The sequence below is a fragment of the Leopardus geoffroyi genome, chromosome B2 (assembly GCF_018350155.1).
Source record: "Leopardus geoffroyi isolate Oge1 chromosome B2, O.geoffroyi_Oge1_pat1.0, whole genome shotgun sequence".
In the NCBI taxonomy this organism is placed as follows: Eukaryota; Metazoa; Chordata; class Mammalia; order Carnivora; family Felidae; genus Leopardus; species Leopardus geoffroyi.
This window is the reverse complement of record NC_059332.1, coordinates 97,702,805-97,953,754: the sequence shown is the minus strand read 5'-3', so window position 1 is coordinate 97,953,754 and position 250,950 is coordinate 97,702,805. Positions and strand designations below refer to the sequence as shown.

At 38.4% G+C, this 250,950-nt stretch overlaps 1 protein-coding gene and 2 non-coding genes across 4 annotated transcripts; 1 reads left to right on the top strand and 2 right to left on the bottom strand.

The window, feature by feature from the left end:
- Positions 1–6,781: 6,781 nt before the first annotated feature.
- Positions 6,782–6,888, bottom strand: LOC123609985. The gene has a single exon (XR_006718027.1). It is a non-coding gene; the product is annotated as a U6 spliceosomal RNA (small nuclear RNA).
- A 30,494-nt stretch (positions 6,889–37,382) lies between these two features.
- On the bottom strand, positions 37,383–234,791 carry AFG1L (AFG1 like ATPase). 2 transcript variants are annotated; one of them, XM_045499207.1, is made up of 14 exons: positions 234,695–234,790; positions 234,423–234,566; positions 201,550–201,773; positions 180,396–180,447; positions 169,408–169,509; positions 168,107–168,237; positions 157,772–157,871; positions 132,053–132,111; positions 95,841–95,923; positions 73,043–73,113; positions 72,686–72,786; positions 43,883–44,023; positions 41,287–41,400; positions 37,383–38,537 (listed from the first exon to the last, which is right to left on the bottom strand). In XM_045499207.1, the coding sequence occupies exons 1-14, from the start codon at positions 234,774–234,776 to the stop codon at positions 38,409–38,411; spliced, it is 1,533 nt and encodes a 510-aa protein (XP_045355163.1). In that variant the 5' UTR covers positions 234,777–234,790; the 3' UTR covers positions 37,383–38,408. The 2 variants fall into 2 exon arrangements, with proteins under 2 accessions (XP_045355163.1, XP_045355164.1); XM_045499208.1 differs by lacking the exons at positions 37,383–38,537; positions 41,287–41,400 and adding an exon at positions 55,064–55,199 and having other exon boundaries at positions 43,889–44,023; positions 234,695–234,791.
- On the top strand, positions 181,473–181,610 carry LOC123610057. Its single transcript, XR_006718083.1, has one exon. It is a non-coding gene; the product is annotated as a small nucleolar RNA SNORA70 (small nucleolar RNA).
- Positions 234,792–250,950: the final 16,159 nt, after the last annotated feature.

Genomic DNA, 250,950 nt, shown 5'->3' with positions numbered 1-250,950 from the left:
TATCACCTTGCGTAGTTTGTGACCTCGCTCTCTTGCTCAGAATGTCCCCCGAACGCGCCCGTCACTTGGGCATACAGCTCTGGCACGTACAAATGCGCTTTTGCTACCTCGGCTTCTCTTTGGAGGGGAACTCTGGGAAGGGGGGCTCTGACTGCTTCCTGGTGGTGTTCCTGCGCTTGCTGCTCCCCTTTTCTCATTGTGGGCCTGTCCTGAGAGCCCTGAGTTTGCGTTTGGTTTATAGCCTGGCAATGTGGACGCTGACATAGGACAACTCTCAACTGAAAGTGTCCCTGGGGGGTAAGGGGGCGGATTGGGACTTCAAAGATCACATGGGGGGCCGAGGGGCTTTTGGGCATGTTACCAGGAGTCGTGTTCAGCATCAGCGTGTTCAGCTTTTTGGGAGGAACCCACAGGCCAGATCACCCATTGCTTTGCACCGTGATAGAGCATAGAATACAAAGAAGTTTGAGTTGTTCCTTCTTAATACTTATAGCACACTGTTAAAAAAAAAAAAAAAAAAAAAAAAAAGTTCACACTCTGAATCTAAGCAAACTTTTGTCCTTAAAGTACAAACATGCAGACTTAGAATATATTTACACTGGCTGGGCTCTCAGGTTATTAGATTTTCACTAAAAACCTGTTGAGTGTCCATTTACAGAATGCCTATCCCAAGGGCATTCAAAACCTGGAAGCATTAAAGATTCAGTAGATTAATTGAGCTTTTCGTGACCCCCTTGGTGAGGAATGCGGGTTGGGGACATGATATAGCTATGTCTCTCAAAAAGCTTACAGCCTTGAGGAGACAAGACATTAAAAAGTTCAGTATTTCGAGAGTTGAAAAGCAGTACAAGACAAACACAAGAGGTCATGCATAGTGTTGGGTAAGTTTCCAATGAGTTGAGGATCAAAACTTCAAATGGAAATAAAATAACAACAAAAACTTCAAATGGCAGTGATCAGAACATTGAGCTTGGTAAATGTGCATCTTACTCAGAAAATTTACCCTTGTAATTTGTCCCTATGGGCAAACCTTGGAAAATCTCAGTGATTGTTACATTTTAGCGTGAAATTGCTTTGACCTTTGCTTTCCCCACAGAGCCTCCATGCGCCTTCATTTCTTACCCACAACTTTTTCTCCCTACACTTTTTAGTACATATAATCCCAAACTTAGAATTGTTCAATTTAGCGTTTTTCAACTTTACAGTGATGTGCAAGCGATTCACATTCAGTAGAAACCCTACTTCAAATTTTGAATGTTAATCTTTTGCACCCCCCGCCATGTGCTGTAGATCATTTCTTGTGATGCTGGACAGCAGCAGTGAGCCACAGTTCCCAGCCAGCCAACTGATCACTGGCCTTAACAACCAATATACTTAGAACCATTCTATACCTATATGGTCATTGTGTTTTTCACTGTCAGCATTCAATAAATTGCATGAGATAGTCAACATTTTATTATAAAGTAGGATTTGTGTTAGATGATTTTGTCCAACTGTAGATTATTAATATAAGTGTTCTGAGGGGCGCCTGGGTGGCTCAGTCGGTTAAACATCTGACTTTGGCTCAGGTCATGATCTTGCGGTTCACGGGTTCCAGCCCCGCCTCGGGCTCTGTGCTGACAGCTCAGAGCCTGGATCCCACTTCGTATTTTGTGTCTTCCTCTCTCTCTGTTCCTCCCCCACTCACACTCTGTCTTGCTGTCTCTCTCTCAAAAATAAATAAACATTAAAAAAAATACATACAAGTGTTCTGAGCATAAGGTAGGCAAGGCTAAGCTATGATGTTCGATAGGTTAGGTACATTAAATGCATTTTCAACTTACACTGGGTATTTTCAGGACATAACCATATCATAAGTCAAGGAAGATCTGTATAGGAAAGCTGAGTAAGTTATGGTTGTTGATCAAGAAGGAATGCCAGCCTTAACTTTGTGGTAGAATTTTTGGTCAAAACTTTCCCTACATCCTTTTTTTTTTTTTTTTTTTTTTTGGAGAGGGAGAGGGTCGGGAGAGGGGCAGAGAGAGAGGGAGACACAGAATCCCAAGCAGGCTCCAGGCTCCAAGCTGTCAGTGCAGAGCCCAACACAGGGCTCAAACTCACGGACTGCAAGATCATAACCTGAGCCAACATCGGATGACTAAACCAAATGAGCCACCCGGGCACCCCAAAACTTTCCCCACTTCTTAACTCACTTCTTGTTTACTTTTATAAATGATCTGAGGTAGTAATTGTTCACTCCATTGTAAATTCAGTCACTGGAGGAACAAGACTTTACAAAACTTTTTACCCGAATAAGCTAAGTAAATTCACCATTTCCAACATCTAACTGTGAGGCAATTGGTAGTAGATGCCAGAGCTCTGCCTCTGAGGGGGCCACCACTCAGCACCTGGGTCCTTACCGATGCTCCTCACACCTAAGTCAGCTGCACACTCCTCTGACCCCAGAGCCTAAATACTAGGGAGCGAGCATGCTTCCCGTCGACCGAGTGCTCATTTCCCTCGAGGACTGGCTTCTACATCCATCTCAACAATGAAGACAGGAAACAAGTACAGTAGAAGCCTCCAAACATATATGTGACCCAGCTGGAAAGAAGGAAGGATCCCCAATATTCAGGTCTATGGCTGCTCCCCACCCTTTGTCTGACATCCACATTAGTCCCTTCCTCTGCCTCCCATTCCTCAGCAAACTACTCACAGGGAAAAAATATAGAACACTATGTATGAAAGAGCTTGAACTTTGCCTTGTCTTTCAGGGTGTTAAGGAGACAGCAGGCCCAAAATGGAGTTACTTTTGCTAAGTCCCACATCAACAAACCAAGACTTTATACCTAATGTAATTGCAGTTTCAATACCCACCCCGTGCCACCCCCAGGAATGTAGCCTGTAACCAGTCAACATGGAATTACCTGGTTAGCACTAATGAGATAACCATCCCAATGGGAAGTCCCCTTTCCAGTCCCCTTAGGAAGGTGACCTTGCCTGAAACAATGCATTCTTTGCTAATAATGTCTTTTTTTCCACCCCCTTTCCACCTTTAAAAACCTTTCCTTCTTTATAGCTTGGTGGAGCTCTCTTCTGCTGGATGGGATGCCGCTCAATTCATAATAGTTTAACAAAGCCAATTTGAGCTTCAATTTTACTCAGTTGAATTTTTGTTATATAGCAAGGCATCATTCGAGGCAGGTTTCATCACCACCCTCCCCAAGAATCTCTGGAGCTCCTGTCCTCTCTCCTCTGCCTCCTTCAGGCATGACACACCCTGGTAGAGCCTCTCCTAGTCATTATACTGACTGTCTTAGGACTCATTTGGAGGACAACTATGAATGTTTTCAGCAGGGAAAGAGTGGGGATCCAAAAAACATTGAAGGTGTACCTGAAAGGGAATTGCATCGAGAAGAGGAAGTGGAAAGGATTCTCTGTTTTGGTATTATGAAGTAATAATGATAGCTAACCTTTATTTGTCACGTCCAGGCCCTGAAGTAAGCACTTTATTTACAGTATTTAAGCCCTCACAAAGACCAAATCAGGTAGATACACCAAATGCTAAATGTCATGGGGTTAAGAATTCAGGCTCTGAGGTTAAGTCGGATCCCCTCACTTACCAGGTATGTGACCTTGGGCTATTATTTAACCCTTGGCCTTAGTTTCTCATTCATGAAATGAGAATAATATTGGAAAGATTAGGTTAAATGAGGTGAACCTAAAGCATTTAGGATTAGAATACTGGGAAAGGGGGGCTTTGAATATAGTGATGCCCAGGCTCCATTTGGGACCAACTGAAGAGTATGTTCTGGCACTGATTTTTTTTTTTTTTTTTTTTTTTTTTAATGTTTGCCAGATGAATCTAAAGCAGTGAAAACTGAGAACACTGAATTCGAGGTCTCTCTTCTCTTGGCACTCCAGTGTTTGCCTTCAGCTAGAACTATTGGCTTCTGCTCAAGAATAATGACAGACCATTAAGTATGCACAAGGGGGCAGGTCTCATACACATCTCAGTTTGTCTCTAGAACAACCTACCCCAGTAGGGACCATCCCTCTCAGTTTACAGCATTTTGCCCTGGGTCACACAATGAGTGGTAGGCCCAGAATTGGAACAAAAGGCTGTGTGGGTCCATGGCATTTGCTCCTTCACCAACGCTGCAATTCTTATCTAGGTGGGCCATTTAGCCTAGAGAAACAGAGCTGGAAACAGGCAAACAAACAGAACTCCAAGTGCAAACCCAACCAACCCAAAGCTGGTGTTTGGCCAAATCTGCACCCATCAGGTTGTTTTCTTGGATCTCTCATGTGTTTTTAAAGTTTTTAAGGGGTGCCTGGGTGGCTCAGTCAGTTAAGCATCCGACTTCAGCTCAGGTCATGATCTCACGGTTCGTGGGTCCGAGCCCCGTGTCGGACTCTGTGCTGACATCTCAGAACCTGGATCCTGCTTCAGATTCTGTGTCTCCCTCTCTCTCTCTGCCCCTCTCCCACTCCCACTCTCTCTCTATCAAAAATCAAATAAACATTTAAAAAAAATTAAAGTTTTTGAATCAATTGGCAACATCTGAAAAGGAGAATATTTCACCTGAAAGTCAGATTTCTCATTCTTCTTGAGAAATAAGTAACTCTGGTAACACATGGCAACAATTAGCTGCTATGTGCTCTCCAGCTCACCTCTACATCATCAGGCCCTCTTCATTTATGTCTCCTGACCGACCTCTAGACTTTGGACTTAGCCACCTAACTTGTATCTTCTGCCTCAACAGGGCACAACAGAGCTGGCTCCTTCCAGCTCATGAGCAGTGACTGTGCACATCCCTACCCAACTCTTTGTTCCGTGAATCAGATTGGTCACTCAAAATGGATTGTTGTGGGAGTTGTTACCCCACAGAAACTGGCGATGCTAACAGTCTAGTCTTTTGTGGGTTTTGTTTTGTTTTCGCTTTTCCTGAAAGTCAGTTTGCTGGCACACCATTGCCCCCACTCCACTTAGCTACTGTCTGGGGCTCCGAAGACGAAGATTTGTTCTAAGTAGAAAGTGAAGGGAACAGAAGCGTTTGAGAAACTACTTCAATTCTGCTAAGTAATTGATTATACATTGTCTAATTTTTATTATTTTTAAAGTTTATTTATGCTGAGAGAGAGACAGAGTGAGAGAGAGAGAAGGTGGGGAAGGGGCAGAGAGAGAGAATCCCAAGCAGGTGCCACACCACCAGCTCAGAGACCAACGCGGGGCTCAAACACTCGAACCTCAAGATCGTGACCTGAGCCAAAGTTAGACACTTAGCCACCTGAGCCACTCGGGTGCCCCTGTCTAACCTTATTTTTTTTTTTTTTCAACGTTTATTTATTTTTGGGACAGAGAGAGACAGAGCATGAACGGGGGAGGGGCAGAGAGAGAGGGAGACACAGAATCGGAAACAGGCTCCAGGCTCTGAGCCATCAGCCCAGAGCCCGACGCGGGGCTCGAACTCACGGACCGTGAGATCGTGACCTGGCTGAAGTCGGACGCTTAACCGACTGCGCCACCCAGGCGCCCCTAACCTTATTTTTAAAGTACTTGAACTTATTTGGAGTAGATATCCAGAACAAGCCTCTTGATGAAAACTAAAGTTGGATGTTTTACTATTTTTTAAAGTGAATCATTGAACTGGCAAGAAAGCAGGGAAACCACCAAAGTCAAAAACAAAGTTACGGTGGGACCCCTGGCAAGTGAGCAAGCTCCTAGAAAATCTGTCAAACAGCAGTGTCCTTGAGCTTCCACAATGACAGGTACCCAGTGGTGGAGACCCAGAAGATATACCCTGAAGCCTATCCAAGATCATGAGCATAATAAGAACCTATCCCAATGTAAATTGGCACAACCACTATGGAAAACAGTAAGGAGGTTCCTCAAAATATTAAAAATAGAACAACCAGGGGCGCCTGTGTGGCTGAGTCAGTTAACTGGCTGACTTTGGCTCAGGTCACAATCTCACAGTTTGTGAGTTCAAGCCCCGCGTCCAGCTCTATGCTGACCGCTCAGAGACTGGAGCCTGCTTCAGATTCTGTGTCTCCCTCTCTCTCTGCCCCTCCCCCACTCATGCTCAGTCTCTGTCTCTCAAAAAATAAATGTTAAAAAATTAAAAAAAAAAATAGAACAACCATATGATCCAGCAATCTCACTTCTGGAGATCCAAAGGAAATGAAATAACTATCTCAAAAAGATATCTGCACCCCCAATATTCATTGCAGCATAATTCACAATACCCAAGGCATGTTTCCCAAGGCATGTAAACAACTGTCCACCAAGGGATGAAGGAATAAAGAAGATGTGGTGTGTATGCAATGGAATATTAGTTATAAAAAAGAAAGAAGTCCTGCCATTTGTGACAACATGGATGAAACTTGAGGGCATTATGCTAAGCGAAATAAGTCATACAGAGAAGAAGTGTAGTATCTCACATATATGTAGAATCTAAAAAAGTCGAATTCCTAGAAATAGTGGATTGGTGGTTGCCAGGGGTTTTTTGTGAAGCAATGGAGAAATGTTGGTCAAAGGGTATAAACTTTCAGTTATAAGATGAATAAGTTCTGGGGATCTAATGTACAGCACGGTGACTATACTTAACAACACTGTATTTTATACTTGAAAGTTACTAAGAGAGTAAATCTTAAATGTTCTCACCACACACACACACACACACACACACACACACGAGTAATTATGTGAAGTGATGGGTGTGTTAACTAACCTAATGGTGCTAATCATTGCACAATATATACATATATCAAATAATCATGCTGTGTACCTTTTTTTAAAAAAAATATGGAATGCTCCACAAATTTGTATGTCTTCTTTGCACGGGGGCTATGCTAATCTTCTCTGTATCATTCCAATTTTTGCATATGTGCTGCCGAAGTGAGCACACGCTGTACAACTTAAACTTACACAATGTTACATGTCAACTATACCTTAATAAAATTGGGAGAAAATATTTCATATAAAACATTTATATATTAAAAAAGAAAGAACCTCTCTGATAAAACTGGGATTCCAAAGAGCCAAATAAAGGTGAATGTGAAATTGACTTGTTCTGCAGAAGAGGACCCCCCCCAAAATTTGCCTGTATTGATCTGGTGCTGGATGGAGTAAAGCCAAAAAGATATATGAATCTTCCTTGAGAGTTCATCACTACACTGTGATCTGCACGTAAGATTGCGATTTAAATTCCTGATACCATGGAATTTTAAAAACCTAATCAGTTCAAGTTTGGGGTACTCCAAACAACTGGAAAGAGCAGACACAATCCTCTCTGGAGGAGGAGATCTTGAACTTAGGCCCCAAAGAATGCCCACAGATAAAGTTTCAAGAACAGAAGTTTATAATCAGAAAACAAAACAGGGGCGCCTGGGTGGCTCAGTCGGTTGAGCCTCCGACTTCAGCTCAGGTCATGATCTCACACTCCATGAGTTGGAGCCCCACATCGGGCTCTGTGCTGACAGCTCAGAGCCTGGAGCCTGCTTCAGATTCTGTGTCTCCCCCTCTCTCTGCTCCTTCCCTGCTCATGCCCTGTCTCTCTCTGTCTCAAAAATTAAAAAATTAAAAATTAAAATAAAAAAAAAAAACAAATAAGGAAGCAAGCCTCCATAAGTAAGAGCAGATAGAAACAAAAAAAGATCAGATACACAAAGATTTAGGATATTGCAATAAGCAGACCCAGAAAATAAGTGTGTTTAATATATTTCAAGAAATAAAAGAGAAGCTTGAAAATATAAGCAAAGAACAGAGTTCAAAAGAAAACAAAAGCTAAATAGATTTCAAATCAAAGACTTCTTACTTATTTTTAATTTTTTCTTCCCAAGTAGAGTTTAGGTCCTTGAAGACCTCAGGGCCAGGCTGAATGCCTTATAGGTTATGGTTTGCCAGTTGAAGGAAGGAAGTACTCAATTCTTCTTTTGAAAGCCAGCAGTAAGAATTGAGTTTGTGACCACAGTTTCTAAATTCTATTATAAGATTCAACAAATCACTTCTAAATTTTTTTTTAACATGTATTTATTTTTGAGAAACAGAGAGACAGAACACAAGGAGAGAGACAGCGAGACAGAATCCGAAGCAGGCTCCAGGCTCCAAGTGGTCAGCACAGAGTCCAATGCGGGGCTTGAACTCACAGACCAGACTGCGAGATCACGACCTGATCCAAAGTCAGATGCTTAACCAACTGAGCCACCCAGGCGCCCCCCAACAAGTCACTTCTAAAGGAAAGGAAGTGGGGCGCCTGGATGGCTCAGTCGGTTAAGCGTCCGACTCCGGCTCAGGTCATGATCTCACGGTCGTGAGTTCGAGCCCCGCATCGGGCTCTGTGCTGACCGCTCAGAGCCTGGAGCCTGTTTCAGATTCTGTGTCTCCCTCTCTCTCTGACCCTCCCCATTCATGCTCTGTCTCTCTCTGTCTCAAAAATAAATAAACGTTAAAAAAAATTTTTTTTTAAAAAAAAGGAAAGGAAGCCAGGAAGGCAGAATTAATGCAATGCTGCCAGCTGACAGGCCTGCGGCAGACTGCATTGGGCGTCATAAGTGGTACATCCACTCCATTTCTCATTTGGGGAAAACTTGTACATCTACTCGCTGGAAAATCTATTTTAAATGCCTAGTAATTGGAATCTTACATACAAATTACTTTAAAACATTGATGTGGTACTTTAAAGAAATCAAGGTCACATGGAACCATTCGTTATTCTTCAGACTTACATCTACCTGGTGCAATTTGGCATGTCCACTAGTGTGTAAAGTTTTCCAGAATAATCTAATACTAAAATCCCTACAGGGTGTGTTTCAAGGCTCACGAGACATGATTATTGCCTCTCCTACATTCACAGCTGGAAACGGAGTAAATTTGTGGAACAGGAAGACGGCAGAGGAAACATATAAAAGTTTGACAAATTTTGCAAGTCTGATGTAAACAATTTAAAATCCTCAAACTAGCAAGGTATGAGGTCTGTGCATATGTTACAGCAAAGCCTGGCATAGGAAAGTACTGGGTAAGCTACCGCGGTTGCCTTATAAGGATGGTGTATTTGAGTTTGAATGTTATTTATTAGTGATGGTTTGAATGTCTTGGAAGAAGGTTTATCCTTTGCCAGAGGAACTTCTCTTTCAATTCAGGTCGTGGCAGACCCCTTCTTGGTGGCTTGAGTAGGGGTCCTAGTGCCATTAGTGGGACCTGCTTTCTGAGTCCAGTCTGCCCACTTCAAGAAGCATTCAGGGCATCTGGCCTGAGCACCTGGGTTCTCACCAGGGAGGAAAGTCTGGTTGGTGGTTCGATCCACTCTTGTCCACGTGTTGGAAAGGCCTCACCTTCATTCTGTTGCTTGACTCTCTAGATAGTTCACGTTCCTTTAATAATCACATTTCTGCGCCCTCTCAGGGGTTACCTGTGCTCATTTCTGGAGAGACTACGGATGCCAACAAAATAGGTGACAAAATCGCTAAATGAGACATATGTGAGGAAGAAGCCTCCAGGCCTCCAAACACGAGTCATTTTATGAAAGCGTAACATCTGAACTGCACATATTTGCACGGTATTTAGAGCTCTTTTGCAACTTCAATTAATTCTCAAATGTATACTGTTAAGGGCTTCTTTTTTTTTTTTTTTTTTTACTCTTAAACTTTTATAAAATCTGTATTTTGGAAACAAATAATGAAGCCAAGTGAATAATTACATAAAAATCCACATTCCCCAGGGTACCTGTCCTGTTAAGGGAACTAACCAAACCCGTCACTTTGGGTCAGGCTTTCCTATTCACTATGGAGAGTGAAACTCACTTTGTAGTTTGTAGGGATCTTGCCCACCAATAAGATGAGGTTTGAGCCAAGCCCCCCCTTTTTTTCTCATTTGTTGTGTTATCAAACTATGTGGTTGAAGAGTGAATTGGTTGTCATGACAACCAACTGGAAGGGCTGTGACCTACAAGGAGCCTAGAAGTGGGAGATACTGCAGCCTGCACAGCTGGCCTTTCTCCAGTGCACAGGCAGCAGAGAGGAGAGTCCAACAGCCAGGGGATGGTTGGTGGCCTCAGAAACCATTCTCAGCTGTCCCCTGGACCTGACAGCTCAGTGGTAAGTGGTGAAATCAACTTTCCTCACCTGCTGAATAGAGAATCAGAGCCGAGCTGGGGAAACCACAGGTGGAAGAATTCCATGAGGCTCAGTCTGAAAGAAGTCATTTTGACCTTTTCTCCCCTCCCCCTATAAACTCAGTATTACCAATAAGTTGTTCCTTTTAAACAAATTGATCCCCCAAGTGAACAATTAGAATTGCATTCCTATCTCAAGTATAAAAACTAGTTTCTAGTATGTTTTAAGTTAGTCCTCCTCCCCTTTTCCACAGTTGTAGTATATTAATATTGAAAGCAGGCTGGTCAGAATTCTTACGTCATTGTTGCTTAACTTCTGGATTCAAGAAATACTCAGAAGATGAGAATGCTTGGAAAATCCCTTCTAGAAGTCCTTAATGTGGTCCCGCCTAATGCTTTCATTCTCTCAGATACTAAAAAGAAAAAAAAAAAAAGTTTATTAACCTTGAATCTTTCAACTTATCCAATAGGAAACAAAGGCACTTAAAATATTTTAAAAGGCATCTATGTTTTGTACTTGTCCTATATCTATGAGGATGATACGCCTATCTTCTTTTTCAACATATACTTTCTTTTTTTCAGTTCTCTATTGAGAAATATAACATGTTTACAGAAAGTCAGAGAAGAGTTTACACTTTATATGACAGTACAGTTTAATGAATGGCTGTTAGGAGAACATCATATAACTAACACTCAGGTCAAGAAATAGAAAGGGTGCCTGGGTGGCTCCGTGGGTTAAGTATCCGACTTTGGCTCAGGTCATGATCTTGCAGTTCATGGGTTTGAGCCCTGAATCAGGCCTTGTACTGACAGCACAGAGCCTGCTTCCGGTCCTCTGTCCCCCTCTCTCTCTCCAAAATAAATAAACATTTAAAAAATATATTTAAAAAAAGAAATAGAAGATTACCAGCACCCTAAAATCCCTAAAGTGCCCTTTCCCATCAAAGCCCTCCCCTATCTCCCTAAAAGTCATCACTCCTAAACTTGTGGTAATTGCTTTGCTTTTCTTTATAGCTTTCCACCTTGTTTGCAGCCCTAAACACTCTCCTTTGTTTTTTTTTTTTTAATTAAAATGTTTTAATGTTTATTGTATTTTTGAGAGAGAGAGGCAGAACATGAGTGGGGGAAGGTCAGAGAGAGAAGGGGACATAGAATCCAAAGCAGGCTCCAGGCTCTGAACTGTCAGCACAGAGCTCAACACGGGGCTCGAACCTATGAACCGTGAGATCATGACCTGGGCCAAAGTTGGATGTTTAACCGACTGAGCCACCCAGGCGCCCCTACACTCTCCTTTAGTTTTGCCTCTTTTTAAAAATTTTGTTTACCTTTATATGAATGGGATCACACTGCATATGTGATCTCTACGTCTTCTTTTGGGTCTTACTTCCTCTCTGGATAATGTGAGGTTCACCCATACTGCTATGGGCTGCTCTGCTTCATTTTTGTTGCCAAATAGTCAGTTGTATGAATAGCTCTCCATCTATGTATAATCTATATATAGTTAGTGTCTCTATTCAAATGTTGATGGCTAATTGGGTTGTTTCCATTTCAGTGCAGTTGAGAACATTGTTGTTCTGGCGTTCCTAGGCATGCGTGCATGACTTCAGTCTATACTTGATAGAGGAGTTTCTGGGTCATAGGCATCTCCCGCTTCACTGAACGCTGGACTGTTCTCTGAAGTGGTTGTACCGTTTGCACTCTCACCAGCACCGGATGTGTGCGCTCTTTGTCCACATTCTCACTAGCAATTAAAATTGTTGAACCATTTAATTTTGTTAGTTTCTTTTAGTGATGATTTAGATTTAATTGAGATTTACTGAGCATCTGCTAAGAAGCAGTGCCGATACTAGGAACTTCTCTGTGTATTTAATCATCATAAAGTCACAACAGCCCCCGAAAGGGGATGATGTTCTCTCCATTTCATAAATGAGGAAAATGAAAGCCACAAGCTAGAAGTTTCCCAGCAGAGGCCGTGACAAAAGTGGGACCAGAAGCCAGGTCTGGCGGACTTACAAAGACCACACACTCTCCACGTTCCTACACAGTCTCCATCCCTGACCTCTGCTTCCCCTCATCAGCATCTGGAAGACAGATGGCTGGGTCAGAAGTATGTTGCTTAGAGTCCACCCCAGGCCCTTGCTGGGCACCAGGCCCCGGTTCTGACCTCACACACACCTCACAGACTCCACCACCTGAAGGGAACTTTACAGGTCACACTGCACTCACCCAGCTGAACCACATTTCTCTTGTTATAAAGGATTCCTCTTAAACACTCTTTTAAAACTAGTTTATTCTGTTTTATTGCCCGGAACCCCACTTCCTTCTCCTTCAGCTCAGCCTTAGTCCTTTTGCAGGGGGATATTCCCTCCCAGACTCTGAGCTACTTGAATACAAAGACTGTGTTTTAATCCCTTTAAAAAAAAATCATGTGTTGTGAGGAGGTGTCAAAGGGTGTGGAGTTTCAGTTATATAAGATGAATAAATTCTGGGCTCTCTACCAACATAGGACCTGTAGTTAACAATTCTGTGTTACATACTTAAAATTTCGCTAAGAGAGGAGATCTTATGTTAAGTACTCTTACCACAAAAGAAAAAAAAAGGGGGCTCCTGGGTGGCTCAGTCAGTTGAGTGTCTGACTTCACCTCAGGTCATGATCTCGCAGTTCATGAGTTCGAGCCCCACGATGGGCTCTGTGCTCTCTCTGCCCCTCCCCTGCTTACGCTCTGTCTCTGTCTCAAAAATAAATAAACATTAAAAAAAGAAAAAAAAAGTAATGAAAAGAAAGAAAAAAAGAAATGGGGCAGATTTAAACTTTTAGAGGTGATGATGAATAAGTTTATGGCCTTGATGGTGGTGATGGTCTGGGAGAGCACATACTTATCTCCAAACTCATCAGGTTGTATACCTTAAATATATACAGCTTTTTGAGTATCAGTCATACCTCAGTAAAGTGGGTAAAGTATGATGAAACGAAAGGAAATGAAATAAAGTAGAAGGAAAGGAAAGGAAAGGAAAGAAAAAAGAAAAAAATGGATGTTGAATGCTCAGACCAGGAGCAATATAGGAGAAAAAGCACAAGGCCCAGGGGACATGACTGCTGTCCCCTGCTCCATTCTCAGCTCACCCAGGCCATTTGACCTTCCCATGTCTCAATGTCTCCTTCTATAAAATGAAAAGGCTAGCCTAGACAATCTCAGAGGCACTTGGTGCTAGCATCTGTGACTGGGCTAATTAATTTCTTCAAAAAGCATTTATCTAACACCTTCTGTTTGCATCCTTTTATAAACGAAACTCTGGCCCATATCATTAATATTCAGATAAAATGCCACAGAGCTGTTGTGTTTTCCCTTCTTTACATGTTCAGGGATATTTGTTATGTCTTCATGGCTTACCTATTTCTAACCACCGGATTTAGTTCTTTTTTAGCAAGAGCCATCTTCGTTATTTCCCCACCAGCCTGGAAGCTCAGTGAGGCCAGGGATTTGAGGCCAGGGATTGTGTCTAATTTGTCTTTGTATCTCCAGCACATCGCAGATGTTCAATAAACATAGAAGGAAGCAAGGAAGGAAGGGCAAGAGGGAGAAAAGGAGGACTGATGTTTAGAATCTTCCCATACTTGTGATATCACTGAGCACAGAGACGGTCGATATTTAAACCACAGTCCCTGTCCGTACAGGGTGCCATTGGTTGCAAGCTCTGACCTTTCACTGAACCAGTAGATCATCAGAGCTATACAAAATTACATTTTTTTTACTGAAGCCTTTCATGGGTACCTAATGGTATTGTGGCCATGATAAAGGATGCCAAGTGTCCCTGTATGCAAAGGAGAACAGAAATGAATCGTAATACAGTTACCAGACTCATTTGGCTTTTAACCATAGAAAGTCGACAGCTCTGGGAGATCCATTATTTCTGCTGAATCGGTGTTTAGTATAAGGCAACCTGCTTTCTGCTAGTTTTTGTTAGTGTGTTTTAGAGGTGCTGTTTAGGAAGGTCTAATTTTCTTTATCTGGGTCCAGCTCTGAGTTCTGCCAAACTTCCTGGGGACCCATGACTTATTATGAATATGCCCCAATTACATTTCCTGCCCACAGTCACCAGGTCCATGTCCCTAACTCAAGTGCAAAACACAAAATTTTACTTTGTTCAACCTAGTTCTCCTGTGCTTAGTCAGGGTGCTCTCCTGCTCTCACATGACAACCCTTTGCCCTCTGAAAAAGAAGTCTTTGGACTTCCGGACCTCTCCCTCGGGGGCAGGGGGGTGCAAAACAGACTTGCCACCCCCACCCCCACTAAAAGGTCTGACCTTAGGCTGGTTGTGGAGGATCAGGCTGCTGATTTATGTTTTCTTTACCATTTCCCTCTAAGGTGTCCAGGGGGAGAAGACTAGTCTCTAGGTAGAAATGTGGACTTTACTTTTCAAAGCACCAAAACGAGCCTGGAATAGAGCCAGGCTGACTTCAGACTCTTTCTGTCTACAAAGTTCTCATGTCTCAAACCAGCTGAGACTTGGGAGAGGTTCTAAGGGAAGGTCCCAGGGGCTGAGCCTCTAGACAGCCACCTACTTCTCTCACGTGTGGAGGAGCTGGGGTCCTGGGACAGTTTCTGGCCACAGGTGACCCCTCCCCTCCGCATCCCCCTCCATAATCGCCAGGTATTCAGCAACACTTCTGGAGGGACTCTGTGGGTGAAAGGTGCTGTGTCAAGTGCCAAGTAAATCCCTGACTTGTCCCAAAGCTCTCAGTCTCCAAGTGCTATGCTAATCCAACTCCGTAAGGTCAAGCCCCGTGTAGGCCCATTTTTAAAACTAGATGATACACTTCTTAAGGGTTAGGATATGTCTTAGCTTTTTTCCCCTCCTGCATTTCCTGGAGCCGCTGTGATGGCTCTGCCATATCTTCTAACCATTGCCTGAGGCCGAAAAACACTTTCTCACACATCCATGTGTTACGATTTTCAAATGGTATTTAAGCACTGTCACGAATACTTGTCATTATGAATTATTCTCAATTAATGGATAATAAAGTAGAGCCACGATCATGGGAGATGCCTGAGTTCCTTTTGACACTAAAAGGAAGCCCTTGTTTATAGAAAGGTGGGCAAAAGATACAATAGATATTTTGTACCTGACTGATGGCCCTATAGCCCCATTCAGGGATCCCTGGCTTCCTGTTTTTTGGGGATTAGGCAAAAGAAAGATGTCAACGCTTTCTCATCAGCAAGGGGGTTCTGCACGAGTGGATGATGGGCTTGATGTCTTTAAACTCCTGCCTTAGTTGGCCTGTAACTGCTGTCATAGGAAAGATTCAGCTTGGGGAAAAAAATATCCCTTTTTAAAAAGAGATGAGCTACATACAAAAGCCCCTAACATTTATTCTGGGTTTTATAACCACCACCACTCCCATTCTAGTCTTGCATTTCTCTAAAAACTGGAATGGTTGCTGAAAAGTAAATGAATCACTTCGGGGATGAGACCCAATTCTGGAACATTTTTCTCCCGAAAGGGTAATTTTTCAGAATAATCTTGAAACCGGGGCTTGCCAGTGGAGGCCTTCATTCGTATTTGCACCGTTGTTTGCCTGCACGAACCCAGCGTGAACCAGGGGGGTTGGTCTACTCTGCGTCCTGAGCCGAGCGCTGGCCTAGTACTCCTGGTCTGGTGTAGATACCCCTTGCCGCTGCCATCCTTGCTGGAAGCATCCGTGCAGTGCTGTTGGACATCGCTCTCTCCCGCGGGTGTTGCTGTGGATTGTCATGAACCGGCTTGCTGTGGGCTCCCCACTCTTGCTGCTGCCAGCTGTCATGGTCCCTTAGATCCGTGCAAACGGCCACCATCAGGGAGCCCCTGAGTGCATTCGGCGGCCCGGCAGGCCTCTCAGGAGGGTCAGCAGCTGAGCTCTGCATGTGCTTGCAACCCCCCAGTGCTCCCAGAGCACAGCCCCACCAATGCCTGCCAGTTCCACAGTTGTAATTGTCTTCACTTTAATTCTCTGCCTCAAGCTCTTTTCGTTCCAGCCTCCAGATTTTCGCCTGGTGAAAACACTCCCTGCAAAGAATGGCTTGTTCTTAGGCCAGGTTTTCCAGTTTCCCCAAGAGTCAGCCTGAGGCTGCTGCCACTGTACTTGGAGAGGACAGATCCCTTGGGAGAACCTACTCACTCGCCAAGGCCCGAGCAGGCTCCCTCCTCCTCAAGTGCCTTCATCTTCATCACTCCCGAGGCTTCCACAGTTCATTCTCATTCTCTCCTGCCAGCCACCACGTATAACACGCTCGGAGGGTTGGGGTGGGAACAGAAAGAGCTTTAGTAAAGTCTCAAGAAGCATTTCTTAACTAAAGTGAAAATACACAGTGACCCCAGTACTGTTGTTCATTTCCCAGCTTAAGGTGCCAAGAAATTACAATGATATTTATGAAATAGGAAGGGGTGACTCTGCAGAAGCAGAAAGAAATCAAAACTGGCTGAGCAGCTGACCACAGACGGCGTCCTCCTACCACGGCTAATGCGATGAGGTACCTAGACTGAAGTTGACAGAACATGGTGAAATTCAGCACAAAGGGCCAGGAAGAGGCCGTCTCTTAACTGCCCCACATGCTTATATACAAACTCGATTCAGATCAGAATTAACGTTTCTTGTCATCTCCGCTGAGCCCTGTGAGGGGCTTACGCGGTAGGCAGTCCTTTATTTCCAGGTAGGAGAGTTGAGGCCAAGAACCAGGCTTGGTGAGAACAGGGCTGGACCTTACCACAGCCCCTGGCTCCAAATTCATCCTTCCTAGAATCCCCCCCAAGAAGAAAGTATCTTTCCCTCTGCCTCTGGCACCTCTTTCTGGCAAGTGTCCGTAACTCTGCTGGTGTCACTGTCTTACTTAAGTACAGAATCATGTCAGAATGGGAGACACATTTAGAGACTGTCCATAGTCTACAGTCACCCTGTACCAGGGCACATTATGTGCGCCCAGAAGGTTCCAGGAGGGTCAGACACACATGGTAGTAGTCTGATGCCCATCTTTCTAGAAATACATCTTTCCTCTGTGGCTCTCAGGGCACTTTGCACATCTTATTCTTTACCTGCTTTATCACAGTGAGGGAGGTCACAGCCAGAACCCCTATTTTGCACAGGGAGAAAGAGAGGCAGAGCGAGAGAGGCAGAGCAGAAACACACATCCCTCCATACTGGCTACCTTCACTATCAAACTTCACAGCCTCCACTTGTTTTCCTCAGCACCTCTCACTGTTTTACAGAAAATTTAAAAGAAATTCAGGTGAGTCAGCAGGTTGTGTTTTCCTCAAAGTGGAGCAAGCATCCCCAGGCTGCCCTCTGCAGAGCTGGGAAGAGCCAGGTCTTTGCCTGTGTTTACTGGTCTCTTCCTGCCATCTTGTGGCTGTGAGCCAAGTGTACATGCAAATTCCAGTCTTCATTTCCCAGGCTCTCTAAACAGAGTGAGTTTCTATCCCTTGCAATCTACACCATGGGAGGAAGAATCCACTACATGCACGATTCATTTACCCCTTAGTATGAAACGAGGAGAAAGAAACTGTTTGAGAGCATCGTACAGTTATCAAAAGAGGAGGCAGAAAACATGAGATGCCAACTTTTCCCAAGGTGAACTTTTGCTGAAATTGGGTAGATGAGGTGCCCAAAGAATGGGGACCTTCCCATTAATCCACCTTCGGTTCTGAAGTGCGGGCTACCTATGCTTGAGAATAAACTTTACGAACAAGTCTTAATTTTTTTTTTTAATTTTTTTTTAATGTTTATTTATTTTTGAGACAGAGAGAGACAGAGCATGAACAGGGGAGGGTCACAGAGAGAGGGAGACAAAGAATCCGAAACAGGCTCCAGGCTCTGAGCGGTCAGCACAGAGCCCGACGCAGGGCTCGAACCCACGGACCGTGAGATCATGACCTGAGCCGAAGTCGGACGCTTAACCGACCGAGCCACCCAGGCACCCCAACAAGTCTTAATTTAATGAGCATTGCACCCCCCCCCCCACCATTAGTGATATTCCAGAACACTTTGGATGCCTCTGTCCCATAATTCAGCTAAATTTACTACTCTCTAAATGTTTTGGCAGGGCCTTTTCATGTTTTGAGTAATATAACATACAAACACAATAAAAGGAATTTCTTGGCTCATATAACTGCAAAAAAAAAAAAACAAAAAAAAAAAACAAAGGTAAGGAAAAGTTCAGGCATGGATTGATCCAGAAGTTCATGTTGTCTTCAGGGTTCTGAGTCCTTGTCTGTGTGGTTCTTTCTACCCTTGCCCTTTGGTATGTTGGCATCATCCGCAGGCTACAGAACTGACTGCGGCAATGCCAGGCCAGACCTTGTATCTTCATGCTACATAGTCCAGACAAAGACGAGCTATCTCCTTTGGTAGTGCCCAGAAGATCAAGGAAGCTTCCTGATCAAAAGCCCTTGTTAAGTATTTCCTTGTATCTTTGTGAGGCCAAGACTGGTCCCTATCCCTAAGCCAATCACAATTGGTTCTTATCCCTAAGCCAATCACAATGCCCAAAGCAGGGGGTAGGATTCTCTGACTAATGTAAGCCAAACAGGGTCCACTCTGGAGTTAGGGTGGAATCAGTCTCACACAGCACGTATGGCTACCACAGAATGGGGTGGGAGCATTCTCCAAAGAAAACTGGACCCTGAATTTTGGTGGGAGAAAAGGAATAGATGCTAGGGAGGTAACCAATAAGAGTGTACCACACTCTTTTGCACTGTTGGTAGGAATGCAAACTGGTGCAACCATTGTGGAAAACAGATTGCAAGTTCGTCATAAAGTTAAAAATAGAACTACCCTATGATCCAGCAATCGCACTACAAGGTATTTACCCAAAGAGTACAAAAATACTAATTCAAAGGGATACATATACACCAATGTTTATAGCAGCATTATCTACAACAGCAAAATCATGGAAATGGCCCAAGTATCCATCTATTGGTGAATGGATAAAGAAAATATGATATATATATATATATATATATATATATATACACACACATATATATATATATATATAGTGGAAAATTACTTAGCCATGAGAAAGAATGAAATCTTGTCATTTGCAGTGACAAGAATGGAGCTAGAGAATATTATGCCAAATGAAATAAGTCAGAGAAAGACAAGTACCATATGATTTCACTCATATGGGGGATTTAAGAAACAAAGCAATGAACAAAGGCGGGGAGGAGAGAGAGGCAAACCAAGAAACATAATCTTAACTATAGAGAACAAACTGATGGCTACCAGAGGGGAGGTGTGTGTGTGTGGGGGGGGATGGGTGAAATAGGTGGTGGAGATTAACAAGCGCACTTGTGATGAGCACTGGGTAATGTATGGAGGTGTTGAATCACTATATTGTACACCTGAACTAATATAACATTAATATAACACGAACAAAAACTTTACAAAAGTACCACACCACTAGTTTCCAATTTTTTTCGTCATATACCCCCAATCAATAAACATGATGTATATTTAATACATAAATTATAGATTTACATTAATGTAGCATCTATTTGTACACTATAATACCAATGCATATATTTATGTATGTATCATTTTTTCTTCCAATTTTTTAAAAATTCCAGTTAGTTAACATATAATGTAATATTAGTTTCAGAAAAATGTATTTTAAAGGCTGAAATTAAAGTAAAATCATAAAGTTTTTACTTTATTTTATTAACAGTGTTGAAAAATCTTTTTCTTTCTCAAGACTATGATTGAAATAGCAAAAACATCTGATTAAAACTGGGCAGAAGATTCACAGAGCTAGAACAAACAATCCTAAAATTTGTGTGGAACCAGAAAAGACCCCGAATAGCCAAAGCAATCCTGAAAAATAAAACCAAAGCTGGAGGCATCACAATCCAGACTTCAAGCTGTATTAAAAGCGGTAATCATCCAGACAGTATGGTACTGGCACAAAAACAGACACTTAGATCAATGGAACAGAATAGAGAACCCAGAAATGGACCCACAAACGTATGGCCGACTAATCTTTGACAAAGCAGGAAAGAATATCCAATGGAATAAAGACAGTCTCTTCAGCAAGTGGTGCTGGGAAAACGGTACAGTGACATGCAGAAGAATGAACCTGGACCACTTTCTTACACCATACACAAAAATAAACTCAAAATGGATGAAAGACCTCAATGTAAGACAGGAAGTCATCAAAATCCTGGAGGAGAAAGCAGGCAAAAACCTCTTCGACCCTGGCCGCAGCAACTTCTTACTCAACATGCCTCCAGAGGCAAGGGAAACAAAAGCAAAAATGAACTATTGGGACCTCATCAAGATAAAAAGCTTCTGCACAGTGAAGGAAACAATCAGAAAAACTAAAAGGCAACTGACAGAATTGGAGGAGATATTTGCAAATGACATATCAGATAAAAGGTTAGTATCCAAAAAATATAAAGAACTTATCGAGCTCAACATCCACAAAACAAATAATCCAGTGAAGAAATGGACAAAAGACAAGAATAGACACTTCTGCAAAGAAGACATCCAGATGGCCAACCAACACATGAAAAAATGCTCCACATCACTCATCATCAGGGAAATACAAATCAAAACCACAATGAGATACCACCTCACACCTGTCAGAATGGCTAACATTAACAACTCAGGCAACAACAGATGTTGGCAAAGATGCGGAGAAAGAGGACCCCTTTTGCACTGCTGGTGGGAATGCAAACTGGTGCAGCCACTCGAAAACAGTGTGGAGGTTCCTAAAAATTAAAAATAGAACTACCCTATAACCCAGGAATTGCACTAGGAGGTATTTATCCAAGGGATATGGTGTACTGTTTCGAAGGGGCACATGCACCCTAATATTTATAGCAGCACTATTGACGATAGCCAAAGTATGGAAAGAGCCCAAATGTCCATCGACAGATGAATGGATAAAGAAGATATATACATATATACATATGATATATATATATATATATATATGATATATATGGTATATGATATATATCGTGTATATACATATATATGATGTATATGTATGGCATATGATATATATGGTATATATATATGGCATATATATATGGTGTGTATATATATATGGTATATATATATATGGTGTGTGTGTGTGTATATATATATGTACCATATATATATGTGTGTATATACATATATATATATATACACATATACATATATACACATATACATATATATGTGTGTATATATATATGTACCATATATATATATATACACACACACACATCCACCATATATATATATATATACATACACACACACACATACCATATATATGGTGTATATATATATATATATACATACACAATGGAGTATTACTCAGCAATCAAAAAGAATGAAATCTTGCCATTTGCAACTATGTGGATGGAGCTAGAGGGTATTATTCTAAGCGAAATTAGTCCGTCAGAGAAAGACAAGTATCATATGACTTTACTCATATGACGAATTTTAGATACAAAGCAGATGGACATAAGGGAAGGGAAACAAAAATAATATAAAAACAGGGAGGGGGACAAAATATAAAAGACCCTTAAGCATAGAGAACAAACAGAGCGTTGCTGGTGGGGTTGTAGGAGGGGGGATAGGCTCAACGGGTAAGGGGCATTAAGGAATCTACTCCTGAAATCATTGTTGCACTATATGCTAACTAACTTGGATGTAAATTTTTAAATTAATTAATTAATTGATTTTTAAAAATCTGGGCAGCAGATCTGAATAGACATTTTTCCGAAGAACATATACAGTTACATGAAACCAACAGTTACATGAAAAGATGCTCACTATCACTAATCATGAGGGAAATGAAAATCAAAACCACAATGAGATATTACCTCATACCTATCAGAATGGCTCTTATCAAAGGACAAGAGATAACAAATGTTGGCAAGGATGTGGAGAAAAGGGAACTCTTGTGCACTATTGGTGGGAATGTAAACTGGCACAGCTACTATGGAAAACGGTATGGTGGTTCCCCCAAAATTAAAAATATAACTACCATATGATACAATTTCATTTCTAGGTATATAGCCAAAGGAAGCAAAATCACTATCTCAAAGAATGCCTGCACCCCCCACCCCGTTTATTGCAGCATTATTCACAATAGCAAGGACACGGAAACAATGTGTCGGTTGGCAGATAGATGAATATGTGGCAGATAGATGAATATAAGAAAATGTGGTATACATGTACAATGGAATAGTATTCAGTCATATAAAGAATGAAATTTTTCCATTTGCAACAATGTGGCTGGATCTCAAGGCATTATGCTAAGTGAAATAAGCCAAACACAGACAAATACCATACAATCTGACTTATATGTGGGAATTAAAAACAAGCAAACATACAAAAAACCGAGTTCACACATACAGAAAACAGACTGGTGGTTGCCAGAGGCAAGGGTTTTGGGGATGCGGGAAATGAGGGAAGGTGGTCAAAAGGTCGAAGTTCCAGTTATGAGATAATGTACAGAACAGTATAGTTAATGCTACTGTTGCATATTTGGAAGTTTGATAAGAGTAGTAGATCTTAAAAGCTCTCATCACACACACACACACACACACACAAATTTTGTATCTATATATGATGACAGATACAACTAGACTTATTATGGTGATCATTTCACAATACAGTATATACAAATATCATTATATTGTACACCTAAAACGAACATGATGTTGAATGTCAATTTTTTCCCAACTTTAAAATAAGATTGTGACTGGAAATGCTTTATTGCCTTTTTAAAATTGTAGTGTAATACTTTATGATTCAAAGGCCTAGTCCTGAGTTTATTTCTATACTTGGTTTTAAAGGCTGTTGTTGCAGAAGAAGATGTTGTTTATAGATTCAAATTAGGAAAACTATTAATCGCTGCACTTACTAATTCACGATACTAGTATTTCAGTTCTATCTACCACTTACGAGGTTCTTTTCCACCTTCCTGACACCAAAAGGTATTGTGTTTTGTGGGTTTCTTTTTTAAACAAATGAACCCTTAATTTGAAAGACTGTTTTTTAAGTGTGCAGATGTGGGAGTTCTTACTAATGACACTTAACATCACTTTGGCCACAAATCCTATTATGATGCAATATTCCCAGACATGTTCAAAATGCTCTCTTTGTACAGCTGCTACTGCTATGGGAAGGCTGCTCTTTTCTCACACTCATTTAAAAACATCACCCATCCCTTGAAGGTATCACATTAAAACATACTCATTGGTAGCCCATTACTAAACCACTGATCCTAGGAAAGGCGGGCATAGTTGGAACAATTACGTTTTCTTCTCTTATTTGCCCGTTTGTCAAGGAAAAAATGTGTAGTTCATCTTTAAGTCCAACAATTCTTTTAATTTAACCCCAGAACCTCTCTGTGGTACAAAAGATTTTCATGGCCAACTCCTTTTCCCCACGATTTCATTTGCAAAATATCATAAAGTTCCTATTGTTTATTTAAAAAAATCTTTTTTTAATGTTTATTTGTTTTTCAGAGAGAGAGAGAGACACAGAGCATGAGCAGGGGAGGGCAAAGAGAGAGGGAGACACAGAATCCAAACAGGCTCCAGGCCCTGAGCTGCCAGCACAGAGCCTGACACCGGGCTCGAACTCACAAACTGCAAGATCATGACCTGAGCCAAAGTCAGACACACAACCGACTGAGCCACCCAGGTGCTGGTCCCACTTTATTTATTTATTTATTTATTTTTAATTTTTTTTTTGAACGTTTATTCATTTATTTTTGGGACAGAGAGAGACAGAGCATGAACGGGGGAGGGGCAGAGAGACAGGGAGACACAGAATCAGAAGCAGGCTCCAGGCTCTAAGCCATCAGCCCAGAGCCCGACGCGGGGCTCGAACTCACGGACCGCGAGATCGTGACCTGAGCTGAAGTCGGACGCTCAACCGACTGAGCTACCCAGGCGCCCCTATTTATTTATTTATTATTTTTGAGAGAGAGAGAGAGAGAGCGCGCGCGCGCGCGCGCGCGTGCAAGTGGGGGAGGGGCAGAGAGAGAGAGAGAGAGAGAGACACAGAATCCAAAGTAGGGTCCAGGCTCTGAGCTGTCAGCACAGAGCTCGACACAGGGCATGAACTCACGAACCATGAGATCATGACCTAAGCTGAAGTTGACGCATAACTGACTGAGCCACCCAGGCGCCCCAGTTTAACTTCTTTTTAAATCTAATCTGTTTCATTTCTCTTATTTCAGTTAAAAAAAAAATCACTGTATTCTATGCACCTCTCAAAGTTACCTTACTTAGGTTGTAGAAAAAAAGGTGGTAGAACTAATAGACACATTAAAATCCCTCGGGGATGTAACTTCGAGTATTTGATTTGTCCACAAATTTCTCTAGAAATGTTAAATGTCTTAAGTCCTTGTTTCCCAGTCTCAATCATCAGCTTCTCTGAGAGCATTTATTTAAAATGCAGATTTCCAGGCCCCTCCACAAAAGACTGAAACTCAGGAGCCTTGAGGTGGTCTCCAATAATCTGCATGAGGCTTCACAGGTGGTCGTTGTGGCTCACTGGGTTTGGGGGCAATACAATAACTTACCCTTTCCCGATCGTCCGGAAAACCGTATCAATGCTTCGTTGTACCATTGGAAAGCTCATGGCTGGAAAACAGTGTTAAAAAAAGTGAAAGATTTTGCTTCAAACCTGCTGATTATAATGTTGGCATTTGGCTGGACTCTCTCCAAATGTGCCAGACACTTGGAGGTGTGTCGTGGGGGCCCTGGCCTGCCTGAGAGGAGGGCAGCTCACCCTCGGCACTTCCGGCATCAGTGCCTGGGCCGGGACACCCTGAATTTGGTGCCTTCCAGAAAGCAGGTGGGCGTTTGAGCCCCTTCCCTGACTAGGAGAGGCCACTGCACACATCTTAACGTGGGGTCCCTGGGCCACTCGAGAATCTGCGCAAAGGCCTCAGAGGATCTGTGTACAGAATGGGCCGTGTTTCCCTTGCTCTGAAAAGGCCTCTGGGCATTCATGCTCAGCTCTCGATGGAGCCTGACACTGAAGAGGTGAAGCCTCAGCTTAGAGGCTGAGACTGCTTGCCATGGCATCATGGTGCCAGTGGGTCCCTCTGCCCTGCAGGCATCATGTCCGGGGAGGGAGGCTCAAGCCCGGCCCTCCGCCAGCTCACCTGTGCTGCCAGGCTGGAGGCAGGCCGCGACAGACAGCAGCGAGCATGGCAGGAGGAAGGCTGATGGTCAGCGAGCTGCAGTGGACTGCTCCAGTCATCATCTGGGTCTCTGAATTCAAGGGGCAGCTTTCTCGGGGTCCCCTCGCAAATCCTTCCGACGGACCTGAAATGTCAGGCCAACGAATGGATCAGAGTGGGTATGTGACCCAGCACGTCTCTCGGGGAGAGAATCATAGATGACCATGATCAACAAACAGATGCCTGACCTTGCCATGTGCTCATCCTCATAACAGGCTGCAAGGTCGGTGTGCTTTGCCCCACCCATTTTACAACGGGAACCTGCAGGCAGGGCGACCTTAGGTAACACACCAAGGTCACGTGGCTATCTAGAGGGTCAGACTCCAAACAGCAAGCTGGCCCTCCGTGGGAAGGACATTAAGAACTGGGCTTTGCCCCGGCACGGTGCCAGGCTCCGAGCTGATGTCTCTTGGTCCCAGTCCAGACCCGTTCCACCACAAATAGAAGCCAGAAACAGAAGCTATGCTCTGCCCGGGACTTAAACAAGGCAAATGCAGACTGTGAGGGAGAGGACAGGTGTGAGCACAACCTCTCCCCACCCATGCAACCCTGGGGCACAGTTTCTGGCCTCAAGGCCAAGCTGATGGTGCTGAAGCTCAGTGGCCCAAACTGGGGACAGCCCAGAACCTTGGGGGAAGAAAGCTCTTTCTGAGGCAGGTGCATAGGAGTTCCCAGAATCCACACACAGGCTGCAGTTCCCGTTCAGCCCCGCATTAGATGCTGTGTCCTGGGCTTCTCTGGGAGCTGGTCGCACCAGCCCAGACGGGGCGAAGGAGCTGCCCTCAGCCGGCATCAGAAGGCCACCCTGGAACCGTCTGCCTTGTGCCACAACAGCTTTGGATGTTGATATCCTGTCCCTCCTGCACGCCCCGGAAGGAGTGCCCTGCCAGCCACGCCACAGCTGTCCTTGCCTCCTTCTCAGAGTGTGGGCTGCGCCACAGGCATCCTAACACGAGGGTGTCACTCACCTGTGCTCTGGGCATCTCCTTTGCCCCAAACTCAGTGTTACCTTATCATGGTTAGAGGATTATTTTTGTGCCGTTAAATCTGATTATGTCCGCACGGCAAAGGCATAAGCAATTATATTTAATTCTACAGACTATGTTACTCTATTCAGCAGAAATCAACTGATATTTCTTTAGCAATTGAATTTAACATTCTGCACGTTACAGAATTCGGTTAAACATATGATAGGTTACTCAGGGCACCTGGGTGGCTCCGTTGGTTAAGTGTCTGACTTCGGCTCAGGTCGTGATCTCACGGTTCATGGGTTCTGAGCCCCACATCGGGCTCTGGGCTGACAACTCCGAGCCTGTAGCTGGCTTCAGATTCTGTTTCTCTCTCTCCCCGCCCCTCCCCGACTCGTGCTCTGTCTCTCAAAAATGAATGAACACTAAAAAAATTTTTGAACACTAAAAAACATTTTTTTTAATATGATAGGTTACTGGTGCAAAATATGGGTATGTTTTAATGGCTAGCAGCAGTTTTTACACTATGCATCCTAAATTTGGTGTTCTAAAAATGAGTTGTTAAATCTAGGAGGACCAGCTGATATCCCATTTCTCTCAACACTCAGAAGAATAACATTCAAGTCATTCTATCTCCCTCCTCTGAATATCCAGAGCACTTAGTAATTTCTCATGGTATGTATCACACCCTGCCCTCTATTCTTCCTTCTTATCAGGTTAATCTCCTGGAGAGGAGGGATAGGTCTTGTCATCTTGCACCTCTCCCTAAGCACACGATGTCTGTCACTCTGTCCTCCCTCTGCCTTTTACTAAACTTCTTGACTGACTTGAGCCCCCTCAGCATTCCCAGGACACCTGGGCAAGCTACCCTCTTGGCATCTACAACATTATGTCCGTGTGTTGTCCCGGGAAGATCATGCGCACATCATGGCTAGGGAGTTTGTCTCATTCACCTTGGTGTGACTTTATGTTGAACATTTTGTGGAACTGCCAAACTGTTCTCAAAAGCCGCACCATTTTACACTTTCACCAGTGACATAGGAGGGTTCCAGTTTCTCCGCAACCTGATCAACACTTGTCATTATCTGTCTCTCTGATACTAGCCATCCTACTGGTGTGGCATGATATATGATTGTGGTTTTGATTTGCATTTCCCTAACGAGTTACCGAGCATTTTCTCATGTGCTTATTGGCCACTTATATCTGTACACTAATCAAATTATAAAATGTCAGAGCTTCACAGGAAAACTTCACAGATGACTTACCCAAGGTTGTACGTGGCTAGACGCAATACAGGGTCTCCAATGTACTCCTGACTCCTAACCAGTGCTCTTTCTTCCCACCTGGCCCTTCCGTCAGGTTGCCTCTGGATTCTGATGCCCTTGGATGAGTGAAGATTCATCCGATAAATCATTGAATTTCTTAGGAGTCAGTATAAGCATGTGCTCCAGCACTTTTTGATTTTAGGCCGTATCCTTTTGTCTTTGGTTGGTTGGTTTCATCTCTGAAGATGGTTTTGTCTGGGTGCTGACTTTGTACTTGAGCAGACGGTTTTTATAACTTGCAGCTACTTAAAGTTTGAAGCAACTGGCGGCTGAACTCCAAGCGTTAAGTAACTTGAAGCAACATTCCTTGTCACTAGAGTGCAAGCGAGGATGGTTTTAGTTTTTAAATGTTTTTAAATGTTTACTTGTATTTTTGAGAGAGAGAGACAGAGTGTGAGCGGGGGAGGGGCAGAGAGAGACAGAGACACAGAATCTGAAACAGGCTCCAGATTCTGAGCTGTCAGCACAGAGCCCAGCGTACTCGAACTCACGAGCCGTGCAATCGTGATCATGACCTGAGCCGAAGTCGGACACTTAACCGACTGAGCCACCCAGGTGCCCCTTGAGCATGGGTTTCAAGTTACAGAACAAATTTAAACCTATCCACTTAATGTTGTCACTATGACTGTGAACACAAAAACGAAGTAGGAAAGTACTTAAAGTTAAGGAACGAGGTAGGGCTGGTAAGGACAGTCATGGCTTATGTACGAATGCTGGGGTTTGGGAGAATATAGAGATAAGCTGTCATACCTCCATCCTTCCAGGGACACAGAACATGGATCTGGAGATAAAGCTGAAGAGAGAAGCCAACCTTAGTGTGAATTCTCAGGAAGGCGTGAGGTCCTCAGACAATTAACCAAAATGAAAAGAGCTAGCCTGGGGGATGGCTGCCACCCAGTCAAAATAAGCTCATTTATGCTGCAATAAATAAACACCACCAAAAATCTCCATGGCTTATCAGAATGTAATCTTATTCCTTGCTCATGCAACATTCACCATGGGTTTCCATGTGGTGGCTCAGTGCTCCAGGCTACTTCTGTCTTGGGTGTAACTGTCTTAATATATTTCCATGTTTTCCATGGCAAGAGAAGAGCAATCTAGAAGACTTCAAACCACCTGATGATGCTTCACCTCGGAAGCAACAGGGCACACCATTTCTGCCCACAACCAATTGCTTAGAACTAGTTACATGGACTTGCCTAACAGTCTAGGGGAAAGGAGGTATGATCCTCCTGTAAGCTTGGAAGGAAAGACAAACTGGATGATGCATTAGCTCTGCTAACATCTTCCACGGCTGGGGAAGGGGGTTCTTTTTGGTCTTCCTTGGGGGGGGGTGCGGTTCTTGGAGGTATCTTTGTGTCTATTAGAGTATCCCTTTCTGGTAGGGGACAGAGGAGGAGTCTGGATTGTGGAGGGAGAGCTGAAGCAAAGGGGAGCTGCAAGCTGAAGAGAATCAAATTAAGTGTGATAAGCCAAATCATCTGGATCCCAAGTACTTTCTGAGTTTATTATCTGTGTCCCCCAAAACATGAAGAAAGTCTTTGTCTTAGCTAAGATTTGGGGAAATTCAACAAGTATGGCTTATCCTTGCCTAATTCTAGGTTTTATTTTGATCGAAATTGGAGCGATTTCCTTAAGGAAACAGTTTAGTCAACATATAGATTCTCTTACCAAAATAACCACTATTTTGTAAGCATTTACATCATTATAGCCCACATGGCATCTGGCAGAGTGCCTCACCATAAGAAGCCCTTAATTTGATGAGTTAGAGAAGGAATGAGAGGAATGAGAACTATCAACTATCTATTGTACTCCTGAAGGCCAGCCTCTACCTTTCTGTAAGTCTCCAATATCCTCAGTCACAGGGCGAATAATGAGGCCCGTGGAGACTCCAAACCTAATTCAGTTACCGTAGAACTCAGGACAGGCCCAGAGGGCTTAGGATCATGTTTGCTCAAACTGCTCCCACCTTCGGATTATTGGATTTGCTATTCATTCCAAGAATTAATGACCTACCAAGTCTGGTCCTGTGCAAACACTTATTTGAACCATTTCTGAAGCATGTATCGACATGATTCTAACATCTATCGCTTCTTCTCTTTTTCCGACATCACTGGTCCTTGCCAATTCATGGAGTATTGCAGCTGCCTGAGTGCCTGGGATGATACCATTGCAAGAAGATACTGTGGGCTTGGAAGACTGGGTTGAAAGAAGTACCATTTTAGACATACTGAGTTTAAAGAACATTCAGGAGGAGAGGTCCAATAGGCGGTTGGCAGTACAGACTGGGAGATGGGGGGAAGTCAGGGGTGGGGATACACACTTGGGAATTACCGGCATCGGGTGGTATTTGTAGCTGTGGGAATCAAGAAGAGAATTATGAAGAAAATGACAGGGGTGAAAGTATTTTGTATAATATTGGGTCTTTTTATAATTACCATTTTTAATGGGTTCAAGAAAGAACTTAGGGGGTGAGAAGAAGGAAAAAGAGCCAAGGGCATTCAGAGAAGGAGGAGATAAGAAGCAGGAGGAGAATCAAGTATTGGTGTATGGTGGCTAGAGAAGAGAGAGCTGTAAAGGTGGGGCTGGGGTGGTGAAGTACTAAGTGCTTCAGAGCAGCAGGAGATACTGAAGGCTAAAGCCAGGGCTCTGCAGTTGGCGATGAGGAAGTTAGGGCTGGCTTGAGAGAGAGAGGTTTCATTAGGTAGACTGACCGCCATCTTCTCTTTATTCAGATTCCCATCGGGCTTAGCCCCACCTGCCCCCCCACCTCCATGCCCAGTGCCCTCTCCCCAGTCCAGCTCCCTAGACCAGCTCTCAACTGCTGGGCCCCACTGGGCTCATAGGAATCCTTTATCCCTTTAGCAATAAAATTCAACCTTGTCAAAGTATAGTCCAAAGACTCTTTCAGTGAGTGTGAGATCGAAACTATTTTTCATAATACCACCAAGACATTCTCTACCTTTGTCACTCCCTCACAAGTATACAGTTGAATTTTCCAGAAGCTACATGATGCGTCACGTCACAACAGATGGAGTGCATAAGCTGATATGAGACTCTGACTATATTCTATTAAGCCAGATGTTTGCAAAAATTTTAAGCAACGCCACTTACTAAATTGTTTTTGTTTTGAAAAATATAGCTATTTTTATAATGCTATTCATGTAATATGTAATGAGCTTATTATTTTTAAAATGAATTAACACTTAATTTCTCAATTTTAATTTCTCATATGGTTAAATAAATACCCCCCCCACACACACACACACACACACAAATAAAATCTTTTTGGAATCTGCAGTAATTTTAAGAGTAAACAATGGTCCAGAGGCACCGGGGTGGCTTAGTCGGTTAAGCATCAGACTCTGGATTGTGGCTGAGGTCACGATCTCAGGTGTTGGGTTCTGCACTGACAGTATGGAGCCTGCTTGGGATTCTCTTTTTCTCTCTCTCTGCCCCTCCCCTGCTTGCTCTCACTCTTCCTCTCTCTCAAAATAAATAAATAAACATTAACAAAAAGAGTAAACAGTTTATCAAGTTCCTTACTTCTTCAAGCCTTCTTTTTGCACAAGGCAGCAGTAGAGGAAGGTCAGTCCCCTCCTTCCTTCATCCCCTCCCCTGCCCAGCTCTTCAGCTGTGTGGACACCACAGCCTTTCCTGCCTCCCCAGTTTCTCACCAGCACCCCAGTTTCCCATCCTTGCACAGACTTTCTACAAAGTCATTGCCATTCCCCAAAATGTCTGTTGTCTCTGCATCTCCCTGGAGGCCCAGTGATGGAGAATTCTGGTGACCCTGCCCACTGGCTCCTGTAGCACTCACAGCAACCATCCCCCACCCCACCCCCCAACCTTGGCTGGACCTTCCCAGCAGCTGCAATCAACCCTGAAGGGACACTCTCACCCCTCACTTACCTTCAAACCCTCATTCCAAATACCTTCCAGTCTTCTTTCTAGGGACCTCTGGTGTGTCAAAATATGAGGCTTATACTCCTCAGTTTATGACACAGTGACATCATTTGCCCATGCAAGGCCACCCTTTTGTTTTTCCCTCTCATCTGCCACACCCCATGTCATTTCCCTCCCCCTCCAGAAGCATCCATTCTAGTATATATTCTTTCCCTCCAATCTATCTGCCATTAATACATTTAGATTTTGCATGCCCTAGAAAAATATTGGGGGTTATTTTATGTATGGGTTTCCAAACTCGTATTAATGGTACTGAATCTAATGCTCCCGCAGGACAGTGTTTGGGCTTGCAGTTCATTGCTTCTCACTGTTGCAGAGGACCCCCTGCAAGCTCAGGGCACCCTCCTTAGCCATTCCCCCACTGACAGACTCCCTTAGGTGGCCTCCACTTAGGCAAATTCTTTGACGCTCCATTTTCTCATTAAACAAAAAGACTGGTAGTGATCATACCTCCTTTTACAGAGTTATTGTGCCAGTTGGGACTTCAAAGTCTTGCCAACCACTGTGATTCCGGTTCTTTGCCATCGCACACGTTACAGCGAGGAACAGCCCCTTTGTACATGCTCCTACACCCACATCTTTCCTACCCCAGACATCAGGGTCCACAACGACTCAATAAATGGGGGCTGTTATTTTTATTTTATTACTACTGGAGCAGGGAAGGCCACAGAGCACAGGATCTGGGTCCAGAAGACATGTTTCCCAGCTGTGTTACCCCTGGCTTCCATTTCCTCATAAAAAAGTAGGAATATTCGGATCTCCCTCAGACTGCTATGGATGAAATGACAGGGTAGGAGCGAGCGCTTTGTGATGTAGGGAGCATGCTGGGTTAGCTATTCTGTTGTTAGTGGGAATGGGGGCGGAAGGCAGGAAAGTCTAAGAAAGGATGAGAAGCGGAAGAAGGAAGAGAACAGGCACTAGGAGGCAGCAGGGAGGCCCTGGAGATGTCCGTCTGTGCCAGTGACCTGGGCTCCAGGACCTCTGAGCAGCAGCCTTTGCTCCCTGGGAAGTGCTCCAGGTGTAGGAGTCAGAAGACCCAGCTATAGGCCCAACTCTGTGTGGTTACTGGCCGTGCAGTCATGGGCACAAGCGCCCGATGGGCAGTGATCAACCCTGGCTGCACACGAGAACCCATGGGAGCATTAACAAGTACTGGCCTAAGGCCCCGCACCTGACCAAGTGTATCGGGCTCCCCAGGAGTGGGACCTAGGCCTGGGAATATGCAGCTTGTGTGATTCTTGGACTTTTTTTCCTGTCAGTTCATCCCGCTGACCACAAGATGGTGCCCTCTTTCTGGGAAATCTTTGATGAGCAATCTATTTGCTCTCAGGTCCTGAAAGAATATATTTGAATTTAACAATCTTCACAGCATCTCACTAAGCCAGAATTCCATGCCCTTGGGTCTAGCACTTTAACGTGTCTATTTTCTCTTCAGCTGGAAACCTTAGTGAGTTGGGATGTGTCATCTACTGTTTCGTTTCCTCAAGCACTAGAATGCGAAGCAGAGTAAGCATTTATTATTACTTTGTGATTCTAGTCATTAGTATCTATAACTGCTTTTCATCTACCACTTGCAAAGTGCTTTTCGCCAAATATTCTCAGAAAAACTCTGTGAGATGGGTATTACTATTCTCACTTAGATGACAATTGATGAGAAAACTGAAGTTCAGAGCACTAGTTCAAGGTCACAAAGCAAAAGCTGGCAGAACCAGATGCTGAACCCTTCCCACTATACTTGGATGAGAAGAGAAGGCACATCATAGAGACTAGCAGTGGTCATAGAGACCACTGGGGACCCAAAAAGTACAGCCCTGAGAAAGGAAACCTCTCAGGAAAACCTCTGGAGGACTTCCCAGGCAGGCAGGAAAGACAGAGGTCCTCTGGACTTTGACGTTATCACAGACAACAGGTCGGTAGACATGTCTGACTGGGGCTGAGTGCCTTGCTGAGGTAACAGATGGGCAGTTTCCAGTGCGAAACTGGACAGGATCAGCAGACATTCAATGAAGAAGACAGATCTTATTATTTTTAAAGTTTATTTGAGAGACAGACAGACAGAGCTCATGCAGAAGGGGCAGAGACAGAGGGAGAGAGAATCCCAAGCAGGCTCCGCACAGTCAGCAGAAGGCTGACGCGGGGCTCGAACTTATGAACCGTGAAATTATAACCTGAGCCGAAACCAAGGGTCAGCCGCTCACCGACTGAGCCAACCCAGGCGCCCCTATTATTTTTAATTTTGTGATCCAGGAAAATGAACTGCTACGCCAATGAGAAAAACAAATCTTAATTCTGCCTTAAGAAAAAGGTGGAAACTCAGTCTCCAAAGAAAATCTTTTTCGGGGCGCCTGGGTGGCGCAGTCGGTTAAGCGTCCGACTTCAGCCAGGTCACGATCTCGCAGTCCGTGAGTTCGAGCCCCGCGTCGGGCTCTGGGCTGATGGCTCAGAGCCTGGAGCCTGTTTCCGATTCTGTGTCTCCCTCTCTCTCTGCCCCTCCCCCATTCATGCTCTGTCTCTCTCTGTCCCAAAAATAAATAAACATTGAAAAAAAAAAAAAAAAAAAAAGAAAATCTTTTTCTACCAGCAAGGGATGTCTTACGGGTCAGTAGATCTGAGGACGGTGATTTACAAGATCACAAGATCACTTGTTACAGACTTGCTGCCACACAAATTCTGGCTATCAGTCAGGAACCCAAATGTCAGGGCCCCGGGACCCCTATCTCTCAGGTGCTTGTCTCCCAGACAAGGTGCTACAAGTAGAGGTTCAAGTACGGACTCAGGGAGACTGTTTTCAGGACAGATAATAAATCAGTATGTGGGTACTTTTACTGGCTCCAATGTACATCCTAGCAATTCAGTATGTTGTTTTACCATTTTCTGTGCCTCAGTTTCCCTGTCTGTAAAATGGTAATCTATCTCACAGGATTGTTCTTCAGGATCAAAAGAATTTATTTATAAAGTATTAGAACCATGCCCAGCATATAGTAAGCACCATGTGTTTCTTAAATAATGCTAAATAAATAAGTGGATATGAGCTCTTCCACTTACATATTTTACAAGTAAAATCTTAAATTTGTTTTCAGAATTCCAAGCAATTCAAATATGATGTTATTTGTACACTTGCAGCTACAAGAAATCTACTTCAGGAAGATTCAAGTATTCCTTATGGTTAACATCTGAAATCCCACTGAAAATGCATAAATTGGATTAGAATGGTACTGTAGTCTTTGACATTTTATAAACATCAGAAATAAGTTAAAAATTCTCTAGGCCCATCACATCTTTCTTTTCATTATTACTGATGTTGGCAAATAAGCCTATCTGCTGCTAAGGTAATCCAAGAAAAATGCAATGATCAGATTTTTCTTTCTTTTAAAGAAAAGTTGCCCTTTTTCTCTACTTGATTGCTTCTAAGTTTGGTAATTAGTGGTCATTGCGGACGGTGCCCTGGGTATTTTCCCGACTATAAAGATTTCCTCAGTCTGACTTTCTAAGGTGCATAGGAGGGTTCCACAAAAATACTCAGGTCAAACCTCCATCTTCAAGTATCAATTTAACGCATTAAAAATAGAGAAAGAGAGAACATTTGCTTTGAGAGATTTCATGCAACCCCAGGGAGAAAGACTGGAATGTTGAGAATGTAATAGGGACAGGATTTGTAAGAAAAACACATGAATTGAAACACTGCTTTCCAATCTAAAAGTTGTTTTTCATGTCTCATTTTGGCATTAATTTTTTTTAGCACCATACTGTTTCCTGGTAACAGCTTTTTTTTTTTTTTTTTCTTTTTTTGGTAACAGCTATTCTTTAAGACTTGTTTCTTTTTCTTGCAGGCTGTTTATGAAACAGACTCTGTGGAGAGTAGATGGGGATAAAGACGTGCCATTTCCAGCCACCATGTAACTCCCTCCTCTCCCCAACTCCCAGCTCAGACAGCCCCTTCACTATGGCCTATACTGCCAGGCCCTGGAGGAGGTGAGGCATAGGGGATGGGACAGAGGTGGGGACACGATCCAAGTACTCAGGTGGAACCCAAACTACAATTTGCCCTATAGAAACAATATTTAAAAGTTAAAGTTCTTTAGTACCAAAATTATGGGTCAGTCACACTGAGAATTCCATGGGCTTCTGTGCAGTGAGTCAGGGCCCTAACATCACCTCATTGTTTCCATAGAAAAATGAAATTCTAATTCCAAATACCTTACCTCAACTGAACTTTTACAATAGTATTTGAGTACAGACTAGTTCACATATACCCACACCCTCAGAGACAGTTCCTCTATCAGTCAGGCTGGCCATCTGTCTGTCTGTCCATCTGTTCATACGGTCTTTTTATTAAGGTATAGCATAATTGCCAAAGAAATGTGAAAAGCAAAAAACTAAGATTGATGGAAACAAGTTACACATTTTATACATATAGAGTTCAAAGCAATGGTTCTGTTGTAAATTCATATTCACTGAAGTTTTTATAAAAATATTAAAAATAACCTCTTTTTTATAGAGGTGATGTGGTATAAAGCACAACAAGTGAGTTTTGTAGTTGTGAATCTTAGGTCCAGCTACTTAACTTTTCCAAGCCTTGGTTCCTTATCTATAAACAGGGATGATTATATAACTCTCTAGGCTAAATTTTTTATCTGAGATAATATAAATATCTAGCAATAAATCTGGCAGACAGTGGTTATATCCCACCTTTGTCCCTCTTAACCTATTTGGCCTGTTTTTGAACTCTTTTTGTTTCACTTCAATGAAGATATTTTTACACTTAGCCATAAAGAAGGGTGAGATCTTTCCATCTGCAGCAACACGGATGGACCTAGAAGGTATTATGCTGGTGAAATAAGTCAGACGGACAAGGGCAAATATCATACGATTTCACTCACACATGGAATTTAAAAAACAAAACAAACAAAAAGCAGAAACAAACCCACAAGTACAGAGAACAAACTGATGGTTTCCAGGGAAGAGGAGGCTGGGGGGATGGGCAGAATGGGTGAAGGGAAATGGAAGAGAGAGGCTTCCAGTTATGGAATGAATAAGTCACAGGGATAAAAGGTACAGCATAGGGAATATAGTCAATGGTACTGTAATAGCGTTGTATGATAACTACACTTGTGGTGAGCACAGCATAATGTACGGACTTGTGGAATCACATACACTTGAAACTAATGCAACACTGTGTGACTATACTTCAATTTAAAAAAAGTTTAATTTTTTTTAATGTTTATTTATTTTTGAGAGAGAAAAACAGAGTGCGAACAGGGGAGAGGCAGAGAGAGAGGGAGACACAGAATCCGAAGCCAGGCTCCAGGCTCTGAGCTGTCAGCACAGACTCCGACGTGGGGCTCGAACTCACAAACCATGAGATCGTGACCTGAGCTGAAGTCAGACGCTTAAATGACTGAGCCACCCAGGCACCCCAGAAATAAAAAACTTTTAATGTTTTTAAACCCACAGTTAATCTTCAGAATCCTTGATTTAAACTTCTCTCTATACTTGGGTACCCTATCCATCTATCTGCTTGACTTAGGTTAATGTCCAAAATAGACCCATGTGGATAGATTCACGTATAAATTCAAAAGATTCAAAAGGGCTTGTGTTGACAACCGTAATCATTTGAACTGTGCCTACTCCCCCCAAGTATTTGATTTTCACAGTATGTTATAGATTTCGCAGTTTTCCTTTTCTCTTTTTTCCTGGAAGAGGGATTTAGATCCTATTAACAGCCTCAACTAAGATCCCTTCTGGGATAATAGCAAAGTCAGGTTGTACTTGAATGAAGGAAGGAAAGACCTCGATGAAGGACAAGTCAGATTTTATTTAAGCAGGTTCATCAGTGTTCCTTCCCATTTACGGTTAAGTCCATCTCACCACAGAAGCAGAGGCGAGAGTGGGGAGTGGCATTTGGCAGCCAGAGCAAAGGCGTCCGAGCGCTGGGCAGAGCCTCCCGTCCACTGGGGTCCTGCTGGCGTCAGATGAGCTGGAATCTACTCTGCTACTTTGTGTGCCCAGGACTCTGTCCCCTCCTGACACCCTCTCGCTGGCCCCTATTCCTGGCATCTGTTCCTCTACTGGCAGTCAGACTTGGGGGATCTGCCTGCGGGTTAGAATTTGACACCCTCGCTCCTTATTCTATGGTGTCATCCTCAATTTTTTTCGGGCAACTTCATGTCCACTGAAGATCTGGTCCTGCCTCTGCCAAGCTTGATAGCAGGTAAAAAAACATACCCTTGGTTGTGAGGAATCCTGAAAGCCTGGGAGATTTAGTGTCATTCTTGGCCCCCCAAAATCACACATATAAGCCCATATTCTAAAATGTTATTCTCTTTAGTTTATAATAAGATCAGAAAGTTTCTTGGCTTTGAATTGAAATATAGGGGTTTTTCTCCCCTCTCATAAAAGATGCGTTTGTATCATGAGGCTACTATGCAGTCAAAGCTCGGAGATTTCCATAATGACACCGCATTTAACCGTGTGTGTGTGTGTGTGTGTGTGTGTGTGTGTGTGTGTGTGTGTGTTCAAGGATCATTCGAGTGGCTTAATACGAAACCAAAAGGTCTGGTCCTACATTAATCTTCAGCAGTGATGATTTTAATTTTGTGGTGCAGAAATAAAGCCAAATAAATAGGCAAAAAGTAAACCTACAAAAATGGCTTTGACTTACGAATCCACTACTACATCTCTGAGGGAAATTTTAGATAAAAATGGTCCAGAGGACAAAGTGCATAATTAACGATGAGAAAACGATTCCTTCAAGTTCCATAATGAAGAGTTCTCCCCGCCGTGATCATCTGTCCTGAGTTTTATTCATGAAAAAGTCACGGTTACTTCTTGCCTCTGTCCCCTTCATTCCAGTACTGCTCAGTCTGCATTTCCGTGAGCCGGGAAATCGTGCGCTGAAACGCAAAGATTTCCTCTTCTCCGGTAAACATGGAGAGTCCTTCTGCTGAGTCCTGGTTACCAAAACACAAAACAAAACAAAACAAAGGAAACAACCCAGCACCAATTAAAACTACCACAAATAAAGATTTACAAAACTAAGTACAGGGTTAAAACAACTTTTTAGGTTTACTTTTGGTTTAGATTTTAAAATGTTTCATACACTTTTTTTTCATATATAATAACCTCTTTTCATATATAATAATCTCTCTGGATACTAGAGAATCCACTAATTTAAGCCAATAATCAACGGACAGAACAAATTACCAGGGAGAAAATGATAGGGAAAACATAAGAAGAATAATTAAAGCTGAAACAATGCCCCCAAATCCAAATATGAACATTTTTGCATGAAGAAAGTTTTTGCATGATGAAAGTTTTCTGCAGAATCTGAAGAAAGGACACGTCAGACAGAAAAGAATTCTTTCTCCAAAAGTGCACACCAGAAGGAAGTAATGCCCAAAACACAGCAGTTCTGGCAAGTTTGGAAGAGGCTGACACGTCCCTCTGAAGCGTCACAGGCAGGGCCACATTCCCAACCAGAGGCCCTGAGGATAAACTCCTGCAGAACCTTTTCCTAATGGGCTGACACAGAGGTCCCCTGTGGGCCTAGAGAGTGGCCTGGAAGCCTACTTTGGGAAGGCAGAGCTGCCCTTTGGTCTTGAGCTGCTGGGACATTTTGTGATCCCACCAACCACGGTTAAGTCGGGGATCCCTCAGTGAGGGCAGCAAACAGCCTGGGACTGGTGATAGCAACATGGGCTTGTGGCCAGTAAGTGAGAAAGAGAAATTGTGTCTCTTTCCTTAGGGGTTTCTACCACATTTCTTCAGAGAAAACTTCTCGACTCCTTAGTCCACCTATTCCTGGCTGACCTACTGCAAAACTGCATGACCCTGTGGCCCAAAGCCCTCATTCCTTCATAGATTATTGGCCCCACATGTTGAGCTTACTTTACCCTACATGTGAACCCTGATCCTAGGGAGAAAAACTGAAGCGCCAATGATTTAAAAAACTTTAGAAACTGAGATGATATAGCCCCTCCAGTGTATTTTTTCAAACAGTAAAAGATATTATTTGGATACACGTATCGTTCTTAAAGAAACCACCATTTTCAAAGTTCTTAGCATATAGATTTATAAGTAGCTATTTATTTTTACACATAGGTTTAAGCAGTCATATTTTGAAAGTTCACTTTTAAAAAAAATATTCAAAATTTATTTTTTAATTTTATTTTCTTAATGTTTATTTATTTTTTGAGAGAGACAGCATGAGTGGGCGAGGGCAGAGAAAGATGGAGACACAGAATCCAAAGCAGGCTCCAGGCTCTGAGCTGTCAGCACAGAGCCCAATGTGGGGCTCAAATTCACGAACCGTGAGATCATGACCTGAGCAAAAGTCAGACACTTAACTGACTGAGCCACCCAAGTGCCCTGAAAGTTCACCTTTTTCTTTTTTTTTTTTTTTAATTTTTTAATGTTTATTTATTTTTTAGAAAAAAAGAGACACAAAGCGTGAGCAGGGGAGGGGCAAAGAGAGAGGGAGACACAGAATTCGAAGCAGGATCCAGGCTCTGAGCTGTCAGCGCAAACCCTGACATGGGGCTCAAACTCACAAACGTGAGATCATGACCTGAGCCAAAGTCAGACACTTAACTGACTGAGCCACCCAGGTGCCCCAGAAGTTCACCTTTTAATGAATTATAGGCCTCATTTCCCCAAACTCCTAAGATTGCATAATTTCTACTTGGGTCAATAAGGAAATGTTTCCTCACTCCAGATGGTCTTTCAACTCTGGGGTTGGAAGAATGGGCTCCCCTCCTTCTGGAGATTATTGTTTATGGATAGCTTTAAAATTCTGACTACTATTTCAACTGTTGAGAAATATCCCCTGTAATGTTCATACAGAATAAGGAAATGTAAAATCACTTTAGGTTGGCCTGGGGTGAATCACCAGACCCCAAGCTCCAGGAGGACTGAGCCAGCACTGGCTGGTTCTCTATAGCATGTTTATGGAATAGGTGTTGGGAGATGAAAGATGGACTTCTTTTTAAACCAAGGGTCTTGCCAGGCACTCTACGGTCCTGGAATAGTCAGCCTGCGTGCTTGGATACTGTATCTTGCACTCTACAAGTCCAGTAGACACGAAGAATATCTACAAAAGGCAGCACGGTGGGGCGCCTGGGTGGCTCAGTCAGTTGGGCGTCTGACTTCGGCTCAGGTCATGATCTCACGGTCCGTGGGTTCGAGCCCCATGTCGGGCTCTGTGCTGACAGCTCGGAGCCTGGAGTCTGCTTGGGATTCTGTGTCTTGCTCTCTCTCTGCCCCTCCCCTGCTCATGCTCTGTCTCTCTCTGTCTCAAAAACAAAAAATAAAAACATGGAAAAAAATTAAAAAAAAAAAAAAAAAAGAAAAAGGCAGCATGGTGTAGCAGAATGAGCCCAGCACCAGACACAGGTGCCCTGGTGTCCAGCTTCTGGCCTGCCCACCATTAGTCAGCAGGATGATCACAGGACCACTGGTCCCCTTCTCTGGTCTTCATTTTCGTTATATGCAAAAAATGATCATGAAGATTCCTTCCACCCTAAGATTTTATTCTCTACTTTAGTGACATTGAGAGAAAGTCTGCTATAATGGCTTTAGAAGAAAGCAGCAAGTCAATAGTTAAATACGTATCGCATTCCTTCTTCAAAACGTAGCCACGTATAAAACCCAAAACAATTAGGCTGTTTTATAATAAAAAGAGATTATGTTAATATTGCCTACCTGGCTCAGCCCCAAGTCATCCATCAGTATTCTGCTATGCTCCAACTCACTGTCATGATGTTGATGCAAAAATAAGCTTGATATAGGAGTCGATGCAGAACAAATTATGCGCACCTGAAAGAGAGGAGAATGAGGAAATGGTATGACTCCTTACATGTCACAACTCGAAAGTAAGAGCAAATCTCTCATGAGATAAAATTGTGTTTGTCATTACAGGGAGTTTAGATGTTCGCTTTTAGAACGTCTGTATTCTTCCTAATAGTTTGTGTTTCTTTAAAGTGGTATTTTTAAACTGCATAGTACGTTTCTAAATATTTCCTTACAGCTTGTAATATCCTGTAAAGTAGGAAGCAAAGATTTTCGTGATGCCAGCTCAGGTCTCCCAATCTGAAGTCCAGTGGTCTTTCCGTTACACCTTGATGTTGACATTTACACCTGGCTGGTTGGAGCCCGTCTCTGTGTACATCAAAGATGCTTCTTGCAGAGGTGACTGCTAAGTTCAATGCATTGCTACTCTAATTACACCCTGAATTTCTAGAACCTACATTTATATCAGCATCCTACATTAAGACATTCTTCAAAAAGACTAAGCTTGGCATTAATATTTTTTGATTACGTAAGTGTTTGAGTGTGCATATGTGATCATATATTGGAAACAGCTTTTCTATCTGTACAAACTCCATGTCCACAAATTTAAAGATAATACATACTCTTCTTGATGCTTAACAAGTCCTGAATTTGTTTTCAGGATTCACAACTATCCTTTAAAAAATCATTATTTAAACAACGATACCAATACTTTAAAATAATGTATTGACATTGAGACTAGTTTTTCCATCTCCAGACGGTCTCCTACCTCCTCTTACAAATTCTTTTTAATCACAAATGACACTTCTTTCATCATTGAGACAGGAATACTCTGATTTCACAAATTTCCATGAATACATTCTAGAATAATGTCTGTTTAGCGCTCCCAACTTCTGAAATAAGAGAATTTCAATGATTCTCTAAAAAAAGAATATCAGCCCTACATGTGTGATATATAGTTAAAGCAAACGTTAGGAGAGTGGTTCTGGTATTCCATCATATTGCCACAGAAATCTTCTTTCCCATTAATTAAGAAGTGAAACAATGGGGGGTGAGATAGGACAGGGGGAGAGGCATATGTTTTCCTTAAGTTATTCCTAGCTGAAACATGAACAAGTAAGAGTTTATCAATCCTCTTACTCTAAGAACCACCTACTAATGCCCCTCTGCCACTTTCTTCTTGAAGCATTGCCCTCTAAAAACAGAGGGCCATCTCCAGGCTCACTCCCTTCATGCTGGACCCCACATGATTATTTCAGAGCAGGGTGTCTGGATAAGTGATGCAGGAGACAAGAGACCGGACTTGATCCCCTAGCTTCCTTCCTCTCCTGTCTAGCTGAGCATGTGTATGCTGGCCCCATTGGAGTGTGTGGCACATTTTGAGGTGACCCACTGTGGCCAAGTCCTCTCGGCACCGTGCCTGAGCCAGGCTGGTTGCCCTTTGTGCTCAGGCCTACCACAGGCTGCAAGCTGCAAACATGCCCTCTGGTGACCCCTTTTCAACCTGCACTGGAGTTTAGCCATCGCTTCTCCAGCATTTGTAAGGAGCGGTGAAGGAGCTTGTGAATCTGCAGATGAACAGCCCTGGGATTAGGGCTCATTTGCTGGGCTGGGGACAGGGTGGGCTCTGGAATGTGGGCCTTCGGTAGCCCAGAGGATTCTGATGTAGGCGGTCCACAGCAGGCCTTCCCTGTGTCCACCCCCACCCCCCACCTCCAAAGATCAGCCTTCTCTCCCCCAGACCCTCAGAGCACCATACTCCTCTCTCTCCTTCCAAGAGATCAGTCCTCAGTGGTGACTTCACATTTAGCTCTGGATGTCTGATTAATGTTTCTCTGACACTAGACTATAAGCTCTATGAAGGCAGGCACTAGACCTGGCTTCGCCTGTCATTGAATTTCTAGCATTTAGCACTGCTTAGCATGAAAAAGGTTGCTGAATGAATGAATTAATGAAACATTAAAATCTCACCTCTCCCTCCTAGTGGATTCTGGTACTTTCCTCCTGCCCTCAAATGCCACATGATATTCGAGTTGCCTTACATGCTCATTTAATCCTCAAAACAACCAAAACAACGTTTTAAGTGTTCTTCAGGGATTAGCTTTTTTTTTTTTTTTTAATTTTTTTTTTTTTTAACGTTTATTTATTTTTGAGACAGGGAGAGACAGAGCATGAACGGGGGAGGGTCAGAGAGAGAGGGAGACACAGAATCTGAAACAGGCTCCAGGCTCTGAGCTGTCAGCACAGAGCCCGACGCGGGGCTCGAACTCACAGAGTGCGAGATCGTGACCTGAGCCGAAGTCGACCGCTTAACCGACTGAGCCACCCAGGCGCCCCAGGATTAGCTTATTTTGCCCTCAACAACAACAATCCTCTGAGGCAAATCCTATTATCCCCAATTTGCAGAGGAGGACACTGAGGCACAGAGAATAAACCAGGATTCCAGCCCAGGCAAGCTGGCTCCACAGTTCAAAATGTTCAGTCTTGAGAAAATGCACTACATCCTTACCTTGAAATCATAGAAGTTATCAATAAGAGTTATGAATCTTCGAGCTTGCGTCCTCTTGGCCAGCGTAAATTGTGGAATGTTCCGTAAAAATACCGTATCGAAATTCTTTGACAGTTCCAGATAGTCACTGGCTCCAAGTGGCTGTAATTAAAATGAAGTAAAGACTAGAAACCTAAAGCCAATTCTGGTTGCCCTGCCTTAATTTGAAAACACCTCCTTTTCTGGTCGTGGTCGGATCTAGGGGGTGGTTTGGGGTAACCTGACCAAATGGAGCAGTTTTCACAGCAGGTAAAGAGCAGTGTCTACCAAAACTGTAATAGCGATGGAGGAAAGGGGCAGGAGAGAGGACAGAGTGTGGTGACGAGTGAAAGAGTATCTTGAGCTGCCTCAGTTGTTAGGTTGTAGGTCCCTGTCTTAAACTCAGCCTTCACTTTTTTTATTTCTATGACATAACTGTAAACGTGTCCCAACAAATCCTTCTTATGGCTCAACCGCAAACTGTCACTACCACTAAATGGCGCTATCTTACAATGGCAAGCCACCTCTGATGTCACCATTTTGACATACAGACTATGCTTCAGTATGAAATCATCAGAAAATGGGGCCTCTGGGTGGCTCAGTCAGTTAAGCATCCAACTTTAGCTCAGGTCATGATCTCACAGCTTGCGAGTTCCAGCCCCGCGTCGGGCTCTGTGCTGACAGCTCGGAGCCTGGAGCCTGCTTCGGATTCTGTGTCTCCCTCTCTCTCTGCCTCTCCCCGGCTCATGCTCTGTCTCTCTCTCTCAAAAATAATTAAACATTAAAATAATAATAAAAAAATCATCAGAAAAAATCTTCCATTGAATTTCAAGTACAAGTGTTCAAGAGCAAGATAGTGAACACTGCCAGCTTCTATAGGAGATACTAGAGGGTTTCCTGACCAGAAGCAGACAGAGACCTTGAGCATAAGTTGGAGCAACATGTTCCCTCTTGATGTGAGGAGGGTCCAACACTCAAGGCTCACAAAATTATTCACAAAGGCTTCACCTATAACGTAAGGCACTTCTTCCTGAAACATGAATTTAGCTCATGAAAATCGTGAAAACTATCTGCAAACACATTCTGGGACACAGGCTGTGAAGCCTCTCAGTTTCGGGCAGAATCCACCAACACTCCACCCTGTCCAAAAACCTCTCCCTTCCTTGAGTTATTTGCATCAAAACTTCTTCCAGAAATGTAGGTATGACTATGTTCCTGGGAGAATTAGGGACTTGTGACAAGGAGAGACAGTCATTTCCACTACAGAGCCCATCTATTTAAGCCTATACTCTCCCGGCAACCAGCTGAATCCAGTCACTCAGGAAAGTAGACCTCTCACGGAAGTGTGGGGAGGTGAGAGTAAATCAGAGAGTGAAGCTCTGGGGAAGTGGTTCCCTCAAGCGAGAGCAGCTTCTTTTTTTTTTATTTTTATTTTTTTTTAATTTTTTTTTTCAACGTTTATTTATTTTTGGGACAGAGAGAGACAGAGCATGAACGGGGGAGGGGCAGAGAGAGAGGGAGACACAGAATCGGAAACAGGCTCCAGGCTCTGAGCCATCAGCCCAGAGCCTGACGCGGGGCTCGAACTCACAGACCGCGAGATCGTGACCTGGCTGAAGTCGGACGCTCAACCGACTGTGCCACCCAGGCGCCCCGAGAGCAGCTTCTAAGAAGGATGAAGCAGTTGGGGCGCCTGGGTGGCTCAGCTGGTTGAGCGTCTGACTTCCGCTCAGGTCATGATCTCACAGTTCATTAGATCGAGCCTTGAGTCAGGTTCCGCACTGACAATGTGTGAGATTCTCTCTCTCTCTCTCTCTCTCTCTCTCTCTCTCTTCCCCCACTCATGCATTCTCTTGCTTTCTCAAAAATAAATGAATAAACTTAAAAAAAAAAAAAAAGCATGCAGCAATTATCAGACCCTGAGCAAAAGCGCACAAGACTGGAGACAGGGCACAAAGAAGCACAAAGAATGTCCTGGCTCCTTTGGAAATCTGCTTAGAGATGTCCCTTCTCCACATCTCCTCTCACCAACCAGGTACCAAATGGGGCTGGAAGAGGGGACCCTTGCCTGGGTTCCAGCAGGGGGTTCCCTCCCTGGCTGGACAGCCTTTACCTCCAGACCCAGTGCCTGGCCTTAGCTGAGGCTCCCCAACTCACTCGGCCATATAGGGACTCTACTGTGGGGTTGTTGGTTTGTTTGTTTAACCTTGGCTGTCTTCAAGGGAACCCTGCTGTCAAGCCTGTTGTTATGAACCAGGAGTGAATACTCTGTTACTTATTAAGCGCGCACCTTTGGCAAGCTACCTAATCTTTCTCTTCCTTTAGTTTTTTTTAATGTTTATTTTGAGAGAGAGAGAGAGAGAGAGAGAGAGAGTAAGAGTAAGCAAGCGGGGAGGGACAGAGAGAGAGGGAGAGAGAGAATCTCAAGAACTCCTTCATGCTGTAAGCGCAGAGCCCAGTGCAGGGCCTGATCTCACAAACCCGTGAAATCATGACCTGAGCTGTGGTCAAGAGTCAGATGATCTGACTGAGCCACCAAGGCACCCTCTCTTCCTTTAGTTTTCCCATCTATAAATGGGAGTTTGATTCCTATCTCACAGGATTGTGAAGCTGACACAAAATAATACAGGCAAAGCATTTACCACAGTGCCTAGGGCATACATTAGCACTCAAATCACTTTGGCTGCTTTTTATTTTTATTATCTTGAGCTCAAATGATTAGGCTCAATACAGACGAGTTGAGGATGTAAAGTGTCATTCTAAATAGGACCAGTTAGCGTTGCTCCCCCATCCACCATATCCAAACCCCTATATCAGTCTTTGTGCATTTGCCAGTCCTCAGAGTCACAGCAGGGACCAAATGAGCCTGTGGAATCCCCTAGAAGGAAAACAATTCCCTAAAGGGGGAGAGGGAAGGCAAGATACAGCGTGTAACTCATACAATAGGACACTCGCTCTCAGGGTGACACACACTTTTTTAAGATCAGTGAGAATTTAGTGTCTCATCTTTTGTAAATCAGAAAGTATATGTAAAAAAATGTAAAACCTCATCTTAGGTATGTAGTTATGTATAATTAAACTCGTTCTTTATGCACGGATGTGATTTCTATCAGTATAACTACATGCCCAAGGAAAATCATCATCAGAAGTGCACTGGAGTGCCTAGGGCAACTGAAAATCAGAATTTTGCCCACTCAGCTATTTTTACAAATTATATACCTTTGTCAGTAGGTTCTACATTTGCCATTATATTAGCAAATATCATATCCCTAAAAAATTACGTGCTCATTCATGTAAAGAAAATTAAGCTTTATACAGTTTAAAACAATGGTTAAAAAAAAAAAAACAGTGGGCACTGGGGAGTGACTGTTTAATGGATACTGAGTTTCAGTCTGGGAATATGAAAGTGTTCTAGAGATGAACCGTGGTGGGGGCTGCACAACAGCGCGAATGGACTTAATGCCACTGAACTTCACTCTTAAAAATGGTTAAATGGCCAAAAAAAAAAAAAAGGCAAATTTTATATTATATATTATTTTACCACCACCACCACCACCACGGCAAAAAACATTAAAACTAGTAAAGGTTATTCATTGCCAAAGAAATCCCAATTTAGGCTGCAGAGAGGTAACAATATAATTTTTTCTTTAAAAGCATAAAAAGAGGGGCACCTGGGTGGCTCAGTTCAGTTAAGCCTCTGACTTCTGGTCCATGAGTTCAGTCTGTGAGTTTGAGCCCTGCATCAGGTTCTATGCTGTCACCTCAGAACCTGGACCCTGCTTCAGATTCTGTGTCTTCCTCTCTCTCTGCCCCTCCCCCGCTCGCACATTCTTTCTCAAAAATAAAAAAAATAAACACTAAAAAAAAAAAAAAAAAATATATATATATATATATACACACACACACACACACACACACACACACACACACACACACACCCCACACACATATATGTGTGTGTGGGGTGTGTGTGTGTGTGTGTGTATGCATATATATATAATGTATATATAAGAAGAAGGGCGCCTGGGTGACTCCGTCAATTAAGCACCCGACTCTGGATTTCGGTTCAGGTCATGATCTCATGGTTCCTGAGTTCAAGCCCTGCGTGGGGCTCTGTGCTGACAGTGCAGGGCCTACTTGGGATTCTCTGTCTCTGTCTCAATTTCTCTCTCAAAAAATAAATAAATAAACATAAAATAATAATAAGTAAGTAAATAAATAAATAAAACCTAAGAATGAAATGTATTAACTGAAGGAAGACATCATTAACCAAGGAAATCAGCTCCAACATTAGATTAATATTAATCTAAAATATGAAATCTTTAGTAAAGAGTGTTTTCTTATACTAGATTCAATGTTGAAGTATCCAAGAAGTGATAAACTCTCAGAATTGATTTTGGTGAGCGATGGGTTTGTTTGTTTTTTTATTACTCAGAAATGCGATTTTTCATTAATAAAATAAGTTAAAGTTGTGGGCAAAAACATACTTTATACTTTGGAATCGTTGGTCACATCCAGTCATGCGACCTTGAGCAAGTGTCTCTGAACTTCCATCTCCTCATCTGTAAACTGGGGATCATAGCAGGACATGTCTCACAGGTTTGTCCTGAAGCTTCGCTGTACTGACTGCGTGTAAAATCTTCTAACAGTGGCCGTCACATAGTAAGTGCTCAATAAATGTTAGTTATTAAAGTGGTCATGTGAAAAGCATTTATTTTATTAATTCATATAATTTTAAATTAATTTTAAGAGGTCACATGAAAAGCAAATGAAATGGTATCTGCACAGTACCTATGTGGCATACAACAGATATTTAATGAATAGTAGCCACTCTTCTAGTAACTATCAAATAACCTTTTCCTGAGCTCATGAGGCCAGGGAGCCCAGACAAGTGAATAGTTCGGCTGACTCCAGTTTGCTTCTGCCTTTGCACTCAGGAGGTAAAAGCTGCGGTCTCTGTCAGCCAGGCACATTAGCGCTCCATGAAGTCGTATTTACAGATGACAAAAATAGCACATCTCAGGCCAGCCCCCTCCCACTTTTTTGGTAATACCATTAGCACTACAGGTGGGGGAAGGCGCCAGGCCCACAGAATGAAGAGCGCCTACCCCCGGCACATGGCACCATGGCACATAGGAAGTGCTTAATACTTACTGAATGAATTAGCAAATGAATGTGTGAATAAAACACAACACAGCCCAAGGAGCAGACTTATTCTTTCTTTTATACCCATTTGTCTCCAAAATAATTGAACCACCTACAAAAAAACTCCTATTCTTTCTCAGTTGGCCCAAATTCCCCATTCCCAAGGCAAGCCTTTGTTGTATATCTTAGTATGTATGTAGGAAAAGTCTAGAAAGATAGATCAAAATGTTAACAGTGGTTATCTTTGGGTGGTGGAATCAAAGATTAATTTTGTTATACCTTTTTGATCTCCCCCCCATCCCTGCCCCATGAACTGTGTTACTTTTAAATAACAAAAATAGTATTTCTGGTGGGGGGTCATTTTTTATAATTGGAATCTTATACCCTATCTCATATGTGTGAGATCATAATATCAGTTTTTTCATGGACATTTTTTCCCCCAAGGTTTTCTTCATCATGGAAGTATTATTTTTTCAGGGACATTTAAAAAGAAAATAAAACATAAGGCTGAACATATATTTTCTCCTGTACAGTCTGACAAAAGGATAAGGGATTTCATATTTGGGGTGAAATTTGACTTTAGTTATATAGTTATGTTCTTCACACTAGGAAAACCAGACAGAGGGGATGAGGTGAATGGTAGCATCTCCCAATAGTTCACGTTTAGCTTTTGCGGCCAAGCGCCAGAGTTCCCTGGTCAAAGGCCTAGTGATGTCAAAATCCATTTTGTCACAGCCCAGATTGATATATTTCCGTTTATGTCATGTTTTAATTTGAGCAAATTTTCTCCATGCAAGCTTGATGATGAGTGTGCTGTATTCCTTTTCTCCACAAATGTCAGACAACATCTAGTCCATCTGTACATGTATATTGCCTCTGCTCCATGCTCCATCATTTTTCTCCTTCTGGTACTCTAAGAGAACCTAAGCTAAACTTCCTCTGACCCATATTCTAGTCCACTATATTTCTCTTTAGCTCTGGTTTATTTGCTCTTAAACTCATCCATTGAGTTGTTTTGGTTATTGTACTTTATAGGTCTAGAATTTCTATTGGTTCTTTCCAAAGCCGATGTACCTTTTTATAGTCTCTAGATCCCTACACTTAAATTTCCAAGCCTATTAAAAAAAATCTCTTTGAGTATGTAAGGTTAGTTGTTTAAAATAGAGACTCATAATTCCAATATCTGGAGTTCCTAATTTTATCATTTGTTCTTGTTCTTGTTTACACCCACAGTGTCTTGTCTCCTCATATGTTTGCTTTGTGTATCTTCATATATCCTGGGAAAAAAAAAAACACTCATAGAAATAAAGCCAAGTTCGAGGCTTGAAGTATTCTGAGTCACTTGGCTCACTGAATTTGACCGAAGTCCACGAGAGAGCTAGTTGACTTCTAGTTCACACTTATTCCTACCATTCAGTCCTTCAAGGTTCCATCCAAAGTGGGGGTAGTTTACTAGGTCCCCATCCTGAGCTGATCCTAAACTCTGACTTTTGTCCTGCTGATCCAGTGAGGCTGCCAAAAGTAAGCTCAGTTCAACTCAGCTCATTTTTTTTTTAAAGATTTCTAGCACTCACCACTATCCATGTTTTCCTCATCTTCCTGGGCACCCAGCTAGACACTATTCTCCAGACTCTCTTGCACTTAGGTGTGGCCGTGTGATCAGGTTAAGGCCACTGGAATGTAAAGGAAAGTGATCTGCATGGCTTCTAGATCTGGCCCACAGGATCCTCACTGCCTTGACTTACCTGCATGCTGAACAGAGAGCTCTGAGGACTCGAAGGAGGGGTAGAAGCACAATAGGGACAAAGTCTGGTTCCATGAAGGACCACATGGAGCAGTGTCCTGGCCAACTTACACTGGATGGTGATATGAGCAAGAGATACACGTTCATTTGTTCAGCCTCTGAGATTTGGAGTTGTTTGTTTCAGCAGCTAGCTTATCCTAATTCTTATTTCATCCATCTTCCTTCATCATCCTAATGACAGGATCAGTGCAAATTACTGACAGAGTCCACCATTATTGGAAGTGGAAGACTTTCTCACATTTCCTAGGTGGATAAGGATTCTTCTTCACACAAGATGGTAATTATCAAAAATTTCTCTTCAAGTTTTCTTCAGATTATCATTAAAATTTTTTAATCAGGAACTGCACTTATCCATTTCAAATCAAAGCTGATTTTTATTTATTTTTAAAAATTTTTTAATGTTTTTATTTATTTTTGAGACAGAGAGAGACAGAGCATGAGAGGGGGAGGGGCAGAGAGAGAGGGAGACACAGACTCTGAAGCAGGCTCCAGGCTCCAAGCTATCAGCACAGAGCCCGATGTGGGGCTCAAACTCTCGGACTGTGAGATCATGACCTGAGCTGAAGTCGGATGCTTAACTGACTGAGCCACCCAGGCACCCCCAAAGCTGATTTTTAAAAAGTTATGTTAATGGAGGCAACTTTTCTCATTACAAATTTGAAAAGATGTTAAAGTTTTGTTCAAATTTAATATTTGATGCATTTTAAATATGTCTGTAAGTTTATTTTTCTTCTGATTATATAACAGAAATTTAGTAAACACTTTCATCGAAACACATATAGATGCTGACAAATTATCTCATCTAGCCCTGTGCACCCTCCAAATGGTATGCTGCCACAGGACTACTCACCCTTACTTCCCCTAGTATTCGGTATTTAAATATGCTTGGGGCATTCAAGTGCAACTTAAAAATTCTCTGAAAAAATTTTCAGTTTAAACCCATGTAATACATTTTTGGAGAAATAAAGAATGCCTTTGTGGGGTAGTCTAATTATGATAATGGTTCCAATTATTCTTGCCTCCTTGTCTACACTCTTTAGATTGTGACTTTCCATCTCTTCCATGTCTTATCATCTGTCTGCCCAACTCCTCAATCTGGGCCAGACTTGTATTTACCACAACCAACAGAATGAGGCGAAAGTCACAATTTTCCAGTTCTGAGCTTAGGTCTCAAGAGGCTTTGCACACTTCTGCTCATTCTGTTGCAACAGCTGGGCTGGACTCCCGAAGAAGGAGAGAACATAAGAAGAAGAGCCAACTATCTAAGATGAGAAAGCAGCTGAGGCCAGCCTCCAGCCTGCTGCCCCACCTGCCCATAGTAGATGAGAGAACCCAACCAAGATCAGCAAAGCTGACTGCAGATGCAGAAGTGAATCCAAAATATATTAAAAGAACTTTCCAGCTAAGCCTGTAGATTAGAGAGCAATAATAAAGGCTTATTTTTTTTAAGCTACTGAATTTTGGGGGTGATTTGTTATGTAGCAATAGCTAACTGAAACACTATACTTGCTACAGAGAGGTTTAGAAGGAAAAGCCCATATTTTAAAAGTCCTTAGCAAGTCCAGCACACGTAGAAAAGTATGTCTAGCTTTTGTAGCAAGATTGGTCTTATATAATTGATGAGGATATGTAAAGACACACACTGTCATTTGTTTTATGTTCATTTATTTTTCTTAATCAATTATGGCATTTTTATGGTGTAGCACAGAACTCATGTCTAAAAATAAAACTTGGTGATTAACTGTATACAAGAGCTAGAAGGAAAAAAAGCTAGAAAATTATGTGGCATCCCAATAGAATACCAGAAGACATGGACCAATCAAATAAAAACAGAAAGTCACAGAGAGAAAACAAGCTGGCATGAAAAAGGCAACTGAGAGAGATAAGGACTGACTGCAATGAAACTAAAATTATAAGAGCATTCCAACAGAAAAATGGACACAGGATACGAATACATAATTCCTGAACTAAAAGCAAAGTCGAAGCGGCTAATAAACAAATGAAAAATATAGTCAAGCTCACTAGTAACCAAAGAAAGACAAAATAAGAATGATATATCATTTTTCATATAGCAATTTTGCAAAGAAAAATAAATTATACTACTCAATGCTGGCAAGTAGGTAATGAGACATCCATTGCTGCTAAGAGAGTAAATTAGTTCAGATGCTCCAAAAATATTTTGTTGGATTGTATTAAGAGCCCTAAAAGAAGTCATCGACTTGACCCGATCATTCTGTTTCTAGAAATCAATCTACAGGAAGTGACCAGAAATCCAAACAAAGGCTATATAAAGGATTATTTATAACTATGTGAACTAAAAGCAACTTTAAAATAAAACAACAGGGGCGCCTGGGTGGCGCAGTCGGTTAAGCGTCCGACTTCAGCCAGGTCACGATCTCACGGTCCGTGAGTTCGAGCCCCGCGTCAGGCTCTGGGCTGATGGCTCAGAGCCTGGAGCCTGTTTCCGATTTTGTGTCTCCCTCTCTCTCTGCCCCTCCCCCGTTTATGCTCTGTCTCTCTCTGTCCCAAAAATAAAATAAAACGTTGGGAAAAAAAAATAAATAAATAAATAAATAAATAAATAAATAAATAAATAAAAAATAAAACAACAGAGGAAAGGCTCAATAAATTATGGCATGTTGACATAATGGAACATATTGCCAACAAATAATAATGTTTATGAAACATATTTTATGATATGAAAACATGCTTATGATAAAAAGCTAAGTGAAAAAAATCATACTTCAAAATTATAATTATACTAAGGTACCTATTTTGCTCAAAATATATATGTAGGAAAAAGACTAAATACGTAAATATGCTAACAATTGTTATAGATAGTGACAGACTTAGAAGTCTATATTTTATAATATTTTATGATCTTCTTTATTTTACAGATTTTTCTGTATTTTCCAAAAGGGAAACAAAATATATTATGACAAAAGAGTAAAAACTGAATGATGTAGCAAAACAATGTTGAAGATCTTTACTGATTGCAAAGTATACTCTTTGGTTTTGTTTTTCAGCTGTTTAAAAAAATTTTTTTAACATTTATATCTTATTGAAAGACAGAGCATGAGCATGAGGGGCAGAGAGAGGAGGAGACACAGAATCCGAAGCAGGCTCCAGGCTCTGAGCTGTTAGCACAGAGCCCGACACGGGGCTCGAACTCACAAACTGTGAGATCATGACCTGAACCAAAGTCAGACACTTAACCAAGTGAGCCACCCAGGCGCCCCTGCTTTTCAGTTATTTAATCCCCTGCCTCTTCCCTAATATCATGAAGAGTGAATGTGTAAAACAGTCACCGCAAATGCATATACTAAAGAGCTTGAGGAGTTACAAATCTATTCAAAGCTGCAGTTGCCACCCTCATTTACTCCACTGTACGAGACTGGGAGTCCCAGGAGGGTCAGTACTATCTCGTCCACCCAAGTGTCTGGAGCACCTACCAGCCCAGGGAACACGATCTTGCATAATACAAGACTAGTGAACAAGTAAACACATGATCACCAAGTCCTCTTCAGAACCAATGGTAACTACTGAATGCTTAACAAATACAAATTTTGTACTAACTCTCACAAGAACTTGGCAAAACACAAAGATACGTTTCTCTACTCTTTTGACCTAACACACCACAAAATTGCATGCACATGATCTCTATAGCAGTTGTAAGTATTTATACTTTTGTTTGCATTAGTTGATCCTCTTATGTAAGTAAACCATAGCATAAGACACCTTTTGAAACCATAATTAGGATTATAAATTCATGCATTGTGTCCTATGAATAATTAAAGCATATGATTATTTTCGACTACTAAATGCCACTTCAGTTAGTAGCATCCTTGAGTATGTTATTCTAGCTGAAAATTCAAGTAGCATTATCTAATGCCGATTCTTCTTATGATAGATAATGATGGCACTCTCCATCTTTCTACCTGAGCAATTAAAAAGTTTAATAGTCTCTGATGTGGCTGGCTATCTGAATAATTTTCTAAACAGAAACAATTAAAATCCACTTATTCGATGGTTTGTGCATTCTCGACTATTGTTTCAAACTCTTTGTTTCTGTGGAAACCTGATGAAAACCTAAAGAACTTTAAATCTATAATGAGTTTGCAAAGAGCATTTGTTTTCCTTAATTACTGGGAGTATACAGCTGGATTATATGTAGCACAGTTTTTCTAAAAAACTTTTAGGAATAAAGAGCTTGCCTGCTGTCTTCTTTCTCCTGTATGAGAAACGGCACAGCTGTCTGCTTCGGTTTGACCCTGGTGCCAGGAGCGGGGATTTTCTCAAAGCCACACCAGTGTGAAATGCACGAGCGTTACCACCAGGCTGCCTTCTGCCCTGCAATGAGCGGTTGGTCCACTTCAGCACACACGAATGAGCTGTCAGCTTGAGTTTCTTTTTTCTCTGCCTGGCTAATGCTTGCTCTGCCACCATTATTTCAGCTCAAGTAGGATGATTATTATTTCAAGCGCTGTCTAGATTATATTGTCCTAAGGGTTACTCTTTATCTGTATAGACTTCTCTTTATAAATTCCTTGTAGTGCTACCCTGATAGCCCCTCATTACACAAGTATGCATGGCATCTTGCTTTGTGTATACAGAAATGACAATACATCATATCTTAAAGAAAAGTGCTTTTTAATGGGGAAAAAACACTTTAATTAGGATGAATGCATCCTTTTCAAAACAAACTAAAAATATCATATGAATTTGTTAAAACAACTATGTGCACCAAATCAATAAAGATAATAACTAGAAAAACAAAGCACTGAAATGTGTGTATTTGTAGAATACATAATTTCCCAAGACTGGTAATACGGCACCTTAATATGAGAAATCACATTAATATGAAGTCCATAACATCCAACTGGGAAATAGCTCACTATTCCAGAAAATACTACCATCTCTTACACACTCTACTTCAGAAAATGTTCTCTGGTGTGTTGAGGGAAAGATTTACTCCTTGACTTAGAGTCTCAATGGCAGGAAGGCTAGTTCTCCCCAAATCTACTGGATCTTTAGCAAACTCTCTATCCCCTCGAGATAATGATGGGCTAATGCAGTACTCTTTTGGGGTTGTGCGTGTCATTTTTAATGGAGTGTATAATAACAATGGCAACAAAAAAATCTATGTGGCAAACCAGCGGTGATTACACTCTTTCCTCACTCTGACTTGACTAGCTTTCTGTATGTAATAAATCTCCAAATTCTGGAGATACCTAAGTCTGGAGATTCCAGAACTGACAACTTTCTTAAAACACAAACCACATCAAATCAGATCTGTTGAGTACCTGCTGGATGAAAAGCACTGCGCTGGGTTTATTCCCAGGAATACTTCCAGTTCATTTAGGAAATATAAACTCCAGCAACTGTCACAAAAATGTTTGATTTATAGCCTGTAGCACAGAAAACCAAAATTTTTATGTATTTCCTTGGAACTGTATTGATGCTTACATTCAGTGGTGCCTCTTAATAATGATGATGATGCTAATGATTTCCTACTTTTTCACATTCTTCTAACGCTGTGTTTTTAAGTTATCTCCACATTTTTCCTGTTTTTTTTTTTTTTTAACTAATTACTTCATCATTACTGCATTTTACAAACTCATTTAGGAAAACAATACGGTAACAACCTCCTTCTAATTTCCCACTGGTAAAAAGATTTTATTAGCTGGTTTAAAACAAATGGAAATTTAAACATTATTATTAATGCCTCAGACATTATATCTGATCGTACAGACGACAGAGGTAATAATGTATGTGGCCAAGGCTAAAATGTTTCATCCCTTATGTTTTCTATTTTTTAATATAATGATTTTAATAAGAATGTATACAGTAATGATGAAGTAATTAGTAACAACATGATTCCACCAAATTCACTGAAATCAGTAACTGAAGACTAGCACTTGATCATTAACATAGTCAAGCCATCCTGCGTATCCCCTCAGTAGAGGGCAGTATTTGCTACATCTCTGTTAGAGGAAAGACTGTTCTAAATTTGCCTGGCTTTGAGATCTATCCAGAAGAAATTTGAAAGATTACCCCCAAATGAGGGCCTACACCTTTGCTACTGGTTCTAAACGTGCGTTCGAAAAGAAAGGTTCATCAATGTAAACTCCTTCCTTTGGAAATCAAAGCAAGGAGGCACGAAAAGTGACACTTAAGACACTAAAAAGCAAGAGGATATAGAATAGCAAGTAACCTATTTTATTTTATTTGGGGGGGGGGGCACAAGTGGGCAAGGGTCAGAGAGACAGAGAGAGAGAGAGAGAAAGAGAGAGAGAGAGGGAGGGAAGGAAGGAGGGAAGGAGGGAGGGAGGGAGAAGGAGGGAGTGAGGAAGGAGCGGGGCACACCCAAAGCAGATTCATGTTTTTACCCAAAGCAGGGTTTGTGCTCACCAGATGTGGGACTCTGAAGTCATGAACCATGAGATCATGACCTGAGCCAAAGTCAGATGCCTAACAACTGAGGCACCCAGGCACCTGCAAGTAACTTATTTTAAATTTGAGGATGATGACTTCTGAAACTGTTAAAGTCTTACAAATGCAGAGATTTTGTTATTTTTGTTTTGCTTTTCCCTGTGAGAGTTCACGGACTCTCCCCAATCCTCTTAGACTTGGATACTGAAAAAGCCTAATCAGAGTTGGAAAAGAAATGGATATCAAAGAATTTTTCTTCCTCCCACTCTTCTGCTTTCAAAATCATGGAAATACTTGGTGAAAAATACTAATTAATATTCTAAAGATACTAAAAAGTTAATTAGAGCGAGGCTGAATGCCTCTCTGTGCTGTTAGACACACAAAGGGCCAAATGCTTCAGAGTAAGACCAACAGAATTCTTCACTCCATCTTCTTACCAAAAAGACAATCTTGAATTATCTGCTACTCAACTTTTATTAAAATATACAACATTCATGAAAGGTTTGAACATGAGTCTATCCAACCTCCAAGCATTTATCCAATTTCTTATCCAATAGAAAAGCTTACTTATAAGGCATTTTTGACCTCTTATAGCACTAGTTTCATTGAACAGTACTTTGTCATAAGGGCCCCAGCTTGTTTATAAGAATCTGTGTGATACAAACTTGTACTGACAGCAGGAATAGTGCTGAGAAAACTGTCTGCCGGCATCTTCTAGAAGTCCCTATGGGTCCAAGTGCCAGAAAAAGCTTCACTTCTCCTAACTAATTTTATGTCTTATAACTTACTGAACATCTTTCCCCCTCTTTGGGAGAAGCTGACAGCTGATATAATTGTTCAGTGTAAGAACCTTGTAGAGGTTTATGACATGGATTTACATATACTAACTTTTCCTTTCAACTTATTCTCTATTTTCTCTTTGCCCTGCTTTTTAAAAAATCTACATAATTCTATTTGTGAATATATGTGTATATCTGTAATATTTTTTGCTACAGATAAATACATGCCTAAATTATTCTTTTTCTATTTCTTTTTAAGGCTTATTTTGTTATTTAGTTTGCTTTAATTAGATGGGAAGCAAAAGGGAATCCGGGAAATAAAATGTAAGAACTTTAGATACTCAACAGCAGTACATCTTTTAAGTTTGTTAGTTAACAGACTAACTTAAGCTCACTTATATGTGGAATCTAAAAAACAAAAAACAAAAAACTCATAGAAAAAGAGATCAGATTTGTGGTTACCAGAGTTGGGGAGCTGGGAGGAAGGGAGATGGAGGAATGTGGTTAAAAGGTGCAAACTTTCAGTTATGAGACAATCACTCTTCCTTTTCTTTTTATCTATATGAAATGATGGATGTTAACTAAACCTATTGTGGGTAATCACATTTCACAATATATGTAAGTCAAATCATCATGCTATACACTTTAAACCTTATACGGTGATGTATGTCAATTATTTCTCAATAAAACTGGGAGAAAATGTATGTAAGATAATTTTTGTATCTCCATGTAAGTGTGAAGGATAATTTATATTTTACAGAGTTTTTCCACATAGATTAAGGAAAACAGGAAGATTAGGTTAAGAGCAGAGGCTTGTTATATACATCTATGAACACATTTTACATAGTAACCTCCAAATCCCAAGATGTTACCAATCTAGTAAATTACTTCCATTTAAAAAAATTCTTCAAGGGGCACCTGGGTGGCTCAGTCAGTTAAGCGGCCGACTTCGGCTCAGGTCATGATCTCGCGGTCCATGAGTTCGAACCCTGCGTCGGGCTCTGTGCTGACAGCTCAGAGCCTGGAGCCTGTTTCAGATTCTGTGTTTCCCTCTCTCTGACCCTCCCCCGTTCATGCTCTGTCTCTCTCTGTCTCAAAAATAAATAAATGTTAAAAAAAAAATTTTAATAAAAATTAAAATAAAAAAATTATTCAAGAAATGGTGGGAGATTTTAGTTGTTTCTAATGTCCCTTTGATTCAGCTGTACTAGGACCCTGACCTTGTTTCCTTCCACTAAATCCCATGGTAAGATTTTCCAATCCCATCCACACCCCTCATCTCTTCCTTTTTCAGTGTCACTTCAGGTGATTTAATGGACTCCTTTCAACTTCAAACTAACACATCTCTATAAATGACTTCCAGATCTGTATCTTCAGTCTTAGATTCCCAGTTGCTTGTAAGTCCCCTTCTCCTATATCAGGTATTTGTCAAGGGTCCTGCCATCCCTCTGGTCATCCAAACTGAAAACATCAGAGCCTTAGGTGGCATGCCCTTGGCCCTGAGACCTCTCGGCATCCGATCTTACATATTTCCCTCATATTCATCTTGTTCTTTCCAATCTATCATGGACACCTGTTTTAGGGGGCAACTGGGAGCACAGATTCGACCCATGTTCTGCATTCCAAGCCACAGACCCTGATGAGGGGTAGCATCAATCTAGAGGAAGGGGCACATAAGGGCATGATTTGCTCACGTAGCTCCATGCCCATCTTGTGGAGCTTTATCTAATGCACAAAGGTTCCATATATGGTAGCAGCAGAGACAATCTTATACAACTTTGGCAGATTATCCAATATAGATCTGTTAAAAAATGACAAGTTTTTTTTTATGCTGATGAAGGTTCTAATTCAAACTCTACCACCTGATATGCAAGCCCCTTTATACTGACTTCAACCCATCTATTCTGACTGAGTGCATACCACTCTCCTACATACTATCTAAATTCCAGCCATGACCCTTAAGTTGTCTGGAAAAAGAGTTCTTGATTGTTGGGTGATTTTTCTTTTTAGTAGTTTAAAGATGATATTGCACTGTTTGTCCATTGCTTCTTGATAGGAAGTCTTCATTCATACTGTTGTGCCCCTGGCTGCCTCGAAATTTTCTCTATCTTTGGTTTTCAACAATTTGACTATGATGTTCCTAGGAGTGATTTTCTTTGTACCTGCTAGGGGTTTGTTGAGGTTCTGGGATCTGTAAGTTTACATCTTTTCTTAAATTTGGAAAAACTTCAGCCATTATTTCTCTAAAAAACTTTTCCACCCCATTCTCTCTTTTCCTTCTAGGACTCCAATGATATAGTTGATTTTTGATATAGTTTATGTCATGAGGTTTTGCTTTTTTTTTCCCCTCAACACTTTTGTTTTTCAGTTCATTGCATAATTTCTATTGACCTATCAGTTCACTGACTCTACTCTTCTACAGTTTGGTATGAAGCACAGTAAACTTAAAAATTTTTAGATCTAGAATTCTCAACTTTTAGTTTTAGAATTTCTATTTGTTTTTTTTTTAGTTTCAATTTCTTTGCTAAGATTTCCTATTTGTTTATTCATTATCAGTATATTTTCCCTTATATCCTTGACTGTAGATATAAAAAAAAAAAAACACTTTAAAATCCTTCTAATTCCAACATCTGTATCCTCTCAGGGTCAGTTTCTGTTGATTATCATTTCTCTTTTAAAATGGATCAGATTTTCCTGTGTCTGCACACAGCTAACAGTTTTGGATTGTTATTCTAGATAAGGTGAATGATATGTTGTTAGAGACTTGGAATTCTTTTTATTCTACCAAAGTATATTGATTTTCTATTGTTGCTATTTTAGCAGGTAATTAACTTGGCTAGTCCCAAACTCCAAACTCTGTCTCCTCTATGATGAGCAGCAGTTGAAGTCTCTGTTCAGTATTTTTAGTGTTAGCTGTGCATGTGCAGTTCACAGGTCAGCCCAAGATTTGGGCAGTCTCTGTGAAGAACTCTGGGCTCTTCCTCTGTGGTTCTCTCTGTTCCATCATTTCTTTTCTTATTTTCCAGCTCTCTTCTCATTCCTCAAGCCAGGAATATTTCAGGTTTCTACTGAGTTTTAGATGTTCCATATGAAAACAACTGTGATCTCTTCTCTGGCAAAAACAAAACAAAACAAAACAAAAACCTACAAAAATAAGAAACTCACCAGTGTCTTTCCTTTCTTCCAAGTGATGCCTGAGCTTTCTCCCTGCTTTTGGTTGTTCAATAGTGCCTCCCAGACAGTTATTTCTTAGATTTTGTCCAGAGTTACAGCTCTGATCTAAAGGTGGGTTAGTCAAATAGGTGCTACTCTGTCATTAACGGAAGTAGAATCCTCCTGAATCTTCAATTCTCTGAATATACTCTGCTATTTCCTACTTCCGTATTTTTCATAAAAACACAAAACCTCAGAGGAGGAAGAGATCAAAGGTTGCCCCCATGATGCCCTATTCTTAGGAACAACCAAACAGCTACCCTCACACTCTCTCCTCTCCATACCAGCAGAATCTTCAACCCTCCAGCCTTTAAGGCCTAGTTCCTCTTTAATTACCCACAACTTTCTGCTCACACTGATCCAATAGTACTAATTATAATCTGCCTCACACTCCAGTGATCTATGTACTGATCATATTTTCTCTTCTAAATTAAAGTTGTGTGAGTGTACAGACTAACTCTTATTCACCTTAGTACCCCCTATAGCACCTAGAACTATGCCAGCCTTCCATTAAGTACTCAGGAAATATCTGTTCAATGACTAGAAAGAAGTACCATAAAATATAAAAAGGGTAGGGCTCTCTCTGTTACCTTGCATAAAAGGTAACGAACAATTACCTAGCATGTTGGTTTATTTATCCAAGTTTTCCTTCTTGAAAGAAGGGCATTTCCAAGGGGAGATACTATTTGCTGACCCACTAGAACATGCTGGTAAGTTACAACCTTTCCTAGAGTGTACTGCCCCATTAATCATCCTATTACTTTATGTACCATGGTCCTGCTCAATCTAAAATGACTTCTTGTGGATCATGGTAAGAAGTCTAAATTTCTCTGCCTGGTCTTTATGGTGGATCTGTCTGAAATTTTCATGCTTATTCCTCTTTTCTAACATGTACTGTACTCTCATTAGGAAAGTATCTTCTGTTCCTCCTGAAACATTCAGTGTTTGGCTTCAGATTATGGTGAAATACCTTCACTTTGCTCATCTAAATTCTACTCACCTATCAAGGTCAAGATCAATTTCCTCCTTAAGTCTCATGTCTCCTCAGAGTCTTCCCAATCCTTACTATCCTTACTTTTAACTCCTGACGTACTCATAACATGTACTAATGAGCACAACTCCTCAAAATAGACTTGTTGCAGCTCAAAATAATGAAAGAAATTAGTTGTATCATTTTACAAATGAGATACTTGGACCCAGAGATGTTAAGTGACTTGCCCAAGGCCACTCAGCTACATAGTATCTGGGTAAGTACTGGAATTCCTATCTCTTGATTTGGTTGGGCCTCTTTCCACTCTACAACACTGTCTGGCATTTGTTCATGTTATTTCCTTTACTAAATTGTAAACTTCTTATACTTCTTTTATACTCCTCACAACACAGTGTTATACCAATATGGAAGTACTTAAGAAATAGTTGCTGGCCACTGAATCAGTGTAACAATCTTTGGAAGGGGGGAATCTTACACAACATATATTTCTTGGTTAACAATAAAAAGATAAAAGAGCTAAGTAATGTTTCATCCTAAAATACATAGAAATCTTACAGTTTTTTGATACTATAACTCATTTCTAGGTTTTTCTCAAAATCTTTGGCCTTAGTATCTTCAGGTTACTTTAAGAAACAAAAATAGTATATTCTAACAATTCTCAAAATTTTTTCTATAAAATACATTTCAAAGTCATAATATATCTATTGGAATATATTTTACTAAATATTCTAATTAGCAATGTACTAAGTAATTACTAATTGAGTCAACTGATCTAATCCAGAGGAAAGGTACTATGGAGAATATCAAGTCATGTATTTTATGGTGGGAAATAGAAAAACTTGAAAATTAAAAATCACGGAATTACTTTATATATAAAACTTCTGTTAAAAAAAAATAATAATAATAAAAAGAGCCAGTTGGTAGGTAAGCATTAAAAAAGCCAGAGTGTTAAAACTTTAAAAATTCAAACAAGTACCTATACAGTGTAGGGCACCTGGGCGGCTTAGTGGGTTAAGCGTTCAGCTTCAGCTCAGATTATGATCTCATGGTTTGTGAGTTAGAGACCCACATCGGACTCCGTGCTGATGGCTCAGAGCCTGGAACCTGCTTCAGATTCTGTCTCTCTCTCTCTCTCTCTCTCTCTCTCTCTCTCTGTCCCATCCCAGCTTGTGGTCTGTCTCTGTCTCTCCAAAGTGAATCAATGTTAGAAAAAAATTAAAAACTAAAGTACCTATAAAGTGTTTTACAGTCTTATTAATTGGTTGACCTATATTTCCTATATTTACCAATCTTTTCATTATACAGATCTTATGTTTAGAGAACTATTTCTGTTATTATTCCTGTTTTGCAGGTAGAGAAATTGAGGCACTGAGATGCTGAGTTACCGTCCCAAGATCACATAGCTAGTAGGTGGCAAAGCCAGGACTTGAACTCCTTGGTAGTTTGCGAATTCAATTCTGTAGTTTAGAGTTGTAATACTCCAAGTCAGATCATTCAGTTTACTTTTATTTATTTATTATTTATTATTTATTTTTGAGAGAGCGAGAGAGCAATCACACGAGCACGGGAAGAGAAGTAGAAGAGGGAGAAAGAATATCTTAAGCAGGCTCTGCACGCGGAGCCCAACATGGGCCTCAATCTCATGAACTGTGAGATCATGACCTGAGCTGAAATGAAGAGTCAGATGCTTAAGTGACTGAGCCATGCAGATGCCCCAGGTCATTTACTTTAATAATAATAATAAAAATTCTAATTTTAAAAAGCTAGTGACTTTAATTTTTAAAATTTTATTTCATACTTTTTAATCCTTGAGCAGGTAAATGACACATTCCTCTCAAAGACCAAAGCAAATACTTAATTAAATTAGCTTGTCATACTTTCTTACAAAAGTGATCTTAAAGGGAACATGAGGAGTTGTGTCTAATACTAAATCTGATCCTCAAAATAATTGTACTCTTAAGACAGATAACATATTGAAGGTATACAACACATTCATCCTTCCCTTGAGACACTCTGGGAATCCCTAGGTGCTTTCTCCCCATTATAGGGACCATGCACATTTCCACAGCAAATGAAAGCAAGCTTTCTCCCTCAGAGAAGCTTCAGGCAGCTGAGCCTAAGTAGTCAATGGCTTACAGACTTTAAAATTTTTGGCTATATGCTACATCGCCTAAAGAGCTACGCTTGACCTAGTTTGGGAACAGAAGGCGAGCAGGACTGTTCAGCCTCGCAATGAGCCCTGTAACAGAAAACTTGTCACATGGAGAGAGTAGGAAGGCATTCTCTCAACCCAGTTTTTCTTCATTCCTTCTGATTCTTCTTTACCCATCATGGAAATGGCCACGTTCAAGTGGCTATAGTTTTTAAATTTCTAATCCAGCCCTCCTTTATGGGCATTTCTCTAAAGGTCTTTTTTCTTTTTCCCTTTAAAACAGCAAAATACAACAATCATAACTTGTAACCCAACAGATAGTTATTTCCCTGGAAGATACAAATCACCATCTACAATTAGTAAAAACTGATCCTTCAGTTCAAAGTTCCACCTCCAAACTTGCTTTATCTTGAAAAATGCGAACAATGCTTATAAAATGTCATTTTAGCTTCGTTAACAAAATATGGATTAGAACAGCACCTATAAACTATATTCCTAGAATAAGCAGTGAACAAATTACTATTCATTTTCAGCATAACTTTCTTGATAAACTTCTAGGATGCTAAAATAGTACATCCTGCACTTCACAATTTGGTTGTTCAACTACACAGAAAATATTTTTACAAAAATATTTAAGGATTTCATCAGATTTTTTAAAAGCCTCTTTTCTCTTTTTAGTTTATTTACTTATTTTGAGAGAAAGAGAGCATGCACAAATGGGGGAGGAACAGAGAGAGAATCCAAAACAGACTCGGGACTCAAACTCACAAACCATGAGATCATGATCTGAGCCAAAGTCCAAGCATCACACGCTTAACCAATTGAGCCACCCAGGCACCCCTCAAAATCCTCTTTTAATTCATAAATATTTAATGATTTTCTTTTAAAGCTCTTATGGTGTCATTATCCTTCTTTTTTTTTTTTTTTTTTTTTTTCTTTATCAAGTTGACCAATCTTCATTTGCATGGACAGGCTTGCTTTTTATCTACATTGTTAGGGTGTTTACTGTATCAGACAAGCAGTGACTTAGTGGCAAAAGACTTAGACGTGATGGGTGGGGCATGGTTCTAGTATAAGCTGTGAGAGATGTTTGAGGAAAGGCTACATTTCTTTAAGTTTTTAAAAATATTTATTTATTTTTGAGAGAGAGAGATAGAAAGAGAGTGTGAGTGGGAGAGGAGCAGAGAGAGGGAGACACAGAATGTGAAGAAGGCTTCAGGCTCCGAGCTGTCAGCACAGAGCCTGACATGGGGTTCAAACTCACAAACCGTGAGATCATGACCTGAGCCAAAGTCAGACACTTAACTGACTGAGCCACCCTGGCACCCCAGGATGGGCTACATTTTTAAGTGGTCAGTTCATTTGTGACTATTTTCTTGTTATGATAATTTTGCATTTCTTTGCAACCATATAACTATGGCAATTCAGATACTGAATACTTGCATAAAGAGGACTCTCGAAATCATTCAGTTTCAGATGTAACCTAAAATTCTTAATTAAGTATAATCTTCTGAGTCAGGCTAAATAGTTCAGTAAACAAAAACCATTCAGTAAATATAAAAACACAACCAACCCCAAGTACAAAAGCAGGCATGTGTTATATCTGGGACAGTCCCAGCTTTTGATGGCCTGGTTTTCTGGGAGGCTCTTAAAGCTTGAGACTTACCCAATTACCACACCTGATACCACCATGAAAGAAAACCTTTGGCAAGGAATGGAGGGGTTGATAGTCAGTAATGATTATTTTTGAGCCATGGCCCTCCGAAGAAAAAATAATATTATAGACTTATACATTAGGTAGCAGTTTGTCTATTAGTGCCATCATAGATAAAAAAAGGTTTTGACTATAAGCCATAAGTAAAACTAAAGAGGCCCAGATCATTCCCCCCTTCCCATACCTCTCTCCCCTTCCCTGCTCCAAGCACATTTCCTCACATCTGCAATCCTGCAGGTTAACATCTAGCTTCTTGGTATCTTCAGGATTCTTTCTGCAAATCTACAATTCAATATGGTCCTGTTCAGAAAAGCAAACCCAATTAGGAGAGCCTATAGCACTTGGATAATAATAAGGCAAACATTGCCATGTGTCATTCTAAATACTTTACATGTATTAACTCATTTAATATTTATAATAGGTAGGCACTATTATTGTCCCCATTTTATAGGTAGAAAAACTGAGGCACCAATGTGTTAAATTACTTTCCCAAGATCATATAGTTAGCAAGCGGCTTGAACTCCTTGGTAGTTTGGGAATCAGACTCTGTGCTCTTAATCACCACACTCTATCCAAAAATGTTCTGGACAGGTTACATCAAATCTTCAATTCTGGTTCTACCATGAAGTACAGTCAGATACTTTGTGAGTTCCCACATCTGAGCTAACCTTTGAGCCTTTTATGGAGCATGAAGCTGGCTGTAGAACAGACATCCTCCAGTGTGAGAGCCCCCTCCCTGATGAGAACCTTAGTACAGAATTGTCCAACTCATGTGGCTTGGCATATCCACACGATCTGGTAGCTGTGCTACTGACCCTTGGGTACTCCTGAAAGCCATAAAGGATCTATACCTCCAGACTAGGGACCTCAAGGCTTAGGCAGCCTCATTTCTTTACTCTTTAATAAGAATCTTACCATTTCTCTCTCCCTGTCATGATATGAAGAAGGTTGGGAAGCCCTGTTTCAGGGAACTGTAGAAGGATAAAGGAGAATATATTTGGGTGGTCTTTGTTCCCAGTCACTCCCCCCACATCAGAGCTACAGTAAGGGAAAGTGAGCAGATTCATCTCTATGGACATGACATGAGCTTTCAGGTTTCCTTTCCTTCCCTTGATACAGTTACTTGGCTCAAATGGAGAGCAAAGCAGAAGTCAGAAATACTGTTACTTAAGTCAGTGGCTCTCACAGTGCAGTTCTAAGATCTCTAGGGGTCCCTGAGACCCTTTCAGAGGTCCTTTGAGGTCAAAACTTGCAGTAATAATACTAGGACACTATTTACTTTTTTCACTGTGCTGACATTTTCAGTAATGGTGCAAAAGCAATGGTGGGTAAAACTTCTGGCACTTAAGCATGAATCAAAGCAGTGGCACCAAATCATATTGTGTTCTTCCCTGCCCATGTACTCACAGTAAAAAAAAACAAAAAAAATCCAGTTCTACTTCAGATGTCCTTGAAGAAGCAGTAAAAAGGATTTTTAAAATCTGAACCCTTGAGAACACATCGTTTTAGTATTCTTTGTGGTGAAGGAAGTACACATAAAGCACTTCCACTATACACCAAACATATCTTGAGGAAAAGCACTTGTGCAGTTGTTTGAGTTGCTAGCTGAACTAGCCACTTTTATCATGGAACATATTTTTTATTTGAAAGAATGGGTTACAGGCAAACTATGGTTATTCACACTGAAACATTATTACAATGTTTCACAGACATTTTCTTGAAAATGAACAAGTAAGACTGTCACTTCAAGGAAAACAACTAAAAGTAATTTGCTGTCAGTGATCAAATTGAGCAAAAAACTGAAAATTGGAATTTTGGAAAGCTTGTTGTTTCCACCATGAACTTGATAGCTTCCCAATTCTCAAGTATGTTTTTTTTTCTGATGAGACTGATGGTTATATTAATGAATATAATGCTTTGATATTGTATAATTAAATGTGCCAACATTTGAAAGATCTATATAACTCAATCAATATTTTCCAGTAACCAGTGCATTCATTCTCTTACAAAGTCATGCATGACAAAAGATCCATTTAAAGTTCAAGAAGGATAATAGAATGCCAAAAATACACTGATACTGCTTCATATACTACATTGTAACTAACATTTTAAAATCTTCTTGTCAAGTTTTTTTAAAAAAATTTTAAATAGGCTTTTTTTTAGAATAGATTTAGGCTTACAGAAAAATTGAAAAGATAGTACAGAGAGTTTTCATGTACTCTCAAACTCAGTTTTCCCTATATTATTATTATTAGTAGTAGTATTATATTTATTTTAGAGAGAGAGAATGTAAGCAGGGAAGAGGGGCAGAGGTAGAGAGAAAGAATCTTAAGTAGCCTCCACACTTAGCATGGAGCTGGTTGTGGAGATTGATCCCACGACCCTGGGATCATGACTTGTGCTGAAATCAAGAGCTGGATGCTCAACCAACTGAGCCACCCAGGCTCCCCCAGTTTCCCCTATTATTAACATCTTACATTAGTATGGCACATTCGTTACAATTAATGAACCAATGGGGCTCTTGGGATTCTCTCTTCCTCGCTCTCTATTCCTCCCCTGCTCACATTCTCTCTCTCCCTCTCTCTCCCTCTCTCTCTCTCTCTCTCAAAATAAATAAATTAAAAAAAAAATAAAGTTCATATTTTATTCAGATTTCCTTACTTTTTACCTAAGGTCCTTTTTCTGTCCCAGGATCCCACCTAACATACCATATTAGCTTTTAGTCATCATGGCTTTTAGGCTCCCCTCTGCTGTGACAGTTTCTCATACTTTCCTTATTTTTGATGATCTTGACAATTTTGGGGAGCACTGGCAAGTTATTCTGTAGAATGTCCCTCAACTGGAATTTGTTTGATGTTTTTCTCATGATTAGGCTGGAATTATGGTAATGGGAGAATAACCACAGAGGTCATGTGCTATTTTCATATCATATCAAGGGTATAAACTATCAACATGAATTATTGCTGTTGATGTTAACCTTGATCACATTTGTCTGAGGTGGTGTTTGTCAGGTTTCTCCCCTATAAAGTTACCCTTTCCCCCCCAACCCTTTTCATACTGTGCTCTGTGGAAGGAAGTTCTTGTTGAATTTTCATGTAGCATCAAAAAAGAGTATCCATGCCTCAGGTCATGATCTCACGGTTTGTGGGCTCTGCACTGATGGTGCAGAGTATGCTTGGGATTCTCTCTCTTCCTCTCTCTCTCTGCCCCTCCCCCATGCTCTCTCGCAAAAAAATAAAAATAAACTTATAAAAAAAAAGGGTATCCACAATTATCTGACATGGCTATTAAAATATTTTTCCCGGGGTGCCTGGGTGGCTCAGTTGGTTAAGCGTCCGACTTCGGCTCAGGTCATGATCTCGCGGTTTGTGAGTTTGAGCCTCGCATCGGGCTCTGTGCTGACAGCTCAGAGCCTGGAGCCTGCTTGCGATTCTGTGTCTCCTCCCCTCTCTGCCCCTTCCACGCTCATGCTCTGTCTCTCTCTGTCTCTCAATAATAAATAAACATTAAAAAAATTTTTTTAAATATTTTTCCCATTTCCAACTACATATCTCTGTAAGACCAAATTTTCTTACATACTTAAACCAAAATATCACAAAAGATTGAATGTAGAAGTAGATATGCAGTTGTCCTTATCTTCTATTAAGCCAGACATTAAAGAGCTTTGCAAAAAAATATGTCATTCTTCTTACTAAATTATTTTCACTTTATAAAATGTTATTTTTCATACAACTGTTACTTATGCTAATTTGATGGGTTGAATATAATGGTTTTTATCATTGTTATTTTAAATAAGTTATAAATATTGTAAAATTTTCTGTTTTAATTTCTAATACATAGAGCAAATATTGAGAGATAACCCATATAAACAAAAGCTCTTTGGGTCTCTCAATAATTTTTAAGAGTGTAAACGGTCCCTGAAACCAAATAGTTTGAGAGACACTTGCTTTAGGGTTAAACTTTTGTGGACCAAAAATGAAAGAACCCTGTTCAAAGAAAGTGAGCCAAAACTGAATTCTAAAGGCTTAATGAGTAAACTGACTATACCTAAATTTTCCTTATTGAAAAATGTAATTTTTACACCTGCAGAAAATTGTTTCCTCAACTGATAACTGTGCTCACAAGTAACTATTTGCAAGAGTAGTTAGTTATTTGTGTCTTAAAAATAATGACAGGTAGCCAGGTGTGTTTGTAAAGTCTAAGCAGAAAAATATATCAGTTGATGCATATGCATGGGTGTACACATGTTCACTGTCAACTTCTTGCTTATCAGTTTCCTTTTTTGGTTTTTAGTGTTCAAGGAATGGAGATCCATCAGATACATGTTTTGGCCTTCATCTGTCTATTAATCTTGATTATGGCGCATTAGTTCATATATGGTTAGACTTATAACTGTACCTAACAGTATCTCTTGGGGAGTTGTTAAAAAACATTTCGCTTCTCTATTTTATGCTTTATTTCATTTCATGTATTCCAAACGAAACCACCGGTTGGGAACTACTTCTGGTTTGTGTCCTGTGGTTGGTACACTCTGACTAAATACTAAAGGATGAATAGCTTTTATCTCTACTATTTGGCCAAGAGTCAAGGCTGATGGTGTCTGGATGCCAACAGCAGTGATTAGCATCAGGGAATAAGGGCATTAATCACCAGAGCTGAGACAGCCCAGGAATCTCCCTGGCCCTTTACCTTCCCAGCAGCAAAATCCTTCCTGCAGCATTGCTGATTTACGTGTGCCGTTTCTCAAATATGCAGACTTCTGGCAATACCATGTCCAAATAAGGCAGGAGCCAGCCTGGCTAAAGCACAGGGGACAGGTAGGGCAGAAGTGAGATTACAAAGAGCTTAGTAGAGAGTGGGTCAGATTCTTGTAGGAAGGGTGCAAATCCAATGTCAAAAATTATCCCTAACTCTTTTTGTCCTCTCTCTGCTTCCTCACATTCTTCATCAACCCTTAAGTTAAAGAGTCATAGTCCTGGTGCCGAAAGGCATCTTGAAAATCATCTTCTGGTCCTTCAGCTGCCTTGCAATGCCAATTTATGGGATGCAGTTGAATGTGTGATAAGGAATTTAGGACACAAGCAGTTACATGTAAAATTTCAACACACATGCATAGACCTAGTTTGTTTCCCATGGGCCCTCAGAATTCTAAGAAACGGGTGAGATAAAATCTCGTGATTGACTCATACCATAACTTGATTTAAAAAGGTAAGATCTGAGTCCCTGAATAGTGGGCTTTTCCTGGTACTAAGTGTCTCCTGAAATAATGATCACATAAAAAAATATAGGTAAATACTCAGTATCTGCTCCAGGAGACCATCTTCCCCCAAAATGGAACAAGTCTGTCCTTCTTCTCTCCTCCCTAGGTGTCCTTCTATGGAAGAAAGATGAGCCTCATCTTTTGAATACATAAGATTTTTCTCAAGTTTATTTCTCTGGCAAAGTAAGTAAAACTTAAATGAAAGCACTCATAGAATTTTGCCTAGAGATAAAATTCAACCTTGATGAAACGATCCTGTAGAAGTGTGAAGGATCCACATTACCCAGAACGACTTTCACTACCAGGGGTGACCTCATCACCCTGTCAGAGGATGTGACTAGCTCTTAAACCTTACTGAAGTGCTTTATTTCTGTAATAACAATTGCAGATTAGATTCATCTCTGACTTAAAAATTACAAAATTACACTGGCTAAAAGTAATTAAGTCATTAGCTTGTAAGAAAAGTACTCATAAAATGGTGGGCAACTATAAATAAAGATTTTCTTCTTCCCACTCGCTGAAAAATTCTTTCTTGAGTTGCCTAAAACTTAAGATAAGTCGGAGACTATTTACATGACAACTGAGGAATTATGCTTAAAGTTATGTATAATTTGGATTCTTCTCAAGATTTACAGTCAATAAATACATTGAATATCCATTGAGTAGTGACAATTCTAGAGCTTCTAAAAGACGGAATTCATATCTATAATGAAGTTACAATCCAGGTCTTTCTCACTGACATGAATGTGTGTGTATATATATACATTTTTTTCTCTGTTGAGTATATTATTATATAATACAGATGGCACAGTTATAGAAATTCACTTTCTTTGACCCTCACCCAAATAGGTCAGTCATGGCAATAACAGGTGGGCAATGGGACTGAGGGACAGAAATTCTTCTGTCCTACTTCCTTGGATCATGGTGGTATTACTTCATCTTCCTTGTTCCACATACTAATCTCACTTCAATTTAGAAAAAAAAAAAACATAATTCTCTTACGTTTGACTTTTACAGAACATTCCTAAAAGTGATTTTTGTTTTACTTCCAGCAACAGTTGATAGTTCTCTCTGTATTTCTAATTTTGCTTTAGCATCCCTCTAAGTATAAATTTTGAGCCAATATCTATAAAAGGGACATGGCATATACAGATGAGTATTTCCCTTAATGAGACTTTTAAATCAATTCCGACTCTGTGAATGGTATTTTAAAATCTGAAACAGGCAGAGAGGAAAATATGAAGTATTTTAACATGTGAAAAGGCCAATGAGTCTGGACGTGTCTGGATACTTACTCTCTCACACAGCTCTTCAAATGTGCAGTCGGCAACAGTTCCACAGGCTTTATTCAGTCGCAGCTCTCTGCCTTGCACTTTTAGAATCCTTGGTCTAGTTACTATGGGAACATGAACAAAGACTCAATCTTGTCTGGATAATTACTATAAAATTCATCTCTTACAGATAGGAAATGCATAGCTTGATGAATAATAGCACATGATTCAACACATAAATTAGACAAAATGCTGATACAATGACTGCCACTTGAGCGTGGCATCAACCCATATACAGCAATGGAACTTATTAATTGGTCAGTGGAGATTGAGCATTGTGTTCTAAATGTATTCTCTTTCAAGAGAAATTAACTTACGTACAATCATTTTGTTTCTGAGCCAGCTCATCAAACAACTTATCCATGACAGCCTCCACATCAGCTTCACTTGTGCTACAGTGAAAAGAATAATAGAATATGAAATTAATAACACTTGAAGCCAACATCAAACAGCTGCCTGAGCCTGCTTAGCTTTTTGCCCATAAAGAAAGAGAACAGGATGTTATGCTCTAAATACAAACATTAGATTTAGAATACACTTAAAAGCAGAGAATATTAACTCTCAGGTAGATGATTCTGCCTTATTTGCATACACTGAAAGACTTCTGTGCTTCTGGCTGTTTCCAGTAATGAGACGATACAGGCAGAGTAAATCCATTAATACTATGTGTACACAATGAGAAGAAAGGCTTCTGGCTCTCTCTTGCATGCAAAACAAGAGCAAATAGACAAGGCAGTCAAGCATCCAGCAAAGTATCCTTTGAAATCTCTACTGAGAGGGTACATGTGAAATTAAATATTGAAGCTGCTTAAAAAAAAAAAAAAAAAATCAAGTCAAGCCCCTGGCTGAGAGGATCAAACATCCAGAATTAAATGACCAGCTTCGAAATACCAACTTGATCTGCACATCAATAACTTTATCAGACTTCGAGTATAAGGACAATTATAGACCACACAGTTTCTCTCAAAAGTGTCCTTGTCAGAAATTCAAGAAAACTCTCTCCTTCTGAGATGCCTACCACTTGCCGGCCACTGGGAAGTTAGTCTCATCAAAGAATCCTTTGTATTCTAATTACAAATCACCATATGGTTTAGGGAACTCACAAATACAAATGTGATAACACTATGGCCTTTTTTCCTGTCACTTTTTTTTTTAAAGAGAGATTTATAAATTAACTGTCAATAAAATAACCGGCAGAAAAAAATAAATGCTGTTAAAAAAAACTTCAAGTGCAAATATAAGTTTACGTCAACTCTACATACAACCTTATACAGGATAACTTGCCGATATGCTTAATTTTGACGTACAAATCACTCTTACCTAGGTGTGGAAGCAATTAAACTCAATTCTGGACATCATCTCAATAAAGTCTTACTGAAAACTAAAATGACAAATTATTTTTTCTTTAGATTAAGTTTAAACAAAACTAAACTCATTCCTTCCCTGAGATAATTATCAGGTAGCAGGCATTTAACACACCAGCACCTAATTCTTCAACTGTTCTCCAGCAAATGCTTTTAAGACACCATTTGCATTTTGTTATGTTATTATTCAGTTATTATAAAGGATATGGAATTGTCACATTCCATGTAATAACCATTCCACCTGAAAGGATCTTAAAAACATCATCTGCAACGGTTAACTTTGCAGGGGAAATGCTATTTGACTTAAGTAAGGCCTTGTATGACATCTGAGTAGGGTAGTATTAAAATAATAAAATGGCACTACAGGGGCGCCTGGGTGGCGCAGTCGGTTAAGCGTCCGACTTCAGCCAGGTCACGATCTCGCGGTCCGGGAGTTCGAGCCCCGCGTCGGGCTCTGGGCTGATGGCTCAGAGCCTGGAGCCTGTTTCCGATTCTGTGTCTCCCTCTCTCTCTGCCCCTCCCCCGTTCATGCTCTGTCTCTCTCTGTCCCAAAAATAAATAAACGTCGAAAAAAAAAAAAAAATTAAAAAAAAAAAAATAAATAAAATGGCACTACAGAAAGTGATTATAGAGACAAAAAAACAACTTTAAAGGTAGAAAGAAATCACACTAGCCAATGTAAATGTCAACGCCCACACCAAGCACATGTATGTTTAGATGGGTTTGCCAACATTATTCTTGAGAATTCATTTAGAATTGTCTCCACCTTGTAATGGGCGTAAACACAACAACTGTTGGAGAAGCCAAAGCACTTTTTAAGGGGTATAGAGAAGGAGCAAAGCCAGACACCAAGGATATCTGCTGGCTTGTAGAAAGTTAACTTCTCCTTAGGATAGGCATGTTACCCAACAGAAGGGGAGAAATGAATTCTGAAAAATAACCAAGGCAGAACATGGTTACATTTCTAAAAGCATATTTGGTCAATAAATAATTGCTTGCAAATTTCATCAGTGGTGATTTCTGTTTTACTCTGCGCTCTAATATACTGTAACATTAAAATGAGGCTCACAAGACTTTAGCCAGGCCACATCTTCTACATCATCTATGAAATTACTATACATGATTTCACTATAAGTGAAATGGCACACTGTGTGTGAAATGTGAAATGTATATCATGTGAAATGATACAATTATTTTTATTATAGCAGTATCTTACAAAAACTCTATTATCATAAAAAGTTACTCAGAAATTATAACATGCAAAATAAAATTTTTTTACTGCTGTAGTGGCCTAAAAATAAATGTTCACAAAAGTAGTTCGTGTAATGTACAATTGAATAGACGGTTTTCCATCTAAGCCAATTTGTACTTGACCTCAGGGAGTGAGTTCTATTGACTGTCTGAAGGACAGGAACCTCAGCTTCATATTGTCTTAAAAACAGGAGGGGCTGGTATGCCTTTTTGGTTCTATTAGATGTATCCATGTGGACACAAAATAAATGAGGATGATATGAAAGAAATCCTTACCAGAAATAAACTTATTCATAATTCCTTAACAGATAATTTATAAGAAAACCTTAGTCTTCACCCTCAACCAGACCAGATTTCCCTACTTAAAAGGATGCATCAATCAGAAGTAACTTTTTTTTCACGTTTTTATTTATTTTTGAGAGAGAGAGAGAGAGAGAGTAGAGGAGGGGCAGAGAGGGCGGGGGGACAGAAGATCTGAAGCAGGCTCTGTGCTGACAGCAGAGAGCCCAATGCCAGGCTAGAACTCACAAACCATGAGATCATGACCTAAGCTGAAGTCAGACGCTTAACTGACTAAGTCACCCAGGCACCCCAGAACTAACATTTGTTTTAAGGATTAGAATTAGAGGGATGCCTGGGTGGTTCAGTCAGTTAAGTGTCCAACTCTTGGTTTCTGCTCAGGTCATGATCTCACGGTTGGTGGAATCGAGCCCCATGTTGGGCTCTGCATTGACAGCATGGAGCCTGCTTGAGATTCTCTTTCTCCCTCTCTCTCTGCCCCTCCCCCTGCTTGTGCGCTCTCTCTCTCTCTCTCTCAAAATAAATAAATAAACATTAAAAAAAAAAGGAGAATTAGAAAAGTAAAAAGAAAAATTAAAACCTACCTATCCATATTAGTTTAAAAGATTCAGAGTTTTACTAATTATATAAGTTCATATCTGGTTTAAACATCTTGAATATGCTTTGTAATTCTAGTAAAAAAATTTAGATGATTCTGAACTATTTCAATGTGCCACACAGGGAAGAACAAAAGCTGTATTTATTGAACAACTATTATGTAACAGCTAATTTACCTACACTACCCCCACCCTGCCATGCATGTAGTATGTGTTATTATCCCATTTTTACAGAGCAGAAAACTGACACTCAGAGAATTAAGTCACTTATCTAAGATCTTAAAACACAAAACTTTACAACAAAGTATTAGAAATAAAATAACAAAGTATTAGAAAACACAGTGGCAATATTTGTGGCATATTATTATCATAATAATCATTAATATAATACCCCAACAGAAAAACTGATAAAGGACCTGAACAGACAAATTGCATTAAAAAATAGCTCAATGGGGTACCTGGGTGGCTTAGTCAGTTGAGCATCCTACTCTTGATTTCAGCTCAGCTCATGATCTCACGGTTTGTGGATTAGAGCCCCGTGTTGGGCTCTGTGGTCGGGCTCTGTGCTGACAGTGTGGAGCCTGCTTGGTATCCTCTCTCTCTGGCTCCCTGCCCCTCCCCCACGCATGCTCACTCACAAGTGCTTGCATACACACCTTCTCTCTCAAAATAAATAAACTTAAAAAAAATAGCTCAATGGGCAAGAAGCCTATGTAAAATCATTCATTCTTATTAGTGAAAACAAATGCAAAGTAAAATCATGAGACCTTACTCTTTTATCTAAATTGGCAGAGATAAGAAAAATACTAGAGCAAGCCTAGGTAAGGGGAAAACGGACCCTCTTCATTTACTGTTGGGAGGAGTATAAAATTGGTACAAGAGTTCAGGGCAACCAGATAATACGTAATAAAAACATTAAAAACATGCAAACCATATCACACGGCTATTTCACTCATGAGAATTTCACCTATGAAAATAATAATGGTTAACAACTATAAGGTTGTTCATTGGGACACCGCTAACATCAAAACAGTGAAAACAAATAAACAAAGAAACTAATGTCCCACAATGAGGAATACACTCACACGATGAAATATTACGCAGTTTTTGAGTACAACTTTTTCCTCTTGTCCTGAAACTGCAATTAAGGTCCAAAGATGATGGCTAGAAGTGCTTAGTGCCCCCAAGTGTCTAAAGAGAACCACCAATGTGCCACCAATGACTGGATCCAGACTCCTGCCCCCAGGGTTAAATAATGAAGAGAATCAGCCCTACTCCAAATGCTACCGTCTCTCCACACCACAGCATCTTGATAAGGAAGGGAAACGGGATCAGGAGTCATTGGTCTTTTGTCTAGTATTTGTGATAAGACCCTTTTTCCTCCCTTCTTTCCCTTAGGACTTTTTCTCCTGGTTGGCTTCTAGTTTCATAGCATTGCGGTCAGAAAAGATGCATGGTATAGCTTCAATCTTTTTGAATTTTTTGAGGCTGGTTTTGTGGCCTAACGGGATCTATTCTGGAGAATGTTCCACATGCACTTGAAAGAATGTGTGTTCTGCTGTTTTAAGATGGAATGTTCCGAATATATCTGTTAAATTCATCTGGTCCAGTGTGACATTCAAAGCCACTGTTTCCTTGTTGATTTTGTTTAGATGATTGTCCATTGCTATAAGTGCCTTCTCCTTAGGAAAGAAGAGGATGATTTACCTTCTCTCAAAGACAAGTGATGGGGGAAGGTTCTCTACAACAATCACTTGGAAAGACTAGGGTAGCCTGAAAGAAGAAAAATCTGGCATTGTTTGTTTGTTTGTTTGGATGAGTAGGACCTTGGTAGATTGAGAAATCAGAAGGTGGGAGATGGAGTGCTAAGCTAATAGGAAGCAAGCCAATTCTCACTAAAAACTCTCCAAAGGTTCAGCACTACTAGATATACTTGAAGATATCAGTCAGGCTGGAAACAGGGGCACTGTTGGAAAATAAGACAAAGACAGTTCTTTAGACTCCCTACCTTTACCTGGATAGCAAGATTCCTCTACCTCCTCCATTCCAGCTGAAACTGGTAAGTTTAGCATCTGGGTCAGTTTTAACAACGAAGAAAGGGGGAGAGACACCATACTGAAATCCTACATATTAAATAGCAAAACCAACAGTTCCTCCCTCTACAGCATCCAGAACCCTACCAGCCAAATTTCCACCCTAGGAAGTAGAAAGATTGGAGGAAACGCTCTGGAGGAAAATGAATAGTCAAAAGAAAGACTTGTAAGATAGTGACATCAGGAATTCTTCCATGGAAAAACCCGACTTGCCACCTTGTCTAGCACCATCCAGTGAAGCATACCAATCAATAACACCCTATCCATAATCAGATTTTTAATGCTTCAATCTTAAGTGTGAATGGACAACCAAGTATTTCTAGGCATTTAAGGAAAACCTCTAAGATAGAAGATAAAGACCAAAATAAAGAAATAGAAAAAAGGATATTGGAGGAAACAAAGAAAAATACACTCTAATACACCTAGAGAGAAGAAGATATGATATCCATAGAGTAAAGAAGGATGCTGTAAATGGAAAGAACAATTAGCGCATATAAAAGAGCTCTAAATAGGACTGTTAAATAAAAAGTTCAGGAAAAGAATTAGAAGAAAAAGGTTGAAGTAATCTTCCAGAAAACTGAACAAAAGAAGTACAAAAAAACAGGAGACAGAGGAGAAAATAAAAGAATTAGAAAATAAATCCAGCAGGTCCAATATCTAACCAGGAGAAGCTTCAAAACCTATGGAGAAAAAAAAAAAGAAGCAGCACTGAAAAAATAAAAATAAAATTTCCTAGAACTGAAGAACATGCTTGTCTAAGTTGAAAGAGTCCAGGGGCACCTGGGTTGCTCAGTTGGTTGAACATCCGACTTTGGCTCAGGTCATGATCTCACTGTTGGTGAGTTTGAGTCCCTAACCCTTCACTGCTGTCAACTCAGAGCCTGCTTTGGATCCTCTGCCCTCTCTCTCTCTCTCTCAAAAATAAATATTAAAAAAAAAAAAAAAAAAAGTCCTGTGAACACCGAGCACAAAGAATGGGGGAAAAGGCTCCATTCCAAGGCATATTACCATGAAACTTCAGAAACCAGGAATACAAAAAGAATATTCCAAAAACTTCAAAAGAAAAAACAGTTTAAATATAAAAGGCCAAGAAACTGATTTGTATCAATTCCCATCAAACTTTGCAACTATAATAAGGGAAGCACAAAGATAATAGTATGCCATCTAAAATTTTCTAAAGGGAAATTATTGCCAAACTATCCATGCCCAGTCAAATTATTAATCAAGCAAAATAAAGATATTTTTGGACAGGTGATTTCTCAAAAAATCCATTTCCCACGCAGCCTTCTTTGTAAGATAGTAGAGGGTGTGCTCTCAGAAAAGCGAGAAGAGTTCTTGGTCCAGTAGAACCAAATAAGCACTTCCCCCAGTGACCCTCCTGCCCATGGCAGCTATAAACTCTAGACAAAAGAGAAAATAGGTAATCTGAAAGCACTGGACAGTGAACAGAAGCAGGCAGATTCTGGAAAGAACTGACACTTGGGAAAAGGGAAAAACATGGGGTGAATTACCCATTTTACAACTTTCAGACTGAAGGCAGTAAAGTTAGGACTGCTCAGGGCAACTAAAACTCCAAAGAAAACCTGCAGTCCTTCTGGCATGGAGACCCAGAGGAGAGTTGAGGGTAACCACACAGGTGAAAAATCAGGGGGCATCCCCGCAAAAAAGTGTTTCCAATTCCTGAAATCATAAGTTATTCTGTATTCATCACAATATTTTATGCATTTTCAAATAATGTGTGTCCATAATAATAAACAGTGAATCATTTTTCTGTACAGGGTTTTACTAAAAGCTTCAGCAGTTTCCTGTAAAAAAAATGGCATAAAAATAAATTCATGACTTACCATGATTACAATATACTATGACATTTTTAGATATTTATACAGATTTACGTACATTTATATATTATAATATATTATGTTGTATATTTCACCAACATAAAAATGATCTCTACTGGATATGCACTTTTGATAGTAGAAAATATTAAAAGGAAACAACACAGGGGCACCTGCGTAGCTCAGTCGGTTGAGCATTCGACTTCAGCTCAGATCATGATCTCAGGGCTGGTGAGTTTCAGCCCTGTGTTGGGCTCTGTGCTGACAGCTCAGAGCCGGGAACGTGCTTCGGATTCTGTCTCCCTCTCTCTTTCTCTCTCTCTCTCTGCCTCTTTCTGCTCATGCTCTGTCTCTTTCCCTCTCAAAAACAAATAAACATTTAAAAAATTTTTAAAAAAGGAAACAACACAAAATAAATACAAAATAAAATTATTTTAAAAGTATCTCTAATATTTAATAGGTAAAAGATTTTTTTTTTAATTGAAGGTTTTTAAAACACATAGCATTAATCAGCCTCTCTAATAGATCTGATCTTTGCTGGTTGACGAATATTCCAGACATAGGAAAATGCCATTTTGCACTGATATTGATCAAATCATTATGAGCGTATCCTAAATTATTTTCAAGTTGGGTGTTAGGGTACCTATTGCTTTACATAAACTCATTTCCCTTATTAACATGTGTCTAGCTTCGTTCATTCAATTTATCTACTTAAAAGCCCTGTCCCCAAACACAGTCCCACTGGGGGTTAGGATTCACCCATGGATTTGGGGAGGACACAATCCAGTCCTGAACAATGCGCATTTGTGTAGCTTACAGTTCAGGACAACCATGAATAGCGCTATGTGAACATGCTAGCATGCGCCTTTTGGTAAACTTACGTGTACATGTCTGTTGGTTGTATAACTAGAATTGCTGCTCATTGGACATACCAATGTTCAGCTTGGTAAATATTGCCAGACACTTTTCCAAAATGGTTATGGCAGTTTACTCTCTTACGGGCACATACAGAAAGTTCTACTTGTTCCTCATCCTTGCCTACACTTGTTTTTTTTTTTTCCCATCTCTTCCATTGTAGTTGATTTTAGTGGACATGAATGATTTTAATGTAAGTTGCCTCAAATTATTTTTGGAAGTGGGTGGGGTTTAAAATACAAATATAATTAATCCAGTAGTTAATCCAGAAGCATTTGCTTAGTAAAATGTCATTATGATATACATAAAATTTAAAAACCATTCTTAAGGGATGCCTGGGTGGCTCAGTTGATTCAGAGTCTGACTCTTGATTTCGGCTCACGTCATGATCCCAGGGTCACGGGATGGAGCCCTGTGTCAGGCTCCATGCTGAGTGTGAAGCCTGCTTAAGATTCTGTCTGTCTGTCTGTCTGTCTCTCTCTCTCCCTCCTTCCCTCCCTTCCCCTCTCCCTATCCCCCATTCACACTCTTTCTCTCTAAAATTAAAAAACAACAATTATTTTTAAAAACACTAAGATCTCTTGACTTTTTTAAGTAGGAAATTTCAAGAACATAACATTATTATAAAATTTCCCACCAGAGAAAATGACTTTAACCTCAAAATAGGAAAAGAAAGGTACTTATAATGGAGAAAAACTGGAGTAATAGGAATGAGTCTATGACTCCATCTTACCTAACAATCTATCCTCAAAAATACAACCATGCCTGTGAAGCTCCAAAGACGGAACAGGATCAGACAGTTTTCAAAAAATTAAGTGTTTGGGACACAAGACCTAATGTTGGCAATAGGTATATTCAGAAAACAAATGTACAAAAAATACTCAAGGATCTACGTTATACATAACTACAAACAGTGATTAAAATCAGACCTAAGTTATAAACATAATTAAAAGATATTCTACCCTAACCAGTCAAATTTGAAGAAGGTATAATACCTGGTAGTCAACAGCAGTTGCATGGAAAAGCTGCAGCCTAAAGATAGCACTAAATTAAATGATTTTTTTCAGCGTAAAAGGGAAGCTAAATTCAGAGTTTTCTTTCAGGGCTACAAGAATATCATGTCACATAGCAAGGAAGAAAACTTTCTCGTCAGCTTCGTGTAGTTCAATTTTAACCACAAAGTGCCATGTCTTAAGAAAGAGTGACGGGTTGGGGCACCTGGATGGCTTAGTAGGTTAAGCATCCGACTCTTGATTTCGGCTCAGGTCATGATTTCACAGTTCATGAGTTCAAGTTCTGCATCAGGTTCCGTGCTGACAGTGCGGAGCCTGCTTGAGACTCATTCTCTCTCTCTCTCTCTCTCTCTCTCTCTCTCTCTCTCTCTCTCTCTCTCCCTCTCCCTCTCTTTCTCTCCCTCTCTGCCACTCCCCTGCTCATGTTGTCTCTCTATGTCAAAATAAATAAAAACTTAATAAATAAATAAACAAACAAATAAATAAAAGAGTGACTTGAGTAGCATGAAAATGATCAGGAGAAAATGCAGAAATTAAGCTCAGGTGCTATGAATTGTATCCCTCCGGTAAAACAGACACATAAGCTCCTACAACTGAGTAGGGATAAAGAAGTTAAGTGACTTCCTTCAATTCTAGGTAATTGCCCCACCAGTGGGATGCTACTGTATGCCAGCGTTTGGGGCAAATAGGATGCAAAACAGAAAATCTGCCCACAGATGATCAAAAGTCAGAGAATTAAAGTCATTTCTGAAGAAAAAGCAAAGTCATTCTTTTCAGATGATTTTGGGGGGGGGGGGGGGTGGAGTGTACACAGGGCCCAGGCAGAGCCCAGACTATTTTTCCTTTGTTCTATAACGCCCTGGTAAAATCCACCCATTTCATTGCTTCTGTCACTTTTTGTTAAGCGTGGAAACTACAGTGGAGGGGCAGGTTTCTACTTTGTGCTAAGTAGTACTGCTGTGTCTTTAAGTCAGAAAAGCCCTGGAATCGACCACTGTTTCGTTGCCAGAAAATCTGGCATGAACTCCTACAGGAAACCTGTGAGTACAGTACCCTGGATTAAAAGCCTGATTGCTTTGGAAGTATGAGAACCATGATTTATTTTTCCATATTAAATTAGTAAACAGAAAGGAAAGTAATCAGTCATTCCAATTTTAAGAAAATTTCTATAGCGGAAATCAGGCATTCAACAAAAAACTTGGAGAAATAGAACATGTCAAAAAAGACCTTATTATTGCTGGATCATTTGAAATTCTCAACTAAAATTCCAAAAGAAGTGGAGGTTTCTAGAAGAGGGTCACACATGAATTTAAATGGAAATTAATTTCTTCAAGAACCTCCCACTTCATTAGGATTGACTCAGAGGAACAGAATGCTACCCACACTTTGCCCCTTTATCCCCTTTTTAAAATCAACAGCTTGTTAGGGTATCAACAAGTAGAATAGGGTTGGCTTTCCTTGGTCCCTCTCTCTCCATGTTCTCTATTCCAGAGAGCCAAAGTTGATTCAACGAGGGAGAAATTTCCCCTTCCTCTTAGAGTTCTTGTGCCAAACTTCCCTGGCAGTGAGCCTTCTCACTCTACTGATTCCTTGTGTATTCATGCTGTACAGCTCTTTGTGCTCTTACCAAACATAATCTGAGGCTGGAGGCAGGTCTAAGATTAAGTTGGTTTATATTTGCCTTAATATAAAACAGACTTGGTTGCATTTCAAATCCTGTAGGTTTGTTTTACATAACGGAATCAGTTGTTAGAATGGATTTTGTCCTAGTATTTATCTTCTCAATCACTCAAAGGCTTAATTGACTGTTCAGAGATCCATTTCAATCTCTAAATTTCCCACCATTCTCAATCACCTGGAGAGTAATTTACCTGGTTCCATTAATCTTGACCTGTGTCTAATGCAGAAAGTGGGACCTAGCACCTTTCGCTCTCAAATTCCAGACCTTGACCCCCTCTTCTCAGCCCCAAACTCCATATAAAATTTCTACTAAATCTAAATATTGCATTTCCCCACAAATAAGTCAGTGGTGTAACATGCAGACCTGCAACTTGGTAGATACAATAATATTTCCTTTTCATAAAATTTAAGAAAAGCTAGAATGACTGAAGATTACAAAAATAAATAAATAAAAACGAGGAAGAAGCTAGGGAGCAAAAAGCTCTGACTCCCCTTCAGGAGAAGAAAACGGTCCTATCCATCTGGGAAAGGGAGGACAAGGGAGTTTTAACAGTTAAAAAGGTACACAGCAAGGAACTAAAGACCAAGGACTTTTGCCAGATCAGCTTTCCTAATGTTGAAGACTGACCTTTATACACATGTAATCTATTTGAAGATGAAAGAAAAAAGAATATAAGAATTCTATAGAAATCTAAGAACTTTATTCTATACTTTTACAGGTATAAGCATACATATAATTTACTCGTGTACACATTGTGTATATAGCTTATTTACACTTTACTAGGTGAATACAGCCATATAGTTGAATACTTTGTCAGTGTGTTTAGCTGGAAATGGTGGGCCAGCTCTATTCTGGTCCTGTCTGGCCTGCGGAAAATAAACACTGTGATATGCTATTGTCAAATTACCATTCAATAAAAGAATGGAAGATAACAGTTATGCTGAGCTGACTGATGGAATCTGATACTGAAGTCTATACAAGATGAGCTTCTTTTGCTGCTATACCACTTTTTAGGGGGTATTTCAAATATTTCCAAATCTTTGAAATTGTTAATTCAGTACTCCCTAAGTTAATAAAAGATTAATAAATATTTAAGTGCACATCTAAATTATGTCAAAAAGGACAATTTTGTGATTTTAACAGACATAATAGCCTATCTATGTCCTACGGGATATAAAGCAGAAAGTTGTTGTTACTTACTAATATACAATTATAAGTTTATAATGTCACAGAGCCTTACTTATTCATAAAATATCAACAGGGGTTCTTATAAGAAAGATATTGTACATCTACTTTTGAGAACCAACTATATTCCTCCACCATAGAGCACTTTTTCCTACAGGTAGCCTGAGAATACAGACTTATTACCATTATTGGCCTTTTAATCTCAAAACATATAGTAGCATACAATGCTTCATTTTGAATTTGAGACATTTCAGTTTGATGAAACTTTATACTTCTCAGAGATAAATAGTTCTTCACTAAAAGAAATACAAAAAAAAATAGTGAAAAAAATAAAAGATTAAAATTTACACTAAAAATATTCACTTAATGTAAAACCAGTAAAAGGAAGAACCAACAAACAAAAAAGGCATGAAACATAAAGTAAAAGAGCAACTATATCAATAATACTATAACTTGTGAATGGATTTAACAATTCAGTTGAAAGGCAGAGACTGTGCATGAATAAAAAGCAAGATCCAACAATATATTGTCTATATGAGGTATGCTTTAGGTTTCAATATGCAACTAGGTTGAAAGTAAAAACACAAGAAAAAAAAACGTATCAACACAAAGAGCAACCACTACTAACATTAGACAACACAGACTTTATTTTTTTATTTTTGTTTTAACGTTTATTTATTTTTGAGACAGAGAGAGACAGAGCATGAACAGGGGAGGGACAGAGAGAGAGGGAGACACAGAATCCGAAGCAGGCTCCAGGCTCTGAGCCATCAGCCCAGAGCCCGATGCGGGGCTCGAACTCACAGACCGCGAGATCGTGACCTGAGCTGAAGTTGGACGCTTAACCGACTGAGCCACCCAGGCGTCCCCAGACAACACAGACTTTAAAACAAAAAATGTGATTTGAGATTAAATAAACTTCAATACATAAGGATAAATATAACAATTACAAACATATGCACCTAACAACTGAGCCCCAAAATACATGAGGCAAAAACTGACATAAGTGAAGGGAGAAATAGACAGTGTAGCATAATAGTTGGGAGACTTGAATATCCAACTTTTTTTCAACTTTTTAATTAAGATTTTATTTTTAGGTAATCTCTACACCCAACGTGGGGCTTGAACTTACAACCCCAAAATCAAGAGTCACATGATGTACAGAGTGGGACAGCCTGGCGCTCCCAACTTTCAGTAAGAATACAACAATTAAGGAGAAGATCAAAGGAAATATAAAACTTAGAATACAACTGGGGTGCCTAGGTGGCTCAGTCAGTTAAGCGTCCAACTTTGGCCTAGGTCATCATCTTGCAGTTTGTGAGTTCGAGCCCCGTGTTAGGCTCTGTGGTAACAGTTCAGAGCCTAGAGCCTGCTTCAGATTCAGTGTGTGTCTCTCTCTCTGTCCCTCCCCTGTTCATCCTCTCTCTCTCTCTCTCTCTCTCTCTCTCTCAAAAATAAACATAAAAAAAAGAAAAACTTAGAATACAATATACACTAACTAAACCTAACATATATCTATACAAACAATCCACTCAATTACAGCAGAATACACATTATTCTCAAGTGTATATGGCACATTCTGAAGGAAAGATCATATCCTAGGCCATAAAGAAAGCCTTAATAATTAAAAAAGGTTAAATTAGGGGCGCCTGGGTGGCCCAGTCAGTTAAGTGTCAGACTTCAGCTCAGGTCACAATCTCACGGTTCATGGGTTCGAGCCCTGCATCAGGCTCTGTGCTGACAGCTCAGAGCCTGGAGCCTGCTTTCCATTCTGTGTCTCCCTCTCTCTGCCCCTCCCCTTCTCACACTCTGTCTCTCATGGCAATAAACATTTTAAAAAATGTTTTAATTAGAAAAAAGAGATTAAATTATATGAAGTATGTTTTTCAATCACAATGGAGTAAATTAGAAATAACAGAAAGGCATTTTGGAATCACAAATATATGAAAATTAAACTGTACACTCCTAAATGAAACAAGTGGGGAAAAGAAACAGAAATCAAAAAGAAATTAGAAAATACTTTGGGGGCGCCTGGGTGGCTCAGTTGGTTAAGTGTCTGACTTACTCTAAACTCTGAAGCAACCACACACACAAAAAAAAACAAGCTAATATAAGATATAAAATGGAATCTTAAAAATAAAACAAGTCAGAAAAAGAGGTAAATGGGAAGAACAGAAAAAATAAATGGCATATTTAAACCCAACCATAGCAATAATCACATTAAATGTAAATGGTTTAAACAACCTCATTAAAGGAAGAGAATGTCAGGGCACCTGTGTGTCTCAGTCAAGCATGTGACTTTCGGTTTTGGTTCAGATCATGATCTCACAGGTTTGTGAGATCAAACCCCACATTGGGCTCTGCACTGACAGCACGGAGCCTGCTTGGGATTCTCTCTCTCTCTCTCTCTCTCTCTCTCTCTCTCTCTCTCTCCCCCTCTCTGCCCCTGCCCCACTTGTGCTCTCTCTTTCTCAAAAATAAACATTAAAAAAAAAAAAGAAAGAGAATGTCAGATTACATAAAAAATAAATTCCCTACCATGTATTGCTTACAAGAAACCATTTTAAGTATAATGAGACAGATAGGTTCCAAGACAAGGATGGGAAAAGATAGATCACATAAATGCTAATTTTAAAAAGCTGAAGTGGCTACACTGATACTAAGCATAGACTTCAGAGCAAGATTTATAGAATAGGCAATCAACTGCTGGTGGGAATGCAAACTGGTGCAGCCACTCTGGAAAACAGTATGGAGTTTCCTCAAAAAGGTAAAAATAGAACTACCCTATGACCCAGCAATTGCATTACTAGGTATTTATCCAAAGGATACAGGAGTGTTGATTTGAAGGGGCATATGCACCCCAGTGTTTATAGTAGCACTATCAACAATAACCAAAGTACAGAAAGAGCCCAAATGTCCATAGACTAATGAATGGATAAATACCTACACACACACACACACACACACACACACACTGGAATATTACTCAGCAATCAAAAAGACTGAAATCTTGCCATTTGCAACAATGTGGATGGAACTAGAGTGTAATATGCTAAGCGAAATAAATCAGAGAAAGACAAACATAAGATTTCACTCATATGTGGAATTTAAGAAACAAAACAGATGACCATGGGGGAAGGGAAGCAAAAACAAGATAAAAAAAAGAGAGGGAGGCAAACTATAAGAGACTCTTAAATACAGAGAACAAACCGAGGGTTGCTGGTGGGGTGTTGTGTGAGAGGATGGGATAGGATAAATGGACGAGAGGCATTAAGGGGGGCACTTGTTGGGATGAGTACTGGGTGTTAAATGTAAGCGATGAATCACTAAATTCTATTTCTGAAATCATAGTTACATATATGTTAACTAACTTGGATTAAAAAAAATCCTCATGTTATCATCTTTGTGGATGCTTTATTTAGTATATATTACAGTAACTACTTTAATTGCTCTTACTGCTTTTTAAAATTAATAAATTAAAAAACATAAGTCAAAAAGAAACAAAAAACAAAACAAAAAAGAATTAGTTAGAATGGAGCACCAAATGTTGTATGAAGTGTTGAATCACTATATTGTACACCTGAAACTAATATTACACTGTATGTTAACTGGAATTTAAGTAAAAACTTTAAAAAAATAAAAAGAAAGGGGAAGGAGAAAAACAAAGAAAAGAAAAGGCAATCAACATATGTATAGAAAAATCATCAAATGTTTGAAAGCTAAACAACACATTTTAAAACAATCCATGGGTCAAAGAATAAATCACAAGGGAAAACAGGACATACTGAAATGTATGACATGCAATTAATATAGTACTCAGAAGAAAATTTATAGCATTAAAATGCTATATAAAAAGAGCAGGGGGTGCCTGGGTGGCTCAGTTGGTTAAGCAGTCAACTCCTGTTTTTGGTTCTGGTCATGATCTCAAGGTTCATAAGATGAAGCCCTCCATAAGGCTCCGCGCTGACAGTGTGGAGCCTGCTTAGGATTCTTTCTCCCTCTCTCTCCGTCCCTCTCCCGCTCATGCGCATATGCACACTCTCTCTCACTCTCAAAATAAATAATAAAAAACTGAAAAAAAAGGACAAAGTTTTAAAATCAAGGACTTAAATTTCTATCTTTAAAAACTAGAAAAAGAAAAGCAAATTAAATCCAAACTAAGCAGAATAAAATTAATAATAAAGAGAAGTGCCAAAATCAATGAAATAGAAAACAGAAAGCAATGGAGAAAATCAATATAACAAAAGCTGTTTCTTTAGAATCAAAAGAATTAATAAAATTCCTGCTAGTATGATCAGAAAAGATAAGATTCTGTATCTTTTTTAAAAAAAACTTCATAATGGAAAATTTCACACATATACACATATAGAGAGAGTAGTATAATAAACTCAACATAAACAATCACCCACTCAACTCATAGCCAATGTTGTCTCATCTAAACCACTTCCCTCCCATAATTCTCTCACCTTGGATTATTCTGAAGCAAATCCCACACACTGTATTATTCTATCTGTAAATATTTTAGTTCATGAATATGATGACCTCATAAGTGTATAAACCGATATGTTCTGTGTTATCATGCTACAAAGGAATAAAGTTTAATCTGTAAACATCAAAAATGTCCCAACCATCTTCCCTTCCCCAGGCTTAAGGATTAGCCACATCAACAATCTTAACCCCATGAAGGTAGTTTCTCTAACTGCCAGAGGGAGAAATTCTGTTCCTTACCCTTTAAGGAACAGATTTCGGGAAGGCCTAGTGTCTGGTCTTGATGAAGGATTAGAAACTGAGCTTTGATTCACACTGATTGACAGTGAACATTCAGGCATATCCTAGAGTTTGCACTTGGTCGCTGTACCTGGTGAGCAGCCTTGTACAATAGCCAGAGTCTCCACAACAGTCAGGATTCACCAGGAGGGTGTAAGCCTCCCTGCTTCCCACCGCCCCCCACAACCTACCAACCCAAGAATGACAAAGGCGACCTGATGGGATCTTTGTCCTTGTCAGCTACTGGGCCCTCACGTGTCAGAAAAACTTACAACTTCAAATGAGAATATGCTATGTCATCCTCTGTTTTTGTGCAACTATCACCACATGGATATGTTTCTGTAGCCTTTGCCACTAAACAAATGTTATATTCTTGAACTATGTAGTATTTTCCCTTCAATACTATCAATACTCCATTGTGACACCATGAAAACTAGTGTCAGAAGTAGGAATAATATGAATGTAGAAGACTCTAAAAGACACGTGAAGAGTATTCAGGGAACTAAAGGGAAAAGAATACAGTGGGCCCATATCTGGCACTGGACTATAAAAACTTACAGATGATGAGAGAAAAACTGTTTCAAAGAGGGATGTACACAGCCTGCTATTGGGACTCTGGGCAGTCAGGTACATGAAACTGAAACAAATTACCGTCTAAAAGGAAAGGAGCTAGACTTAACAGTTTTTACATTGCTTCTATTGGCAGATGTTTTAGAGGGTCTTCAGTGGGAATTGGAACAGGAAATGACTGGGTTGGTACTCTAACCTGGTAAGAAAAACTAAGACTGACACTGTAAATTCCAATGTCCGGGACAGAGACACCTGGAATGGTAATGATGGGGAATGAGGAGAAGGTCTCAGGATGTCCTAGAGACTGTGAAGTAGAAGGTGGCAACTTCCCAGACAGAAGAGAGCTCTCTGCCAAAATTGTAGGCATGAAAAGATATGACAACAGAGCTAAGAAATGTTTTCAGTTTTCACTGATCTGGTTTTCTCAGTAGAGGGAAGAATGTGTGTAGGGACTATCACAGGCAAGAAATATGAAGTTTTTAATCGCAGGGAAGTACGTTTTAACATGTGTGAGCACCAGTCTTTGTTTTCACAGACCCTTCTCCCTCAAACAGAGCTGTAACCTTAAAGCTGTGTGGTTTGGGGTGGCAAACTCTTTTTTTTTTTTTTAATGTTCAAAATATATTCTCAAAAATTATTTTCTATTTGGGATAAATATTTCCCAAGTGGGAGATTAAGAGTACTTGAGTCATGAAATGTCTATTGGTAAAAGAAGAAACTTCTTTGCGAAATAGGTTCAAAAGAAAGATAAATACATGTACTATATTAAGCCAGGTAAAAAATATGTGAATATTTGGGCTTTGCCTAAAAGTTGTAACATATTTTTCATCATTTCAATGTGATCCATAGCTCCCATAAACATGAAAGTGAGATGGTTTTGAGACAATTTAATTAAAATATTAAATAAGTGAATAATGTGGTTAGATATAATTTCTAGAAGTGGTGGATGATTTGGTGGATAGGAGCCAAAAGAAATGAAGGGAGAAAGCCTAGCTTCTTTAAGGTTAAAGGTCTGGTTAATGTCCCCTATTGGGAGAAATGGTCCTCCACGGGTCTCTCATTCACCTGCACATTTTGCTAAGCACACCAAGAATGCGAGGCCCTGAACATTTCTCAAGGTTGTGTTTGGCATGAGAAACCTTAAATGAGGCAATGTCTCCCTTGACACCAAAAACAGGCTTTCTTACTTCTGGCTATAACATGGTAGGTTCTCCAAGCTCAGAGTTCCTCTACTATAATACAGTTCACTGCCTAAACAGGTATTTATCTGGGCCCTTGGCAAAATTCCCCATGCTCCCCACAATGGGACTACAGGGCAAGGAGGGCACTAACCAACACACAACATGCTCTCTATGACAAGGGCAGTAAAATCCTTTGTCTCTGAACCGGCCTCTAGTATCTTCTGTCAGCATCCATGAAACCATACCAGGCAAACGTATTAGCCGTTAAGTAGGATAAAATCAAATTCCAGACCTGTTACTTTCTCCCCACCCCTTTTGGTTCAGTTTAGAGTCTTCCACTGAGGCCATGGCCTCTGTGCTGGGGGTGGGGTGTTTGTACGTGAGTGTGACAAAGATACGATGTTTGAATAGGAACCCACTCGCCACTCCCAACCCTAGTTTCTTCAACAGACTTAGAAAAAAGAATCTATACTACTCAGTTCCTGAATGAAAAAAGCAAAAGAGAGAAAGAATGAGGGAGTCGAACATGATCTGACCTTCTCTAGCCATGAAAAACCGTTAACTCCTCACAGAAGTGACAGCAAAATAGCCTGGGGCAGCATCCCATGTACCCCTCGGCAGTGGTATTTCCTGTCTGAAAAGAGATGCTCGTTGCATATAAAAAATGATAACCTCACTGTCACTAGCTTCTAAGCAGAGAGCTAATCTGAAGCACTAAAACTCTCTGGAAGGCATGGGATAGGGCCACCCTTGGTAAATACCAGGCAGTTCAAAAACATTACTGGCCTAAGCCCCCACCCAAATACAAACAGGAAGCCCAAAGCTTAGTCGACCTGTTTGGATTTTGGCAGACCATATTCCACACATGGGATTCCTATTGAGCCCAATCCACCAAGTAACCAGGAAGAGAATGGCTTTGTGCTCATCTCTGGGGTAAGCATGCAATTCTCACAGAATGAAAACTTGGGACAACCACCGGTGTTTTAATTTCTGCAAAAGTTCATATATCTAGACTCAAGCTTCCTATCATTTGTAACTTGCTAAATTTAAAGTTTCTGAGTTTATTTTATAGAAGATTAAAAACTTCTTTGGATGGGTCCAAAACATCTGGAACTTATTTATAAAGGTACTGGAAGATTTCTACATTTAATGTGATATAAAACTACAACTGAAATAGATTACATACAAACACATAATGTCTTACAGGAATTAGTTCTTGTGTAACCCAGACAATATTATGAACCATAAAAAGTGTTCCATGTCAGGGGTGCCTGGGGGGCTCAGTCCGTTAAGCATCTGACTCTTGGTTTCAGCTCAGATCATGATCTCATGGTTCGTGACTTTGAGCCCCCGATGGGATCTGCGCTGACAGAGCGGGGCCTGCTTGGTATTTTGTCTCCCTCTCTCTCTCTGCCCCTCCCCCGCTTGTTCTCTATATTTCTATCAAAATAAATAAAAAATAAACTTAAAAACACATATATTAAAAAGTGTTCCATGTCAACTTTTGGGATAGTTTTTAAAATCTCTGGTAATTCTTGGTATTATTTGGATTGTGTTTGAGGACATTTTGAATCAGCTTTTTGAAAGTTAGACTAATAAAATACTGAATTAATGAATATTTCTATTCAATTAAAAATGATATATAGGATTTTGCTTGTATGCAATGCTGAGACAGTGCTTAGTGTTCCCCTGGAGGGAAGCTAGAATTCTGTTTTTCTTTTTAGGCAGTTGGGGGGCCAGTGAGATTGACAGAGGAGGAGTCTGAACTTGCATATATAGGAATGAGTACCAGATGTTCAGAGAGAGGGTAATAAAGAGAAACACATGCTATAACAGGACAATATATAGCATGGTACATTAAAAACCTGCTATGTGGGAACTAATTTGGATGTAAATTTTAAAAAATTAAAAATAAAATTAAAAAATAAGGAAAGAAAGAAAGAAAGAAAAAAATAATAAAAAAATAAAATAAAAAAACCTGTTATGTGGGAAATTAATAAATTTCCCTATAAGAACAAGATCAAAAGTGGGACGCCTGGGTGGCTCAGGTGGTTGAGCATCTGACTTTGGCTCAGGTCATGATCTCACAGCTTATGGGTTCGAGTCCCATGTCAGGCTCTGTGTTGACAGGCTCAGAGCCTAGAGCTTGCTTCGGATTCTGTGTCTCCGTCTCTCTCTGCCCTTTCCCCACTCATGCTCTCTCTGTCTCTCAAAAATAAACATTTAAAAAAAATTTTTTTAATTAAAAGCAAAAAGGAACAAGATCAAAAGAAACCTAATTAAATCAGAAATGTTAACATGACCATAGGAAATTTTCTTTTACTCTGTCATGAAAGAAGCACTACATAAGGGCTCATGTGAAACAATATAAATTACATTCCCAGCACCCTGTCTTGGTATCTAATATTATTCTCCCACTTCTGAGATGATTTTAATTCCTGATTCTCCTCAGGAACACATATCTGCCTTACCCTCTGAGTGAGGTGTGCCTCTAGACTCTTTATTTTTGGCTATCAGATTATGGTGAAGCCCTTTTGATAATAAATGCATGAACAAAATCTACCTTCCCTGAGGATTAAATGAATTTATATATTTTTAAGAAAGTTGATCCAGAGTTTCATTCCTGGACTCTGAGACGTTGTTAGATATTGTTTTCCTCCAATGTATGTTTTAAGTACAAACCTGAATTTCATTGTGTTAAAACTGTATTTTATCAGGAAAAGGAAGAGGCAGCCTTAGAGAGAAGGTCAGAGAGAAAATGGCCATGCTCCAAATAAAAGCAGCTTTCCACCTCCTGTCAATTCCACCAAGACCTTTCTAGCATAAACAAATTTCATGATTTAGACTCTTACCTAAGGAATTTCCCATTAGGAAAATGCTTTAATTCTTCCACATAAGGATACATTTTGTAGGAAAACAGGGAACAAGGGTTACCTCCTTTGAAAAAGAATGCAGAGAATAATACGATACTAATTTCTAAGTACCACACAATCTGGAATATCACGAAATAGATAGCAAGGAATTGGGGAAAGATTGCAAATATCAGAAAAATTTTAAAACCAGAAAACACAAACATGAAAGAAACAGAGGGGGGAAAAGGTCCAAGTTAAAGCAGAAAAAAAGTGCTGTAAGAATTTTTAAAAATTATAAAGTACTTTAAAGACAAAGTACTTAAGGGCACATGAAGAACCTCCTATAATAATCATCAGAATCTGAATAATAAACTGAAATAGTTCCCCTCGGTACACTGTAAAGTATGCAATTTTAATTATGTGATTTTTCCAGCTAATTTCTACTTCAAAAACAGTAAAGTACTTCTGCTTACAAGGTGGCAGAGACAAGAACTTTTCTGAACCTCTCATATACACATTGTCATCAAAATTTAAATGAAGAGAAACATGCCTTTGAGTTAAATCACAATTAGCCCTCAGACAGATCTGTTTTTTGAAAACCCACTGTGTGCCAAACACTGGTGGCCTGCACTAAACAACAGTTTATGTTTGTAAAGCACTTGTCCCTTTTCGGGTTCTCACAAATGACATTTTAAAATCAAGTATTTGTGGGGCACCTGGGTGGCTCAGTCGGTTAAGCGTCCGACTTCGGCTCAGGTCATGATCTCACAGTCTGTGGGTTCAAGCCCCGCGTCGGGCTCTGTGCTGACAGCTCAGAGCCTGGATCCTGCTTCGGATTCTGTGTCTCCCTCTCTCTCTGACCCTCCCCTGTTCATTCTCTGTCTCTGTCTGTCTCAAAAATAAACATTAAAAAAAATTAAAAAATAATAATGATAAAAATAAAACCAAGTATTTGTTTCCCAGCATTAATAGCACATGCTGAATGCATCTATTATTATAAATTGCCCCTACTCAGGAAAGTCTTAGTTTTCAAAAGATAAAATATATCCTGATTTTACTTGTGTATATATGTTTTACATATTTGTGCATGGAAGTCAATCAACAATGATAAATACAAACAGATTGTCCAACAAAATAAAACAACAATTTTTGGGGAAAAGAAATGGCACATTTGTCAGGAGATATCCACAAATAATTAATTACTTTCACACAATAAAGATGTTCTCTTAATACCAGAGTCTCATAAGAGGATTCTCATTACTTCCTAACCATCTGTCATCATTCCTCCCCAAAAAACTAATTAGGGTTTCATCCAATCACACATTATAAATCATGCAAATGTGGATGGCAAAAAACACAGTTTAAAGAAGTTAACATTATAACATTTTCTATTTTAAAAATCACGGGCTTCAGAACTAGCCTTTCAGGCTTTAATAATTACCCTGCTTATTTTTCTCATCTTTTCCTGATTAATTATTAGATAATAAATTTATAAAATTGAACTTAAGAAACTTACAGATAGTAGAGTTTTCCTGCAGCAGGAAGTTCCCTTTTCCGGTAATCTATCCCAGAATCTAGCTGGACAGTCTTACAGTATTCCTACAATCCAAACACATAAATATCTTCTTAAACAAGTGGTGCCTTAGAATTATGATCTCTCTGCTATCCTTTTCCTTTCTTAAAATTTTTAAAATTTTTCCTCAATAAAACAATGAGTTTAGGACAAAACAATTTAAGTCATGTAAGATTCATAAAAGTTGAATATTAAGTATATATCAAGCCCCCAAAAAATCAGTTCAAGAAAGTTAAGATTTGCAGCATGCCTTTCTGAAAGTTTGCTAAAACAGTGCTATCAGCAAACTCCCCACATAACTGCATTCCATTAAAAAAAATAATTTTTTAATTAAAATTTTTTTATAATTTTATTTTTTTTTTAATTTAAAAAATTTGTTTAGGTTATTTATTTTTGATACAGAGAGAGCATGTGCACAAGATGGGAAGGGGCAGAGAGAGAAGAGAGGGAGACACAGAATCTGAAGCCGGTTCCAGGCTCTGAGCTGTCAGCACAGTGCCCAACGTGGGGCTTGAACTCATGGATCATGACCTTAGCTGAAATCAGACACTTGATCGACTGAGCCACCCAGGCGCCCCTCATTAAAAATTTTTAAATCCCAATTTCTGTTACCAGGAAATAAGGAGCTACAGGCTATCAAAAAGAATAACTCATGGGTCTCCAGCACCACAAAGGGAGAGAGTTGGGCCAGAACATTACTATCCACAATTTAAAGCAAATGATCATATTAAAGTGATGCTATATGTATACCTGACCTTCACTTCCAAATGACTGCCACCACCCTTGTCCCTTATTAGTCCCCTTTCCAGTCATCAATGTCATTAGAGTGCTTTCCAGTAGACACCTTCCTTCACCCTGAGTCCCATTCTTCTATTCTCCCTATTCTTTCCTTTCCATTACCCCAGGTTGCAAATGTGCATGGAAACTCATCACACTCACACACACACACACACACACCCTGAAACTCCTACTCTAGAAGCTTATGAACTTTTGCTACACCTATCTTGGTCAACTGGCTTTCTTTTAAGGGGGAAGAGGGGACAAATATATATTTTATACACACACACACACACACACACACACACACACACACACACTCCAGTAGAACAATGGTGAGCAAGGGTTTTCAGAACAAATCAAGAAACATTTACACATTGAACTTTTTGTTTTCATCCAAAATGAAAACTGCTCTATGAAAATTCATGAGGAAAAAATCATATTTTAACAACTTCATTGCTTTTACTAGTGAAAAACTGCTTTTTGGGGGCCAAGGTAATAGTGGCAAACTGTATTTTCCAAAGATGGCTGCAACTGTCTCTCCATCCCAAAATATTGGAATGTTGATATTCCAACCATCAAGAAGTGGGGGCTATGCTCCCCGTCCCCTGAATCTTGTGACTACGATAAGATGATGCTATGCAATAATATCTGATGTGACCTTCAAGGCAGCTTCTTCCTTGTTAGCTGGGACACTTGCTCTGGAACCCTGACCTGCTAGGTAAGCATCAAACTACCTGAAGGCAAGCATGCCAGAGACAGCTTATAGCAGCCCATACAGAGACGCGACCTGGAGAGACCCTGAGAGGACAGGAAGACAGAGGTGTCTGATCCAGCTGTTCCAGTTGTTGTCACTATGGTACTAAAGGAGCCAGAATTGCCAGCTGAGCTTTTCTCAAATCCCTGATCCACAGAAACCAGGAAAGATAATGAAGCAATATTATCTTAAGCCTCTAGGTTTTTCAGTCATTAGTTACACAGCAGTAGATAATCACAACAGTCATATCTGGGCATGCTGGAAATGTAGCAACATTCTTCTTCTCTGAAATTGCATCCTGGGTTGAACTGCTATCCAAGAGCTGAGGGCTGTTTATCATCAGCACTATAGGCAAGAGATTGTACACAGTGGTAATGAGAATACATTTCTCCTCCTCCTATGCTGCAGCTGCTAAGTGGCTCAAGAGAGTAAGATAGGGTAATCAACAATCCCCCTGGGACTGAGGGGCTTCCCCAAGACTGATAGGCTTTTCTGGATGCAGGACTTTGGGTGCTAACACCAGGACAGTCCTGGTCACCTTAGGAATAACCCAGAAATCTGAGCTAGAAGGCTGGAGTATTTTGATTTATATGTCAGCAATTGTGAATTTGTTTAGGGATTATTTTATGTCCACAAGAAGAAGGTATTCCCCTGGGGAAGTCTTCAAAGCTGAGCTTTTGAACTCTACCCATGGCGAACAAGCCCTGACCCTAACAAAGTCATACCACCCTACAATGCTAGACTCATGCAGCCAGTTGGCCTCCCCACACAGACATCCCTAACTTGCCATTCCAAGTTGCTCAAATCCACTCCCCAGGTCTCACTCTCAGGACTCAAGCCCCATAACCCATCTAACCAGAAAGGAATATGGTATTGTCAAATACATGGACTCTCCTCTTGCCTCAGATGGCTTCTCAACTTTGAGTAATGTGCTAAACTTAGGAAAACAGACACTTCCTCTCCTTGCCCATCCTGCAATTGTGGGGGTTCAGCCATCCGGTACAAAGAGGAGACAACTTGTTTAGGTAGCACTTCATTCTCTGTCTCTCTGAAGGAAGTCTGTCCTGTTTTAAGGGCCAGGTTTTCATAAGCCACCTGTACCGCAGGCAATATAATAAATAGTACTGCAATGTGTTCATGTAAGTATATTTACCGAGGTTCTCTATTTCTTTTAAACCACAATTTATCTTCCATGACCCAATACTCCTAATTTAGCCAAAATTTTCCTTCTTTTTTTTTTTTCTATTAAAAAAATAAGGACTAATGGAAGTTACACAAGCTTCAATTTCTCTTTCTGGGTAACTAACTTCTCTCTCATATGAGTGATTAAGCCCTACCGAATGATTGCATTTGTACATTCACTAATCACCACCAAGGAATACCTAATCAGCAGCAAAAGAACTACAACCAAAGCCCTTAGATTTTAGCTCTTAATTGTCTGAAAAATACTAACACTCCGTTTATATTTTTAAAGAAAAATAAGCCTCAAATTTTCAGATTTTATTCACTTAAGCTAAGTTCTTCAAAACACTTTGCAGAAGGAGGGTGAAAGCTAAGCAGTTTCTCTGTTAGTGAATCTAGTCAAAAGGGCAAGATCTAATTTCCTAATTTCCAGGGATATTTACAAGACCTGTGACCTCTTGTCACCATCCATTTGAAATGAATAAAATTAATCAGCTACCAAAAGAAATTTATTTTAAAATAGTTTGTATATTTACATATACAAAGGACAAATACAATTATACAATCTAAAAATGCAATTAGGAAATTTGGAGAGGAAGTGGAGGGAGGTTAACATACCCATGGGAGCATGTGCATGAGTGAAAGGCCTTGACTTCGCAAAGAAAAATGTACTACTCAAAAAACCATATTCTAGCGGTTAGCATTTTCCTCAAGAGCTATTGTGTATATTTTTAGCAACTGCGAATAATACCATCAGAAAAATAGGCATCCTGCAAAATAACTTTATAAAGCTACTACTGTGGCTTTTCCCTTCCAAATTGGCACAAAAGAACAATAAACATTGTGGAGAAAAGCCTTAAAAACCACAATATATCAACCTCATAAGCAAAAATTGAAATAATAAAGATTTGCCCACCTTAAATACTCTTTACTATAAAAGTAATATTGCTTATTATGGAAAATAGGGAAAAAGAGTAAAACCATAAAAGTCAAAGTTTTACATCTTACCTAAGTGATTATATTAAATAGAAAATTAAAAGATACACATTATTGAAGTTTTTCTTGACAATATTGGACTGATTGGCTTTATAAATTTTTAATAAGTAAGAATAAGTAAGTAATACAAGAACAAATGGCTGAGGCCTTTCTACTTCCAGGAATAACTAAGATCTGTCTTTTTACTTAAGGCTTTAAAACTATATCTTTTTAAGCTAAAAAAAGTGATCCGTGCTCATTGTAAAAAATTCAAATATTAAAAGTGTAAAAGCAGAAATAAAAGTCTATCATCCGCTTCTCAGAAAAAAGTTTGCTTATAGCATATATCCTTCAAGTTTTTTATACATGTATAGAGATGATGACAGAGAAATTAGGATCATATTTATATACACAGTTGTAAGCTTAATTCTTTCTGATAACTTAAAAGTTGTATGAGAGAAATAACTAGATTTAAATACAGGAAAGCTACACTGACTATGGTACTATCTTGTTTGCCAAGAATACAATTCTGTAAGTAAATGACAAGTAAGAGTACAAGACAGATACTGAACCAAAACAAAGGGAGGGGCGTGGGAGACTAGCTAGGTGTACCAAAAAAAAAAAAAAAAAAAAAAAAAAGGAGGGGGAGTGGGGGTCTAGGTGGGGGTACCTTTTTTTGAGGCAGGTATACATTCAAATATGTATGCTGAAGTATGTATACATTCTAAGATATCTGCTTCAATCTCATTTAAAATAATCATGTGTTACCACTTTTAAGTTTAAGCAATGATATATAAAAGTTCAGTACATAATAGGGGTAGCTGGGTGGCTCAGTCATTTGAGTATCCAACTTCAGCTCAGGTCAGGTCATGATCTCACTGTTCGTGATTTCAAGCCCCACATCGGGCTCACCGCTGTCAGCGCAGAGCCTGCTTCAGATCGTCTGTGCCCCTCTCTCTGTGCCCCTCCCCTGCTCAGATCTCTCTCGAAAATAAATACACATTTTAAATAATTCAGTACATAATAACCTTGTACATATTTTTAAGCTTCTTATAATGTAAGTATAACACAAGTACAAAAAAGTACACAAGTGGGGCGCTGTGTGGCTCAGTCAGTTAACTGTCCGACCCTTGATTTCAGCTCAGGTCATAATCTCACAGTTCGTGAGTTCGAGGCCCACATCGGGCTTTGCGCTGACAGCACATGGAGCCTGCTTGGGATTCTCTCTCTTCTCTCTCTCTGCTCCTCCCCCTGCTTGTGCTTACCCATGCGCTTTCTCTCTCTCTCAAAATAAATAAACTTAAAATACATAAATGTCCAGCTCAATCAAGAAACAGAACATGACTAGAACCTCGGGAGTCCCCCTGGTATCTATCTTCTACTTCTTCAAAGGTAACCAGTACCCTGATTGTAGCAACATAGAATTTTGCCTGTTTTGGGAGCTTTATGTAAGTAGAAGCACCCAGGATGTATTCTTTTGGGATTGGGTTCCTTCATGTGTTTGAGATTCATCCACCCATATGTTGTGTATAGCTGTAGTTTGATTGGTTTTTCATATCCACCATGTGAAGAAGCCACAATTCACTGACTCGTTCCATCGGTGACAGACATGTGGGCTGTTTCTAGTTATTAGCCCTTCCAAATAATGCAGCCACGAGTATTCTTCGCACATGATTTTTGGTGCACAAGTGCACATGTTCCTGTTGGATATATACCTAGAAGAGTAACTGCTTGACCACAGCGTAAGTCTGCTCAGCTGTAGTGAACCCTGTCAGTGTTCCGAGGTGACTGTACAACCTATACTCCCACCAGTAGTGTATGAGCATTCCTAAGTATGTGTTTGCTACTCGTATGAAGCAATACAATTGATTTTTGAATATTGACCTTATATCCAGCAATCTTGGAAATTCAATTATTAATGTAGTATTTTTTGTATATTGATTTTTCAAGATGATACTAAAGATGTCCCACATATTTTACAAATACGCCACACTGTTTTGTAGCACAAAAAAATACACTTATGGCTTATCAAGTCCCCTGAAAATTCAATATTCACTTTGGATTAACCTAACAAACACTGAACATTATATGCTGGGCACTTCCATGGTGACTGAAAGTACAATAATGAACAAGCTTTTGCTCTGATAGCCTGGTAACAACACTCCAGCTGGTCTTAGGTTTAACTTGCTTCAAGTTAACACACTCCTTGCTTGCTGACTTAAAGCCCTTGAACTGTAACACAACTAATTTACTTTCTTTGAGATCTGCAGACTACTGGCCTTGAGGAATGAAGGATCAGAATGTTCCCAGGCCATAGAGGCCAGCAAGACTCCTTGAAGCCTCCTTGGCTTTCTGATTAGCCCAGTAATCTTTTAGCAAAACGTTTTGGTTTTTTTTTCTTTTTAAGGTCACATAATGACTTTACTCACCTCCCTTTGTGTATCTGAAGACCTTTCCCTCCTTTGCAGAAATAACAGAATACTCTTGCACAAACACCTCCAGGTACCAAGGAACCAGACCTTGTACAATCACCCCTGGGCACCAAAGAACCAGACCTTCTTGCATAATCACCCCTGGGCATCAAGGAACCAGAACTTCTTACACAACCTCTGAGTACCAAGATAACTCTGTAGGTGGCATCATCAAATCTGCATCAAGAAATGTTACAGATCACTGTACTCCCTTAACGGATTAAACCCCTTTAAAAATCTCTGGGCCAGGCAGAAACCTTGGAGTTGGCCTTTGGACAAGAATCTGCCTTCTCCCCAGGTGGCCAGGCTCCCGAATAAAGTTCATATTCCTTTCCAGTCAAAACTCATCTCTTGGGTAGTGGCCTTTGAGTGACAGGTAGCTGAACTTGGGTTTCGGTACCAGAACCAGGATTCAAACCCAAGCATTCTGGCTCCAGTGTTCACATTCTTAATTACTTTGCTATATTGCCTCCATACCCGGGATATGTTCAAGCAACCAGGTCTCTTACTTGGAAATACAAGGCAATGCAAAATTCACATGAGCTTATTGGAAAGTCCTTGCAGTACTCTGTCCCTTGCTTGGAAAAGTCCTACTTCTCCTGCCTTCTGATTATATGCTAACCAAGTAAGGCTTAGTCTTGGTGGTTATCTTGAGAAGCAGCTTTGTTGCAACGAACAGATTCATTTACTTATTATAACCATACCCCATACAAAAATGATATGGAACAGCTTTTCAGAAACTTTGTCCGGTTATATTATACTGCACATAAAAAACTGGAAGTTTTCTTTTAATGACTGAGGTAATAGAAATAGGTTTTGGTTTCAAGTCTGCAAGTTCTGAGATAAGGATCATGTCTGTTGTTCATCATTGTGTCCCTAGCACCTAGCACAGTACGTAGTACATAGTACATAGTAAATGCTCAGTTAGTATTAATCAACTGAACAAATCATTAGCAAACATCCATATGCAAAGGTTAGGTACAAGTCAATATTGTTAGAAACTACAGGAAAAAGCCAACCAGTACAGTCCCTTTCCTAAAGAGCTTTTATGACAAAATGGGAACTGACTTAGCAGGATTCTTGCTAAAACTAGACTCAACAAAGACTGACATGGACAGGGTTGAGGCCTTAGAGACAAGAGGGTTCTGAGGAGGCTAACTAAAGTATGGTCAAGGAGAAAGTCTCTGTCAGAACTCAGCTTAGACAGAAAATTTAGCCAAGGAGTTGTATCTTCCTCCAAATAAGAACTTCATCCCGAGGCAGGGTTTCTTCAATGACAGAGATGAAACTGAGAATATATCCACATTCATAAAACGAAAATCCTGAACTATGCTGATTAGGCTGATTATGCCTACTACAATCAACTCATGAGGCTTGGGGAATGACACAAGCTAACCAATGCTAAGTGGCAGGGAAGATGGGAATACTCTAACTGGTAGGCCAGTGGTTCTCAACACTGGCTGTATATTAGCTTTAGCTGGGAATTAGAAAGTACCAATATCCAGGTCACATTCCCAGACATTTTTGCAGAGGAGGGCTTAGGTTGGCTGATTTTGTCTGTTTTATTTTAAGCTCCTCAGGTCATTCTAATGGGCAACCAGGGTTGAGAACCACTGGCTTAGACTAATCTGGCCCCACCTCCAATTGGTCCCATCCAAATCACATTGCTACTACACAGCACAAGAGAGGTGGAATGAATTTAGGAGAAACAACCACGATGTCCATCATAGGTGGTAACTAAAGCCATAAGACCACCCAGAGTTGGTGTTTATGATCCTAGAATCACAGAGTCAGAGATTGGTAGCATTGATTCCTTTCTTGTTTATGTTCGGACAAAATGAGATGAAAAAGAAATCACCATTACTTTGCAATGTGGGTAAAGACATAAAAGCATATGAGTTGTCAAAAGCTATTTTAGCAACGGAAATGAATAGAATACTAAGTAAACAAAGGACTGATAAAGCTTAATGTAGGTTGAAGAAATATTCTAAAATTGGAGTAGTTTGATTAAATGAAGAGGATTTGGAATACATTTCCCTAGGGAAAATAAAAAATATGAGAATGTGCAGAAAGGATAGAAAAAGACCTGAGTGATGAGATACTACAGACTGGCCCATCAGAGGACTCCAGTATCTCAAACTAAATGACCCTAAGTTTATAGAGTTAAGTTTTCAACTCATACCTCATACTGTTAATGAAGCTACAGGTCTGCAGACCACGTGTTCCTCACCACTACACATATCTCCTGTGTTCAGAAAAAGACATAGAACAAAAGTCCAAAAATTCCACAACCTTTAAGTATTTTGGCCATTATGATTTTGCAATAATGATACTGATTCAATATATGTACAAGCAACATCCAGTAAAATTCTCAGTTATCACACATTAAATCCACATGATTTCTTGTCATTTATTTATTCATACCCTGCTGTGTCCTAGAAGGATTAGTGTAGCTTCTTTTTAAAAATCATCTTACTATTTGTATATTCAATTTCCCCATTTAATTTTCAATGTTAGCTAATATACAAGTGTAATTTGACAAAACCTAATAAAGCTTTAATTGCACAGAACCTTTGACCTAGAAATTCTATTTCTAAGAAACTATCCTACAAAAATATTGACTCTTGTGACTAAAAATGCATTTGTAAACAGGTTTTTTTAACATTATTTGAAAAGAAACACAATAAACCTTAGTATACAAAAATTGCAGATTAGGTTAGAAATGATAGTGCAGCCATTAACAGAAATACAAAGCAGTCATTTAAAAGAAAAAGGTAGAATTATATCTGATATAAAAAGTTCTTCAGGATATCTACAAGGTATAAAAAGCACAACTTAGATTTAGATAAAACTATTACTCCACTAATTTACAACAAAACTATATGCTTAGGCATATATAAAGATATGTATGCATATAAATGTACAGAAAAGTACTTGAGAAGATACATATTTTCTTTCAGCTTTATTGAGATATAATTGACATATAACATTTGTAAGGTTAAGGTGTACAATTGATAAACTTAACATATTGCAAAACGATTACCACAGTAGCATTGGCTAACACCGTATCACCTGACATAATTACCATTTCTTTTTTTTATGGCAAGAACTTAGCAACATTCAAGCACTGTTAACTATATTCACCATGCTGTGCATTAGATCCCAAAACTTAGTCATCTTACAACTGAAACTTTGTACCCATCTCCCCATTTCCCTCACTCCCCAGCTCTTGGCAACCACCAATCTACTCTCTGTCTCTATGAGTCCAGCTTTTTAAGATCCACATGTAACAGATATGGTATCTGTCTTTCTTGGACTTACTTCACCTAGCATAATGCCCTCAAGGTCCATCTATTTTGTCACAAATGACAGAATTTCCTTCTTAGGGCCAAAAAATATTCCACTGTATGTATATACCTCATCTTTATCCATTCATCCATTGATGGACACTTAGGTTGTTTCTACATCTTGGCTGTTGCGAATAATGCTGCAAAGAACATGGAAGTGCAGATATCTATTCAAGATAGTGATTTCATTTCTTTTGGATGTATACTCAGAAGTGGGATTGCTGGATCCTATGCTAGCCTTATTTTCAATGTTTTAAGGAACTTCTACACTGTTTTCCCTAGTGGCTGCATCAATTTACAGTCCCACCAATAGTGCACAGGGTTTCTTTTTCTCCATATCCTCCCCAACACTTATCTCTTGTCTTTTTGAAGGTAGCCATTCTAACAGATGTGAGGTGACATCTCATTGTGGTTTTGATTTGCATTTTCCTGATGATTAGTGCTGCTGAACATCTTTTCATGTACCCACAGCCATTTGTATGTCTTCTTTGGCAAAATATCTACTTGGTTCCTCTGCCCATTTTTTGAAGTCTCCTACTCTTTTTGTATTGCTGTCTCCCTTCAGACTGTTAATATTTGCTTAATATATTTAGGTGCTCTGATGTTGGGTGCATATATGATTGTTATGTCTTCTTGATGAATTGACCCTTTTATTATTATATAGTGGTCTTCTTTAACTCTTGTTGCAATTTTTGACTTAAAGTCTATCTCCTCTGATGTAAGTATAGCAATCCCTGCTCATTTTTGGTTTCTACTTCCATGGAATATCTTTTTCCATCTCTTCACTTTGAGCCTACATGTCCTTTATGCTATGTGCTTGTAGCCAGCATATAGTTAGGTCTTGCTTTTTTGTTCTTGTTTCTAATCCATCCAGATTCTCTACGTCTTTAGAGAATTTAATCCATTTATATTTAGAATATAATTATTGATAGATAAGGACATACTAAGGCCATCTTATTAATTATATTAATAACAGCTCTGGCTGTTTTGTAGTTTCCTTGTTCCTTTCTTTCTCTCTTGTTGCCCTCCTCTGTAAACAAATAATTTTCCATAGCGGTAGGCTTTGATTTCCTTCCCTTTATCTTTAGTGTATCTACTGCAGGTCTTTGTTTTGTGGTTACCGTGAGACTTACATAAAACATCTTATAAATTGTGCATTTTACACTGGTAACAACTTAACCTCAATCTCATATAAAAACTCTATCCTTTATACTTAACCTTTCTTTTTTGTTTTTGTGTCACAATTTAACCATTTTTATATTGTGTATTAATTAACAAATTACTATAGGTATAGTTATTTTTTTTAGGTATAGTTATTTTTAATACTCTTGACATTTAGCCCTTATACCAGATTTAAGTGGCTAACACACTGCCAAAGACTATTTTGAATTTGACTACATTCTTACCTTTACCAATGTATTATATATTTACATATTTTCATGTTACTAATTACTGTTCTTTCACTTCAGTTTGAAGAACTTCTTATAACATAAGGCAGGTCTAGTCATAATGAACTCCCTCAGCTTTTGTCTGGATAAGTGTTTACCTATACTTTATTTCTGAAGGATAACTTTGCTGAATAGAGTATTCTTGACTGGCAGGTGTTTTTTTTTTTTAATTTAAGCTATATTTGAATATATCATCCCACTCTCTTCTGGTCTGTAAGGTTTCTGCTCAGAAATCTGATAGCCTTACGGTGTGGTAGTAACAAATTTCTTTTTCTCTTGCTGCTTTTGAAATTCTTTGTCTCTGACTTCTGACAGTTTTATTGTAATGTATCTTGGAGAAGATGCTTTGGGTTTGTTTGATGACCTCTAATTTTCATGAAGTTGGATATCCAAATCTCTCCCCAGAATTGCAAAGTTCTCCGCCATTATTTATTTAAATAAACTTTCTGTCCCGTTTCCCTCTTTTCTCTTTCTAGAACCGTAATAAGTCGCAGATTGTTTCTTCTGATGAGATCCCATAGTTTATGTAGGTTTTCTTCATTCTTTTTCAGTCTTCTTCCTCTGTTCTGTTCTGACTGGATGATTGTAAAGTTCCTGTCTTCAATCTCACTGATTCTTTCATCTACTTAAGTCTGATACTGATCTTTTTTTTCACCTCATTCATTGTATTCTTCAGCTTCAGATTTTCTATTTGGTTCTTTTTTAAAAAATATTTATTTGCGGGAGAGCACGAATGGAGGAGGGGCAACAAGAGGGGGAGACAGAGGATTTGAAGCGGCTCTGCACTGACAGGATGACAGCAGTAAGCCCGAATTGTGGCTCAAACTCACAAACCACAAGATCACGACCTGAGCTGAAGTCGGACATTCAACTGACTGAGCCACCCAGGTGTCCCTATTTGGTTCTTTTTTATGATTTTTCTCTCTTTGTTAAATTTCTCATTTTGTTTGTGTATGGTTTTCCTGATTTTGTTGAATTTGGTGTGTTTTCCTATAGCCATTAAGTATCCTTAAAACAGCTATTTTGAATTCTTGCTGGGGTAAACCCCAGGTGTCCATGTCTTTGGGATCAGTTATTGGAAGATTATTGTGATCCTCTGGTGGTATCATGTTTTCATGAGTTTTGCATTGTTGTCTTCATATCTGAAGTAGCAGTCACCTCCTCCTATCTTTACTAATTACTTTCAGGAGAGAAATACCTTCCATCAGCCCTACTCACGATCTGGAGGCTTTCTCAGACCTTCTATCGCTCTACAATTATTGTTCTCCCTTGAAAGAGGATATGACCACATGCTTACATGCTTTCTCTCAATCCTGCAACACACAAGGCTGAGGGCTGACAACTTTCCTTTTATTTTCCCAGAGATGCCACTAATGGTCAATTTTATGATCTCTCTCTGGTGTGCAGATTCAGACTGCTTTCTGAACATGCTCACTAGCCATCTACCAAAGCTCACTCTTACCACAACCATTGGGAGCATGCACAGGGCATCAGCCACAAAATGAGGATGTGTGTGTGTGTGTGTGTGTGCGCGCGCGCACACACGCACGTGATATGCAGAGCAATGGAGATGTCCTCAAGCCAGCTGGGGGGCTGTGGGGGAGGTGTCCCCAGCAGCTTGTGAGCAAGCTTCTTGATGAAGTATGTGAAGCAGTTAGTAGGATCCACCTCTCTTTAATGCCTTCAAAGAGTTCTATCTGTCCCTCTCCCAGCCTCTCTCCTGCCCTCCAGCCATGCAGGTCAGAATCAGTACTCTGGATGGAGCAAAAGAAGAATGAACCTCTTAGGCAGTATCCCACACAGCTGGGGAAGCAGGGTGATCACTCACATCCTCTTTTGTTCCCCTGCAGGGGAAATTACAGACCAAGATCTCTTTTTGCCCTAAACTGTGCTGCCTTAGGGGAGGGGTGATGCAGCTAAAGTTAAACCATTTCTCTGACCCTTCCCAATGTGTCCAAACTTGGGTTTTCTTGTTTTGTTTTGTTTTTGCTCCAACAGTGTGCTGAAACTCCTCTACTAGAAACCCGGACATCTACAAAGGCTCTCTTGTCCTTGGGTGACTGTTTAAGAGAGTGTTTCCAGGGGCTCCCAGACCATAGCTGGGAGAGGCGAGAGCTGGTCCACAGCCAGGACCCAGGTCTATATTCCTATTACCTGACACATAGGTGGGTAAACCTCCTCCCAGGTGATTTGGCATATGGTGCTAAATCTAACACTGCTCACAAAGGCACTTTTGTCTGTGAATGGATGCCAAATTATTGTTGGGGGGGGGGGCATGAACATGAGATGCCCTACTCAACCTAATACTGATGTCATTTCTCCACATTAAATTTTTAACAGCAGCTACTCCTGAGGAGGGAAGTAGAAATGAGACACAGGTGGAAGAAGGGAAAAAATGGGGAGAAGGGAGAGTAGTGAAGGGGAAGCATTTGATATTTAGTATATATACACTTATGTGATGTTCTGATTTTTTAACCTAGCATGCATTCATTTATCTCACATAAAATTTTATAAAAGGAAAGATCTTAGATAGCCCATGTATTGTCTCTAAAATAGCAGTACCTGGAAAAAGGTGATAGCTGCCTTATTGAAATTAGTCATTATACATTTCCAGCCCTGTCACAACCAACAGAATTTTAATTATTATTCCATTTCTTCTCCCACTGTTTACTTTATCCAAGAAAACCAGAGTTTTCATTCCTGAGGTTAAAAAAAAGAAAAACCAGGGTGCCTGGGTGGCTCAGTCGGTTAAGTACAGACTCCTGATTTCGGCTCAGGTCATGATCTCATGGTTCACACACATCCAGCTCTGCGCTGATGGCATAGAGCCTGCTTGAGATTCTGTCTCCCTCTCTCTGTCCCTCCCCTGCTTGCTCTCTCTCTCAAAATAAATAAAAATAAACTTAAAAAATAAAAAGAAAAACATATGAATAACATATCACAGACTGGAAAAAAGTTGATGTATATACCTTTTGAAAAATCTTTTTAGAACTATGCTACCAACCCATAACTGCAGCACCTGTAAACTTTTTTTCTCCCACAAAAAGGAACTGGGCAATATATCCCCAGGCTAAGAGGAACTTCCCACTATATCTGCAGCTTTGCAAAATCTGTTTTTCTGAAAATCCAGTAAGTTTACCCACAAGATTTTTCCTTCTTCTATACAAATAATCAGAGGTAAACAGTAACTTTTCTATCTTAAAAAATATAACGATACTATAAACACAAAGTACATAATGCATGTGATTCATTTTTCTATAATCACAACTTCTAGAATGAGAAAGAAAAACTAAACCTCAATAAAATATTTCCCTTAAAAAATCAACCTTGTATATTTTCAGAGACTGCATTAAGAATTCCAGTATCCAGGATAGCATTTATAAATATTCTGAACTCTGGTTCTGTCTTCTGCATTATATTTGCTCAGCTTTTTGTCATTTCACTGTTCATTAGCACTTTTATTTAAAGATGAAAGGGACACCTGGGTGGCTCAGTCTGTTAAGCATCTAACTCTTGACTTTGGATCAGGTCAAGATCTCACGGTTCGTGGGATCGAGCCCTGCAAGGGACTCCCATGCTGACAGCACAGAGCCTGTGTGGGATTCTCTTTCTCCTTCTCTCTCTGACCCTCCCCTGCTTAAAAGCTTGCACTCTCTCAAAAAAAAAAAAAAAAAAAAAAAAAAAACATTTTTGAAAAGCTTAAAAATAATAAAATAAAGATGACAAGAGGAAGAGAAAGAAGATGAATTTAGTCAATCTTGTAACTTATTCCAATCTTTGATAAAAGATCTGAAGAGTAAATTTTAAGCGATTAGCTAAAACAAGATTGAACATCATTATATTTATCATTATGTACAACTAAAGGTAGATTAATAAAGTAGATTATACTTTATAAAAGAAAGACAAATAGTTCCTTGATAAAAGCAAATGAGAATATAATTAATTCTACCCAAAGACAATATTATAATATGTAAATATAACAAATATATAATGTTACACACACACACACACACACACACACACACTGAGCAACATGGTGGGTGGAAAGAACTCTCAGTAAAAGCAGGAAATCTGGGTTCTAGGTATGGCTCTGTCACTAGCCAGGCAATCTTAGGCATGAGCCTCAAAAAGGTATAAATGTTACCTTACAGTATAAGGTGCTGGTATAAATGTTTCTAAGGCTCCTTCCATATATTCCTTGCTCTGTAGTCATTTCTCAGCTCTCACTATTCATAACTTATTCAGTTTCATCAGGTAGCTTTTCCCACATACACTGAAACTAGTTTTAGCTTTCTCCCTCTGCCCTCATCTCTCCCTTCTAAGCCTTCTCCAGCTTTCTCAGGAAAATCTTTACTTAACTCCAATTAGAGCAAAAACAAAATCATAAGCATGACTACTAAGCCAAGAGTGATGGCAGGGACACACCTAAAAGAAGAAAACAAAAAGCTTAACAAACAAAAGGCTCAGATTCATCAGCCTCTGAAATTTGCAGACACACATGGGAGTCCATTCAGAATTCACGGAAGTTTCCATTTCATTCACTCATCCTTCATAATCACCAGCATTACAGAAGATAGAAAATTTATTTAAAATTTGTGGGAGGTGGGGGGGGGCGGGGAATGGGCTGAATGGGTGATGGGCATTGAGGAGGACACTTGTTGGGATGAGCACTGGGTATCAGATGCAAGTGATGAATCCCTGGGCTCTACTCCTGAAACTAATACTACACTGTATGTTAACTAATTTGAATTTAAATAAATAAATAAATAAAAATAAAATTTGTGGTTTTATCACTGTTTTATATCATTGTTAGCACTGTACACTCCCAACACATAGTTAATCACTCCTAACCCATTCAATATTGAAGTATAATATTTTTCTTATAATTATTTGTTGGTGTGTCTATTTCCTCTAATAGAATACCCTGGTTTCCTTGATGGCAGGATTCATTTCAGGACAGCTTCACCATTGTAATCCTAGTGACTAAGCACTTAATAAATGCTAAAAGGAAGTTAGCATGCATGTTGAAATCTGAATATTGTTTTCTTGTATTTTATCTTACAAAGGTGTAATATTTGAGCTAATTGGGCAATTAGGCTTTTGCAGACCAGCTAGCCTAGGACTTGAACACCACATTTAGAACAATGTTTAGAGGAGAAATCTATCATAATCCAAAAAAATAATTTACAAGTAAACTTCTGAAACTTAATTTTTTGAAAATTGGTAGCACAATAAGGGCCTTAGCAATCTTGAGGTCCAATCCTATCATTTATAGATGAAAAAAATGTGAACTCAAGTGGATTCAAGACACTTGCCCAAATGTCAGGAACAGAGCCAGGCTCACAAAGAACTGCCTTCTTAACCCATTATTTTTCTGCTATATCATGGAAACTACATAAATATGTGATATGACTGTATGGTTTCTTCTACTTTCAGTTGTTAAGAATTTTAAAGACTTAAGTTATTTTAGGTATTATGGCAGAGTTTATTCAGTTAATCAACCATATCTTTATAATATGTGAATCCTAATGATCATTATTCATTATTAACTGAGGAATACTATAACTTTAAGGACTTCCACATGTCTTTAGAGACAAATTGCAGACTTCACATTTAATAAAAACAAGCTGAACACTATTGACAGTAAGAAGTACATTCTGATTATACATTAAGAAGTCCTTTCTATTAATTCTAATTTTAGTGCCAATCTACATGTTGTTCTTATTTACTTTAAGTGGTTATGTGTATATTCAGAGAGGACATTGTCTCAATAACCTGTGTATACCATTTAACACCAACTTATAAATGGGAAGTGTAGAGACAGTCAATAGTAAAAGAATATACAAAATATTTTGTACCAAGCACCCCTAGTATGCTATAATTTTGAGAGAGAAAAGCTAAATGCACTAAAGCAGAAAAAGGTTTCTTGGATATCTTGAAGCCTCAAAAACTTGGCCAAACTATTGTTCAATGTGCACACAGTTTGTGTCTTCATGCTCAGATGTTGTTGAAACAGCAGACTTAAAAGAAATAATGTCAATGAATCCTACCAAGCACTATACATGACCTCTGGGGTAATTAGCAATCATTCAAAAGCAACAAGACTAAAATGTTCTATTCTTTATTACTGTCAGCTCTTATCTTGATCAGCATTTTAATAAAGATGCTTCGTTTCTAAGACAGTTTCATGAATCAGTCATAATTACATTCTGACATGCAGTGAATAGTAAAGCAAAACTAAATATCACTTCATCAACCTTTCTAACCTTTATGCAAGTATTAACTGTAAATAATTTTTACACAATCCTACAACAGAAAATCTGCATATTTCTTAGCTTTGTACGTACTTTACCCCAAATGAATTTCCTGTGACCTATACCTGAAAAACACAATCAGCCATAATTATCCAGTTTTGTGTGATGCTCAGGTGTTGCCTTTCAGAGTTCAAATCAACTTCAAGTATAAAAGGCTACTTTATTCTACAAATGGCACAATATGCAAAATGGGTTAAGTAGCCAAAAGCATCTCAGAGCATTGTGGCTTGAAAGAAGTCTATCCAGAATGAAAACGTCAGAACAAAAATACACTAAGCAAAGTGACACTTACAAAAATAGATTCATAGATTACACATTAAGAAATGGATCCTGATGACTACTGCAGAAAGTCTTACCATTAAAATATGTAAAAAGAAGAATATTAATTAGAAGGAAATCTGAGAAGTTAAAGGGTAGATTTTTTTTAATGTAATACCAAAATAGTTGATGGAAGAGGGTGGAAATCTATCAGAAATATAAAACTTAGGGGTATTATTCTGATACCAAGGATAATATGTAAAACTCTTTTAATACCAGCAACACCCCTCTCCCCAAAAAATACATGATTTATAGTCTTGAAATAGCTAATTTCTCTGAAGACTAACTTTTAAAAATATTTTAGACAAAGTGAACATAATTCAGTATGAGAATAAATTGATAATGCATTTTGGATGATTTATTGTTTCAGATCTTTGAAGATTTCAAAATAAATGCAATGCTTTCTCAAGAATAATTTCTTGTCTTGTCAGTAGTGGTCACAGAATATCCACACAGAGCTAGGTTCCCAAACCTATATTTCCACTATGTCCTTCAAATAAGTAAAGTTTACAGTAAATCTACTGAGTGATATTGTTAACCAAGCTGATTTCCATTTAAAAACTTAACTATGGTGAAAAAAGAACATATTTACCACTTCACTTTGTGTAATTCCAATTTGAAAGATAAGTTCCTTCTAAAACTAATCTAAAATCATTCCTCATAGGTTTTTTATACATTTTATTATAAAACCACTTTCCTGGAACCTTATCAATCTGAGGCAAAAAAAAAGGAATATAACAAGCATCTTTTTCATATGGGACTAAAACCACAAAAATGTATAAGTCTTTTATGTGATAATTTTTGTTGAACTCTTCTGTTTAGCTTTCTTGATCATTATTCCTTCCTCTTATTGGAGCTACAAGCAAAGGAGGGAAAAGAAGTGTTGATTTAAGAAAACAGATTTCCCAGAAAAAAAAACACAAAACTGTGATTAAGATTTAAACAAAAGCTAAAGATGGCTTCCTCCGAGCACTGATGAGGTCCGCTCCCTCATTACTAACAACTGAAAACTTGTGATGCATTTTGTTTCAAGAGAATCCAAAAGTCCTTGCTATAAAGCAGACAGGGGGGTGCTGAGTCCATTCACTCCTTCTGTATCACAACCATTATGTAAGAAGTATAAAACACTGCCTTTATGCTGCCAAGCCACAATGACTCTTCCTACATCAAAGGATTTTCACCACCAGGGTTTTTTCTTCAAAATTTATTCAAGCTAAGGGCAGAGAGACAACAATTCATACACGCTAATTACGTCTAATTATCTATTCCCTTTTCTGACCAGCTTCGGCCAGTGTTATTTGCTATCTGGATTTCTCACAACCTCCCTTTGCCCTGTCCATCCAGCCCAACAGTGAAGGCTTTGAAGCAAACAGTTGTGGCTTTTTAGAGTTTTCTCAATATAAAGTTCAAGCAAATTAAATAATTATTCTGTTAGTTTTGACACATTTATGCGTTAAATATGAGGACCTCTTGGTTAATTTGGCAAATTCCTCACATCTCTTCATGGCTGGAATCATAGTAACACCCTCTCTTATGGGAGCGTCTCCTCATGCTTTCTTTTCATGATCTAAATGAAATGTTTATTGGATTAAAGTTCTTCTCTGCAGACCTCCACGGTGGCCTATGACAAAGAGCTTAAAAGTTCTATTAATTGGTTTGAGTTTTCAGGGAGGGTAAAGGGAGAATTTTATTTCACATTACATCACTAGCCAAGAAAATTGCCACGTGTAATTAAACTAATTTATCTCATGAGTCAAACAACTAATTCATATTTAAGACACACTTCCTTTCAATCATTTTTACCATTAGAGAATTGATTCCTTGTAATTTAGCCAAAAATAACTATTTATTATTCTAAGAGAAGAGAATTCAAGACCTAACAGTCTATATTTTACACATAAGCAATAGCCTGCTGTAGTCCAGTTTGATAAATATATCATCTATATATTTTATTTCTGATTACATAAATATAAATGTATCATTTATATATTTCATGGGAAATCTATGTTTCCATTTTATGTAAGACAATTACAGAAAATATTATTTTAAAAGGCATACACCCAAAATCACTTTTCCATAGGTAGGCCATGACTAATATAAGGTGTACATTCTGCTATCAAGATGAACAAGAATTACATTTTAAATCCACATTACAATAACTTTTAGTCTAGATATTTATTTATTTCAAGGACACAGCACAAAAATACTGTCACAAAGTTTAATGCCTGTTACTATAGCCAATTTGCTTAAATATATTTTCTCAAACATATAGGAAATAGGTATATGAAAATAGATTTCGTTAATTTCTTTAGCCTAAAATTTGGCAAATTATAGGAATGTTTTGCAAGTCAATAACTCATTTTTGTATCTTAAAACATTAAATACTAAAGTTCAAATGAACACTTTAGTGGTTTATGGGGGAAAGTCATAACTCTTTTCAATTCTGGACTTCAGTCTATTACTTTTCCACATTTTGTTTCTTTCAATCTTTAAGGGATAAAAACCTAACTCCTAAGTAAAGACATGATCACACTAACAAAGAGTTAATCCTTGCTACACTGACTCAGGTGACAACATAGTAGAGGTCAGTCAGCGGAGTTGACACTGACCTCAAGAGCTGATTCTGATTACTTAGCCCTCTGAAATCTCTAGTATTGAAAGTTATAATGAACAAACTGACAAATCAATTTCACCAATGAAATGAAAATTATGGCAGGAAGAAATGGCAAATATACACTTAACAAATCTATAAATCCCAATGCAGGTAGCTGGGCAGTCTGAGCATTAAAGTGTTTTACCTGAGGGTTATAAACAATTTTTTTTAAAGTTTGTAACTGGAAATCACACAATATCGGAATATTCTCAGAGTTCACTATAGATGTAAGATTTCTTAGGAAAAAAAAGTCCTCAGGAAACAAAAACAAAAGCTAATACTCAGCATTTTGAGGGGAGTGGGCAGTTTTAGATAAAGGATGCGTAACAACTGAGAAACATTAACAACCAAGTAGAAGAAATAAAGTTATTGCCTGAACATTAAAAAATATTATAAAAATCGTAATAATAAAACCATTACTACTTTAGATTATAAAGTATTTTTATTTGTTGCATAGTTAAACCCAACAAATGTTAAACCAAATCAGATTATGATGCTTTCCCAATGGACAACTCTTTATCAGGAAAAGGAAAATTCATATTTATAAGTTAATGCTAGTATCTTATTTTTCGATAATTTAGTAATCTAATATTCACCAAAGAGAAAATTATACTGCGGAATGCCTTGTTGGTTATTTCTGACCAGCTTACAGGTGTGATTTTCACAATCCATTAAACACCTAACTCATTTCTTTTCTAATCATTTAATTGTAAATAGAAATTTAAAAACTTAACAAAGAAGATAGTTTGCTAAAACATTAGTGTGAATGAAAGTTAAAATGCCACATTACTGATAACAGAATCTATCACCATATAGCAAAACACTACATACAATACTACACAGGAACATTTCCCATGGGGAGATTATTTTAGATCTGTCCACATTGTTAAAATGATTAAGGAAATCATAAAAAGGGACGCCTGGCTGGCTCTATCAGTAGAGCACGCGACTCCTGATCTTGGGGTTGTTAGTTCGAGCTCCCTGTTCAGTGGAAAGATTACTTAAAAATAAAATCTTTAAAAAAAAGAAAGAAAGAAAGAAAATTATAAAAGAAAGTTAATAAAATCACATGGAAAATTATTTTTTAACTCTAAAAAGTATGAATAGCATTTATCTCATTAAGGGCTCATTAAGGAATACATCAGACACAATGATTTATCTAAGTTTAAGTGATGGAGTAAAGAGACAGATTTTTACCCAAATATAAAACAGCTGTCCAAAATACCATAGATGGCTGGAATTTGATCAGATGAGAAAAGCAACAATGCTTGCCAGGCAATCCATGTATCAAGAAAGCCAATAATAGTGTCTAGCTGAAATTAACCTAAGAAACTACTCTTCTCAAAATATCAATTGGTCCTTTCCTTTCAACCACAAAGATTTCAATTTTTAAATTATGTATATATATATTTTTTTTAATTTTTTTTTGAGAGAGAGAGAATAAGAGAAAGCTCACACACACTACACACATACAAGCTGGATGGAGGGGAGGGGAGAGAGAGAGAGAGAGAGAGAGAACAAGAACCCCAAGCAGGATCTGCACTGTCAGCACAGAGCCCTTTGTGGGGCTCAATTCCACAAACAGTGAGATCATGATCTGAGCCAAAATCAAGAGTCGGACACTTAACCAACTGAACCGCCCAGGCACCCCTCAACCACAATGATTTAAATAATGTTTACAACACAAAATTATGTTCAATGTATACTATACGATGAATGCGCATTTAAGATATGATTTTCTTAAATGTAAAAATTGAAGATATTTCTAAGAAAGTTGATCCTAACAAAACTGGTATTTCTCAACTTATCAAATTATTTGAAATTGATACTGAGCCACTGTCTTGTCTTTTGGTTCACCAGAAGCTTCCTCCCTTCTATCAACCATTTATACAGCAAATTCTTAAAATGACACTTTCTGCAAGATTTAAAAATGAATCTATGCTGACACAGGATTCCCACCACATAAAAAAGTCACTCTTCACAGAAAAAAAAGTGCTATAACATATGTTATTTTAAACACTTATCTCTCTTTCCTTTGCATGTTGTATAAATCAGGGATAAGAAAACTTTCTGTTAAAAGCAGATAGTAAATATTTTAATTTGAAGGCCGTAAGTGCCACAGCTACTTAACTCTGCCACTGTACTGTGAAAACAGTCACAGACAATACATAAATGAATAAGCATGAAGTTTTTCAATAAAATCTTATTTACAAAAACAGGTGGCAGAGTGGATTTGGCCACTGGCTATAGTTTAACAATCCCTGGTATAGCTTATCACAGTCTAAAATACTGCAGTGTGGAACTAAGTCAGATACTTAATTTTACAGAATAGCGCTATGTAGATACCAACATATGCTTTCACAATTATATGTTTATATACTTAGAAGAATTACTTCTGTTTTATTAAAATCACAACAAAGATTCTTTAAGACTAAATCAGCAAAATCAGGACATTGTGTTATATAGTAAGCAAGGAGTTTCAAGTTCGAAGCATGCACAATAATCATAGTATTAACCATCTTTAATATACATAAGGGAATGTTACATACTAAATTTTTTTTTAATTTACAGTAGTCTCCCCCCACCCCCTTATCTGTGATGGATACAGTCCAAGATGCCTAAAACTGCAGATAGTACTGAACCCTATATATCCTATGTTTTATACACACACACACAAACACACACATACATACCTAAGATAAAGTTTAAATTATAAATTAGACATAGTAAGAGATTTACAATATACTGTAATGAACATTATGTGGTTATGGTCTCTCTCTCAAAATATCTTATTGTACTATATTCATCCTTCTTGTGAAGTGAGATGATAAAATGCCTACATGATATGATGAAGTAAGTAAGTGACAAAGGCAATGTGACATGGTGTTAGGTTACTATTGACCTCTGACAACAGGTCAGAAGGAGGATCATCTGCTTCCAGACCAAGGGGGATCCTCAGGTAATTGAAACTGTAGCAAGTCAAACTGTGGGTAACAAGGAACTACCCTACATGCAATACATATTCTTTTATGGGGGTGGGGGTGGGGGTGGGGATCTGACTTTTAAATACATTTGCAAGTGGGTGCTTGGGTGGCTCAGGTCGGTTAAGCGGCCAACTCACATTGATTTTGGCTCAGGTCATGATCCCAGGGTCATGAGATGGAGCCCCACGTCGGGCTCTGCACTGGGTGTGGAGCCTGCTTAAGATTCTCTTTCCATCTATTCCTCCCCGCCCTCAAAAATTAATTAATTAATTTCCAACTTTCAAGCAAACAGGAGAATGTAATAGTTGTTATGTTATAAAAATCTCAAAGAATTACTAATCACAAAATTTTTAATCTGTAATTCTCATGCTTGTGTTTCTTTTCCATGTGGTTTTTTCCTCCATGATGAATGCCCTTTCCCACTTTGCCTGGTAATTTTTATTTGATTTCTAAGTTTCAATTTAAGTATCACTTGTTCTTTGGAAATACTCCTGACATGTACCATCTACTCCACTCAAACTGCTGGTGTGGGATGGGGCCCCTTTTCTATATTCTTTGGCATTCTATAGTTAACTCAATTACAGAAGTTCCCACCTGACACAAAGAAAATTTTACTGACTTACAGACCATAAAAAAGACAATATTTAACCAGATTCAATGACCACCACCAATGTTTTATTACTCTAATATCTCCATTTAAAAGTTATTAATTCTGACTTAAAGTAGTTTGTTCAAGAAGTTTCATGAGTTCTATAAATCCTACGATACTACATATCCAAAAATATGTATCCGCAGGCTTAAATTTTCGTGACAGCTTGGCTAACAAGAAGGCACATCTTTTTTTTTTTTTTTAATGTTCATTTATTTATTTTGAGAGAGAGAGAGCAGGGAAGAGGGACAGAGGGATGGAGAGAGGGAGAGAGAAGGAGAGAGAAAGGGAGAGAGGGAGAAAGAGAGGGAGAGAGAGAGAATTCCAAGCAGGTCTGTTGCAGGGCTCAATCTCATGACTACCAGATCATAAAATGAGCCAAAATCAAGAGTCAGATGCCCAAACCACTGAGTCACCCAGCTCCCCAACTTTTCTTCTATTTAACTGTATGACTCTTTCTTTATCCTTGAAATTCAGTTATGCATCAGAAAAATATATTACCCCTCTATTTTATCTTTATTTTTCTCTTTCAGAAATATGAATTATGTGAATGATTGATCTGTTGTCTGCTTTCCATGTCTAGCATTTGCACTGTAATTGTTTTATCTCTGACTATTCTAGCTACACTTTGTGTGACTTTTCCATAAGTTGAGTCTATTTATCACTAATTTTATTTTTAGCAGTTTCGATCCTTTAACTTGTTTTTCCTAAGATGCTTTTCACTTTTTTAATGTGTCTACCCTCACTCTATTTTCTTAGCTCTGCCACCTCACTTTCCATCTAATCTTGCAGCTACTTTACCTGTCCTCTTATTTCACTGGTACCCATAACTTCTTTAATTTCTTTTAAAATATAGTAAAGTTATGGGGCGCCTGGGTGCCTCAGTCGGTTTACGTGTCTGACTTCGGCTCAGGTCATGATCTCGCGGTTTGTGAGTTCGAGCCCTGAATCGGGCTCTGTGCTAACAGCTAGCTCAGAGCCTGGAGCCTGCTTCAAATTCTGTCTCCCTCTCTCTCTGCCCCTACCCCACTCTGTCTCTCTCTCTATATATATGTATGTATGTATGTATATATATATATGTGTGTGTGTGTGTGTGTGTGTGTGTGTGTGTGTGTGTGTGTATATATATATATATATATATATATATATATATATATATATATATAGTTTTATCTACAAAAGTCTCCCGTTTCCTTAGGTAGTTCTTCCGAAGTATACTCTTTATGTGCTTTTACTTATTAGTGCGTGTCTACCTCTCCTGTTTGCCCCTGCTGCTTCCTTCCTATGCCCACCATTTCACTCTTTTAATAATAGCCTCTGTACATAGGACCTATGTTCATTCCATTTTGCTTTTTGCTAATTCCTTAACCCTGAATGTGAATAGTCCTACCCAGATCTGCTGACTTCCTAAGAAGGGTAGACAAAAATTTACCTGCTAAAAGAATGGGTTTAATTATAAAAAATAATACAAAGGGCACCTGGGGGGTTCAGTCGGTTAAGTATCTGAATTTGGCTCAGCTCATGATCTCACTGTTCATGAATTCACGCCCTGCATCAAGGTCTGTGCTAACAGTGCAGAGTCTGCTTAGGATTCTCTCTCTCCCTACCTCTCTGCCCCTCCCCCGCTCACACTCTCTCTATCTCTATCTCAAATTTTAAAAATATGAAAAAGAAAAATAAACAAAAAATAATACAAGATCATTCCAGAAAAGTCTAATGTTAGAATTCTTAGAAAAGTAAGGGATGCCTGGGTGGCTCAGTCAGTTAAGTGTTCAACTCTTGATTTCAGCTCAGGTCATGATCTCATGGTTTATGGGTTCAAGCCCCATATCAGGCTCTGCAATGACAGAGCAGAGCCTGCTTGGGATTCTCTGTCTCCCTCTCTCTCTGCCCCCCCCCCCCCCGCCGCTCGCTCTCTATCTTTCTCTCTCAAAATAAATAAACATTTTTTAAAAAAAGAAATCTTAGAAAAGTCTAACAGAGAAAATGTAAATCATCTATAATCTAACTCTTCAGAAATAAGTTCTAGCTATATTTTGAGGTATTTATTTCCAGTAGTTTTCTATTCATGTACATGTACATTACTTCCACAGTTAAGAGTACTGGATATACTCTTGCATCATATTTTTTCACTCAAATTATCTGTGAACATTATTATACATTATTAAAATCTTTTTAAAAATATCATTCCAAGTAAGTATACTATAATATCCCCTCATGTGACTGTACCATCATTTACTTAATGATTCCTCTAAAGATGGGAAAGATGTTCCCATCACTGCTTCTTAAAAATAGTTATCCTGGGGCGCCTGGGTGGCGCAGTCGGTTAAGCGCCCGACTTCAGCCAGGTCACGATCTCGCGGTCCGTGAGTTCGAGCCCCGCGTCAGGCTCTGGGCTGATGGCTCAGAGACTGGGGCCTGTTTCCGATTCTGTGTCTCCCTCTCTCTCTGCTCCTCCCCCATTCATGCTCTGTCTCTCTCTGTCCCAAAAATAAATAAGCGTTGAAAAAAAAAAAATTAAAAAAAAAAAATAGTTATCCTGAGGCACCTGGGTGACTTGGTCAGTTCTGCATCCAACTCTTGGTTTCAGCTCAGGTCACGATTTCACATTTCCATAAGTTCAAGCCCCATGTCGGGCTCTACACTGGCAGTGCAGAGCCTGCTTAGGATTCTCTCTCCCTCACTCTCTGCCCCTCTTCCTTTCACGATATCTGTGTTTCTCTCAAAATAAGTAAATAAAAAAGGTTTTAAAAAAAGTTATCCTATTTATATTTTTAAAGTATCTGTAAAAAAAAAAAAAATACGGCTCTGAGCTCCTAAATTACAAAATATCCTGTCTTCTTCTTTACAATTAAAAGCTAAGATGATGGAAACCATTAAAAAGTGAAAAGGCAACCTACTGAATGGGAAAGATAATTTGCAAATTATCTTATCTGATAAGAGGTTAATATCCAAAATATATAAAGAATTTATATGACTCAAAACCAAAAAGCCCCATGTAATCTGATTAAAAGATGGAGAGAGGACCTGAAAAGACATTTTTCCAAAGAAGACATACAGACAGGCAACAGACTGCTCAATATCACTCATCATCAGAAAAATGTAATTCAAAACCACAATGAGACATCACCTTACATCTTGTCAGAATGGCTAGAATCAAAAACACAAGAAATAACTCGGATGCCTGGCCAGCTTGCTCAGTTGGTAGAACACATGACTCTTAATCTCAGGGTCAGGAGTTTAAGCCACATGTTGAGCATGGAGCCTACAAAAGAAAAGAAAGAGAGGGAGAGGAAGGAAGGAAGGAAGGAAGGAAGGAAGGAAGGAAGGAAGGAAGGAAGGAAAAATATTGGCAAGGATGTGGAGAAAAAGGAATCTTGCTGACAGGAATGTAAATTGGTGTAGCCACTATGGAAAACAGTATGGAGTTTCCTCAAAAAATTAAAAATAGAAATAGCATACTACTATTCAGTAATCCCACTACTGGGTATTTACCAAAAGAAAATAAAAACATTCATTCAAAAAGATATGCAGCCCTGTGTTCACTGCAGCATTATTTACAATAGCCAAGATATGGAAGCAACTCAAATGTCCTTCAATAGATGAATGGATAAAGAAGATGTGGTAGATGTACACAATGGAAAATTACTCAGCCAGAAAAAAAAAGAATGAAATCTCACCATTTGCAACAATATGGACGGACCTTCATTATGCTAAGTGAAATAAGTCAGAGAAAGACAAATACCATATAATTTCATTTATACATGTAATCTAAAAGACAAATGAATAAAGAAACAAAAATTAAACAGACTCCTAAATACAGAGAACAAACTGATGGTTCTTGGCAGGTGAAATAGATAAAGAGGACTAAGAGGTACAAATTTCCGTATGGAATCTGAAAAGACCCCGAATAGCCAAAGTAATGTTGAAAAGAAAACCAAATCTGGAAGCATCACAATTCCGGGCTTTAAGCTGTATTACAAAGCTGTAATCATCAAGACAGTATAGTACTGGCACAAAAACAGACACATAGATCAATGGAACAGAACAGAAAACCCAGAAATGGACCCATAAACATATAGACAACTAATCTCTGACAAAGCAGGAAAGAATATCCAGTAGAAAAAAGTCTCTTCAGCAAACAGTATTGGGAAAACTGGACAGCCATGTGCAGAAGAATGAACCTGGACCACTTTCTTACACCATACACAAAAATAAACTCAAAATGGATAAAAGGCCTAAATGTAAGACAGGAAACTGTCAAAATCCTGGAAGAGAAAACAGGCAACAACCTCTTTGACCACAGCCACAGCAACTTATTTGACATGTATCCAGAGGCAAGGAAAACAAAAGCAAAAATGAACTACTGGACCTCATCAAGATAAAAGGCTTCTGCATGGCAAAGGAAAAAATCAGCAAAACTAAAAGGCAAACAACGGAATAGGAGAAGATATTTACAAAAGACATCAGATAAAGAGTTAGTATCCAAAATCTATAAAGAACTTATCAAATTCAACATCCAAAAAACAATCCAGTGAAGAAATGGGCAAAAGACATGAATAGACACTTCTCCAAAGAAGACATCCAGATGGCTAACTGACACATGAAAAAATGCTCAACATCACTCATCATCAGGGAAAGAGAAATCAAAACCACAATGAGATACCACCTCACACCTGTCAGAATGGCTAAAATTAACAACTCAGGCAACAGTAGACATTGGCGAGGATGCAGAAAAGAGGAACCCTTTTGCACCTGGTGGGAATGCAAACTGGTGCAGCCCCTCTGGAAAATAATTTGGAAGTTCCTCAAAAAATTAAAAATAGAACTACCCTACGACCCAGCAATTGCACTACTAGGTATTTATCCAAAGGATACAAGAGTGCTGATTCAAAAGGGCACGAGCACCCCAATGTTCATAGCACAACTATCAACAACAGCCAAAGTATGGTAAAAACCCAAACGTCAATCGACTGAGGAATGGATAAAGATGTGGTGTGTGTGTGTGTGTGTGTGTGTGTGTGTGTGTGCGCGCACGCGTATATATATACATATATATATATATGTATATGTATATATATGCATATATGTGTGTGCATACATACATATGTATGTATGTGTATGTATGTATATATACACATACACATATATATACATATACACATACATACATACATATACACATACATACATACATATACACATACATACACACACACATACATACAACGGGATATTACTCGGTGATCAAAAAGAACGAAATCTTACCATTTGCAACAATGTGGATGGAACTAGAGTATTATGCTAAGCAAAATAAGTCAGTCAGAGAAAGACAAATATCATATGATTTCTTTCATGTGGAATTTAAGAAACAAAACAGATGACCATAGGGGAAGGGAAGTAAAAATAAGAAAAATAGAGAGAGAAAAAAACCATAAGAGACTCTTAAATACAGAGAACAAACTGAGGGTTGCTGGTGCGGTGTTTGGCAGAGGGATGGGCTAAACGGCCAAGGGGCATTAAGGAGGGCACTTGTTGGAATGAACACTGCATGTTATATGTAAGTGATGAATCAGTCAATTCTATTCCTGAATTTCATTATTACATTATATGTTAACTAACTTGTATTTAAATTTGAAAAGATAATAAAATAAATAAAAATTTTTTAAAAAGAGGTACAATTTCTAGTTATAAAATAAGTAAGTTACAAAGATGAGAAGTACAGCATAAGGAACATAGTCAATAATGTTTGGTGACAGATAGTGACTACACTTAGTGTGGTGAACAGTGAGTAATATATAGACAGAATTGTTGAATCAATATGTTGATTAGCTTCATCTGAAGCTAATATAATGGTAAATTTTAATTATAGTTCAATAAAAAAAAAAACTAAGAGACTTCTCCTTTTGGCCAAAGCAGAGTATTTAGAAGTCAATTTTGCCTTCCTGCCATTAAGCACTAAAACACCGGACAAAACATTTAAAAACTCTACTACCAGACATAATACAATGAGTAGCAAAAGACACAATCCCTGAGATGTGGGAAATAAACCAGTTAAGCAAGCATTACACTTCCCATGGCTTTCTGTCAGAGGCAATTTCTAGACTGCAGCACAGCAGTCTAAATCAGTTGAGGAGACAGTGATCAGAGCTCTAGGAAGTTGAGGCAGTTGGGATTTGCATGGCAGAGTTCAGTAAAAGAGGAAGCTATGCAGACACAGAGATCTAGAATATCTGCATAGAGAATGTCTGTAATCTTTGGCTGCATATTAAATTGCACGTGCATAAGGTGAAACTTCACAAGACTGGGGAAAGAACAATCCACAGAAAGCTGGGAGATACAAGCATTCTGAACAGACAGAGTAGAGAGAAGTTGGTGACACTAAGGGGATTCAGTAGAGACTCTAGAAGGGTCACATTTAGAAGAAAGGGTAAAATAGTCTTAGAGTAAAGGCTACTTGAGACATACTATCAAAGCTTAGAAACAAGCCTCAAGGGGCACCCAGGGTGGCTCAGTTGATTAAGTGTCCCACTCTTGATTTCAGCTCAGCTCATGATCTCACAGGTTTGTGGGATCAAGCCCTGCATTAGGCTCTGTGCTGGCAGTGCGGAGTCTGCTTAGGTTCTCTCTTTCTCCTTCTCTGCCCCTTTCCCACTTGCGTGCTCTCTCTCTCAAAATAAATAAACATTAATTTAAAAGCCTCAGAAGGATAAAGCTGATCTGCAAGCAACTTAACCACTTGCCAAAATAAAATTCAACAGCTTTAAAGGAAGTAACACTCAATATAATCACCACAATGTTCATCATCCAATCACAAACTATTAAGTTTGCCAAGAATCAGGAAAGGAGGACTCACAACTGGGGGGGGGGGGGTGGGGGTGGGGGTGGCGGGGAGGTTAAAATCAGAACACAAAAACAAAACCAAAATGACAGAAATGAAGGAATTAGCAGACAAGGACATTTAATAAAACGACTTCTACTTCTGGGAAGATGGAGTAGATATCCTTTCTCTGTCCCTCCTGACATGTACAATTTAAAATCCTAGAGATCATATATAAAATAAACATAGGTACATACTAAAAAGTAGAACAAAAAAGAGGTAGGGATCTCAAGACCTGAGAAACAACAGAATGGTGAGTTCTCTGCTTTTCTGTTCAATTCATGTATTCCAGACTTGGAACTGAAGAAGCCAGCATCCCAGAATGCCAATGGACATGGACAAGGGAGGACCCAGGAAAATGGCAGCATAGCAAAGAAGAAACTTTTCAACAATAACTTGTACTGTGGCAAACACCGCAGTGGAAAAAACTGATGCCACCTGCACCCTTTCCAGCAAAGGCTGAGAGGAGTCTAGAAGTACATTCTCACAAGGCTGTTAATGAGGCATCCCAACACTCCTGCCAGTGACATCAGAGAAGGCTAAGTGGGGAACTGAAACTTTCAACCCTGGGGCACCTGGCTGGCTCAGTCAGTGGAGCGTGCAACTCTTGATCTCAGAGTTGTGAGTTCGAGCTCCATGTTGGGGGTAGAGATTACTTAAATAAATAAATATTTTTTTAAAAAAGAAAAATTCATCCCTGCCAGTCAATAATGAGCACCCCGCCTTCCCTACCCTGATGATGTCAGTGGAACCTCTCCACCAGCAGAAACAAGGAGTACCTGCTCTATAGATGCTGATAAAGAACCTGGACTGCCCCCTATATCTAGCAATAATTAGACAGTGCCTATCCTTCTGTTAGAATAGTGCCCAAAAAGCCATCTAAAACTCAAGTTTAAAGATGACAAACAAATGGCCAATAAGCACACGAAAATATGCTACTCATCACTGATCACTTGAGAAACATGAATCAAAACTACAATGATTACACACAGAAGAATTAAAAGGACTCAGACAAATATTAGTACACAAGTGTTCACAGCAGCATTATTCACAACAGCCAAAAGGTAGAAACAACCCAATGTCCATCAATAGATGAACAGATGAACAAACAGTGGTATATATGTATAATGGAATCTCATTCCTTAAAAAGGAATGGAATCTGACACATACTACAGCATGGATGAACCTTGAAGACATTATGTAAGTGAAAAAACCCAGACGCAAAAGAACAAATATCATATGACTCCATTTATATAAGGTACCTAAAAATGGCAAATTCATGGAGATAGCAAGTAGAATGATGGTTACCAGGAGTTGAGAGAAGAGGAGAATGGGGAGTTATTATTTAATGAGTACAGAATTTCAGTTTGGGAAGACGAAGTTCTAGAGCTAGGTGGTGATGATGGTTGCCCAACAATGTGAATGTACTTAACGGCACTGATTGTACACTTAAAAATGGTTCAAATGGTAAATTTTATGTTATATATACTTTACCACAATAAAAAAAATTTAAAAAATAAGATCCAAAGTCTCATGACAGATTATGAAACTGTCCAAATTTCAAATGAAATTCATTCACACCAAAAACCAGGAAGATCTTACACTGTAAAAAAACATCAAGATGACAGAGATGTTAAAATTATCTGATAAAATTACCCTATGCGTGTGCAATTTAAAGCAGATATGACAAAAATGCTTCCACAATTATGACTATGCTTGTAACAATAAAGAAGCTTGCATCACTACTTAGTAAAACAAATTCATTATAAAAGTTCTATTCACAAGCAATATTTAATCATTCTAAATCTGCATGCAACTTACAGCCTCGAAATATGTTAAGGTCAATGACAGAATTACCAGAGAAATAAATAAATTCATAATCATAGTGAGAGATGTTTTCCATAAGCTTCATAATAATTGATGGGAAAAAATAATAAAAATTTGAACACAATTAACAACTCCAATCTAATGGGTGTACTGTGTTATATATACTATCACATACAACTGTAGTTGAGTACTCATTATTTTTGAGAATACAAAGAATATTTTTATAAAAATTGGCCATATATTAGGCCATAAAGGAAATTTCAACAAATTTTAAAGGATTTAAGTTGCATGGAGCATATCCTCCCACCACAACGCAATTAACCATTTGTCGAGAAAATAGTAACAACAGGAAATTTCATATGCTTGTTTGGAAATTAAAAAACATACTTCTAGCTAACACATGCGTTAAAAAAGAAATCACAATAGAAATTAGAAAATACTTTGAACTTAATAGTGAAAATACTAAATATAAAAACTTAAGGAATGCAGCTATTTACGGGAAAATAAATAGCCTTAAATGCAGTTAGGAAAGAAGGTTGAAAAGAGATTTAAAAAAAATTAATCTCAGTAAATTAGAAAATGAAGAGCAAGATAAATTCAAATAAAATGCAAGTAAGAGCAAAACTGGAGCCTCCCTACTTAAATGGCAGTGGAAATTATATGTAAGGGTTAGGTTTTGTTTTGTTTTGGTTTTGCCTTGCTTTGCTTGAAGGAGTTCTCCAGGAGGGCTTCCTAGAGGAGATATACCTAAACATTTTCTATATTCTTTCCAGTACTATGGCTTTTTCTTTTCTTTTTTTAAATAAATTGTGGTAAAACATACATAACAAAAACATTATCATTTTAACCATTTTAAGTGTGCAATTCAATGGCATGAAGTACATTCATGATGTTATACAACCATTACTAATGTCTATTTCCAGAACCTTTTCATCATCCCAAAGAGAGACTCTACCCATGAAATAATAATTACCCATTCCCCACTCCTCTCAGCCCCTGTAACCTCTATTTTACTTTTGTTTCTCTGAATATGCCATTTCTAGGCACATCATATAAGTGGAATCATATAATATTTGTCCTTTTGTTTCTGACTCCTCTCACTTAGTATGTTCTCAGGGTTCATCTGTAATGTAGCAAATGTAAAAATTTGCATTCCTTTTTTATAGCAAAACAATAATTCATTGTATGAATATACCACATTTTGTTTTTTAACAGCATATTAGTCCTCCTCATCATTCCTACTATCTTATAAAAATATTATTGTTTACTAAGAACTTATATAGGCTCTTGTTTTTTTGCAATACTCCAAGCAACAAATCACAAGTTCTTGTAGTGAATTACCAATTTGTCATCACTTGGTTTATAGGAGAGGACATAAAAGAAAAAGTGAATATACACTGTACTTTTTCCCCAAATAAATTTCTATCTGGTTTATAGTCTCTTTTTATTAAACCAAGATTCTCTATTAGTTTTAAGATTGACTTCTGCTATACAGTTCTCTCAGCTGGGTCAAAATGCAAGAGTAACACTGGCATATGTGAATAGGCGAAATGTGATTTAAATAAATATGAAACAAACTTTCCTTAAAAGGAAACCTCATATGCCCACCAAAAAAGCTCCAGGGAAACCAGCCACAGCATATATTTACCTGGCTGATGTTTTGTTACATGTGAAAAGTCTTTTGAATAAACGGGACATTTTAAATACTTTCTTATCCAATAAGATATTCATTTTCCTAGGAATTTTAGTTTGTGTTCAATTTCAAATTGTACATTATTTATTTCAGTTCTTGTTCAATTTCAAATTTGGATAATTTATCTCTTTGGGTTTCTTCCTCTCTACAAATATATATGTGTGTGTGTGTGTGTGTGTATATATATGTATATATATATATATTCTTCTCTACAAATATATATATATATGCACAATACATATACTATATATATATACACAATATATATACAATACATACATATATATATATATATATATATATATATATATATATATGGAGGGAGAGAGAGAGAGAGAGAGAGAGAGAGGGAGAGAGAGAGGGTTAAAAAGGGAAAAAATTAAACCCAATCTGGCCAATTTAGTTGTTTATTAACAATGCTATTATATATTAAAGTATGACAAATTACTGGCCAAAAAATAAGGTTTGTGGTTAAAAAAAAAAAAGTATACATACAAAGTTCCCTGAGAACCTTTAACTTGTTTCATTCTGTGAGCCTTCTCTCTTTACATTTTGTATATTTTATGCTACATGAAGACACTATTTTTAGTACCCATTTTTCTTAGCTTCCTTGTTTATATTTTGGTATCTACATGTACCAAATTACTTTGGATTCCCAGCATGAAGAAAACACTGTACATTTACCTTCCCCCCAAATGCAAAACATGAATATAAAGGGGAAAAAAATACTAACAGCATAAATCTTCAAAGAGTACTTTTCCTTACATCTATAAATATCTCAGAGAAATTAAAAACCTCTGGGAACTTAAAATTGCTCAAGGAAAAAAATGTTTTAATTCTCCCAAGTATAGCACAGGGAATAAAGTTTGGTACCAACAATTTGAAAAAGACTATCTGACTGTATCTTTAGAATACTTGTAGAAAAAAATAGTTTTACTTCTCCTTCTTGATAAGAATTTTTGAGGTTTTAGGTTTTTAAAAATAATACAACCTCATCCCTTCTTCAGTTATATTGCTATAGACTGGGAAAAATTATGTACCTAAGAATTATGGGAGTTATATTTTGGCACATATGCTTATTTTTGGTACTGTTTTTGGTACTTCATTTTGCTTTGTGTTATAGATATTTGTGTATGTCCTATATGCCCAACTAGATTATAAATGACTTGTAAGCAAGAACAGCCTATTTCATGATTGCATTACCCATCATGCCCAAAGTAGCACTTTGCACATAGTAGGTTCTCAATAAGTAATGGTAAAATATAGAATTATCGAATAATTGTATAAAAATTTATTTAAATTAACAGTGAAAAAAGAAGCTATTTTATTCTTAATCATCTTGTAATGAAGACTATTTCAAACTCCATGCAGTGATGATACACACAAATATTTAAACTATTTAGGTGCCTCAACTTGACATAATTTCATAACTTGATGGCAATCACATTTAAATATATTAGAATATTTTTGTAATAATGCTACTCTAGAATAGCAACTTTAATAGCTGAGAAAACACGTTAAAGACCATTAACCTGAAAGAAATAGAGAACATTAAACATTTTTTTCAGAAATCAATGTATAAGGTTAAATATTGCACTATAATATTTATGAGCAAACCTCAAATTAGAATTTATAAATGCAAACTATCAAATGTTTCAGTTAGACAATAATTTAGACTATATTTTATAATTTCTCCTGTGTACACATTGATGAATACTATATAAAAAACATTCTTTTCTCCTTTAGTGTCTTTGACTATAACTATCTAATATCAAAATGAATTCTGCTTGAATGCAAGACCATAGGCAATCCTATAAAAGCCCTTAATTATCAATCAATATGATATTAATCAGTGAACACAAGTAAGTGATTTTCCTTACCTTTAGAACAGCAATGAATGGTACAAAGTTAGCTCTTTGGAGTCCATTTTTATAGAGATCTGAAAGAAAAAATTGATATTAGCATTTTACATAGCCTAAAATCAATGTTAACTCATATTTTGGCCTGAGAAATAAAGCTTTTATTTATAAAAAAGGTAACATGCAAAAGAAAAATAACCAAAATGATTTCCATTCTGGTACTACACAAAATTCATTCTTAATAAGAAGAAAAATTAATAATTACAGAAAGGAGATCAAAAGACATTCAATCAAATTAGCTTTAGAGTATAATAAAAAGCAATGAAAGAATTTCAAAGATATCACAAATATTCCTAAGTCAATAACTCAACACAAGATATATACTTAAAAGTATTTAATATTTGAAAATATAGAATTTTACTAGTAAAGGAATTATATTGTCTTCTATCTCAATCTATAGTAAAAATTCTTAGTACATAATTAAAAATGTATGACAAGATTAGCCTTTTAATAAAATACATCAACAGACAGAGCTGTGCATATATTTGTATCAAAGTTATATATTTAACATAAAGGTGAATAACACTAAGGCCACTTTATTTTTTTTTTTTTAATTTTTTTTTTTTAACGTTTATTTATTTTTGAGACAGAGAGAGACAGAGCATGAACAGGGGAGGGGCAGAGAGAGAGGAAGACACAGAATCCGAAACAGGCTCCAGGCTCTGAGCTGTCAGCACAGAGCCTGACGCGGGGCTCGAACTCACAGACTGCGAGATCATGACCTGAGCCGAAGTCGGACGCTTAACCGACCAAGCCACCCGGGCGCCCCAAGGCCACTTTACTTTAAAAGAAATTACCCCAAAATTAACATTCCATTCTCAATAGACTATAAATTTAATGCATTTATAAATAATAAGTTGCTCGTATCTTGTGCTTTACAATGGTAATTTTCATATATGCATGTGTCACAGTGTACGTATGTTTAGACACATATTCACACACATAAACACATACCGCAAGAGCAAAAAAGTGAAAAGGGGCAACAAATTTTAAATTTTGCATATTTTATTCTACTCTTCCTTTTTTCTTCTCTTCTAAAAAAAGACTTGGAATTTTATTCAAGAGATTGAACTTTTATTGCATATAAAACATTCCTCTTAAAAGTAAAATCTAATGAGATTTTTTTTAAGTATAATAATGTGAACAGTAAAAAGTTTCTCAATGAACTTAGATTATGTGTCTAATAAATAAACTCATGAATTAGATTATGTGTCTCAATTTTCCTTTAAATATTGCATTATAGGGTTCTTTCTAGATTTCCTTGTTTATAGAAAATGTGATAACTGAGACAGACTTCAACTGCCACATTTGCTTATAGAAATAAAACATGGTCATTAGGAAACATTTATTCTCTTTAGAAAAATATCCATCACAATATCATTACAGTGTATAAAGTATTTGCAAAGTTCTTTGGTTACTTAAGGACCAGAGGCTTTAATTCAGTTACATTTAATATTTTTATTTAGAGATATTATAAAAGGTAAGATAATGCTGGCCAGACTGTTGGAATTTCAACATTCAAAATGAGAGCTTTCCTTTCCTATAGTCAATACCTCAAATGAGTAAAATGGCTAAAATGTAGAAAATGAGTTATAAAATTAGCTATTTTCATAGTCTTCCCTAATTACCAAGTTGCTGGGAAAGGTGCATAAAAATAATGCTGTATGATAAGAGTTGACACCCATGATTATGACTAAGTGGTTAAAAAAATAAAATAATTTTAAATACACTCAATGTTTATAGCAGCTTTATTCATAAAAGCTAAAAACTTCAGCTTTATTTATAATGGCCAAAAACTGGAAGCAATCCAAATGTCCATCACTAGGTGAGTGGATAAACAGACTGTGGCATTTCTGTACAAAGAAATACTACTTAGCAATAAAAAAGATAAACTATTCATACAACAAAATAGATGAATCTCAAAATAATTATGCAGAGTAAGAGGCCAGGCATTAAAAAAAAAAGGGTACATACTGTTTGATTCCATTTATACAAAACTCTAGAAAAAGCACATTAAAGCTACAATAACAAAAAGCAAATGAGTGGTTGCCTAGAGAAGGGGCAAGGAGGATGACAGCGACACCCGGGACAGATGAAAAAAGGGAGAGAGCAAAGTTTTGAGTGTGATGGAAATGTTCATTATATTGGCTTTGGTGATGATTTCACAGATGTATACACATGCCAATATTTTATAAATTGTATTCTTTAAATATGTACCAATTATTGTATATTATACCTTAATAAGTTCTTCTAAAATTTATTGGGAAAAATACCAAAGGGAATACTGAAGAACACAATGTTATAGAATTAACATCAAGATATCACACTAATGAAAGTCTATCTATGTTAAGGTAACCTTTTGGTATTACAGAATAACATCTTTGTTATGGACACATAAGGCTCTGAGTTGTAACTTAACAAGCGTGCACCCTTTAGTGGGTCCATGACAATGTACCTACTTGTAAAGTAGGATGTAAAGCCCCACTTATAGTAGTCTTGATTAAAAGTTTCCACTCGTCAGCAAAATCAAATAATAATACCTGTAAGTCTTCAAGAGTTAATTTTTAAAAGGGTTAACTTTTTAAAAATCTGTGTTTATAAAGATATACAATTCAAACTTTATGCTCTGAAAAGTATTTTCTAAACAGAATTCTAAACAAAATTCATTTGGCTTGAAAACCTTTAGGTTTTTATAGAACACTTAAGTGAAAAAGAGCTGTTCTCATTAAATTGAAGAGTTTTTTGCAATTCAAATATTATGCTAATTATCAATGCAATAGATCCATCTCCTGAAATGTTATTTAGCTACCAATTTTTTCATACTAGTCCTTTAATATTATTTTTCCCAGACAAAGATTTTATGATACATTTATATCAACATTTGTCATTGTTTACTAAATACTGTTTAAAAATTCACCAGAAGTTCTTGCCTACGATTTTTTAACGACCTCTAAACACAGTTAAGTGAGCACTTGGTTATATAAGAGAGTATACTGGAATTATGGCACATTCATTTTTTGAGAATGGTTATAAGGACCTCTACATTCTCCACAGTGAATAACTATAATAATACTTACAGATGAAACAGAATGCAAAGCGGATTTTTAAAGTAATTACAAGGATCTAATGTACATGGATATACAGATATTTTCCTTAAAAATCCAAACATCGCAGAAGAGGTTATATACAAACCTAATGGTAACCATATATCAAAAACCACAAATAAATATGTGAAGAATAAAGAGAAAGAAATCCAAACATATCACTAAACAATTCAGCAAAACATGAAAAAAATGGCAAGTAAGGATCAGACAAAATCTTTACAAACAACCACAAAACAAATAATAAAATGACAATAAATATATATCTATCAATAATTACTTTGAATGTAAATGGTCTTAGTGCCTCAATCAAAAGACACAGGGTGAAAGAATGGACAAAAAAAAATAAGACCCATCTATATGTTGCCTACATGAGACGCATTTCAAACCAAAAGACACTTGCAGATTAAAAGTAAGGGGACAGAGAAACATCTAGCATGCAAATGGTTATCAAAAGAAAACCAGAGTAAAAATGCTTACATTAGACAAAATAGACTTTAAAACAAAGAGTGTAACAGGAGACATAGAACACCATATACTAACCAAGGGGACGATCCAACAAGACCTAACAATTGTAAATATCTATGTGCCCAACATACAAGGACCCAAATACATAAAACAGTTAATAATAAACATAATTACAGTAACAATAATAAAAGAATTAATCAATAATAATACAATATAATAATTAATAGATAATAATAATACAATAATACTTAACACTCTACTTACATCAATAGATCATCTACACAAAAAAATCAACAAGGAAACGATGGCTTTGAATGACACACTGGACCAAGTGAATTTAACAGATATAATCAGAACATTCCATCTGAAAACAGAATACACATTCTAGTCAAGTGCACATGGAACATTCCCCAGAATAGATCTCATTTTAGTTCATAAAATAAGTCTCAACAAATTCAAGAAGACTGAAATCATACCATGAATCTTTTCTGACCACAAGGCTATAAAAGTAGAAGTTAGACACAAGAAAAAATCTGGAAAGACTATAAATACATGGAGGTTAAATAACATGCTACTAAACAATGAATGGGTCAACAAGGAAATCAAAGAAAAATTTAAACAGTACATGGAAACAAATGAAAATGAAAACACAATGGTCCAAAATCTTTGGGATGCAGCAAAAGCAGTCATTAGAGTGAAGTTTACAGCAACACAGGCCTACATCAAGAGAGAAAAATCTGAAATAAACAACCTAAGCTTGCAACTAAAGGAGCTATAAAGAGAACAACAAACAAAATCTAAAACCAGGAGAAGGAAGGTAATAATAAAGATTAGAGCAGAAATAAATGATATGGAACTAAAAACAATATAACAGATCAATGAAACCAAAAAATCAGTAAAATTGACAAACCTCTAGCCAAATTTATCAAGAAAAAAAGAGAAAGGACTCAAATAAAATCACAAGCAAGTCAGAAGAAATAACAACCAACACCACAGAAATATAAACAATTATAAGAGAATATTATAAAAAACTATATGCCAACAAATTGGACAACCTAGGAGAAATGGATAAATTCTTAGAAGAGATAGAACATTTGAACAGACTTATAACCAGAAAAGAAATTCAGTAAGTAATCAAAAACTCCCAACAAACAAAAAGTCCAGAACCAGAAGGTTTCACAGGTAAATTCTACCAAAATGTTAACAGGAGTTAATACCTATAATTCTCAAACTATTCCAAAAACTAGAAAAGGAAAGAAACTTCCAAATTCATTCCATGAGACCAGCATTACCCTGATACCAAATCCAGTTAAAGACATCACAAAATAAGAAAACTACAAGCCAATGTATCTGATGAAAATAAATGTAAAAATCTCAATACTAGCAAAACAAATTCAACAATGCATTAAAAAATCATTCACCATGATCAAGTGGGATTTATTCCTAGGTTGCGGGAGTGGTTTAATATTTGCAAACCAATCACATCAATAAGAGAAAGGATAAGAACCATATGATCGTTTCAATAGATGCAGAAAAAGCATTTGACAAAGTAGAACATCCATTCACGATAAAAACCCTCAATAAAATAGGTTCAAAGGGAACGTGCCTCAACATAATAAAAGCCATATATGGAAAAAACCCAGAGCTATCATCGTCCTCAATCAGAAAAAAACTAAGAGATTTTACCTGAAGATCTACAAGACAAGGATGTCCACCCTCACTACCTTTTAACAGAGTACTAGAAGTCCTAGCCACAGAAATCACACAAAAAACAAAAAGAAATAAAAGGCATCCAATTGGTAAGGAAGAAGTAAGGTTTTCATCATTTGCAGATGACATTATATAGAAAACCTGAAAGACCCCACCAAAAAAATGATGGAACCGATAAATAAATTCAGTAAGGTCGCAGGATGCAAAATCAATACACAGAAATCTGTTGCATTTATACACACAAATAATGAGGCAGAAGAGAAATTAAGAAAACAATCCCATTTACAAATATACCAAAAACAGTAAGATACATACCTAGGAATAAACCCAACCAAAGAGGTGAAAAACCTGTACTCTGAAAACTATGAAACATTGATGAAAGAAATTGAAATGACACAAAGAAATGGAAAAACATTCCATACTTACAAATTGGCACAACAAATATTGTTAAAATGTCTATACTACCCAAAGTGATCTACACATTTAATGCAATCCCTATCAAAATACCACCAATATTTTTCACAGAACTGAAACAAACAATTCCAAAATTTGCATGGAACCACAAAAGACCCCAAATAGGCAAAGAAATCTTGAAAAAGAAAAGAAAAGCTACAGGTATCACAATTCCAGCCTTCAAGTTATATTACAAAGCTGTAGTAATCAAAACAGTATGGTACTGGCAAAAATACACATAGTTAAATAGAAGACAATGGAAAACCCAGAAAGAAACCCACAACTATATGGTCAATTAATCTTCAATAAAGCAGGAAAGAATATCCAGTGGGAAAAAGACAGTCTCTTCAACAAATGGTGCTGGGAAAACTGGACAGCAACATGCAAAAGAATGAAATTGGACTACTTTCTTACACCATTTACACAAAAAATTCAAAATGGATTAAAGACCTAAATGTGAAACATGAAACTATAAAAATTGTAGCAAAGAACACAGTAGTAACTTCTTTGACATCAGCTGTATCAACTTTTTTTCTAGATATGCCTCCTGAGACAAGGGAAACAAAAGCAAAAATAAACTATTGGGACTCCATCAAAATGAAAAGCTTCTGCACAACAAAGAAAACAATCAACAAAACTAAAAGATAACCTAAGGAATGGGAGAAGATATTTGCAAATGACACATCTGATAAAGGGTTAGTATCCAAAATCTATAAAGAACATATACAACTCAACACCCCCCCAAAAAATAATTCAATTAAAAAACGGGCAGAAGACACAAATAGACATTTGTGATGGCCAACAGACACATGAAAAGATATGCACCATCACTTACCATCAGGGAAATGCAAATCAAAAGTACAGTGAGATAGCACCTCACATCTGTCAGAATGGCTAAAATCAACAACACAAGAAACAACAGGTGTTGGCTAGGATGTGGAAAAAAAGGAACCCTCATGCACTGTTTGAGGGAATGCAAACTGGTGCAACCACTGTGGCTAACAGTATGGAGGTTCCACCAAAAGTTAAAAATAGAACTACCCTCCAAACCAGAAATCACACTACTGGATATTTACTGAAAGAATACAAAAACACTAATTCAAAGGGATACATGCTCCCCTGTATTTATAGCAGCATTATTTACAATTAATTGATGAATAGATAAAGAAGATGTGGCATATACACACAATGGAGTATTATGTAGCCATAAAAAAGAATGAAGTCTTGCCATTTGCAATGACATGAATGGAGCTGGTGAGTACAATGCTAAGTGAAATAAGTCAGAGAAAGACAAATACCATGGTTTTAGACAAATGTGGAATTTAAGAAACAAAACAAACAAGCAAATGGAAAAAAAGAGAAAGACAAATCAAGAAACAGACTCTTGATTACAAACTGATGGTTACCAGCAGGGAGGTGGTGAAGGATGGGCTAAATAGGTGATGGGGATTAAGGAGTGCACTTGCCATGATGAGCACTGGGTGATGTATGTAAGTATTATATCGCTATATTGTATACTTGAAACTAATATAACACTGTACGTTAATAAACTGGAATTAAAATAAAAACTTAAAAAAGAATTCCAACTGTCAAAAGTAACAGGGTATAATGCTTATTTATATAAGTACATATCTGTTGAGAGTAAGAAAACTTTTAGGACGGATAATTAAAAGGAGTGTTCCTATAAATTAACACAAAAAAAGTGCATGGCTTTATGGAACCAATCTGATTTATCCTTCCAGGAGATTCTTATTTTAGTATAGATTAAAATAAAATGGTCCCTTTAGACCATTTAAGAAGCAAGAACTATGTAGCTTTAAAAAAAAACAACCAACAAATTGGAGATGCAATAGTTATTAAATGCATTGATAATACAGCTAATTAAATGCTCCCATTGGATGGTATATTATCATTTTATATTCAACATACATTCATGAATTCCTACTGTATAGCTATGCTGAAATGAGTGCTAAAGACAAAAGATAAATGAAATAAATAAATAAACTAGGATTTACAGAATACTTACTAGGAGTCAGGCAATTCGCTTGGCAATGTATGCAAATCACAGTAACACAACAAAACAGGTATTTCTGCCTCCCTTTTACAGATAAAGAAACTGATACTGAGAGTTTCAGGTAATTTGTTGAATTTCCTGCCAGTGATTGGCATACCTAGGAGTCAAGGTCTTTAATGATGTTAAAACTTGTGGACTTTTTCAGAACCATGTTGTGACCCGTTCAGCTTACCACAGCTGACAGACACAACCAGACCATAACCATGATTCAAGGTGAAAAGGGACAGAAGGTATAAACATAATACACAGAGCACAAAGCTATTCAGTTTATCATGATTCAAAGACAGCTTTACAGAGATAAGAGTGGCACTAGACCACCCTGGAAAAGTGAGCAATGCCACCAAGCAGCAAGGAAGTAAGGGTATATCCATAATATTTAGGTCTTTGATTTTGTTAGTTTTCTTTTTATCCCCCCTGTTTTTTCTTCTTCTGTTCATTTTTCCCTGACATTTTCAGATTATTTGAATTTATTTTTAAATTCCTTTTTCATCTGACTACTGGGCTTTATTTTTGTTGTTGTTCCATGGGCTACAATATATATCCTTAACTTTTCATACTCTACTTAGAATCAATATCATATCACCTCACAATAAAGTGCAGAAAACTTACATCAATATAAGTACCTCCAAACTCCCCACTTTATGGGATGGGTATCATAGACATCATATCTACATACAATAATAAGCCCTAGAAGATAATATTATAATTGCATGAAAACCAATTATTTCTATTTTTTAAAAAGAAGAAAAGCTAGTTATATTTACCACAATATTTACAATTTCTGATGCTCTTCATCTCTTCTTAAGGATCCAAGTGTCCATCCATTATCATTTACTTTCTACCTGAAAAACTTCTTTTAGAATATCTTATAGTTCAGTCCCAATGGTGATGAATTCTTTACTTCTTTTTTTTCTTTATCAGAACGTCTTTATTTTGTCTTTATTCCTTTTTTTAATTGAACTATAGTTGACACACCATGTTATATTACTTCAGATGTGCAACACAGTGATTTTACAAGTCTAAACATCACACTATGCTCACCACAAGTGTAGCTACCATCGGTTACCTATAACACGATTACAATACTATTGACTATATTCTCTATGCCATATCTTTCATTCCCATGACTTATTCATTCTATAACTGGAAGCCTATACCTCTTACTCCCCTTCACCCATTTTGCCCATCCTCCCTTCTGGCAACGACCAGTTTGTTCTCTGTATTTATGTTTTTTTCTGTTTTCTTTTTTAGATTCCACATACAAGTGGAATCACAAGATATTTTTCTTTTTCTGTCTGACTTTTTCACTTAGCATAACACCCTCTAGGTCCATTCATGTTGTCGCTAATGGCAAGATCTTGGTTTTTTTTTTTTTATGGCTGAGTAGTATTCCATTGTGTGTGTGTGTTTGTGTGTGTGTGTGTGTGTGTGTGTGTGTGTGTGTGTGTGTATACACCAAATCTTCTTTATCCATTCATCTATCAATGGACACTTAGGACACTTAGGCTGCTTCCATATCTTGGCTATTGTAAATATTGCTGCAATGAACATCAAGGTGCATATAATTTTGCAAATAAGTGTTTTCATTTTCTTTCACTAAATATACCCAGGAGTGAAATTACTGGATCATATGCTATTTTTATTTTTAATTTTTTGAGATACCTCCATATTGTTTTCCACAGTAGCTATGCCAATATACATTCTCACCAACAGGGCACAAAGGTTGCAAATACTCACCAACACTTGCTATTTCTTGTCTTCTTGACACTAGCCATTCTGACAAGCGTAAGATGATATCTCATTGTGGTTTTGATTTGCATTTCACTGATGATTAGTGATATTGAACATACTTTCATGTGTCTATTGACTATCTGGATGTCTTCCTTGGAAAAATGTCTATCAGTCCTCTGCCCATTTTTTAATTGGATTATTTGGAATTTTGGTGTTTAGTTTCTTATGTTCTTTATAGATTTTGGATACTGACCCCTTATTGGATATATCATTTGCAAATACCTTCTCCTATTGATTTCTCATTCTGTTGATGGTTTCCTTTGCTGTACAGAAACTTTTTTATCTTGGTGTAGACAATAATTTGTCTTTATTCTTGAAGGAAATTTTTGTTTCATAAACAACTCTAGGTTGATGGGTTTTTTCCCCTAGCATAAAGACGTAGTTCCATGGTTGCTGGCCTCCATAGTTCCTAATGGAAGTCATCAGAAGCTAATCATTGTTCCCCTGTATTTAATATGCTATTTTTCTCTGGATGCTTCTAGATTGCTTTACATTAGGTTTTTAGCAGTTTGACTACAATATGCCTACCAGTGTTTTCTTGTATTTCCTCTGCTTCAATTTCACTGAGTTTCTTGAATCTGTAAATTTTTGTCTCCCACAGATTAGGAAATTTGCGATCATTATCTTCAAAAGTTTTTCTGCCTCATTCTTTCTTCTTGCCTTCTGGGATTCCAATTAGAACTATGTTCTAAAGCTTGTTATGGTTCTACAAATTCTTAAAGCTCTATTTCTTTTCTTCTATCACTTGGTCTCCATTCTTCACATTGGATAATTTCAAGTTCTCTGACTCTCTGCTCAGTTATTTCCATCTGCTATTAAGCTCATCAAGTGAATTTTTATGTAAGATACTGTCTTTTTTAATTCTAAATTTTAAACTTAGAACTTTTTTTTATTATTTCTATTTCTCTGCTGAGATTTCCTATCTCTTCATTCATTATGAACATATCTTCTTTAACTCATTTCTCTAACAATTATTATTATAATTGTTACTTTAAAGTCTATTGGGGTTGGTCTGTGTTGATTGTTTTTTCTCTTGGGTCATACTTTACTCATTCTTCACTTTGAGATTGTGTTCTGGGCCTTGTGGATTCTGTTTCATTCTCTGAAGACTGTCAATATTTTTGTTTTAGCAAGAAATTACCTTAGATGGACTCGAACTACAAACAGAAATCTCAGTTCAGGACCCTACCTTTAGTTAGGAAGTTTGTGATCTACTCTGCAAATGTATGGTTCAGAGATCAGAGACTCGGGCAGGATTTATACACAGAACTTAGAGCTACAGCCATCTAGTTCATTCTGGGATTCACTTCTCATTTCTCTGCAGTAATGCTAGCCCCAAACTCTGCATCTGGTTCTTCAGGCCAGAAAAACTGGGTTTTCTATCAGAATTTCAGTCATTCAGCGCAGTACTGACTTTACCTGCCCTAAAGGTGACAACCATTAAGAAAGATATTCTCGGGGCGCCTGGGTGGCGCAGTCGGTTAAGCGTCCGACTTCAGCCAGGTCACGATCTCGCGGTCCGGGAGTTCGAGCCCCGCGTCAGGCCCTGGGCTGATGGCTCAGAGCCTGGAGCCTGTTTCCGATTCTGTGTCTCCCTCTCTCTCTGCCCCTCCCCCGTTCATGCTCTGTCTCTCTCTGTCCCCAAAATAAATAAACGTTGAAAAAAAAAAAAAATTTTTTTTAAAAAAAAATAAAAAAAAAGAAAGATATTCTCTCCAATTTTGGACCTACTTCTAAGTCTTATCTGCCCTGACATTTTTCACTCTCTAAGACCTTCAGATAGTTCTGTTATATATTTTATTCAGAATTTATTATTATTGTCTGCAAGAAGGCCATTTGGCTAGAAGCTTAGGGCTTTGAGCTAGGAACTCAGCCATATCAGTTTTAGTTTTTAATAGATAAATGTATCCCATTGATATTTCCTGTTGACATGCTTGATCTTGTTTCATGCTCTATGCATACTTATTTTCTGTTTCTTCTGCTTTCTAGTTTTTGCTCTAAGAAATATTTTTTCTTTTACCTTATTTATACTTATTTGAAAAGTATACCTTAAATTCTAAAATACTTGACTGTACATTTCCCCAGTGGTAGTACCACAAATTATGATACTGTCACTCAGAATCAGTAAACTCTCTCTCCAAGGGGAAGAAAATTTACAAATATCTAAGCAAGCAGTAACTACAAACATTTATTTACACTCAATTCATTGGTATCATCAATTTTCTTATTTCAAACATTTCTTTTTGAGAAACATTAAGACCTCTTTCCTCCAGGGCACGCACTTACTTTTTTTTTCTTTATCATTTTATTCTCTTTATTCTATTTCTGCATACTTCTTAAACATTAGTGATTTCATTTTCTGATTTCTGAGTAAATAGGTTTTCAATTCAATCTGTCTTCTCTCCACTTAGATCTTCTATATTATACAGTCTATATTTTCCTGATTTTTAAAGAATATAAAACAGAAATGTCCTAATATTTACTTCTCTCTTTTCTACTTATTGTTCCCATATTATGGTATTTTCTTTTTACATGACCTTGAAAAAGGAGTGGTAGGACTAATCTCAGAGAATCCCTATAATCAAGATATGTGTTTTTTCCTTGGTTCCCTTCCCTATCCTCCCAGTTGTTCTTATACTCTTTCTGTCTCTACTGTAGTTCAATGTTAAAAAGTGATAGGTGGCATCCTTCCTTTGTTCATACTTGTAGTAGAAATACCAATATCCCAACTAAGCATAATAATGACTTTTGAACAGAGATACACGTTTTTGGTATCATATTAAGAAACTAGAGGAGGGCCCAAGATGGAGGAACCACATGGAAGGGTTTTTTTTTTTGCGTGTCTCATCCCTGAAATACAGCCAGATCAACACTAAACCATCCTGCACACCTAGAAAACTGATTTGAGGATTAACACAACAATCTGCACAATCTGAACCAGAGAACTCAGCAGGTACACAGCATGGAGAGGTGAACTGGGGGAGAAAGGTACAGAGGGCAGGGAGCTGTTTTTGCTTGTGGAGAGAGGACAGAGATGGGGGAAGAATACAGAGGGCATCCCCTCCGCCTGAAATCAGCTAGAGAGAAAAGAAAGAGTACACAAGGGACAGAATACACAAGGGAAAAAACAAAAAAAGGGAAAAAGGAGAAATGAGAGGACTTAAATTCCATTAAGACTCTATAAACAGGGGGAGCACAGAGTCTGAAACTCCGCAGCTCAATACCTGGCAGTGCTCTGGTGGGAAGGGCAAATCCCCAGGAGCAGAGAGCAAGATCCTCAGGGTCCTTAGGATACATGGGAAGAGGCAGTTCCCTGTTGGGAGGACTTTTGGTAGAGGCTGTGCCGCCTCCCCATAGCCAAAGGTCCCAGTGGATCCCAGAGAACATCCACATTCACTGGTGCTGGAACAAGGATGTTGGGAGGAAGCCTGTGCCAGATGTGTGTTGTTATTTTCATAATCCCTAAAACACTGCTGCTACATGATTGCATGAACTTTTTCTGGGGCAGGCTGGCACCCAGCCGCAGTCTCTGGGCATGAGCAGCAGCATGGTCTCCCAAACATTCCTAGAAGCGGGCCAGCATTGCTCATTGAGACCCTCCCCCAGGAGGTCTGAGTGGGTCAAAACCACAGTCCCTCAGAAGTGAGGGGTTGGGAAACACAGCCACATATGACATAAAACTCAGGAGGGAGGTGCCACCTGGCAACCTGATGGCTTGGTCACAGACAGTGTAAAAGCAGGGAGTGGACAAAAGCCAGAGACAAAGGAGGGGTGTGCAATTGCTGGTCAGGGAGGACACAGTTCCAACACTAGAGACTGGATAGCTGAGTGACGCGATGTTCACCCTTCCCACGCATGTGCATACACACCTACAAGCACCACAACAATCCATCCCAGTAAGCTAAGCATCGCCATCTAGTGGAGAACAGAGCCGTTACACTAAGCCCTGCCCAGCTGGACCAACCTCGCTCTCCAAGAACAACACAAGTCTGTCCGCCTGCTTAGTTTACAGACTATAAAGTGCCTCATAGTTCGACTTCTAGGGGAAACCAAGGTAATTTCAATCATACCTCACTCTGTTTGCTGGTCCATCTATTCAATTTTTTTTTCTTTTCTATTTCTTGAATATAGAATGAGAAAAAAATTTATTTTTATTTTCCATTTCTATTAAAAATATTTTTCTTTACATTTTTCCTACCACATTTTTTACTTTTTTGTAAATTTTTCAAATTCTATTTTTTTACTTCCATCTTTCATTTTATTCTATTTCATTGTATTCATTTTTTCAAACTTTCAACCATTTTCTTTTTTTTTCTTTTCTTTTCTTATCCTTCCCTTTTTTCTCTATCAAGCTCCTTTCAACAACCAGACCAGAACACACCTAGGATCTAGCATCCTTTATTTGACTTTTTTGTGTTGTTTTTAATTTTTTAATTTTAAGGGTTTTTTTTTTTACCTTATTAATTCCTTTTCTTCAAAATGATGAAATGAAGGAATTCACCCCAAAAGAAAGAACAGGAAGAAATGACAGGCACTTAATCAACACAGATACAAGCAAGATATCTGAACAAGAATTTAGAATCACAATAGTAAGAATACTAGCTGGGGTTGAAAACAGATTAGAATCCCGTTCTGCAGAGATAAAAGCTAGTCAGGATGAAAAAAAAAATGCTGTAACTGAGGTGCAATCTCAAATGGATGCCACAGCGTCAAGGATGGATGAGGCAGAGCAGCAAATCAGCGATACAGAGGACAAACTTAATAGAGAACAATGAAGCAGAAAAAAAGAGGGAGACTAACACAAAAGAGCATGATTTAAGAATTAGAGCAATCAGTGACTCATTAAAAAGGAACAACATCAGAATCATAGGGGTTCCAGAAGATGATGAGAGAGAAAAAGGGGTAGAAGAGTTATGTAAGCAAATCATAGCAGAAAACTTTCCTAACCTGGGGAAAGACACAGATCTCAAAATACAGGAAGCACAGAGGACTCCCATTAGATTCAACAAAAACCAATCATCAACAAGGCATATCATAGTCAAATTCACAAAATACTCAGGCTAAGAAAGAATCATGAAAGCAGCAAGGAAAAAAAAAGTCCTTAACCTATAAGGGAAGACAGATTAGGTGTGCAGCAGACCTATCCACAGAAACTTGGCAGGCCAGAAAGGAGTGGCAGGATATATTCAATGTGCTGAATCAGAAAAATATGCAGCCAAGAATTCTTTATCCAGCAAGGCCATCATTCAACATAGAAGAAGAGTTAAAAAGTTCCCCAGACAAACAAAAATTAAAGGAATTCGTGACCACTAAATCAGCTCTGCAAGAAATTTTAAGGGGGACTCTCTGAAGGGAGAAAAAACGGGGGGAAAAAAAAGAACAAAAGCAACAAAGACTAGAAAGGACCAGAGAACACCACCAGAAACTCCAAATCTACAGGCAACATAATGGCAATAAATTCATATCTTTCGGTACTCACTCTACACGTCAATGGACTAAATGCTCCAATCAAAAGACTTAGGGTAACAGAATGGATAATAAAACAAGATCTGTCTATATGCTGTTTACAAGAGATCCACTTTAGACCTAAAGACACCTTCAGATTGAAAATAAGTGGATGGAGAACCATCTGTCATCCTAATGGTCGCCAAAAGAGTAGCCATAGTTATATCAGACAATCTAGATTTTAAAATAAAGACTACAACAAGAGATGAAGAAGGGCATTATATCATAACTAAGGGGTCAATCCACCAAGAAGATCTAACAATTGTGAACATTTATGCTCCAAATGTGGAAGAACACAAATATATAAATCAATTAATCACAAACATAAAGAAACTCTTCGATAATAATACTATATAGCAGGGGACTTCAACACCCCACCTACAACAATGGACAGATAATCTAAACAGAATATCAACAAGGAAACAATGGCTTTGAATGACACACTGGATCAGATGGTCTTAACAGACATATTCAGAATATTTCATCCTAAAGCAGAATACTCATTCTTCACCAGTGCACATGGAACATTCTCCAGAACAGATCACTTACTGGGACATAAATCAGCCCTCAACAAGTAGAAAAAAGATCAAGATCATACCACACATTTTCAGACCACAACGCTATGGAACTCTAAATCAACCCCAAGAAAAAATGTGGAAAGATAACAAATACTTGGAGACTAAAGACCATCCTACTAAAGAATGAATGGGCTAAACAAGAAGTTAAAGAAGAAATTAAAAAGTTCATGGAAGCCAAAGAAAATGATAACACCACAGCCCAAAACCTCAGGGACGCAGCCAAGGCGGTCATAAGAAAGAAATATACAGCATCCAGGCCGTCCTAAAGAAGGAAGAAAGGTCAAAGATACACAACCTAACTTTACACCTTTTTGTTTGTTTGTTTATTCATTTTTCAGAGAGACAGACACAGAATGCGAGTGTGTTAGGGAAACCAGAAGCTGGTTCTTTGAAAGAAATAACAAAATTGATAAACCTGTAGCCAGATTGATCAAAAAGAAAAAGGAAAGGACCCAAATAAATAAAATCAAGAATGAAAGAGGAGAGATCACAACCAACACAGCAGAAAGAAAAACAATAATGAGAGAATACGAGCAATTATACGCCAATAAAATGGGCAATCTGAAAGACATGGACAAATCCTAGAAACATATAAACTACCAAAACTGAAACAGGAAGTAACAGAAAACTTGAACAGACCCATAACCAGTAAAGAAATCAAATTAGTAATCAAAAATCCCCCAAAACACAGGAGTCCAGGGCCAGATGGCTTTCCAGAGGAATTCTGCCAAACATTTAAGGAAGAGTTAACACCTATTCTCTTGAAGGTGTTCCAAAAAATAGAAATGGAAGGAAAACTTCCAAACTCTTTCTATGAAGCCAGCATTACCTTGATTCCAAAACCAGACAGAGACCCCACTAAAAAAGAGAACTATAGACCAATTACCCTGATGAACATGAACACAAAAATCCTCAACAAGATACTAGCCAACTAGATCCAATACTACATTAAAAAAGTTATTCACCATGACCAACTGGGATTTATACCTGGGATGCAGGGCTAGTTCAATATCCACAACACAATCAATGTGATACATCACATCAATAAAAGAAAGGACAGGAACCACATGATCCTCTCAATAGATGCAGAGAAAGCATTTGACAAAATACAGCATCCTTTCTTGATAAAAACCCTCAAGAAAGTAGGGATAGAAGGATCATACCTCAAGATCATAAAAGCCATATACGAAGGACCCACCACTAATATCATCCTCAATGGGGAAAAACTGAGAGCTTTCGCCTTAAGGTCAGAAACAAGACAGGGATGTCCACTCTCACCACTGTTATTCAAAATAGTATTGGAAGTCTTAGCCTCAGCAATCAGACCACACAAAGAAATAAAAGGGATCCAAATCCGCCAGGAGTCAGTCAAACTTTCACTCTTCACAGATGACATGATACTCTATATGAAAAACCCAAAGGATTCCACAAAAGAACTGCTAGAACTTATCCATGAATTCAGCAAAGTCGCAGGATATAAAATAAATGCACAGAAATCAGTTGCATTCCTATACACCAATAATGAAGCAACAGAAAAAGAAATCAAGGAATTGATCCCATTTACAATAGCACCAAAAACCATAAAATGCCTAGGAATAAACCTATGCAAAGAGGTGAAAAATCTATACACTGCAAACTACAGAAAGCTTATGAAAGAAATTGAAGAAGACACACACACAAAAAAAGGAAAAATATTCCATGCTCCTGGATAGGAAGAACAAATATTCTTAAAATGTCAACACTACACAAAGCAATCTACATATTCAGTGCAATCCCTATCAAAATAACACCAGCATTCTCCACAGAGCTAGAACAAACAATTGTAAAATTTGTATGGAACCAGAAAAGACCCCAAATAACCAAAGCAATCTTGAAAAAGAAAACCAAAGCTAGAGGCATCACAATCTTGGACTTCAAGATGTATTACAAAGCTGTAATCATCAAGACAGTATGGTACTGGCACAAAAACAGACACTCAGATCAATGGAACAGAATAGAGAACCCAGAAATGGACCCACAAACGTATGACCAACTAATCTGACAAAGCAGGAAAGAATATCCAATGGAATAAAGACAGTCTCTTCAGCAAATGGTGCTGGGAAAACTGGACAGTGACATGCAGAAGAATGAAACTGGACCACTTTCTTATACCACACACAAAAATAAACTCAAAATGGATGAAAGACCTAAACATAAGACAGGAAGCCATCAAAATCCTCAAGAAGAAAGCTTGCAGTAACCTCTTTGACCTCAGTCACAGCAACTTCTTACTAAACACATCTCCACAGACAAGGGAAACCAAAGCAAAAATGAACCATTGGGACCTCATCAAAATAAAAAGCTTCTGCATGGCAAAGGAAACAATCAGCAAAACTAAAAGGCAACTGATGGAATGGGAGAAAATATTTGCAAATGACATATCAGACAAAGGGTTAATATCCAAAATCTATAGAGAACTTACCAAACTCAACACCCAAAAAACAAATAATTCAGTGAAGAAATGGGCAAAAGACATGAATAGACACTTCTCCAAAGAAGACATCCAGATGGCCAGCCAACACATGAAAATATGCTCAGCATCACTCATCATCCAGGAAATACAAATCAAAACTACAATGAGATACCACCTCACACCTGACAGAATGGCTAACATTAACAACTCAGGCAACAACAGATGTTGGCAAGGATGCAGAGAAAGAGGATCTCTTTTGCACTGCTGGTGGGAATGCAAACTGGTGCAGCCACTCTGGAAAACAGGATGGAGTTTCCTCAAAAAATTAAAAATAGAACTACTCTACAACCTAGCAATTGCACTACTAGGTATTTATCCAAGGGATAGAGGTGTGCTGTTTGAAGGGACACATGCACCCCAATGTTTATAGCAGCACTATCGACAATAGCCAAAGTATGGAAAGAGCCCAAATGTCTTTTTTCCTTTTACCACTTTGTGTCTTACTGTCAAAGAAGCACAGCTGAGTTCAACTTACATATTTCCTCCATAAAAATGTATTCTTGTTTTTGATTGAATAAGTTCTTAAATTTATTAATTTCACATTTTAATTAATGTAACCTACTTGTCTATTATCAATTTGTTGTTAGGCTCTCCATGCTCTTAAATATTTTTTTTTCTCTACTAGAATATCATGTAATTAACGACATTCTATTTCAGAACCTAAAAATTGAGTAGCATATATATGAAATTTTAATTGTGCATTTTTGTTTTTGGCTCTTCTAATGACCTGACAGCATAATCTTTGATAAGTAAACTATGTCTATTGGTATATGGGCCATATAAAGTATTTCCCTAAATGACAAAAATGATGAATAAACCATTTAATTGGGGTTTTATAAAAATAAGAAATTAAATAAAAACTATCTCTAGATATGTTTTATCTGAAAATTTTCTAGCAATTTCCTATTCCTATAGATTTGATCCAAGATCCTCTCTCAAAAGCCTTAATCAGATTATCCTAGAAAATATAAAACAGTAGCACTACAAATGTTGCACTACAACTGTTGCTTAAAATATACTAAAATATAGGGGCGCCTGGGTGGTTCAGTAGGTTAAGCGTCCGACTCTTGGTATTAGCTCAGGTCGTGATCTCACACCTGTGAGTTTGAGCCCCATGTTGGGATCTGCACTGACAGCACAGAGCCTGCTTGGGATTATCTCTCTCCCTCTCTCGAAGTCCCTCCCCCACTCGCTCTGTCTCTTTCAAAACAGATAACTTTAAAAACTTAAAAATATAATATACTAAACATATTTTAAGCTTGCAAGAAGGTGGGAAAATCGCTACAGACCAGCAAAAAAACAGGAGGCTAAAAGCTAAAGTACTAATCATGAACTGATGCTGGTTTGGGGTTTTAGCAACTACCTGGGGTATAAAGAGTGAGACCTTGGACCCAAGCAAGAGAGGAATTCAAATTTAGGACTAGAAAAAAGTAACATACAGGCAGTCACTCTTTGGTACCTTATTCCCTTCACTCCCCCTCAAATATTACTTCCTTTTTTTCTCTTCTACACGATTTTTCTCTCTTAGGTTCCTAAATTCTGGTGTTGCTTTCACTTGGCTATCAATTATTTTCCATTAAAATTATTAATTGCTTATTAAATGTTTCTGCTCATTTTCCATTAAAATTAGTTTGTCTATTAATTGACAAGTTATAAGCTGTTAAAAAATTAGGGTATGATAGCAGTTTCCCTCAACAACAATAATTCCCATTCTTGTTCATGAAGTTTATGTTTTCACAACTAGAAATGGAGGGAATGAGATGAATGAAGTAGAAGAAAATTAAACAGAGATGCTAAAAAATTAATGAAGGGGAAAAATAGGTTTTTCTCCACTGAGCACTATCTTCAGGACCTTTAACCTCCAGACTTTTCTGTCTTTATTGAATGACAGGCATCACCACCTAATTGTACAAGCCTAAAATTTTAAAACAATTTCTAAATCTTCCTTTACCTTTTCCTCAGTGACCGCTCTATAACCAGGTACTATCCATTTTAATTCTGGAATATCTTTCAGATCTATCCTCTCCATATCCATTGGTATCACCATATATCAGAGTATCTGAAACTCAGAACTATAGACATTTTTGGTTAGATAATTCCTTGTTGTGAGGGGTAGCTCTGCACATTATAGGATATTTTGACAGAATTCTTGGCTTCCACCAAGAATTCTACTAGAGGCCAATAGCAGCACTTATTGCCACCCTCCCTGGTTGTGACAACCAAAAATGTCCCAAACACTGCCAATATCCCCCTAGGTGACAATAACTCCCTTATGCCAAACTAACACCATTTCTTATCCAGTGTGCTGCAAGAGCCTCCTAACATGTCTTTACTGAGTCCACCGCATCACTGCACTCCACTCCACAACCCATTCTCCACACTATACCCAGTGATAGTCCAACTCTGTTCTTGTCAGTCCCTACTGAAAGTACTCCAATGTCTTCCCATTTCTCTTAGAATAAAATCCAAAATCCGTATTTTTATTTTATAAGGTCTGTCACTTCTCCAGATTCATGTTATATGTACTTCACTGCATCCTACTTTCCTCCCTTCACTGTACTCCAGCCACACTGGCTACCTTTCAATTCCTCAAATGGGTCATTCTCTCTCCAGCCATTGGGCTTTGCCTCAACCCTGTGATAAGAAGATTCTTCCCCCACCTCTTATAACACTCTGAGAATAAGTAGATGCTATTAAAAATAATAATAATAATAATAATAATAATAATAATAATAACAACAACCTATCTGGAGGCTCTAGATGAAAAGCTGTGACCTAAAGAAAAAGTGGAATGCATTTTGATGGTTGGAAAAGAGGACACACTTTATCTAGGACAGGGTAGACAAAGATCAGTGATGACCAACAAGGAGAAATGATAGAGGATAATGTGTAAAGAGTCACAAAACCTAGGTTCTAACCTCTTTTCTGCCATTTCTTATCCATGTGATTTGTTTTTAATCTTAATTAACTTTTTTCATCTACAGTTCTATTAGTTTGAATACAAGTAACTACAACCATGACCAGGATACAAAACACCCAAAAAAATTATCTTATGTTGCCCCTTTGCAGTCAAACACCTTCCCACTGTAGCCTCTGGCAACCAGTGACCTATTTATTCTTTGTCCTATAATTTTACATTTTCCTCGTACATACGTATATGTCATCTTCTTTATAATAAAATATTAAGCCATTTATGATGATTGTCTGCCATGGCAAAAAAACCCAAAAAACAAAACACAGTGTATGACAGTGTCCCTTCAATGGATCATATTTAGAAAAGGCTTTACGTTTGAGGCTAATGCCCAATTTTTGTAATTCCACATCTTGAACTTTCAGTCTTCTCTGAAAAGTGGTTCCACTTTGGATTTCTGTATGCTACCTTGGTGGGCCTGTAACTTTGCTCACTCCTACAAAGCTTTGAGTTCCAGAATGCTCCTTAACCTTTCCCTGTGGCTGTCCTTCCTCAGTTTTTCACTGCCAACTGAGCAGCAAACTGCAATCATCCTTTCGGCAGTCTTTACTGGTGCTGGTGGCAGGGGCAGTGTTCCAAGCTTGTTCTACCACCTTGCTATTTATAGCTTGTCACTGAATGTTTAAAGGCAATACTGATGACACAGTTAAGTCACCAGTCAGCTAAAGGAGAGTCTTCACAGATGATCTAATATGAAAACACTCACTGCTGTGTCTCATAGCGTTATCACCCTAGTAAATCACAAGAATGCTGGGATGCCTGGGTGGCTCAGTTGGTTGAGTGTCTGACTTCAGCTCAGGTCATGATCCCACAGCTCATGAGTTCAAGCCCCACGCCGGGCTCTGTGTTGACAGCTCAGAGCCTGGAGCCTGCTTCAGATTCTGTGTCTCCCTCTCTCTCTGCCCCTAACCCACTCACATTCTGTCTCTGTCTCTCTCTAAAATAAGTAAACATTAAAAAAAAAAAATTAAGGGGCACCTGGGTGGCTCAGTCAGCTAGGCGGCCGACTTCGGCTCAGGTCATGATCTCGCTGTCTGTGAGTTCAAGCCCTGCGTCGGGCTCTGTGCTGACAGCTCAGAGCCCGGAGCCTGTTTCGGATTCTGTGTCTCCCTCTCTCTCTCTGACCCTCCCCTGTTCATGCTCTGTCTCTCTCTGTCTCAAAAATAAATAAATGTTAAAAAAAAAAAAAATTTTTTTTTAATTAAAAAAAGAATGCTATCTATAACAGTATTATAGATATTTTACTAAGGGCATCTGAATCATTCATAATTCTCTTATAATCGATGAGGTATAACTACAGTTGTTTGAATAACTGGATTTAATAGTATTAATTAACTGATGTCTCCCTAAAATAAGGCCTCTAATGGTATGCTATGAGGGTCTAAACTTGGTTACGTTTTAATTAATGAATGGCTGAAGATATAGCAGCATGATTACCATTTTATAAACGTCATAGTAGGGATAGCTAAAACTAATCTGTTAGAACCACACTTCAAAAAGATACAAACATAAATCAAATATAATCAAACATAAATCATAAAATAGAACAATGCAGACAGACTAATAAGCTGAAATGTAATAGGAAGAAAAAGAAATCAACTACACAAACACAGAATGAGAGACACCTAGTTTGACAGCAGCTCACAAAGTAAGATCTAGGTAACAACAGATTATAAACTCAATATAAGTCATCCACATGACATGGCTTATTAAGGAAAAAACTCACACTATCACTATTACATTGCTTTTTTCAGATCCACCAATAAACTCCATGTTACTAATTCCAATGGTCAATTCTCAACCTCCCCTTCGCCTCCTAGCAGCATTTAACAAAAGTGGCCATCCATCCTTTTGTACCATTTTCCTTTTCTTCACTTGATCCTCTGTTGGTTCTCCTCTTACCTCACTGGCTGCTCTGACCAGCTTCCTTTAGGACCAATGAACTCCCAAACTTTCATCTCCAATCTAAACTTTTCCATTAAAATCCAAACTCTGATATGCATCTGCCTCAGTACTTTCCCCTCCCTACCCAAATCTGCTTCTCCTGTAGTCCTCTCCATCTCAGGAAACATCAACTTCATCCTTTTAATTGCTCAAGCCAAAACCTTTGAGTCATTCTTTATCCCTTTCTCTTTTTTTAATACCATATATTCATCCCATTAGTAAATCCTCTTGGCTCTGCTTACAAAATATATCCAAACTCTGACTACTCTCACCACCCTCACTGCTCCATTATCTCCCCTCAGGATTGCAGCAATGATATCATCAACGGTCTCCTTACTTCCAACTTTGAAATCTCATCCCCACAATCCATTCTCAGTATTGCAGCCAGGGATAACCTTTAAAAACATGCATTCATTCAACATTCACTCTAAGACTATTGAGATCATCTAGGCACTGTTTTGGTTGTTCAGTATATACCCATGAACAGAAGAGATAAAAGTCACTGCCTTCATGAACCCTTTGCATCCTGGAAGAGGATAGACAATAAACCACAAGGAAGAAAATAAAGGAGGAAAGGAGAAGCAAGGTAAGAGAAAAAGGGATGGGTTGTAGATTCAAATAGAAAGATAAGTCTACAGTTCTTTGGCAAAATAACTTTTGAGTAAAGACCTGAAAAAGGTAAGGAATTAGCCATGCAGGGAATTCCAGGTGGTAGAGCATTCCAGGGTAGAAAGATGTTAACATTAAGAATGCATTAGGGGGGCGCCTGGGTGGCGCAGTCGGTTAAGCGTCCGACTTCAGCCAGGTCACGATCTCGCGGTCCGTGAGTTCCAGCCCCGCGTCGGGCTCTGGGCTGATGGCTCAGAGCCTGGAGCCTGTTTCCGATTCTGTGTCTCCCTCTCTCTCTGCCCCTCCCCCTTTCATGCTCTGTCTCTCTCTGTCCCAAAAATAAATAAACGTTGAAAAAAAAATTAAAAAAAAAAAAAAAAAAAGAATGCATTAGGGGCGCCTGGGTGGCTCAGTCAGTTGAGCTTCTGACTTCAGCTCAGGTCATGATCTCGTGGTTCATGAGTTCAAGCCCCACATCGGGCTCTGTGCTGACAGCTCAGAGCCTGGAGCCTGCTTCAGATTCTGTGTCTCCCTCTCTCTCTGCCCCTTGCCTGCTCACACTCTGTCTCTATCTCTCAAAAGTAAATAAACATCAAAAAAAAATTTTTTTTAAAGAAGGCATTAAATATTGGTTTTGGTTCCTCTGGCCTTCAACTGACCGTATCATGGAAAGATAAAACATTTTAAACTTGTTTTTATCTAGATATTACTTGTATTTTAATCCTTAAATAATGTTCAAATAAGCCACAAGTGGTTTTTTAGGAATAAAATTAAGTATTAGAAACTACTTATGCAAGCGAGATTCAACTCTTTTTCTAAGACTCAATTAGGAGTTTTCTCTTTCATTTCATTGAGCTTCTTTTACAGCCCCTAAAAAGCAATTAGAAAGCCTTGTATTTTTGAAACAGAGAAACTGAAGAACTCCATAAAAATCTGCTTTTTGCTCCTTTTCCTGCTTCTGTTCTTTCTAGGACCCACACCCCACTTTATACAGTCCACAGAATGCAGACAGCTGTAATTCCTCCTTGTAAGGGGCAGGGAGTTAGTTAATGATTTCTTCAGTAGAGATTACATCTAAGGAAGGACCAGGTGAGAATGACCAATGAAGCTGTCATATGAATATTCCAGACCACCAGCACTAGACATCTCAATGCCAAGGCCCGCTGGCTCCAAGTACTAACATCTGGGCCCTTATCTTTGTTCTAACCAGTTCTTGGATGCCTGAAAGGACACATACAGCAGACCACAATCCTTAATTAAACCCCCAAGCCCCGAACCAAGACAAGACTCATGCTCCTTTCCTTCCCAAGTCTCCCAGATGCTCCATCTGCATCTGCTCCCTCTGTATCTTCAGTAAACCCTGTTCTCACTTTCTGGTGTTTTGTATTTGATTTCTATCCTGCGTAAAGTCAAGGATCCTCTTGGCTGGTCCTGCAAGGCCCCCTCTGGGTCCTCAAACCCAGCCTTCCTGCAGGCATCATTTTTTTTCCTTAATGTTTATTTATTTATTTTTGAGAGAAAGAGATAGAGAGTGCACAAAAAGAGGGAGAGAGAGAATCGCAAGCAGGTTCCACATAGGGGCTTGCGCCCGACATGGGGCTCAAACTGTGAGATCATGACCTGAGCCAAAATCAAGGGTCTAAGCATCGGATGCTTAACTGACTGACCCACCCAGGCACCTCCCGGCATCATTTTTTGATACAAATATATGATATATCTAATACTCAGAGAAAAACAGCAAGTGCATCAAACACAGGGAATGACATGGGTTTAACTTGCGAAGAATATAAACATTTTTCAGACACAAATACCAACTGATTTTTTAGATTGTCTGTCATAAAATGAATGATAAGCAAAGTCATCAGATTCTATTAACACAATAAAATGAGTATAAAATTATGGATTTTTCAAAGCTTGTTATTTTCCACCTAATTGGATGAGACTAGCACAATGTTTGTTTTTACCTTCCGGTGGCCTGTTGGATGTTGCCACAACGACGACCCCATTTTTGAACAGATTTTCAAAAAGCTGTTTCAGAATCATGGCATCAGCAATGTCAGTGACCTATGGACAACAACACATTTGTTTTATTTTATACTCACTTCTGCTCTAACAAATTTGCTAATGGCTCATCTTCTTTTTTTTTTTTTTTTTAAGGATGGAAGTGAATTCCAAGACAAAAATTCTAATTATCACCATGAAGAAAAGAGCAGATAATTAAAACCATAAAAGAGTGTATAGTAGTCTTTTAAACTTGACTCTTTTTTGCAAGCCTATCATTTCTACCCAAATTATCAAATGGTTCTGTGTTAACTTCTTTTATAAACTACAGGTGGAAAGCATAGATAATTGTCCTAAACATTTAGGAAGTCTAATTAATTAGAGCTAACATGACCAAATCCCTCCTCCTGCTCCCATCACAGACCCCATCCACCGCCCCCTTCCCACCAAAAAAAAAAAAAAAAAAAAAAAAAAAAGAAGAGAGAGAGAAAGAAAAAAGAAAAAAAAAGAATAATAAACAGCTGATTGAGATTTCTAACACCTTTCTGGCAAAGGTCCCTGAAAAGGTGACTTTAAATGGTCATGGGACTTTAGAAATAAGGACAAATAGCCAGTGAGACATAATCAGCTGCTGTTGAAAATAGAATGATATGACATAGATACTATTGTGCAATTGTTGCACAAAACAATTCAACAGATGGCCCATCACAAAAATAAGCAATTTCATTGTTCTTTTTAAGTGCCTTCTATTACTGTCCATGAATAATCAAAAGGCACTGCAGTCACTTCCAGCACAGCCAGCCTCTGCTAACCTTCGCAAACACAAATATTCCTTCTATTAAAAAGGAAAAAAATAAAAACCTTACAAGAATGGTTAATACAGTGCTTTAAAAAATTCCTTCTGACAAAAGCAGAAATGCATAATATAGATAAAACTGTTCCACCTAAGTTAGAGATACATAGAGCTACCTTTTCTAAAATTATTTTTTAAAATCCACAATTAACAAGTAAGCTTAATAACTTTTTAAAAAGCTTTTTAAAATCACAAAGAAATACAGAAATTAAGGAGGGAAGGCAGTTGAGTTAAAAAACAAATGTACAGTGAAGGTAGATATTAATCATTGTTACCTTCGCTTATAAATATAATAAAATGGGTTTTAGATACTTCTTAAGTAAAGCTATTTTGATCTTTCTTTAATGGCATTTTAGATAATAAAATTTGTTTTATATTCACAAAATAAATCACACAATAAATATCACCTTCTTATTTTTAAACCATGTTAGAGCATAGAAACTGGGGGAATTCTTTCAAATTAGATCAAAATACTGAAAGTTACCAACTAACTGACAACAACCACCTGGGCTACACAGGGCTCCATCTCTTTTCTCTTTTCAGGTGATTATCTTACACAAACGTTACATTATTTCCTTCCCACCTGAACAAAAACAAAAACCAGAAAATGGGGCTGTGCCCACAGATCTTTTTTTGCTGTCTCAAGCTCTAACTTTAAAACATTAGCTAAAAAACTACTAGAGACTCCTTAAATTAAAAAGACTTCAGGAACTTACAAAGTGGTGACTAAAATGAAAAGTAGTATTTAATTATTTAAGAAGAAAGTGATATTATTAAATTTGGAGCTTAGGTTCACTGTCAAATTTTGCTTCCGCAAAAATACTCACAGAGAAGGCCCCTTTCAAATGCTTAAACACCAGTGGCATTTCTGATGAGAGAACAAACAAGCTTGCAAATTTCAGAAGCAAGTGCACTTTTAAATTAGATTCCCAATACACTGACTTTTAAAAAGAATGATATCAATTAAAAGTTACCAATTTTAGAAAATAAAAATTGTCCTTCGACTATCTCACTAATGTTGTTGAAAAAAATTAAAAACAGCTTTTGTGCGCTAAGGTTCAGAAAAGTGAAGAGACATTTAGCTTATAACATACTGCAAAGATTTAAATTGGAAGTTGAAGAAAGCAAACTATTAAAGACTCGTGGTTGAATTATCATTTGTTGTTTTTGTATTACGAAATGTTTTTGCTCTATCAGAGTAAATTAACTTGGAGAAGCTATGGCTAATTAATAAAGCAGGAGTCACTTGGTGTAGCCGGGTGCCAATGTATACTCTTTTGATCTTGTCCCCGCACTTGTTCAGCTTTGCTGGGGAACAGTAATTTTACAGTATAAGTGAACAGAAGACAATTGGCCACACATTCTTGGAGAGCGGGCTTTTTTAGCACCCAGCATTTCATTACCACCAGGAACAAAAGAGAAGGCTACAGATTACCAATAAGGGTAGTCTGCTAATACAGAGAGGGGAGACATTTCATTAGCATTAAAGAGAAAAGATTTTTTATGACCTAGAGTTGCTTTCCATTATGACTCACTTAAGTAAAAAAGGAAAAAAAGAAAATCTAATGGTTAATTTACATATGTAAGTGCTCGAGTCTCAGTCACCCACTGATTGGTACAGTGCCATGTAATGAGTGACAAACATAAGCATGCATTATCAGTAATTAGTATTAGCACAAAAATAAGCACCTATTTTTTATTAGCAGTTTTTAATAGCTTTTCTGTTTTACAAAAACGGTCAAAACTATTTTTTAAATGATATTGATAGCTTACAGAGGAGAATTTTGCATGATATTCTGCTCATCAGAATTCTTTTTTTTTGTTTTTTGTTTTTAAGACCATATTAGTAAAACATCCATCCAGTGTCCCTGAAAGGGACAGGAAGAAATAACATTTTTTTTTAAATCGGTTTCCTTCAGTATTGTATACCTTCAGATTCATAAATGATGTAATAAGAAACATAATCATTCAAAGTCAACACAATGAAGACCCTACAGAAAACTCTGAGGAAAAGCTGTTCTTTTATTTTAGCAACTAAAACACATAAAAACAACCTACCTAGCCAAATTTCTCAAACAAAACAAGAATAGTATATTTGATACTACAGGCAAAACTGAAATGCTATACTTAGTTAAAATGACCAAGCTGATGAAGAATATATTCTGGAAATGTAATCTGAATGCTACCAAAACATAATTTTTAAATTCCTCAAATTCAAGAGCACATGTATTGATTTTAAGCAGCAATAATTCCCGTCCAGCTCCCTAGTAAAATAAATATTATATTAACACTACCAAAAGGCCAATAATAACTAGTTAAAAATCAAGACTACTAGTAGGATTCAATTTTAAAAGTGATGTGATGATTGTAGACATATGGCTGTTAAGAAAAAAGGGCCAAAAAAATTCTTTTCTAGAAAATCAGCAATGTATTATACTAGACTTAATAGGCTTAAGGCTAATTTTTAGGTTCTGTCATTAAAATATCTACTAAAAGTCAACTCAGCTCTAGATCTATGTATTTAAATATATAACACAAGGCATCATATACCAAAGAGAACATATAACGTAGCTGTTACTACTAATGAATCAGAGCACCAATGATGAATTCAAACTGAGTTACCAGCTGTGTGACCTTGGACAAGTTACTTAACTTCTCTGACCCTTAATTTCCTCATCAATATAATGAAGGTAGTAACAATACCTACCTTGCAAAATTGTTATGATCCTTAGAGTAAATCCTCAAGAAATGTCAGCTGTATTATCTATGTATGGTATATATGCTAGTATAATTGCATATTATTTATATGTAGCTGTATAGAATTTTAGCTATAGAATGATACTTAGCATAGTACAGTAGTTAAGAACATAGCCCCACAGTACTCAACAAACAAAAACTAATGTTATTACAGAATACACATAATAGATGGAATGTAAGCATTCCAATAAATGGCATTGCCTCAGTTCATAAAAGATGAATTTTAAGTAGTTAGTAAATAAACATAGAAAAAATCCAACTATATTATTACTTAAAGGAATAAATATTAAAACAATGAGATGCCACTTTTCATCTATTAAATTAGACAAAAAAGTTAAGATAATTCAGAATGTTGACAGGAAAAATTGTGGGTAGTTATTATACATAAGAGAAGTGGGACTTAGTTGGGAGACTAGCTCAATATTTATCATTTGGTACTAGATTTATTCATTCATTCATTCATTCATTCACTCACTATTATTCATTCATTCATCCTCAAACACTGTTCTAGACATTTGAGATACGTCAATTAAAAACAGATTCCTGGGTGTCTGGGTGGCTCAGTCAGTTAAGCGACTGACTCTTGATTTTGGCTCAGGTCATGAGCTCACGGTTCTTGGCATTGAGCCCCTCATTGGGCTCTGCACTGACAGTGGAGGACCTGCTTGGGATTCTCTCTCTCCCTCTCTCCACCCCTCTCTCACTCTCTCAATCTCTCTCAAAATAAATAAATAAACATTCAAAAACACACACAAAGATTCCTGCCTTCAAGTTTACATTGTTATGGAGGAATTATATAAATAGTAAACATAATAAGTAATATATTATCTACCAGAAGATGATATGTTATTTTTTTTAAAGAATGGTTTTAGGGTGCCTGGGTGGCTCAATCAGTTAAGCATACAACTTCGGCTCAGGTCATGATCTCATGGTTCCTGAGTTCCAGCCCATGTCTGTGCTGACAGCTTACAGCCTGGAACCTGCTTTGGATTCTGTGTCTCCCCCTCTCTCTCTCTCTGCTCCTCCCCACTCACACTCTGTCTCTGTCTCTGTCTCTCTCTCTCTCTCTCTCTCACCCTCTCTCAAGAATAAATAAACGTTAAAAAAAAATTTCTTTAAAGGATAGTAAGGGACACTGATTAATGGCAAATTGCAATTTTGTAGGAATAGGTCTTGTTAAGGAGGTAACTGAGCAAAGATCTAAAGAAGTGATAGACTCTTAGGGGTATCCAGGAGAGACCGTCCCAGGCAGAAAGTTCAGTGCAAAGGCTCTGCTTATTTGTTCTAAATTGTGTGGATGTTGGGGATCAGAATGCTGCTGCAGCAATATTTTGGAGGTATCCTTTTATCCTCTTGAATTTTGGAATGAGAGACAAGGAGAGATTTGGAGTAGAAATAATCCAGTTTTGGTGTGTTGGAGGAGCTTCTCTAAGACCAGTGGAACACAGTCCAGATATTAAAACTAGGAGATCCAGGTACTGCTCAGTGATCACCTCTGCCCTTCAGGGACATATTCTTGCCCTCATACTCTTGCTTTCCTGGTTCTTCTCAACAGTGGGTATATGCAGATATTGGCCTTTTCTTGCATACAGGGTCTTGCATACAGACTCTAGGGCTCGAGTCTGGAATTGTAGAGGAAATAAAAGAGCAAAACTACTAACGTGTTTCATCCTAAGACATGCAGGCCAACTTTCTTAAAAGCAGAGAGTCTCTCATGTTGTCAACTCTGACATACCAGAATGCTTCATTCTAGTAGCATTTGGGATTAAACAAAGGCAATCAATTTGGTATTCAGTCTTGTTTTACCATCTCTGAGCAAATTTTCTTCAGAGCCCTGACGGGAAAGAAGCATTTGGTTTAACACCCAAATCTATTAGCTATGGTTCCCTAATCTATGAAAACAATAGGGATGGAAATAATAGGGAGCAATGGGCAAGGCTGAAAGTATAGGAGATAAGATCAGAGAGGAAGGAGGCAGGCTTGAATAAAAGGAATGACACTATCTTATTGTATTCCATCCCTCCCCCCGGACCCCCCACTTAGAGTTTAAGCTTTTTTAAATTGAGTTTTCTGTTACCTGCAGTCAAAAGCATCCTAAGAGATACATCATCTCTGGGATCTTTTGTCTTTAGTTCATCAGGTAATTCTCCTTCCACTGGAGGTACTGGATTTTATATGAAGGAAGGTGACATTTCCTCACAGTACTCCTATTTATGCTAGCTTTTACAGACCACAGGGAAATCCCTACCACTAAGGCAGATAAGAGCAAATCAGGAGTTCCATCCTCATCGAGACTGCTTGCAAGAAACAGGGACAGGCGATTCAGATAAAGAAAAGGGGTTTACTTAAGACTCCAGGATGCATGGAACGCACCTGGGTGGCTCAGTCAGTTAAGCGTCCAACTCTCGATTTCAGCTCAGGTCAGGATCTCACAGTTGTGAGATCGAGCTCTGCATGGGTTCCTTGCTGAGCGTGGAGACTGCTTAAGACTCTCTCTCTCCCTCTCCCTCTACCACTCCCCCCTGCTTGCACATGCTCATGCTCTCTCTCTCTCTCTCTCAGAAATAAATAAATAAATAAATAAGACACCAGGATGGGAACAGCACTGTTAGTACCTACTGGGAACTGGAGCTAAAGATTGGCTTCAGGGCATAGGTAGCTCTGGAGAGCTCAGCGGCTGTCCAGGGAGCAGCCTTGTAGTCTTCCCCCTAATGGGATTCAGTTATTTCCTAGGTCTCTTTGTTCCTGTTTCATTACTGTGTAGAAACTGCCCTTATTTCATTACTGTGCAGTAAAACTGCATTTTACTTGAAAGACATGAGATGGAGTATATGATTGGCTCAATCCCCAGGGCACACCAAAAAGTGCAATACTGTTGACAACCGTGTAGGCTACTCAGAGATCAGATGTCCAGACATGGTCCATTTGACTGTGGGTCAGATAGGGTCTTATAGTATGGGATAAGGTTCTTTATTTAAGGCAACAGGGATGGATGAGTAAACAAATGAATGAACATCAAACCAACTCTGGTCAGGGCAGGTGATGACAGTTCCATCACATCCACTCTCTCTTTGTTGACAAGTAACATTTTACAGGCAAGGGGCCTGTATCCCCCTTGATCTCCTTAATACTTAACTTAAAAAATCATTTTTACTGCCTGCCTTTCTTTTGCAAGACTCACTCATTTGGAACATAAGTATCCTGAGAGTTGCTTTTGTTTCCTTCTTCCCAGCCAAGCATCGACCTTCTGAAATTGGAACTCAATGGAGAATGCCCCGTGCAACCAGACAGGTTTCTGTTATCACCTCACTATCAGGGCAACATTATGACTTTCCTGGTTTTACCTTCATGAGCCCCTTCCTCAATTAGAAAATACATTTGAAAATATGTGTGTTTATATACATAATTGTATTTTATGACTATGGTGGTGTAAGATACATACAGATACAGACAGATACAGGCTGAATTCATGATGATACATTCATTTTTTCTTCAAATTTTAAAAGAAATTAAAATATTTTCATGGGGTCCTAAAAGTATCATGGACCCTAAGTACTGTGCCTCCTGCACCTCATGGGTAATTTGGCCCTGCTTGCTATTAATCTTCTCAGGATCTCCTTTGCACAACCAAATTTTCATTACTTCCTTAGCTTCTTAAATAGTCTTGTCAACGGTCATCATGTCACAGAAACAGGCCAATCTTTTCTCTCAAAGTTTTAAAATTTATACATTTTAAGTTAAGGGTAATGATTTTCATACGATACCGAGGAAATTCTGATGCCTCTATATCCTCATCTACATAATGAATATCATAACTATTTTATAGAATCAAATGAAGCATATAAGAAAAATTTGTAAACCGTGAATCATTTTACAAAGGTTGGGTGTTAGTACCCTTTTTAAAAATTTTAACTTCAGAGGTGCCTGGGTGGCTCAGCTGGTTGAGTGTCCAGCTCTTGGTTTCGGGTCGGGTCATGTATGATCTCACAGTTTCATGAGTTTGAGCCCCATGCCAGCACAGAGACTGCTTGGGATTCTCTCTCTCTCTCTCTCTCTCTCTCTCTCTCTCTCTCTCTTTCTCACTCTTTCTCCCTTCCCCCCCGCCCCCCCCCCCGCCCCGCTCATGCTGTCTCTCTCAAAATAAATAAATAAACATGTAATTTTTTTTTTTTTAATTTAACTGTGCCAACTCAATTTTATTTAGGGAAACTGTGGTTAAGAGACTCATAATGAGGAAACAAGAGAAATGGCCTTCCCTGATTGATTGCTGACTTCTGTTATTGAAGACAGCATAACTGTCAACTTGGTGCTACTTTTAGAACTAGGGGTACCTGGGTGGCTCAGTCGGTTGAGCTTCCGACTCTTGGTTTAGGCTCAGGTCATGATCTCACAGTTCGTGAGATAGAGCCCTACCTCTGGCTCTGCATTGACAGCTCGGAGCCTGCTTGAGATTTTCTCTCTCCCTCCCTCCCTCTCCCTCTCTCTGTCTCTGCCTCTTCCCGGCTCACACGCATGCTCTCTTTCAAAATAAATTAATTTAAAAAAAAAACAAAACTAAATGAGGCCCTTTTCTTTCTGCAACACATTGGTGTACTTAGTACTCTTCTTCAGAGTAGTAAGTAAACATTTCTTGCCCATCAGCCTTTCTCCTGAAGACCTTTGTAGCTGTACAGTACAAAAAGTGAATGCCAGGGTATCTTAATAGACTGAAGGGAAAATGAAATAAAGATTCCTCCCCCTTAGATGGCTCAGTGTAACACCATTCCTGGCAAAAATTCTTCTTTCTCTTCTCTCATAAATCAAGACTGCTCTTAGATTAAGTGTATCAAGCTACTAAAGGAGACTTCTCATGCCTCATTTGGGATAAAGGCATCCTGGCCTCTTATCTTCCCACCAACCCAGGTTTTTGAACACAGAAGAACAAGAAATAACTCACTACCAATTTAAATGCATCATTTCAGAGAATCTTAAAACTGTTAAGAAACTTTACAATTCAACTAGGACGGCTCCCTCCCTTCATCACAAATATGTTGTGAGGCTTAAATAAAATGTGTGACTCACCAGGGCCCACCTCAGAGTAGGCACAAAGTGTTAGCTTCCTACCCTTGAAAGTTCTCTGGGCCTTTATTTTACGCAATCAGACATGGGAATTTCTGCACTCAGCTCCAGAAATATTATTCAAAAGCTTTGGAAGTGAAACTTTTTTTTTTTTAAGTTTATTTATTCTTGGGGCGCCTGGGTGGCTCAGTCGGTTAAGCGTCCGACTTCAGCTCAGGTCACGATCTCACGGTCCATGAGTTCGAGCCCCGCGTTGGGCTCTGGGCTGATGGCTCGGAGCCTGGAGCCTGCTTCCGGTTCTGTGTCTCCTTCTCTCTCTGCCCCTCCCCCATTCATGCTCTGTCTCTTTCTGTTTCAAAAATAAATAAACGTTAAAAAAAAAAAATTTATTCTTGAGACAGAGAGAACAAGCAGGGAAGGGACAGAGAGAGAGAGGGATAGAGGATCCAAAGCAGGCTTTTGTGCTGACAGCAGAGAGCCTGATGTGGGTCTTGAACTCATCAACCTTGAGATCACGACCTGAGCTGAAGTCAGATGCTTAACTGACTAAGCCACCCAGGCACCCCAGTGATGCCCTATTTTTAAGTTTATATTCAGTACTTATGGTTTTTCTATTTTTATTCCAATAACCAATTGCTCTTCTGATAAGCATTATAGAAAAATCAACTACTGCATTTCAGAACTACCAAAGAAAGCAGTGAAATGAGGAAATAATTCTTAACTAGAGTATCTGTTGTTGTTGTTGTTGTTAAACTCTGGGACACAGAAAAACGTAAGACACGGTATTTGCTGGCATGCCATATTTGCTCTCATAGGACATAAAGATCAGAAAGTAACATATTACCAATTTAAACGTACTATTTCAGAGAATCCTAAAACTAGAAGAAACTTTAGAAGTTCAATGAGGGCGAACTCCCTCCCTTTATCACAAATAAGTTGTAAAGTCTAAATGAGATGAGTGAATCATTTGTTTTTTTATATAATGCTTTCAAAAAAACTTCAGGGGTGCCTGGGTGGCTCAGTTGGCTGAGCATCTGACTCTTGATTTCAGCTCAGTTCATGATCTCACAGTTCATAAGATCGAGTCCCCAAGTCCAGCTCTGTGCTGACAGCACACAGCCTGCTTGGGATTCTCTAATTCTCTCCCCCTCCCCCTCTCATGCTTGCTTGTGTGTGCACACTCTCTCTCAAAATAAAAATAAGCATTTAAAAAAACTTCAAATATCTTTAGACATTATTGTGTAACCAACATTATCTCCATTGTGGTATAGGGGAAATGTAAATCCACTGACTGTAATATAGGGGAAGGCAAACTTTTCCTATAAAAGACTGAGTAGTAAATGTTTTAGGTTTTGCAAGCCACATATGGCCTTTGTTGCATTTTCTTTTTCTTTTTGAAAAGACTCTTTAAAAATATAAAAATCATTCTTTTCTCACTGGCCATACAAAAGCAGATGGGCAAGATTTTCCCTTTGCAAGCCATAGTTTGCTGACTCCTGGACCAGACAGTAAAATAAGAGGTAATGTGTCAAATCAATTTATAAAACAATGATAAAATCAGGAACAGAATTTAAATCTTCACATATCATTCAGCATACCATTCTACATCCATGAAATATCTCTACCTTACCTGAAACTCATCAAAACATAAGAGACATGCCTCTTCGCTGATTTCTTCAGCTATGGGAGCTATCGGATCATATGATTTAGCCATGAATCCCGGTTTCCTTTTTGGCAAACTCTGTTTAAGGCGGTGTATTCCTTTAATGGATAAAATTAAACACAAATCAAATATTGTATTAATAGTCCATTTTAGACAACTATAACATATCTTTTAAATCTCTAAATGAAATCTTAGCGTAAACATAAAAATTACGTGTAAATGCCACATAAAATCAAATGTGATTATTGAAAATTGGTCGCACTTTCTCTACCTCAAAATAAGTTGTTCACATATTAATGCATTCCCATGGCTGTAAGGACACTTTGTAGTCATTCCATCCCCCCTCTTTTCAATCACTTCAGAGATGACAAATGATAGGCTAGATGACAAGATGGTAACTAGATGGATCAACAGATCAGTCTTACTGCTGAGGATTTCAGAGATGGAGGCAGAGGAGGTGATCCTGCCCTACGTCTAGCATACATAATCAGGATGCTTCCTGGTCTCTAGCCAGTCCCATTTCACTCACTATATGTGTACTAAATGCTGAAAGTATTAGAAGAAAAATACAATGTTCCCGCCCTGGTGAGGTTAGTATAGCTGGTAGACAAGTAATGCAAAATGACATAACTTAAGAACACCAACAAAGCAGGGCGCCTGAGTGGCACAGTTGGTTGAGCGTCTGACTCTTCATTTTGGCTCAGGTCATAGTCTCAGGATTGTGAAATCGAGCCCCAACTGAGGCTCCCTGTTGAGCACGGAGTCTGCTTAAAATACCCTCCTCCTTCTCCCTCAGCTCCTCCCCCACTTGCACACACTCCCTCGCACACAGAGCTCGCTCTCAAAAAATAAAAATAAAAAATTTTTTAAAAAGGAACGTTGACAAACAATAAAGCATACCTACAAGTACACGAATGCCTACATGCTAAGGTAACATAGAGGAAAGGACCTAATCAAGAACAACTTCTCCAAATAAGTGAGTTTTTAACATTTCTTATTGACCCTTAGTAGAAGGAGAAAATACCTGACCTTCATATAGTAAATTCTCTTCTCTTATTGGGAAGTACTGATTTTGAATCTGTCTTTAGGATCAACTCTAAATACGCTACAAATCATTTCAATATGGCACAAAACAAATGAAACCAAATAAAACCTTACTTTAAGCAAAATCTAATATTTTAAAAGATTAAGAATTTTAAAAGATGAAGAAAAGTATTTTGTAGTGTTTGTCCACTTAAAAACCCCTTCTTTTAGATCATTTAACTTACTTTCATGAACATCTAGCATGAAACCATGAAAATGAACCCGTTTCTTCCTCTTCATTTCCACATAAGCATAAAACATGTCCATCACCATTGTTTTCCCTGTACCTTAAAAAAAAAAAAAAAAACTATTAAACAGTATGTACTGATTGCTCTAATGATTGTTCATTAGCTTTGGGATAATGAAACCACACTCTTCTACTGGAAAGCTTAAGACTATGTTACTTTTTTAGAAAGGAGTGTTTATTTTTTATGTTAAACCAGCTAAAAATAAAATGTTGACATTGCTCTTTTCTGTTAAAATCCTGTTATTAGGAAATATGACATCTAGTTAACATTACAGGGGCTATTTCTCCCAGAGAATTATGTAAATAAACTGGTAAGATTTGCAGATTATTCATCCTTCAGTTTCTCTTCCAAAAGACATCAATATGAATAAAATAACTTTATCAATTAAATAAATATTTATGGCTTTATTGGGCCATATGCATGAGGAGTGGTCTTAGGCACTATGGGAAATTTGAAAATTAAAAGTTAAAAAAAAAGAAAAGATTAGTATCTAACATAAATTCTGAAAATAAATAATACATGTATGTTAGAGCTGGAGAATTGCCAATAGAACACTTTTTCTGTAGGTTTATCTTTATTTCTTCTTGCATATCCTACAGGATTTCCTTTATAAATGTTGATATTATGTTCTCTTTAAGTTTTTTATTTTAATTCCAGTAAATATACAGAGTTAAATTAGTTTCAGGTATACAATACAGTGATTCAACAATTTTATACATCACCTGGAACTCATCATGACAAGCACACTCCTTAACCCCCATCACCTAGTTTATTTCACACATCCCTCCACCACTTCTGCCCTGGTAACCATCAGGTTCTCCATAGTTAAGAGTCTCTTTCTCCGTTTGTCTTTTTTTCCCCCTTTGTTTGTTTTGTTTCAGCTTTTTAAGAAAGTGTTCTTAAAATGTAACACTTTCTTAAAAAGCTCAGCACCTAAGTCTTTCAAAATGAGGCCTACTTGAAGAAATTCTAATATAGTTAACCCTTATAATTTAATTATCTAATATTCAACACACCGAAATTTTTTTAATTTTTTTTTTAATGTTTATTTATTTTTGAGACAGAGAGAGACAGAGCATGAACAGGGGAGGGTCACAGAGAGAGAGAGAGACACAGAATCTGAAACAGGCTCCAGGCTCTGAGCTGTCAGCAGAGTCCAACACGGGGCTCAAACCCACGAACCACGAGATCATGACCTGAGCTGAAGAAGTCGGACGCTTAACCAACTGAGCCACCCAGGCGCCCCTCAACACACCGAAATTTTTAATCACTGTGATTGCTTTAGTAATCAAAGAATCACATTCAACAAAGTATGCACAGAAAGTCTTATTCCCTCACAGGAAGCCCAGAGCTCTGGGGACACTGGTGGCACTAGAGCTGGGTTCAGACCCAGCATTCCTCAGCAGGCCCAGCCAGGCCAGGCTGGTGCTCTCTCTCACCCTCACCACTTTCTCCACCACCACTCTACCACAGTGCCCATCCTCTCTTTGCAGGAGCTACGCGTATTGATAGGCAGCTGAGGATGTAAAATCTGAGCCTTAAATCTATTTGGCTTTCCTCCACTTCACATGACTTTGAACCTATGCCACTGGAATTACCAGAAAGTTTTTTGTATATGAAAGTACAATTCACCAAACACATTTGGTCACTAATAAAGAGATCAATTAGATTTAAAAATAATTTTTTGTAAAACCATTCAGTATAACATTTCTTGATACAGTAAGTGGCAGATTTTAAATCATTACATTTATGCAAAAAATAAAGTTTCAAACTCTGCTGCATGAAGCACAGTATACTTGTAGATCCAGAAAAAAAGTCATGAATTATCTAACCAAAAATGTGAATAATATATATTTGAATGCAATCTTTGTGCTAACACTTTAAAAAACAGACTTAACAACACCATCATCTAAAACGTTTCTGGAAATAAAAGCAAAAAAAAATCAGAAAGAAAAAAATGATAAATTAGGCTACATGAACTTCAACCTTCTGAATATCAAAATCACTATAAATAAAATTAATATCTTTATTTATACAATCAATATATTGTTACTGAACACCATGTGTGAGGCCCTATCGTGCCTCAGGGTCTAGTAGTAAACAAAACGGACAAAAATCCCAGCCTTCATGAAACTTTAAAGATTGACCTTACGTATCTTTAAAATACAAAAAGCCCTTAAAAACTACAATGGAATTGTGTATTTTGTTTTGTTCTGTTTTGTGGTCTGTCCTAAATCTCTTCCTTCTGCAAACTTCTCTACTTAGCATGATTCTATGAGGGTATTAATCACAGGATGGGCCAATCAAAAATACCCCGTTATCATATACACTGTGGTTGGCGCTGCAATCGGCATGTACCTAGGTTAGGTCAGTGTTATCCAGGGGCAGTGAATATAGGTTCTGAGAATGACCATCATCTCTTTTCTTTCTGAAAGAGCAACCTAGAAAATTCCAGAAATCTTTTCTATAACTGCAAAAAATTGTGACCAACAATGAATCCAATGACAAACCTGTGAACAAGAATGAAGACAAAAAGGGGGGCGCCTGGGTGGCGCAGTCGGTTAAGCGTCCGACTTCAGCCAGGTCACGATCTCGCGGTCCGTGAGTTCGAGCCCCACGTCGGGCTCTGGGCTGATGGCTCAGAGCCTGGAGCCTGTTTCCGATTCTGTGTCTCCCTCTCTCTCTGCCCCTCCCCCGTTCATGCTCTGTCTCTCTCTGTCCCCAAAATAAATAAACGTTGAAAAAAAAAAATTTAAAAAAAAAAAAAAAAAAAAAAAAAGAATGAAGACAAAAAGGAAAGCAGGACAAAAAAGATGAAGGAAAAGGGAAATGGAGGGAAAGGGAGAGAGATCCCTAACACATTATTTAAGATAGTAAATATAGATCTACCCTCAGTTCAATCAACTTAATTCATTCAACTTAATAATTATTATTAATTAATTATTCAACCGAATAATTAAACCAACCTTTAAATTCCTCTTCTGGTTTAGCTAACTCAACTGCCTTTTTTTCCCCGCTACAACTGAAAGAGTACTAAACAGTACAGACTCAAGAGGGGAAAGAAAAAAACAGATGATCAATGAGCAAAAAAAAAAAAATGAGTATTCAAATGACACAAAAAATATAAATACATAGCTTTAAACATATTTTTAAAAGTTTAATTCTACCAGAAATAAAAAGGAATACAAATTAAAACACCAATTATACAACATTTTTATATTGGTGACGATGTAGGAAAACAAGCACTCCAATACACTTCTGGTGGTAGTATAAAACCAGCCCTCCTGGGGGCGCCTGGGTGACTCAGTCGGTTAAGACTCTAGGTTTCAGCTCGGGTCATGATCTCACAGTTGATGAGCTCGAGCCCCACGTTGGGCTCTGCGCTGACAGTGCAGAGCCTGCCTGGGATTCTCTCTTTCCCTCTCTCTGCCCGTTCCCCACTTGTACATGTTCTCTCTCTCTCTCTCTCTCTCTCTCTCTCTCACACACACACACACACACATACACTATAAATAAATAAAATTAAACAAAAAAATCCTTTCTGGAAGTCAGTTTGGTAGTATCCATCAAAAGATAAGTATTTAAAAATACTCAGAACCAAAATCAATAGTATAAGGAGATTTTTTTCCCCTAAATTACTTCAAAGCTCAGTCAAATCCCAATCAAACTCAACTTAGGGGGGCGCCTGGTTGCTCAGTCAGATGAGCGTCCGGCTTCAGCTCAGATCATGATCCCACGGTTTGTGAATTCAAGCCCGGCATCGGGCTCTGTGCTGACAACTCAGAGCCTGGAGCCTGTTATTGATTCTGTGTCTCCCTCTGTCTCTGCTCCTCCCCTGCTCGTGTTCGTTCTCTCTCTCTCTCTCTCTCTCTCTCAAAAATAAATAAACATTAAAAAAAATCAACTTAGGAATAACTTGACAACATGATCCTAAAGTCAATCTCTTGGTAAAAAAAATAATAAAAAATAAACAAATGCCTATCAACAGGAAACTGGTTAAGTGAATTGTGAAATGTTCATATAATAAAATATTATACCCAGTAAAATGAATGAGGTAAATCTATATGTTCTGATATGGCATGATATCTAAGACCCATGATTAATTAGAAAAAAATAAAGCACTTAACATTTGAGTAAAACAAAACACCCACACTTTTAAAAATTCTGCTGAGCAGTTAACTTCTTTTTAAAAAATGTCAAAAATGTTCTAAAACAAGATAAGTAGCAAGTAATAGAGATGGGGGGGCAAAGACAGGAAGAAGAGAAACTACATAATACAAATATATTATGAAATTAGAGAAATTATATTTGAGTGGTACTGAATTTTTTAAAAAATCAACTAAACCAATTAAGCAGATCTGAGTATATATGAGTGTATATGAAAAAAAACAGCAATTGCTAAAGACAAATGCTCAACCCTTTGCAAAAAATAAAACTAGATCTCTACCATCACATTTCACACCAAAATTATTTCCAGATGAATCCAAGGTGCTAACAAATATGAAAGACCCAGCAGATAATATGTGTGAACATTTGTATCACCTTGGAGCAAGAAAAGCTTGGCAATGTGTACCAAGAAAATGAAAACATTTGAGAGACTATGTGAGAGTAACTGGTTCCAGACTTGCCATCCCAATGTAAACAACTAGAAAACAGGATGAAATACATGAAACTAATGTTTTCAGACACTGGAAAATAACAGTACAAGACTGATCCATGACGGAAGGAAAAAACAAGATGAGTCCTAGATCACTTCAGCTTTTGGCTTGGAGGCACCCTCCAGACTGCTGAACAGAATGGAGGAATCCAAGCAAAACGCCCACGACTGGCTGAGATGGGTTAAGAGAGATCAGAATTAGGAGTCCCACAGAGGTGAAATTTGCAAGGCAAAGTGCCAGGGAAAAGGAAGCTATGAAAGAGCTCCAGAAATCAACATGAGGGTATTCTTGAGTCTTTGGCTGAATACTAGCTGCTCATGTGTAGGGTGATCCTCTACGATGTGAGGCAAAGAATGGCCACCAGGGAACTGTAAGATGAACAATTTCCAGAGATACTGAACTCATACGACTTGAATGAATGTCCAAAGAATTATGCTGAGAAAGAAAAAAAAAAAAAAAAAAAAAAAAGGCCAAACTCATGAGGTTACATACTATGCCATTTATGTAACATTTTTGAAATGTCAGAATCTTAGGAATGGAGAACAGATTCGTGGTTTACAGGACTTAGAAACAATGGGTGACTAGGTATGGTTATAAAATTATGAGCAATACAAGGGACTCTTGCGGTGACAGAATGTGTAGTCCCTTGACTGTGGTGGTGGATACATGAACCACCAGGCGATAAATTATATAGAACTAAATACACACATACATAAATGAGTACAAGTAAAACAAGAAATTTGAATGAGATCAGTGAATTGTATCAATGTCATTCTGTTTGTGATATTTATACTGTATGTAGTCTTTGTAAAATGTTACCTTTGGGGAGAAATGAGTAACATGTACACAGATACCTCCATTATTACTTCTTACTAGTATATGTGAATCTATTAATTATCTTAATAAAAATTTCAATTAAAAACACCTTCAAATAAATTGAGCTGGCATGTAAGTAACTTAACCCCTGCCAAAATAAAATTTAACATATAAAAACCATGTAATCATCACACTTGAAAAAAACTCAACACGCGTTTATGATCAAATCTCTCAGCAAACTAGGAAAAGCAGCATACTTTCAAACACATAAAGGACAAATACAAAAGAAACCTACAATGAAAAGATGCTCGATATCACTAATCATTTGAGAAATGCACGATGAGATACCACTTCACACTCATTGGGGTGACTATTATTTTTTGAAGAAGAAAATAACAGGGCGCCTTAGTGACTCAGTTTGTGAGATTGAGCCCCGCATCCAGCTCCGCCCTGAGCATGGAGCCTGCTTAAGATTCTCTCTCTACCTCTCCATCTGTCCCTCCCCCACTCATGCTTGCATTCTCTCATAAATAAATAAATAAATAGATAGATAGATAGATAGATAAATAAATAAATAAATAAATAAATAAATAAATAAATAAATAAAATTTATATGGAAATGCAAAAGCCATAGAATAGCCAAAACAATCTTGAAAAAGACAAAGTTGGAAGACTCTCACACTATACCACAGGGATGTACCAGCAAGATCCAGGTTGTAGGAAATCCTACCAGACAAATCGGTTTATATATGTATGTATGTAACATTATACATGCATTACATATGTTGCATATATATGAACAGCCTGAATTTTGCTGATGCGTTTCTGTGGTATGATGTGAGACACACACACACTCACACACACACACACACAGACTAAAGACTTAACAATAGCACATTGAAAACAGAAACGTTTATGATATAATTAGAAATCTGAGTAACTGAATACTTAATGAAATTTAAAATGTTAATATGAAAATGGTATGGCTTATATATACTTAATTCTACTTATTTTGTGTTTGTTCTCTTATTAATTTCTACCAATATCTATTTTTTTCTCTACTTCTAACAGAGACTAGTAAATATACCCAATTAATTATTAATATTTGACTTTCCTCAGCACCAAAGAGTGTTTAGGGAGAATATGAAGAAAATGTTAAGTTCATGACACTAACAAAAAAAGGAAAGAAACGGTAGCAAAGATCTTTCTAAAATGTAAAATTCTTTACATGTGTCTATGATAAGCACCATTAGATTTAGTATGGGTGGGCAAGAGCCTGTGTGTGGTAGAATTTCAGAGATGTTAAAAGATGTCTCTGCCCAGGGGGCACCTGGGTGTCTCAGTCGGTTGAGTGTCTGGCTTCGGCTCAGGTCATGATCTCGCAGTTGACGAGTTCGAGCCCCACGTCGGGCTCTGTGCTGATGGCTCTGAGCCTGGAGCCTGCCTCAGATTCTGTGTGTGTGTCTCTCTCTCCGCCCCTCCCCCGCTCATGCTCTCTCTGTCTCAAAAATAAATGAACATTAAAAAAAAAAAAAAAAAAAGATTTGTCTGCCCAAAATCGCCAACTGGCCAACTGAATCACTACAGTTCTATTTCATATACTAAGTCTCAGTGAAATTCTAACTCTCAGAAGACTCTCTTTAAATGCAAATGTTCTGGAACAGTAACCCATTAATCCAATAAAACCCATTAAAAACTTAAAAAGTAGTGGTGCCTGGTGGCTTAGTCAGTTAAGTGTCTCACCTCGGCTCAGGTCATGATCTTGCAGTTCATGGGTTCAAGCCCCACGTCGAGCTCTGTGCTGACAGCTGGAGCCCGCTTCGGATTCTGTGTCTCCCTCTCTCTGCCCCTCTCCCACTTGTGCTGTGTGTGTGTGTGTGTGTGTGTGTGTGTGTCTCTAAAATAAATATTTAAAAATTTTAACAAAAAACTTAAAAAGTAGTTTAGAATAGTTTAGATTAAAAACAGCTTAGAAATAGTTCAGAAGTTTAGCTAGAAGGCTAGAAGATCCTGGAATAATATGAGTCCAACCAGGTAAGTTTAACTAGTAGAGGAGAAAGCTGTGTCTCATGGAAGATCCAGCATGAGAAATCCTAATGCCCAAAGAGATGAAACAGCAGAAACAAACCCTAGAATGCCAACAGCTCAGAGCCTGAACCCTGATTCAGATTCTGTGTCTCCCTCTCTCTCTGTTCCTCCCCTACTTGCACTGTCTCTCTGTCTCTCAAAAATAAAGATTTAAAAGAATTTTTTTAAAAACTGCCTCTACAACCAGAATTATTTTTTCATAGAATAGAATAGAAAATATCAAAATGTACGGTAAGGGTAAGTTTCTTTCATGAAACTATTTTTCAGGGTGTGTGTGTGTACATATGTGTGCACACACACACACTCACATGCACGTCAGAATATAAAAATATTTTTTTACTGTAGGTTATGTTCAAAAAACGTTTGTAGAGCCATCACAAGAGTCCGTAAGCTTCGGGTGAGCAAATACTGTGTCTGCTTTTATTGACCACCACCATCTGCAGAAACAACACGGTGCCTGGCACACAGCAGACACTTGTCAAGTGAATGCAAGAATGAGGACAGATGTTGAAAAAATGTGGGGAAGAAACCAACAATAAATTTTATCTACCTCACAATTTTGCTTTGGTCTCTGCAGTATCCTAAATAAAACCTTGTATTTTTCTCAAGAGAAGATTCTTATAAAACCTAAAACCCTTTTAAGTTCTAACTTTCAAGCCTATATAGTTATGAAGCCAAAAAGGACTACTCAAGCGCTAGCCCCCCTTCCCCATGGTGCCCTTTTCACAGCCAATCTTCCTGCTAAAGGAGCGGGGGCTGGTGTCCTCCATCACTGCCCCAAGCCCAGAGTTTTGCTTCCCAACTCCTAATCCTAAAACCAGCCTGTCTTTTGACTGGTGAAATTATCAATGTGAAGCAGGTGAGGCTAAACCAGGAGGCAGCAGAAAAGGGACTGATAAACAAAAACCTCCTTTGATTCTCTCCAAATGTATCAGGGAAATCAACAACCCGCCATCACCACAGCAGTCTGCTAGCCAGAGCTGAAACCCAAGAAAGCCAACTGCAGGGTAAGAATGAAGCCACAAAACACTACTGGGCGTCAGTTAAGCATCCAACTTCGGCTCAGGTCATGATCTCGCGTTCGTGAGTTTAAGCCCCACATCCAGCTCTGTGCTGACAGCTCAGAGCCTGGAGCTTGCTTCCAAATCTGTGACTCCCTCTCTCTCTGCCCCTCTACCAGTCATACTCTGTCTCTCAAAAAATAAATAAATTTAACATTAATAAAACATTTATATAAATATAACATTTAACATATTTATAAAAAATTTTATTAAAAAAAAAAAACACTCCTATTGCAGCTTTTGGCTTCTGCAGGAGATGTGCTAATAAGCATTTTATTAGTGAAAATGAATGAAAATTACTGAATCAAATCTACTGGGGCTCCCTGGATTGAGGATCCATCTGAGTCAGTCATCTCCACATGAGTAGAAAGAAGCATGCATGACAGAGCCTAGGGCAAGTGCAGAAATAAGGAAGGGAAGGGGGTGCTATGACACAGACCTCTCTTTGTCATGAGTCTCTCTGAAACTGAACACCTGTTTCCCAAGCTAAAAAAAGGAAAATAGTAACAAAAAAGAGCTTGGGAGAGCATTCTGAGGCTATTCTCCCAGCCAGAGAACGCCCTCAAACTGAGAATTGACCTATCTTTTACTACCTGTTTTTGTAAGTATCCTAAACTAAACTGAGTATAGCCACCAAAATGTTCATCTTCCTTCCTATTTTAGAATTCCTTTCTCTTCCCCTCTCTACGCTATAAAGATGTTCTTAAGCAAAGGTTGCCACACACCCAGCTCTGTGAACATCCCATGTTATCACATCTTCTCCAATTCCTTCAAGCACTCGGACGAATGACGCTTGTTATACCTCCCTTCAATTTGTTAGCATATGGCTGTATTTTCCAAACTAAAATCCAGTAACTTTTATAGGTTTTGGGTTTTTTTTTTAAAAGCCCTTTTGCAGAAGTAGAAACAGTTGTGCTTTACTAACCATCTCCATTTATGGGTAAGTGGTTAAGGTAACAGGAGAAACAAAGATGTTGATTTTAGCAATGACTAAACGTGAAAGTGAAAGTATAGGAAGTAAATGTTCTCCAAAGAGGCAAAGAATAAGAGATGACCACAGAATGAGAACAGTACCCAAAGGTGCAGACACATAAAACTGTGGAATAAATTGCTTTGTAAATAAGCCTTTGGAATAAATTGCTTTCTAAATAAGAAATAAGCATATGCTATTCTTAAAAATACCAATTAGCCAATGAACTAAGAAAAAGAATAGCTTGGGGGTGCCTGGCTGGCTTGGTCAGAAGAGCGTACAACTCTTGATCTTGGGGCTGTGAGTTTAAGCCCCATGGTGAGTGTAGAGATTACTTTAAAATGTAAAAAAAAAAAAAACAAAAAACAAAAACAAAATAGAATAGCTTGAACTTCTTTGACATTTTCCAAATCTGTAAGCTCCAAGAACTTGATGAATCTTAAAGGACAATCTCTTATCATCCACTTGTTTATGAACTCACCGATTCTTTTATTTAAACTTGCTAAATCTCTAAGTGTAGAGCAGGTATTTACAGGCATTCATAAACAAATGGGAAGAGGGAGGACCCAGAAAAGAACAGTTGGATCTTTAAGGCACCATAACTACTTATTCAACTCCTAATACTTTTCTGGTCCTAAAATTCTTATTAAGATAAAAACTTTTGCTACCATTTTCTCATAGCACAAATTTGTTATGGCTGTAGGGGAGCCTGAGGCTTATCAGTTGAGGAGCAAACCGATTTTGCTGTATGTAAATGTGCATTTTGAGTAAGCCAATAAAAGAAATGATTGATAAGCATTAAGACCAAATAAAATAAGAGCCACCTTTATGACATCAATAGATGTGGGTAAACAGGGAAAGGTTTAGGACCAGGAGAAAAGAACTTGTTTGAAGGAAACAGAAGCCAAACAACAGACAATTTCACCGAGAACAAAGTCAGAAAAGAAGCAGACATTCATTGATTAGTTAAATCTAGAAGGTAAGCGATAGCTCATAAGGTTTCCATGAAAAGGTAAGTCTTTGTGCCCAGTATGTGGATGTGGGAGACCAAGGAAACATAACCACTCATCCATTAAGAATAGGGGTGCCTAGGAGCGTCTGGTGGCTCAGTCGGTTAAGCATCCGACTTCAGCTCAGGTCACTTCTCTATGAAAAGTGAAAGTGAAAACTAAGATAGCTCCCACCTCTCCCCTATCCTCTCCTCCTGTTTTACTTTGCCCCATCCTATTCCCTACCTGGTGGCAGACTGAGGGATGGAAATGGAAATATCCCTGGGCTAAACCTGGGAAATTTCCTGTTTGGACCACTCAAAACTTATTTTAGCACACTTACCAACATCTCCATAAACATACAGGCCCCTTGGAGGTTTGCTCCTTGAAAACAGCTGTAAATTAAGAACAAATTATAAATCTCTAACATGCAAATAATTAAATATCACCATATACACAGTGTTCCTAACTATAACATATAGGACTAAAACAGGCTATTATACATAATGAGTACAAAAAAAGTTGATGCAAAAGCTATGAAGCCCAACTTCCATTTTATTTTATTTTATTTTTTTAATTTTTTTTTTCAACGTTTATTTATTTTTTGGGGACAGAGAGAGACAGAGCATGAACGGGGGAGGGGCAGAGAGAGAGGGAGACACAGAATCAGAAACAGGCTCCAGGCTCTGAGCCATCAGCCCAGAGCCTGACGCGGAGCTCGAACTCACAGACCGCGAGATCGTGACCTGGCTGAAGTCGGACGCTTAACCGACTGCGCCACCCAGGCGCCCCTACCAACTTCCATTTTAATGTAGGAGGCAAGAATCACAGCAGCCCAGGGCAAGGGCTGAAGTCACACAAGTGGAGTTTACATCCCTTACGTCATTTAATAACTATGCCCTCTTCCCCAAGTGGGCTCCCCAAACAATGACAGCCTAGCTCATTTCCAGCTAGCAAGAGAGCAGAGGAATTTTTCTGGAGACACTAAATAGTCTACAGAAAAGAAAAAGCCCAAAGGTACTTATGTGTGGATTTTTCCCAAAGAAATACCTGGTCCCTATTAGATCACCTCACAACAGAGCACCACCAAGCAACCACCCTCTTATGATGGAGCCTTCGATCGGCTTGTCAGTATCTGAAAAGATGCTAAAATGAATTGACAGTCAAGAATCAATAGAAACGTGAAAAGAAAAATGCCCAAGATGAAAGCTGGAGACCAGAGCAAGAGTACAGAGAGGATAAAAACTCAGAGGAAACAGAGACTACCTAGACAGCAAAAGGAAACTTCAAAATAAAACTGGAATCAGTATAATTAATATGCTGGGGAAAACGAGAAAAGCTTTTAAAACTGTAAAGCAAGAACAAAATGCAATTTTTAAAAAGGAACATTAAGAATGAAATTTAAAATACGGTAGCAGATCTGCAGCCAATTAAGTAAGTAGGCTGTGCTCTTTCCCTGTGGGGGCTCAGTATGCAATGGCTGCGAATAGTAGCCTCCTTGGTAGTATATGCAGCCTGGTGATTGTATGGGTTGCCCTAAGGGACCTTGGAGACAGCCCTTTCCAGTGGACATTGATGTATGACCTCACCCCATCTCCAATCTAGGCTCCAACGGTAACCAAGCTGCAAAACAAGGAACATGTGATTGAGGCCCCACACAAGGCCAAGTTCAAGTTCTCTGGCTGACAGAAGATGTACATTTCTAGGAAACGGGGATTTACTAAGTTTAATGCGGATGAATTTGAATTCATGGTAGTAGGAAAACAGCTCATCCCAGATGGCTGTGGGGTCAAATACATCCCTAATTATGGCCTCTTGGAAAAAGGGCAGGCTCTGCACTCATGAGAAACTTGGCACTGTACCTTCCCTATTCATGACCACCAATAAACCCTACTGCCTGTCTAAAAAATAAATACATAAATACATAAGTACATAAATACATAAATAAATAAAATATGGTAGCAGAGGGGCACCTGGCTGGCCCAGGCAGTGGAGCATGTGACTCTTAATCTTGGGGTTGTAAATTCAAGCCCCATGTTGGGTGTAAAGATTACTTTTAAAATACAAAGTCTTTAGGGGTGCCTAGGTGACTTAGTTGGTTAAGCCTCTGACTCTTGATTTGGACTCAGGATATGATTTCATGGTTCGTGAGATCGAGTCCTGGATCGGGCTCTGTGCTGACAGCTCCAGAGCCTGCTTGGGATTCTCTATCTCCCTCTTTTGCTCTCCCCCTCCACCACTCTCTCTCTCAAACAAACATTTTTTAAAAAATGAAAATACAATAAACAGCAACAATAATAAATGGAAAATATAAGATTACTGGATTAATTCATCAGGAAGTCCAATGTCTGGCCAAAAAAAAAAAAAAAAAAAAAGGAATTCCAGAAAGGGAAAATAGAGGGAAAAGAGAGGAGGAAGTTATCTAAGGAATAATACCAAGATTTTTCTCAGATTTGAAGGACTTCATTTCTAGATTTGGGAGGAAAGAGTAAGTGCCCAGCAGAGAGAGGGAAATAAAACCAATACCAAGTCATAACCCTGAAATTTTATACACCAGGGATAGAGGAAACATTCTACAAATGTCTGAGGTGGCCATTGGGGAGGGTGACAAAGGAGTAGGGTAACAAGTCACGAACAACAGATAAAGACTTGAGTAAGATTTGAGGGGCAACGATTTCCAATCTAATCTACCCTAAGTATCCATCAAGTATGAAAATGGAAAATTGACATTCCATACATAGAAGGTCTATTTTTTTTTTAACATTTATTTATTTTTGAGAGAGAGAGATAGAGTGTGAGGGGGGAAGTGGCAGAGAAAGAGGGAGACACACAATCTGAAGCAGGCTCCAGGCTCCAAGCTGTCAGCACAGAACCCGACGTAGGGCTCAAACTCACAAACCATCAGATCATGACCTGAGCCCAAGTCAGACACTTAAATGATTGAGCCACCCAGGTGCCCCCATACATAGCGGGTCTTAATAATATCCCCCTAACAGAAATAGGAACTCCTAGACTCCAGGAAAGACAAAGGATCCTGTGAAGGAAGCCCTGGTGAGATAGAGAGTTGCTCCAGAAGCAGAGACACAAGCAGATGAAGAAGGCAATCAAGTCCAGATCAAAATAGGAGGATGGAGGGCTCCAAGGAAGAAACAAAATGCAACTTCTCTTTGCCTGATACTACTGTCAACCCAAATAACCATACTAAATTTTGTTCCACTTAGAAAAGTAACCTTTGAACTCTGCAAATTTCTAGACACCTGTGCAAAAAACCAAGTAAGCAAGAGCAGAGAGAATTCAGGAAGGGTAAAAGCAGAAAGAGGCAAAGGTTATGCCTCTTAGAACAAACCAGAGCAGTCAGGATTTTGGCTGAGAACATACTCAAAGGCTAGATACAATCTAGTACATAATGGCTGTTGTTTTTTAGTCTGTGAGTTCACTCCAACATCTCAGAAACTTCTCTTGCTTTCCTGCCCCTCTCAGCCTTCTCTATAAATCCAGCCCCTGACTCTAGCATGCCCCTTCCCCACCATTTAGGCAAAAGGACGTTCTTTGCTTTGATTGTGCCAGCTGACTGCATTCCCTGTGTTCCTCTGCACATTAACTCTCAATCTATTCTTAAATCTCAGCTGAAAACAGATTCCATTCCTGCCAAAACCTCTTAATTTGTTTTGTTTTAAGATCTCATACGAGCCATTCTTGTACACTGGTTATGCTATTTTCAACTTGCCAGAAAAAAGCATTATGCTCTTAAATAATTTTAGAACAGCTTCAAATTGGAAAGCTTACATAGAACTTCATAATCTCTAAGTATAGTCTATGTATTAGAAATCTTTTGAAGGGCGCCTGGATGGCTCAGTCAGTTAAGCGACAGACTCTTGATTTCGGCTCAGGTCATGATCTCATGGTTTGTGAGACAGAGCCCCCATCTGGCTCTGTGCTGACAGCATGGCGTTTGCTTAGGAGTCTCTTTCCCCACCCCCCTCTCCCTGCCCCTCCCCCATCGACCCTCTCTCTCAAAATAAATTTTAAAAAATCTTTTGAAAGCAATGTTCTGTATTAGGTAACTCCAAGGGTCATAGCAATTCATAATTCTTCATAACACACTTTGCGGGAATAGTCTAGGGTCTCTAGTACTATTCACATGAGATCACCAATATATGCTAAATAAATGAAGTTCGAGGCAAAAACTTAAAGATTGGGAGGAAAAGATGACACAGAGAGAACTCAATGCTGCCAAAAAAACCCAGCATTTGGTCCTATCTTCCGTTTTACCCACTCAAACTCAACATATTTTGGAAAAAAACATTTTGGCAAATGTTATATTACACTATATATTACATACATATTTTTAAATTATATAATATGTATTACATATACATATTATAATTATAACATGTTAGATACCATCTACCTAAACAAAATATACTCCAAGTATTTTCACTTTTCACTTTTTCAATTTTCTCCTAATATACTTTCAGTCATCCAAAAATTACTGAAATTATTTCAAGGGATTTAAAAATCTATACTTTTTTAAAGGTTTTTTTAAATTTGTATTCATGTTGACAGACAGAGAGCATGTGCACAGGGGAGGGGCAGAGAGAGAGGGAGGGGGAGAATCCCAAGCAGGCTCCTTACCGCCAGCACAAAGCCCAACGTGGGGCTTGAACCCATGAACCGGGAGATCATGACCTCAGCCCAAAGCAAAAGTCGGATGTTCAACCAACTAAGCCACCCAGGCACCCCTAAAAATCTATAGTTCGGGGCACCTGGATGGTTCAGTCAGTAGAGCGTGTGACTCTTGATCTTGGAGTTGTAAGTTTGAGCCCCAAGTAGAGATAGGGTGTAGAGATTACTTAAAATCTTAAAAAAAAATAAAAATAAAAATATAAAAATCTGTATTTTAAGGGGAAAATCAGAATCAAATGGTGAACAGTAAGACTATTTAGAAGACTATAAAATGGGTCCTAAAGAAGTTTTAAAATTCCTTATTTATAGTAGTGAATTCACAGAAAGTAAGGTTCACAATTTTGTTCAAAATGACTTAGACAGAAACCCACATCATTTACATGCTCCTAATTTACATTTTCTCACAATTTACCCTATTTTTCAGTTCCATTAAATTTCCTTTATGATGCTTTAATTTTTTTAAGTTTATTTTGAGACCACAGCATGAGTAGGGGAGGAGTGGGGGGGGGGGGGGTAAGGGGGGGGGGGTTGCAGAGACAGAAAGAGAAAGACAGAATCCCAAGCAGTGTCCATGCTCTCAGCACAGACTCTGAAGTGGGGCTCCAACCCACGAACCTTCAGATCATGACCCGACCTCAGACTCTTAACCGACCTAGCCACCCAAGCACCCCTATAGTGTTTTAATTTCTATCATTTGTTCTTAGGTCTCAAAAAACTCCACCCTGCTATCATTCTTAGGTGCTGATATTCTCCATTTGCTCCCCTCCCCCAACCATCTCCTTCCTCCAGCTCTGCACCCCAGGAGGCTAACCTTGCTGGCTGGCTGCTAGCTGGCGTTAGCCCCTGTGACATACTACTTCAGGAGATGGAAGAGAGGGAGAAAAGAAAAATCAGACCATTCCTTCCTGTTTCCTCCTGGCTTCATTGCTATGTCTCTGGCAGAGCTGCATCCCTTCAGGACCATCAATCAGGCCCTCATGCCACAGCTCCACCCCACTCCAGGCTCCTCCTTACGTTCTCCATCTCGTTTGCTGTCTTAGGCCTGATTAAGTCATGACTAAGTCATCTTGATTCAGTCTTTATTTGAAACATCTGCTGTGAACGGTTTCCTGCCAGGACTCTGATACACGCCCTATCCTTTAAATGCATACACTTAACACTAAACAAAGGCCTGAAACTCTGAAGATGAACAAGTTTCATTAGTGACCAGTTGTAAGATTTGCTATGTTACTTGTATCTTCAGAAATTCATAAAGCAGGATGACGACACCTTCTCCACTGGGCTTTTGGTAAATCTCCAATGACACTATATTATAGACTGTGCAGATGGTAAGTTTAAAGATGATGTTGTGGGGAGCGCACCTGGGTGGCTCAGTCGGTTGAGCTCTGACTTCAATTGGGGTCATGATCTCACGGTTCGTGAGTTTGAGCCCCGCACTGCGCTCTCCACTGACAGTGCAGGGCCTGCTTCAGATCCTCTCTCTCCCTCTCTCTCTGCCCCTCCCCTCCCTCCCTCCCTCTCTCTCTCAAAAATAAAATAAACATTAAATTTAAAAAAAAAATAAAAAATAGGGGCACCTGGGTGGCTCAGTTGGTTAAGCATCCGACTTCGGCTCAGGCCATGATCTCATGCTTTGTGGGTTCGAGCCCCACGTCAGGCTCTGTGCTGCCAGCTCAGAGCCTGGAGCCTGCTTCAGAGTCTGTGTTTCCCTCTCCCTCTGTCCCTCCCCTTGCTCATGTTCTGTCTCTGTCTCTCAAAAATAAATAAATGTTAACAAAAAAAATTTTTTTAATTAAAAATAAATAAAGATGATGTTGAAAGATAGTGGTAACCTATTATCTGCCTCTACTAAGCATAAAAGAGCAGAAGAATACTGGAAATGAGCTCCAAAGGGCTGGGTAAAAATGCTGGTTCTGCTACTTACTAGTTTTGTGACCCTGGATAAGACTTATCAACTCAACAGCCTGCTGTTTCCTTATCTACTGAGTACAGGGCAGAGCACAGGGCGTTCCCACTAATTGCAAGGTCCATTCCCTCATGCTCAAGACTGCAAACTTTAAGTTTTACAATGTCTGTTTCCATCAAAGCCTATGCACCAAAAAAAAAAAAAAAAAAAAAAAAGAAACATCGTATCATTTGAGACATCTCTAAGATCTGAACACCAATGTGCACTCAAGCTATTTTATATCTATGTAAACCCTATGTTCAACAAATAAAGAATATATTCAGGAACATGTAGCCCAATTTCAAATATAGTCAATATGCTAAGCCATAAAGGAAACCTCAATAAATTCCAAAGAATCACTTTAGTCCAACCATAATGAAATAAAATTAAAAATAAATGATGGGAGGATAGCTAAAAATAGAAAATCAACCTTCCCATCATGTTCACCCAGCCTTCGGAATATTGCTGAAACAGTCTGAAATCTCTTTAGAGTGCAGCTTCTCGCCAGTCCCTTCATATTGCCAGCAATTCCATTTCTCTGGTTAGTTCACTCTCTGTTTCTGCAGTGCTTCTCTGGAACCTTCTCAGCTCTCTTCAAGCCGAACTACACCTCCCCCATCACTTTCAGCAGATGTCTCCTACTTCTCCTTAGAGAGAAAACAGAAGGCATTGAGGTGGAACTCTTTCAACTTCCTATATGAAATTGCAATCCCACCCATATCGGCACCCATCCTTTCCTCTCTCCCTCCTGTGACAAAGTAAGAGGATTCCTCTTCCTATGCAATGTTCTCTCAATTTCTGGATCTCAGTCCTCACCCCCACCCCCACCACCTTTTCAGGAACCATGACCACCAAATTAAATGTTTCACTTCTCCTGTAATCCTTTTCATCAACATCTTTATAAAAGCCTTCTTGTGAATTCATTTTTACAATCTTTAAGTGTAATGTCTTACAAAGCAAGATATAAACCCAAAAACTATAATGGAAAAGGCAGAAAGACTTAAAGCAGTGAAATTAACCATTTCTGCTTGGGGGGAAAAAATGCTAACAGTAAAAGACAAGGAAAAAATCTTGCAATATTTATTAGAGACAAGAATTTATTTCCTTAGTAAACAGAGTTTTTATAAATCAGTAAGAAAAACAAATACAAATGGCTTAAACATTTGAAAGAGTACTTCTCATTCACAATAAAAGTGGTGTGATTTAATATAACAATGAAATATTGCCATGACAAAAATCTAGAAGTCTGAGAGAATACGGTGTTGTCAAAGATGTAGGGAGACAGGCAGGCTCATAAACTGGTAAGAATATGAACTGCTATAATTTTTTTTTTTTTCATAGCACAGTGAATTTTAATGTACTCCCATTTGGGGAGGTCACACTGCACACTTTTGGAGACACCCCATAGATGTCCAGCTTTCCATTTCTGGGCATTTATCCAAAGGAAATGAAAACACTAACTCAGAGAGATATCTGCACCTCCATGTTCACTGTGGCACTATTTACATGTGCCAAGACATGACAACAACCTAAGGGTATATGAATCGATGAACAGATAAAGAAAATGTGGTGTATATTTACAATGGGATATTAGGCATAATAAAAGAAGGAAATCTTGCCATTTGTGACAACATGAATGGACACTGAGGGCATCAAGCTAAGTGAAATAAATCAAGCAGAAAAAGACATGTACTGGGGTGCCTGGCTGGCCCAGTTGGAGGAGCATGCAAGTCTTGATCCTGGGATTGTGAGTTTGAGCCCCACGTTGGGTTTAGAGATTCCTTAAAATAAATAAACTTAAGGGCGCCTGGGTGGCTCAGTCAGTTGAGTATCCAACTTCGGCTCGGGTTGTGATCTTGCAGTTCATGAGTTCAAGCCCATCGTTGGGCTTGCTGCTTTCAGTGCATAGCCTGCTTCTGATCTTCTGTCCCCCTCTTCCTCTGTCCCTCCCCTGCTCACACACTATCTCTCAAAAAATAAAGAAAACATTAAAAATATGTAAAAATAAACAAACTTCAAAAAAATAAAAGAAAAAGATATATACTGAATGATACCACTTATCTGTGGAATCTAAAAAACAAAACAAAACAAAAAATCTCACAGAACTCTCTAGTCACAGAGCATTCTTAAGTTTAGGAGACCTGCTGTAATAACTTAAATCAAAAGGGAGGATTAGGAAAAGCAGGTGTTAAAAGAGTGTCATTAAAATTTTTCAAAACAATACAGCTAAACTGCCAACTGTCCAATGAAAAATGTGCTGATAGCACCAATGTTTGGGGTCTTGCTTGTGATGTACTCCGAACTGCTAAATTCAGTAGAAATTTATGTTTTGAAGTTTATATACAGTATATAAAAGCCCATTCACACCCATAGAATCTTTTGAACATGGGGCTTACATTGTAAGAAGTAAATATCCAATCATTATTCTACCAAAATTTTATGAGACATAATCAAATTCAAAGTGTGAATCCAAACACACACAGAGTTAAAAGGATATTTAGGGGACAACTGAAGAAATTTTAACATGGGCTTCATATTTAGGGTTACCAGAGAAAATACACGATGGCCAGTTAAATATGAGTTTCAGATTAACATCAAATTTTTTTTAGTATATATTATGTCCCAAATATTACAAGAGACATACATACACTAAAGAAGTATTATTTATCTGAAATTTACATTTAACCAGATATCCTGTATTTTTATTTGCTAAATCAGGCAACCCTATTTTAAATAATACTATTATACCAGGGTTAAATTTCTTGGGTATGATACTGGTAATATAGTTATTCAGGAGAATATCCTTGTTAGGAAATACATAATGATGTTTTTAAGGGTCAAGGGTTATTATGTTGCATCTTTCAGGTAATTAAAGAAAAAAGAAAAAGAAAAAAACATAATTTAGAGAGAAAAAAACAAACGTGGCAAATTGTTAACATTCATAGACTTAAGTATTGTTGAAAATTTTTGTAATGGTTACTTATTTTTGAGAGAGAGAGAGAGAGAGAGAGAGAGCACGAGTAGGGTAGGGGCAGAGAGAAGTAGGTACAGAGGATCCAAAGTGGAATAGAGGATCTGAGCAGGCTCTGTGCTGACAGCAGAGAGCCCGATGTGGGGCTCAAACCCGTGAACAGAACTGTGAGATCATGATCTGAGCCCAAATTGGATGCTTAACCAACTGAGACACCCAGGTGCTCCAAAATTTTTCAAAATAAAAAGTTGGGGAAAAAATGTGGTGACTAATAACTAAATTGCTTTTACTCCCCGCCCCCCCCCCTTTGGTGAAATGCTTTTACTTTTGAATTCAGTCTAAAATTATTCCAAAAGTATCTGCATATTTACATTTTAGACAACTGCTTTCAAAACTGTTACCAAAACTATTCCTTTAACTGCGGCAAAGTAAACATTTGTTATCCTCATTCCGAATATTTTGATTTAATCATTTTAACTTATGTTTTGTTCCTTATGTTAAAAATTCTAGCATTAAAAAGTAATCCGAGGTGATTTTCACCAAAGTTATAAATTGAAATAGCATGTCCTCCACCTTTCCGGGTTACTCCCCACCTGCTACTCCAGCATAATTTCCATTAGGACAATTAGATAATAAGGGTGGTGCTTTAAAATAAAAAGGGTTGTTTTCAATTTGTTTAAAATGCAGGAATACTACTTTTCCTGTTTCTCCCCACTCCCCTCATCATTCCATTATTATCTCCAAAAATGATAGAATCAGAGACAATGATTCCAGCTGGAATGCTGGGCATAATTACATCTTTTAAAAACTAGCATTATATCATTCTCAACATAGACCACTTTCTGATAAAAGTAGATCACTTCAGGTTTCTAAGGAGATCTTTAAAAACTAAAAGAATGAACTATATGTTAGCACCCATAAAGCCTCTTTAAATGAAAATCTTTTTTAAAATGCCTTCAGTTGAATTGCAGAAGAACCCTCCTAACCTAAAGTACACCAATTTGTTCAGTTTACTCCTATAATTAAGCCTATTTATGTACCTAAATAGCAAGTATGTATGGGGGGGGGTGAAGGGGGGGGTGAGCTTAAACCTCTAGAACAACTAGGATAAGAAATGGCTCCATTTTTTATTATAACATAGTTTGAGGATGCAAATGACTTTTTAGTGCCTCATGCATTCAAGCAACAAGCATTTTTAAGTGCCCACATGTGCCACTGGGAAACAAATGATGGCAGGTAATTTCTTCAGCAAATCTACACTGTCTGCTCACTCCTAACTGGTACTCTGATTCTGACTGGCTTAGACAAAGCTATACTAGGTGTGATCTATTCCGGTCCACTACTAGTTCAGAGAGATATCCAAGACACAAGCATAATTCTCAAACCAATCTGGAATTCATTAAAAAAAAAAAATGTGAAAAATATCCCTTGGTCTGAATATCCCTGGTTGAAGTTCTGAATTTGAAGAATTAAAGTGACCTTCCAGGCTTCTCCTGGATTATCAAAAACTGATGCTAAGGAGGGAATGAGAATACAAACACATCCAAAGAGACACATATGGATATAGAAACTCACAGAGACACCAACACTCACACAGACACATGGATAGACTGATAGCCTATCATTCAGAATTATCAGAGAATTGACAATCAGAGAATTGTCTTCTGAATCTTCAATGATGGCTTTGCCATTCATTTTTCATTTATTCTGCAAACAAGGATTAAGGACTGAGCACCTACTTTGTGCCAGGCAGTGAGCTAGGCTCTGCAGACCCAGAAGATTCAGAAAACAAAGTATTTACTAAAGGAATATGTGGTCACCAGGTGGGCAATATGAGAGGTGCTAAACAAAAGAAGATGAGATGTAGCATTGGCAGACTCCAAGACAAGAGAAGGTCCTAGTCTTGCCCAAGGTGCTTCAAATAGTTTGTCACAGCTGGTGCTTTAACGGCAGAGAATTAAAACAGATGAGGCTGGCTAGAAGCAGGGACCAGGTTCTCAAGGACCCTGTAGAACACACTAATGTGTCTGTACTTTTTCCCAAGGGCATCAAGAACCCTTAAATGGGAGAATGGTATAATCAGATTATGTGTTAGAAATATTGTTCTTGAATGACTAAAGAAGATGTGGTATACAATGGAATATTACTCAGCAATCAAAAAGAATGAAATCTTGCCATTTGCAACAATGCGGATGGAACTAGAGTGTATTATGCTAAGCAAAATTAGTCAAAGAAAGACATCATATGATTTCACTTATATGTAGAATTTAAGAAACAAAAAGGTGAACATAGGGGAAGGGAAGTAAAAAAATATAAAAACAGAGAGGGAGACAAACCATAAGAGACTCTTAAATACACAGAACAAACTGAGGGTTGCTGGTTGGGTGTTTATTGAGGGGATGGGCTAACTGGGCAATGGCCATTAAAGAGGACACTTGTTGGGATGAGCACTGAGTGTTATATGTAAGTGATGAATCACTAAATTCTATTCTTGAAAACATTATTACACTATATGTTAACTAACTTGGATTTAAATTTTAAAAAGAAAAAGAAAAGAAAAGAAAAAGCAAGAAAACACTTGTCTCATTATTTCCCCAGTACTTGAAATGGGCACATTACTTGAAAAAGACAAAACATTACCAAACATAAGATAAGATTAAATCAATATTAAATGAACACATAACTACAGGAGTACGTGGGTGGCTCAGTCAGTTAAGCGTCTGACTTCGGCTCAGGTCATGATCTTGCGGTTCATGGGTTTGAGCCCCTCATCGGGCTCTGCGCTGACAGCTCAGAGCCTGGAGTCTGCTTCAGATTCTGTGCCTCCCTCTCTCTCTGCCCCGCCCCCATTTGCGCTCTCTCTCTCTCTCTCTCTCTCTCTCTCTCTCTCTCTCAAAAATAAACATTAAAAAAAATAAATAAATAAAAATGAATACCTAACTACATATATAGAACTCAGAAACATCTGGCACTCATGAAAAAGATTTAAGCCAAGACAATTCAGCTTATGGAACTTCAGAAAGAGAAAAAATTTCCATTGCTAAAAAGTCTATAATACTTTCTAGGCCTTTCTGAGCTATGTGCTAATAGTTCCCCTTCTTTAGTCTATTTGTAAGAAGCAAATGATGAAACAGTAGAGTCTAAAATTACATCATCAAGTTGTAATTTCCCCAAAATTATTTTTAAATTGTATTTTTAAAGTTTTTTCTAATGTTTATTTATTTTTGAGAGACAGAGACAGAGCATGAGCGGGGGAGGGGTAGAGAGAGAGGAAGACCCAGAATCTGAAGCAGACTCCAGGCTCTCAGCTGTCAACACAGAGCCCAACACAGGGCTCCAACCCACGAATTGTGAAATCATGACCTGAGCCAAAGTCGGATGCTCAACCGACCAAGCCACCCAGGTGCCCCTAAAAATGATTTTAAGAAACCTGTTGAAATATCTAACAATTACACTTAAAATATTTTTACTATAGAATATAATAAATAGGCTAAATTTGATAAAATATTGAATAGCTAGTTACCTACCACCCAACTTTTTCAAATCTTTATATTTTAACATATTTATCCCAAAATTTAAGTAATAAAATATTAGACACAACTGAAGCCTCCCTTTGTATCCTATTTCCTCTGAGAAAAAAAATCCCCATGTTATGCAACATTCCATTTTAGAAATACATTCTGATTTATTTATCCAGTTTTGTGGCATCTGCTAGTTATCCCCACAAGACAGACTCTTCATCCATTTTTCTACTGAGGTGTTTTTTCTTGTTTTTGATAGTTCTTTATGCAATCTAGATAACAATCCACAATCAATTATTTTTAATGCAAGTATTTTCTCCCAGTCTGTGTTCTGCCTTTTCACCTTTTCTACGTCACTTTTTCTCAGCTATAAGTTTTAAATTTTAGTATAGTCAAATGTATCCACATTTATCTTCATAATTTAGGTTTTCCTATCTTTTATAGGAAATTTTTACTATTCCCAGGTTCATAAAGATATTCCTTTATATTTTCTTCAAGAAGTTTAAGACATTAATTCTATGTAATTTATGTTTATGTTTAAAGAAAAAGATACCTAATTTTATTTTACTTTTCACATAATCAATTTTCTCAGCCTCTCGTCCATATTTATTGACTAGACCATCTTTTTCCCCACTGATTTTCAGTGCCAAGTCAATAGCACATCAAGTTTTCATTGAAGTTCTGAACTTTCTATTTTGTTCTATTTGTCTGTCTAATGGAACACTGAATGGTTCTGTTGACTAGAGGCAGGTATATATAAAGAGAGGTAATGGGAAATCAGACTGAAAAGCTAGACTAAGTACAGTTTAAGTAGAATTGTGAATATAATGAGTGGTCTCCCACCAGCCATCAAATCTGCTCAGGTATCACTCATTTAGAGCAGGAGTCAGCAAGTTATGACCTGTGGGCTAAACTCAGCCTGACGCCTGTTTTTGTAAATAAGTATTTGTTAAAGTACATTTATTTATGTATTTCTGTGGCTGCTTTGACTACAGCAGAGCCAAGTAATTGGGAGAGAGGTCATACAGTTCCCAAAGCCTAAAATATTTGCCAAATAAGTAAATAAATAAATAATTGCCAACCTGTGATCTAGAGATCTGACTATAATCTCAGCATAGATTCCACAGTACTGATTCCTCTTTATGGCCTATGTAATTTTGCTTCCATAACCAAAGTAGTCAGCTTTGGTTGATAAAGACAGAAAGCATTCCAATCATCAACATTATGAAGTAGGGCTATATCCTTTCCTTTAAATTCATTCAAAGGAACTTATTAAAGATATTCTCATCTATGTTGATGGCATAATTTCACCTTAGAAAATAAAACTGAATGCACTGGTTAATTATTCTGTAGATGGAAACAGGCCTATTACACTCTGTTTCTCAAATTTCAGATTTTAAATGAGTCTGGGATATGTTAGTTCTCAAAAAACAATATGGTCTGACTCCTGATCTTACTTCTTACAGACAATACCAACATTGGGTTAGGACATAATTTTGCTACAGCTTTCAGAAAATTTGATACAAGAAACATTCATTCAAAAATTATTCCTGGGGCACCTGGGTGGCTCAATCGGTTGAGCATCTGACTTCGGCTCAGGTCATGATCTTGCAGTTCGTGGGTTCAAGCCCCACACTGGGTTCTGTGCTGACAGCTGGGAGCCTAGAGCCTGCTTTGGATTCTGTGTCTCCCTCTCTCTCTCCACCACTTGTACCCTGTCTCTCTCTCTCAAAAATAAATAAAAATGTTACATATTTTTTAAAAAGTAAAAAAATAAAAATATTCCTGGTCTTCAATAAAGCTGTATATAGCTACAGATGTTGCCCATTTTGTATTCAAGGTTGTTTATGGTTTTCTAATAAATGAAGGGATCAGAGAAAATTTAACCAAATCATGCTGTTCAACCCATTTTACCTATAGGAAATGCTGGTTCTAAGAAGAATGGAGAGAATAAGTATTCACTCCCTTAGGTGGAAGAGAGAAGGGAAGAACTGAGGAAAAGCAGCAAATAGCCTAGTCTTGGATTCAGACAAGTAGGGCTCCCACATCCCCTACGAGGAAAGGCTACAGCCCAGCATTCCAGGTATCCTGCTCATAGCCTCCAGGTACCAGAAGCCAGAACAAGAAAAGCATCAAGACCTGAGATTAGCTGGCTTTCAAGGCAGGACAGGTCTTTTCTACGCAATCTATGCATTGTTCTTAGGAGGGTAAGAACAAGTATCCAAATAAAAGATGATAGGATGTAAGACGAAGTTGAAATAATTTCTCATTAGGGAAAAGCTGAAAATTATTTTGTAGAGAGCAGGAGGAAAAGGAAAGGAATACCGTGCCTTCCACTCCTATTCCCAGGTCTCTTAGGCTATGATGTCGCCTCCCAAGAGATGAAAAAACCTGGCTGCCTGTATACCCCTGATTAATGGAAACAGAGATGTTCACAGTAGCTCCACACTCTATTTAATTCTCTCCCTCCCTGACTCTAGAAATGCTTGATTTGGCTGTGTAAAAGTAATTCTAATTATAGTGATTTACATGAACTACTTACCATTTATGCCTAATTACCTCACAGCACAATAACAATTATGCATACATTAAATGTGTCAGATTAACCTGGTTGTAAGTTTTATTTGGTAACAAAGGTAAAGTGTTCATAAATGCTCATTTTTCATAGTTTGTTGCTTCTATATAATGGTCATCTGCTCATAACTTTTTCAAATTTTTAATACAGAAAACATTGTTATACAGGTACATCAAAGCAGCCTAATACACTGCCACCAGTTTTTTTTCTCATCAATAATTCAGATGCATTTAATATTATAGTTTAGCTTTACAGCAAGTTTCTTAGGAGTACAATGAAAAAAAAAGTCCACTATAATGAACGTTTAAATATCTGCATTAAAAACAAATGCCCAGGGGCACTTGGATGGCTCAGATGGTAGAACATGTGAGTCCTGATCTCGGGGTTGTGAGTTCCAGCCCCATGATGAGTGTAGAGCTTACATTAAAAACAAAAACCAAATACTCATATAGCCAAGTGAAAAAAGTCACACAGAGAAAGACAAATGCTGTATTTTCCCACTTATATGTAGAATTCTAAAAAACCCAAATTTGTAAAATGGTGGTTACCAGGGGCTGGGGCCTGGGGGAAATGGCAAAATACTGGTCCAAGAGTACAAACCACCAGCTATAGGATAAGTTCTGGGGATCTAATGTACAGCATGGTGACTAAAATTAATAATACTGTATTATATACCCAAAATTAGTTAAGACAGTAGATCTTAAATGGTTTATCACAAAAATAAAATGGTAATTATGTGAGGGGATGGTGATATTAACTAATTTCATTGTGGTAATCTTTTGTAATACATGAGTATCAAATCATCACATTGTACCCCTTGAACTTTCCTAAGCTAAATGTCAAAAATTTCTCAATAAGCTTAGAAGAAAAATAAAATCATAAATCCTACTTTCCAAAATCAACAAGTTTATAATTAAAGTTCTCCTTTCACTAAAAAAACCTAGTAGCCCAAATTTTCCTTCTTCTTGGCATATCAGTGCTTATTTTTAGAAGAAATAGGTCTCCAACTATGTGGTCAATTAATCTTCAACAAAGAAGGAATCCAATGGAAAAAAGACAGTCTCTTCAACAAATAATGCTAGGAAATTTGCACAGCAGCATGCAAAAGAATGAAACTGGACCGCTTTCTTACACTATACACAATAAATTCAAAATGGATTCAAGACCTAAATGTAAGACAGGGAACCATTAAAATTCTAAAGGAGGACACAGGCAGTAACCTCTTTGACATCAGCTGTGGCAACTTCTTACTAGATATGTCTCCTAAGGCAAGGGAAACAAAGGCAAAAATAACTATTGGTACTTCATCAAAATAAAAAGCATCTGCACAGCAAAAGAAACAATCAACAAAACTAAAGGCAACATACAGAATGAGAGAAGATAGTTGCTAATGGCATATCCAATAAAGGGTTAGTTTCCAAAGTACATAAAGAACTTCTACAATTCAACCCCCAAAAAACAAATAATCCAGTTAAGAAATGGACAGACAACACGAATAGACATTTGTCCATAAAAGACATATAGATGGCTAACATACACATGAAAAGATCACTCATCATCAGGAAAATACAAATCAAACCACAACAATACCACCTTACACCTGTCAGAATAGCTAAAATTAACAATAAAAGAAACAACAGGTGTCATAAGATGCTGAGAAAGGGGAACCCTCCTACACTGCTGGTGGAATGCAAACTGGTGCGACCACTCTGGAAAATTGTATGGAGGTTCCTCAAAAAGTTAAAAATAGAACTACTCTATGACTCAGCAATTGCACTACTAAGTATTTACCCAAAGGATACAAAAACACTGATTCAAAGGGATACAGGCACCCGGATGAGCCCAAATGTCCCTCAACTGATGAATGGATAAAGAAGATGCGATATGTATATACACAATAGGACATTACTCAGCCATAAAAAAAGAATAAAATCTTGCCATTTGCAATGACCTGGATGGAGCCAGAGTGTATTACGCTAAACGAAAAAAGTCAGTCAGAGAAAGACATACTGTCTGTAAAAACTGGACCTTGGGCTGATGTTACTCCTCAATGAGGATCCAAAGCCCCAGAGGGAACCAGCCAGACTGCCCTTGCCCAGAAAGGTGAGGAATTTCCTCTCTTGCCCTTCGGAGGGATCCTACCTTCCCTCTCCTTCCTCTCTTCGGGTCTTTGGTGGTGTAACCCTAGTACTCCTCAGACACCTGAAGGTCTTGGCCAGGGCAGCTCCCTGGTGTGGTCTGAAGGTGAAGAACCCCGTCTCCTCTATTCAATAAACTTCTAGCTCTTTAAAAAAAACAAAAAACAAAAAAAAACTAAAGCTTTTATATATGTTTTATTCAAATTATGTTAGATGTTGGGGTCTTTTTCAATGTTAAAGATTCGGCAAGCTTAAGGAACTACAGAACAAATACCATCACAAAGAGATGTTGATTTGTCTACAAAAGACTATTCACGGATGCATTAGGATTTAACAAATATAAGATTTCAGTAGATGTGTTTAAAACTACCGAGATGTCTAATCTCTTACTTCTATAAGATTACAACTATACCTTAAAACCAAGGATCCTATATACTAAATATTACATTTACTTATTGCTAAATAGCTATCAATTTACTAGGCAGACGCATCACTTCCAATTCAGAAATCAAAAGACAAAATGTGGGAGAATACCCCTAAAAAGAGCCAAACAACAATTTTAAAGGAAAAAAAAAAAAAAACCATGTTGCATTGGCAACCAGATACTTTAATGATTAAAGGACACTTTTCACTGGATGTGAGTTCACCACTCACAGTAAGTTGAGCCCCAAGGATGATACAGAATGGGGAGGAGGAAAAAAAAGGACTGTATTTCTAAAAGGGAGAGAAAGGACTAGAAACAGAACAAAATAGAACATTCATGAAAGCAATTTAACTCTCAGATAGCCAAAAACCCAGTTAAGTAAAACATCCTGTTTCCTGGCTATGACACGTAACTACGCCAATATTTTATTTGGAAGACCATCTGTATTACAAACTATAATTAGGTGCACAGTACATAAGCAGTCTACATTTTCCAAACTTTTTAGTTCTTTACTACTCACCTATAGACTTTTGGAAATATTGGAAAAAGAAGGGGTGGCCGTCTAAAGGGATAACTCATTATTACTTCCTATAACCACTGTGCTGGACTGGCCAATCATAGTGGCCACCACACTCACAGTCTACTTCTAGGGGGAAATCACCACACTTATGGGAGCCCTGGATGGTACCTTAGGCAGAGATATGATCTGTACACTGGCTGGTGGCCTCTGAAAAACCCGGTATGAAAGCTCTGTCCAAACAGGGATAAAGTGATTGGATGTCCTATCAGGTTCTTACCCAGGAATTTAAACCACTGATACAGGAAGAGAGTTAATAAGCTGGTAGAACAAACAGAAATGGAAATGGACACGGGGGAAAGGAACAACAAAGTAAGTCAATGACATGAACGGCAGAGGACTGGAGGAAGAATCGGCAAGTTGGCCGCTTTCCGAGCCACTGATGTAAAGCCGGCTGAGACCTGGCCGTATGAGGGAGATGCCCTTCATTGTTATTTGCATATGTAGTCTTGCTCTAAATCTCCATTTCTTTCTGTAACCTAAATGAATCCCTACTCCATTTAACCAAAAGACATTTACACGATGACAGCCTTTTACTTTCCATAAAAATAAAACTAAGTATACTCTAAAGACTTTTTTAAGTAAAATTACTTTGATTACACATTTTATTAAATTTATTTGAGAGAGAGAGAGAGAGAGAGAGAGAGAGAGTGTGTGTGTGTGTGTGTGTGTGTGCGCACAAGCAGGGGAGGGGCAGAGAGAAGGAGAGACAGAATCCAAAGCAGGCTCTCCACCATCAGCACAGAGCCCGATGTGGGGTTCAAACTCACGAACCATGAGATCATGACCTGAGTCAAGATCAAGAGTCAGATGCTTAACCAACTACACCACCCAGACGCCCCTAGAGTTTTTAAATAAAGTACTACTAACATGTGTTATACTGAACCTTTCTCTAAAGGCCTCATGATAATAGAATATTTGTGTTGGTCAGGGGAAGATGGTTTGGCCAGTCAGTTAAAAGAAAACTAGTTTCTCTGGTTGAGCCATACTCTAATTCTTATTACTATTAATATCTCTCATAATTTGAAGATGACACTGCTGATGACAATGGCTTCTATAATGGGATAAGGAGGGGCGCCTGGGTGGCTCAGTTGTTTAAGCGTCCCACTTCGGCTCAGGTCATGATCTCGCAGTTTGTGAGATCTATCCCTGCATCAGGCTCCAGACTGATTGCTCGGAGACTGCTTGAGATTGATTCTCTCTCTCCCTCTCTTTCTCTGCCCCTCCCCCACTCTCTCGGTCTCTCTCAAAATAAATAAATAAACACTTAAAGGAAAAAAAAAAAGGGTGCTTGGGTGGCTCAGTTGGTTAAGCATCCAACTTTGACTCAGGTCATGATCTCACAGTTTGTGGGTTCGAGCCCCGTGTCAGGCTCTGCACTGACAGCTCAGAGCCTGGAGCCTGCTTTGGATTCTGTGTCTCCCTCTCTCTCTGCCCCTCCCCTGCTCATGCTTTGTCTCTGTCTCTCTCTCAAAAGTAAATAAACATTATAATGGAATAAGGAATGAGAGTTTTCCTGTTGGTTCAGAATTTCAGCAAAAGCTCAAAGCTAAGGACAAGGAGAAACAAGTTTCCCTACATTCTAAAGAGAGTATTAGTCATACCCATGCAGGAATTACTTCAAAAAGAAAAACAAAAGGCAAAAATATTCCTAAAAACAAAGTGTAACTGAAGTAATCAAGGTAGAAAGCTGTTAGCTAAGTAAGGAATGCTATGGCATCTATTTCCCCCAGATAAACCTCATGCTAAGAGCAGGTAGTCCCAAGAGAAGCATCCAAAAAGACCAGGATTGAGCATATAACAAGAGGATATCCCCCTCCTCAGCTGGATGCTTGTTTAGGTGAGGAAATCCACAGGCAGTTACCAAAGCAGGCTATTGAAGTGTTCATGGAAATACTTGACACGTGTTCCCAGGAGGGTTACTGACGCTGGAGTATGGATTAGAGAAAGGAGATGTTATTCTCCCTGTGGCCTAAGTGGACACCATAAAAGGTGTCCTGGCTAGAGCTGTCCTGAAAGGAGCCTACTCAAGAAGGTCAAGTGTAAAGGCAAGGGGAGGCAGCAGAAAGCAGTGTTGCAAGGTATTCAACTAGAGTCCTAAGAGATCCAAAAATGGAGCAGTGGGGAGGTCCCCCCAGGGGCCAAAAGAACCCCCCATTGTGCCCCTCAACAAAGATCTAGCATGTCAGTGTCTACCACACCAAAAGCTTTTAACTGGTCACTGAAGACTCCACTGTTTTTCTCTAATCTTCCTTCCCTCTCATCCTGACCCTGGAGAAGCCAGGCAAGCAGAGAAAGGAGGAGGAGGGGAGGGGGAAGAACAAATCACTCCGCCTTCTGCACTGCTGATCCTGGGACAGGCCTGAGCTAGAGACAGGGGAAGTGTTTGAATTGCACAGCTGTCATTTGGACTAGACTGCATCAGTCATTACTTAAATATGAAGCTATCTGAATCCCCCCCCCCCCCGCCCCGCCCCAGCAAAGGTAAAAGAAAGCTATGGAGCATCAAGAGATCAGGAATGGAGATCCAACAGAGCTTGTTTAAAGGAACTGGTGAGAAATCTTGAAGCGGTTTAATGATTGTACTAACTGCACTTAATCCATTTTATAAAATGCCTACACTTTTAACTGTTTGATCTTTAATATCACACAAATCTTACCTTTGAAAAAAGACCTCCTGCCTCTATATCATATCCTTTAAGGTCCTCGTGTAATTTCTGCAAACACTGTATGACTCTTCTTTGATGTTCATCATCCTTTAGCTCATGAGCTTTGATCAGAAAGTCATAGTGGTCCAGTGGTCCATGGCAAACAGCCAAAGCTTTTGAATAAACCTCTGTAGTCGCAGTTGGAGACATAATCTCAGGTGTCTGAACTGTATAGGCTATAAACAAAAAATATATACAACTTTAGACTTTCTTAAAGGAAAGTATTTCATAGTACTCCACAGGTCTCTTAATGGTCACATTAAAACCTTTCTGTTACAAGTATGTATATGTGAGCAGTTATTGTAAATCTCATTTTGATTAAAACACATTCTGTTCAATAAATATAATCATCTCCTTTTAATAAAAACGAGTAGGGGCACCTGGGTGGCTCAGTAAGTTAAGCGTCCAACTCTTCATTTTGGCTCAAGTCATGATCTCACAGTTTGCAAGATGGGGCCCCTGAGCTGCTAGCGTAGAGCCTGCTTGGGATTCTCTCTCTTCCTGCCCCTCCCCTGCTCACACCCTTTCTCTCAAAATAAGTAAACATTTAAAAAACTAAAATAGGGGCACCTGGGTGGCTCAGTCGGTTAAGCATCCGACTTTGGTTCAGGTTGTGATCTCACGGTTCATGGACTCAAGCCCCATGTCTGGCTCTGTGCTGACAGCTCAGAGCCTGGAGCCTGCTTTGAATTCTGTGTCTCCCTCTCTCTTTGCCCTGGCCCCACTCACATTCTTGTCTCTCCCTCTCTCAAAAATAAATAAACATTAAAAAAAATTTAAAACAATAAAATAAAAAGGAATAAACTGCAAACCTTATAAGCTATCACTGTAACCCCTCTTCTAAAAACCTAACCTGCCACAGAGTCTCTGCTTTATCTCTATTCCATTAAACAAGCCACTTCGGTTCATCAGATCCTTCCCCGCAGCAGGGCTGGCCCCTCTGAATTAGGCCTAATTCTGGCTCTTGAGTACCAAGGCAGAGACGCAGAGACTAGTCACAAAGTGTTTTCTACTGCCCCTTTATTCTTTATTCTCCAAAACCACAGAGCATTCATATATTACCACATTGATTTCAGCCCTCTGCTTATAAGATTCCTTCCCTTTTCCACAACTTTTAAGTTGGACACAAAGAGGTGAAACACAATAGAGTGTCTGTTTCAAAGCAGTGAGGTTTTCTGATCCTTTTTTTAGCTTCTCCTGGGAGAGAAATGACTGTCTGTGGCAAGATCAGTCATAACTATTTCTTATCTGGGGCAGGTTTCAGTGAGCAGAAACTCCCTTTCTATTTTTATTTATTCTTTTACTGAAGTATAATTGAGATACAATGTTATATTAGTTTCAAGTGGACAACATAGTGATTCAATAATTCTATACCTCATGCAATGCTCACCACAATAGATGGTCACCACCCATCACCATACAAAGTTATAATATTGACTATCTCTCTCCCTATTTTGTAAAAGCAACAATAAACAGCAGCAACCTGGCACATTTTTAGATAGGGCTGTGCCCATCTTTGAGTCTGACAAAACTTTTGCAAAGACACACTGTGAGTGTTGTTCTCCTTTCATTGAATACCATGTTTCCTTTGTTTCAGTAACATGAAAATTACTTACCTTGGGGAAAAAATGAACAGTCAAGGTTATTTCCATCTTTTTCCCAAGAGAGGAAAAAAAGATTCTAAACAAATCACGAATGTTGGAGATAGGGCAGGGCTGTCTTCTAACAGCTGTTCTTCCTTTCTGAATAAAAGTTTTAGCTGGGTACAAGGCTGCCCAGTTAAATAACCCATTTCTGGCCTCTCAAGCAGCCAGGCACAGCCATAGGACCGTTTCTAACCAATGGGATGTAACCTGAAACAAGCAGCTCTGGTGCATGCCCTTACAGAGAAAGGGCAAACCGCTCCTACTCCCCCTCCCCTTTTTCTAACTGGCATGTAAGTATAGGGGCTGCAGCTGGAAAAGCCAACCTGGCAAGGAGAGGCCCGCAGAATGCTGAGCAAAGCAGAGCAAAGTTCTCCAACAATGTTAAGCTGCCAAATCAGCTCCGGACCACCTACTGGATTTTTATGGAAAAGAATAAAAAACTTCTATCTTGCTCTTCAACCAGGTCCTCAGCCAATCATCCGTCCATACTACTCCTTTTATATGGCAAATACTCTAATCCATCCCCTCCCACTCTTCCTCATATCACCACCCTAGCTGGGACTCTCATGATCTCTGGCTTGGCCTCCCTGCCTCTGATCACCTCCACTGCCCCCAAATTTACCACAATCTCTAAATTATCTTCCATCAACTATAGAAATGATCTTGCTAAAATCCAAATGTGATTTTATCAATATTTACCTTGAAATCCATCTCCTTGTTTAAAGGATGGTTTTCAAACATAATTTTAACAGCAGTGTTGTGGGTTGTTTTTTTTTGTTTTTGTTTTTTTTACATACAAAACATTCCATGGAATCCTAAATTTATTAAAGAGAAAAGTGGGAGGGGAGCACAAAATCCCACCCTCTTCACATCTCCTTTATTTCTATAACTGTACCACCCCCATTCCTAAAGCAGCCCTGAAACCACTTTTCCACCTTATAGAATCACATTAAGTACAAACAGTGTACAGAAAAGAGTGAGCACAGCAGGCCTGAGATTACTGTCCTTGGAAAGGTCTGCTTACACGGTGGGCCCTTGGCTGGGAACTTGGATTCCAAGAGGGTTCCCACCATTCCCAGAAATGGAAAGAGTGACTCACTGTGCCTGAACCGTTTATACCATGTATAAGCAACGTGGCTTATGCTGAACACCTAGTTTCCTTCTACGCACATAGAATGTTAGTACATGCTATGCAATAAGTAGCTATGTGACCGTCCCCACTCCACCCTAAGCATTGAGTCTCTATGGGGCTTCCCTAACAGACAACATTTCATATCTGTTGTCACAATTCATTACTGGAGAAACCAAGTATGTCTTATGTGACTCCACTGGGAGAAGACTCTTGGAAGCTTGCACCTAATTTCTTCCAGATTTTGCCCTGCGTGCCTTTCCCCTTTGCTGTACTGTGTCTGTATCCTTTTACTGTAATAAATCACAGCCGTGAGCACAACTATATGCTGAGTCTTGTGAATTCTCCCAGCAAGTCACCAAACCTGGAGGTAGTCTTGGGAATCCCCAAACACAGTATCCTCGTTCTGGGGTTTGAGAAATCCAGAACAGGGCCCCAGTCTGCATTTCCAGACTACTCTCCTTCTACTCTCCAAGAGGCATCCACTGATACAAGAAACGATTGAGCATCCAACACATGTAATGGGTAACAGGGTAATAGAGAATATCAAGGTTGCTTTTTTTTTTTTAATTTTAAGTGGGGGTGGAGGGGCAAAAAAAAATGCAGCAGTAATGTATCAGATCAACTGGCACTAGCAAGTGAAAGAAATCTGGGTACAGAGAAACTGGTTACGAAACTATTCTGGGTGGGAAATAATAGAGGCCTAAATTGGGACGGGCAGTAGTAGAAATGTCTGGAAGCTGGTTAAATGGAAAATGCAAAGGGAGATTCAGTAATGGGAGTTGTCTTCTAGTCAAGTGGATTACTCGGCACATCTCAAATCCATTCTTTCATTTCATAGTGCCTTTGTTCATACAGATTCCCTGGCTGGACATCCTTCTCTTCCAGCCTCTGCCAGCCTAATCTCTCCCTCACAGAACCTCACCACCCTTCAAAGTCCCTCAGCTTCCTACCACCAAAACCTCCAAACTCACCTGTATTTACCCCATCCTTTTCTCTTTCCTTAGCCTAAGAGTTGTTTCTCATTCCATCAAGGATATTAATGCCTCCTTGTTCTCTAATCAGAGGCTTTCAAATTTTTGAACCCTCTTTAATCATGATCCAATATTCACTCATGTATAAATAACTGAAAAACAATTTTCATGAAATAAGACATTTAGTAAGAGTATAAATGGTTTAAAAAGAAAAATATGCATGACATACTCTGGTATTTTTCATAATATTTTACTATATGTATGTGACCTAAATATGTGCCAAGAACTACTAGATTTAGTTATATTAAATGCCATATATTATACTTATTTACCTTTTTGTTTTCTGTCTGCCTTCCCCACCCAGAGTGTGTGTGTGTTTGTTTGTTTGTTTCCCCCCAGGGTATATGCTCTTTGAGGACAGGAATCTTTATTGTTTTGTTTAATGCTGTATATTCCCCAGTGAACAGTGCCTGGGGCATAACTGGTGCTTATGAAATATTTCTTGAATCCCCTCCCTTCCTACCTTTCCAGAGATGTCATTCTCTTCACTAACCACCTCTGTATTATATCATCAACCTTCCCCTCTCTACCAGCTTTTTCATACCGATTCAACCCTTTCTTATCTTCAAATTATATACTAACAACAAAACCAGTCATAAGACATCTGTTCTTCCTCCTTTCCTTCACAAGCCAAACCACTTGATTACCTTTACTTCTTCTGGCCACTACCTCACATCTTGCTCAATTCTCAACCCATTGTGGTCAAGCTTCTACTGAGACAGGTGCTGCTAAATTCACCCAAGGCCTACTATTGCCAAACCCAGGAGCTACTCTTCAGTCTTCATATTCCTTTTCACAATCATAAAATATCTGATTTTTAAAGGTAGTCATTAGAAAGATCAGGACTGTGGGCAAAGTACGTTGTTTCTCTTGGTCCATAGAGAGGCTTAAGTTCTTTGCTTCTGATTTTTCACTAGCCTAACATCTTTATTTAGTAGTATATATACTTCACCTGCATTTTTCAAAAAAGAGAACCAAGGCACACTGAAGATAAGACATCACTTCAGCTAGTTAGCAGGCATAAAAAGAGAAATAGCAGTTATCCAGTTCCACATGCAAGGAGCCTGAAAGTTGCCAGTCTATCCTAACAATGAAAAAGCTAAGCAGACTGAAAAAACAACATCTCTTCCCAGATCCATAGGACAAGGGAGGATGCAGAGCAAACAACTGCCCCTAAGATTAAAGAGAAAGACAGGCAAATACAGGGAGTAATCGCTAACCAGAGCAGAGACTCACGAGTGGAAACCATCCAGGAACCAGTGCCAGGGTAGGAAAACCTGAACTTATTTGACAAATTGCTAGAAGCTCAATGTGAACAACTCAAGATTTAAAAACTCCAGGGGTAACCAGCATAGAGGGGCTCCCATACTTTCCTGAATTTTACCTCCAGGAGCTCAACCAAGCTCTTAGTGTCAATACAGGAAAAAATCCCCTTAGGCTTCTAAATCTTCTAAATCTGAGCTGTCAGCACAGAGCCTGATGCAGGGCTTGAACCCATTAAATGTGAGATCATGACCTGAGCCAAAGTAAGACGCTCAACCGACTGAGTCACCTGGGCGCCCCTACTTTCTTTATTCTTAATTGATTTAACACATAACAATTTGTTCAAAATAATAGCAACAATGTATTCAATCATTTATGCTTAGGCATAGGTCATATATATGTTTATGCATGCTTACATATAAGTGAAATAAATGCCAACAATAATACAAGGGACAGAAGAGAGCAGTTGGGATTATTTTGTTATTATAACACGGTCCTTGCACTACCTTTGAAGTGGTGTAGTGTTATTTGAAAGTGGACTTGGATCAGCTGTGAATGTATACTGCAAAATGTAAAAAGAAATATAACTGACAGGCTAAGAAAGAGAAAATGGAATCATAAAACACTCAGTTAAAACCACAAAACACAGAAAAAGAGAAGTCAACAAAAACAAGAACAAAGAACAATGGCAACAGCTAGAAGATAACAAACACGTAGATATTAATCCAACTATATCAATAATCACTTTGAAGATCAATGATATAAATGCATCAATTAAAAGACAGTGATGGTCAGAGTGGATCAAAACACACAAGGCCCAAGTATATGTTGTCTACAAGAAACTCACTTTAAATATAAAGACATATGGATTAACAGTAAATGAATGGCAAAAAATATATACCCTAACACTAAAGAAAGCAGGTGTAGCTGTATTAATTTAGACACAGCAGATTTCAAAGCAAGAAAAGTTATCAGAGATAAATAAGGGCATTATATTACATAATGATAAAAGAGTCAGTTCTCCAAGAAGAATCAATCCTTAATGCATATGCACCTAATAGCAGAATATCAAACTAAACTATAGGATGCTAGAATTGACAGAAATATAAGGAGAAATAGATGAATTCACTATCATAGCCAGATATTCTAACATCCCCCTAGCAGAAGTGGAGAGATCCAGCAGGCAAAAAACTCAGTAAGAACATACTGAACTCAACATTAACAATCAACTTGCCCTGGCATTTATAGAATACTTCATCCAACAGGGGAATACACATTCTTCCCAAGCTCACATGGAACATTCACCAAGACAGACTACTTCTAGGCCATTAGACACATCTTAACAAAGTTAAAAGACCTGAAATCATATAACGTCTGCTCTAGACAACAACTCATTGAACCACAAATCAGTAACAGAAAAGTAACAGGAAAATTCTAAAACATATGGAGATTAAACAATACACTTCTAACTAACATATGTGTTAAAGAAGAAATCTCAAGAAAAATGTACAAGACCATATACCCTTCTCAAAAAATTAACTCAAAATGGATCACAGACTTAAATGTAAAACACAAAACTATCAAATTCCTAGAAGGTAACATAGGAGAATTATAAAAAGACATAGAGGGGCACCTGGGTGGCTCAATCGGTTAAGCGGCTGACTTTCGGCTCAGGTCATGATCTCGTGGTCCGTGAGTTCGAGCCCCGCGTCGGGCTCTGTGCTGACAGCTCAGAGCCTGGATCCTGTTTCAGATTCTGTGTCTCCCTCTCTCTGACCCTCCCCCATTCCTGCTCTGTCTCTCTCTGTCTCAAAAATAAATAAACGTTAAAAAAAAAATTAAAAAAAAAAAAGACATAGAAGAAACCTATATACTCTTGAGTTATGGTGATGACTTCTTAGATACAACACTGAAGGCACAATCCATGAAAGAAATAATTGATAAGCTGGACTTCAATTAAAATTTAAAACTTCTGCAAAAGTCAATGCCATGGTGTCATTGGAAGACAAGAGACAGAACAGGAGAAAATATTTGCAAAAGACCCATCTGATAAAGGACTGTTCTACAAAATATACAAAGAACTCTTAAAACTCATAACGAGAGAACAATCCAATTTAAAAATGGGCCAAAGACATCTCACCAAAGAAAATATACAGATGGCAAAGAAGCATAGGAAAAAATCTACACATCATATGTCATCAGGGAAATGCAAAGCAAAATAATAATAAGACACCACTATTCGCCTATTAGAATGGACAAAATTCAGAACACTAACAAATGCTGGCCAGGATATGGAGCAAGAATGTATTCCCATTCATTCTTGGTGGGAATACAAAATGGTACAACCACTTGGGAAGACTGTTTGGCAGTTTCGTGCAAAACTAAACCTACTGTTACCATATGATCTAGCAATCATGTTCCCTGGTTTTTAACTAAAGGAATTGAAAACTTAAATTCACACACACACACACAAAACCTGCATACAGATGTTCACAGGAGCTGTATTCATAGCTGCCATAACTTGGAAGCAATCAAGATGTCCCTCAATAGGCAAATGGCCAAATAAATTGGTACATCTAGACAACAGAATATTATTCAGCACTAAAAAGAAATTAGCTATCAAGCCATGAAAACACATGGACAAAACTTAAATGCATATAACTAAGGGAAAGAGCCAATTTGAAACAGCTGCATATTGTAAGGTCAGATATTCTAACTATATGACATTCTGGAAAGGACAAATCTATGGAGACAATAAAAAGATCCATAGTAGACAAAGGGTTGGGGAGGCAGGGAGGAGGGAATAGACAGAGCACAGAGGATTTTCAGGGTGGTGAAAACACTCTGTATAATACTATAATGATGGATACATGTCCTTATATATACATACATACATGCCCATTGTTTAAGAGTGAACCCAAATGGACTTTAGGTAATTATTATGAATCAATGTGGGTTCATCAGTTCTTATAAATGCACCACTCTGGTGAGGGATATTGATAATAGGGGCATCAATACATGTGGGGGGCAAGGGGGAATGTGGGAAATCTCTGTACCTTCCTCTCAATTTTGCTGTGAACCTAAAATTGAAAAAAACGTCTAAAAAAGAGAGAGAGAATCAGACAAGACACTCAAGGCTGAGAGATTGGCCAGCTTGGGCCTGGAGAGCAGCTGTATAAATTGAAACACAAAAGACTTCTCAAAAGCTGCACTAAATTAAATCTGTTACTACATCAGTGTACACAAATTATCGGATGCTGCTGCCATATTATTTTGATTTGTATTAATTTGTCTTATTGTACTCCAAATGGACAGTGGGAAAATGCCATTCTGAAGATCCACACAGCGATCTACAAACATAAATGGAAGATTTTAGAGGCCCATAAAGCCTGCACTGTTCTAATGCCTCAATTTGTACCTGATTTTACCATTTTCTCTTAAATGTTTTAAGAAGATCTCACTACGCTCCATAGTTCACATGCTACAAGACTTAGTCAATATCATGATGTCCTTCTGTCTGAGTGCTTATGACTTCCTAGATAGTATTTTAACAATTATTTCTACCCACCCTCCACCCCAGGAAAAAAGTTTCCCCAACCTTTGAGTGAATTTGTGATTATTCCGATTTCTTTTTTTTTTTTTTTTTTTTTTTTAAGTGAACATAACCTCAGGATTCTATGGTCTTCATATTAAACAAAAGATGAAGCGTAGAACTGGATCACTTGGCCCTTTCTCTTATTGCCTCCCAGTTCAAAATGCCTGCGTGTCTTAATGGCCAGCACTGCCCAGATCTGCGGTTGGGTTCAGTGCATTCAGGCATCATCACAATCTCCTTTGTAGTTTTAGCTTTTTCTCAGAAAATCTGTTTAGTCTGCCCACCACAGCCTCTCTGCTTCCTGTAATAAGACCACTTTCCCTGGGCTTACAAAAAAATCCTTGCCCTTCTTGTCCCATGTCACTTCGTGCCCCATTTCTTACAGGAAATGCCACAGGTTTGGGGAATATTTACCATGTTTGTTTGCTGGGGCACTATTGGCAGGGAGAGCAATTTGGAAGAAAACAATTCTGAAGTTCTGCAGTCTACAAGCTAATACACTCCACTTAACTAATCTCACTACATTAATAAATACTAAGCTACAATTACACTGGTTTTAATGGCACATGGTAGCATATAATGCAGAAAGAAGAGGCAACTACATAGCACAATTATAAAAGAAACTGGAAAAAGGCAAACTGTCACCAATAGCCCTGACAAGAGCTATTATAGAACACACAGTTCTTTTTTAAACAAGGTCTTAATTTATGGTTCATGACCGGGGTGGGGGTGGGGAGGTCTGGGAGCCTATTAAAAACAAACTATGGGTATGTATATGTGTTAATTGTGTATTTTTTCTGAGGCAAGATCTCTGAACATACTATAGCCTCCTTTGGATTGTCAAACAAGTTTGTGAAAACTGGTTAAGAACCACTGTTTTAAAGAATTACCAAAATTTAAGAGTTTTAGAAGGAAAATCTATTAAGAGCTGCTCACTTTTTTTGAGCACTCACCGTATGCCATGGACTAGAGTAATGACAATTATTTTTATTAATCCTCACAATAATCTTATTATACAAATAACTAAAAAATCCAGGGATAAATTTGTTCATTCATTCATTCATTCATTGTTCGCTGAAAACCAGCTACATCTGGGGTATTATTCTTGACACCCGTGAAAAAAACACACTAAAAATTCCTTCCCTTGTGGAGCCTTCACTCCAGTCAAGGGGAAAAGAGACAAAAAATTAAAGGAGCAGACAGTGATCTGTACAGTGATGAAAATAAAAGGGATATCCTAGAGTCTCTGACCAACAGCCTAGGCATTCCCAGAGACTTTAATAGAAATATAGAATCTCAAGCCCCCCACGTCGAAGTCTGAATCAAAATTTGCATTATAACAAAACACCTGAGTGTTTCATATACACATTAAAGTTTATGAAGCACAGGAGTGCTTGGGTGGCTCAGTCAGTTAAGCTTCCAACTCGATTCAGGTCATGATCCCAGGATCCTGTGATCAGGTTCCACCTCAGGCTCCACACTTAGTGTGGAACCTTTTTAAAATTCTCTCCCTCCCTCTTCTTCTGTCCCTCCCTCTCTCTCTCACTTTCTAAAAATAAAAATAAAAATAAAAATAAAAATAAAAATAAAAATAAAAATAAAAATAAAAATAAAAATAAATAAAATAAAATAAAATAAAATAAAAGCTATTACCTATATTTTCTTAAGTAGTAGCAGAGACCAGTTAGGAAACTATAGCAATAATCTAGCTCAAAGATCCCCATAATTTGGACCAGAGTTAGCACTGCAACTTAAGTAAACTGATGAAGATCAGGTGGCTAATAACAGTAGCAGCAACAACTGCTGACCTCTACTAAGTACTTACTAAGTGCCAGGTACTTTTCTAAGTACTTTACATATATGAACTAATTTAATATTCACAACTACCGTATGACATAGGTGCTAACAGTATCTTCAAAGGTGAAGAGTCAGGGGGACGCTGGGGCGGCTCGGTCGGCTAAGGGTCTGACCCTTGATCTCAGCTCAGGTCATGATCTCATATGCTGTCAGCTTGGGATTCTGACTCTACCTCTCTCTCTGCCCCTCCCCCAGCTCACATACACTTGTGCTCGTGCTCTCTCAAAATAAAGAAAATTTTAAATAAGGAAATAAAGGTAGAGAAACTGAGGCACAAAGGGGCTAAGTAAGTAACCTGTCCATGTTCCCATAGTCAGGTAGTGGCAGAGCCAACATCTGTCCCCACAGGTACAACAGGGAGGCAGAATATTATGGTGGAAGGAGGATGGGCTCTGGAATCGACTCTCAACCACGGATGGTGGATTGGGGAGATTGGGGCATGTGATCACCATCCTAGCCAATGAGGACTGATGCCTAAGGGGAAGTCAGTTTATGCCAAAGTTTCCTCCAATGCGCTTTTTTTTTTTTTTTTTTTTAATATAACTTACTGTCAAGTTAGCTAACATACAGTGTATACAGTGTGCTCTGGGTTTCGGTAGTAGATACCCATGATTCGTCGCTTACATACAATACCCAGTGCTCATTCCAACAAGTTCCCCAAAGCTCTTTAAAAGGAGACCAGAACAAGAACTCATTCTTTCCTGCCTTTTGTACTTTTCTCTGTCAAATGGGGAATCCTGGACTGCTGCAAACATGTTAAGAACATGAGGGAAAATGTTGACACATGGAGGAGGACAACCATAGTCTTGATATATGTTGTGATAGTTAATTTTATGTGTCAAGTTGACTGAACCATGAGATGCCCATACATTTGGTCAAACATTATTCTGGATGTGTCTGGGAGGATACTTCCGGATGAGATGAACATTTGAATCAGTAGACTAAGGCAAATTGCTCTCCCTAATGTGGATGGGCCTCATCCAATCAGCTGAAGGTCTAAATAAAACAAAAAGGCTGACCCTCCCTGAGTCAGAGAGAATTCCTGCCTGCCTTTAAGCTGGGATATCAGTTTTCTCCTGTCTTTGGACTCCTGAAATATGAGCTTTGGACTGAAATATGGGTTTTTCCTGGGCATTAAGCCTGCTGGTCTTGAAAGAATAAAACTACACTATCTGCTCTCCTGGTTCACAGGCCTTCCTTCAGACTTGGACTGGAATTACACCACCAACTCATCTGGGTTTCTGGGTTTCCAACGTGCTGACTATAGATCTTGGCACTTGTCAGCCTCCATAATTGTATGAGCCAATTCATTACAATAAATCTCTTTCTAAATGTATGTGTGTGTGTGTGTGTGTGTGTATTCTATTTGCTCTGTTTCTCTAGAAAACCCTGATTAATACATAGGTTATAAACCTTAATTGTACTGACACTGTTTCCATAGAGCTGGAGTGATAATAGCATAGGGGATACATGGCCTTTGTATTCTTTGGTGCTTTAAATTGGAGTGGATTTCTAATTCTACACATAGGTAGATAGTTGAGAATATCTTGAAGATATTGTTTAGATACTTTAGAAAATGGTGGACTAGACTGTTTCAGCAGAAGGTAAGCACTTTTCCTTTAAGAAATGTTATTTTAGGGGCACCTGGGTGGCTCAGGCAGTTAACCATCCAACTTCGGCTCAGGTCATGATCTCACAGCTTGTGGGTTCAAGCCCCACGTCTGGCTCTGTGCTGACAGCTCAGAGCCTGGAGCCTGCTTTGGATTCTGTGTCTCCCTCTCTCTGCCCCTCCCCCACTTGTGCTCTCTCTCTCTCTCTCTCTCTCTCAAAAATAAATAAATGTAAAAAAAAAATTAAAAAAAAAAAAAAGAAATGTTATTTTAGGGGCACCCGGCTGGTTCAGTCATGGAGCATGTGACTCTTTTTTTTTTTTTTTTTCCCAACATTTTATTTTATTTTTGGGACAGAGAGAGACAGAGCATGAACGGGGGAGGGTCAGAGAGAGAGAGGGAGACACAGAATCGGAAACAGTCTCCAGGCTCTGAGTCATCAGCCCAGAGACTGACACGGGGCTCGAACTCACGGACCGCGAGATCATGACCTGGCTGAAGTCGGACGCTTCACTGACTGCGCCACCCAGGCACCCCAGGAGCATGTGACTCTTGATCTCAGCGTCATGGGTTCAAGTCTCACTTGGGTGGAGAGATTACTTAAAAAATAAAAATCAAAGGGGTGCTTGGGTGGCTCAGTCAGTGAAGCGTCCAACTTCAGCTCAGGTCATGATCTCACAATTCATGGGTCCAAGCCTCACGTTGGGCTCTGTGCCGAAAGCTCAGAGCCTGGGGCCTGCTTGGGATTCTGTGTCTCCCTCTTTCTCTGTCCCTCCCCCACTTGTGCTCTATCTCTCTCTCTCTCAAAGATAAACATGTAAAAATTTAAAATAAATAAATAAATATTTAAAATTTTAAAAACTGTCATGTTAAAAGTCTGCTTCATCCTGAAGTTTTTTTTAATACTTGAAGTTAAATATTTTTTGAGAATCTATCTCTAACTTTATACTCAAAATCAGTAAAGATGTGGTTTAATGGCCAGAAATTTTACATATATCTTGTCAGTAAAGCAGGGTTCAGCTCAAAAATCTTCTATAAAGATTTCTAAGCTCAAAAATATCCTATGATTAAGAGAAAGAATCGAAGATATGCAAGATGACACATGACCGTACAAATATAAAGAGTCTCCAAGGTAACAATTTTTTGGCATTATTCATTCCTAAAAATTATATATCTAGAAATACTTAATACAATGTGATGAATCTGACCACTTCAAGGCATTATGTATGTTTACTGCAGTAGAATAATCAAAGAAGTTATACAAAATCAACAGACTACCAGAGGTATTTATATAACTCAGGAAAGCTATATGCTTTATGTTGATTTTAACAGCTTCAAGTTTTCTTTGTGAAACTTGGATTCATTTGAAAATTCACGAATGACAAAATTCTGAAAGGTAAAGAAAACTAACACTAATAAGTGCCTACTATATACTTAGCACACAGGCAGCACTTTCTATACATTATCTTCTCTCAAAAAAGATGAGGTAGCTATTATTATTCCTTACAAATAAAGAAACTAAAATAACTTAAAAGGTTAGAAAACTTAAGTGAATGGCCAAGCCAGGATCTGAAGCTAAGTGACCCAAATCCCAGGATGTCACGCTCATTAAAACAACCATAATACTATGGATAAGTGAAGGCTGTGCTCCCACTTGTCGTAGCCAGGCAACAGAAAATCAAAACACAAACCTCTCTCAGGCCCTCTAATTTGAAGTCCTCAAGCCTCCTGGAGCAAACACCAACCCATTCCTCCTGGATCTCCATCCTCCTCGGGCCCTGCCAGAGCTCTGTCCTGCCTACACTCTAGGGTCAACCTGTCTCTTCTAGTAAATGGCACTTCCAAAATGTACCAGCAGCAGATTTTTCTATTAAAAGTCCCAAAATGAAGTGTTACAGGAAAGAAATTCCTTTCCCTATGAATCTAAAAGCCCTTATATTTCACACAGTTGGCTTTTAAGAATTTTGACAAACCAGGTTTATATATACACACCTTTCTGAGCTTTGATAACAAAATATTAATACATTTGGCACTAAATAAAGACATAATGACCTAGCCCTCAAATAGGAAGAGGACACAAAGTTGGAAGACACATCAATGATCACAATCCTGATTCAAGGTGATGCTAATGTGCTACAAAACTGGATGAAAATACCAACATAAAATTTAACTAAGATGAATTTAAGTTCAAAAACTTAATTATACTGAAAAGAATCAGTTGAAAACCTATTAAATAGAAGAATTCAGTCAGCAGCAAATAAACAAATATTTATAAAGCTTCTACAGAGTGCAAAGCTCTCTGCTAAAAACTTCTTATATAATCAGTGGTGAGCTGGAAAGACACAGTAACTGCACTCAAAATACTGGCAGTGCCCTGGGAGAGATACAAACAAGTGGATGAACAACTCTAACACAGTATAGTACATAAAGGAAAGAGAAGAATGCTAGGAGATCACAGCCAAAACTAGTAATCTAGCTTAGGGAGTTAAGGGTACTCAGAGGAAATGATGTTTCAATTGAGAGCAAAAGGATGAACAGGAGTTAGCCAGGTTAGGAAGGAAGGGAATGAGATGCATTAGCCTGAGGAGGCTTTGAAACATAAGAGTATGGCACACACTAAAGAAAATGAAACAAGTTCAATACGGCTGAGATGTAAAGTGGAAAGCAGAATGGGGCAAGAGATGAGCTACTGGAGAATTATAAAGGAACCAGGTGCCACAAGGCCTTGCAATGACAGGCAGGTTGAATTTAACCTTGAAAACAATAGGAAGCCATTTAGGAGTTTTAAAGAATGCAGTAGTTTGATTATGCCCCTCTTAAGCAAAAAAGGAGGATACTGGAAAAATATTTTAATGGTTTCATCATTCTAACGAGCTAGCAATAACCAGTTGGAAAATACAAGAGAAAAAAAAGGATAATACTTACCGTTACAATAAAAAGTCTAGAATAAAGATGAACAATATCATCAATTTGTAAGATTTATATTAAAAAAATCTTTCTCAAAGGCCTAAATGAAAATTTGGAAAAATAGACCTAATATTAGAAACACAACTTTACCAACATCGCCAATTCTTCACAATTTATAGGTTAAATACAGTTCCACCAAAATCCTTAGAAAACTGTGAAAATCAATACAGGGGTTCTTGCCTACCAGATGTGAAAATAAATGTAAAACACTATGATCAAAAGATCAATGAATAGAATAGATACTTTTACAAAAAAGTCTTTATGGCATAATATATAATAAAAGAAGGAAGCATACCAAATCTTATCACTGGTCTTTTATCACCTAACATATTTTTGTTATCCATCTTGTCTATCCCTCTTAACTAGACTGCAAACTACAAGCAGGTAGGCTGTCTGTTCAATTCGCTATATACCTAGCACCTACAATGCCTGGCATACGATAGACACACAATAAATATTTGTTGAATAAATAAAGCAATGGAAGCAACAGACTCTTCAACAAGTGATATTTGGACAACTAGGAGACAACAGAAGAAATTAGATTATCCCTTCATACTACACACCAAATAAATTCCAGGTGGTTTTAAAATGTAAATATTAAATTCAAAGAAACTACACATGAATATTTACCTAGTACAAAGGTCTGCAAGCTATGGCCTACAGGCCAAATTCAGCCATGCCTACTAGTTTCTGTATTGTCTATGACTGTTTTCACACTACAATACCAGAGTTGAGTAGTTGCAATAAAGAACATATGGGCTGCAAGGGCAAAAATACTTGTCATCTGGTCCTTTACAGAAAAAGTCTGTCAATCTTTGATCTATTCTCCTAATAGGTGTGGACTTATTACTAAAACCAATCCTGTCTGGACATCACACTCAACCTGTGAAACTCAGACTTCCTGAATCCCAACTAAATCCCAGTAAGAATGGATCAAAAACCTAAATGTAAAGATCTATAAAATGCTTAGAAGAAAACATAATTGTAAATCTTCATGACCTTGGATTAGGCAATGATTCCTAGATATGACACCAAAAGCAACCAAAGGAAAAAAAAAAATTGAACTTCATCAAAATTAAAACTTTTATACAAGAAACATTATCAAGAAAGTTAAAATCCAACCCACAGAATGAGGAAAATATTTGCAAATCACATATCTGCTAGAGAACTTGGCTCCAGAATATATAATTCTTACAACCCAATTTTATAACCCAATTTTTTAAATAGCAAAGGATTTGAATAGACATTTCTCCAAAGATATGTGAATAGTCAATAAATACATGAAAAGATGTTCAATATGAGTAGTCGATCAGGAAATGCAAATCAAAGCCACAATATGATACCACTTCACACCCACTAGGTGAGTGAAGATCAAAACGACAATAATAAATGTTGAAGAGGGTATGGAGAAATTAGAACCCTCATATATTGCTAATGGGTATGTAAAATAGTGCAGATATTTTGGAAAATAGTAACAATTCCTCAAAAACTTCAACAGAGTTTACACATGACTCATTTCACATGAAATGAAAACACGTGTCCACACAAAAAATGTATACAGAAATGTTTGTAGCAGCATTATTCATATTAACCAAAAAGTGGAGACAAGCCAAAAGTCCATCAACTGATGAACAAACTAAGGTATATCCATCCATACCATGAAATATTATCCAGCCATAATAAGGAATGATGGGGCACTTGGCTGGCTTAGTTGGTAGAACATGCCACTCTTGATCTCAGGGTCATGAGTTAGAGCCCCCCATTTCATGTAGAGATTACTTAAAAATAAAAAATTTTAAAAATTTTAAAAATTAAAAAACTAAGAAAAAGGAATAAAGCACTGATATATACTACAACTTGAATAAACCTCAAAAACATTATGTTAAGTAAAGAAGCCAACACAAAAGACCACGTATTGTAGGATTCCATTTATATGAAATGTCAACAGACAAATCCATAGAGACAAAAAGTAAATTAGTGGTTGCCAAGGGGTGGGGGCAGTGGAGGAGGGAAATAGGTAGTGAGTGCTAATGAGTATTGGGTTTCTTTTTGGGGGTGGTAAAAATGTTACAGAATTAGATAGTGGTAATGTCTCCACAATTTCGTGAATATACTAAATACCACTGAATTGTACACTTTAACAGGGTGAATTTTATGGAATATGAATTGCATCTCAATTTTTAATTAAAAAAATTCCAGGGCACCTGGCTGGCTCAGTCAGTAAAGCATATGATTCTTGATCTCCAGGTTGTGAGTTCAAGCCCCATGATGGGTGTACAGATTACTTAAAATTAAAAAAAAAAAAATCTTAAAGAAAAATTCCTGCAGGAATATTCCCAATACATACATATGACAAAAAACAACAACAAAAAAAACCCCACCTGTTTCCAGTATATTTAAAGAACATCTCCCAATAAGACCAACAACCCAATTTTAAAAGGGACAGAAGAGTATCAAAAGATACTTGACAAGATACATGAATGGTGATAAGCACATGAAAAATTGCTCAACATGTTAGTCATTAGGTATACGAAAATTTACTTTTTTTTTTAGTTTATTTGTTTTTTTATTATCTCTATACCCAATGTGGGGCTCAAACTCACAACCCCAATATCTAGAGTCACATGCTCTACCAGCTGAGCCAGCCAGTTGCCCCAGTAGATGCAACTTTATTAATCACAATAGGATACCATTTCCATTCACTAGAATGGTTAAAATGTAAAACCTTGACAACCCCAAATATTGATAAAGATATATAACAACCAGAACAATCACACTTATTTCAGAGTATAAAATAGTAAAATCACTTTAGACAATAGTTTGGCAGTTTCTTATAAACTATACTCACTATATGAACCAGAAATGCCATTCCTAGGTATACACCCAAGAGAAATGAAAACATATCCAAAATAACCAATATAAGATTATACCAGCTAGAAATAACTCAAATGTCCATTGAAAGGAGAATGGATAAACAAATTGGGGCATATTCATATAACAGAATACTACTCAGCAATAAAACTGCTAAAACATGAAATCATAGGAGTTAATCTGAAAAATTATGTAAAGTGAAAGAAACCAGACACAAAAGAGTATATACTATATAATTGCATTCATGAACTTCAAGAACAGATAAAATCATTGTGATAGAAAAATTAATCTATGGTAATAGAAATCAGAACAGTGATCCACCTATAGGATATAAAAAATGAGTAAAAGGGGCAGAATGAACTTTCTAGGGTGATGGAAATGTTCTTTATCAGAAGTCAGCAAGCTCTAGACCATGGGCCAAATCCAGCTCACTACCTGTTTTTGTAAATAAAGTTTTACTGGAACACAGCCATGTTCGTTTATATGATCTACAGCTGCTTTTACACAAAAAAGGCAAGAAAAAATGTGGCAGAAACCCTACGGCCCACAAAGCATAAAATATTTACTATCTGGTCCTTTACAGGAAAAGTTTGTCAACCCCCATTCTGTATCTTCATTGAGTGCAAGTAACAGTGAATACATTTACTAAAACTCATTGAATAATACATTTAAGATCTATACATTTCACTCTAGGTAAATTTTACTTCACTTTTTTAAAAATCCCCACTTTTTGTTTTGAGGAAATTTCTAAACTGATTCTGAAATTTATATTAGAAATGCAAAGGACCTAGAATGGCCTAAAGCAGTGCTGTACAAAAGAAATACAATGTGAACATATATAATTTAAATTTCACTATGAGCTACATTTTTAATTTTTTTTTATGTTTATTTACTTTTGAGCGAGGGAGAGACAGAGCATGAGTGGGGGAGGGGCAGAGAGCGAGGGAGACACAGAATCTGAAGCAGGCTCCAGGCTCTGAGCTGTCAGCACAAAGCCCACTGGGGGCTCAAACTCACTAGCTGCAAGATCATGACCTGAGCTGAAGTCAGACGCTTAACCGACTGAGCCACCCAGGCACCTCTAAGAGCTACATGGTTATAAGCATTTTTTAAAAGAGGTGAAGTTAATCTCAATCACACATTTTATTTAATCCAATATAACCAAAATATTATTTCAACTGCTAAAAGACAATTTTTCATAGATCTTTTACATTTCTGCACACCTGTGAGTAAAGAAACAGACAGCTTTTGTTCTAGTCTTTCCAACAATATTTGTTGTACAATAAGGTCTCTCCCAGGTCAAAAGCCAAAATTTCCTTGCACCTCCCTTATAAAAAATAGGATTTCCTAAATTCAGGGTTCTTCAATTGTGAAACAAAACCACTGAGTAGGTCAGCATCCACCTGGATCAACCTCTGCACCACCCCCCATGGAGCTTGAGGGGCAAGGGGAATGGAGGCATATAGGACGCACATCGCCTGCTGGGCCATGAGTAATTAAATTCTTTGTCTCTGACCCAGGAGTTTCATGTCTTCTGCCAACATTCAAGAAATCCTGACAAGCTAACATGTTTCCTGCAAGCAGGATAAAATCACAGCTCCTTCACAGTTCTTAACATCAAGAACAGTAATCAACATGTACTCAGATTTTTACTTTTAAATTTATTTTTTTCAGGGGCGCCTGGGTGGCTCAGTCGATTAAGCATCTGACTTCGGCTCAGGTCACAATCTCGCGGTCTGTGAGTTCGAGCCCCGCGTCGGGGTCTGGGCTGATGGCTCAGAGCCTGCAGCCTGCTTCCGATTCTGTGTCTCCCTCTCTCTCTGCCCCTCCCCCATTCATGCTCTGTCTTTCTCTGTCTCAAAAATAAATTTAAAAAAATGTTAAAAAAATTTAAAAAAAAAAAAAAGGTGCTCAACCTCAACAGTCATCAGAGAAAAACAAAATAAAACCACAATGAGGTATCACCACACATTTAGTAGAATGACTACAATTAAAAAGAATACCAAGTATTGATGAGGATGCATGGCAGCTGAAATCTCATACGCTGCTAGTAGAAATACATATTGATATAATACTTTTGGAAAACTGGCCTTATCTGCTAAAGATGATCATATATTGTATGATTCAGCAATTCTCAGGTATCTGCCCAACAGAAAGCATACATATGTACACCAAAAACTTTGTACAAACATTCACAGCAGTACTATGAACAGTAGTAGCCAAAAACTGGAAACCCCAATATCTAAAACAATAGAATGGATTTAAAAATTGTGGTAGAATTCTTACATCAGTTAGAATGGCAAGTATCAAAATGACAGGAAATAACGAGCGTTGGTGAAGATCTGAAGAAAAGGGAACCCTCATGCACTGTCGGTGGGAATATAAATTGGTACACCACTGTGGGAAGCAGTATGGAGGTTATTCAAAAGATTAAAAATAGAAATGCATAGGGGCGCCTGGGTGGCTCAGTCAGTTAAGTGTCTAACTTCAGCTCAGGTCATGATCTCACAGTTCGTGAGTTTAAGCCCTGTGTTGGGCTCTTTGCTGACAGCTCAGAGCCTGGAGCCTGCTTTGGATTCTGTGTCTCCCTCTCTCTCTCTGTCCCTCCCCTGCTCGAGCTCTGTCTCTCTCTGTCTCTCCTTCTCTCAAAAATAAATAAAGATTAAAAAAAAAATTTTTTAAATAGAAATGCATATTGATCCAGTTAATTCCATTAGTGGGTGTTTATCCAAAAAAAACCAAAAACACTAATTTGAGAAAATATATGCATCCCTAGTTTATTGAAGCATTATTTACAATAGCCAAGATATGGAGCAACCTAAGAGTCCGTCAATAGATGAATGGATAAAAAAGATATGGTGTATATAATAGATATGCACGCGCACGCACACACACACACACACACACACACACACACACACACACAAATGGAATATTACTCAGCTATAAAAATGAATGAGATCTTACCATTTGCAACGACATAGATGGACCTTGAGAGTATTACGCTAAGTGAAACAAGCCAGGCAGAGAAATACAAATACCATATGATTTCACTTATGTGTGGAATCCAAAAAACAAATGAACAAGCAAAAAAACCAGAAACAGACCCATAAACACAGAACTGGTGGTTTCCAAAGGAGAGGGAGGTGGGGGACAAGCAAAACGAGTGAAGGGGATTGGGAGGTACAGGCTTCCAGTTATAGATCATATAAGTCATGAAGATGAAAGAAACAGGGAATATAATCAATGGTATTGTAATAGCATTGTATGGTGACACATAGTAGCTACACTTTTGGTGAACATAGCATAACATATAGAGTTGTCTAATCACTATAGTGTATACCTGAAACTACCATAACATTGTATGTCAACTATACTGCAATTAAAAAAATAGAAGACCTTTAAGAAAATTGTGACATAATCATACAATATCTTGTTATATTCAGCAAATGAATTAACAGTTGCTATGTGTAAAAAAGATCAAAGAACCTCACAAACATAATTTTAAGTGAAATAAGCCAGAATTGTGATTCTATTTATATAAAATTCAAAAACAGGCAAAAGAAATCAATAGTAATATATATATCAAGATGTTGATTACCATTACAAGTCAAAGGCTAGGGACTTAGAGGGTCTACAACAGTTGCCTAGGGCTCTATAAATGTTCTATTTCTTGATTTAGATTTCTATTTCAGATCTATTCTCTTTATGAAAATTCAATAGGCTTTACACTTATTATTTGTGTACTTTTCTGAATATTATATCTCAATAACTTAATTTTTAAGTTATTTAAAAATATTTATAGAGTGCCATATTTATAGAGTGACATTCAGAAAGTAGATTGTAATCTCAAGAAGGGAAATTGTTCCAGGGATCTAGAAACCATTTCATAAGAGTTGACCGATAGGACAAGGGATGGCTGACATTGAGAAGAGACAGTAATAAGATCCAAGCACCCTAGGTCTAGCATATAGATGGCATCAAGAAATATTTGGGGAATAAATGAATGAATGGAAGAAATCTAAGTCTTTAATGTTTGAAAAGTTGTCAAATGGAATCAAGACAAAGAAGCACCCAATAATCTGATGAATGAATGAAAAAATGAGTAAATAAGGTAACGATATTATCAGTCTTGATATGCTTAAAGAACTGTCATATATGCAATCAGGACTAGAGTTGTATAGGTTGTGCTTGGGGAAAGATTCAAGATGAATGGAGAGAAGGTAAAGAAAATCTCAAATTTCAGTCTACTTAAAGAATTTTCTATGGGCACCTGGCTGCTCAGTCAGAAGAGCATGCGACTCTTGATCTCACAGTCGTGAGTTCAAGCCCCATGTCAGGTGTAGAGATCACTTAAAATAAATAAATAAAATTAAAAAAAAAAAGAATTTTCTAACATGTAGAGCTCTCCAAAAATGAAAGAAACAGTTAAGGCAGAAACTACACGCCTATCTAATATCCTTTGACTACATGACCCAGAGGACTTCTTCAGCTCTAATATTCTATGATTCTATAAAATATTATCTTTATATCTTCTTCACAGAAAATAATTTGCAAGTAGTTGAGTTACTTTTGAAAACAGTATCAATTTCTTACTAAATGAAGAGATTTTACCTTCATACTATAAATCAAACTTCAACAGGTTTCTTTGAAACATCATGACAAAGAACCTTTAGGTATTCAGAGTATCCAGAGAAAAGGTAGTTAAGTCCAGGAGAACAAAAACTATCCCTGGCTACCTACAGAGGCCCCTTCCACAATCTTTAAAAAAAAAAAAAAAAAAGCTTCATTTTCTAGAATTCAAAGCACTGAAATCAGACTGGGTTCTTTGCCGTTGTTATTATAACAGAGTCCTCCCCTCAAATTAAAATGATTCCAGTAATTCTGTAGAGAGTTGAATTCATTCCATTTCTGTTCACTGACTGGAATCTACCACCTCTGGTATTTTAATAATATTTCAATTACTCCCAGCATAGCTCCACACTTATGTAACAGTTCTTATAGTTTTCAAATTATTTTCTCACATAGTAACTTATTTGAGCCTCATAAATGACCTGTAAGGAAGGTAGAATTAGGATAATTAATCCCATTCTACAGATGAGAAAATGGAAATACCAATTAAATGACTGTCTTCATACAACAAATGAAACCAAAATCACCATCTAGTTTTGCAGGTCACATTTTATTATTCATCTGGTATCCCGCATGTTCATCAGTCCTAAGATAGAACTGATCAAAATTCTTCAAAGTAACAGTTATGGAATAAAAGGAGCTTCACTTCTTCACAAAGAGGAAGAAGCTTGTTGCCAAAAAAGAACACACGCTTAGTTAAATGAAATCAAAACTATATAAGAAATTTAGATTTCCAGTTTAAAATGTTTACCCAACTGCTGTGAGAAAAATGCACAATCAGGAAAAGCACGTTTAATATTTCTAAAGGGCTGGATTAAAATTTCAGCTGTAAACTTCATTACTGTAATTAGATTTTTAATGCATATTTATTAAACATCCATTCAAATACTGTGTTCACAATTATTCATGAGTTATTTGTACATTTGTGTTGATTTTAAAAAACTGTAAACAGTGGCCACTGACCAGAAATTTTCCCCTACAATGACAGAAGTCCATACTAAGGTCATAGGCAGCCCATTTATTCTTTTATTATGTTCTAAATCATACCTGAAAGATAAATATTCGGCTGTTTCGTTGAAAACTGCAATGGTCATCAATGACCCAAAAAGTCAAGACTTACCAGCGACATTAAAGACCTATGTTTGATTCAGTGATGAATAAACAAAGTGCAGAATAGAAGAAAATCAAATCTTAATTAAACTCTTTCTTTAGAAAAACAACATAAGCCATCATCAAGGAATGCATCACAAGATGATTTACTTTATTTATAAAAGGCTGATTTAGGGGCTTTAAAAGGGTGCTTTTGATTTAAATAGAAAAATTATGAAAATTAAAACTAAATGCTTGCTGGTTATCATTCTTTTGCTTTAGAAGCTAGTTAATCTTAATGTGCCAGTGTATAACTTTACAAAAGGAAAAAAATAGTACTTTAAATTTCATGATAACAAATCAGTAAAATACCGCCTAAAAATCTGAATAAAGCTATTCTGAAGTAATTATAGGCATGGCCTAGCATACTGAGTAACTCCTTAATATTCACCCTGTTCACACACTATTTAATAATGAGATCTAAGGGATCTATTTTCTTTCAAATGATAAAGAAAAATAACATCTATTATGTTATGTTCATTTACTTTAAATTTTATACACTCACACATACATATAAGAATTTTTTAATGCAATCTACACAGTTTACATTTAAGATATAGTTGCATTATGGAGTTATGAAGGAACTACCCTAAAAGAAATACACATTCAGGCTTTAAAAGTTGTTGAAAACGGCCATCCAAGAAAGACTATGAATAGATACATGGCCCTCTATGGATAGCCTGGGTGGTTATCCACTATGGATAAATTGGATGGCTCAGTCAGTTAAGCATCTGACTTTGGCTCAAGTCACAATCTCCCAGTTCACGAGTTCGAGCCCTGCGTTGGGTTCTGTGCTGACAGCTCAGAGGCTGGAGCCTGCTTCAGATTCCTTGTCTCCCTCTCTGTCTGCCTCTCCCCATCTCATTCTCATTCTCTCTCTCAAAATAAACAAACATTTTTTTAAAAAACAAGAATATGGATAGATAGATGCTAACAGCACAGAGCTTACTTGGGATATTCTCTCTCTCTCTCTCTCTCTGCCTCTCCCCAGCTTGTGCTCCATCTGTCTCTCTCAAAATAAATAAATATTTTTTTAAAAGTATATGAACAGATAATATGTTGAAAAGTAACTCCTAGAAAGGGCTCAACGAAGAAAAGAAATAAGGCAGCATGAGCAGGACAGGAAAGAAAACCTATGAAAAAGATTCTGGAGATTAAAGAATCTGGTACCACCAGCAGAATAGATGCAGAAAGGGGACCTCAATCAAGGACCTTAGGTAAGGAAGACATAACAAAGTAGGAAGAACAGATATATCCAAAAGGTTTATAAGAGAGACATTGGGACAAATAGTAGATACAGGTCAGTGAAAAATATGAGTGACCTAGGAAAACAAGTGTTAGATATATTCAAGCAGAGGCTAGATCACTTGTCAGCAAATATATGGAATATATCACTATACTGCACCCAAGGCTGAACTACCAGGTTTCAGAGTCTTAACACCTATTATTTCTGTGGTACTTTTTGTAAAAAGACAAATCAAGAAAATAGTTATACCCCATTTAAATATTATTTTCTTAAACAAAGAGGATGAAGCTCCTGAGGTGTAAAGCAGTGCTAATCTACAGTAGCTCAATAACCCATATCTGGACCTCTTACATTCCTTTCTACCAGTTCTATTCTTAGACACGCCCTGTTTCATCTGCCCCTCCTACCACCCCAGAACTACATCTAGGGCACCAGCTATGCCTATGTAATAGGCTCTGCTATCCTTTTTAAAAACTATTTGGAAGAAACCATTATCATAAAGTTATCAGTCTCAAGAGTAGGCATGAACATTCTTCTAATATAATAATAGATATTAATGAAAATCCAGGAAACAAAGTTTCACATAAAGGTATTCATCTAATTGGGTAGTAAAGTCGAATGCCCATTTTCTTAATCACTAATATATACTACCAATTAATTATACCAATTCATATGGCTGAGGTGCATTTGTTCTCATATTAATGCCTAATGGAGATCTCATGTATACATACATGCAGTAAAGAAAAGATTGTGGAGCCAAAGGTAAAATGAGTCATCATTTAATAAAGACACCTAAAAATACAACACTGAGATACAAAAAGACTCTATAATAAAAAGAAATCACAAGACGTGACTCTCATATTACCTTGCCTTTATGAAGCAAACTGAATTTCCAAGGCTAGCTTAAATAAAATATAATTTTCAGATATGCCAATTTTCAGTTTTAGAAAACCTAGTAAAATTCTCCTCTTTGGCTTCTCTTCTTGTTTTCCTAGGACCTCTCTTAATGTTCTCTGACAAGGTCAGGTTCTTCTCATAAAGTGTCAGCTTTCCTTCAAGGAAAATTTTCTCCTTTGCACTCTACAAATACTCCCAGGCTAGTTCTTACATTCTCGTGGCTCTCGACATATCATATTTCCTTTCTCAGTCTCAGACCTTCATATTTCCCAGAACTAATTAAACTTATTTACCCAGGATGTCATAACCACCTCAAATTTAACAAGTCCAAGATGGAATCTCTCCCTAAAATGCCTCTGGCCCTATTTTTTGTTTGGTTTGATTACCCTGATTAGATGGATGGTGATGCCATCAAATTACCCAAACTAGGATACCTGAATTGATCCTAACCCTTCTCTTTCCTTGTCTCCCCCGAAGCCTGGCAATTCTACCAAGCAAGTGCCTCTGAATTCCCCCCTTCCCCCACCTTGCTGCGCAGCTCTCCACCTCACCACAGCAGTAATTCAGGCCCTGAACAGCTCTCTCCTGAACCACAACTTCCTCCTAAATAACCACCGCACTTCCAATGTTCCCCACTCAGGCATTCCTGATCTGTTTTTCAGGCAGGAATAAGAATAATCATGCTAAAATTGATCTGATCACCTTTCTTCTTATCAAACCTCCATCAGCATCCCACTGAGCCTAGACATCTTCACACACTATACAGGACTTTTAACCAGAGCCAGGCCACCTTCCCAGCTTCATCTCTAGCTGCTCTCCCTGAGGGCCCATAAACCAGTAAGGGCCATGTACAGCTCACTTCTACACTTGTGCTACAACCCCCTTCTCTCTCTTAGCAGAGCTGCCTTCCCCTCTGTAGTCCTACAACACTTAAGATGAACCGAAATGATGGTTAAGGAGCTGGAAGATAAGGGTTAAGTTTGTGCTTCTAGAGTAAAAAGTACCTGGGTTCAAATCCCAGTTGGGTGGCCATGCCTGTTTATTCATCTATGAAACAGAGTTAACAAGTATTTTGCAGGGCTTTTGTGAAGATTAAATTATGAGAAAAAGAAACTGCCAGTAATGGCCTGGAACATAGAAAGGGCTTGATAAATGTTAGCTATTATAATTTCATCTCCCTTCCAAGACCGTGAGCTATTCAAGGGCTGGGACCCCATTTCATTCACTTCCCCTCACCCAACACACACACCCTAAATACAAGGCTCCAACTGAATTTGAGGCATTTTCCACCCACACTATGGCCACTCTAATCTCAAAATGTTTCCCCTTAACTATCTGGATGTTAAACATTACATTAAATGCAGATACACTTAGACCTAAAAAAAAACAGGCAGTGAAATAAAAATGGAGCATATTACTTAAATTACAATGATACCAAATTTCAATTTAAATTTTTAATAAACAAATGGAAATACACAGATCCCAAAATGCAATTCATAATATTGTATTTCCTAAGGAATTTTAAGTTAAGCAATCAAGTAGGCAATTTGGATGAAGAGTATTTTAGGACCCCCCAAGTCTTTATAGGTCAGTTTCCAAAACATCTTGGAGCCAGGGCTGGCACGAAAGCTTAGATGAGACATAAAAGCAAAGAACATGCTCTTCCTTTCCCCTCATTCCTTTCCTTTATGTATTTCCTTCCGTTATTTAACATTAAGCCAATGCTTCCCTCACGTTATACTGCAGTAAAGAGTAGACTTGAAAAGATGAATAAATGGAGATAAATATAAATGTAAACAGTAAATAACACCCACTCCCAAGATTGAGGGATACAAGACCAATTTTAAAATTGTACTCTAAATACGGAAAAACATTTCAACTTAAAATTTTCTTTTTATTTAAAGAGAGGAAGGGAGTGTATGTAGTTACAACTAAATTTACCTCTCCCTTACTGTATTTTCATTAAATCTCCACACCCAAAACTGGCTAAATTCTGAGTATAAGAGGCAGTATTAGAACTGAACCCAAGTTCGTCTGCCCTGATGCCCAGCAAAGACCATCACTGAGATCCCAAGTATGTAGCAAGGGAAGGGTTTATTCCAGATGCAGCTAAACAAGAGGACAGGAAGGCAAGTCTCAAATCCACCTCACCAAAGGAGAGTCAGGGAGATTTAAAGGAAAAGGAAGAGGTCTGGGCTTGTTAGTTTGCAACAGCAATTAGCCCCATTAACCCTTTGATTACTGGTTTCAATCCCCAGTCTTTTGGCCATTCCTCATTCTCAAGAGAATTGGGCCAATGACCTCTATTAGTTACTTCCTGCTGAGATGGGGGTGAAGATCAGGGTTAGAGGAATAGAACCTTTCTGCAGTCATCTAGAAATATTCCTTGGTTCCAGGTTGAAACGCAACATCCTGCATTACCAAGACTTTTGTACTTTGGTTATTAGTTCTTGTACAATATTTTATCTAGGTCTCATGGGAGATTTGTTGTAACTAACTAGCTTGTTATACTTATTGATTTCTTCAGACCACCTCTCCTAAAAAGTAGTTTCAGGTCCATCGAAGGCTTGCCAGTCCAAGCAGGACTCTTTTTGATGTTCTTCTTGCTGACAAGATATAGGGAACCTATAGATTTTTATTATTCAAGTGTGATGGATCCAAGGCTTAATTCCCTTTGGTTTCCCTGAAAAATGGGTAGTCAACAGCATCTCATTAAGGTCCTATCTATGGTGGCTGGAGCTGGTCCTCCAGGTGCTTGTTCTTCAGGTCTTTAATAACACCAAGTCTCCAGGATTCAGGTGGTATAAAGGCACATCAACCTCCTGGACTCGAATTTACATAGCGAATGTAGCTGATAGTATTCCCTAACGTGAGCCCCATCAGGAATTCCTAAGTCACGAAATGAGTATAGAAAGAGTCTTCCATATAACACCTCATAGGGGCTTAAACCAAGCTGACTTCTAGGGGCCACTCTACTCAAAGCAGAGAAGCTGGCAAGGCTTCTTCCCAAGTTAAGTTGGTTTCTTGGCATATTTTTGCCAAAGTTCATTTTTCCTATTTTCCAATCTGTTGGCTTCTCCAGGAGGCATAGAATTTCCATTGAATGCCCAAGGCACTCAACATTGCTTGTGTGATTTTTGCCCCAAATGCCACTCCATTGTTGCTCTGAATTGTGAGAATCCAAAACTAGGAATAATTTTGCTTAAAAGTATTTTTGAAAAATTCTGATGAGGCCTTCTCTGAAAGGCATGGAAGTTTCAACCCAACTTATAGGGCTGTCTACAAATACTAACAAATATCAAAGACTACCTGCTATTGGGCACATAGGTGGTTCAGTCAGTTAAGCGTCTGACTCTTGATATCTGTTCAGGTCATGATCTCAGGGTCATGGGATTGAGCCCCAATTGGACTCTGTGCTGAGCATGGAGCCTGCTTGGGATTCTCACCCTCCCTTTCTCTCTGCCCCTCCCCAGTGCAGGCATGCTTGCATGCGTGCTCTCTCTCTCTCTCCCTCTCTCACTCAAATTAAATAACCATTTAAAAGTAATAATAATAGGGTGCCTGGGTGGCTCAGTCAGTTAAGCATCTGACTCTTGATCTAGGTTCATGAGTTTGAGACCCACACTGGGCTCTGTGCTGACAGCAGGGATTCTCTGTATCCCTCTCTGCCCCTCCCCTACTTGCATGCAAGTGCTCTCCCTTGCTCTCAAAAATAAACTTATAAAAAAATTTTTTAATTCCTCTTTAAAAAAAATAACCAGTCACACTTTCCTCAGATATAGAGTTGTCTCCCTTATCATTTCCAGTAGTCTTAATTACATTTATTTAAATTATTTATATTTATTAGAATACTCATAAAACTTCTTGAGGCATTAGACAAAGTTCTAATGTTTTTTTTTTCTTTTCTCAATGGAGAGAACATTAATTTATTTGACTTTAAGTAAAGACAGGCAGAATAAAAGTTTTACATTTAATGCTGATAACTCTAAAGACATGTCCATTTTTATTAAACCAATAACCTTAAATTAGCCTTAATACCAAATATTTTCCAAGATCATGTGAATTTAAAAAACGTCTGGGTTAGTTTCTATCTTTCTTTTAGAATGCCCAATTCTTATAAGTGCTAGCCTTTAAACCAATTAAATAGAGCTCTTTTACAAATTAATTTCAGCAATAACATCTGGAGATAGAGAAAATATCTCAAATTTACAACATACATGGACACACACACGATGCAAACAAAATCTTAAAGGCCCAATTTCAAATATCCCCCTTTTACAACACAAATCTAATTGCAAGATGGTATTACAATTAATGGATGTGGCCAACAGTGTTGCAAAAAAAGACTGCCCAATTTTGGAGAATACAGTCCAAAAGGTTGCATGTGGGGATCAAATTTTCACTTTCCATTTTCCAGTTAGAACGTGGCTGGTTTTATTCAAAAATACCAAAATCTACAGCAACAAAAAAACACATGAAGCCCAGAGTACTTCTGTGAACATCAGTTCCTCCCCAAAAGTTGGGGTTTCACAGACTGAACCAAATGGCTCCCTAGTTTCTGGCTCCTCCCTAAAGATCAGAGCTTCACTGACTGAACCAAATGGCTTCCTAGTCAGCCTTTTCTTAAACAAGAAAGGAGGCTAAGAGAACCAAAACCCACTATTTGATGGCAACCAAATGGGAGTAAGAAATCTGAGAGCCAAACCAAAGGGAGAAAGAAATAAACTCACATGCTGTCCATCACACACGAAGTAGTCACCAAGAGACAGCTGTCCAAACTGAACCCAAAAAAACATTTCCTTGCCACAAGAGTGAAAATTAGGCACCAAAGGTCAGAGGTACCCAGGTAGGTGGGACCCTAGGGACAGTTCCTAGAGCAAAGAACCTGTCACCTAGGCAGCCGCTTCAACCTGTCACGAGGCCCCCATCACCAGCTGGCGGCCAACAAACCACGCAGGGCCAGGCAAAAAAAGTCTTGGCTAGCTTGCCAAATGTGTAACTGAACCCAGGTTTGGTTGCCCAACTTGCAGCAAAGACAATCACCAAGACATCAAGTATGCAGCCAGAAAAGGGTTTGCTTGAGAGGTAGCCAAACAAGGAGATGAAGGAGAAGCCTCAAATCCACCTCTCCAAAGGAGGAGGGAAATTTGAAGGCAAATGGAAAAGATCTGGAGGAAAAGTTGCAGCTGTGCTTATTAGCTTGCTGCTGTAATTAGTCCCATTAACCCTTTGGTTACCAGTAAGTTTTGAAATTCCAAATGATAATTCTGAAAACAACAAAATCTTGATTTAATTTAAAAAAATATATATGAATACAGGTTCATAGCAAAGCCTTTGTTGTAAGATATAAATCCAAATACAGCCTTTACTTGACTTAACTAGCCATATAACTTCTGCAACCCTGGATTCATCATCTCCAAAATGGATCATGAGAATAATGAGAATTAAATGAGATAATATATGTAGAAAGCACTTAGCATACTGCATGTTATTGTGATGATGTTCCTTACATCTTAGTTTTCATAAATTATGATACATCCATAGAATTCTATTTCAACCATTTAAAATCAGGCAGTTCTAAATTGATTGATATGTAATGATCTCCAAGATATATTAAATGAAAAAAAAAGAAAGGTATTGAGGGGTGTGTATATGTTACCACTTCTATTTTGTTTTTTAAATACAGATGTTTATATGCATATATGTTTGTACATTCACAGAATGTCTCTGGAAGAATACATAAGAAACTAGTATTAGAGGTTGCCTCTGGGGAGGAAAATTAAGTGGCTAAGCGATAGGGGTGGAATAGTCTTAACATTTTACCATATTCTTTCTTGTATCATTTGTTTTTATTACCTATTCCAAAATTAAAAATAATAAAGCTTATATTATGACCCAACCTTTATGCTACCAAAATATTTCATTATGTAGTAAATAGATTATGTGAAACTGCAAAAAACAAACAAACAAAAAAACCCTAAGGTGACTTAATCAGAGTTCTAGTATTAATTTCAACTCTATTGATGATAATAATGAAAGACTGATAAGGTTTTAACTAAATGAGCCAATGAGAGTTAATTGATTAAGACACAGAAGAAGGGGTGCTTGGAGATGAGGAAAAAATGGTATGTGGATGGAAGAGACAATAAGAATATCATTCATTCATTCATTCATTCATTCAGAAAATATATCTTGCCCATCAGGTACTAAACACTGTGCTGAAAAAACAAGACACTTAGTCCTTGTTTTTAAGTAGCCCATAGTTTCATGAGAGTATATGAATATAAGCAGCAAAATCAGTATTCCTGGGACTCGGTTACTCACAGTATATGTTCATTCACTCCTGAACACTTAACAATTTGAATGAATGAATGAATGAATGAGCAAGGCTGGTAACAAAATATACCCCACTAAGGCCTCTAGTGGCTTGAAAAGAACAAGAATTGATCACTCCATCTGAGAAAGCTTGCACATTTGTGTTCCCAGAATCCTGAGAGCCAGCAGGGCCCTCAGAAGTCCGAGGTTTGGCTTTTAGATCCAGGCCAGGGTCACCAGCCAGGAGAGTAGGTAAGGCGCAGGTGTAAGGGTCCTCAGCCCCCAATCCCACATTTGTATCCATTCAAGCCAGGCACTCCCACGCCTGGGCTCACCAGGTAGGTATTAACTCTCTGAAAGCCTGAAGGGAACAAACTCTGAGTTGACCTCTGACCTCAAAAATGTAAGTTGCTCTGGGTCAGTTTCCTCAGTGCTTAGGGCTCCTTCATGGGCAGCCAGCCAAAGACAAGAGAGGCTGAAACTCCTCTCCAGGGACCCTTAGCTCCGAAAACCGTGAAACCAGGAGGCAACTGGGAGAGATAAGAGGGTGACTGACCCGAGGCTTCCCCGGTCATATGCAGTCGGCTCGGGCTACTCATGGCACAGTCACTGACCTTTCCAAAAGGTGTTTCCAGGGGCGGTGGCCGGAGGGGCGAGAGCAGCAGCCCAGGCCCCGCACCCAACACATCTCCCTCTCAGCCGGCTCTGCACTAAGCGCAGTGTAACCAAGGGCGACCAGGAGGCCGCCATCTTGAGCTCTGTACAAAGGGAGGAAGAGGAAAACTTTATTGAAACCCAAAAGAGAAACGGTGGCACAGACAAACCAAGCCGTGCTCACAGAAGGCTACGCGGGAAAGAACGAAAGGAAGCAGAGGAAGAACGCGACCTCCGGTAGCAAGAGGACCGGCTAGACTCGCGTGCCCTTCCGTCGTTCCGGGCGCTGCCAGACAGACTACGACTCCCAGCATGCAATGCGGCAGCGCCGGGGGCGGAGCAGAGCGAGGGGAGGGACGGGCTTGGGGAGAAGGGCGATCCTGCGCCCAGAGGCAGCCCACGTCCGTGGCACTGGATCTTAAAGGTTTTCAGGGAATTGGAACGTGGAACGCGGTAGTGACGTACGGTCACGTCACCACCCCTGAGCATTTTTCGGTTTGCGTACCTGACCGAGATTTCGAAACCTAAATAAGATGTAGGTGACCCAGTGGGCACTCATGTTTTAATGAAATATTGATGTTTACCTGGTCACACCTCCTAAATGGTAGCCCTAATTCCTTTGCCTCCAGCGTCCGACTCATCTTTGCCAGAGTACCTGAAATGAGCACCTTCCACTTTTTCTTCCTATATTTGAATAGCATAAATCATTTTCAATATGGCATACACTCAAATGTTTTTAAAGAGTGTGTAACTGGCATAGGAAAGCCAATGGCCCAAGATGGACAAGGATAGTGTGTCCAAAGAGGAATTTCTCTTAAGTGATTGCCCTAATTTGATTAAACAAAAAATGTTTGAGTTATTATAAGTGTATTGAGAGTACAAATTCCTGTCCAGAAGAGGCTGGCAATCCATCAGCAGGGATGAAAAAAAGCAACAAAAGATTCTACCAGATGTTATGGAATCAATGAAAGGAGAACACTTAAGGAGAGCACTTTGGCTGGGAAATCAGGAGGGCGTTCTGGAAGCTTTACTTTTATCAAGAGATGAAGACCTTCCAAGAACAGGAAATAGAGTGAACCAAGGCAGGCAGGCAAGAAAGTATGAATTACAGGAAGGATAAAGCCACATTTCGATTGAGTGAAAATTAAAAAGACTACACTAGAAAGAGTTCCAGGAAGTCAAACAATTCATCCACAATAGAAGATTCCTAAGAAACAGGAAAAAGAGCACAGCATAGAATAATAATTTGGAAACTCTCTACTGTCAAATTGTTTATGGAAAAGTTATTTTGATTGTATCTTTCAAAATAAATTTTCACTTACTATTTGATATCTATCTTAAGTTGTATTGTCTGACATGACAAACTATTCCTCCATGCTATAGTGAATATTTCTTTTTTGCATTTAATACTATTAATTTGGAGTGTGACACTTTGTGAAAGATCTTTTGAAAAAAATCTATTCTTCCTTGATTTACATATCTATCACATTCAAGATTTTCAGAGAGTACCTGTGTGTCATTTTGTTTGCTCTGGAAAAATAGTTGCTTGCCTTAGTCAATGAAATTACTTTAAATTTTTTTAATAATTTTTTTCAACATCTATTTTTGAGAGAGAGAGAGAGAAAGCACAAGCAGGGGAGGGGCAGAGAGGGAGGGAAACACAGAATCTGAAGAAGGCACCAGGCTCTGAGATGTTAGCACAGACGCCGTGTTCGAACTCATGAACCATGAGATCATGACCTGGGCCAAAATTGGACACAACGGACTGAGCCACCCAGGTGCCCCTGAAATTACTTTTTATTAGAGATTCCAACAGCTTAACAATTATGGAAGTGAAATAAGCACTCGTAGACAGTTTAATGCCAAATTGGCGGGAATATCTACAGGAAATTTTCACATGGCTGTGCAAGTGAACAGAAACATAGCAAATAAACTTTATTGTGTGCCAGTATTGCGTGCCAGTATGAGGTAACTTAGATTACATCTGTTGTATTCAAGAGAATTCATTATGACCAGAAGAATAATTAAGTAGCCATTATAAACCATTTTATTAAAACATCAATCCTGTGCTCCTGCAGTTCCTGCAATTGCTAAAACAAATAAAAAAGCAAAAATAACCCTGAAAGAAATTCATTGAACATTATCAGAAAAAGTAATAGAAGGAAATCAGAAAATCAGAAAGCATTATTTTGTCCTTATTTTTAAAATCTCCCTAAAGAAAATGCCAAGCGGTGTTGGCATCTAATCTCATGGTCAAAACCAAATGGAAAGTACCCAGATGACAAATAAAGTAATGAAGGAAATGGGAAAGAAAGTAGCCAATAGACAACATACTACATAGAAGTCATAAATTATATTTGGGTTCTGATTTTGTCACTAAACTCTCCCTTTGTTTTCCTTATCTATAAAATTGAGATAATGTCTATCCTAGCTACCATCCAGAGGTTTTGTGAGAATTAAATGAGATAATGTATATACACAAAGGGTTAATCATATACACTTATAAACAGCAACTGAAAGAGGATAAGGTCAAAATATAAAATAATGAGTCTAGGACAGCATGGATTCATGATATCCAAGAATTATAAAAATAAGGAATGTACTCTTAAGCTTGCAAAAGGTAGGGAGAATTTTTTAAATAAATAGAAGAAAGTTCTACTGAACCTTAATACTTCAAGTAGCAAATTTATGAAACTCATTAAAAACAAAAAAAAAAATCAGGATGATAATCCATAATAAATATGGGTGATTTGGAATATTTAGTTCTTCTCCAACTCGAATACACTATGATTTTTCATCCCTAAGTTCATGAGGTTGCCATTTTAGAGTGCCTTTTAGCCACTGTCAGAGACACACTGTAGAGGAACAGATATAATAAGCCATTGGCAGGAACTAGCTAGGATACCAGTATAAATCTAACACTGTTATTATTGTTGTTCTAAAACCAATTCCTTTGAAGGAAGAGGATACCCTAATACATGATTCCCACTTCCACTATCCTATCTGTAGCCCTCTCCATCTCAGTAGATGGCAACTGGTAGGCTACTCATAAAAGAGTTATCCTCTTCCTCTCTCATCCCACATCCAGTCCAACAATGAATTTGTAGCTTCACCTTAGAAAGTGTTCAGAATCCCATTACTTTACACCATCAACATTGCTACCGCCATATTGGTCTAAGTCACCATCACCTCCCTCCTGGATTGCTGCAGTTACCTTCCAATTGGTCTCTTCACTTCCATTCTTGTCCCCTACAGTCCATCCTCCACACAGCAGCCAGATTTATGTTTTACTTTATTTTAAAGATTTTGTTTAGGGGCGCCTGGGTGGCTCAGTCAGTTAAGGGTCTGACTTCAGCTCAGGTCATGATCTCACCGTTTGTGGGTTCGAGCCCCGCATCAGGCTCTGTGCTGACAGCCCAGAGCCTGCAGCCTGCTTCGGATTCTGTGTCTCCCTCTTTCTCTGCCCCTCCCCTGCTCATGCTATTTCTCTCTCTGTCTCTCAAAAATAAATAAACGTTTAAAAAAAAAAAGATTTTATTTTTTTAAGTAAACTCCTTACCCAACATGGGGTTTGAACTCACCACCACATGATCAAGAGTCACATGCCCTACCAACTGAACCAACCAGACTCCCCCAGATTTGTTTTTAAAATTTTAAGTTGAATCATGCCATTCTTGTGTTTAACATCCACTAGAATGCCTTCCCCTGTCACTCAATTGTTCAAACATCCTGCAAGACCTCATGACTTGGACCCCAACTGGCTTTGTGATCTCATCTCAAGCCCCTCTCCCTTACACTCCTTCAGTCCATCCACATTGGCTTTCTTACTATTCCTGGAACTCACAAGCCTACTTATCACCCCAAAGCTTTTGCATTTCCTATGCCTTCTCCTGGAATGCTCTCCTCCCAGATATCTACTTGGTTCACTTCTTCATGTCCTTACTTCCTTATATCTTCTCAGTTAAGGCCTTCCCTAGTTACCTATATAAAATTACAGTCTTACCCTGCACTCCTTTTCCTCCTTCCCAGCTTTATTTTCTCCACAACAGTTACTCTCATGGCATAATACACACTGTATAAACGTATTAGTTTATTATCTGCTCTTCTTAGAATTTAAGCTCCATGTGAACAGGAATTTATGTCTGTTTTGTTCACTGTTATATCCCCAAAGTTTAGGAGAGTACCTAGATTAGCAGACACTCAATGTTTGTTGAATGAATAAGCAGTCTTAATAAAAAATACAAAATTTATTGTTTTAGTCTCTGCAAAAAAGCAAATAACCTGCTTCATGAAATCAATTATACTCCTCATATTTTGAGCCCATTTTAAAGATTTATTAAAAACACCATCAAACTCAGTATCACAGAAGTGGAATACAAACAAAGAGCACTTATTTTCCACTTATTTATTTATTCTCTGATTTGTCATTACACATAGATCCTCATAATTACAGCTCCTCATAATTACAGGTTCTTCTAATTTGTAACAAAGAAATACTTCAGAGGTATAAGAAACACTATGATTCATTCAAAGACACATAAGGAATGATTTAAAACCATAATAACTCATTTTATAAAGTAGAATCAAATATCTAGCTTCTAAATTCCAACATTTGTATTTAAAAGATTCTGAACCAAGGGGTGCCTGGGTGGCTCAGTCAGTTGACCATCGGGCTCTTGATTTCCAGCTTGGGTGATGATCTTGCAGTTCACGGGTTTGAGCCCCATGTTGAGATTCTCTCTCTCTCCCTTTTTGCCCCCCCCCCATTCGCTTTCTCTCTCTCTCTCAAAATAAATAAACTTAAAAAAAAAAAAACACAAAGATTCTGAACCAAAAATATAATTTCAGGGGTGCCTGGGTGGCTCAGTCGATTAAGCTTCTGACTTCGGCTCAGGGCATGATCTTACGGCTTGTGGGTTCTTGCCCCACGTTAGGCTCTGTGCTTGCTGACAGCTCAGAGCCTGGAGCCTGCTTCGGATTCTGTCTCCCTCTCTGTCTCTGCCCCTCCCCCGCTCATGCTTGCGCTCTCTCTCACTCTCTCTCTCTCCCTCCCTCTCTCTCTCAAAAATAAATAGACATTAAAAAAAATTTAAATATAATTTCAGTTACTTAATTTCAACAAACTAATCAAACATGGTTAAGTACCCTACTAACTATGGAAACTTCTAAACACAATATACAGTACCTACTTCAGTAACATAAATTTACATAAAGTATAAATTTTGTCTCAAGCAGTCCATTCCTTCTAATAAGTAAGAATTATATACTTGCTAACTTTCCAACAAAAGTTACCATTTTTCCCTTTATTGAAACATTGTTTAACCTGTAACTAAAGACTACCAAGACAAAATACTTGAAGTCAAGTCCAGGGCTCAAATCTTTAGTTCCTTTCCACTTATTTTCAACAACAGATTAAAAATAACTTGTTCTGTTTGTTTTTCAGCTTCCAATATCCTTTACTGGGATATTCTTTTTTCTTTTTTTTTTTTTTAATTTGAACCACATAACAAGTCTGTATTTACCTATATCTTTCCTCCTTAAGTGTTCCTTACCTAAACTTTGAGGGTAGAGTGGAAGCTTTCCTTATATAATTTCTCCACATGCCCTCTCTGCCATCTTTCTTTTTAAAAGAGCAGCGACCCCCAACCAATTCCAACCTCCTTCAACTCCACATGCAAATTTGTAATCTGGTAGCCACCTTCAATTAGTTTGTTCCTCATCCTTCAAATCCAATCTTTCACCAGATATGCCTGAATCCTATAATGTTAATATGACTTAAATCCATCCATTATCATTGGATCTTCCTCCTGTCTTTCCAAGGCTAAATGCAGCCATTTCCTAACTGGCTACATCTCTTTCTCCTCCATTCCAGCCTACTGTCAGATTTGTTTCTGAAAATATGATCTGACCACATCCCATCACACAATCTAAACCTGCAATGCCTTCCTACTATCTACAGAATGAAATAAAATTTCTTTATTATAAGCCTTTGGAAAATCAAACTCTGGCCCCTACCTAACTTACCATTTTCTCCTGTCAGTCAAATGACAGACTCAGAAAACATGTACTGGGTGATTTACCAAATATCTCATTTGTTTTCATGAAACTTTCTCTATATTATTTTAGAAAGACTGGAAAACTGATCCCAGCCCCAACTCCCTACCCCCTTCTTTATTTTCTAGGCATGTTCTGGTATTTTGTGTAATTAGAAAAAAAGATCATATTAATAAAATAATTACAAAAACTTACAAAAAAAATTGAAATTGAGTACTTCCAGGGCAATTCCAAGGATGTTCCAGGTTTAATACTGCATACGTGTTCAGCATTCATCTCACTTACACACACACACACACACACACACACACACACACACAACATTCACATAGATGGACTATGGACTATTCACATGGATATCCAGACTTAGAAAAAATAACTTACCCAAGATAACACAGGTATTACTCCTTCTTGAAGTTAACTGACTAGTAATAGAGGCTGAAAGCTTGTCTATTCAATGAGATAGTTCTTCAAATAGCCCTTAAATCAGATCTATATATACACAAAAAGAAAGTAGACCATGCTACATAGAATTTTGATTGACACTCAGTGATGGTCATAGCAAATCTAGTTTTGTCAGTTGGTTTAGTTGGTGGGTGCAATACAGGCAATCAAATAGACCAAATGTTTTTCAGTTCTATAGACTGCATATTCTAAGGAATATAAGTTGGCCTGAAATGCAGCCAATATTTAAAACTCAAAGATGCAATCATAAAATTGTATGAATTCATTTGTTTGAATAAATATTAGTACTTGCAGCAGATGATTAGTCTCAGAATTAGCAATGATTTGACCTAGACTTCAAAGGAATCAGCTGGGTATTTCTTTTGTTTTGTTTTGCTTTCGATTGGATATCTTGGGGAGATTACTTGGATAAGTTTTAAATCAAGGTGAGTTTTATTTACCCAACTTTACTGACCACAGAGAAGTTCCTAATCTAGACTCTCTAGATGATAAAACTTGAATATCTGTTAATCATAGGACATATCTAATTCAAGAAGGGTTCATTCCAAAGTTGAGTATCTTCTGCCAAAACCAAGACTGTGCAGAAAACTAAGAGAACAGATGAGGAAAGTGTCATGAGACCTCTAATGTCTATACACACCAATTGTAAGGGCCCAATTTTCCCAGCATGTATCTCACTTAGGCCAAGCAATTCTCATCAACTTCAAAGGGAGAGATGTGCATCCACAGACCCAAGTTTGCAGTATCCAGGGCTTACTCAGCAGGAATACATACTATAATTTATGGTACCAGGCTTCATTTCTTTAGTCCAAATCAACTCAGCTGGATTTTGAAGCTTGAGTTCTTACAAATAATCAACTGTCCCTTAAAATATTAAATTCCTTTGGCTTTATTTTACACATCAGTCCTGTTGATTACCTAGGATATGCCATAGTTTGAGTTTATACATTGATATGCAAGACTTGTAATACACAGCTATATACTATATTACTCTGAAGCATTATAGTATCAGATTACCAGAATTTATTCTGGAGGTAATTTTATGCATAGCAAAGAGAGAAGCAGGAGATATAATTTGCCATGTTTGCTGTTCAACAATTTTTTAAAAATATAATTCTTTTACAAGTACTGTTTTTCAGCTTTAATTTGATACTTTACTACCAGGTAAATTATCTTCTAATGTAATTACTTTTATATAATAATTATGATCTTGAAAGTCTATGAAGCGATTAAAGGGCATTTTCTAAGAAATAGATTTCTGGATTTAAATTATGCAATTTTTCTGCTTAGAGTTTTGGTGTTATCTAATTCATTATTATCATTATTACTATTACTATTATTAAGTAGTTATGAAATGACAAGTATAGAGATAACCTTTACAAATACCTGAGACTTTAGGTCTAAAATGTTTTTAATCGCAGATTTCAAAAGTTGACACAAGTATATCCCCCTTATCTTTTTTTTTTTTTTTTTAGCATTTATTAGTTTTGACTCACTCTAGCATGTTATACACATCAGCACCTGTGCCCATTTAGCAAAGAATTTCAGTACAAATCATTTTTGAATTGAATAGACATCTCTATGAAGCATTGCAATTGTTGCAATATTTTTAGAAACTGAAACAAGGAAATAAACAACTTCAGTAAAAGTGATTTAAATAACAAATAACGTATCTTTATAAACAGCTTATCTCCTTGAGAACAAAGAATAAACAAGGAGACAAGGTTTTTTTTTCTTTCCACTATTAAAGCAGATCACAATATGAATGGGTGAAATGTCATGAATAATTGGAGAAAATCACAGAGTAATCTTCGGCAAAAACATCTGATTTATTTAAATTGTCGCTGTTTGTCTTATTAGAACCTTTATTTAACCTTGTTATCCACAATGCAGTATCCAAGCTGGTTTATCAAAAATATACTTTGGAACTAACCATATTTTGAAAATTGTGACTTTCTCAAATGTAAGCTATAGTAATGTAAACCTCCTATGACAGCTGTCTTACTTGGGACCTAATTAATTGACATTACCTTACACTGAAATGCCTGTGACCAATGTTTTGAATCTAAAACAACAGTAAATAAATCAAGGCTTTGAAAAATTCTGTCAATAGATTTAAGCTCAGGTTTCTGGTCAAGAGGATCATCAAACTTTCCACTACTAGATTTCATCTAGACACAACATTCACTATCCTCTGCTCACAAACCTAGCCACATAAGATCAGTCATTCCTGATAATGGAGTTCAGGGCCTCATCCTATGAATTTCCATCCATGTTCTTTCTTTCCAGATAAATCGACTTCCTTACAGACTCCTACATAGATTTCAGGGCTTAGCATGTGTCTAGTACTGCTTTAATTGCTTTACAAATATTAACTCTTTCAATGCTCATAACCACCTTGTAAGGTAGGTACTATTATTTTCCTGATTTTACACATGAAGAAATGGAGGCAGTGACAAGCAAAGTACCTTTTGTAGGGTTACACAGCTATAAGTATTTTGCCCATCTCCTCTCATGAACCCTGATTAAATAGAATTGATTTGCTCATAGTATTGTCTTCCAGTCAGACATATTTATATAGCCAAGAGATATTTATAATATAAAAACATATCAGAATAGTAATATTTAAATCATGCTAGTATTATGCATAATGGATAGGATAGGCTAGAGAAAATAAGGAAGTATGAGATCTTTGCAGTCTAACATCAACCCAAACTAAGCTATGGCAGGGGAGTCAGGGGTGGACAAAAAGTAATATTTACAGTAAAAAGGATTTAAATATTAGAGATACTGTGTAAGGGCAAATAGGATGAGACCAATTTTAGACATGTTGAGCTTGAATTAGACAATAAGACAACAAATGGAAAGAGCATATGGATATCTGTGTGATATCTGTGTGGATATCTGTGTGGTGTGATGCATGGTAAGTATTGTAGTGATACACCCACTCCAAGTTGAGATCTTTATAGATTTGGGAGCATTATACAGCTTAGTGGATCAAGCCCTGGTCCAGCAGGTTTGGTCAAGCTCTCTACCAAACCCAACCCACAGGTCCTGGACAAATATATCTCTTATGCAGATATGTTTCCAAACGAGTAGTTAGAAGAGTTTACTTCTTTTGCAAATACAATTAGGAATCAACCTGGTATGCCTGGGAGTGTATGTCCTGGTGCCTAAGATCTTTCACTAGAACACTAGCACCAATCCACAGATATTTATTTGCCAGGCCCTCCATGTTCCAATAAGAGTTGTGGCGCTGTTTGTATCCTGACATCCTCCTTTGACTTGGCACCTCACCAACTTTTGGTCTGAACAGTTTTCAATCGTTAGTGCAGTACTTTCGTAGGGTCAAGCAGGGGTAAATATTTTTCAAGTCCATTCACTTCTCTACATTCCCACCATTAACCATCTTAGTTCTGCCGAAGTGACCTTTCTAAACTAAAAATCAAATCAAATCACTCCTATTCAGTGGTTTCCTTTAGAATGCCTTTAGATAACATCCAGAACCATATACATGGACTGTATGGTCCTCATGGCCTTGTCCCTCTGGCCTTAGTCCTTTCTATTCCCTTTTCATTCCAGTAGCACTGAACTATGTGTAGCTCCTGAGCTATGCTCTTTCTTTCCTCTGGGCCCCTGCATGTTTATCTCTATCCCCAGAAGGCACCTCCTACACACATGCACACCCCATCACAGGCACCTTGGCCGTCAGACGCCAACTTTCTGTCTTAGTCTTCTTGCCACTTCCTTCTGGCATTCTTCCCTTACTACCCTCAAGACTGGGCAATACAGCTCTTATCACACCCCACTCACAGGGCTTGTTCATTTTTATGTCTCTATGACCATTCTGAAAGATCCTGGAAGCAAGAACTATGTCTTGTGTACCACCTTCCCTCTTCTCCATGCTCCTCCTTCCCCTAGCACCAAAAACATTGGTTTACTGTGGATGCTCAGTGCATATCTGTCACATGAATGGCCAGAAGGACCTAAAAGTCCAAAGAGGAACATATCTGTTCACCTAAAGAGACCATAAGATGCCACTGTTTCTGGAATGGGACTCGCTCCCCACCCCACCAGTTCATCAACTAATCTTGCATTCTTGAAATTCTCTAGATCTTTGCTACTCATTGTGGTCTGGAGACCAGCAGCATTGGCATTACCTGGACCTTGTTAGAAATATAAAATCTCAGACTTCATCCTGGAACTCCTGGATCAGAATCTGCATTTTACAAGGTCCCCAGGTGATCTGTATGCACATTAATATTTGAGAAACACTGCTCTAGATAACATTGGTAGTTCTTTAGTCAGAAAGTTGGTAATCCTGGTTTCCAGTGCTCCCACAGCTGAGGACTTATTTTTGCCCTGATCCAGGTGTATACCAAGCTTGCCTGTCCTTACATGTTTGAAATAAGTTACTTTGCATGTCAGGGGCCCTATTGCAAAAGGCATCTTGTACCTGCCCCTCCCCAGCCCTGAAATCAACCACTCAACTAAAAACAGGAATAGCTCCTTGTCATGGCTGCTTCTGACTTCTAGACATTGAATCCAGCACTGTCTATCAGAAGAATCCCTCCTTTCCCAGGAATAGGACTTATATCCCTGATGTCTGAGCAGTCTTCAGCCATTGGTTGGGAGCAGCTCATGGGAAATGTGGCCTTGGAGCAAATGCAGTAATGAATTTCAGAGCACAGTAGCTGAGGCCATAGGTTAATTATGTTTCCTGAGGCTGGAGATCTGAGAGGCACATTCTCATGGCTACCACAAAGAGTATGGAGAAGATATAGGAAAAAAGGAATAATTAGTGGAGAAGAATTTGAAAAAAACAAAAGAGAGTGGTTCTGATGTTAATACAACCAGCTGGACACTGCCTGCTTTACCAAAACAGAAGAGGCACTAAATAAAAAAAAGGAGGGGGGGCAGAATTATTTGTTTCAGAAGAGATATTTTGTACAGGATCTCAGGGTGGGAATTAAGACTTCTCAAAGGGCATGCCTAAAACACAGCAGGTGGTTACTAACCTGCCTGCTGACACTTAGAGTCACTTTACCCGTAGGTTTTCTTTGTTGAGTGGGGTATGAAACCAGGGCCTGCCTGGCTAGCTCCAGTTCCAGGAACACTTAGCCTCTTTTTTTTTTTTTTTTTTTAATTTTTTTTTTTTTTCCAACGTTTATTTATTTTTGGGACAGAGAGAGACAGAGCATGAACGGGGGAGGGGCAGAGAGAGAGGGAGACACAGAATCAGAAACAGGCTCCAGGCTCTGAGCCATCAGCCCAGAGCCCGACGCGGGGCTCGAACTCACGAACTGCGAGATCGTGACCTGGCTGAAGTCGGACGCTTAACCGACTGCGCCACCCAGGTGCCCCACACTTAGCCTCTTTAAATAAAACTGTAAACAAATATACAAAGAAAATCAGTGTTAAGATGTATTTAGCTAAAGTATAAGCCTCCCAGAGACTCCAAACTCTTAGACTGTTTAAGGAGCAACCACATGCTGATCTCCTTGACTGTGGAAGTAGAGAGGTTAACCTCTGAGAGGAGAAGGATCTGTCTGATGTGCAACTAGAACAGAGTAACATCATCTCCAAAGCCTTTGATTCTCCAACACCAATTCAGTGTCCAACAATTCAAATCCATTCTGACACAAACTGCCTGAACACTTCAGACACCAGCCTATTCCAACGGGGTGCCAAAGCTATCCACTTCTGCCCAGTTAACTACACATTTGGGGCGTTCTCATAATCTCCTCCCTCTCAGGTTTGATAATTCAACTCAAAGATATCAGAAAAACACTTTCCTTATGCTTGCTGGTTCGTCTCTTTCATTTGGCTCAGGAACAGCCAAATGGAAGAGATGCATAGGGCAAGGTCTGGGGAAGGGATGTGTGGAATTTTTATTTCTTCTCCTGCCTGCAACCTTCCAGGAGATGAGGGTAGGAGAGGGGGTTAACATTTCCATTCCTCTCCTCAAGTATTTGGTCTTTCTGGTGACCAGCTCCCATCCTGAAGCCATCTAGGGGACTTGCCCTGACTCACCTCATTAACATAAACTCAGGTGTGATCAAAAGGGGCTCCTTAGAAATAACCAAAGACACACCTACCACTCAGAAAATTCCAAAGGTTTTAGGAACTCAGTGCTAGGATCCAGGGATAAAAACTAATATATTTTTTATTACACCAGATACAGTCTCAGGTACAGGAATGAGTGAGAAATACAATTCTCATGTGACTTTAAGTGTAATAATACAACCATCTCTAGGCACCTGGGTGGCTCAGTCGGTTAAGCATCTGACTTCAGCTCAGGTCATGAGTTTAAGCCCCGCATTGGGCTCTGTGCTGACTATTGATCCTGCTTCGGATCTTCTGTCTCCCTCTCTCTCTGCTTCTCCCCCTTGCATTCTCTCTCTCTCCAGAATAAATAAACATTAACAAAAATTAATAATCAAACCATCTCAAATCATTGAGTAAATAATAGATTTTTAAAAAATAGATTGCTTAATAAATGATGTAGGAACAACTAGGTAGTCAAATGGGGGGAAATTTAGATCCATACTTATACTAAAAGAAATACTAGATAGATCAAATATATTTTTAAAAAACTATAAGTATTCTAGAAAAAAAAACGAATTTTTTTTTATAAGATGAGGGGGACTTTCTAAGCATGCTTCAAAACTCAGAAGCCCATAAAAGATTGATAAATTCCACTACATAAGTTAAATACAAAGTACACGGTAAAAACCATTATCGGCAGAGTCAAAAGTTAAACTGAGGAAGATGTTTGCAATTTATATCACATCAAAGGGTTACCTTTTAATATTTAATAAACTCCAACATTAAAAAAAGGAAGTCAATGGAAAAATGGGCAAAGAATTTGAACATGTACATCACCAAAAAAGGAAATATGAATAGCTTATAAACATATGAAGAGACGCTCAACTGTGCTCAGTTCAATAAGGAATATGCAAATAAAAATACCATTTAGATTAGTGAAGATTAAAAAGTTTTGGGGCGCCTGGGTGGCGCAGTCGGTTAAGCGTCCGACTTCAGCCAGGTCACGATCTCACGGTCCGTGAGTTCGAGCCCAGCGTCGGGCTCTGGGCTGATGGCTCAGAGCCTGGAGCCTGTTTCCGATTCTGTGTCTCCCTCTCTCTCTGCCCCTCCCCCGTTCATGCTCTGTCTCTCTCTGTCCCAAAAATAAATAAAGGTTGAAAAAAAAAAATTAAAAAAAAAAAAAAAGTTTTATAACACTTTATGTTGGTGAAGCTATGGACAAAAAGGTACCTTCGTACATTGCTGAACAGGGTGTAAGCTGGTTAAACCTGTACAGAGGAAATTTTGCAATATCTCTGATAAGTATCTATACCTGTATATCCTTTGGACCCAGTAATTCCATTCACAGCAATTTATCCTATAAATATAATACCATGTGTGTGTGTAATGATGGCATATTCAAGGCAATTCATCACAATACTGTAATAATGAAAGGTTGAGACCCCATATATATTTGTTAATAGGGGACAAGTTAAATTATGGCACACCGCGTAATGGAATACTTTGCTGCAGTACAAGTATGGAACTATCTTCAAGATACATTGTTAAGTGAAATAAGATATAAAACTGTGTATCCTGTGGTGTTATATATACCCTAATAGACTATTGAAGGGACACAATTTTTATCTCTCATGGCCCCATAGTAATACAGGCACACTATAATTTATTTTTTCTAATATTAGGCGCTTAGGAAAACATAAAATTAGTAATATATTTCTAACATCTTAGCCTATCCCTGGAATATGCTGATGTCTTCCCATTCCTATCCCCACTACAATTGCCAATCTCTCTTGAGTTACCAGTATTAATACCCTGGTTATATATCTTTCCACACTTTTTTCCATGAACATACAAAAATATGCACATATAGATGTACATATCTTTATTATTTTTTTTTGTTCTGTTTACCCAAATGAGATAATATATTGGACATATTTTTCTGTGATCTTCACCAATACACCATGGATATTCTTCTTCTAATTCTAATAACTAAACATAGATATAGTCTTCATTCTGACTAGACATTGCCTGGACAGAGAAAAACTATAAATAGGGTCTTTACTTTCATTCAGTCACTAAATTCTCCTGTTAATTCTAGCAGCTTATTCTTTTTGGGTCTTTCTAGGAATACAATCATATCTCCTGAAAAACAATTTTCCTGCCAATGTTTATACCAGGAAGCTCTTCTTAGCTGTATGACTGCTATAATGCTGGGTTACTATCCTCTCTGACTGCTTCCCACTGCAGGCAACTGTTGCTGCTGTCCAAAGCTGCTCTGAGTGGCCTTCAATGAATGAGACAGGAGCTTTCTATGAGAACACCTCAGGATATTTTGTTCAAGTGTCACAGATGACAGCACAATGCAGCAGTTCCTGATCTCTTAGTTCTCATATACTCTAATTCAAAGTGCCATCTTGTAGGGGCCAAGAGCACACCATCCTAAAATATGCTACTTTGGCATATTATTTTCAATTTTTTTAGAGTTTGTTTTGAAAGAGAGAGAAAGAGAGAGAATGAGCAGGGGAGGGGTAGAGAGAGGGGAGCAGAGGATCCGAAGCAGGCTCTCTGTTGACAGCAGAAAGCCGATGGGGGGTTGAACTCAAGAACAGTGAGATGGTTACCTGAGCTGAAATCAAGAGTCAGACTCTTAACTGACAAGCCACCCAGGTGCCCCTGGCATGTTATTTTAAATAAAAGTTACTTGGGAAACAGGGGGTGCAAGCACAGTCAGACCCTTCTCTCTGCCCCCTGAAAGCAGGAAATAAATCTCCCACATGAAAGGTATCCTTTTCACACTAAGTTAAAAAACAAAACAAAACAAAAAAAAAACCCTTATCACCAGAGATAGGGACTTTAAAGCCTAGAATGCTATAGAAAAAACCTTGGTACTTTTTTTTTTTTTTTCAACGTTTATTTATTTTTGGGACAGAGAGAGACAGAGCATGAACGGGGGAGGGGCAGAGAGAGAGGGAGACACAGAATCGGAAACAGGCTCCAGGCTCTGAGCCATCAGCCCAGAGCCTGATGCGGGGCTCGAACTCCCGGACCGGGAGACAGTGACCTGGCTGAAGTCGGACGCTTAACCGACTGCGCCACCCAGGTGCCCCAAAACCTTGGTACTTTTTACTAATCTATCATCCTACCCCAAATTCTGCTCAGAATTCCTTACTAATTAAAGCTCCCAAGCTTTAATTAAGCTCTGTGTCAATTCTTCACAGATTCATTGGCTTTTTGTCTAAAAAGTATAAAAATTGCCTGCCTTAGTCATTTCTTTGGATCTCAATTTTCATTCTCATTGGGCCTTCATGAGCATGTAATTAAATTTTGGTGTTTTTCTCCTGTTAATCTGTCTTATGTCAGTTTGACTCTCAAACCAGCTGGAAGATCTTAAAGGGTAGAAGGAAATTTTTTTCCTCCCCCACAATCTGTACTCATTTCTTGAACTCACTGTTGTAATAATACGAGCCAAGTTCCCATTTGGTCTCTGGCAACAGGACACAGGCCCAGCAGAGTCCTGTCTGAGCATACTTATTCTGATATTCCCTTTACTCTCTGAAAGAGGTATATTCTTGGAGAGGATTTTTCTGACCACCCTGTCTAATGAGCTTGTCTCATTCTCTATTACGTTATCCCAGTTTTATTTTCCTTTTTTTTTTTGTTCTTTGTTTTTGCAGTTTTACTTTCCTTACAGCACCAATCATATTGGCAAATTTATTATTTATTTGACTTATTGACTTATTATGTCCCCCCAAGATAGACCATATACTACACTATAAACTTGATGAATTTAGAGAATTTCCAGTCTTATTTGCCCTTAGCTCTCTAGCATGTACAACTGAAAAACACCTACTAGACCTTCAACAAACAAGTGTTGAATCAACAAATGTTGAGTTTTCTGGATAATAGTCTATATCATGTTAA

Bases quoted from the DNA above. Each gene is read 5' to 3' on its own strand.
- AFG1L (XM_045499207.1), bottom strand. From the start codon at position 234,776: ATGCTGGGAGTCGTAGTCTGTCTGGCAGCGCCCGGAACGACGGAAGGG. The intron at 157,872-168,106 runs GTAAGGTAGAGA...TGTTGTCCATAG, and splicing joins TATGTTTTGATGAGTTTCAG to GTCACTGACATTGCTGATGC. The intron at 44,024-72,685 runs GTAAGTATCCAG...TTTTAATTACAG, and splicing joins TTGAAGAGCTGTGTGAGAGA to CCACTTGGAGCCAGTGACTA.